Source organism: Triticum urartu, chromosome 7A (assembly GCF_056163025.1).
Source record: "Triticum urartu cultivar PI428250 chromosome 7A, HENAU_Tu73, whole genome shotgun sequence".
Taxonomy (NCBI): Eukaryota; Viridiplantae; Streptophyta; class Magnoliopsida; order Poales; family Poaceae; genus Triticum; species Triticum urartu.
In genome coordinates, this window is record NC_141879.1 from 63,088,216 (window position 1) to 63,376,573 (window position 288,358).

Sequence of the window (288,358 nt, forward strand, 5' to 3'; positions counted from 1 at the left end):
CAAATGAATGCGAAAAGCCGGGGCGTTTTTACATCCACACCCCCAGCCGTATAAACGAGCCGCCTATTTAACGGGATGGGGATTTAGGTCCAAACCACATCTTCTCCTCTCCGTGAGTTATCATCAGAGCGCTTCCAGCAAAGGTCCATTCCAACATGACCAGCCGTCGCAGCTCCTCCCCTCGCCCCTCCGGTCCCAAACCCAGGGACTGGGAGAGTTGCACCATCCCGCATAGCGAGTTAGTGTCACTTCAGGCCAAGGGATTTCTCCCTCAGGCATATATGGTCCCGGTCCGAGCCGGTCTCGCCACCTACAATGGCGGAAAACAAGCAGAGAGCACCCCCAATCCTTCTAAAGGAGAGAGGGTGTGCCTCGTCCCCTATCTAATAAGGGGACTGGGATTTCCAATTCATCCATTTCTCCGCGGGCTTCTGGAGTTCTACGGCCTCCAGCTGCACAATCTCACGCCCGCCTCCGTATTGCATATTGCGGGTTTCGTCACCCTTTGCGAGCTATTTTTAGGCGTTGAGGCTCATTTCGTGCTGTGGAAGAGGTTATTCTGCCTGGTGCCCCGTTCTCAAGAGGGGTCTATATACCAAGTGGGCGGAGCCAAAGTATGGCGCATCGCCGGGACCAGATACCTATCCGGAACCCCAAAGAAGGCGTCCGAGGACTGGCCTTCGGAATGGTTTTACATAGATGACGTCCCGCTACCGGACCCTATCCGGGTCGGTCTCCCTGAGTTCAATAGTGCTCCATTGAAGAAACGCTTGAGCTGGCGTCCGCGGAGCTCTCAGAGAGAAAGCGACAGAGACGTCCTTTACCTGATGGGCCGGATAAGACTGTTGGCTCATTCTGGACTAACCATGATTGGAGTCATGGCCGCATGCATTATGCGGGGGGTGCAGCCGCTTCAATATAGAGGCCACCCCATGTGGGATTGCAACGGGGAGGATGACGCCACACGTTACGGTCGTAAGGGGCCGGCCTCAGCCGCCGCCTTAGTAAAGATCTTATCCTCTTTGTACAAGGGAGAAAAGGAGGAATTCCTCCGAGTCAACCCGCAGGCCGGATTCAGTATGTACGATCCTCCAAGTTGGGTAAGTGAACAATTGCGCTTGCCCATTTGTTTTATACTCCCATGGTTAGATAGGTAGTCTAACGACTTGAATGCAGGAACTGTGACAGGAGGTAAAGGATATAAACAGCCGCCCTCCACAGCCCGAGGACCCAGAACGGTCCCTCAATCTGGACTCCGAAGAGGATCCGGACATATCGGTGGAGTTTATCGACGGGGTGTTCTATCAGCTAAGCAAGGACAATACCTTGGTAGCCATTACGGCGGATTACCCAGGGTTAATCCCGGCCTCCCAGGTGGCAGAAACCGGGGTCTTATTCCCTTGAAAGAGATTCCACCCTCACGTAGCCCGGTGTTTCTGACGACAGCCGTGTTTTGCAGGGGAGATTTCCAAGGCAGGAGGCCGAACCTGCGGCGGCTAGTCAACGAGGGGCCGCAGGGCCCCGTGGGGCAAAAAGGAATGTAGTCCGGACTGAGATGCCGGCGCAAAGGTATAGTGCACCCTTTGTTTCCCTGGAGTTATTCTGTCAGGGCATATTAACGTTCGTGCTATCTTCAGAACGAAGATACCTCGCCGGACTACATCCAGAGAGGTTGCCAATCGTGCCTCCACCAGCCAGGCTCCAATGTCTGGCCAGGAAGCGGAGGCGAGCACAAGGCGCGCACTGGACGCTCCTCCGACAGAGGATGCGGACAGGCCGTCTGCCACAAATTCCGAAGGGGAGAGTGCCATGAACCACAGGCGTCGCCGGACAATTCTACGTGACGCTTGTTTCTCCCAAGAGGCTTTAGATGCCTTTAATTCGGGAGATGCATACCTCCGTGCCGCTCAAAATGGTTTAGCCAGAGCCACGGAGCAGTATGTAAAAGACATACGGGTAAGAAAATTTTGGTTATATATATATATGCCAGTAGCCCCGAGACTTGAAGCAGTTAGAGCAACTGGTTTAAGGATCATGTAATATGCAGTTTCTTACAGAGAAGAATACCGTACTGTCCCAGGAGCTGGAAAAGTGCAAGGCCCAACTAGAGGCCGCACTAGCCGTAGCAGGGGAGCCCAAAGAGACCCCCTCAGGTAAGATACACTACGAAAGATTAGTATTGTGCGGTGTGTGTGCAAATCTGACAAATCATATTGCAGATGGCGCCGGATTCGATCCGGACAAGCAACAACTCTTACGCCGGCTAAAGGCCGGTGAGAGTATGTTGACAAAGGTGAGGCGAGAGAAGAATGATCTTCAGGATGCCAACACCAAGCTGGACGTCGAACTTAAAGATGTTCGTGGCCAGCTGTCGGACTCCACGAAGGAGAATCAGCGGCTTCGACGCAGCATTTTTAGTAAGTGCTTGAACGAACTTTGAAAAAAGAGTTCGGCGAGGAAGTCGACTAACAGAGTAATGTCTGTAGGTATGCTCACAGGTCGTCCTGCAGAGGAGATGCCCGGTTCTATGGGTGACCTTCTTCCCGAACTCTTGCAACTGCACGAGCGAATTCAGCAGGCGATGCGGGGTATTGCCCAAGCCTTATGGCTTGCCCACTCCGTGCCCGAAGGCCTTTGAGAGCTTGCGGAGAAGCTGAAGGGAGCCCGGCGGTGCTTCCGGTTGTGGAAGATATCGGCCTGCCGACAAGGCGCTAGGGAGGCCTGGGCCATGGTGAAGACCCGTTTTACGAAGTCTGACCCAAACCACATGGCCGAGGTCGGACCAGTGGGGCCTGACGGGAAGGAGATCCCTGTAAGCTTAGTATACGGCCAAGTAGAGTTGGCCGTGAAGTATTCCCAGCATGACTGTAAATTAGACAACCTATTAGATGGTATAGAAGAGGAATACAATCAGTCAGAATGACTGTGTAATTTTGAATTGACATGTGTAATGCCTTCTAGTCGGATTGTAGATCGTTTGTCGTTGCCGACCTTTTCGCTTCAACCTCGGGACCTGACGGTCCGGAGTGTGCCCGAATACCCTAGCGGTTATATCAGAACCGGGGTATGCGTGGAGACCAGGCGTAGGGGTCATCAGTGCTTTATCAGACAAGTGCCCAACTAGTTATGTTATATTACATGGTTAGTAAGAAACATCTTCCAGAGAGAATAGTTCCGTTAAGGGTTCCTTTCGCTGGGAGGCATGCCCTAAGGTGCATGTCCGGACTGCATGAAGAGAAGCAGAAAAAAGCATCTAGGGGCGCATAAAATGAGTAAAAATATCATCTTTTATTTCACCGACCGAATATTCCCTTAAGAACGCTAGCTTTGGGCTTCACCCAGTCTGAGGTACACATCCGGCTGACCCGGCAGTAACAATCGCAGAGGTGCTCCCTTTACTGCCTAGCCGAACAATCGGGAACGTAGGGGTAAGCACAGGAGCCAGGCAACCAAGCTTGGCCAAAACTTAAGTCATATCGATGCATATAATGGTGAAGAAAAAGGTACATGCGGAAGTTTGACGCATGTGTTGGGCGTGAAGCCCGTATAAATAAGCTTCTGTTAAAGAAGCCCCCAGGTTTAATGAGCGCGAGTGGCGCGTCACTAGATGAGCCTTTAAGGGCTATAAAAGAAAAGAGGGGAAGGAGAGAAATGTAAGACAGAAAAATGCAAAAAATGGATAGAGGAAGGAGACGAACACAGAGTCCGGCGCTAGGCATAGAATCTTCGGAGACGGGTGGCGTTCCACGGGTTCGGCTTGAGTTGGTTATCCAACACATCTCGTAGGCGGTACGCCCCACCAGTCAGGACTTGGTCGATTATGAATGGACCTTCCCACTTGGGCTTGAGTTTGTCCTTTTTCTTATCCGGCAGGCGTAGAACTAGTTCGCCAACATTGTAATTTTTGGCCCGTACTTCTCTGCTTTGATATCTTCGGGCCTGCTATTGATAAAATGCGGAACGGGCTTTTGCCACGTCACGCTCCTCCTCCAAGGCGTCCAAGTTGTCCTGCCGACCGAGCTCGGCTTCTCTTTCTTCGTACATGCGCACTCTAGGTGAGTCATGAATTATGTCGCAGGGCAGAACTGCCTCTGCACCGTACACCTAAAAATGGTGTGTATCCGGTGGTGCGATTTGGCGTGGTCCGCAGCCCCCATAGCACGGAGTCGAGCTCCTCTACCTAGTGCGTGTTAGATTCCTTGAGGCACCGCACCAGTCTGGGTTTAATGCCGCTCATGATAAGACCATTTGCACGTTCGACCTGGCCGTTGGTTTGTGGGTGATAGACGGAAGCATAATCGAGCTTGATGCCCATGTTTTCGCACCAAAGTTTTACCTCGTCGGCGGTAAAGTTTGTACCGTTATCGGTTATGATGCTGTGGGGGACGCCATAACGGTGTACAACCCCGGATATGAAGTCTATCACAGGTCCAGATTCGGCCGTTTTAACAGGCTTGGCTTCTATCCATTTGGTGAATTTATCCACCATGACCAGTAAGTATTTTTTCCTATCGGTCCCACCTTTAAGGGGTCCGACCATGTCAAGCCCCCAGACCGCAAAAGGCCAGGTGATGGGTATAGTTTGGAGTGCGGTGGGTGGCATATGGCTTTGGTTGGCAAAAAGTTGGCAACCCGCGCACCGTTGGACTAGGTCCTGAGCGTCTGCCTGGGCCGTCGGCCAATAAAAGCCTGTACGGAAAGCCTTGCTAACAAGGGACCGAGCAGCGGCGTGGTGACCACCGAGTCCGGCATGAATTTCAGCCAGAAGGTTTTGCCGTTCCTCTTCGGAGATGCACCATTGAAGGACTCCGGTAGTGCTTTTCTTATAAAGCTCTCCCTCATGGACTCTATAGGCTTTAGATCGCCGCACTATGCAGCGGGCCTCGTTTTGGTCCTCCGGGAGTTCCTGCCTAGTAAGGTAGGGTAGGAATGGTTCTGTCCACGGGGCGATAACCGCCATTATTACGTGGGCTGAAGGTGTAATGTCATTGGCAGAGCCTCCAATTGTGTCAGATTGTTCGGCGTTGAGTGGTGCGGCTGGGTCCGGGCTGTTATTTGGGGGTTCCCCCTCCCATGCTATGGATGGCTTGAACAATCTTTCCAAAAAGATGTTGGGGGGACTGCATCGCATTTTGCTCCGATGCGTGCCAGGACATCCGCTGCTTGATTGTTTTCTCGGGCTATATGGTGAAACTCCAGCCCTTCGAACCGAGCTGACATTTGTAAGACGGCGTTGCGGTAAGCTGCCATTTTGGGTCCTTGGCGTCGAAGTCTCCATTTATTTGGGATATCGCGAGGTTTGAATCCCCGCGTACCTCTAGGCGCTGGATACCCATGGATACTGCTATCCGGAGACCATGTAGGAGGGCCTCATATTCGGCTGCGTTGTTGGAATCCGTGTACATGATCTGGAGCACATATTGGACTGTGTCTTCTATGGGGGACGTCAGGACGATGCCAGCCCCCAGTCTGGCCAACATTTTGGAGCCGTCGAAATGCATAATCCAGTTTGAATATGTGCCGTACTCCTTAGGGAGCTCGACCTCCGTCCATTCTGCGATGAAGTCGGCCAAAACTTGCGATTTAATAGCTCGCCGTGGCTTATAGGTTATATCAAACGGGAGAAGCTCGATGGCCCATTTTGCAATCCGGCCCGTTGCATCGCGATTGTTGATAATATCGTTGAGTGGTACTTCCGAGGCTACTGTTAGGGAACACTCTTGAAAGTATTGTCGTAGCTTCCGGGATGCCATGAATACCGCGTATGCAATCTTTTGATAATGCGGGTACCGTGATTTGCATGGAGTGAGGACAGTGGATACGTAGTAGACCGGCCTTTGAAGGGGGAATTTGTGTCCGTCCGTTTCCCGCTGGACAACGAGCACTGCGCTGACAACTTGATGTGTTGCTGCAATGTACAATAACATTGGTTCGCCGGTGTTTGGCGCGGCCAGGACTGGGTTTGTTGCCAATATGGCTTTTATTTCATCAAGTCCGGCCATGGCGGCATCCGTCCACTCGAAGTGTTCGGTGCGCCGAAGGAGGCGATAGAGGGGTAGTGCCTTTTCTCCCAAGCGGGAGATGAAGCGGCTTAAAGCCGCCACGCATCCGGTTAGTTTTTGTATTTGTTTAAGGACCTTTGGGACATCCAATTGTGACAGAGCTCGGATCTTGGCTGGATTTGCTTCAATTCCTCTATCGGATACAATGAAGCCCAAGAGCTTTCCGGCTGGAACGCCGAAGACACATTTTTCTGGGTTGAGCTTGATGTCATATTTTCGGAGGTTATAGAATGTAAGCCTCAAGTCGTCTACTAGGGATTCGACATGTCTTGATTTGACGACCACATCATCCACATATGCCTCCACTATTTTTCCGATCTGGTTTGTCAGACATGTCTGGATCATGCGCTGATATGTTGCGCCGGCGTTTTTCAGCCCGAAGGGCATTGTGTTGAAGCAGAATGGGTCGTATGGTGTGATGAATGCTGTTGCGGCTTGGTCTGATTCTGCCATCTTGATTTGATGGTAACCAGAGTATGCGTCGAGGAAACACAACGAGTCATGTCCTACGGTGGCATCGATAATTTGATCGATACGGGGGAGGGGGAAGGGATCCTTTGGGCAAGCCTTGTTAAGGTCTTTAAAATTGACACACAGGCGCGAGGATTTGTCCTTCTTCGGTACCATCACCAGATTTGCTAGCTAGTCCAGATGTTTTATGTCTCTAATGAATCCGACCTCCAATAGCTTGGCTAGCTCCTCTCCCATAGCCTGTCTCTTGGGTTCGGAAAAATGCCGAAGGGCTTGTTTGACAGGTTTGAATCCTTTTAGGATATTTAAGCTGTGTTCGGCCAGCCTGCGTGGGATCCCTGGCATGTCTGAAGGGTGCCAGGCGAAAATGTCCTAGTTCTCTCGTAGGAACTCTCGCAGTGCGGCGTCTACATCAGGGTTCAGTCGTGCCCCGTTGGAAGCTGTTTTATTGGGGTCCGTTGGATGGACCTGGAATTTGACTATTTCGTCAGCTGGCTTGAAGGATGTGGATTTGGATCTCTTGTCGAGTATCACATCATCCCTGTTAACCGTGGAGCGCAGCGCAGTCAGTTCCTAGGCCGCTAAGGCTTCGGATAGTGCCTCATGGGCTAATGCGTCCGTCTTGTTTTCGGCGCGGAGTGCTATGTCCGGATCACTAGCTAGAGTGATAATTCCGTTCGGCCCGGGCATCTTAAGCTTCATGTACCCGTAATGGGGTATTGCTTGGAAGATTGTGAATGCTTCCCACCCTAGTAAAGCGTGATATCCGCTTTTGAACGGGGCCACCTGAAATGTGACTTCTTCGGACCTGTAATTATCCGGCGTGCCGAACACCACATCTAGTGTGATTTTTCCTGTGCAGCGCGCTTCCCGACTGGGGATTATTCCTCTAAAGGTTGTGCTGCTTCACTCGACGCGGTTCCAGTCTATTTCCATTTTTTGAAGGGTTTCCTCATAAATGAGATTCAGTCCGCTGCCTCCATCCTTGAGCACCTTGGTGAGGCGAAAGCCGTCCACTATGGGACTGAGGACCAATGCGGCTGGTGCTCGGGCTGTTCGGAATCTAGGTTCATCACTTGCGTTGAAGGTAATGGCAGTGTCGCTCCATGGATTTATTGTTGCAACGTGATAGACTTCGGCGAGGCCGCGGAGTGTTCTTTTTCGCACATTGTTTGATGCGAAAGTCTCAAAGACTGTGAGAACGGTACTGGTGTCCTTGGGCTGGCTTTCTGCGGCCTCCGGAATTAAGAGGTCCTCGCCGATTTTGGCCACCTGCCGGAGTATCCAACATGCTCTAAGGCTGTCAGTTGGTGTGGCGTCCTCTGTACTGTGAATTCTACAAGGTCCATCAAGCCATCTTTCCAGTACGGTTCCATGCCCTGTAGAGGGTTTTGGCTTTTTGGTGTTTATCTCGGGTGTCCTGTGATAATGCACCCTCTTAGTTTGGACGGGATTACTATTCAAGGCCGGATTATCCCAAAAATTTATTTCGGTTTTCCAGGCGCTTTCCATCGCACAGTATTTTTGTACTATGGACGCCAAGTCAGCGAAGCGTGTGATATCACGATGACTTACGGCGTTAAGGATTCCCTTGTCCGTGCAATTACTGCAGACTGCAGAAAGTTGAGATTGCGTCTTCCTGGCGGCAATCCTTTATCCTGTTCATAACCAGGAGGAATCTGGCCCAGTAATGATGTACCGTTTCCTCGGGCCTCTGCCTGATTTGGGAGAGATCGCTTATGATCGGGTGGGCGGGTGTCGTTGAATCTAAAACCTCACCCAATCCAAGATTCGGAGGCCGACGAGTTTCCGAACTCTGAAGTTCGGATTCTTGGCTGTTGTCCAATGAATCTGGCCCGTTGCCTGATCCTAAGCTCAGGTCTTGAGTTACATCCTCCCCTCCGCAGGTGACTCTTGGACTATGAAGATACAAGATTGAAGACTTCGTCCCGTGTCCGGATGGGACTTTCCTTGGTGAGGGAGTCCTGGATTAGGGGGTGTCCGGATAGCCGGACCATAACCTTTGGCCGGACTCCTGGACTATGAAGATACAAGATTGAAGACTTCGTCCCGTGTCCGGAAGGGACTTTCCTTGGCGTGGAAGGCAAGCTTGGCGATACGGATATGTAGATCTCCTACCATTGTAACCGACTCTGTGTAACCCTAACCCTCTCCGATGTCTATATAAACCGGAGGGTTTTAGTCCGTAGGACGAACAACAATCATACCGTAGGCTAGCTTCTAGGGTTTAGCCTCCTTGATCTCGTGGTAGATCTACTCTTGTACTACCCATATCCTCAATATTAATCAAGCAGGGGTAGGGTTTTACCTCCATCAAGAGGGCCCGAACCTGGGTAAAAACATCGTGTCCCTTGTCTCCTGTTACCATCCGCCTAGACGCACAGTTCGGCACCCCCTACCCGAGATCCACCCGTTTTGACACCGACATTGGTGCTTTCATTGAGAGTTGCTCTGTGCCGTCGCCATCAGGAAGGATGCCTCATCCCGTCTTTAAAGATGGCACCGTTGCTAAGGGAGCTTTGGCTGTCGGCCAAACTCTCCGGCTAGGTTGTTTTCTTATGACCGCCTGTTTGGCTGCTGCGCCGACGATGACCTCTCGGGTCATCAAAAGCAATCTTCATGTCAGCTCAGAACTCGCTGAGCAGTTAGATCCAATGGAGCTCTCTTCCATAAACGAGCTCTTGGATTGCATCACCGCCCTGGGAGTCGCTACGGATTACGACCAGATTGGGCCTAAACCCAATCTGAGAGAGATCAACTCTCCCCAGGTCACCCATCACGTTGCCGTGGCAGAGGGACAGTGCGGCGACCCTTCATCTATCTTAAGGACTAGCTACGTCCAGATTCCCGATCCTTCCAAGCCGGATACCCGCAGAGGGGAGGACATCACTCAAGACCTGAACTTAGAGTCGGGCGATGGGCTAGATTCATTGAACAACTTCCAAGAATCCAAACTTTCGAGTTCGGAAACTCCTTGGCCTCTGAGTCTCAGATTGGGTGAGGTTTCGGATTTAATTCCACCCACCCACCCGAACATAAGTGATCTATCCCAAATCAAGCAAAACCCCGAAGAAACTGTACATCATTACTGGGCCAGATTCCTCCTGGTTATGAACAGGATCAAGGACTGCCGCGAGGAAGACGCAATCTCATTCTTCTGCAATAATTGCACGAACAAGGGAATCCTCAATGCCATAAGTCATTGTGATATTACATGCTTCACCGACTTGGCGTCCATAGTACGAAAGTACTATGCGATGGGAAGAGCCTGGAAAACCGAAACAAAATTTTGGGACAATCCGGCCCTGAATACAAACCCTGTCCGAAATAAAAGGGTGCATCATCACCAGACACCCAGGTTAAACACCAAAAAGCAAAAACCCTCTATAGGGCATGGAACCGTACTGGAAGGATGGCTTAATGGACCCTGTAAAATTCACAGTATAGAGGGCGCCACACCAAGTCATAGCCTTAGAGCATGTTGGATACTCCGGCAGGTGGCCAAAATTGGCGAAGATCTTCTAATCCCTGAGGCCACGGAAAGCCGCCCCAGGGACACCAGTACGGTATTAACATTCTTCGAGACTTTCGCGTCAAATAATATGCGAAAAAGAACACTCCACAGCCTCGCCGAAGTCTACCAAGTAGCAACAATAAACCCATGGAGTGACACGGTTATTACTTTTAACGCCAGTGATGAACCTAAATTCCGAACAGCCCGAGCACCAGCCGCATTGGTCCTCAGTCCAATAGTGGAAGGCTTTCGCCTTACCAAGGTACTCATGGACGGAGGCAGCGGATTGAACCTCATTTATGAGGAAACCATTCAAAAAATGGAAATAGACTGGAACCGCATTCAGCGAAGCAGCACAACCTTTAGAGGAATAATCCCCAGTCGGGAAGCACGCTGTACAGGAAAAATCACACTAGATGTGGTGTTCAGCACGCTGGATAATTACAGGTCCGAAGAGGTCACGTTCCAAGTGGCCTCGTTCAGTAGTGGATACCACGCTCTAAAATCTTCCAAGCAATACCCCATTATGGGTACATGAAGCTCAAGATGCCCAGGCCAAACGGAATCATCACTCTCGCTAGTGATCCGGACATAGCACTCCGCGCCGAAAATAAGACAACCGCACTGGCCCTCGAGGCACTATTCGAAGCCCTAGCGGTTGAGGAGCGGACAAAAGATCCAAATCCACCTCCTTTAAACCATCGGACGAAATAGTCAAATTCCAGGTCCATCCAACGGACCCCAATAAAACAGCTTCCATCGGGGCACAATTAAACCCTGATGTAGACGCCGCACTGCAAGAATTCCTACGGGAGAACTAGGACATTTTCGCCTGGCACCCTTCAGACATGCCAGGAATCCCACGCAGGCTGGCCGAACACAGCTTAAATATCCTAAAATGATTCAAGCCAGTCAAACAGGCTCTTCGGCGTTTTTCCGAACCTAAGAGACAGGCCATGGGACAGGAGCTAGCCAAGCTATTGGAGGCCGGGTTCATCAGAGATATAAAACATCCAGACTGGGTAGCAAACCTGGTAATGGTACCAAAGAAGGACAAATCCTGGCGCCTGTGCGTTGATTTTAAAGACCTTAACAAGGCTTGCCCAAAGGATCCCTTCCCCCTCCCCCGCATCGATCAAATTATCGACGCTACCGCAGGACACGATTCGTTGTGTTTCCTTGACGCATATTCCGGCTGCCATCAAATCAAGATGGCCGAGTCAGACCAAGCCGCAACGTCATTCATCACACCATACGACCCATTCTGCTTCAACAAAATGCCCTTCGGGCTCAAAAACGCCGGTGCAACATATCAACGCATGATTCAGACATGTCTGGCAAACCAGATCGGCAAAACAGTGGAGGCATACGTAGATGACGTGGTCGTTAAAACAAGACATGTCGAATCTCTAGTAGATGACTTGAGGCTCACATTCGATAACCTCCAAACATACGACATCAAGCTCAATCCGGAAAAATGCGTTTTCGGTGTTCCAGTCGGAAAGCTCTTGGGCTTCATTGTATCCAGTAGAGGAATTGAAGCAAATCCAGCCAAGATCCGAGCTCTGTCACAATTGGATATCCCAAAGGACCTCAAACAAATACAAAAGTTAACCGGATGCGTGGCGGCTCTAAGCCGCTTCATCTCCCACTTGAGGGAAAAGGCACTACCCCTTTACCGCCTCCTTCGGCGCACCGAACACTTCGAGTGGACGGATGCAGCCACGGCCGGACTCGACGAAATAAAAGGCATATTGGCAACAAACCCAGTCCTAGCCGCGCCAAACATTGGCGAACCAATGCTATTATACATTGCAGCAACCCATCAGGTTTTAAGCGGAGTGCTCGTCGTCGAACGAGAAATAGACGGACACAAATTCCCCCTTCAAAAGCCGGTCTATTATGTGTCCACTGTCCTTACTCTGTGCAAATCACAGTACCCGCATTATCAAAAGATTGCGTACGCGGTATTCATGGCATCCCGGAAGCTGCGACACTACTTTCAAGAGTGTTCAATAACAGTAGCCTCGGAAGTCCCACTTAACGATATTATCAACAACCGCGACGCGATGGGACGGATTGAAAAATGGGGCATTGAGCTCCTCCCGTTCGACATAACTTACAAGCCACGGCAAGCTATTAAGTCGCAGGTTTTGGCTGACTTCGTCGCAGAATGGACGGAGGCTGAACTCCCTAAAGAGTACGACACATATTCAAACTGGATCATGCACTTCGACGGCTCAAAAATGTTGGCTGGTATAGGGGCTGGCATCGTTTTGATGTCCCCCATAGGAGACACAGTTCAGTACGTACTCCAGATAATGTACACAGACTCCAACAATGCAGCCGAATATGAGGCCCTTTTACATGGTCTCCGGATGGCAGTATCCATGGGCATTCAACGCCTAGAGGTGCGCGGGGATTCGAACCTCGCAATATCCCAAATAAATGGAGACTTCGAGGCCAAGGATCCAAAAATGGCAGCTTACCGCAACGCCGTCTTAAAAATGTCAGCTCGGTTCGAAGGGGTCGAATTTCACCATATAGCCCGGGAAAATAATCAGGCGGCAGATGTCCTAGCACGCATCAGCGCAAAACGCGATGCAGTCCCCCCAACAACTTCTTGGAAAGGTTGTTCAAGCCATCCGTAGTATGGGCAGGGGAACCCGACAATAATAGCCTGGACCCAACCGCGCTGCCCGACAACGAACAGTCTGACATAATTGCAGGCTCTGCCAACGAAATCACACCTTCAGCCCACGTAATAATGGCTGTCATCGCCCCGTGGACAGAACCATTCCTAGCCTACTTCACTAGGAAGGAACTCCCAGAGGACCAAAACGAGGCACTCTGCATAGTGCGGCAATCTAAAGCCTATAAAGTCCATGAGGGAGAGCTTTATAAGAAAAGCACTATCGGAGTCCTTCAAAGGTGCATCTCCGAAGAGGAAGGGCGGAACCTGCTGGCTGAAATTCATGCCGGACTCGGTGGTCATCACGCTGCAGCTCGGTCCCTTGAAAGCAAGGCTTTCCATGCAGGTTTTTATTGGCCAACGGCCCGGGCAGACGCCCAGGACTTAGTCCAAGGATGCGTCGGTTGCCAGCTCGTTGCAAACCAAAGCCAAAAGCCACCCACCGCCCTCCAAACTATCCCCATCACTTGGCCCTTCGCGGTCTGGGGGCTTGACATCGTTGGACCCCTTAAAGGCGGAACCCACAAAAAAAATACTTACTGGTCATGGTGGATAAGTTCACCAAATGGATAGAAGCCAAGCCTGTTAAGATGGCCGAATCCGGACCTGTGATAGACTTTATATCCGGGGTCGTACACCGTTACGGCGTCCCCCACAACATCATCACTGATAACGGCACGAACTTTACGGCCGATGAGGTAAAACTCTGGTGCAAAAACATGGGCATCAAGCTCGATTATGCTTCCGTCTATCACCCGCAAACTAACGGCCAGGTCGAACGCACAAATGGTCTTATCATGAGCGGCATCAAACCAAGATTAGTGCGGTCCCTTAAGGAATCTAATACGCACTGGGTAGAGGAGCTCGACTCCGTACTCTGGGGGCTGCGGACCACGCCGAATCGCACCACCGGATACACCCCATTCTTCATGGTGTACGGCGCAGAGGCAGTTTTGCCTTGCGACATAATTCATGACTCACCTCAAGTGCGCATGTACGAAGAAAGAGAAGCCGAGCTCGATCGGCAGGACAGTTTGGACGCCTTGGAGGAGGAGTGTGACGTGGCAAAAGCCCGTTCCGCATTCTATCAACAGCAAGCTCAAAGATATCAAAGCAGAGAAGTACGGGCCAAAAATTACAACGTTGGCGAATTAGTTCTACGCCTGCCGGACAAGAAAAAGGACAAACTCAAGCCCAAGTGGGAAGGTCCCTTCATAATTAACCAAGTCCTGACTGGTGGAGCGTACCGCCTGCGAGATGCATCGGATAACCGACTCGAGCCGAACCCATGGAACGCAGCCCGTCTCCGAAGATTCTACGCCTAGCGCCGGACTCTGTGTTTGTCTCCTTCCTTTTTCCATTTTTTATACTTTCTGTCTTACATTTCTTTCCTTCCCCCTTCCTTTCTCTTATAGCCTTTAAAGGCTCATCAAGTGACGCGCTATCTGCGCTCATTAAACCTGGGGGCTTCTTTAAACAGAAGCTTATTTATACGGGCTTCATGCCCAACCCATGTGTCACACTTCCGCATGTGCCCTTAATTCACCATTATATGCATCGATATGACTTAAGTTTTGGCCAAGCTGGGTTGCCTGGCTCCTGTGCCTACCCCTACGTTCCCAATTGTTTGGCTAGGTGGTAAAGGGAGCACCTCTGCGATTGTTACTGCCGGGTCAGCCGGATGTGTACCTCAGACTGGGTGAAGCCGAAAGCTAGCGTTCTTAAGGGAATATTCGGTCGGTGAACTAAAGATGATTTTTCACTTATTCATTTATGCGCCCCCAGATGTTTTTTTCTGCGTCTCTTTTTCGCAGAATGGACATGCACTTTAGGGCATGCCTCCCAGGGAAAGGAACCCCTAACAGAACTATTTTCCCTGGAAGATGTTTCTTACTAACCATGTAATATAACATAACTAGTTGGGCACTTGTCTGTTCAAGCACTAATGACCCCTACGGCTGGTCTCCATGCATACCCCGGTTCTTATATAACCGCAAGGGTATTCGGACACACTCCGGACCGTCAGGTCCCGAGGTCGAAGAGAAAAGGTCGGCCATGACAAACGATCTACAATCTGGCTAGAAGGCATTACACATGCCAATTAAAATTACATAGTTATTCTGACTGATTGTATTCCTCTTCAATACCATCTAACATGCTATCTAGTTTACAGTCCTGCTGGGAATACTTTGCGGCCAATTCTACTTGGCCGTATACTAAGCTTACAGGGATCTCCTTCCCATCAGGCCCCACAGGTCCGACCTCGGCCATGTAGTTTGGGTCAGCCTTCGTGTACCGCATCTTCACCATGGCCCAGGCCTCCCTAGTGCCTTGACGGCAGGCCGATATCTTCCATAATCGGAAGCGCAGCCGCGCTCCCTTCAGCTTCTCTGCAAGCTCTCCAAGGCCTTCGGGCATGGAGATGGATGGCCACAAGGCCTGGGCGACGCCTTGCATCACCTGCCGAACTCCCTCGTGCAGTTGCGAGAGCTCGGGAAGAAGGTCACGCGTAGAACCGGGCATCTCCTCTGCAGGACGACCTGTTAGCATACCTACAGACATTACTCTGTTACTCGACTTCCTCGCCGAACTGTTTTTCAAAGGTTCGTTTAACCACTTACTAAATATGCCGCGTCGAAGCCGCTGATTCTCCTTAACGGAGTCCGACAGCTGGGCACGAACATCTTTCAGTTCAACGCCCAGCTTGGTCATCATGCTCTCACCAGCCTTTAGCTGGCGTAGGATTTGTTGCTTTTCCGGATCTAATCCAGCGCCATCTGCAATTTCATTTGTCAGATCTGCACACATGTCGCACTTCATAAAATACTTATCTTTTTGAAGCATATATTACCAGAGGGGGTCTCCTTGGGCTCCCCTGTCGCGGCTAGTGCGGCCTCAAGTTGGGCTTTGCACTCTTCTAGCTCCTGGGATAGTTGGGTATTCTTTTCCATAAGAACCTGCATTATAAATGATCCTTAAATCAGTTCTTCTAACTGTTTCAAGTCTTGGGGGCTACTGATATATATAACCATTAAATTTTCTCACCCGTATGTCTTTTACATATTGCTCCGTGGCTCTGGCTAGACCATTTTGAGCGGCACGGAGGTACGCATCTCCCGAATTGAAGGCATCCAACGCTTCTTGGGAGAAACTAGCGTCGCGAAGAACTGTCCGGTGACGCCTGTGGTTCATGGCACTCTCCACCTCGGAATGGGTGGCAGACAGCCTGTCTGCATCCTCTGTCGGAGGAGCGTCCGGTGCGCGCCTCATGCTCGCCTCCGCCTTCGGACCAGGCTTTGGAGCCTGGCTGGTGGAGGCGCGATTGGCAGCCTCTCTGAATATCGTCCGGCGAGGCCTTTTTGTCCTGAACAGAGCACGAGTGTTAATATGCCTTGAAGGAACAACACCTGGGAATAAGAGGGCGCGGTATACCTTTGCGCCGGCGCCTCAGTCCGGACCGCACTTCTTTTCATCCCACGGGGCCCCGCAGCCCCTCGTTGGCTAGTCGCCGCGGGCTCGGCTTCCCGCCTCAAGAACCTCCCCTGCAGAACACGGTTGTTGTCAGGAAACTGAAAACACGCGAGGGTGGATCCCTTTTTGAGGTGCTGGGACTCCGGTCTCAGTTACCTAGAAGGCCGGGAGTAGCCCTGGGTAATCGGCCGTAATGGCCACCAAGGCATTGTCCTTGCTCAGTTGATAAAACACCCCATCAATCAGCTCCACAGATAAGTCCGGATCCTCTTCGAAGGCCGGATCGAGGGACCATTCTGGATCCTCGGACTGCGGAGGAGGGCTGTTTATTTCCTTTACTTCCTGGCGCAGTTCCTGCGTTGAAGTCATTAGACTATATAATTAATTATGGGAATATAGAACGGATGGGCAAGTAAAATTGTCCACTTACCCAACTTGGAGGGTTGTACATAGTAAATCCACCCTGTGGGTAGACGCGGAGAAATTCCTCCTTTTCTCCCTTGTACAAAGCGGACAAGATCTTTATTAGAGCGGCAGCCGAGTCCAGCCCCTTACGGCCGTGACGGGTGGCGTCATCCTCCCCATTGATGTCCCACATGGGGTGGCCTCTATACTGAAGCGGTTGCACCCCCCGCATGATGCATGCGGCCATGACTCCGATCATGGTTAGTCTGGAATGAGCTAATAATCTTATCCGGCCCATCAGGTAAAGGACGTCCTTGTCACTTTCTCTCTGAGGGCTCCGTGGATGCCAGCTTAGGCGCTTCTTCAGGGGAGCATTGTTGAACTCAGGGAGGCCGATCCGAACAGGATCCGGCAACGGGACATCCTCTATATAAAACCATTCCGAAGGCCAGTCCTTGGACGCCTTCTTTGGGGTTCCGGATAGATATCCGGTCCCGGCGATGCGCCACACTTCGGCTCCGCCCACTTGATATATTGACCCATCCTAAGAACGGGGCACGAGGCAGAATAGCCTCTTCCACAGCGCGAAATGAGCCTCAACACCCAAAAACAGTTCGCAAAGGGCTACAAAGCCCGCGATATGCAATATGGAGGCAGGTGTGAGGTTGTGCAGCTAGAGGCCATAGAACTCCAGGAGCCCCTGGAGAAATGGATGAATTGGAAATCCGAGCCCTCTTATTAAATAAGGGACAAAGCATAACCGCTCTCCTTTGGAGGGATTGGGGGCTCTCTCTGTTTGCTCTCCGCCATTATAGGTGGCAAGTCCGGCTCGAACCGGGACCATATAGGCCGGGGGGAGAAATCCCTTGGTCTGAAGCGACACTTGCTCGCTGTGCGGGATGGAGCATCTCTCCGAACCTCCAGGCCGAGGGCTGGAAGGGTGAGAGGAGGAGCTGCGACGGCTGGCCATGGTGGAATGGACCTTTGTCGGATGCGCTCTGATGAATACTCGCGGAGGGGAGAAGGTGTGGTTTGGATCTAAATCCCCGTCCCTTTAAATAGGCGGCTCATTTACGTGGCTAGGGGTGTGAATGTAAAAACACCCTGACTTTTCGTATTCATTTGACACATGGAAGACGACCATTATTGGGCGTAGAAGCCAAGGAGCGGTACATTTACAAGAAACTGGACATTATTCAACAGGTACGCGGAATTTGGAGGAGAACCCGCCTTGCAATGCCGAAGACAATCTGCGTGCCGAACTTGTCGTCATTGAAGCCTGGTTCGGGGGCTACTTAGGGAGTCCTGGATTAGGGGGTGTCTGGATAGCCGGACCATAACCTTTGGCCGGACTCCTGGACTATGAAGATACAAGATTGAAGACTTCGTCCCTTGTCCGGAAGAGACTTTCCTTGGCATGGAAGGCAAGCTTGGCGATACGGATATGTAGATCTCCTACCATTGTAACCGACTCTGTGTAACCGTAACCCTCTCTGGTGTCTATATAAACCGGAGGGTTTTAGTCCGTAGGACGAACAACAATCATACCATAGGCTAGCTTCTAGGGTTTAGCCTCCTTGATCTCGTGGTAGATCTACTCTTGTACTACCCATATCATCAATATTAATCAAGTAGGAGTAGGGTTTTACCTCCATCGAGAGGGCACGAACCTGGGTAAAAACATCGTGTCCCCTGTCTCCTGTTACCATCCGCCTAGACGCACAGTTTGGGACCCCCTACCCGAGATCCGCCGGTTTTGACACCGACACTTGGGGTGGAAGGCAAGCTTGGCAATACAGATATGTAGATCTCCCCCCATTGTAACCGACTTTGTGTAACCCTAGCCCTCTTCGGTGTCTATATAAATCAGAGGGTTTTAGTCCGTAGGACAACAACAATCATACCATAGGCTAGCTTCTAGGGTTTAGCCTCTCTGATCTCGTGGTAGATCTACTCTTGTACTACCCATATCATCAATATTAATCAAGAAGGAGTAGGGTTTTACCTCCATCGAGAGGGCCCGAACCTGGGTAAAAACATTGTGTCCCTTGTCTCCTGTATGTTACCATCCACCTAGATGCACAGTTCGGGACCCCCTACCCGAGATCCGCCGGTTTTGACACCGACATTGGTGCTTTCATTGAGAGTTCCGCTATGCCGTCTCCATCAGGAAGGATGCCTCATCCCGTCTTTAAAGACGGCACTGTTGCTAAAGGAGCTTTGGCTATTGGCCAAACTCTCCGGCTAGGTGGTTTTCTTATGACCGCCTGTTCGGCCGCTGCACTGACAATGACTTCTCGGGTCATCGAAAGCAATCTTCATGTCAACTCGGAACTCGCCGAGCAGTTAGATCCGATGGAGCTCTCTTCTCTAACCGAGCTCTTGGATCGCATCGCCGCCCTGTGAATCGCTACAGACTACGATCACATTGGGCCTAAACCCGATCTGAGAGAGATTAACTCTCCCCAGGTCACCCATCACGTCGCAGTGGTGGAGGAACAATGCGGCGACCCTTCGCCTATCTTAAGGACTAGTTATGTCCGGATTCCCGATCCCTCCAAGCCGGATACCCGCGGAGGGGAGGACGTCACTCAAGCCCTGACCCTAGAGTCAGGCAGCGGGCTAGATTCATTGGACAAACTTCCGAGTCCGGAAACTCCCTGGCCCCTGAATCTCAGATTGGGTGAGGTCTCGGATTCAATTCCACCCACCCACCCAAACATAAGCGATCTATCCCATATTAGGCAAGAGCCCGAAGAAATAGTACACCATTACTAGGCCAGATTCCTCCTGGCAATGAACAAGATCAAGGACTGTCGCGAGGAAGACGCAATCTCGTTCTTCTGCAATAATTGCACGGACAAGGGGATCCTCAACGCCATAAGTCGCCGTGAAATTACACGCTTCGCCGACTTAGCGTCCATAGTACGAAAGTACTGTGCGATGGAAAGCACCTGGAAAACCGAAATCTAATTTTGGGACAATCCGACCCTGAATACAAACCCAGTCCGAAATAAAAGGGTGCATTACCGCCAGACACCCGGGTTAAACACCAAAAAGCAAAAACCCTCTACAGGGCATGGAACCGTACTGGAGGGATGGCTCAATGGACCCTGTAAAATTCACAGTACAGAGGGCGCCACACCAACTCATAGCTTTAGAGCATGTTGGATACTCCGGCAGGTGGCCAAAAGTGGCGAAGATCTTCTAATTCCAGAAGACACAAAAAACCATCCCAGGGATACCAGTACGGTATTAACAGTCTTCGAGACTTTCGCATCAAATAATATGCGGAAACGAACACTCCGCAGCCTTGCCGAAGTCTACCACGTAGCAACAATAAACCCATGGAGTGACATGGCTATTACTTTTTGTTGGGTTTCGTAGTAATTTCAAAAAAATTCCTACGCACACGTAAGATCATGGTGATGCATAGCAAGGAGAGGGGAGAGTGTTGTCTACGTACCCACACAGACCGACTGCGGAAGCATTGACGCAACATAGAAGAAGTAGTCGTACGTCTTCCCGATCTGACCGATCCAAGCACCGTTACTCCAACACCTCCGAGTTCTTAGCACACGTACAGCTCGATGACGATCCCCGGGCTCCGATCCAGCAAAGCTTCGGGGAGGAGTTCCGTCAGCACGACGGCATGGTGACGATCTTGATGTTCTACCGACGCAGGGCTTCGCGTAAGCACTACAACGATATGATCGAGGTGGAATATGGTGGCAGGGGGCACCGCACACGGCTAAGGAACGATCTCAATGATCAACTTGTGTGTCTAGAGGTGCCCCCCTGCCCCCATATATAAAGGAGCCAAGGGGGAGGGGGCGGCCGGCCAGGAGGTGTGCGCAGGAGGAGTCCTACTCCTACCGGGAGTAGGACTCCCCCCCAGTCCTAGTTGGACTAGGATTCCCCAAGGGGGAAAGAGGGAGAGGGGGGCCAGCCACCTCTCCTAGGGGAGGGGGGAGGCGTGCGGCCACCTTGGGCTGCCCCTTTCTCCTTTCCACTAAAGCCCATTAAGGCCCTTATGGCTCCCGGGGGGTTCCGGTAACCTCCCGGTACTCCGGTAAAATCCCGATTTCACCCGGAACACTTCCGATATCCAAACATAGGCTTCCAATATATCAATCTTTATGTCTCGACCATTTCGAGACTCCTCGTCATGTCCGTGATCACATCCGGGACTCCGAACTGACTTCGGTACATCAAAATGCATAAACTCATAACAACTGTCATCGTAACGTTAAGTGTGCGGACTCTACGGTTCGAGAACAATGTAGAAATGACTGAGACAAATCTCTGGTCAATAACCAATAGCGAGATCTAGATTCCCACATTGGCTCCTACATATTCTACGAAGATCTTTATCGGTCATACCGCATAACAACATACGTTGTTCCCTTTGTCATCGGTATGTTACTTGCCCGAGATTCGATCGTCGGTATCCAATACCTAGTTCAATCTCGTTATTGGCAAGTCTCTTTACTCGTTCTGTAATACATCATCTCGCAACTAACTCATTGGTTGCAATGCTTGCAAGGCTTTATGTGATGTGCATTACCGAGAGGGCCCAGAGATACCTCTCCGACAATCGGAGTGACAAATCCTAATCTCGAAATACGCCAACCCAACATCTACCTTTGGAGACACCTGTAATGCTCCTTTATAATCACCCAGTTACGTTGTGACGTTTGGTAGCACCCAAAGTGTTCCTCCGGCAAACGGGAGTTGCATAATCTCATAGTCATAGGAACATGTATAAGTCATGAAGAAAGCAATAGCAACATACTAAACGATCGGGTGCTAAGCTAATGGAATGAGTCATGTCAATCAGATCATTCAACTAATGATGTGATCTCGTTAATCAAATAACAACTCTTTTGTTCATGGTTAGGAAACATAACCATCTTTGATTAACGAGCTAGTCAAGTAGAGGCATACTAGTGACACTAAGTTTGTCTATGTATTCACACATGTATTATGTTTCCGGTTAATACAATTCTAGCATGAATAATAAACATTTATCATGATATAAGGAAATAAGTAATAACTTTATTATTGCCTCTAGGGCATATTTCCTTCAGTCTCCCACTTGCACTAGAGTCAATAATCTAGTTCACATCGCCATGTGATTTAACAGCAATAGTTCACATTACCATGTGATTAACACCCATAGTTCACATCGATATGTGATCAACACCCAAAGGGTTTACTAGAGTCAGTAATCTAGTTCACATTGCTATGTGATTAACACCCAAAGAGTGCTAAGGTGTGACTATGTTTTGCTTGTGAGATAATTTTAGTCAAAGGCTCTGTCATATTCAGATCCGTAAGTATTTTGCAAATTTCTATGTCAACAATACTCTGCATGGAGCTACTCTAGCTAATTGCTCCCACTTTCAATATGTATCCAGATTGAGACTTAGAGTCATCTGGACCAGTGTAAAAACTTGCATCGACGTAACCCTTTACGACGATCCTTTTGTCACCTCCATAATCGAGAAACATATCCTTATTCCACTAAGGATAATTTTGACCACTGTCCAGTGATCTACTCCTAGATCACTATTGTACTCCCTTGCCAAAATTAGTGTAGGGTATACAATAGGTCTGGTACACAGCATTCCATACATGATAGAGCCTATGGCTGAAGCACAGGGAACATCTTTCATTTCCTCTCTATCTTCTGCAGTGGTCGGGCATTGAGTCTGACACAACTTCACACCTTGTAACACAGGCAAGAACCCTTTCTTTGCTTGATCCATTTTGAACTTCTTCAAAATCTTGTCAAGGTATGTGCTTTGTGAAAGTCCAATTAAGCGTCTTGATCTATCTCTATAGATCTTTATGCCTAATATGTAAGAAGCTTCACCAAGGTCTTTCATTGAAAAACTCTTATTCAAGTATCCCTTTATGCTATCCAGATTCTATGTCATTTCCAATCAGTAATATGTCATCCACATATAATATCAGAAATGCTACAGAGCTCCCACTCACTTTCTTGTAAATACAGGCTTCTCCGAAAGTCTGTATAAAACCGAATGCTTTGATCACACTATCAAAGCGTTTATTCCAACTCCGAGAGGCTTGCACCAATCCATAAATGGATTGCTGGAGCTTGCACACTTTGTTAGCTCCCTTTGGATCGACAAAACCTTCCGATTGCATCATATACAACTCTTCTTCCAGAAATCCATTCAGGAATGCAGTTTTGACATCCATCTGCCATATTTCATAATCATAAAATGCGGCAATTGCTAACATGATTCGGACAGACTTAAGCATCGATACGGGTGAGAAGGTCTCATCGTAGTCAATCCCTTGAACTTGTTGAAAACCTTTCGCGACAAGTCGAGCTTTGTAGACAGTAATATTACCGTCAGCGTCAGTGTTCTTCTTGAAGATCCATTTATTCTCAATTGCTTGCCGATCATTGGGCAAGTCAACCAAAGTCCATACTTTGTTCTCATACATGGATCCCATCTCAGATTTCATGGCTTCAAGCCACTTTGCGGAATTTGGGCTCACCATCGCTTCTTCATAGTTCGTAGGTTCATCATGATCTAGTAGCATGACTTCCAGAATTGGATTACCGCACCACTCTGGCGCGGATCTTACTCTAGTTGATCTACGAGGTTCAGTAGTATCTTGTTCTGAAGTTTCATGATCATGATCATTAACTTCCTCACTTATTGGTGTAGGTGTCGCAGAAACCGATTTCTGTGATGAACTACTTTCCAATAAGGGAGCAGGTACAGTTACCTCATCAAGTTCTACTTTCCTCCCACTCACTTCTTTCGAGAGAAACTCCTTCTCTAGAAAAACTCCGAATTTAGCAACAAAAGTCTTGCCTTTGGATTTGTGATAGAAGGTGTACCCAACAGTCTCCTTTGGGTATCCTATGAAGACATATTTCTCCGATTTGGGTTTGAGCTTATTAGGATGAAACCTTTTCATATAAGCATCACAACCCCAAACTTTAAGAAATGACAACTTTGGTTTCTTGCCAAACCATAGTTCATAAGGCGTCGTCTCAACGGATTTTGATGGTGCCCTATTTAACGTGAATGCAGCCGTCTCTAATGCATAACCCCAAAACGATAGTGGTAAATCAGTAAGAGACATCATAGATCGCACCATATCTAGTAAAGTACGATTACGACGTTCGGACACACCATTACGCTGTGGTGTTCTGGGTGGCGTGAGTTTGCGAAACTATTCCACAATTTTTCAAATGTACACAAAACTTGTAACTAAAATATTCTCCTCCACGATCAGATCGTAGAAACTTTATTTTCTTGTTACGATGATTTTCAACTTCACTTTGAAATTCTTTGAACTTTTCAAATGTTTCAGACTTGTGTTTTATTAAGTAGATATACCCATATCTGCTTAAGTCATCTGTGAAGGTGAGAAAATAACGATATCCGCCACGAGCCTCAATATTCATCGGACCACATACATCGGTTTGTATGATTTCCAACAAATCTGTTGCTCTCTCCATAGTACCGGAGAACGATGTTTTAGTCATCTTGCCCATGAGGCACGGTTCGCAAGTACCAAGTGATTCATAATCAAGTGGTTCCAAAAGTCCATCAGTATGGAGTTTCTTCATGCGCTTTACACCGATATGACCTAAACGGCAGTGCCACAAATAAGTTGCACTATCATTATCAACTTTGCATCTTTTGGTTTCAATATTATGATTATGTGAATCACTATGATCGAGATCCAATGAACTATTTTCATTGGGTGTGTAACCATATAAGGTTTTATTCATGTAAACAGAACAACAATTTATTCTTTTACTTAAATGAATAACCGCATTACAATAAACATGATCAAATCATATTCATGCTCAACGCAAACACCAAATAACACTTATTTAGGTTTCAACACTAATCCCGAAAGTATAGGGAGTGTGCGATGATGATCATATCAATCTTGGAACCACTTCCAACGCACATCGTCACTTCACCCTTAACTAGTCTCTGTTCATTCTGCAACTCCCGTTTCGAGTTACTACTCTTAGCAACTGAACTAGCATCAAATACTGAGGGGTTGCTATAAACACTAGTAAAGTACACATCAATAACATGTATATCAAATATACGTATGTTCACTTTGCCATCCTTCTTATCCGCCAATCACTTGGGGTAGTTCCGCTTCCAGTGACCAGTCCCTTTGCAGTAGAAGCACTTAGTCTCAGGCTTAGGATCAGACTTGGGCTTCTTCACTTGAGCAGCAACTTGCTTGCCGTTCTTCTTGAAGTTCCCCTTCTTCCCTTTGCCCTTTTCTTGAAACTAGTGGTCTTGTCAACCATCAACACTTGATATTTTTCTTGATTTCTACCTTTGTTGATTTCCGCATCACGAAGAGCTTGGGAGTTGTTTCCGTTATCCCTTGCATATTATAGTTCATCACGAAGTTCTACTAACTTGGTGATGGTGACTAGAGAATTCTGTCAATCACTATCTTATCTGGAAGATTAATTCCCACTTGATTCAAGCGATTGTAGTACCCAGACAATCTGAGCACATGCTCACTAGTTGAGCGATTCTCCTCCATCTTTTAGCTATAGAACTTGTTGGAGACTTCATATCTCTCAACTCGGGTATTTGCTTGAAATATTAACTTCAACTCCTGGAACATCTCATATTGTCCATGACGTTCAAAACGTCTTTGAAATCCCAATTCTAAGCCGTTAAGCATGGTGCACTAAACTATCAAGTAGTCATCATATTGAGCTAGCCAAACGTTCATAACGTCTGCATCTGCTCCTGCAATAGGTCCATCACCTAGCGGTGCATCAAGGACATAATTCTTCTGTGCAGCAATGAGGATAAACCTCAGATCACGGATCCAATCCGCATCATTGCTACTAACATCTTTCAACACAATTTTCTCTAGGAACATATCAAAAATAAACACAGGGAAGCAACAACGCGAGCTATTGATCTATAATTTGCAAAATACTACCAGGACTAAGTTCATGATAAATTTAAGTTCAATTAATCATATTACTTAAGAACTCCCACTTAGATAGACATCCCGCTAATCCTCTAAGTGATCACGTGATCCAAATCAACTAAACCATGTCCGATCATCACGTGAGATGGATTAGTTTCATTGGTGAACATCACTATGTTGATCATATCTACTATATGATTCACGCTCGACCTTCCGGTCTCCGTGTTCCGAGGCCATATCTGCATATGCTAGGCTCGTCAAGTTTAACCTGAGTATTCTGCGTGTGCAAAACTGGCTTGCTCCCGTTGTAGATGGACCTAGAGCTTATCACACCCGATCATCACGTGGTGTCTGGGCACGACAAACTTTGGCAATGGTGCATACTCAGGGAGAACACTTCTTGATAATTTAGTGAGGGATCATCTTATAATGCTACCGTCAATCAAAGCAAGATAAGATGCATAAAAGGATTAACATCACATGCAATCAATATAAGTGATATGATATGGCCATCATCATCTTGTGCCTGTGATCTCCATCTCCGAAGCACCGTCATGATTACCATCGTCACCGGCGCGACACCTTGATCTCCATCGTAGCATCGTTGTCGTCTCACCAATCTTATGCTTCCACGACTATCGCTACCGCTTAGTGATAAAGTAAAGCATTACATCGCGATTGCATTGCATACAATAAAGCGACAACCATATGGCTCCTGCCAGTTGCCGATAACTCGGTTACAAAACATGATCATCTCATACAATAAAATTCAGCATCATGCCTTGACCATATCATATCACAACATGCCTTGCAAAAACAAGTTAGACGTCCTCTACTTTGTTGTTGCAAGTTTTACGTGGCTGCTACAGGCTTAAGCAAGAACCAATCTCACCTACGCATCAAAACCTCAACGATAGTTTGTCAAATAGACTCCGTTTTAACCTTCGCAAGGACCGGGCGTAGCCATACTTGGTTCAACTAAAGTTGGAGAAACAGTGACCCGCAAGCCACCTGTGTGCAAAGAACGCCGGGAGAACCGGTCTCGCGTAAGTGTACGCGTAATGTCGGTCCGGGCCGCTTCATCCAACAATACCGCCGAACCAAAGTATGACATGCTGGTAGGCAGTATGACTTGTATCGCCCACAACTCACTTGTGTTCTACTCGTGCATATAACATCAACACATAAAACCTAGGCTCGGATGCCACTGTTGGGTTTTGTAGTAATTTCAAAAAATTTCCTACGCACACGCAAGATCATGGTGATGCATAGCAACGAGAGGGGAGAGTGTTGTCTACGTACCCACGCAGACCGACTGCGGAAGCATTGACGCAACGTAGAAGAAGTAGTTGTACGTCTTCCCGATCCGACCGATCCAAGCACCGTTACTCCGGCACCTCCGAGTTCTTAGCACACGTACAGCTCGATGACGATCGCCAGGCTCCGATCCAGCAAAGCTTCGGGGAGGAGTTCCGTCAGTACGACGGCGTGGTGACGATCTTGATGTTCTACCGACGCAGGGCTTCGCCTAAGCACTACAACGATATGATCGAGGTGGAATATGGTGGTAGGGGGCACCGCACACGGCTAAGGAACGATCTCAATGATCAACTTGTGTGTCTAGAGGTGCCCCCTGCCCCCGTATATAAAGGAGCCAAGGGGGAGGGGGTGGCCGGCCAGGAGGTGGGCGCAGGAGGAGTCCTACTCCTACCGGGAGTAGGACTCCCCCCCCCAATCCTAGTTGGACTAGGATTCCCCAAGGGGGAAAGAGGGAGAGGGGGGCCGGCCACCTCTCCTAGTCCTAATAGGACTAGGGGAGGGGGGAGGTGCGCGGCCACCTTGGGCTGCCCCTTTCTCCTTTCCACTAAAGCCCATTAAGGCCCATATGGCTCCCGGGGGGTTCCGGTAACCTCCCGGTACTCCGGTAAAATCCCGATTCACCCGGAACACTTCCGATATCCAAACATAGGCTTCCAATATATCAATCTTTATGTCTCGACCATTTAGAGACTCCTCGTCATGTCCGTGATCACATCCGGGACTCCGAACTAACTTCGGTACATCAAAATGTATAAACTCATAACAACTATCATCGTAACGTTAAGCGTGCGGACCCTACGGTTCGAGAACAATGTAGACATGACTGAGACAAATCTCCGGTCAATAACCAATAGCAGGACCTGGATGCCCATATTGGCTCCTACATATTCTACGAAGATCTTTATCGGTCAGACCGCATAACAACATACGTTGTTCCCTTTGTCATCGATATGTTACTTGCCCGAGATTCGATCGTCGGTATCCAATACCTAGTTCAATCTCGTTATTGGCAAGTCACTTTACTCGTTCTGTAATACATCATCTCGCAACTAACTCATTGGTTGCAATGCTTGCAAGGCTTTATGTGATGTGCATTACCGAGAGGTCCCAGAGATACCTCTCCGACAATCGGAGTGACAAATCCTAATCTCGAAATACGCCAACCCAACATCTACCTTTGGAGACACCTATAATGCTCCTTTATAATCACCTAGTTACGTTGTGACGTTTGGTAGCACCCAAAGTGTTCCTCCAGCAAACGGGAGTTGCATAATCTCATAGTCATAGGAACATGTATAAGTCATGAAGAAAGCAATAGCAACATACTAAACGATCGGGTGCTAAGCTAATGGAATGGGTCATGTCAATCAGATCATTCAACTAATGATGTGATCTCGTTAATCAAATAAAAACTCTTTTGTTCATGGTTAGGAAACATAACCATCTTTGATTAACGAGCTAGTCAAGTAGAGGCATACTAGTGACACTAAGTTTGTCTATGTATTCACACATGTATTATGTTTCCGGTTAATACAATTCTAGCATGAATAATAAACATTTATCATGATATAAGGAAATAAATAATAACTTTATTATTGCCTCTAGGGCATATTTCCTTCACTTTTAATGCGAGTGATGAACCTAAATTACGAACAGCCCGAGCACTAGCCGCATTGGTCCTCAGCCCAATAGTGGACGGCTTTCGACTTACCAAGGTACTCATGGACGGTGGCAGCGGATCGAACCTCATTTATGAGCAAACCCTTCAAAAAATGGAAATAGACTGGAACCGCATTGAGCGAAGCAGCACAACCTTTAGAGGAATAATCCCCAGTCGGGAAGCGCACTGTACAGGAAAAATCACACTAGATGTGGTGTTTGGCACGCCGGATGATTACAGGTCCGAAGAGGTTACATTCCAAGTGGCCCCGTTCAGTAGCGGATACCACGCTCTGCTATGGCGGGAGGCGTTTACAATCTTCCAAGCCATACCCCATTACGGGTACATGAAGCTCAAAATGCCCGGGCCCAACGGAATCATCACTCTTGCTAGTGATCCGGACATAGCACTCCGCACCGAAAATAAGACAGCCGCACTGGCCCTCGAGGCACTATCCGAAGCCCTAGCCGCTGAGGAACTGACTGCGTTGCGCTCCACGATGAACAGGGACGATGTAATACTCGACAAAAGATCCAAGTCCACCTCCTTTAAACCGGCGGACGAAATAGTCAAATTCCAAGTCCATCCAACGGACCCTACAAAAACAGCTTCCATCGGGACACAATTAAACCCTGATGTAGACACCGCATTGCGAGAGTTCCTACGCGAGAACTGGGACATTTTCGCCTGGCACCCTTCAGACATGCCAGGAATCCCACGAAGGCTGGCTGAGCACAGCCTAAATATTCTAAAAGGATTCAAGCCCATCAAGCAGGATCTTCGGCGTTTCTCCGAACCTAAGAGACAAGCCATGGGAGAGGAGCTAGCCAAGTTATTGGAGGCCGGATTCATCAGAGAAATAAAACATCCGGACTGGCTAGCAAACCTGGTGATGGTACCAAAGAAGGACAAATCCTGGCGCCCGCGCGTCGATTTTAAGGACCTCAACAAGGCTTGCCCAAAGGATCTCTTCCCCATCCCCCACATTGATCAAATTATTGACGCTACCGGAGGACACGATTCATTGTGTTTCCTCGACGCATACTCCGGCTACCATCAAATCAAGATGGCAGAGCCAGACCAAGACGCAACGGCATTCATCACACCATACAGCCCCTTCTGCTTTAACACAATGCCCTTCGGGCTTAAAAACGCCGGTGCAACATATCAGCGCATGATTCAGACATGTCTGGCAAACCAGGTCAGCAAAACAGTGGAGGCATACGTAGATGACGTGGTCGTCAAAACCAAACATGTCGAATCTCTAGTAGACGACTTGAGGCTCACATTCGATAACCTATGGACATATGACATCAAGCTCAACCCAGAAAAATGTGTTTTCGGCGTACCAGCCGGAAAGCTCTTGGACTTCATTGTATCCGATAGAGGAATTGAAGCAAATCCGGCCAAGATCCGAGCTCTGTCACAATTGGATATCCCAAAAGACCTCAAACAAATACAAAAATTGACAGGATGCATGGCGGCCCTAAGCCGCTTTATCTCCCGCCTGGGAGAAAAGGCATTACCCCTTTGTCGCCTCCTTCGGCGCGCCGAACACTTCAAGTGGACGGATGCCGCCACAGCCGGACTGGAAGAAATAAAAGCCATATTGGCAACCAACCCAGTCCTAGCCGCGCCAAACATTGGCGAACCACTGCTATTATACATTGCGGCAACTCACCAAGTTGTGAGCGCAGTGGTCGTTGTTGAACGAGAAACGGACGGACATAATTCCCCCTTCAAAAGCCGGTTTACTATGTGTCCACTGTCCTTACTCCATGCAAGTCACGGTACCCGCATTATCAAAAGATAGCATACGCGGTATTCATAGCATCCTGGAAGCTGTGACACTACTTTCAAGAGTGCTCGATAACGGTAGCCTCGGAAGTGCCACTTAATGATATCATAAACAACCGCGACGCGATGGGCCGGATTGCCAAATAGGCCATCGAGCTCCTCCCGTTCGACATAACTTACAAGCCACGGCGAGCTATTAAGTCGCAAGTATTGGCCGACTTCGTCGCCGAATGGACGGAAGCCAAACTCCCTAAAGAGTACGACACATATTCCAATTGGATCATGCACTTCGACGGCTCCAAAATTTTGGCTGGTCTGGGGGCTGGCGTCGTTTTGACATCCCCAACAGGAGATACGGTTCAATACGTACTCCAGATAATGTATACAGACTCCAACAACGCAGCCGAATATGAGGCCCTTCTACATGGTCTCCGGATGGTAGTATCCATGTGAAGGAAATATGCCCTAGAGGCAATAATAAAGTTATTATTTATTTCCTTATATCATGATAAATGTTTATTATTCATGCTAGAATTGTATTAACCGGAAACATAATACATGTGTGAATACATAGACCAACAGAGTGTCACTAGTATGCCTCTACTTGACTAGCTCGTTAATCAAAGATGGTTATGTTTCCTAACCATGAACAAAGAGTTGTTATTTGATTAACGAGGTCACATCATTAGTAGAATGATCTGATTGACATGACCCATTGCATTAGCATAGCACCCGATCGTTTAGTATGTTGCTATTGCTTTCTTCATGACTTATACATGTTCCTATAACTATGAGATTATGCAACTCCCGTTTACCGGAGGAACACTTTGGGTACTACCAAACGTCACAACGTAACTGGGTGATTATAAAGGAGTACTACAGGTGTCTCCAATGGTAGATGTTGGGTTGGCGTATTTCGAGATTAGGGTTTGTCACTCCGATTGTCGGAGAGGTATCTCTGGGCCCTCTCGGTAATGCACATCACATAAGCCTTGCAAGCACTGCAACTAATATGTTAGTTGTGAGATGATGTATTACGGAACGAGTAAAGAGACTTGCCGGTAACGAGATTGAACTAGGTATTGGATACCGACGATCGAATCTCGGGCAAGTAACATACCGATGACAAAGGGAACAACGTATGTTGTTATGTGGTCTGACCGATAAAGATCTTCGTAGAATATGTAGGAACCAATATGGGCATCCAGGTCCCGCTATTGGTTATTGACCGGAGACGTGTCTCGGTCATGTCTACATTGTTCTCGAACCGTAGGGTCCGCACGCTTAACGTTACGATGACAGTTATTATGAGTTTATGCATTTTGATGTACCGAAGGTTGTTCGGAGTCTCGGATGAGATCACGGACATGACGAGGAGTCTCGAAATGGTCGAGACGTAAAGATTGATATATTGGAAGCCTATGTTTGGACATAGGAAGTGTTCCGGGTGAAATCGGGATTTTACCGGAACACCGGGAGGGTTACCGGAACCCCCCGGGAGACTAATGGGCCTATTGGGCCTTAGTGGAAAAGAGAAAAGGGAAGCCCACAAGCTGGCCGGCGCCCCCCCCTCTCCCCAAGTCCTAGTAGGAATAGGATAGGGGGCCGGCCCCCCTTCTCTCTCTTTTTCCCCGGGAGTCCTAATTGGATTAGGATTGGGGGGAGGAGTCCTACTCCCGGTGGGAGTAGGACTCCCCTGCGCCTCCTCTCCCTGGCCGGCCGGCTCCCCCTCCTCCAACCTTTATATACGGGGGTAGGGGGCACCCCAAGACACAAGTTGATCCTTGAGATCGTTCCTTAGCCGTGTGCGGTGCCCCCTGCCACCAAATTCCACCTCGATCATACCGTTGTAGTGCTTAGGCGAAGCCCTGCGTCGGTAGTACATCAAGATCGTCATCACGCCGTCGTGCTGACGGAACTCTTCCTCGACGCTTTGCTGGATCGGAGCCCGAGGAACGTCATCGAGCTGAACGTGTGCTAAGAACTCGGAGGTGCCGGAGTAACGGTGCTTGGATCGGTCAGATCGGGAAGAAGACGTACGACTACTTCCTCTACGTTGTGTGATCGCTTCCGCAGTCGGTCTGCGTTGGTACGTAGACAACACTCTCCCCTCTCGTTGCTGTGCATCACCATGATCTTGCGTGTGCGTAGGAAAATTTTCGAAATTACTACGTTCCCCAACAGTGGTATCAGAGCCAGGTTTTATGGTTTGATGTTATATGCACGAGTAGAACACAAGTGAGTTGTGGGCGATACAAGTCATACTGCCTACCAGCATGTCATACTTTGGTTCGGCGGTATTGTTGGTTGAGACGATCCGGACCAACCTTACGCGTACTCTTACGCGAGACCGGTTCCCTCGACGTGCTTTGCACATAGATGGCTTGCGGAAGACTGTCTCTCCAACTTTAGTTGAACCAAGTGTGACTACGCCCGGTCCTTGAGAAGGTTAAAACGGAGTCTATTTGACGAACTATCGTTGTGGTTTTGATGCGTAGGTGAGATGAGTTCTTACTTAAGCCCGTAGCAGCCACGTAAAACTTGCAACAAACAAAGTAGAGGACGTCTAACTTGTTTTTGCAGGGTATGTTGTGATGTGATATGGTCAAGGCATGATGCTGATTTTATTGTATGAGATGATCATGTTTTGTAACCGAGTTATCGGCAACTGGCAGGAGCCATATGGTTGTCGCTTTATTGTATGCAATGCAATCGTGATGTAATGCTTTACTTTATTACTAAACGGTAGTGATAGTCGTGGAAGCATAAGATTGGCGAGACGACAACGATGCTACGATGGAGATCAAGGTGGCACGCCGGTGACGATGGTGATCATGACGGTGCTTCGGAGATGGAGATCACAAGCACAAGATGATGATGGCCATATCATATCACTTATATTGATTGCATGTGATGTTTATCCTTTTATGCATCTTATCTTGCTTTGATTGACGGTAGCATTATAAGATGATCTCTCACTAAATTATCAAGAAGTGTTCTCCCTGAGTATGCACCGTTGCCAAAGTTCGTCGTGCCCAGACACCACGTGATGATCGGGTGTGATAAGCTCTACGTCCATCTACAACGGGTGCAAGCTAGTTTTGCACACGCAGAATACTCAGGTTAAACTTGACGAGCCTAGCATATGCAGATATGGCCTCGGAACACAGAGACCGAAAGGTCAAGTGTGAATCATATAGTAGATATGATCAACATGACGATGTTCACCATTGAAAACTACTCCATCTCACGTGATGATCGGTTATGGTTTAGTTGATTTGGATCACGTGATCACTTAGAGGATTAGAGGGATGTCTATCTAAGTGGGAGTTCCTAAGTAATTTGATTAACTGAACTTAAACTTATCATGAACTTAGTACCTGATAGTATCTTGCTTGTTTATGTTGATTGTAGATAGATGGCTCGTGCTGTTGTTCCGTTGAATTTTAATGCGTTCCTTGAGAAAGCAAAGTTGAAAGATGATGGTAGCAATTACACGGACTGGGTCCGTAACCTGAGGATTATCCTCATTGCTGCACAGAAGAATTACGTCCTGGAAGCACCGCTAGGTGCCAGGCCTGCTGCTGGAGCAACGCCAGATGTTATGAACGTCTGGCAGAGCAAAGCTGATGACTACTCGATAGTTCAGTGTGCCATGCTTTACGGCTTAGAATCGGAACTTCAACGATGTTTTGAACGTCATGGAGCATATGAGATGTTCCAGGAGTTGAAGTTAATATTTCAAGCAAATGCCCGAATTGAGAGATATGAAGTCTCCAATAAGTTCTATAGCTGCAAGATGGAGGAGAACAGTTCTGTCAGTGAGCATATACTCAAAATGTCTGGGTATAATAATCACTTGATTCAGATGGGAGTTAATCTTCCAGATGATTGCGTCATTGACAGAATTCTCCAATCACTGCCACCAAGCTACAAGAGCTTCATGATGAACTATAATATGCAAGGGATGAACAAGACTATTCCCGAGCTCTTCGCAATGCTGAAAGCTGCGGAGGTAGAAATCAAGAAGGAGCATCAAGTGTTGATGGTTAGCAAAACCACTAGTTTCAAGAAAAAGGGCAAAGGAAAGAAGAAGGGGAACTTCAAGAAGAACAGCAAGCAAGTTGCTGCTCAGGAGAAGAAACTCAAGTCTGGACCTAAGCCTGAAACTGAGTGTTTCTACTGCAAGCAGACTGGTCACTGGAAGCGGAACTGCCCCAAGTATTTGGCGGATAAGAAGGATGGCAAAGTGAGCAAAGGTATATGTGATATACATGTTATTGATGTGTACCTTACTAGAGCTCGCAGTAGCACCTGGGTATTTGATACTGGTTCTGTTGCTAATATTTGCAACTCGAATCAGGGACTACGGAATAAGCGGACACTAGCAAAGGACGAGGTGACGATGCGCGTGGGAAACGGTTCCAAAGTCGATGTGATCGCGGTCGGCACGCTACCTCTACATCTACCTTCGGGATTAATATTAGACCTAAATAATTGTTATTTGGTGCCAGCGTTGAGCATGAACATTATATCTGGATCTTGTTTAATGCGAGACGGTTATTCATTTAAATCAGAGAATGATGGTTGTTCTATTTATATGAATAATATCTTTTATGGTCATGCACCTTTGAAGAGTGGTCTATTCTTGTTGAATCTCGAAGATAGTAATACACACATTCATAATATAGAAGCCAAAAGATGCAAAGTTAATAATGATAGTGCAACTTATTTGTGGCACTGCCGTTTAGGTCATATCGGTGTAAAGCGCATGAAGAAACTCCATACTGATGGGCTTTTGGAATCACTTGATTATGAATCACTTGGTACTTGCGAACCGTGCCTCATAGGCAAGATGACTAAAACACCGTTCTCCGGTACTATGGAGAGAGCAACAGATTTGTTGGAAATCATACATACCGATGTATGTGGTCCGATGAATATTGAGGCTCGTGGCGGATATCGTTATTTTCTCACCTTCACAGATGATTTAAGCAGATATGGGTATATCTACTTAATGAAACATAAGTCTGAAACATTTGAAAAGTTCAAGGAATTTCAGAGTGAAGTTGAAAATCATCGTAACAAGAAAATAAAATTTCTACGATCTGATCGTGGAGGAGAATATTTGAGTTACGAGTTTGGTGTACATTTGAAAAATTGTGGAATAGTTTCGCAACTCACGCCACCCGGAACACCACAGCGTAATGGTGTGTCCGAACGTCGTAATCCTACTTTACTAGATATGGTGCGATCTATGATGTCTCTTACTGATTTACCGCTATCGTTTTGGGGTTATGCTTTAGAGACGGCCGCATTCACGTTAAATAGGGCACCATCAAAATCCGTTGAGACGACGCCTTATGAACTATGGTTTGGCAAGAAGCCAAAGTTGTCGTTTCTTAAAGTTTGGGGCTGCGATGCTTATGTGAAAAAGCTTCAACCTGATAAGCTCGAACCCAAAGCGGAGAAATGTGTCTTCATAGGGTACCCAAAAGAAACTGTTGGGTATATCTTCTATCACAGATCCGAAGGCAAGACATTCGTTGCTAAGAATGGATCATTTCTAGAGAAGGAGTTTCTCTCGAAAGAAGTGAGTGGGAGGAAAGTAGAACTTGACGAGGTAACTGTACCTGCTCCCTTATTGGAAAATAGTACATCACAGAAAACTGTTTCTGCGACACCTATACCAATCAGTGAGGAAGCTAATGATGATGATCATGAAACTTCAGGGCAAGATTCTACTGAACCACGTAGATCAACCAGAGTGAGATCCGCACCAGAGTGGTACGGTAATCCAGTTATGGAAGTCATGCTACTAGATCATGATGAACCTACGAACTATGAAGAAGCGATGGTGAGCCCAGATTCCGCAAAGTGGCTTGAGGCCATGAAATCTGAGATGGGATCCATGTATGAGAACAAAGTATGGACTTTGGTTGACTTGCCCAATGATCGGCAAGCAATTGAGAATAAATGGATCTTCAAGAAAAAGACTGACGCTGACGGTAATGTTACTGTCTATAAAGCTCGACTTGTCGCAAAAGGTTTTCGACAAGTTCAAGGGGTTGACTACGATGAGACTTTCTCACCCGTAGCGATGCTTAAGTCCGTCAGAATTATGTTAGCAATTGCCGCATTTTATGATTATGAAATATGGCAGATGGATGTCAAAACTGCATTCCTGAATGGATTTCTGGAAGAAGAGTTGTATATGATACAACCAGAAGGTTTTGTCGATCCAAAAGGAGCTAACAAAGTATGCAAACTCCAGCGATCCATTTATGGACTGGTGCAAGCATCTCGGAGTTGGAATAAACGCTTTGATAGTGTGATCAAAGCATTTGGCTTTATACAGACTTTGGAGAAGCCTGTATTTACAAGAAAGTGAGTGGGAGCTCTGTAGCATTTCTGATATTATATGTGGATGACATATTGCTGATTGGAAATGATATAGAATTTCTGGATAGCATAAAGGGATACTTGAAAAAAAGTTTTTCGATGAAAGACCTCGGGGAAGCTGCTTACATATTAGGCATAACGATCTATAGAGATAGATCAAAACGCTTAATTGGACTTTCACAGAGCACATACCTTGACAAGATTTTGAAGAAGTTCAAAATGGATCAAGCAAAGAAAGGGTTCTTGCCTGTGTTACAAGGTGTGAAGTTGAGTCAGACTCAATGCCCGACCACTGCAGAAGATAGAGAGAAAATGAAAGATGTTCCCTATGCTTCAGCCATAGGCTCTATCATGTATGCAATGCTGTGTACCAGACCTGATGTGTGCCTTGCTATAAGTTTAGCAGGGAGGTACCAAAGTAATCCAGGAGTGGATCACTGGACAGCGGTCAAGAACATCCTGAAATACCTGAAAAGGACTAAGGATATGTTTCTCGTATATGGAGGTGACAAAGAGCTCACCGTAAGAGGTTACATTGATGCAAGCTTTGACACTGATCCGGACGATTCTAAATCGCAAACCGGATACGTGTTTACTTTAAACGGTGGAGCTGTCAGTTGGTGCAGTTCTAAACAAAGCGTCGTAGCGGGATCTACATGTGAAGCAGAGTACATAGCTGCTTCGGAAGCAGCAAACGAAGGAGTCTGGATGGAGGAGTTCATATCCGATCTAGGTGTCATACCTAGTGCATCGGGTCCAATGAAAATCTTCTGTGACAATACTGGTGCAATTGCCTTGGCAAAGGAATCCAGATTTCACAAGAGGACCAAACACATCAAGAGACGCTTCAACTCCATCCGGGATTTAGTCCAGGTGGGAGACATAGAGATTTGCAAGATACATACGGATCTGAATGTTGCAGACCCGTTGACTAAGCCTCTTCCACGAGCAAAACATGATCAGCACCAAGGCTCCATGGGTGTTAGAATCATTACTGTGTAATCTAGATTATTGACTCTAGTGCAAGTGGGAGACTGAAGGAAATATGCCCTAGAGGCAATAATAAAGTTATTATTTATTTCCTTATATCATGATAAATGTTTATTATTCATGCTAGAATTGTATTAACCGGAAACATAATACATGTGTGAATACATAGACCAACAGAGTGTCACTAGTATGCCTCTACTTGACTAGCTCGTTAATCAAAGATGGTTATGTTTCCTAACCATGAACAAATAGTTGTTATTTGATTAACGAGGTCACATCATTAGTAGAATGATCTGATTGACATGACCCATTGCATTAGCATAGCACCCGATCGTTTAGTATGTTGCTATTGCTTTCTTCATGACTTATACATGTTCCTATAACTATGAGATTATGCAACTCCCGTTTACCGGAGGAACACTTTGGGTACTACCAAACGTCACAATGTAACTGGGTGATTATAAAGGAGTACTACAGGTGTCTCCAATGGTAGATGTTGGGTTGGCATATTTCGAGATTAGGGTTTGTCACTCCGATTGTCGGAGAGGTATCTCTGGGCCCTCTCGGTAATGCACATCACATAAGCCTTGCAAGCACTGCAACTAATATGTTAGTTGTGAGATGATGTATTACGGAACGAGTAAAGAGACTTGCCGGTAACGAGATTGAACTAGGTATTGGATACCGACGATCAAATCTCGGGCAAGTAACATACCGATGACAAAGGGAACAACGTATGTTGTTATGCGGTCTGACCGATAAAGATCTTCGTAGAATATGTAGGAACCAATATGGGCATCCAGGTCCCGCTATTGGTTATTGACCGGAGACGTGTCTCGGTCATGTCTACATTGTTCTCGAACCGTAGGGTCCGCACGCTTAACGTTACGATGACAATTATTATGAGTTTATGCATTTTGATGTACCGAAGGTTGTTCGGAGTCCCGGATGAGATCACGGACATGACGAGGAGTCTCGAAATGGTCGAGACGTAAAGATTGATATATTGGAAGCCTATGTTTGGACATAGGAAGTGTTTCGGGTGAAATCGGGATTTTACCGGAACACCGGGAGGGTTACCGGAACCCCCCGGGAGACTAATGGGCCTATTGGGCCTTAGTGGAAAAGAGAAAAGGGAAGCCCACAAGCTGGCCGGCGCCCCCCCTCTCCCCAAGTCCTAGTAGGAATAGGATAGGGGGCCGGCCCCCCTTCTCTCTCTTTTTCCCCGGGAGTCCTAATTGGATTAGGATTGGGGGGAGGAGTCCTACTCCCGGTGGGAGTAGGACTCCCCTGCGCCTCCTCTCCCTGGCCGGCCGGCTCCCCCTCCTCCAACCTTTATATACGGGGGCAGGGGGCACCCCAAGACACAAGTTGATCCTTGAGATCGTTCCTTAGCCGTGTGCGGTGCCCCCTGCCACCAAATTCCACCTCGATCATACCGTTGTAGTGCTTAGGCGAAGCCCTGCGTCGGTAGTACATCAAGATCGTCATCACGCCGTCGTGCTGACGGAACTCTTCCTCGACGCTTTGCTGGATCGGAGCCCGAGGAACGTCATCGAGCTGAACGTGTGCTAAGAACTCGGAGGTGCCGGAGTAACGGTGCTTGGATCGGTCGGATCGGGAAGAAGACGTACGACTACTTCCTCTACGTTGTGTGATCGCTTCCGCAGTCGGTCTGCGTTGGTACGTAGACAACACTCTCCCCTCTCGTTGCTGTGCATCACCATGATCTTGCGTGTGCGTAGGAAAATTTTCGAAATTACTACGTTCCCCAACACCATGGGCATTCAACGCCTAGAGGTGCGCGGGGATTCAAACGTCGCGATATCCCAAATAAATGGAGACTTTGATGCCAAGGATCCGAAAATGGCAGCCTACCGCAACGCCATCCTAAAAATGTCAGCTCAGTTCGAGGGGCTTGAATTTCACCATATAGCCCGGGAAAACAATCAGGCGGCAGATGTCCTGGCACGCATCGGCGCAAAACGCGATGCAGTCCCCTCCAACATCTTCTTAGAGAGGTTGTTCAAGCTATCCATAGTATGGGAAGGGGAACCCGGCAATAACAGCCTGGACCCAACCGCACTGCCCGATACCGAACACTCTGATATAATTGGAGGCTCTGCCAACGAAATAACATCTTCAGCCCACGCAATAATGGCCGTCATCGCCCCGTGGACAGAACCATTCCTAGCCTACCTAACTAGGCAGGAACTCCCCGAGGACCAAAATGAGGCACGCTGCATAGTACGGCGATCTAAAGCCTATAAAGTCCATGAGGGAGAGCTTTATAAGAAAAGCACCACCGGAGTCCTTCAAAGGTGCATCTCCGAAGAGGAAGGGCGGCATCTTCTGGCATAAATTCATGCCGGACTTGGCGGCCACCACGCTGCAGCCCGGGCCCTCGTAAGGAAGGCCTCCCGTACAGGTTTTTATTGGCCGAAGGCCCGGGCAGACGCTCAGGACTTAGTCCAATGCTGCGTAGGTTGCCAGCTTTTTGCAAACCAAAGCCATATGCCACCCACCGCCCTCCAAACTATCCCCATCACCTGGCCCTTCGCGGTTTGGGGGCTTGACATGGTTGGACCCCTTAAAGGAGGAACCCACAAGAAAAAATACTTGCTGGTCATGGTAGATAAGTTCACCAAATGGATAGAAGCCAAGCCTGTTAAGACGGCCGAATCTGGACCGGTGATAGACTTCATACCCGGGGTCATACACCATTACGGCATCCCCCACAGCATCATCACTGATAATGGCACGAACTTTACGGCCGATGAGGTAAAACTCTGGTGCAAAAACATGGGCATCAAGCTCGATTATGCTTCAGTCCATCACCCACAAACTAATATTCAGGTCGAGCGAGAAAATGGTCTTATCATGAGCGGCATCAAACCCAGATTAGTGCGGTCCCTCAAGGAATCTAACACGCACTGGGTAGAGGAGGTCGACTCCATACTCTGGGGGCTGTGGACCACGCCGAATCGCACTACCGGATACACACCATTCTTCATGGTATACGGCACAGAGGCGGTTCTGCCCTGTGACATAATTCATGACTCACCTCGAGTCCGCATGTACGAAGAAAGAGAAGCCGAGCTCGATCGGCAGGACAGTCTGGACGCCTTGGAGGAGGAGCGTGACGTGGCAGAAGCCCGTTCTGTATTCTATCAACAGCAGGCTCGAAGATACCAAAGCAAAGAAGTACGAGCCAAAACTTACAATGTTGGCGAATTAGTTCTACGCCTGCCGGATAATAAAAAGGACAAACTCAAGCCCAAATGGGAAGGTCCCTTCATTATTGACCAAGTCCTGACTGGTGGAGCGTATCGTCTGTGAGATGCAACGGATAACCGACTCGAGCCGAACCCATGGAACGCAGCCCGACTCCGAAGATTCTATGCCTAGCGCCGGACTCTGTGTTCCTCTCCTTCCTCTGTCCATTTTTTATACACTATCTGTCTTATATTTCTCTCCTTCTCCCCTTCCTTTTTCTTACAACCTTTAAGGGCTCATGTGCTCCTTGCTTGCACACAACTGACGCGCTATCCGCGTTCATTATACCTGGGGGCTTCTTTAACAGAAGCTTATTCATACGGGCTTCATGCCCAACACATGTGTTATACTTCCGCATGTACCTTTTATTCACCATTATATGCATCGATATGACTTAAGTTTTGGCCAAGCTGGATTGCCTGGCTCTTGTATTTATGCCCTACGTTCCCGTTAATTCGGCTAGGGCATAACGGGAGCACCTCTGCGATTGTTACTGCCGGGTCAGCCGGATGTGTACCTCAGACTAGGTGAAGCCGAAAGCTAGCGTTCTTAAGGGAATATTCGGTCGCTGAACTAAAGATGATTTCTCACTTATTTACTTATGCGCCCCCAGATGTTTTTTCTGCGTCTCTTTTCGCAGTCCTGACATGCACTTTAGGGCATGCCTCCCAGGGAGAGGAACCCCTAACGGAACTATTCTCCCTGGAAGATGTTTCTTAATAACCATGTAATATAACATAACTAGTTGGGCACTTGTCTGTTCAAGCACTAATGACCCCTACGCCTGGTCTCCATGCATGCCCCGGTTCTTACATAACCGAGAGGGTATTCGGATACACTCCGGACCGTCGGGTCCCGAGGTTGTAGCGAAAAGGTCCGCTATGACAAACGATCTACAATCCGGCTAGACGGCATTATACATGTCACTTTAAATTACATAGTCAATTTGACTGGTTAAATTCCTCTTCAATACCGTCCAATAGGCTGTCTAGTTTACAGTCCTGTTGGGAATACTTTGCGGCCAATTCTTCTTGGCCGTATACTAAGCTAACAGGGATCTCCTTCCCATTGGGCCCCATAGGTCCGTCCTCGTCCATGTGGTTTGGGTCAGCCTTCATGTATCGCGTCTTCACCATGGCCCAGGCTTCCCTGGCACCTTGACGGCAGGCCGATATCTTCCATAATCGGAAGCGCCGCCGTGCTCCCTTCAGCTTCTCTGCAAGCTCTCCAAGGCCTTCGGGCATGGAGACGGATGGCCACAAGGCCCGGGCGACGCCTCGCATCACCTGCCGAACTCGTTCGTGTAGTTGTGAGAGCTCGGGAAGAAGGTCACCCGTAGAACCGGGCATCTCCTCTGCAGGACGACCTGTTAGCATACCTACAGACATAACTGTGTCAGTCGACTTCCTCGCCGAACTCTTTTTCACAGTTCGTTCAAGCACTTACTAAAAATGCAGCGTCGAAGCCGCCGATTCTCCTTAACGGAGTCCGACAGTTGGGCACGAACATCCTTTAGTTCCACGCCCAGCTGGGTGTTGGCATCTAGAAGATCATTCTTCTCCCGCCTCACCTTTGTAAGCACGCTCTCACCAACCTTTAACTAGCATAAGAGGTGTTGCTTATCCGGATTTACTCCGGCGACATCTACAATTTTATCGTCAGATCTGCATATACGCCGCACTTTATATGATACTTATAATTTGAAGCATATAATACCTGAGGGGGTTTCCTTGGGCTCCCCCGCTGCGGCTAGTGCGGCCTGAAGTTGGGCTTTGCACTCTTCCAGCTCCTGGGACAGTTGGGTATTCTTTTCCATAAGAACCCACATAACAAATGATCCTCAAATCAGTTATTCTAACTGTTTTAAGTCTCAGGGGCTACTGGTATATATAATTACCAAATTTTCTCACCCGTATGTCTTTTACATACTGCTCTGTGGCTCTGGCTAGACCATTTTGAGCAGCACGGAGGTACGCATCTCCTGAGTTGAAGGCATCCAATGCCTCTTGGGAGAAACAAGCGTCACGAAGAATAGTTCGGCGACGCTTGTGGTTCATGGCACTCTCCACCTCGGAATTGGTGGCGGACAGTCTGTCCACATCCTCTGTCGGAGGATCGTCCGGTGCACGCCTCGTATTCGCCTCCGCTGCCGGGTCCGGCCTTGGAGCCTGACTGGTGGAGGCGCGATTGGCAACCTCTCCGGATATAGTCCAGCGAGCGCTCTTTTTTCTAAAGAAAGCATGGGCCTTAGTATGCCTCTGAAAATAATACCTTGGAATAAGACGGCGCGCCGTACCACTGCGCCGGTGTCTCAATCCAGACTGCGTGTCTTTTCAGCCTGCCTGGCCTCGCAACCCCTTATTGGCTAGTCGCCGCAGGCTCCGTATTCCGCCTCAAGGGCCTCCCCTGCAAAACACTGTTGGTATACGGTAATCAAGAATACGCAAGGACGAATCCTTTTCAAAGTGATGGGACTTCGGTCTCAGTTACCTGTGAGGCTGGAAGTAGCCCAGGGTAATCTGCTGTAATGGACACCAAGGCATTGTCGTTGCTTAATTGGTAAAATACCCTGTCGATTAACTCCACAGATATGTCCGGTTCCTATTGGGAGGCCGGGTCGAGGGACCGTTCCGGATCCTCGGGTTGTGGAGGAGGGCTGTTTATCTCCCTTACGTCCTTACGTAGCTCCTGCGTTGAAATCGCAAGATGAAATACGTAACTATGGGAATATGGAACGGATGGGCAAGAAAAAGTATCAACTTACCCAGCTCGGAGGATTGTGCATAGAAAATCCGCCCTGTGGATTGACGCGGAGGAACTCCTCCTCTTCTCCCTTGTACAAAATGGACAAGATCTTTACTAGAACGGCAACCGATTCCGGCCCCTTACGGCCGCAGCGGGTGGCGTCATCCTCCCCGTTGAAATCCCACATGGGGTGGCCTCTATATTGAAGCGGCTGCATCCCCCGCATAATGCATATGGCCATGACCTCGATCATGGTCAATCCGGATTGAGCTTGCAAGCTTATCCGGCTCATCAGGTAAAAAACGTCCCTGTCATCTTTCTCCTGGGGGCTCCGTGGACGCCAGCTCAGGCGCTTCTTCAAAGAGGCATTGTCGAACTCAGGAAGGCCGATCCGAATAGGATCCAGGAGGGGGACGTCTTCTATATAAAACCATTCCGAAGGCCAGTCTTCGGACGTCTTCCTCGGAGTTCCGGATAGATATCCGGTCCCGGCGATGTGCCACACTTCGGCTCCGCCCACTTGATATATTGGCCCCTCCTGAGAACGGGGCACAAGGCAGAACAGCTTCTTACACAGCGCGAAATGAGCCTCGCAGCCCAAAAACAGCTCGCAAAGGGCTACGAAGCCCGCGATATGCAATATGGAGGCAGGCATGAGGTTGTACAACTGGAGGCCGTAGAACTCCAGGAGCCCTCGGAGAAATGGATGAATTGGAAATCCGAGCCCTCTTGTCAAATAAGGGACAAGGCATACCTGCTCTCCCTTGGAGGGATTGGGAAGGCTCTCCGCTTGCTCTCCGCCATTATACGTGGCAAGCCTGGCTCGAACCGGGACCATGTATGCTGGGGGAAGAAATCCCTTGGTCTGAAGCATCACTAGTTTGCTGTGAGGGACGGAACATCTCTTCCAATCTCCTGGCTTGAGGCTGGGGGAGCGAGAGGAGGAGCTGCGTCGACCGGCCATGATAGAATGGATCTCTGTCGGATGTGCTTCGATGAATGCTCGCTAAGGGAGGATGGTGTGATTTGGATCTGAGTCCTTGTCTCTTTAATAGACAGCTCATTCACGCGGCTAGGGGGGTAAATGTAAAAACGCCCTGGCTCTTCACATTCGCTTGACACGTGGAAAGTGGCCATTATTGGGCGTGGAAGCCAAGGAAGCGCAACATTCACGAGAAGCCGGACACTATTTAACAGGTATACGGAATTTGGAGGAGAACCCGCCTTGCAATGCCGAAGACAATCTGCGTGCCGGACTCATCGTCATTGAAGCTGGTTCGGGGGCTACTGAGGGAGTCTTGGATTAGGGGGTGTCCGGGTAGCCGGACTATAACCTTTGGCTGGACTCTCGGACTATGAAGATACAAGATTGAAGACTTCGTCCCATGTCCGGATGGGACTTTCCTTGGCGTGGAAGGCAAGCTTGGCAATATGGATATGTAGATCTCCCCCCATTGTAACCGACTATGTGTAACCCTAGCCCTCTTCGGTGTCTATATAAAACGGAGGGTTTTAGTCCGTAGGACAACAACAATCATACCATAGGCTAGCTTCTAGGGTTTAGCCTCTCTGATCTCATGGTAGATCTACTCTTGTACTACCCATATCATCAATATTAATCAAGCAGGAGTAGGGTTTTACCTCCATCGAGAGGGCCCGGACATGGGTAAAAACATTGTGTCCCTTGTCTCATGTTACCATCCTCCTAGATGCACAGTTCGGGACCCCCTACCCGAGATCCGCCGGTTTTGACACCGACAGCTTCTCTCAAGATAGCATAAGTAACGGTGGGTAAACAAATTACTGTTGAGCAATTGATAGAATTGAGCATAGTTATGAGAATATCTAGGCATGATCATGTATATATATAGGCATCACGTCCGTGACAAGTAGACCGAAACGATTCTGCATCTACTACTATTACTCCACACATCGACCGCTATCCAGCATGCATCTAGAGTATTAAGTTCATAAGAACAGAGTAACGCCTTAAGCAAGATGACATGATGTAGAGGGATAAACTCATGCAATATATTATAAACCCCATCTTTTGATCCTCGATGGCAACAATATAATACGTGTCGTTTCCCCTACTGTCACTGGGATCGAGCACCGCAAGATTGAACCCAAAGCTAAGCACTTCTCCCATTGCAAGAAAGATCAATCTAGTAGGCCAAACCAAACTGATAATTCGAAGAGACTTGCAAAGATAACCAATCATACATAAAAGAGTGCAGAGAAGATTCAAATATTTTTCATAGATAATCTTGATCATAAACCCACAATTCATCGGATCTCGACAAACACACCGCAAAAGAAGATTACATCGAATAGATCTCCAAGAGAATTGAGGAGAACTTTGTATTGAGATCCAAAGAGAGAGAAGAAGCCATCTAGCTAATAACTATGGACCCGAAGGTCTGAGGTAAACTACTCACACATCATCGGAGAGGCTATGGTGTTGATGTAGAAGCCCTCCGTGATCTATGCCCCCTCCGGCGGAGTGCCAGAAAAGGCCCCAAGATGGGATTTCACGGGTACAGAAGGTTGCGGCGGTGGAATTAGGTTTTCGTGGTGCTCCTGGATGTTTTCGGGGTACGTAGGTATATATAGGAGGAAGAAGTAGGTCGGTGGAGCCACGAGGGGACCACGAGGGTGGAGGGCGCGCCTAGGGGGTGGGCGCGCCCGCCTGCCTCGTAGCCGCCTCGTTGGTTGCTTGACGTCCACACCAAGTCCTCTGGATCACGTTTGTTCCAAAAATCACGCTCCCGAAGGTTTCATTCCGTTGGGACTCCATTTGATATTCTTTTTCTGCGAAGCACTGAAATAGGCAAAAAAACAGCAATTTGGGCTGGGCCTCCGTTTAATAGGTTAGTCCAAAAAATAATATTAAAGTGTATAAATAAGCCCATTAATCATCCAAAACAGAATATATGATAGCATGGAACAATCAAAAATTATAGATACGTTGGAGACGTATCAAGCAACACGTAAAATCACAAACTTCACAAAGATTCCAAGCATAACACAACAATCTGTTTATTTGATCCCATAAGAGTCTCCCTTTTTCAGACAAATGGTGACGCACAAAATGAGCATGCTCATCTAAAGATTTCCCATCAACTAGGCTAGTTGGGGTTTCAGCACGAGCACATAAGGATCAAAGATGATCCAAGTAGAACAATTTAAGTGGATCCATATCAATAGATTTTTACCAAGCAAAGATGCAAGCAAATAGAAGGCACAAGGAAACACAAACAAAGATACATACGCGAAGAAGGCGAATAAAAAGGCAAGAGTGAAGTGGGGGAGAGGAAAACGAGAGGCAAATGGCAAATAATGTAATGCGAGGGATAAGAGTTGTGATGGGTACTTGGTATGTCTTGACTTGTGCGTAGACTCCCCGGCAACAATGCCAGAAATCCTTCTTGCTACCTCTTGAGCATGCGTTGGTTTTCCCTTGAAGAGGAAAGGGTGATGCAGCAAAGCAGCGTAAGTATTTCCCTCAGTTTTTGAGAACCAAAGTATCAATCCAGTAGGAGACCATGCGCGAGTCACCTCGTACCTACACAAACAAATAAGAACCTCGCAACCAACGCGATAAAGGGGTTGTCAATCCCTTCACGGCCACTTGCAAGAGTGAGATCTGATAGAGATAATAATAATAATATAAATATTTTTGGTATTTTTATGATATAGATTGAAAGTAAAGATTGCAAAATAAAATAGATTGGAAACTTATATGATGGAAAATAAACCCAGGGGCCATAGGTTTCACTAGTGGCTTCTCCCAAGATAGCATAAGTATTACGATGGGTGTCGTGGTTTTGTCACGGCAGATGTCCTAGTGAAAGGACTTAGTCGTGAGGCCAACGCATCTATGTGGTAGCTTGAGAGGGGTTGAGCGGAATCGAGAGACGCAACACAAGACAGGGGTTTAGACAGCTTCGGGCCCAAGGAAACATCATCCGATAACAATCCTACATGCTGTTTGAGGCTAGGTCTCATTATGATCATGAGGAAGTTGCCGTAAACCGGCTCTCCTCTAGTTGTGTCTAGCCCTAGAGATTGTTTCTTCTTGCTTGTAGCTTGTCCCTCTTTGGGGAGCCCTACCCCTCCTTATACATGTTGAAGGGGCGGGTTACATGTAGAGTCCAACTCGGACTTAAGACTTAACTATTCTAACTTATCTTCATGGGCTTCTTCACATATTAGGCTTCATAACATCTCGGGCTTCATAACCCCTGGCAACCCAGTTACACTGTTTGCCGGTTTAAGATGGTCTGCCGGTTTAAGATCTGACTTAACTCCTGCCGGTTTATCACCTGCCTTAACACTTGCCGGTTTACCACCTGTCGGTTTACCGTCTGTCACAGCCATCTGTCTTAACTGTCTGCCGGTTTACCAAGTCCCAGCCTGCTTACAACTCCGGCCGGGTCATACCACGGGGTATATCCCCGACATTAGCCCCCAGTTTAATTTGGATTTATCCATGTTAAACTGATCCTGAGCATCTTTGAATCCTTGTCATTTCCTTCTAGAAAATCCAGGTCAATAAGCCAGCTTCATACTCAATTTGCCGACATTGGTTTCTCACAGAGGAACATTGTGAAGAATAACTTCTTTGACTCAGTTCCCAATTCTTAACCAAAAATATTGGTCTTTGAAATACTCATCTGATCTTCAGCCGGTTTAAGAATGTAGAACTTTGCCTGTTTAAGAATGTAGAACTTTCCCGGTTTAAGAATATTGATGGCACCAGATCATAACTGTTTGTTAACATCAGCTTTTGAAAATATACCTCTTATACGCCTATCACTTGTAGCCCTCAAATCTTAAGAATGTAATGTAGTAACAGCTTAAGATTTGCTTCAATATAAATGTCACAAGCTTGAAGAAATCCAGGTTGTTCATCTCAATGACTAGTCAGAACTGAGTATTCCACATATGTAGCCCCCAAGTGCCGGGTTGTCATGCTTGCAGCAACCTGGGACTTGTAATTTCCTGATGCTCATAAAAACTTCAACCAGTGTAGCCCCCAAGGGCCGAGTCATTATGCAAAATAACGAGCAGGGACTTTGAAAATATGATCATGTAGAATGTAATAGCAATGTGTAGCCCCCAAGGGCCGGCTCAGTAAGATAATAGTGAGCTGGGACTTTACATATACTCCATTGAGAATAACATTATATTATGTAACTCCCATCATGGGGCGTGAACCCATGTCCACAAGGTTGAGAGCTTTGTGCTTTACCAACTGAGCAGTGGATCATTCAATAATAGATGAAGATTTGTGTACCTTGAATTGTTGACAGGAGCAATTGGTAGCCCCAAGGGCCGGCTCATTATGATGTGATGAGTCGGGTCTTCAATAAGACTAATAAAAATGACTTTGCATTAGCCCCTAAGTGTCATAGTGCATGCTTGCAGCGACATGAGACTTGCATATTTGATATAATCTTAAGTTGAATAATGTAGCCCCCAAGTGCCGAGTCGTAAGCCCACAGCGACTTGGGACTATTCCTTCAATTGTAAAATAAATCATATCCATTGATAATATAATAGCCATTGCGCTAAAGCGACTTTGAAAACCTTAATCTAAATACTGGTTACTGATAACCATAATAAAATCCAGCCATGTTGGCTATTTGAAGATTTGAATAATATAATCCAATGATTTATGAGCGCATGATTCCAATGGCGCAATCCAAATATATGATGGTGACTTATAGTCGAAACCAGACCGGGCTGATAGTCTCCGGATTATGATTTAATCATGTACTGACAACTTGTAATTAACAGTCGAGCCGGGTTGTTAACGCCGGTTTAAAAAGAAACCAAAAAATATTTATCAAAAAAGGGAACAAAACTCAAACAAAGGCAAAATAAAAAACGTTGCAGGCGAGGCTTTGAGCCGATCAAGAGGTGTGACCATGGTTCGGACACGACCAAGCCCCCAAGAGGTGTAGCTATGGTTCGGATTCGACCAGGTCCCCAAATGATGTTGTGGCATTACGCCGATCAAGAGGTGTAGCTTTGGTTCGGGTTCGACCAAGCTCCCAAGTGACGCTGTGGCATTGCACCGATCAAGAGGTGTAGCTATGGTTCGGGTTCGACCAAGCCCCCAAGTGATGCTGTAGCATTGCGTCGATCAAGAGGTGTAGCTATGGTTCGGGTTCGACCAAGCCCCCAAGTGATGCTGTGGTATTGCGCCAATCAAGAGGTGTAGCTATGGTTCAGATACAACCATGCCCCCAAGTGATCAATAATATGATAAGCCCATAAGGCGGAATACCCATGTTTGAACCGCGCATCATGGCAGCAGGTCCTCTTCGGCAAACTTTAACTTTTGCAAGAGATAAATTCTTCTTGAACCGGAATTTCGAACCGGATATTGAGAGCTTCAAAGTTTTGTGGGAGACATCTTTCCCTTGAACCGGATTTTAATCCGGAATCTTCATTTTCAGCTGGAAATTTTCTGACGGCCTTTAAGCTCGAACTTGCGAGAAGTAAATTCTTTGTTGAACCGGACATTTTTAAAACGGATTTGAACCAGATACTAAGGGCTTCAGCGCTGTGTGGGAAATGAGATTTCCCTTAAACCGGACTATAAATCGGAAGCATCATTGTGAGCCGGAATATTTCTGACGGCCTTTAAATTTTCATCAATATAACAGTAGCCTCCGGGACCGTGTTTCCCTTCAACATCCTGGGGCACTTGAATTTGCTGAAACTGGCAAGACTTGCTACGTCATATCATCGTAGCCCCCGAGTTTTAGGATGACTCAAGGAGTTGTCTTGAGATTCTCCGTACTTGACCATAGCAGAAGGTATATATCATCGGTGTTAATAACGCGATGTAAATCCACAGAAGGTTGAGGTGACCGCGGCGGGTTATAAATGATCCCGTATGAGCCGTGTCAGCAACTCGGCCAATGGTTCCTTCCAACTGGCTGTTTGAAGTTGACCAAACTGTAGTGGCAGCGATTTGTGCGCATGTCCATTGATCCATCCAGTGCAAACGTCGGCTGAATGATAATTTTCCTCCAATGTATTGGAAGAAAAACCGGGCTACCCAAGCTATGACTTGCTCATACTCAATAAATAGCTCATGCAAACAGGTGCGGCCCGGTGTGTTGATGTAGACCGGGCCGCAAGGGTGGCAGCGTAAGCACTTCCATTGAGCACGGCGGCACGGATAAATATTAGTGAAAAATGATAATGCTATGCACTCCATATCCGCGATATGACTCCACTTCGGTGGTGAATAATTGTCCTGATGTATTTGGATGACAGATGATCTTTTCGTCTCTGCCATGATCATGGAACAAAAAATATTAAAAGGAGCACAATTGTTCTCGGAGGAACTTAAAGTATATTGAAAAAATAAATAAGGCGGATAGCACCTGATCTTTTCTTGGGATGTCGCGCCAGTCATGTCCGTCGTCGGTTTTCAATTGATCTGAATTATACTGTTTCCATAATTTTTTTCGTCTTGACGTAATGATAAATCAGCAGTATTATGCTTTTGGTCTTTTGAGATGTAATCCAGCAGTTGTATCTCGATAGATACGCAGCAGTGAGTACTTATACAGTAAGAACAATTCCTAACAGATTGCCAGATTTCTTCTTGCTTCAACTGACTTTTGACTTTGACCTGCTGCGAATTTAATAGTGGTACTTGCTTGCTGGGACCCCTGTTCCATTATTGTAAGCATATTGGTTTTTAAACCGTCATGCATGCATGCATTCCCCAGGATTACCCTCCGGGCCTTGCATACGTTAAAACCATCGATGCTGCAGTAATTGAAACCAAAAAACTGTCGCAACCCACATGTGTCTGGATGTCATCCTTTCAGGTGAGGTGGGTCGAGCGCGACGCAAGGGGTCAAGCCGGGTTGTCAGCAGCATCTTGGCGGTTTATGGCGTTGGGTGGTTTAGAAGTAGAAGCGGCCGGTCCAACTTGACTCAGGGTGTGTTTATTTGGGCTGCAACTTCTTCGGCTGCAGCTGCAACGACTCCGGCTGGAAGGAGCAGCTGTAGCTGCTAACTGTGGCTGGAAGGTTGGAGCTGAGATGCAGTTGTTTGTTAGTTGTGCTGTAGCTGGTGCGGCTGCCGGCTGGTGCTGAAACGTACTAAAATGACGAAACACCCACTGTTGTTCTATAGATTGGGTTTAAGTGCCAATTATACCGTTTTAACAGGAAATGACACGATTAAGAGATGTTTTTGTTACGGATGGTATGTTTTCATGGGTTTTAGCTGAAATAATTTGCAGTATTAACTCGGATGAACTATGCAATTAAAGGTTCCATACATTCAACACACGCTTCCATTCCAACAGAAATGTGCATCATCCATCCAGCACACATGTATCACACACACGGCTGTCCATCCAGCACGCAAGCACACACACATGCATCATCCATGCAGCACACATGCATCACACACGTACGCCTCGTCCATCCAGCGTCCGCGAGCACACACACCTGTCGACTCGCCTCATACCCTGGCAGCAGCCGAACGACCAGCAATGACACATACACACACGGCACGCACGCACCACACATAGCCCGCACGGAGATGGGATAGAAACGAACCGTTCAGTGGCATTTGGTGCGTATAATGAACTTTAGTGGGAGGTCAAAATGGTAAAAGTAAAGGTTGGAGGCAGCTTCGCCTGCGAGAAGCCCAATTTTGCAGCTACGGCTTCTGGCCATCTTTTTTGGAGCGCTCCGTACATGGAGCTGGGCCGGCTATTGGGTGTTTGTTTCGGCTCCGGCTTTTTTAGGCCAGAAGCCGTAGAAGCTGCTCTCAGGAGGAGAAGTGCATCTGCACGCACGGCATCTACAGTCCGTGTCCCTTCATGATTTGCATCAGCACAAGATGCTAGTTAGAGTATAGCAGGACACTGGATTTCGGTTTGCATCGTAAATGCGTATTCAAAGGACTAATTTGACACGCTCTGACAAAAAGATGGTACGCACTCCTGACAAAAGGACGAAGACTCTGAATCACGCTACATGAGTCGATAGCGCCCTGCGCGGCACCGGCGTTGAGTGGACGCCAGCCCCACCGACTGCCGGCGGCACACCATCGTCCCCAGAAATAGAAGTCGTGCAGGACGCGCCCAACAACTCCATCAGACGAGGCGCCGGACGGCTCCTGACTGCTGCTCGCCTCTCCGTCGTGTCCCCGCCTACGGTCGTATCAGGCAGGGCGGAGCCGCCGCCGACCACCGCGCAAGCAATCTCGCGCGCCATCAGAACGTCAGACCAGAGAAAGCGTGTGCTCTTGCGCTCGCGTAGGATCTCTCGCGGCAGCGCCCCCGCCAAGTAAACAAGAAGCCGCCACCGGCCTGATCTCCTAGCCCCGGCCATCCCCGCTCTCTTCGTCCCCCCTGCTGTTGGCCGCCTCGATGTGGTTTGGGGGCGGATGAAGCCCGCGCACGGCCTCCTCTGACAGCGGCCATGCACTAGTAGAAAACGGACCATTAGTACCGGTTTGTAAGGGCCTTTAGTGCCGGTTATGGAACCGGCACTAAAGTTTCGGCACTAAAGGCCCCCCCTTAGTACCGGTTCGGCACGAACCGGTGCTAAAGTGCCACCACGTGGCGTGAGCTCGCGCCCAGGTACGGCTAAAGTTTTTTTTTAAATTTTTTTTTTGAAAATTTTGGAATTTTCTTTTGATTTTTCTGAATTATTTGATGATTTAGTCTCTAATCACCTCTCTTAACTGCTCAAGTGTGGATCACTCATTCCAAATCATCTAACTTCCGGCCGGTCACCCATCCCTCTCACTACTCCAGCCCGAGCACGCTTAACTTTCAGGTTCTATTCTCCTTTGTTTCCGAGTCTGCACTTGTTGTTTTCCTGACAATAGTAAGATGTCAATCCTATTAACCCTCAGGAGTTTAGCTTGAGCATGAAGTCACACATTTCACCGTTTGAGTTTGAAACTATTATTCTAAAAAAACAGTAATTATTTAATAACGCTAATATTTCTTGAATAAGTTTGACCATAGTTTGACACAGTTTGACCATAGTTTGACCAGATTTGACCAAAATTCGAAAAATTGAAATAATTATTTAGTAACACTAATATTCTTGAATAATTATGTAGTAACACTAATATTTCTTGAATAAGTAGTTTGACCATAGTTTGACCACAGTTTGACCATAGTTTGACCAGATTTGAACAAAATTCAAAAAAACTGAGATGCTTATTTAGTAACACTAATATTATTGCGTAATTATTTAGTAACACTATATTTCTTGAATCAGTTGTTTGACCGGTTTGACAAGATTTATCCAAAATTCAAAAAAACATAAATTAGAGCATATCTTTTTTTCCTTTTACAATTTGTCATTTCAAAAATTGTCCTAAACCCTAAACCCGGGACTTAAAACGTCGGAAACTCTATACTAAACAGTAAAAACTAAGGGTTTAGACCATAAAACCTAACCCTAAACGCTGAAATCTAAACCCTAGCACTAAACGCTAAAAATGTCCAAAAAATGTCTAAAACGCCCAAAAACTCTATTTTCCCTTTGGAATTTTGTGATTTTAAAAAATTGTTGAAACGGAAAACTGCTTGTTTCAGCGGATCAATCTTTTTGTTCTGCAAATTTTGATATATTATATGTATTTTTGTGAATTAGGATGATTTAGTTATGATTTTTTCAAGTTTGAAAATTGCCCTATAGTGCCGGTTTGTGTCTCCAACCGGTACTATAGGTCAGACCCCTTTAGTACCGGTTCATGGCACGAACCGGTACTAAAGGTTAGACCTTTAGTACCGGTTCGTGCCACGAACCGGTACTAAAGGTGATCGTGGGGCCCCCGCCTGACGCCAGCCTGCCACCACCCCTTTAGTACCGGTTCATGCCACGAACCTGTACTAAAGGTTCAATATGAACCGGCATTAATGCAAATCCGTTCGAACCGGCACTAATGGTACCATTAGTACCGGCTCAAATACAAACTGACACTAATGTGCTTCACGTTTGACCCTTTTTCTACTAGTGATGCCAGCTCCGCCGCCCTTCGCTGCCATGGCTGCGCCCGAGCGGCTGCCCCGCGACCAGCTCCCTTTGGTGACAGCCACCGCTGCTCCGCCACTCGCCATGCCGCCCTCAGAAGCAACGACGTCCATGGTGCCCCTGCCTCCACCGCACATGTTGCCGTCGACTCCGTCCTTCCACTACCGCCCTGGCAGCATGCCAGTCCGAGACTCCCATGGCGCTCGCCGCCCCCACCTCCGTTCTTGGCAGTGGCCGCGCGGTCAAAAAGGACATTAATAGCGTTTCAGACAGCAGCTCCCACACGCAACCGGCGTAAAAAAGAGATAGCCATGCACGCCTGGTCCTTTGCGTCAGTTCTAACATTGTATTACTAGCTTGTATCCAGCTATGTATTCCTGTTTTACTGACTTTGACGCTTTCCTTTGCACAGATCACCTCGCGCAGCGCGGCCGTCGATGCGCTGCGTGCATCTGGCGCTGCGTGCAGGACGGCCGCACTCCTCTCAGGAGCCCAAACAAACACACCATCAATGGCTGCGGGGGTAGCTTCCAGCGGAAGTAGCAGAGGCGAGCTAAGGCACCGGCGGGTTTGTAAGTAATTATGCAGTCTGAAGCGAAGCAAAGCAGGGCGGCAAGCCAGCCCAAGGTACTCAGCAGCTGGCAAAGCGGTGATGGTCCAGAAGCAATAAAGGGTGGCGACTCAGCAAAACGGTGACGGCGACTCACGGCGCCGGCGGTTTAAAAGCAGGGGCGGCACAAGGCCATGGTGGCCTGGAAGTGGACGGCGGTTTGACGCTGCAATGTTTGAGGCAGCGGCGGCCTATAGTGGAGGCGAAGCAAACCTGCGGTAGTGCGGACAGGCGTAAAGCGGCGACTCAACCCACTGGCAACTTAAAGCGACGGGGCGCGCTTAGACGGCTCAAGGAGCGGCCGCAACCTCAACAGCAGATACGAGGCGGGCCGCATAGCTCTGGTGACTCAAGGAAGCAGCGCTTTTGAAGTGGCTTCAACCCCGGCGACCCGAAATGGCGGCTCAGCGTGGCCAACTCGAGGTAGAGTGAAGCGGGCCGGTTCATCGGGAATGCCGAGGCGAAGGAAGGCCGCTGGTACGGTAGAGGCGAGCTGCCGGCTCGACGGGCGGCCCAGATCCCGGTGACTTGAAGACCCAGGTGTGCCTCTCAGCGGCGGCGGCAGCAGGTGCTCAAGGCGAACGCACCGCGGGAACAGAGTCGAGGATGGCAGGCTTGAGGCAAGCACATCGTTGCCGCAGAGTTGAGGCAGAGGGCGGCTCGGACGACAGTTGATGCAGGTCGGTGAAGGCGCAAGGGAGCCGTCGACTTGGGCAGAAATAAGTCCGCGGCGACAGCTTGATAAGGCGCAAAGCGGCGGTTCAATGGAACCCAACAGAGGTGAGCTCAGCGGTAACCCTGGTGATGGCAACTTGGGGCCGCGACCATGGAGGCAAGCAGAGGCGTGCTTGGCAGCGACAGACGGCTCTCTGCAGAGAGACAAGGCCGCAGGCGGCTCGGTAGAGCCGGCGTTTCGGAGGCGGCCGTTTGTGATCACGCGGCAGAGTGGTGAGGCGAGCCCGCGGCAGCGGAGGTTGGTGACAGCAGAAGCGGCGGCGGTTGATGGCGACGGAGGCTGAGTCCACGTCCATGCCTGGGTCATATCCGGCTCACTTTGAACGACAACAAATCGGCGGCGAGGTGTACCCCGCCGACGTGGGTGGCTCATCAGCAGCTGAGGTGGCGACTTGTGGTTGTGGCTCGGTACGGAGGCGGATGCAGGGCGAGGCGCGGCGGCCTGAGGCAGAGGCGGATCCGGCGCGGTCGTGGCCTTATCCACGTCCGGGTCGTTGGTACCCCTTTTATTTTTTAATACGCTTGATCAATCCGGTTTAGATCCGTTTATTCTTCTATGTATAGCAACCTTTGCCAACAGTAATATGCCTCGGTGGACGCGGCATCTGATGGAAAAAACAAAGACCGGACTAATACTCTGTACTAGTGCCTCCACATGTCATAGTGGATAATGGTGCAGTAGTTGATGACTTGATTTTGGTCTTCAGGCACAAAGCGGCAGATTGATGTTTGCCTCGGGACTTGATTCCTTCGTGAGTGGTAGCCACTATGGATGATACGTACAGAACAATGGTAGTTGCAACGCGGCGGAACAGCAGGGAGGGTGATAAACCGGCTGTGGCAACTCAACGGAATTTGTAGTCGGACGGATCACTTGAACTCTAGTTGGCCTCCAAGTAGTAACGTAGCAGACAAATCACCTCGTGTAGCCGGGACTTGGCGGATTGAGATGACGTGACGGCAACGCAAACAGCCTTTCAAACCGGCTCTTTTTCATCCGGAAAATTGTGAGCTCTTCGATCCCTAGGAAATATCCCTTCAAGAACTCAACACCACCCTGCGCAGGCCCCATAGTGGCTGCCAACTGTCGTGGTTTTGTCACGGCAGATGTCCTAGTGAAAGGACTTAGTCGTGAGGCCAACGCATCTATGTGGTAGCTTGAGAGGGGCTGAGCGGAATCGAGAGATGCAACACATGGCAGGGGTTTAGACAGCTTCGGGCCCCGGGAATCATCATCCGGTAACAACCCTACATGCTGTTTGAGGCTAGGTCTCATTATGATCATGAGGAAGTCGTCGTAAACTGACTCTCCTCTAGTTGTGTCTAGCCCTAGAGATTGTTTCTTCTTGCTTGTAGCCTGTCCCTCTTTGGGGAGCCCTACCCTCCTTATATATGTTGAAGGGCGGGTTACATGTAGAGTCCAACTCGGACTTAAGACTTAACTATTCTAACTTATCTTCATGGGCTTCTTAACATCTTGGGCTTCATAACATCTCGGGCTTCATAATCCCTGGCAACCCAGTTATCACTGTTTGCCGGTTTAAGATGGTCTGCCGGTTTAAGATCTGACTTAACTCCTACCGGTTTACCACCTGCCTTAACACTTGCCGGTTTACCACCTGCCGGTTTACCGTCCGTCATAGCCATCTGTCTTAACTGTCTGCCGGTTTACCAAGTCCCAGCCGGTTTACAACTCTGGCCGGGTCATACCGTGGGGTATATCCCCGACAATGGGTGAACAAATTACTGTCGAGCAATTGATAGAATTGAGCATATTTATGAGAATATCTAGGTATGATCATGTATATAGGCATCACGTCCGTGACAAGTAGACCGACTCCTGCCTGCATCTACTACTATTACTCCACACATCGACCGCTATCCAGCATGCATCTAGAGTATTAAGTTCATAAGAACGGAATAACGCTTTAAGCAAGATGACATGATGTAGAGGGATAAACTCATGCAATATGATATAAACCCCATCTTTTTATCCTTGATGGCAACAATACAATACGTGTCGTTTCCCCTACTGTCACTGGGATCGAGCATCGCATGATTGAACCCAAAGCTAAGCACTTCTCCCATTGCAAGAAAGATCAATCTAGTAGGCCAAACCAAACTGATAATTCAAAGAGACTTGCAAAGATAACCAATCATACATAAAAGAATTTAGAGAAGATTCAAATATTGTTCATAGATAATCTTGATCATAAACCCACAATTCATCGGATCTCGACAAACACACCGCTAAAGAAGATTACATCGAATAGATCTCCAAGAGAATCAAGGAGAACTTTGTATTGAGATCCAAAGAGGGAGAAGAATCCATCTAGCTAATAACTATGGACCCGAAGGTCTGAGGTAAACTACTCACACATCATCGGAGAGGCTATGGTGTTGATGTAGAAGCCCTCCGTGATCTATGCCCCCTCCGGCGGAGCGCCGGAAAAGGCCCCAAGATGGGATCTCACGGGTATAGAAGGTTGCGGCGGTGGAATTAGGTTTTCGTGGTGCTCCTGGATGTTTTCAGGGTACATAGGTATATATAGGAGGAAGAAGTAGGTCGGTGGAGCCACGAGGGGCCCACGAGGGTGGAGGGAGCGCCCAGGGGGGCTAGGCGCCCCCTGCCTCGTGGCCGCCTCGTTGGTTGCTTGACGTCCACTCCAAGTCCCCTGGATCACATTTGTTCCAAAATCACGCTCCCGAAGGTTTCATTCCGTTTGGACCCCATTTGGTATTCAATTTGGACTGGGCCTTGGATTAATAGGTTAGTCCCAAAAATAATATAAAAGTGTATAATAAAGCCCATTAAACATCCAAAAAAGAATATATAATAGCATGGAGCAATAAAAAATTATAGATACGTTGGAGACGTATCAAGGTGTGGGCTACTCTGTTTTTGCCTGTATATGCACATGAGGTGTTTGGTGAAATGCCGGGGTCACACTTAAGCTTTCTCCTCTCCAAGCTCGACCTCCAAGCTACATTTTCCCCAATATTTGTCTAGGTTTGGCGGTGCACCAACTAGACAAGTGTTCTAAAAGGTATATATGCAGGCTTGGCAGGCAGGGCGGCACGACGCATCCATATGGTATGATCCCGGGTCGGAGTTGATCAAGGAGCTAGTGCAATTAAACCTAGTCAGTTCATCGAACTAAATGAATTACAGAAACAAGGAAACTCCGTGTCGGTGATAACCCATAAGTATAGGGGATCGCAACAGCTTTCGAGGGTAGAGTATTCAACCCAAATTTATTGATTCGACACAAGGGGAGCCAAAGAATATTCTCAAGTATTAGCAACTGAGTTGTCAATTCAACCCCACCTGGATAACTTAATATCTGCAGCAAAGTGTTTAGTAGCAAAGTAATATGATAGTGGTGGTAACAAAAGTAACAACAACAAAAGTAATATTTTTGGTGTTTTGTAGTGATTCTAACAGTAGCAACGGGAAAGTAAATAAGCGAGAAGCAGTATAGGAAAAGCTCGTAGGCTTTGGATCGGTGATGGATAATTATGCCGGATGCGGTTCATCATGTAAAAGTCATAATATAGGGTGACACAGAACTAGCTCCAATTCATCAATGTAATGTAGGCATGTATTCCGAATATAGTCATACGTGCTTATGGAAAAGAACTTGCATGCCATCTTTTGTCCTACCCTCCCGTGGCAGCGGGGTCCTAATGGAAACTAAGGGATATTAAGGCCTCCTTTTAATAGAGAACTGGAACAAATTATTAACACATAGTGAATAAATGAACGCCTCAAACTATGGTCATCACCGGGAGTGGTCCCGATTATTGTCACTTTGGGGTTGCCGGATCATAACACATAGTAGGTGACTATAGACTTGCAAGATAGGATCAAGAACACGCATATATTCATGAAAACATAATAGGTTCAGATCTGAAATCATGGCACTCGGGCCCTAGTGACAAGCATTAAACATAGCAAAGTCATAGCAACATCAATCTCAGAACATAGTGGATACTAGGGATCAAACCCTAACAAAACTAACTCGATTACATGATAGATCTCATCCAACCCATCACCGTCCAGGAAGCCTACGATGGAATTACTCACGCATGGCGGTGAACATCATGAAATTGGTGATGGAGGATGGTTGATGATGACGACGACGACGAATCCCCCTCTCCGGAGCCCCGAAAGGACTCCAGATCAGCCCTCCCGAGAGGTTTTATGGCTTGGCGGCGGCTCCGTATCGTAAAATGTGATTCTTTCTTCTCCTTGATTTTTTTTCTCCCCGAAAGCAAATATATAGAGTTGGAGTTAGCGTCGGAGGAGCTCTAGGGGGCCCACAAGGTAGGGGGCGCGCCCCTACCCTCGTGGACAGGTGGTGGCCCCCCTGGCCTTCATCTTTGGCGAGGATTTTTTATTATTTCCGAAAAGTTGTTCCGTGGAGTTTCAGGTCATTCCGCGAACTTTTGTTTCTGCACATAAATAACACTATGGCAATTCTGCTGAAAACAGCGTCAGTCCGGGTTAGTTCCATTCAAATCATGCAAGTTAGAGTCCAAAACAAGGGCAAAAGTGTTTGGAAAAGTAGATATGTCTTAGACGTATCAGTCGGCTTATGCTTCGTACGGAGCTACACGATCGATTCGCGGTCGCGGCACACGAAGCTTCATCACCATCAGTACATCTATAGGTGGACGCCTCAACCCCTCTATGTCCGTACAAACGGCTCGGTCACGGATCGGTAAAACAAAACGAACTCAAACGGGCTCTAAATTTTCAAAAAGAAAAAACTCAAACAGGCTCTAAATACTGTTCTCATAGGTCCGGGTTGATTCGTATTCCTCATATCCAGCTCGAATCTAGGGCGGATAAGGGGAGGCCTCGACTCGTCGGTCACATCAGATCCAGCCCACACTGGTCTACCCCGATCCCACATATATCCGTTCTCATATGCTCCTCGTATCAAACCTAGCCACTCCACTCCACCCCGAAGTTCCATTTCGGCGATCTTCAATAATGCGGACCATCCTAAGGGCATCACCATGTCAAGAGCCTCTCTGAGTAATATACATGTGAAACATCTATGTCACAGAATATTCGCGGCCACGTAAGGAACCAGGAGGCCCCTTGCTAGTTCAATAGGGGGACGTGGCATTGCGCAAAGAGCAGACTAGCGCACGGCAGCACGGCAGAGAGTACACAAGCAATTTACCCAGGTTCGGGCCGCCGTGAGGCATAAAACCCTACTCCTGCATTGGTGGATTGATGGTGGAATGGAGGTGGTGAAGCATAGTACACTTGCCTGGCCGGGGTTGACTTGGGGCGACAACAACTACACGCGTATGGGCGTGTGGGTTCATCAACTTTTCAACCCTTCCTATGAGTGCCATGGGCCTCCTTTTATAGATCAAGGGGTCACCACAATGGCAAAGTCGTCATTATCCACTTATATGATAGCGAACAGTGCTATAATACCTAACTCTGTGGGCTGACAGGGTGCATTAAATGCACCGCTTAGTGTCACATCAGTGGTTTCCCGGCAAGGCTTGCCGGGCAATCTTGCCAGCTCTGCGCCCGTTCTCTTGTCACGTCGCAGGATGGGTGTCATCTGTGGGTTTCTTCTGTATGAAATGGCTGCCATGTAGCGAATGGCTGCCACTTAATCACCCTGCGGCTTGACACCGCACTGATTGACGACATGGGTCGTGCTTGAGTGGTTGGTTGGGTGGTTCTACCCCCGCGAGTCCTAGCAGACTTTGCCGGGGTGCCTGGGTTGCCTGCTTCCGGTGGTGGCCTCGCCCCTTGCCGGGCTTGCCTGCCCGATAAGGGAGGCCCTTCTCTTTCCGATATATTGCTCCCCTGGCTTGATGTTGGTCCCTCTGAGCTGCAAATTGGTTCTTCAAATCTCTTGGTCCCTCAATCTCTGACGTAAGCTGGTGCCTCAATCTTGTTCTTCTGCCTATGCATAGTCTGGGCAACGGACCCAGGGTCTGTTGCACCGACAGAAGCTCCTGGGCCTACCCCAAACGTGTTGCTGAGCGTTGTCAGGGTAGGTTCTAATAAGTGCACAGGCAGGGTTGCTGAAAGGGTTGGCCCCTTGAGGTTTCCATTGCTGCTTCATTAGCCTTGATTTCAGGCCAGTTTCCGGTTTCCCCGCGCGTGGCGTAAAGCCAATAGTGGTGGGGCTGCTCCAGTGATGGCCCGTGAATGACTTTAACACACGGGGCAAAAACTGCCAATTTACTCTTCCCACAGCGCTCCCTCATCCTTGGCCATGTATGCTGCATGCATCGCGCGGGGTAGGTAACGGAGGCGTGTGGTGCGGGAGAGCATCTTGGAGAGGGTCCGCCCGCCTTGAATTGGTGGAGGAGGGCGGCGGTCACCCGTTAATGGAGCAGCTGCCCTTCCCTGCCCGGCCTATAAAAGGGAGGGGCGGAGGAGGGCGGGGTCATCCATCTTTGCATTCCCCCTCTACTTCTCTTGTTCTCTGCTTCCACCGGCGATGCCGAAGAGAAGAACCCGGGGCCAGCCCCCGGGTTCCTTCTTGGGATCTCTCTTGGATCTAAGAGGAAGGTTTGGGTGGTGCGACGCCGACGCCGGGAGTGGCAACCCCGGCGTGCTTGCCTCCGGGTCGCACATGGCCTTGACTTAAGTGGGAGGGGATGTGACCAACACCATGTCACGGCTCGAGATGGGCACGACGCGTGGTAGTCGACCGCTCCCCATTCTTCTTCCTTCTGCGGCACCGGGGAGGAGCCGTAGGAGAGATTCGCCGCTAACGGGGGCGAATCTGGCTCCTCCTGGGCGCGGTTTTCTCATCGAATAGGAAGGCTCCTTGCTTTCTCACACGTCTCCAGGACGTGTGGTGACTTCCGACGTCAGGGCCCCCGGGGACGACCATGCTCTCTGTGGAAGGATTTAGAGAGCATGGTGTCCGGCGTGGTGGTCGTGCCGAGGTCTTCGGGTGGTAGTGATGCGGACCGCAGCGGCAACCCACGATGCGTCAAGAACGGTGTCGACCGTTTCGACGAGTCGTGTTTGCCGGTGACTCCGTGCCTCCCATCAGGTCCTCCGGCAGCGTCACCATCCACGCCTGCCTTCCGGTTTCTTCCTCCTTGCTGGGGAGCAGCACTGTCCTGATCCTGGGGAGGTGCTGAATCCCGGTTGTGCCCGCCTCCGGCCCCTTCGACCTCTTCCTGTAGGAGATGGACAGGGGAAAAGGCGTAACGGGCCACTTATCTTTTTTCAATCTTAAACTTGTAGGCAATCGCCAAATTTTAATTCAAATAATGTGATCTCTCGAGTCCATCTTTGTGTTCTGTAATGCTTGTACTTGTATCATCATAGGAATGCAAGAGATGAACCTTGTCGGGAACCCGTGCATGTGTATGTCCATGCAGAGGTGGAGTGCCTCTTTAATGAAAATAAACGAGTTTTCCCCGGCAGGATATCCTGCCGGCACCCTCTTTGTCTGCCGGAGAGCTATGTCTGCCGGGGGATAGACAGAGGGGCTAGCCCCCCGCCAGCTCGTTTTTACTAAAGGCCACTGCGACCATCCTGACTGAAGCAACGTTCGAGTCATGGATGGGAGCACCTAAGTTTCAGAAGAGAGGCGAGGTTTTCTCATGCAAAGTTATAGCTTTATAAAACATTAATGGACAAGAGGTAAAACTTATCTGTTTGGCTTGCCGGGGATCGTTGTGTCGTGCAATCTTCTCGTCCCTTGTCGAAGCCAAGTTCACGGCAGCAACATGCAACTCCATGTAGATGAGAGTGAATGTAGGATGCGATCCTATCTATATGCATATGCAAATGCTCATGAAATGCTTATGCAGTGATCTTGGTGTGCTCATGCATGCATGCAATCTTAGTTGGGCCCCCCCTACAACGCTTCTTTATTTTCTCTTGCACGGGGCCATCGCCCCGGCTTTGTACAAGGGGTTACATGCAGCAGAGGCAAGGCTTGTACACAAGGGTGCCTGCCGGGCACGTGCCTTACGGGTAGTACTTGCGGAGATGCTCAATGTTCCATGAGTTTTGCAACTGAGTGCCAGCTCCGGTCTCCAGACGGACTGCGCCAGGTCTGGTGACTCGTACCACCCGGTAAGGGCCTTCCCACTTCGGTGACAACTTGTTTGTACCCTTGGCGGACTGAACACACCTAAGGACAAGGTCACCTTCCTCAAAACACCGGGCATGAACCCTGCAGCTATGATAGCGGCGTTGGGCTTGCTGGTAGCATGCAGCACGCGTAGCAGCCCGGAGACAGTTCTCCTCGAGTAGCACAGCGTCGTCACGCTGGTGCTGATCTTGCGCTACTTCATCATGGGCAAGCACTCGAGGGGACCCGTAAATGAGTTCCGCGGGGATAACTGCTTCTCCCCGTAGACTAGGGAGAAGGGAGTCTTCCCGGTAGCTCGGTTAGGTGTCGTTCTGAGGGACCAGAGAACTACCGGTAGCTCCTCGATCCACCACCTGTCGTGCTTCTGCAGCGTATCAAAAGTTCTTGTCTTGAGTCCACGTAGCACTTCAGCGTTCGCCCTCTCAGCTTGTCCATTGCTTTGGGGGTGTGCCACAGAGGCAAATGAGATATTGCATCCGAGGGTACAAACATATTGCATGAAGGCATGGCTCGTGAATTGGGTGTCGTTGTCGGTGACACTACAAAAAAAAGACACATCCGTGACATTTTGGGCCGGACGAATTTTTTTCTGTCATACATATGACACTTCTATGACGATAATTGTGGTGGGCTCCTACTTCTATGACAAAAAATCATGACAGAAAATGGGCTTTTCGTCCTGGGCGGGCCGGAGACGCAACTGCATGACATTCTTTGGGCCGTCCATGACAGAAAAAACCGTGGTAGAAGCGAGGGCGAGGAAAATTTCGGGGAGTTCCCGGTTACGGTTAGAGGTTGGGGGCCGAGCGATGCGCGTTTCTCTCGTACATGTATGCTAGTGTGTGCGAGGCGTGGGCTCTAACTGAACCCGAGCGATTGCACTGCAGGCTATGCGTTACTGAACCCAAGCGATCGATCGATGGCTGTTAACTAAACCCGATCGAGCAATTCCTTCGCTACTGCTGCTAACTGAAGCCGATCGATGCTGCCTCTGGGATGAACAGTGAGTGTTGTGGGGGGGGGGTTGGATGAACAGTGAGCGGTGGCGTTGCCTCTGGATGAACAGGTCCCCGTGGTGTGGTGGAGGGCTGGACGAACAATAGATGGTGGAGAGGTGCCCGTGGAGGGGTGGTTGAACAGGACCCCGTGGTGTGGAGGGCTGGATGAACAGTAAACGGTGGAGGGGTGCCCGTGGAGGGGTGGTTGAACAGGACCCCGTGGTGTGGAGGGCTGGATGAACAGTAGACGGTGGAGGGGTGGTTGAACAATAGCCGGTGGAGTAGCGCGCGGTGGAGGCTGGATGAATAGGAGCCTGTGGAGGCTGGAGGAGGTCGACGGTGGAGATGAACAGTATCCCGTGGAGTCCCGTTTTGTAGTACGCCACACCCCTCCCAATGAACAGGACCCCCGTTTCGACCGTAGCGCTCCAACACAAGTCCGTTTCGTCCGCTTTGCGGTACGCCACACCCCTCCCGATCAACAGGACCCCCGTTTCGACCGTAGGAGGTCCGTTTCCTCCGTTTTGCGGTACGCCACACCCCTCCCGATCAACAGGACCCCCATTTCGACCGTAGGAGGTCCGTTTCCTCCGTTGTGCGGTACGCCAGGCCTCGTTTCCATCGCCTGTTCCGTCCAAGCCCTCCCGATGAACATGACCACGCATTTCGTTCCGACCCAGCCGGTTGGCTCCCACGCGTTCCGTTGCCTCCCGATGAACACGACGCATTCCGTTGCCTCCCCATGAACACGACGCATTATGTTGCCTCCCCATGAACACGACGACGATGTTGTTTCTCCGTTCCGACCCAGCCATGTACACGAGCCCTGGCCGTACGTATGCGTGAGTAGGCGTTCGAGACCCCACCCGTATGTCCACATACGTGGCCGTATTTTATTTCTTGCACCCTGGCTGCTGTACGTACGTGTACATGCTATGTGCGCGCCTCTACTACGACACGTGCGCGCCTCTACATCGACCAGTATGTACGTACACGTTCGCGACCAGAATGACAATGCTACATATGCTTCGACCAGGTGGGTCCCGACTGTCAGGCACTTCCTTGCGTGCGAAGATGTAGCTGGTGGGTCCCAGTAGTCACGGGGGTGAATCGTTTTGTTTTTTTTGCCCGGACGCACTTCCTTGCGTGCAAAGGTGTAGCTGGTGGGTCCCAGCAGTCAGGGGAAACGTTTTTTTCGCGAAATACGGTGGCCCGTTCGGTGGGTCCCCGTTGTCAGGTGGAGGAATGATTATTTTGTGCGTAATAAGGAGGCACTTGTCGGCGTTCTGGGAACGGGGGTCCCCAGACTTGCCTGCCTGCGGCCTGCGGTGTGGCTCAGGTGGGGGCCCAGCGCGGCCCATCTTCATCAGCTCAAGCTCAAGACCCTCGCGAGGGGCCAAGCCTCGTGGGGCGGACGACAGGAAGCTCCCTCAAGAGCGGCCTCATCAGGCAGGCTCGCGAGGAGGCGGAGAGATCAATGCAAGGGTACCTCGCGAGGATCCCGTTTGACGCAAGCCATGACGATCAAGGCAGGCGGGCACCGACCTGTTTAGAGTCCTTGTTTCCCCTTTGGTGCAAAGGGGGCAAGCACAGGCCAAGGTATCAGGCTAAGGTTACCATTCCGGTGCAACGAGACCAAGACTAGCCGGACGGCCGGACGGAGGTCACCGTGGAGCCCAAGACAGCGTCATCACCAGTGCTTTTGGCAGCCGAAGACCACCTTTGGTCAGGATAACTTGTACTAGATGTTCCCCTTCAAAATGGCCAATTGTTGGCGCCCTTCCCGCTCATTATTCGGGGAGAGGCCCAGGGCCTCTATAAATAGAGTTAGCCACCACAGAGTAGAGGCATCTGATCTAGAGGCAAGGATAGAGAGAGAAAGGCGATCGAACTCACCCAGCAGTTCATCGCACCAGCTCAAGAACACCTCTCGCGAGGCTGTTCTTCCCTTGTACTATTCATCATCAGCCCCAGAGGCAATCCACTACACCACACATTGGAGTAGGGTATTACACCACAACGGTGGCCCGAACCAGTATAAGCCCCGTGTCCCTTGTGTTGTTCATCGTTTCCAGTTTAGTTCACACGAGGAGATCGGACGTAGATCGATAGGGGAGAGATCTCCGTGCGCACCCGAGTGTTTGAACCTCAAGGGTCTGCCGGAACCCGAAATCCGACATTTGGCGCGCCGGGTAGGGGTGCGCCGGAATCTTTCTTCCGCTGTTCGCGTGTGATCTTCCGACGTGTCCATGGCTGACGTTCGTCGGGCTCGCGTCGAGCGCCGGGCTGCTCGCGCCACTCGCGTCGCCCAGACAGCGCCCGTCGGCGGCGCCCCTCGTCGTTCCCCGTCGCCCGCCGCCAACGCCGCCACCGGCCCGGCGGGGAACGAGCAGCAGGCCTCGTCCCAGCATCCTTCGGTGCGGCGGGATGGCCGCACCGCCACCCCGTCGCTGTCTCCAGCTGGCTCGTCGTCCCACGCCCGTCGCGCACCCATGGATGCGCATGCCTCACTGCTCTTGGCGTGGGAGCTCCTGCAGTATCGCCCCGTCGACGACCTCTACCAGGACTGGCTCGCCCGCATCACCGAGCTCGTCAGTGCCACAGGGGGCTCCCCCTTGCGGTGCCTCTCGCTGCCTCGCCCCCCGTCCCGCGCAGGGGGCGAGGATCAGGAGGCGCCTCCGCCGCCTCCTCCCCAAGAAGGTGCCTCGGCTCCAAGGCGCGCAGTGCTAGGGAGAGACCCTCCTCGTCCGGCGCCTGCGCGGCAAGAAGGGAGCTGCCAAGAGATCCCACGTCCCCAGGAAGGTGCTGGCGCGCTCCCAGCGCCGGCGCGCCAAGATCACGCCCCAGCGCCTCCACGACAAGACCCCGCGCTGCTCCCAGCAGCGGCACATGGTGACCCGCAAGAGCAAGTCCAGCACCAGCAAAGGGCACCGGTCGCCATGGCGGGCTGCATCTCCTTCACCCCTGAGCTGTGCGTCGTCACATGGCCAGGCAAGTTCAAGCCTGACCTCCCTCCCCGCTATGATGGCACAGCGGACCCCGCGGAGTTCCTGCAGCTCTACGAGCTGGGCATCGTAGCCACCAACAGAGATGAAAAGGTCATGGCGAATTGGTTTCCCATGGCGCTCAAGGACGGCGCCCGCACCTGGCTCCTGAACCTGGCTCCCGGTACGATCTCCTCCTGGAGCGAGATGCGCACCCGCTTCATCGCCAACTTCCAGGGCACTCGCGACCGGCCCCCGGCCGTGAGCGACCTGCGCCGCATCAAGCAACAGACAGGAGAAACCCTGCAGAAGTATATCCAGCGCTTCAACTATGCTCGCCTCAAGATCTCCAAGGTGACTGAAGAAGCTATCATCTCACGGCGTGCGCGACGTCAAGTGCGCCAGGGTTGAGGAAGGGCGTCTCTCCCTCCTCGAGCTCCTGGAAGCCGACCCGGAAGAAAAGAAGCTCAAGGCCAAAGACGTGAAGCGCAAGGGGGCTGCCGTGCTACCAGCAGAACCGGGCACCAAGCGAGGCAGGGATCAGCCTGAGTCATCCAAGGGCGACGGTACTGCGTGTACCACGACGTCCACACCCACAACACCAATGAATGTCAAGAGCTCAGAGCCGTGCGAGATGGGCGAATCGGCCGACGCCCAGAACGCAACGATAGGGGCTATGGACGAGGAGGAGGAAGAGGTGGCGGACGATGGGAAGACCGTGGCCCTCGCCAAGGATGGCGTGACCGCCCTCGCGAGGACCGCTGGAGGGACCAACCTCATGAGGACCGCCCGCACGGTAATGCAGGCCTCCCTCCTCTGCCGCCTCCACTAAGGAGGAACGAAGACCAACACCAAGACGATGGGGCTAGGGGCTTCCAAGAGCCGCGTGCAATTGCTTGCATCTTGGGTGGCGCCCAGGCCCCAGCCTCACAGCGCATCTTCATGCAGTTTGCTCGCGAGGTGAATGCAGTCCTTCCCAAGCTCGAGGCGCCGTCCCTCTCAGGTGGTCTACGTGCGCAATCATGTTCAGTTCCGCAGACTGGCTCAAGTGTGCAGCAACGGCCGGAATCCTCCCGATGCTTTGCTCCCCAATCATCAGCAACGTGCAGGTCACCCGGACTTTGATCGATGGCGGGGCAGGACTCAACGTCCTGTCCGTCGAGACGTTCGACAATCTCAAAGTGCCGTACGACCAGCTTCAGCCGACCAAGCCTTTCTCGGGAATCACCGATGGTTCCACTATTCCAATTGGGCAGGTTCGCCTTCCGGTCACCTTCGAGCAGTGCAACAACTACTGCACCGAGCTCATCGACTTCGACGTCGCCCACATTCGTCTGCCGTACAACGCCATCCTCGGGTACCCAGCCCTAGCCAAGTTCATGGCAGTAACTCAACATGGTTACAATGTCCTCAAGATGCCAGGAAGCGGTGGAGTCATCACCGTACCCTATGAAGAAAGGGATGCAGTGTGCTCGCTCGAGCATATGTTCCAAGCCGCAGCAATCGAAGACCCAGATCACAGGAGCGGGAGGCTTCCCAAGGCGACACTCAAGAAGAAGAAGACTTCGCCTGGCCCAAGCCACAAGGTGGCAGGCGCCTCTGGAGGTGTTGCGTCAGGATTCGCGCCCGATCAGGGAGCGCCACCCTCTCACGCATAGGAAGGCGCGCCCGGTGCCCTCCTCAGGCAGGGCTCGGGGGCTCTTTCTTGGAGAGCCACCGACTTTGCCAAGGTCGCGAGGGAGCCGCTCGGGCACCACTTGGAGGGGTGCCTTCAGGCATGGTTCCCTCAGGAAGGCGCAAGTCAAGGAAGACCAAACCCTCAGGAGTTCATCGCAAGAAACACCCAAGAACTACAGGAGTCAAGAGTCATGCGCGACAGCCGCCGCTTGCCTGCCGTAGCCCCACATCCAGGCGAAGATGGTGGGCTGCGCGTCTGCATCGACGTACCAGGGCTCAACCGAGCCGTGTCTCGAGAGCGCCTCTGGCCTTCGCGCGTGGGACGCTGCTAGTGGCCACCTCACAGCTATGTTCGCACGCCTTTTGGCCTGCCGGGTGCGGTAGCCGCCCATTAGCGCCTACCGAGGAGCATTCTGGAAGCTCAGGAGGTCATGCATCGCGTGGTCCTGGCGGAGGAGGCGACTGTTGGGGAACGTAGTAATTTCAAACAATTTCCTATGCACACTCAAGATCATGATGATGCATAGCAACGAGAGGGGAGAGTGTGATCTACGTACCCTTGTAGATCGACAACGGAAGCGTTTGGTTGATGTAGTCGTACGTCTCCATGCCCCGACCGATCAAGCACCGAAACTACGACACCTCTGAGTTCTAGCACACGTTCAGCTCGATGACGATCCCCGGACTCCGATCCAGCAAAGTGTCGGGGAAGAGTTCCGTCAGCACGACGGCGTGGTGACGATCTTGATGTACTTCTGCCGCAGGGCTTCGCCTAAGCACCGCTACAATATTATCGAGGACTATGGTGGCAGGGGGCGCCGCACACGGCTAAGAATATGGTCACGTGAATCAACTTGTGTGTCTCTGGGGTGCCCCTGCCTCAGTATATAAAGGCTCAAGGGGGGGGGGGTGCGGCCGGCCTAGGAGAGGCGCGCCAGGAGGAGTCCTACTCCCTCCGGGAGTAGGACTTCCCCCCCCAATCCTAGTTTCCGAATTTAGCAACAAAAGTCTTGCCTTCGGATCTGTGATAGAAGGTGTATCCAATAGTTTCCTTTTGATATCCTATGAAGACACATTTCTCCGATTTGGGTTCGAGCTTATCAGGTTGAAGCTTTTTCACATAAGCATCGCAGCCCCAAACTTTCAGAAACGACAACTTTGGTTTCTTGCCAAGCCATAGTTCATAAGGCGTCCTCTCAACGGATTTCAATGGTGCCCTATTTAACGTGAATGCGGCTGTCTCTAAAGCATAACCTCAAAACGATAACGGTAAATCAGTAAGAGACATCATAGATCGCACCATATCTAGTAAAGTACGATTACGACGTTCGGACACACCATTACGCTGTGGTGTTCCGGGTGGCGTGAGTTGCGAAACTATTTCGCATTGCTTCAAATGTACACCAAACTCATAACTCAAATATTCTCCTCCACGATCAGATCGTAGAAACTTTATTTTCTTGTTACGATGATTTTCAACTTCACTCTGAAATTCTTTGAACTTTTCAAATGTTTCAGACTTATGTTTCATTAAGTAGATATACCCATATCTGCTTAAGTCATCTGTGAAGGTGAGAAAATAACGATATCCACCACGAGCCTCAATATTCATCAGACCACTTACATCTGTATGTATGATTTCCAACAAATCTGTTGCTCTCTCCATAGTACCGGAGAACGGTGTTTTAGTCATCTTGCCCACGAGGCACGGTTCGCAAGTACCAAGTGATTCATAATCAAGTGGCTCCAAAAGTCCATCACTATGGAGTTTCTTCATGCGCTTTACACCGATATGACCTAAACGACAGTGCCACAAATAAGCTGCACCATCATTATCAACTCTGCATCTTTTGGCTTCAACATTATGAATATGTGTATCACTACTATCGAGATTCAATAAGAATAGACCACTCTTCAAGGGTGCATGACCATAAAAGATATTACTCATATAAATCGAACTACCATTATTCTCTGATTTAAATGAATAACCATCTCGCATTAAACAAGATCTAGATATAATGTTCATGCTCAACGCTGGCACCAAATAACAATTATTTAGGTCTAATACTAATCCCGAAGGTAGATGTAGAGGTAGCGTGCCGACCGTGATCACATCGACTTTGGAACCGTTTCCCACGCGCATCGTCACCTCGTCCTTAGCCAATCTTTGCTTAATCCGTAGTCCCTGTTTCGAGTTGCAAATATTAGCAACAGATCCAGTATAAAATACCCAGGTGCTACTGCGAGCATTAGTAAGGTACACATCAATAACATGTATATCACATATACCTTTGTTCACCTTGCCATCCTTCTTATCCGCCAAATACTTGGGGCAGTTCCGCTTCCAGTGACCAGTCTGCTTGCAGTAGAAGCACTCAGTCTCAGGCTTAGGTCCAGACTTGGGTTTCTTCTCTTGAGCAGCAACTTGCTTGCTGTTCTTCTTGAAGTTCCCCTTCTTCTTCCCTTTGCCTTTTTTCTTGAAACTAGTGGTCTTGTTGACCATCAACACTTGATGCTCCTTTTTGATTTCTACCTCCGCAGCTTTCAGCATTGCGAAGAGCTCGGGAATAGTCTTATTCATCCCTTGCATATTATAGTTCATCATGAAGCTCTTGTAGCTTGGTGGCAGTGATTGGAGAATTCTGTCAATGACACAATCATCTGGAAGATTAACTCCCATATGAATCAAGTGATTATTATACCCAGACATTTTGTGTATATGCTCACTGACAGAACTGTTCTCCTCCATCTTGCAGCTATAGAACTTATTGGAGACTTCATATCTCTCAATCCGGGCATTTGCTTGAAATATTAGCTTCAACTCCTGGAACATCTCATATGCTCCATGACGTTCAAAATGTCGTTGAAGTCCCAATTCTAAGCCGTAAAGCATGGCACACTGAACTATCGAGTAGTCATCAGCTTTGCTCTACCAGACGTTCATAACATCTGGTGTTGCTCCAGCAGCAGGCCTGACACCCAGCGGTGCTTCCAGGATGTAATTCTTCTGTGAAGCAATGAGGATAATCCTCAAGTTACGGACCCAGTCCGTGTAATTGCTACCATCATCTTTCAACTTTGCTGTCTCAAGGAACGCATTAAAATTCAACGGAACAACAGCACGGGCCATCTATCTACAATCAAACATACATAAGCAAGATACTATCAGGTACTAAGTTCATGATAAATTTAAGTTCAATTAATCAAATTACTTAAAGAACTCCCACTTAGATAGACATCCCTCTAATCCTCTAAGTGATCACGTGATCCAAATCAACTAAACCATGTCCGATCATCACGTGAGATGGACTAGTTTCATTGGTGAACATCATTATGTTGATCATATCTACTATATGATTCACGCTCAACCTTTTGGTCTCCGTGTTCCGAGGCCATATCTGCATATGCTTGGCTCGTCAAGTATAACCTGAGTATTCTGCGTGTGCAACTGTTTTGCACCTGTTGTATTTGAACGTAGAGCCTATCACACCCGATCATCACGTGGTGTCTCAGCACGAAGAACTTTCGCAACGGTGCATACTCAGGGAGAACACTTCTTGATAATTTTAGTGAGAGATCATCTTATAATGCTACCGTCAATCAAAGCAAGATAAGATGCATAAAAGATAAACATCACATGCAATCAATATAAGTGATATGATATGGCCATCATCATCTTGTGCCTGTGATCTCCATCTCCGAAGCACCGTCATGATCACCATCGTCACCGGCGCGACACCTTGATCTCCATCGTAGCATCGTTGTCATCTCGCCAATCTTATGCTTCCACGGCTATCGCTACCGCTTAGTGATAAAGTAAAGCATTACAGCGCGATTGCATTGCATACAATAAAGCGACAACCATATGGCTCCTGCCAGTTGCCGATAACTCGGTTACAAAACATGGTCATCTCATACAATAAAATTCAGCATCATGTCTTGACCATATCACATCACAACATGCACTGCAAAAACAAGTTAGACGTCCTCTACTTTGTTGTTGCAAGTTTTACAAGGCTGCTACGGGCTTAAGCAAGAACCAATCTTACCTACGCATCAAAACCACAACGATAGTTTGTCAAGTTGGTGCTGTTTTAACCTTCGCAAGGACCGGGCGTAGACACACTTGGTTCAACTAAAGTTGGAGAAACTATCACCCGCAAGCCACCTATGTGCAAAGCACGTCGGGAGAACCGGTCTCGCGTAAGCGTACGCGTAATGTCGGTCCGGGCCGCTTCGTCCAACAATACCGCCGAACCAAAGTATGACATGCTGGTAAGCAGTATGACTTATATCGCCCACAACTCACTTGTGTTCTACTCGTGCATATAACATCAACACATAAAACCGAGGCTCAGATGCCACTGTTAGGGAACGTAGTAATTTCAAAAAATTTCCTACGCACACTCAAGATCATGGTGATGCATAGCAACGAAAGGGGAGAGTGTGATCTACGTACCCTTGTAGATCGACAATGGAAGCATTTGGTTGATGTAGTCATATGTCTCCACGGCCCGACCGATCAAGCACCGAAACTACGGCACCTCCGAGTTCTAGCACACGTTCAGCTCAATGACGATCCCTGGACTCCGATCCAGCAAAGTGTCGGGGAGGAGTTCTGTCAGCACGACGGCGTGGTGACGATCTTGATGTACTACTGTCGCAGGGCTTCGCCTAAGCACCGCTACAATATTATCGAGGACTATGGTGGCAGGGGGTGCCGCCCACAGCTAAGAATATGATCACGTGGATCAACTTGTGTGTCTCTGGGGTGCCCCTGCCTCCGTATATAAAGGCTCAAGGGGGGGGGGGGTTGCGGCCGGCCTAGGAGAGGCGCGCCAGGAGGAGTCCTACTCCCTCCGGGAGTAGGACTCCCCCCCCAATCCTAGTTGGAATAGGATTCGTGAAGTGGAAAAGAGAGAGAGAGAAGGAGGGGGGCGCCGGCCCCCTCTCTCCTTGTCCTATTTGGACTAGGGGGAGGGGCGCGCGGCGCAGCCCTAGTCGCCTCTCCTCTTCTTCCACTAAGGCCAACTAAGGCCCATATAGCTCCCGGGGGGTTCCAGTAACCTCCCGGTACTCCGGTAAAATCCCGATTTCACCCGGAACACTTCCAATATCCAAACATAGGCATCCAATATATCAATCTTTATGTCTCGACCATTTCGAGACTCCTCATCATGTCCGTGATCACATCCGGGACTCTGAACAACCTTCGGTACATCAAGACGTATAAACTCATAATATAACTGTCATCGAAACCTTATGCGTGCAGACCCTACGGGTTCGAGAACAATGTCGACATGACCGAGACACGTCTCCGGTCAATAACCAATATCGGGACCTAGATGCCCATATTGGCTCCTACATATTCTACGAAGATCTTTATCGGTCAGACCGCATAACAACATACGTTGTCCCCTTTGTCATCGGTATGTTACTTGCCCGAGATTCGGTCGTCGGTATCCAATACCTAGTTCAATCTCGTTACCGGCAAGTCTCTTTACTCGTTCGGTAATACATCATCCCGCAACTAACTCATTAGTTGCAATGCTTGCAAGGCTTAAGTGATGTGCATTACCGAGAGGGCCCAGAGATACCTCTCCGACGATCGGAGTGACAAATCCTAATCTCGAAATACGTCAACCCAATATGTACCTTTGGAGACACCTGTAGAGAACCTTTATAATCACCCAGTTACGTTGTGACGTTTGGTAGCACACAAAGTGTTCCTCCGGCACACGGGAGTTACATAATCTCATAGTCATAGGAACATGTATAAGTCATGAAGAAAGCAATAGCAACATACTAAACGATCGGGTGCTAAGCTAATGGAATGGGTCATGTCAATCAGATCATTCAACTAATGATGTGATCCCGTTAATCAAATGACAACTCTTTGTCCATGGTTAGGAAACATAACCATCTTTGATTAATGAGCTAGTCAAGTAGAGGCATACTAGTGACACTCTGTTTGTCTATGCATTCACACATGTATTATGTTTCCGGTTAATACAATTCTAGCATGAATAATAAACCTTTATCATGATATAAGGAAATAAATAATAACTTTATTATTGCCTCTAGGGCATATTTCCTTCAGCGACGACCTACCTGTGCTCCCGGAGCCTCCCGACGCTCCAGGGCCTGGGGCTCGTGAGGACGGACATCTCCACCTTGCATCGCTCGCTTCTTCAGCATCCCTTCATCGTCAACGGTATTAGGTGACATCTTTTTGAGTTTTACCTTCAGTTGGGAGCACCTACAGAGCCGCATCATTCCCAAGCCGCATGGGTCCGTCCCCGCGGCATGTATTCGTTTCGCTTATGCTCTTTACGTACCTTGTTGGGGGCGCCCCTCGGGCTACATCATCTCCACGCCGCTCGGGCCTGACCCAGCGGCGGTTGCTTTTACCTGCGTTTGCTTGAAATTGGATTTCCTCCTATGTGCTTATCTTACCCGACCTAATCACCTGCTTGATCAACGTCTATCTGAAGAGCCGCTCGCTCTGGCACGACGTGTGCGCACGGGTCCGTCCCTGCAGCATTGATAAACCTGAGTGGTTGAGCTCCGGCCGCGGCAGCCCCGCATGGCGCCACCTCACCAGGCCCTAAGTGCCCTGACCGCTCCCTCGGAGTGACCATAGGTTGGCCGGCGACCGTAACGACAGGCCTTGCTTCTCCTCATGATTGATGTGCAGGACCTACTCCAGGAGCAACGTTGGGGACGTCGTGAGCTCTCTCTCCCTCTCTCCGGCATGAATCGCTTGCATGTTAAAAGGTGGGTACCTGAGCATCGCGACTCATGGGCTCCTACTGGCTCTCCAGCCCTCACCCCCTGGCCTTGACCCACGGCATCGCGACCTGTCATACCAGCGGCGGCTGAGCTCGCTCGAGGGCCGGGACCTGAGGACGTAGAGCGCTAAGGGAAGTGCGGGGGAGTGGGAAGAAGCTCGCGAGGACCTAACCCAGCAGTACCTCGGCCATCACCTCTCGGGCCGGGCGCCTCTCCGAGGAACTACATCAGACGCACAAGATAAGTCGCGCCCTCACAGGAACTGGACCAACGCAGCGCTAACCCTCGCCCAGTGCAGCTCTGTCGCGGCAACGCTGCCTTCCTTTCTCACCCAACGAGGATTGCTTGAGCGCTAAAGGGGACCTCCCGAGCATCGCGACTCGAGGGCTCTTACCGGACCTCGGGCCGCTCACCTCCTGGCCTTGACCATGGCATCGCAACCTGGCATACCTGCGATGGCTGAAGCCTGCCTGGGGACTGGGACCTATCAGCGTAGAGCGCCAAGTCCTCGCGAGGATAGAAAGGGGGAACCTAGCCAGGACAGGACATGCACCTCACATCGATTCATACTAAGACATAATATTCACAAAAGACATGGCAGACGCCTTACATACCCCCGTGGGGTGTTACTTTGATTCCTCGCAGGGAACAAAAGGTGCTAATCCTAAGGAATGCTAGTTGCCTGCGCCTCCGCAGGTGATGCCATCATCAACAGTGGGCAGCCCAGCGCCGGCGCTAACCCCATCCAGATCAGTGGCGTTGGCGGCACGATGCGGCTGCCCTGCTCCGAGCACGACGAGAGCTGGGAGGCTCGTAGCTGTCGTCGCTCGTCTCCGGGGTCGCGAGAAGCTCGGGGGAGCCGCTGAAGTCCTCAGCCCCTCCGCTGCTGCCTGAGGAGCTGCTGGAAGACCGACGGGCGTGACTGGCCCTCGCCAGTTCGTCGCCCCTGCCGCTTCCCTTGGGGCAGCACTCCAGCCGGCGTCCTTCAGCGTCAAAGACCTTGAAGAACATCAGGGAGACGCCATCGTATTCAAAATGAATTACGAGGGCACCCACCGATCGACACACCCGGGCAATCTCACCCAAGCCCCGGGTCATGAAGACCTTGCCCAGAGCGACGATCGCGACCTCATCTCCGGTCGCAAGGGTGCTGCAGTCGGCGTGCTGCAGCCAAAGCTCCAGAGACCAGCCCCGCATCTCGAAGGCGAAGGAGGGACGAAGGAGGATCCACGAAATTGGAGGCATGGCGGCGTGGAGCACAAGCTCGCGAGAGGAGCGCTCCACGTGGACTCTAGGGGGGACGACGCGCAGCACTGTTACTCGCCGGCGTCGACGGCGACGCTGTCGGTGTTGCTCGGGACCCTCCCACCTGGGGCCAACGACGCGGGCGTACAAGGGCAGTGGAAACCCAGGCGGCGGTCGCTCGTACCAAGGCTTCGACTCTTTCTGCCAAGCGCCCTCATCGCGGCGGCAGGGGGCCGGCCGTTTCTTCAGCGGAAGAGGGTCAGGACCCTCTCGGGGGGCCTTCCCCTTCTCTTATGCATAAAACCGGCGGATTGGTGCCATTGGCGGAAGAAGGAGCAAGGATGAGGAAGAAGAAGAGGAGGAGTAGCAGAAAGGGGCGAAGAAGGCCAACCACCGAGCACCACGATCGCAGGTAATCATGACACATATCTCTGCATGCAGGGACTTGTCAATTCGTGCGGTCGCCGAGCCGTCGTGGGAAGTGCAGACGCCCACGTCCAATCAACCGCCACGCGGCGCCCAAGGCCGCAGGCTGTTAGGGCCTGCGGCGCTTCGCGCTTGCCCCTTCGCTTCTCTGCTAAGCCAAGCCCGCGCGCGCGTTGGGCCCGGGGGCTACTGTCGGCGTTCTGGGAATGGGGGTCCCCAGACTTGACTGCATGCGGCCTACGACGTGGCTCAGGTGGGGGCCCAGTATGGCCCATCTTCATCAGCTCAAGCTCAAGACCCTCACGAGGGGCCAAGCCTCGCGGGGCGGACGATAGGAAGCTTCCTCAAGAGCGGGCTCATCAGGCATGCTCGCGAGGAGGCGGAGAGTTCAATGCATGGGTACCTCGCGAGGATCCCGTGACGCAAGCCATGACGATCAAGGCAGGCGGGCGCCAGGCGGGCGCCGACCTGTTCAGAGTCCTTGTTTCCCCTTTGGTACAAAGGGGGCAAGCACAGGCCAAGGTATCAGGCAAAGGTTACCATTCCGGTGCAACGAGACCAAGACCAGCCGGACGGCCGGACGGAGGTCACCGTGGAGCCCAAGACGGCGTCATCACCAGTGCTTTTGGCAGCCGAAGACCACCTTTGGTCAGGATAACTTGTACTTGATGGTCCCCTTCAAAATGGCCAATTGTTGGCGCCCTTCCTGCTCATTATTCGGGGAGAGGCCCAGGGCCTCTATAAATAGAGTTAGCCACCACAGAGTAGAGGCATCTGACTTAAAGGCAAGGATAGAGAGAGAAAGGCGATCGAACTCACCCAGCAGTTTCAGCTCAAGAACACCTCTCGCGAGGCTGTTCTTCCCTTGTACTGTTCATCATCAGCCCCAGAGGCAATCCACCACACCACACACTTGAGGAGGGTATTACACCACAACGGTGGCCCGAACCAGTATAAGCCCCGTGTCCCTTGTGTTGTTCATCGTTTCCAGTTTAGTTCGCACGAGGAGATCGGACGTAGATCGGTAGGGGAGAGATCTCCACGCGCACCCAGTGTTCAAACCTCGAGGGTCTGCCGAAAACTGAAATCCGACATCACTTCCTTGCTGAGGCCGTGGACCCAACTGTCAGCGTCTCCATGCATAGTACTCTTCCAATGGAAGTCGGTCGTTGACCACATTGACCACGCCGCGCCGAGAGCACCACGGCGGTGGACGATGGCGAGGCCTAGGAAGGGGACGACACGGAGACAGGGAAGACTCGGCAGTTGTTTCCCACGCGGAGGGGAGTATGACTGTACGAGGGTTTACTGGTTCGTCTGCCGTCGCTGGAGAATAACAGCAGGTGTGGGTGAGTAGAGGGATGGCTAGGCCAGCGATGGGAGTACGGTGGGGTGGTGAGGCCTGCGCGGGAGCACAGCCGGCCGCTGGGAGGAGGGAATAGGCAGTCCCGCCGGCGCTTGTTTGAGCGGCTGGAGCAGGAAGAGCAGAGATTGAAGAAGCACGACGGCCGTTGGATGGACATCCAACAGTCAGTGCTTGTGAGTCAACCTTTTTTTAGGAAAGCCTCAAATCTGTGGAAAACAGCATACAACCCATCGGCCATTATTTCTAATAATTTACATCCCATTTGCTAATTCTTAAGGTTTTTTTGGAGCCCATATTCTTTTTGTTAGCATTACAGCCCATATTGTGGCCACGGTTAAAAAATTATACGAAATTTTGCATATTTCGGTGCCGTCGGAACTGTTTTTAATCCCAAAATTTTGACTCACATTCAAACTGATTTTAAAAATTAATGTATATCAATACAAAATCCAACAAATTCTCCACGCATAAAAATTAATGCAATTTAAAATCTTGAAATGAAAAAAAAGATATTTGAAACTAATTGCCGGTTTGATGTGTTTTAAAAATGTACAACCCATTGCTCATTACTGATGGGCCATTTTCTCGGCCAGCCTAATGAAAGCTCTCCTCGTCTTGAAAGATTTGTAGCCCCACAGGCCTGACAAAGCGACTTACTTGGCAAATCACAAAAAAACTGGGCTGTGGTCGTGGACCCAGCTGTCAGCCTCTCCACGTATAGTACTCTTCCGATGGAAGTCGTTCCTTGACCACGTTGACCACGCCGCGCGGAGAGCACCACGGCGGTGGATGACAGCGGAGCTGGGGAAGACGTGGCAGTGGAAGCCCGCGCGGAGAGGAGTACGCGGGTTCACTGGTTCGGCTGCGGTGTGAGTCTGCCGTCGCCGCAGGGCCTGGCCAACGGTGGGAATAGTAGGGGGCGGTGAGGCCTCCGCGGCAGCATAGCCGGCCACGGGAGGCAGGAGCATGCGGCACGACCGGCGCTGCTTTGGGCGGCTGGAGCAAGAAGACCAGAGGTTGAAGAAGCACTACGACTGTTGGATGGACATCATACGGTCACTGGAGCTAGAATCGTTCATATTGACTAAAGTTGACAAAGGCCCCCGTCCCAGTCAACTTAGTAGGCGCCCACAAGTCAGCCTCCCACCATGGTGGGTCCCATCTAGCAGGGGGAGTATTCATTTTTTTGTGCGTAATAAGGAGGCACTTCCGGTGGGTCCGAGCTGACAGCGGGGGGAATGTTTTTTTCATGAAATACGCTGGCCTTTCCGGTGGGTCCCAGTAGTCAGGGGGTGAATCATTTTTTTTCGCGAAATACGGTGGCCCGTCCGATGGGTCCCTGCTGTCAGGTGGAGGAATAATTATTTTGCGCGTAATAAGGAGGCACTTCCTTGCGGCTGCCGTGGACCCAGCTGTCAGCCTCTCCACGTATAGTCCACGTCCGATGGAAGTCGTTCCTTGACAACGTTGACCACGCCGCGCCGAGAGCACCAGGGCGGTGGACGACGGCGAGGCCTAGGAAGGGGACGACGCGGAGCCGGGGAAGACGCGACAGTGGATGCACACGTGGAGAGGAGTACGAGGGTTCACTGGTTCGGCTGCGCTGCCGTAGCCGCAGAATAACAGGGGGTGTGGGTGAGTGGAGGGATGGCCTGGCCAGCGGTGGGAGTAGTAGGGGGCGGTGAGGCCTCCGCGGCAGCACAGCCGACCACGGGAGGCAGGAGCAGGTGGCACGACCGGCGCTGCTTTGGGCGGCTGGAGCAAGAAGACCAGTGGTTGAAGAAGCACGACGGCCGTTGGATGGACATCGTATGGTCACTGCAGCTAGAATCGTTTATATTGACTAAGTTGACAAAGCCCTTGGTACGTCAACTTAGTAGGCCCACAGGTCAGCTTCCGAAACGGTGCACCCCAGATGTCAGGGGGGGGAATCATTTTTTGGGCGGGTGAAGCTAGAATATCCGAGATTGAAGAAGAAGCACGGCATCCGTTGGATGGACATCCAACGGCCACTGCTGCTAGAACCGTCTGTTGACTATAAGTTGACAAAGCCTTGCATACGCGTCAACTCTGTTTTTTTAGGGGACGCGTCAACTTAGTAAGGCCAGAGGTGTGTGGCAGAGAACTTATAGCCCATTTGAGATTTGTAAGAATGTGTAGCCCATTTTTGAATTCTAATGGAATTTACTACAGCCCATTTACAGTTTGTTAAAAGTACAGCCCATTTCAACCAACCATTCAAAACAGAATTCAATAAAATTTCGCACATTTTGATGGGATCCGAAATATTTTTATCCCGAAATTTCTAGTCAGATTAAATACAATTTCAATATAAATTTATATAACGTAAAAATCCAACAAAACATTGTGCTCGCAACAATTAATGAAATTAAAATTTTCAATATCCAAAAATAATATTTTATAAAGTAATCACGTGTTTGGTGCATTTTTTATAGTTACTGCCGAGTTTTTATAATTACATCCCATTTATTATTTCTTAAAGGCCATTTTCTTGTTAAGCCTAACGCATCCCTCCTAGGAAAGATTTGCAGCCCAACGGGGCGGAGAATAACAACTTGACCTTGCCTGGGTATTCCTGAAAAAAGTATAGCTGGGCTAGCCATTTTCAGCTTGAAAAAAATTAATATCTGGGCTGGATATCTGGCCTGGGCTAGACGGGCCACAACCCGCCCAGTTAATACCTACAGCGATGTTTTCTTTGTTGTTCAGAGGAGAAAAATTAATATCTGGGCTAAACATCGAAAAACTCTGTAGTGCTCACACCTCAAAAACACAAATACTGCTCGAGCTGCTTGGTCCCAGCTGTCGGCCGCTTCTTGTGCAATTCTCTCATTTATTGACTACAACATAGGTTGACAATGGTGTGGGACCGTGATGTCAGGAAACCAGGAGGAAGCAAAATAAGTTATATATATATATATAATAAGGAGGCACTTGTGTACGTGAGGCTATGGACCTGGTGGGTCCCCATTGTCATCCTCTCCAAGTAAAGTCATCTCCTCGCCCGCGCGCGCTTTCCGCCTGAAACAGTCAGCGCCGCCCGCCCCGCTTCCCGGTGCAGGCGATTGCTCCGCCTTCAAATGACACAAGTTCATTTCGTCTGTCCATCTGCCGCCCACATTAATGATACGCAGTTGCCGAGGCGGCTACGCTGGCGCCACACGTCTGTCCCTCCACCGGCCCACCATTGCTATACAAACTGCTGCGCCGGCCATAGCCGCAGTCATCCGCATCCTTTCCCTTTCTCCTATCCACATTAGTACTTCCCACCATGGCTTCCTCGCGCTCCAGCGCTCTTCGGGAAGGGCGGACTGAAGGAAATATGCCCTAGAGGCAATAATAAAGTTATTATTTATTTCCTTATATCATGAGAAATGTTTATTATTCATACTAGAATTGTATTAACCGGAAACATAATACATGTGTGAATACATAGACAAACTTAGTGTCACTAGTATGCCTCTACTTGACTAGCTCGTTAATCAAAGATGGTTATGTTTCCTAACCATGAACAAAAGAGCTGTTATTTGATTAACGAGATCACATCATTAGTTGAATGATCTGATTGACATGACCCATTCCATTAGCTTAGCACCCGATCGTTTAGTATGTTGCTATTGCTTTCTTCATGACTTATACATGTTCCTATGACTATGAGATTATGCAACTCCCGTTTGCCGGAGGAACACTTTGGGTGCTACCAAACGTCACAACGTAACTGGGTGATTATAAAGGAGCATTACAGGTGTCTCCAAAGGTAGATGTTGGGTTGGCGTATTTCGAGATTAGGATTTGTCACTCCGATTGTCGGAGAGGTATCTCTGGGCCCTCTCGGTAATGCACATCACATAAAGCCTTGCAGGCATTGCAACCAATGAGTTAGTTGCGAGATGATGTATTATAGAATGAGTAAAGAGACTTGCCAATAACAAGATTGAACTAGGTATTGGATACCGACGATCGAATCTCGGGCAAGTAACATACCGATGACAAAGGGAACAACGTATGTTGTTATGCGGTCTGACCGATAAAGATCTTTGTAGAATATGTAGGAGCCAATATGGGCATCCAGGTCCCGCTATTGGTTATTGACTGGAGATTTGTCTCAGTCATGTCTACATTGTTCTCGAACCGTAGGGTCCGCACGCTTAACGTTACGATGACAGTTGTTATGAGTTTATGCATTTTGATGTACCGAAGTCCGTTCGGATTCCCGGATGTGATCACGGACATGACGAGGAGTCTCTAAATGGTCGAGACATAAAGATTGATATATTGGAAGCCTATGTTTGGATATCGGAAGTGTTCCGGGTGAAATCGGGATTTTACCGGAGTACCGGGAGGTTACCGTAACCCCCCGGGAGCCATATGGGCCTTAATGGGCTATAGTGGAAAGGAGAAAGGGGCAGCCCAAGGTGGCCGCGCGCCTCCCCCCTCCCCTAGTCCTATTAGGACTAGGAGAGGTGGCCGGCCCCCCTCTCCCTCTTTCCCCCTTGGGGAATCCTAGTCCAACTAGGATTGGGGGGGGGAGTCCTACTTCCGGTAGGAGTAGGACTCCTCCTGCGCCCACCTCCTGGCCGGACGCCCCCTCCCCCTTGGCTCCTTTATATACGGGGGCAAGGGGGCACCTCTAGACACACAAGTAGATCATTGAGATCGTTCCTTAGCCGTGTGCAGTGCCCCCTGCCACCATATTCCACCTCGATCATATCATTATAGTGCTTAGGCGAAGCCCTGCGTCGATAGAACATCAAGATCGTCACCACGCCATCGTGCTGACGGAACTCCTCCCTGAAGCTTTGCTGGATCGGAGCCCGGGGATCGTCATCGAGCTGTACGTGTGCTAAGAACTCGGAGGTGCCGGAGTAACGGTGCTTGGATCGGTCAGATCGGGAAGACGTACGACTACTTCCTCTATGTTGCGTTAACGCCTCCGCAGTCGGTCTGCGTGGGTACGTAGAAAACACTCTCCCCTCTCATTGCTATGCATCACCATGATCTTGCGTGTGCGTAGGAATTTTTTTGAAATTACTACGAAACCCAACAGTGGCATTCGAGCCTAGGTTTTATGTGTTGATGTTATATGCACGAGTAGAACACAAGTGAGTTGTGGGCGATACAAGTCATACTGCCTACCAGCATGTCATACTTTGGTTCGGCGGTATTGTTGGATGAAGCTGCCCGGACCGACATTACGCGTATGCTTACGCGAGACCGGTTCTCCCGACGTGCTTTGCACACAAGTGGCTTGCGGGTGACTGTTTCTCCAACTTTAGTTGAACCAAGTATGGCTACGCCCGGTCCTTGCGAAGGTTAAAACGGAGTCTATTTGACAAACTATCATTGTGGTTTTGATGCGTAGGTGAGATTGGTTCTTGCTTAAGCCCGTAGCAGCCACGTAAAACTTGCAACAACAAAGTAGAGGACGTCTAACTTGTTTTTGCAGGGCATGTTGTGATATGATATGGTCAAGGCATGATGCTGAATTTTATTGTATGAGATGATCATGTTTTGTAACCGAGTTATCGGCAACTGGCAGGAGCCATATGGTTGTCGCTTTATTGTATGCAATGCAATCGCAATGTAATGCTTTACTTTATCACTAAGTGGTAGCGATAGTCGTGGAAGCATAAGATTGGCGAGACGACAACGATGCTACGATGGAGATCAAGGTGTCGCGCCGGTGACGATGGTGATCATGACGGTGCTTCGGAGATGGAGATCACAGGCACAAGATGATGATGGCCATATCATATCACTTATATTGATTGCATGTGATGTTAATCCTTTTATGCATCTTATCTTGCTTTGATTGACGGTAGCATTATAAGATGATCCCTCACTAAATTATCAAGAAGTGTTCTCCCTGAGTATGCACCATTGCCAAAGTTCGTCGTGCCCAGACACCACGTGATGATCGGGTGTGATAAGCTCTAGGTCCATCTACAACGGGAGCAAGCCAGTTTTGCACACGCAGAATACTCAGGTTAAACTTGACGAGCCTAGCATATGCAGATATGGCCTCGGAACACGGAGACCGAAAGGTCGAGCGTGAATCATATAGTAGATATGATCAACATAGTGATGTTCACCAATGAAACTAATCCATCTCACGTGATGATCGGACATGGTTTAGTTGATTTGGATCACGTGATCACTTAGAGGATTAGAGGGATGTCTATCTAAGTGGGAGTTCTTAAGTAATATGATTAATTGAACTTAAATTTATCATGAACTTAGTCCGGGTAGTATTTTGCAAATTATAGATCAATAGCTCGCGTTGTTGCTTCCCTGTGTTTATTTTTGATATGTTCCTAGGGAAAATTGTGTTGAAAGATGTTAGTAGCAATGATGCGGATTGGATCCGTGATCTGAGGTTTATCCTCATTGCTGCACAGAAGAATTATGTCCTTTATGCACCGCTAGGTGATGGACCTATTGCAGGAGCAGATGCAGACGTTATGAACGTTTGGCTAGCTCAATATGATGACGACTTGATAGTTTAGTGCACCATGCTTAACGGCTTAGAATCGGGACTTCAAAGACGTTTTGAACGGCATGGACCATATGAGATGTTCCAGGAGTTGAAGTTAATATTTCAAGCAAATACCCGAGTTGAGAGATATGAAGTCTCCAACAAGTTCTATAGCTAAAAGATGGAGGAGAATCGCTCAACTAGTGAGCATGTGCTCAGATTGTCTGGGTACTACAATCGCTTGAATCAAGTGGGATTTAATCTTCCAGATAAGATAGTGATTGGCAGAATTCTCTAGTCACCATCACCAAGTTAGTAGAACTTCATGATGAACTATAATATGCAAGGGATAACGGAAACAACTCCCAAGCTCTTCGTGATGTTGAAATCAACGAAGGTAGAAATCAAGAAAAACATCAAGTGTTGATGGTTGACAAGACCACTAGTTTCAAGAAAAGGGCAAAGGGAAGAAGGGGAACTTCAAGAAGAACGGCAAGCAAGTTGCTGCTCAAGTGAAGAAGCCCAAGTCTGATCCTAAGCCTGAGACTAAGTGCTTCTACTTCAAAGGAACTGGTCACTGGAAGCGGAACTACCCCAAGTGATTGGCGGATAAGAAGGATGGCAAAGTGAACATAAGTATATTTGATATACATGTTATTGATGTGTACTTTACTAGTGTTTATAGCAACCCCTCAGTATTTGATGCTAGTTCAGTTGCTAAGAGTAGTAACTCGAAACGGGAGTTGCAGAATGAACAGAGACTGGTTAAGGGTGAAGTGACGATGTGCGTTGGAAGTGGTTCCAAGATTGATATGATCATCATCGCACACTCCCTATACTTTCGGGATTAGTGTTGAAACCTAAATAAGTGTTATTTGGTGTTTGCGTTGAGCATGAATATGATTTGATCATGTTTATTGTAATACGGTTTCATTTAAGTAAAAGAATAAATTGTTGTTCTGTTTACATGAATAAAACCTTATATGGTTACACACCCAATGAAAATAGTTCGTTGGATCTCGATCATAGTGATACACATAATCATAATATTGAAACCAAAAGATGCAAAGTTGATAATGATAGTGCAACTTATTTGTGGCACTGCCGTTTAGGTCATATCGGTGTAAAGCGCATGAAGAAACTCCATACTGATGGACTTTTGGAACCACTTGATTATGAATCACTTGGTACTTGCGAACCGCGCCTCATGGGCAAGATGACTAAAACACCGTTCTTCGGTACTATGGAGAGAGCAACAGATTTGTTGGAAATCATACATACCGATGTATGTGGTCCGATGAATATTGAGGCTCGTGGCGGATATCATTATTTTCTCACCTTCACAGATGACTTAAGCAGATATGGGTATATCTACTTAATAAAACACAAGTCTGACACATTTGAAAAGTTCAAAGAATTTCAGAGTGAAGTTGAAAATCATCGTAACAAGAAAATAAAGTTTCTACAATCTGATCATGGAGGAGAATATTTGAGTTACGAGTTTGGTGTACATTTGAAAAATTGTGGAATAGTTTCGCAAACTCACTCCACCCGGAACACCTCAGCGTAATGGCGTGTCCGAACGTCGTAATCGTACTTTACTAGATATGGTGCGATCTATGATGTCTCTTACTGATTTACCGCTATCGTTTTGGGGTTATGCATTAGAGACGGCCGCATTCACGTTAAATAGGGCACCATCAAAATCCGTTGAGACGACGCCTTATGAACTATGGTTTGGCAAGAAACCAAAGTTGTCGTTTCTTAAAGTTTGGGGTTGTGATGCTTATATGAAAAGGTTTCATCCTAATAAGCTCAAACCCAAATCGGAGAAATATGTCTTCATAGGATACCCAAAGGAGACTGTTGGGTACACCTCCTATCACAAATCCGAAGGCAAGACTTTTGTTGCTAAATTCGGAGTTTTTCTAGAGAAGGAGTTTCTCTCGAAAGAAGTGAGTGGGAGGAAAGTAGAACTTGATGAGGTAACTGTACCTGCTCCCTTATTGGAAAGTAGTTCATCACAGAAATCTGTTTCTGCGACACCTACACCAATAAGTGAGGAAGTTAATGATCATGATCATGAAACTTCAGAACAAGATACTACTGAACCTCGTAGATCAGCCAGAGTAAGATCCGCGCTAGAGTGGTGCAGTAATCCAGTTCTGGAAGTCATGCTACTAGATCATGATGAACCTACGAACTATGAAGAAGCGATGGTGAGCCCAGATTCCGCAAAGTGGCTTGAAGCCATGAAATCTGAGATGGGATCCATGTATGAGAAAAAAGTATGGACTTTGGTTGACTTGCCCGATGATCGTCAAGCAATTGAGAATAAATGGATCTTCAAGAAGAAGACTGACGCTGACGGTAATATTACTGTCACAAAGCTCGACTTGTCGCAAAAGGTTTTCGACAAGTTCAAGGGGTTGACTACGATGAGACCTTCTCACCCGTAGCGATGCTTAAGTCTGTCCGAATCATGTTAGCAATTGCTACATTTTATGATTATGAAATATGGCAAATGGATGTCAAAACTGCATTCCTGAATGGATTTCTGGAAGAAGAGTTGTATATGATGCAACCGGAAGGTTTTGTCGATCCAAAGGGAGCTAACAAAGTGTGCAAGCTCCAGCAATCCATTTATGGACTGGTGCAAGCCTCTCGGAGTTGGAATAAACGCTTTGATTGTGTGATCAAAGCATTCGGTTTTATACAGACTTTCGGAGAAGCCTGTATTTACAAGAAAGTGAGTGGGAGCTCTGTAGCATTTCTGATATTATATGTGGATGACATATTACTGATTGGAAATGACATAGAATTTCTGGATAGCATAAAGGGATACTTGAATAAGAGTTTTTCAATGAAAGACCTCGGTGAAGCTGCTTACATATTAGGCATAAAGTTCTATAGAGATAGATCAAGACGCTTAATTGGACTTTCACAAAGCACATACCTTGACAAGATTTTGAAGAAGTTCAAAATGGATCAAGCAAAGAAAGGGTTCTTGCCTCTGTTACAAGGTGTGAAGTTGAGTCAGACTCAATGCCCGACCACTGCAGAAGATAGAGAGGAAATGAAAGATGTTCCCTATGCTTCAGCCATAGGCTCTATCATGTATGCAATGCTTTGTACCAGACCTATTGTATACCCTACACTAATTTTGGCAAGGGAGTACAATAGTGATCTAGGAGTAGATCACTGGACAGCGGTCAAAATTATCCTTAGTGGAATAAGGATATGTTTCTCGATTATGGAGGTGACAAAAGGATCGTCGTAAAGGGTTACGTCGATGCAAGTTTTGACACTGATCCAGATGACTCTAAGTCTCAATCTGGATACATATTGAAAGTGGGAGCAATTAGCTAGAGTAGCTCCATGCAGAGTATTGTTGACATAGAAATTTGCAAAATACTTATGGATCTGAATATGACAGACCCGTTGACTAAAATTATCTCACAAGCAAAACATAATCACACCTTAGCACTCTTTGGGTGTTAATCACATAGTGAGGTGAACTAGATTACTGACTCTAGTAAACCCTTTGGGTGTTGATCACATATCGATGTGAACTATGGGTGTTAATCACATGGTGATGTGAACTATTGCTGTTAAATCACATGGCGATGTGAAGTAGATTACTGACTCTAGTGCAAGTGGGAGACTGAAGGAAATATGCCCTAGAGGGAATAATAAAGTTATTATTTATTTCCTTATATCATGATAAATGTTTATTATTCATGCTAGAATTGTATTAACCGGAAACATAATACATGTGTGAATACATAGACAAACTTAGTGTCACTAGTATGCCTCTACTTGACTAGCTCGTTAATCAGAGATGGTTATGTTTCCTAACCATGAACAAAAGAGTTGTTATTTGATTAATGAGATCACATCATTAGTTGAATGATCTGATTGACATGACCCATTCCATTAGCTTAGCACCCGATCGTTTAGTATGTTGCTATTGCTTTCTTCATGACTTATACATGTTCCTATGACTATGAGATTATGCAACTCCCGTTTGCCGGAGGAACACTTTGGGTGCTACCAAACGTCACAACGTAACTGGGTGATTATAAAGGAGCATTACAGGTGTCTCCAAAGGTAGATGTTGGGTTGGCGTATTTTGAGATTAGGATTTGTCACTCCGATTGTCGGAGAGGTATCTCTGGGTCCTCTCGGTAATGCACATCACATAAAGCCTTGCAAGCATTGCAACCAATGAGTTAGTTGCGAGATGATGTATTACAGAACGAGTAAAGAGACTTGCCAATAACGAGATTGAACTAGGTATTGGATACCGACGATCGAATCTCGGGCAAGTAACATACCGATGACAAAGGGAACAACGTATGTTGTTATGCGGTCCGACCAATAAAGATCTTCGTAGAATATGTAGGAGCCAATATGGGCATCCAGGTCCCGCTATTGGTTATTGACCGGAGATTTGTCTCAGTCATGTCTACATTGTTCTCGAACCGTAGGGTCCGCACGCTTAACGTTACAATGACAGTTGTTATGAGTTTATGCATTTTGATGTACCGAAGTCAGTTCGGAGTCCCGGATGTGATCACGGACATGACGAGGAGTCTCGAAATGGTCGAGACATAAAGATTGATATATTGGAAGCCTATTTTTGGATATCGTAAGTGTTCCGGGTGAAATCGGGATTTTACCGGAGTACCGGGAGGTTACCGGAACCCCCCGGGAGCCATATGGGCCTTAATGGGCTTTAGTGGAAAGGAGAAAGGGGCATCCCAAGGTGGCCGCGCGCCTCCCCCCTCCCCTAGTCCTATTAGGACTAGGAGAGGTGGCCGGCCCCCCTCTCCCTCTATCCCCCTTGGGGAATCCTAGTCCAACTAGGATTGGGGGGGGGGAGTCCTACTCCTGGTAGGAGTAGGACTCCTCCTGCGCCCCCTCCCCCTTGGCTCCTTTATATACGGGGGCAAGGGGGCACCTCTAGACACACAAGTTGATCATTGAGATCGTTCCTTAGCCGTGTGCGGTGCCCCCTGCCACCATATTCCACCTCGATCATATCGTTGTAGTGCTTAGGCGAAGCCCTGCGTCGGTAGAACATGAAGATCGTCACCACGCCGTCGTGCTGAAGGAACTCCTCCCTGAAGCTTTGCTGGATTGGAGCCCGGGGATCGTCATCGAGCTGTACGTGTGCTAAGAACTCGGAGGTGCCGGAGTAACTGTGCTTGGATCGATCGGATCGGGAAGACGTACGACTACTTCCTCTATGTTGCGGCAACGCTTCCGCAGTTGGTCTGTGTGGGTACGTAGACAACACTCTCCCCTCTCGTTGCTATGCATCACCATGATCTTGCGTGTGCGTAGGAATTTTTTTTAAATTACTACGAAACCCAACACGGACGACGCACCAGAAGGAGATGGCAGCCATTGCTGCCAACGGCTAGCCGGCAGGCAGCCGGAGGACGACGACGTCCCAACGGAGAACATGGTAGTCGACAATCCGGCGCCAACCCCCTCCTCCGCGCCATCCTCGCCGGTGCATTGCACCATGACCATTGGCGAGGACTATGCCCAATATATGGACAGGGTGAGGCAGATGCGTGAGGAGCAGTTCCGGGAGGCACAGGCCGACGCTGCCTACAACCACCATCTCCTCCAGGAGGACCTGCGGGCAGAGGAGCAGATCGCCGTGGAGCGGGCGGAGCAGGAGGCGCTGCTCGACTCGTACCGCTCCACCCGCAAGGGCCGCCTCGAGTGCTGGCGGTACCGCATGCGGGTGGCGGAGGTTGCGGCCGCCTACAAAGAGGCTAGCAAAGAGGGCGATGAAGCGGGCAAGGTGCTGTTTGGCAAGGCCGAGGATGAGGCAGAGGACAATGCCGGCTCCTACGAGTCCCCGCTTTGTTGGTGTCGACCAGGCCCTGCTCCGCCGAGGCCCCGCGGTGCCAACAACGAGGCAAAGGACACTGCCGGCTCCGCCGAGCCCCCCGCCAACAACAAGGCAGAGGACATCGCCGGCTTTGCCGAGGCCCCACCCTACCGGCAACGAGACAGAGGACATCGCCGGCTCCGCCGAGGCCCCGCCCCGCTGCCAACGAGGCCGCGCCACACAGAAAGCAAGGAAGAGTAGAACGCGGTAGGTCGCCGTCGCTTGGGTCCAAGTAAGGCCATCGCTGCTACCCTCCTGTTGAAGCAAAGCTAGGCGGGTTGACCATTGATGGCCGGTTAGCTTCTTGGCGGCGACATGGAGTCGGAGAGCTGCGCTGGAGAAGAACGCTGCTTCTACTTAACTGCTGGTGCAGTTGGCTGACTGACACGTGGGCCCAACAGGCCACACGTCAGTTACGCAACTGCACCTGCAGTTAAGTCACTGAAGCTTCTGTTCGTCTCAGCAGGACACAGCTGGGTAGCTTCGGTTAATTAATTATACCTCTAGCGCACCACTTTTTAGTTGAAGAATGTATGAAATGTAATGAAATCCGGCATGTTTATATGAAATCCGACCGTGTATGAATGAATTTATTTCGATTAGTTCGAATTCCTATATCACTGGCATTGTATGAACATGCAAAACAATACGTACTAGCATTATTCCCAGGGTGATCACCTCGTTTGCAGCAGTTTCACATGTACTCCCCCCGGTCCTTTCTAGTCTGCATACAAGTTTTGTCTGCAGTCAAAGTATCTCTACTTTGACCAATCTTATACAAAAAAGTATATGCACTTTCACAATGTGCGAAGTAAAAAGGAACAGAAGGAGCACAAAGAGTTTGAACAGCTTTTTAGCGTTTCTGTACATTGCAATCAAACACACAGGCCTGGCAATTCATATAGACCATTCAAAACAATCGTTGATTATGCATCTCAGTGACTCACATGTCAGAGGCAATATTTACTTCACAACTAAAGAATAAAGAAAATATTGATCGACGCTGCTGACAGCAAAGGGCATCCCATTCGAAAATATCAAACGCATGTCTTGCTAAAATCAATGAGCAAAATTTGACAAGGTTGTCCCATTCCAAAATATCAAATGCCTACGATTGTGGAATGGGCAGGGTTTGCCATTAGTTCGGACATTGACATGGCACCTCGTGCTAAATAAACCAGATGTTCTTTTTGTGCAGTTCCACCAAAATCAACCAAATTCGCGCGTAGCTTGTATGATTTCGCCCTTATATGTTGAAATGCCTTGAACTTATCGGCACCTCCTTTCTTGTGGTGGAAATGAATGTTTCGATGTATTCATGAACATTTTGTGCAGTTCCCATTGAAATGAAGCTGAGCACCCCTGTTTGCACAAATACAAAAAAGTGATTAGTATAAAGCAAACTGCAATATGAATCGACAGTTTCAACAGGCACATACATGGTCCATGTAGAGCACACTTTTAGAAAAATGGAACTCACCAGAAAGAATCCTAGAACAACATTGTACTCGCGCATCATAGCAAGAAAATGGAGATTTGTCTGTCCTTCTGAGCTAAAGTTAGTTTGGTCTTGTGGGGAGTAATGTAACCATCCTTCAACTGCTCCTTCTGATGAGAAGATAGACAGGGCTTCTTCATCCTGGCATAATCAGAACTAGTCACTTCACGTACACCATATTCTTCTTCAGAGGAAGATGATCCTGTTGTGCAAAGATAAGAGGACTACTAAATGCTAGCGTCCCTGTTTGCTCGAAAAAAGGAAAGGAAATATTTAAAACAGCACAGATGAAGCACTTCTCAAGGACAATACCACTTTTTCATGAAAGTATCTAAACAGTAGCACAACACCAATAGAGATGACAAAGCTCAATCATATGGATGAAATCAGTGGGTGAGTACCAACCTTTGTCAGGAGGCTTATTGTGTAGAGCATATAGATGAAGCACTTCTCCAGAACCATCTGTTGCTATCTACGGTGGTGGCCATGCTTACTATATACTCCTCGGTTAGTTTAATGTTTCCAACATGTTCTTGTGCAGTTCCACTAAAATATATGGTATCTTCAAAGAAGATCCCTGTTTGCACAAGTAGAGATAATTACATATGACATTTAGAGTGGCATCAAATCAGTGGCAAAACAATTGCTCGTTCCAGCGATAGCAATAAATTAAGATGCAAAACTATATGATTACTTGTGTCATCACAGTTCCAGTGCTTCATTACAGCACCGGGAGTTGATTTTTGTTTTTCTTCCGCTTGTTCTTCCCCTTCATCACTTGGTTCAATAATAGACAAGCTTCGCCTTCAATGTAGGATTTGGCATGTCAATTAGGGAGCACAAGTATAGTACTAAACTTAATTTTCTGATGAAAGTGGCAAAATACAGGCTAGCAGTTGTGAAATATCCTTATCTTACCTCAATGGGATATTACGGTGCACATACAGATTGGAAGTCTTGTCTCCATTTGTGCAGTTCACTAAAATCAAGCAACATTATCGTACAAGTAGCACAACATATGAAAGCATACTGCAGAATCATGTGAAAGAAGGCTAGTACTGACCTCTCATGATGCGGAATTCAAACAACTCACAAGAAGAAGATCTGAACCAAATTCGCCTTAGCGGATAGGAAGTAAGATCTCCTCTTGTGCAGTTCCACTAAGATCAAGAAATCAAGCAACATTGTCGGTGTGACATTTTGGTTGAACTGCACAAAACACTCTTAAAACAAAAGTGTTTTGTGTAGTGTAACAAAAGGTCACAATGGCAACGAGGTGAAGTAGATAACCCTGTTTACACAGAGGTGCAAAGGAAACAATTAGTGGTCAATAACGGTGGATGACACAGAAGCCAACAAAAAGAAGCATCTACCTTATCTAAATGGGAAAGAAAGCAAGATAGTAGCATTTGTCAAATGGTGGCATTGATTAATATTAACATAGATATTATATTAACAATAAAATTCGTTAAACATGTAATTTGCTTTTAACTGTGGCATTGCATCAATTTTCCAGCGGCATTGTTAGAGGGTGTTTGTTTACAGGGACATTTTGGTGTAGGGACTAAAAAAACTCCATGTCAGTCCCATCTAAACCAAACAGGAGGGACTTTTAGGGACTAACAGTGGGCATTTGGGACTAAAGAAAGAAGACCCCGAGGGAGTCTTTTTGGGACTTTTTCCAACAGTTGCCCCTGCCACGCATCGCACCTTGTCTCTATTAGTTCATTACTAGGGGTAACATGGTCTTTTAGCATGTCATTTAATAACCTCTAGTCCATGTTTAGTCCCTGGAACCAAGCAGGTAGGGACTAGGGAGTTTTTAACCAAACAGGGCCTTAGATTAACAACAGCTAATGAGTTGCACGGGACACTGGACGCACCAGCACCATGTGCATCTGCCGATGTATTGTGGTCATGCACAGTCTGTTGCAACAAAGAACAAACAACCAAGGAGCATATTTGTGTTGGTCCCAGTTTTGTTATCTTTAGACACCTTTCCCTATGTGAGCGCAGCAAATCTAGTCCTTCTCAAACTCTACAGCCTTGTCCCTTCCTTTCCTTTTTGAACTAGTACTTTCGCCCCTTCCTTCCCTCTTTGAACCACGTCCTAGATTTATGCGATACAACTTTCCCCACTACTTTCCCCCATTCCTTTCCTCTTTGAACCACGTCCTAGATTCATGCTATACAACTTTCCCCCTTCATTTCCTCTTTGAACCACGTCCTAGATTCATGCTATATACAACTTTTCCCACTACTTTCCCCTACTCCTTTCCTCTTTGAACCACGTCCTAGATTCATGGTATACATGCAGCTAGAGCAATGCATGTGGAGTAAGTAAATTATACCTTAAGGTTCTTGGGGCGTGGTTCGGTGGGCGACGGGACAACGGCGAAGAAGAAGGGGTCGGAGGCCCTCCCACGCCGCCGCTGGGTGGAAAGTGAACAGCTGCGCCGGTAGTCCCTCGCCGACGGTGACAACGTTAAGCCACCTTCCCTTCCCAGCGGATGGATCCTGCCGGCCCTTTGAGCAGCAGTGAGGGGAGAGAGAGGCTAACGAAGTCTTGTTTAGATCTGGAGAGGGCGAGAGAGTGTGAAGAGAGCAACTACAAGCGCTGAGGCTCCAGCGGGAGAGGGCGAGAGAGTGTGAAGAGAGCAACTACAAGCGCTGAGGCTCCAGCGGGAGATGGCGAGAGAGTATGAAGAGAGCAACTACAAGCGCTGAGGCTCCAGCGGGAGAGGGCGAGAGAGTGTGAAGAGAGCAACTACAAGCGCTGAGGCTCCAACATGTATATATATACTGGAGAGAGAGTGTGAAGCGTGCAAACCCTAGAAAACATTTTGACCAGTCAAAGAATCCTCCTGGTACAAATTATGCTCAAGTGTAGTTATCAAACCCGAGACCTCAAGTTTGATGAGCGAATAGGCTAACCAGCTACACAACCCTCCCGTTATGTTCAACGAGAGGGAAATAACCTTTTATACATTCCTGCATTCGTGTGACAAGCATGTTGTGTTTTTTGTGTGTGTGTGGGAGTCATTGGGATTTCAATCATAATCGTGTCATGTGGCTTTGGTGGTAAGACTATCCATAGTGGTGCAGAAATAATGCAGCCTTAGTCACCTTACCTCCCTCCACGTAGTACGTTGGGTCCCACCAGTCAGAGGGTGAAACAAACAAATTAATAAGAAAAATTAAAAGCGCCAGTGGTGTATCTTACCTCACACATCTCGCTACTGCTCGGGAACACTGTCCAATTGATCCCTCTGTTCGCTCACGTACTATTTTATGTGAATCCTTATTATAACATGCCCACAAATTTTGGGCACCTGTATTCGACTTAAGTTAGTGTGCCACCGTATCTCGTATACTTACTACTCCCTCCATCTAGGTGTAATAAGTCACGTTAGAAGGTGCAACGGGACCAAGGTGCGTGTGTGTGTGTGTGTGTGTGTGTTTAACAGCATCTGTGTGTGTGTTAGAGAGAGCGACAGATCGAGCTACGCCTACAAAGAGATGTTGTGTAGTGTACGATTTTAGCCGCGAGAGTCAGTGCATCCTCTCGTTTCTGGGCATGTCCGGTAGGGACATGCGGTCAGCTACCACGCCCGCTCCTGACCAGCCTAGCCCACCCAAAGCCCATCCATCGCCCGCGCGCGCTTCCGCCTGAAACGGTCAGCACCGCTCCAAAGAATCGGTGCCGCATTCATGCCCGGGCAGAGCGAGCGTGACCTCTCACTAGCGCAAGAGTGATGGTTGCTTTGTCCGTCCAACTTACTGCTGGGTCTATGTGATTTGACGGCTCATTGGTCTTTATTACTGAGGTGGTAGGACTGTTGGATATCCCACGCTTTCGGCGAAAGGAGGTACTACTACTAGATTACAATTTTCTCCATTCTTACAGCGGAGGCGTGCAAGAGCAGTGAAAACATGCAGGCTCAATGATTACATGGCCCAGCTCACACTATCACCGTGCGACACCTAACTCTTTACATAGTAGTACTCCATCCATTCCTAAATATTACTAGATGAGTCCCCGCGCGTTGCCACAGAACATCGGTATATATCTCTGTGCAAAATTATCGATTTCATAGAACTAAAAAAACTATATAACCGCATGACAAATGTGGTAGCCAAACTAAATAAACTCCCGTCATCATTTAGATCATCCCATGTAAGGAAAAAAGATCAGCCAACTCCTACTGCATAATGGGAATATATTTTTCTTTTTGACATGTTAATGGGACTTAAAAGCTCACTTACATGCATGCTACCAGTGCATGCTTGCATGCATACATGTTGACGTGATTTAAAACCCACTCACATGCATGTGCCACGGTATTTCTGCATGCTTGCATGTGGCTTAGTGCGGAGCCTCTCAACGTCTAGATCAGACGGCTATTATGGACTGATTTACATCATCTAACGGCTACATCAATTTTGATGATGTGGCTCAAGGAGAGGATAGAGAATTCCTAGTAGTGGGGGCTAGCTATTACTAGTAGATAAGTCTTTGTAGAGATTCCACTACATACGGAACAAAATGAATGAATCTACACTTAAAATGCATCTATATACATTCGCATGTGGTTCATGGTGAAATCTCTACAAAGACTTATATTTAGGAACGGAGGAAGTACTAGTATAGTACGTACTGTAATTTATCAGCGAGATAAATTTGTACAATGCTATGAAGCTTCCAGCTTCTGTTACATGTATCTTGCGTCCAAGGTTGCCCGTTGCAACATTTCATCAAATACAAAGGAGACTAACATGCATGCTATTGCATCTCAATGGTTGACAGATCATAGCAAATATGTACTCCCTCCGTTCCAAAATAAATGTCTCAACTTTGTGCAAACTTTAGTACAAAGTTGTACTACTACTAAAGTTGACACTTATTTTGGAACAGAGGCAGCTAAAGAAAAAAATGATCCATGCAGTCCCTAGCCCTTGAACCGTAAACCCTAACCAGCCTTTAATTTGCTGGCGACGTGGCGCTTCCTAAGAAATGAAGTTTGCAACCTTTTAACCATCAGATCATTTTGTGCAGTTTCACCAAAATCGAGATGAGCATCCCTGTGGCAAAGAAATTGAAGATGTCTGATTAGAATAAGATTACTGGGACTAGTTGATGAGACATAAACTCATCACAAATACAGTACGTAGAAGACAGTAGAGGTATGTGCAGGGCAAAGAAGTACTAGAGAAATATCCACTAGGAGTGATGTGGGCAGCTGGAGCAGTGGTGCAAGCCGGCTGTAACTTCCCACGTCGCGGCAGTGAGCAAGGGACGAAGGCAACCTCACCGTCTTTGTGAGAGAGAACGGCGGGGACCCCTGATCGGGACGTGCCGACAGTGGGTTTTCGCCATCGGCGACGGCCACCGCATCTACACTAAGCATCCACCCCTTCCCCAAGCGGACGTGATCCACCGGGATGTTAGAGATGTGGCCACAGTCGTTTTGTGCGAGAGAGTGTGAAGAGAGCATCCCTAGCAAGCAACCGTGTAGGCTGGCCCGTCCTGACTATGTATATAGTGGAGCGGTTTCCTTTTCTCTCCATATGAACCTATCATATTACGTACGTGCCACTGAAGAAAAAAACTTTATTTATAAATGACGCGGTACCTACTACTCGTTCTCCTATAACCTTGCGCTTGGCATCTCCAAAATATTAACCTTGCGATTGGCTCTTCGCCTCTTCGGGAAGTCGAGCAATAATGGTAGTGCAGTATATATCGTTCTGGCTATATGAGATCGAATGAATTGCTGCATGTCCACCACGTGGGCGAGGGTCGAGGGGCGAGGGAGAGTGATACATACGGAGAAAAATGAGTGAATCTACACTCTAAAATACGTCTATATACATCAGTGTTTGGAGTATGTACTAGTAGTTCATATTGAAATCTACTAAAGGACATATATATTCCAAACAATACTCCTATGATATAATCTCTATAACCAAGGTAGTAGGGACGAGGAGTAAACGGAGGGAGTAGTAAATTTTTCTCCTCATCCTGCTAGCCACCGCGCGCATGGGCGAGGGAGCGGGCGTAAGGCGGAGCAAGCTTCAGCTCATCCTGCGAGCCACCGCGCCCATGGGCGGGGGAGACAACGTACTAAGCAAGCTTCTCCTCGTTCTGCGAGTTGATGGGACACATCAATAGTACTCCAGTGTATAGAGCCTTGCCTCTAAGGTAGGCCCCACATGGTTTTCCTCTTTTTTTAACATCACACGTCAAGTCGCAATTTGTTTGTTCACCCATGGTAGACGATCCTCCCTCCACCAAGTGGACAACCAGTACACGTGCCAAATTACCACGTGGGCTGCCTTTTTCGTACAGAAATGAGCTCCACCGTGTACCCGCGCGGGTGTGGTTGGGAAAGAGGCGGGAGTACGTGCGCCGTGCATGCACCTCTTCTCTTCATGTCCCCCACCTACGTGGGTGTGTGTGAGAGATACAAACCGCATTCATGAGTGTTTTTTGTTTTGGGGTGGGCGTGGGGTGGGGGGTTAATTTCGTGAATTATTTGTGGGAATATGTGCCGATGACATCTCAAACAAAATTTTTCATGCAATGTGTGTGAAATGGAGGCCTATCCATATCATACATAGAGGGTCGAGCAATCCACGAGAAGAGAGGGAGGGGTCATAGCTATTGATATAGTCGAAGAGAGGATCAAGTGGGTGGGTGCAAGATCGATGAAGAGAGCCATCGAAATTGTGTGTGCACTACAAAAAAATACACTTCCGTGATGATACGTGTTTGTCATAGTAGGTCGCGTTTTTTGTCATGCATGTACATCCATGACAAATTTATGACATAATCATGATAGTCATACCTGTGCTGTCGTAGAAGTGTTCCATGACATTACCAAAATTATCATCACGGAAGTGTCCACTTCCATGACGATAAATCGTGCGTCATAGAAGTGCTTTCGTCAAGGGTGACCGACAAGTGGCAGCCACCGTAACGGAACACCATTAAGCTATCGGGTCGGGTTTTGGATCCGTTAACCCGTTAACAGCCCCGACCAATGGGAAATTTCCATGTGTAAAATTCTTATTGGCCGGACGAAACACGTGTCAGCTCGTCAGTGGGTCAGATAGGCGCCTATGACATGTCGGCACATGGCACGGCCCATCAGTGGCCCATTTAGCTTACAAAGCCGGCCCGTTTGACTTGGTTAAAAGTTAACGGGCTGGCCCATGAAAAGCCTGTTAACGGTCTCTTCGCAAATAGCCCATTTTACGGCCCGTTAACTCATGGCCCGTTAGGCCCTAAAGGAAATCGGCCCAACAAAGTCATGTGGGTCGTCGAATATAATACCAGCCCATTTCACTTTCGGCCCATGTATGGCCCACGACGTCTTTCGGCCCATTACAGGCCCACGGTGAGTCTAGCCCATAATGAACAGTAATTTTCTTTATACCCGTTAACGGCCCGTGATTTACATAGGCCGTTTCCAGCCCGTGTTAGCTTTCGGCCTATTGACCGCCCATACGTTCTTGGGCTCCTTTTCGGCCCTCGATTACTTCCGGCCCGTTACTGGCCTGTTCCCCTAATGGGCCAAATTCGGCCCATGGCAAGAGTCGGCCCGTTACTTGTTGGGGAACGTTGCAGAAAACAAAAAAATTTCCTACGTTTCACCAAGATCAATCTATGGAGTCAACTAGCAACGAGAGGAGAGTGCATCTACATAGCCTTGTAGACCGCGAGCGGAAGCGTTCAAGAGAACGGGGATGATGGAGTCATACTCGTCGTGATCCAAATCACCGATGACCAAGTGCCGAACGGACGGCACCTCCGCGTTCAACACACGTACGGAGCGGATGATGTCTCCTCCTTCTTGATCCAGCAAGGGGGAAGGAGAGGTTGATGAAGATCCAACAGCACAACGGCGTGGTGGTGGATGCAGCAATGATCGCAGCTGGGCTTCGCCGAGCTTCTGCGAGAGGGAGAGGTGTAGCAGGGGAGAGGGAGGTGCCAAGACTTGAGTTGCAGCTCCTCCAAAGTCCTTCATTGAAAAACTCTTATTCAAGTAGGCCTTAATGTTGTCCAAAAGTTCTATATCATTTCCCATCAAAAGTATGTCATCTACATATAATATGAGAAATGCTACAGAGCTCCCACTCACTTTCATGTAAACGCAGGCTTCTCCATAAGCCTGCATAAACCAAAACGCTTTTATCATCTCATCAAAGCGAATGTTCCAACTCCGAGATGCTTGCACCAGCCCATAAATGGATCGCTGGAGCTTGCATACCTTGTTAGCATTCTTAGGGTCGACAAAACCTTCCGGCTGCATCATATACAGTTCTTCCTTAAGGAAACCATTAAGGAATGCCGTTTTGACGTCCATTTGCCATATCTCATAATCATAGAATGCAGCAATTGCTAACATGATTCGGACGGACTTCAGCTTCGCTACGGGTGAGAAAGTCTCATCATAGTCAACCCCTTGAACTTTTCGATAACCCTTAGCGACAAGTCGAGCTTTATAGATGGTCACATTACCATCCGCGTCTGTCTTCTTCTTAAAGATACATTTATTTTCTATGGCTCGCCGATCAACGGGCAAGTCAGTCAAAGTCCATACTTCGTTTTCATACATGGATCCTATCTCGGATTTCATGGCTTCCAGCCATTTGTCGGAATCTGGGCCCGCCATCGCTTCTTCATAGTTCGAAGGTTCACCGTTGTCTAACAACATGATTTCCAAGAGAGGGTTACCGTACCACTCTAGTGCGGAACGTGTCCTTGTGGACCTACGAAGTTCAGTAGCAACTTGATCTGAAGTTTCATGATCATCATCAACTTCCTCTCTAGTAGGTGCAGGCACCTCAGGAACATTTTCTTGAGCTGCGCCACTTACCGGTTCAAGAGGTAATACTTCATCAAGTTCTACCTTCCTCCCACTTATTTCTTTCGAGAGAAACTCTTTCTCTAGAAAGGACCCATTCTTGGCAACAAAGATCTTGCCTTCAGATCTGAGGTAGAAGGTATACCCAACAGTTTCTTTAGGGTATCCTATGAAGACCCATTTTTCCGACTTGGGTTCGAGCTTTTCAGGTTGAAGTTTCTTGACATAAGCATCGCATCCCCAAACTTTTAGAAACAATAGCTTAGGTTTCTTCCCAAACCATAATTCATACGGTGTCGTCTCAACGGATTTCGACGGAGCCCTATTTAAAGTGAATGCGGCGGTCTCTAAAGCATAGCCCCAAAATGATAGCGGTAAATCGGTAAGAGACATCATAGATCGCACCATATCTAATAGACTGCGATTACGACGTTCGGACACAGCATTACGCTGAGGTGTTCTAGGCGGCGCGAGTTGTGAAACTATTCCACATTTACTTAAGTGTGTGCCAAATTCGTGACTCAAGTATTCTCCCCCACGATCTGATCACAAGAACTTGATTTTCTTGTCACGTTGATTCTCAACCTCACTCTGAAATTCCTTGAACTTTTCAAAGGTCTCAGACTTCTGTTTCATTAAATAGACATACCCATATCTACTCAAGTCATCAGTGAGGGTGAGAACATAACGATAGCCACCGCGAGCCTCAACACTCATTGGACCGCACACATCAGTATGTATGATTTCCAATAAGTTGGTTGCTCACTCCATTGTTCCTAAGAACGGAGTCTTGGTCATTTTACCCATGAGGCATGGTTCGCACGTGTCAAATGATTCGTAATCAAGAGACTCTGAAAGTCCATCTACATGGAGCTTCTTCATGCGTTTGACACCTATGTGACCAAGGCAGCAGTGCCACAAGTATGTGGGACTATCATTATCAATCTTACATCTTTTATTCACACTATGAATATGTGTAGCATTACGCTCGATATTCATTAAGAATAAACCATTCACCATCGGAGCATGACCATAAAACATATCTCTCATGTAAATAGAGCAACCATTATTCTCGGATTTAAATGAGTAGCCATCTCGAATTAAACGAGATCCTGATACAATGTTCATGCTCAAAGCTGGCACTAAATAACAATTATTGAGGTTTAAAACTAATCCCGTAGGTAAATGTAGAGGTAGCGTGCCGATGTCGATCACATCGACCTTGGAACCATTCCCGACGCGCATCGTCACCTCGTCCTTCGCCAGTCTCCGCTTATTCCGTAGCTCCTGCTTTGAGTTACAAATGTGAGCAACCGCACCGGTATCAAATACCTAGGAGCTACTACGAGTACTGGTAAGGTACACATCAATTACATGTATATCACATATACCTTTTGTGATGCCGGCCTTCTTGTCCGCTAAGTATTTGGGGCAGTTCCGCTTCCAATGACCACTTCCCTTGCAATAAAAGCACTCAGTCTCGGGCTTGAGTCCATTCCTTGGCTTCTTCCCGGCAGCTTGCTTACCGGGTGCGGCAACTCCCTTGCCGTCCTTCTTGAAGTTCTTCTTACCCTTGCCTTTCTTGAACTTAGTGGTTTTATTCACCATCAACACTTGATGTTCCTTTTTGACTTCCACCTCTGCTGATTTCAGCATTGAATATACCTCAGGAATGGTCTTTTCCATCCCCTGCATATTGAAGTTCATCACAAAGCTCTTGTAGCTTGGTGGAAGTGACTAAAGGATTCTGTCAATGACCGCGTCATCCGGGAGATTAACTCCCAGCTGAGTCAAGCGGTTATGCAACCCAGACATTGTGAGTATGTGCTCACTGACAGAACTATTTTCCTCCATCTTACAGCTAAAGAACTTGTCGGAGACTTCATATCTCTCGACCCGGGCATGAGCTTGGAAAACCATTTTCAGCTCTTCGAACATCTCATATGCCCCGTGTCGCTCAAAACGCTTTTGGAGCCCCGGTTCTAAGCTGTAAAGCATGCCGCACTGAACGAGGGAGTAATCATCAGCACGTGTCTGCCAAGCGTTCATAACGTCTTGGTTCTGTGGGACGGGTGCGTCACCTAGCGGTGCTTCTAGGACATAATCTTTCTTGGCAGCTATGAGGATGATCCTCAGGTTCCGGACCCAGTCCGTATAGTTGCTGCCATCGTCTTTCCGGTTGGTTTTCTCTAGGAACGCGTTGAAGTTGAGGACAACGTTGGCCATTTGATCTACAAGACATATTGTAAAGATTTTAGACTAAGTTCATGATACTTAAGTTCATCTAATCAAATTATTCAATGAACTCCCACTCAGATAGACATCCCTCCAGTCATCTAAGTATAACATGATCCGAGTTAACTAGGCCGTGTCCGATCATCACGTGAGACGGACTAGTCAACATCGGTGAACATCTTCATGTTGATCGTATCTTCTATACGACTCATGTTCGACCTTTCGGTCTTCTGTGTTCTGAGGCCATGTCTGTACATGCTAGGCTCGTCAAGTCAACCTAAGTGTTTGCATGTGTAAATCTGTCTTACACCCGTTGTATGTGAACGTTGGAATCTATCACACCCGATCATCACGTGGTGCTTCGAAACAACGAACTGCCGCAATGGCGCACAGTTAGGAGGAACACTTTCTTGAAATTATTATGAGGGATCATCTTATTTACTACCGTCGTTCTAAGTAAACAAGATGCAAAAACATGATAAACATCACATGCAATCAAATAATAGTGACATGATATGGCCAATATCATATAGCTCCTTTGATCTCCATCTTGGGGCTCCATCATCATCTTGTCACCGGCATGACACCATGATCTCCATCATCATGATCTCCATCATCGTGTCTCCATGAAGTTGCTCACCAACTATTACTTCTACTACTATGGCTAACACATTTAGCAATAAAGTAAAGTAATTTACATGGCGTTTCTCAATGACACGCAGGTCATACAAAAATAAAGACAACTCCTATGGCTCCTGCCGGTTGTCATACTCATCGACATGCAAGTCGTGATTCCTATTACAAGAACATGATCTCATACATCACATATATATCATTCATCATTCATCACAACTTTGGCCATATCAGATCACATGACACTTGCTGCAAAAACAAGTTAGACGTCCTGTAATTGTTGTTGCAAGTTTTACGTGGCTGCAATAGGGTTCTAGCAAGAACGTTTTCTTACTTACGTAAAAGCCACAACATGATTTGTCAACTTCTATTTACCCTTCATAAGGACCCTTTTCATCGAATCCGCTCCAACTAAAGTGGGAGAGAAAGACACCCGCTAGCCACCTTATGCAACTAGTGCATGTCAGTCGGTGGAACCTGTCTCACGTAAGCGTACGTGTAAGGTCGGTCCGGGCCGCTTCATCCCACAATACCGCTGAAGCAAAATAAGACTAGTAGCGGCAAGAAAGTTGACAACATCTACGCCCACAACAAATTGTGTTCTACTCATGCAAAGAGAACTACGCATAAACCTGGCTCTGATACCATTGTTGGGGAACGTTGCAGAAAACAAAAAAATTTCCTACGTTTCACCAAGATCAATATATGGAGTCAACTAGCAACGAGAGGAGAGTGCATCTACATACTCTTGTAGATCGCGAGCGGAAGCGTTCAAGAGAACGGGGATGATGGACTCGTACTCGCCGTGATCCAAATCACCGATGACCAAGTGCCGAATGGACGGCACCTCCACGTTCAACACACGTACGGAGCAGATGACATCTCCTCCTTCTTGATCCAGCAAGGGGGAAGGAGAGGTTGATGAAGATCCAGCAGCACGATGGCGTGGTGCTGGATGCAGCAATGATCGCAGCAGGGCTTCGCCGAGCTTCTGCGAGAGGGAGAGGTGTAGCAGGGGAGAGGGAGGCGCCAAGACTTGAGTTGCGGCTGCCTTCCCTCCCCCCCTTTATATAGGCCCCTTGGGGGGGGCGCCGGCCCTAGAGATGGGATCTCCCAATGGGGGGCGGCGGCCAAGGGGGGTGGAGTGCCCCCCAAGGCAAGTGGAGGCGCCCCCACCCTAGGGTTTCCAACCCTAGGCGGCGGGGGGCCCAAGGGGGGGCGCACCAGCCCACTATGGGCTGGTTCCCGTCCCCACTTCAGCCCATGGGGCTTTCCGGGATGGGTGGCCCCACCCGGTGGACCCCCGGGACCCATCCGGTGGTCCCGGTACAATATCGGTGACCCGAATCTTTCCCGATGGCCGAAACTACACTTCCTATATATAATTCTTCACCTCCGGACCATTCCGGAACTCCTCGTGACGTCCAGGATCTCATCCGGGACTCCGAACAACTTTCGGATTACTGCATACTCATATCTCTACAACCCTAGCGTCATCGAACCTTAAGTGTGTAGACCCTACGGGTTCGGGAGACACGTAGACATGACCGAGACGGCTCTGCGGCCAATAACCAACAGCGGGATCTGGATACCCATGTTGGCTCCCACATGCTCCTCGATGATCTCAACGGATGAACCACGATGTCGAGGATTCAAGCAACCCCGTATACAATTCCCTTTGTCAATCGGTACCTTACTTGCCCGAGACTCGATCGTCGGTATCCCAATACCTTGTTCAGTCTCGTTACCGGCAAGTCACTTTACTCGTACTATAATGCATGATACCGTGATCAACCACTTGATCACTTGGAGCTCATTATGATGATGCATTACCGAGTGGGCCAAGAGATACCTCTCCATCATACGGAGTGACAAATCCCAGTCTCGATTCGTGCCAACCCAACAGACACTTTTGGAGACACATGTAATGTACCTTTATAGTCACCCAGTTACGTTGTGACATTTGGCACACCCAAAGCACTCCTACGGTATCCGGGAGTTGCACAATCTCATGATCTAAGGAAATGATACTTGACATTCAGAAAAGCTACAGCAAACAAACTACACGATCTTTGAGCTAAGCTTAGGATTGGGTCTTGTCCATCACACCATTCTCCTAATGATGTGATCCCGTTATCAATGACATCCCCATGTCTATAGCCAGGAAACCATGACTATCTGTTGATCAACGAGCTAGTCAACTAGAGGCTCACTAGGGACACATTGTGGTCTATGTATTCACACATGTATTACGATTTCCGGATAATACAATTATAGCATGAATAATAGACAATTATCATGAACAAGGAAATATAATAATCATTTTATTATTGCCTCTAGGGCATATTTCCAACATTACTGGCCTGTTACCCTAATGGGCCAAATTCGGCCCATGTCAAGAGTCGGCCCATTTCTAGCCTGTTAACCCGTTGCGCCGTTTCCAGCCCGTCCTATATTCTGGCCCATTAACGACCCCTTATGCCTGTGACAGAATTAAGCCTTTGTTGTCCTACGGCCTGTTAACGTCCTGTTACCGTGCTGGGCCGATACCAATTACGCCCGATTATGGCCCATGTAGACACATTTATCCGACGGCCCGAGGCCCACCGATTACATGCCCATTTATCGACAGCCCGTAGGAGACCTATGGATCCTGCGGCCCGTATATGGCCCATGGTAGTTGCGGCCACTAGCAAACCAGGGAAAAAGAAGACTAGGAAATAAATAAGGCCGAAACTAACGCTAGGCTATTAAGGCGATTGCATAGATTACATCCACTTGGCATCAAAGATCGCCACTAGTGCAAATATAGGGAACACCCTACACTATACAAAAATGGCTTGCTGTTTTCTTCAGGCGGTGGCTACACGTTAAGAATAAATTTTGTATCGCACCAAAACAAATTACAACTATATAACAAAAGGTTGGCATAAAACTTAACAGTCTAGCAGATAAATGCACCACCAGAAGTTCAGAAGCTCAGTTCATTTGACCTGACTGTTATGTTTTCATGCTGTATTGTCTGATGGAGCACCATAACCCTCGCCTTCATTTCCCCTAGGCTCCTGAACAACATAGCAAATGTCTGATTGTCTGGTTTCAAAACCATGCATATCTTGACGACATTGAGCAATGTTTCTCCTTGTTTCACAAAGGGTCTTTGTTAGGGAATGGACTTTTCTCTGGGGCGCAGATACAACATTGCTTTGAGCTTGCATATTTTGATCATGAGGCAGTTTGGACGATACTGCCTTAACAACCAACCCAGTATTACGCAGGAACATGCTTTTGGCACTGTTAGTGGACAGGTACTGACCCACTACAGCAATAGCTGACATTGCGGTTATAGTTGCCTCGCCACCTTCAGAAGGTGGCGGTTCCACCATTTTTGCCATAGCTCACTGAAAAGTTGAGGTTTTACATTAGTAGTACCAGAATAGAAGATATTAAGGAGGCAGCAAAACCAAACAAAATAGCTTTGGTCTATATACAAAACTTATTCTGGTGAATCCATGTAAAATATTAGTTGTATTTTATTGCAAAGTACATAATAAAACCAGGTTCCAAACATATGACCATGTACCATCGCTAATGTATTGTCTATTTCTTCACATTGTATTGAGGGCTAAGGATGAAGAGACAAAGTTTATAATACGATAAGCATAGTATGACGTCATTCCTATCACAAAACAACTGAGAACAGACAAACATGCAATTGTAACGTTGTGTGGGCAAGTCCTGCACGGAACTAGATTACGGGTCAAGATAAAAGGAACATCACTCCTCTCTTTTAAACCTTGTAAGGTGCAATGATACGCTAAGACAATTGTGTATAAAATTGAAAAGAGTAATAGACATTGGCTGCAAACCATGCAGTTCAAGGCACAAGTCAGAGTAAGTAGTAGTTAAAAGGCATGAGGATTAAGGACTTACAATAGCGGCTTTGACTGGTGTAGTCATGCCCTTCTTCTTGCTGGTGTGACAGTCCTTGAAGATTTCCACAGAATTTGGTTCAGGTACTTTTTGGTCCTTGCGGGCTTTCCTCTGCATTTGGAACAAGTCAATATAGATCTGATATAATATGGTACAGCGAAAAGAGTGAAACAACAGCTAATTACAAGAGCCTCGCATTGTGCAATATAGCTACGAGATCCCGTCGTCTGTTGGAATTTCACTGTATGGTTGTCCTTGTTCTTTGAACAGTTCACCTACAAGAAGATAGATTTGTGAGACACATGCGTAAATAGGACTTCAACATGTGATCTGATGACATCTATCTATCTATATCTATCTATACCATTTCTATACTAATTACAGACTCCCAAAAAAATTCCACGTTAATCAGTAATTATGAACCATTAATCTGGTGGGCCCTGTGAGTTATTACGGTGCAGATTAGATTAACCATATAATTCTCGCCAGCAAAAAAAATGCACCGAAGGCATGACACGCACGGTTGTAGGAAAACAGAGGCCAGCTGAGTTCGGCCCAAGATATTTTGATTACAAAGCCCAGCCGATTGAACATGTCTACAATGCTTTTACGGTTGTACACAGGCCCCTTCTATCTGCTCCATGTAGCTATTCTAAGAACAAAACAACTCTACGTAGCCCTAAAAAACTCTACGTAGCCCTCAAAACAGATATATCGACTCCACATCGTCGCTGCCGCCGCCTCGCTTCCTTCTCCCCATATTGCCGCCGGCTGCTCCAAGTTAGATATGAGATTATTGAAATTCCACTCAAACTCCGACTGATCCAACATAGATATCTGTGAATACTGCGATTCCTCGAAGGCTTGGGCTCCACAACCTTCCATGACATCAATCTGGCAACGGTGAGTATATTTCTCTCCTGTTTATATCATTGAAGCACAATTGAGAATCAGGTTGAAAAATAGTCCTCCATGGTCACGCACTGTTGCCAGAAAACTCAAATTTGAAACAGATGACCAATAGACCAAAGTGGCTATGGCGGCGTGATTACCAATCGGCTTTCAGCTGAGCAAGGAGACAACGTGGTTCTACTCCAACAAATCGTGTTTCCTACACATCAAAGCACGTGAGATGAAAATTGCAAGTTGATTTGAAAGCCAGGAGGTACGATTCTCGATAGTACTATCATCACTTGGCAGTTCTTGAGTTTTCAATATAGGTGGACTCTGTTGGTAAAACAGTTTACATGCACGCTACCAACAGTTTACATGCACGCGCAGGTGTGTCCGACATCCACTTCTAGCTGTGTGATGGACGAGGTGAAGGGCAACTAAAATTAATCCATGCTTCTTTCATGTGTTATTCTGAAATTTATTGAAACCTATTAGATTTGGTTTTATTCTAGGTATCAAAAGAAGTAAGATATGGCAAGCATTTTTTACTTTATTTGGAACATAGCATTCTCGATACATTAAAAAAGTACAAAAAAGAATAGCATGCAAAATTTAAGTGTTTTACACATCTCGATGCAGATGGTCGTTCCTAGCTTACTCTCCACCTGAGAAATATTACAAATTATCACTCCATAGGGTCGTTCTATACCAATGTCTGATCATTCACCAGATGCCCTAAATACACAGGATGTCACCTAGAGTATTCCTGCCCTCTCTAATAGTTGATTTTATTATACTGACTCAATACCAAAATTTAGGGCATATTATTCTTCCACCGCTAATTAAACAAAGATTCATGTCTAAAAAAACATATCTCCCTTTACGTTCCAGCCAATTTGTGCAACCGATGCAATTGTACGGAGCCATCTCTCTGATCCCACCCTACGTGACCTTGCAATGATCCCTCTGCACGTACATCTTCCTCCAATCTTCCTTTTGTGCTTTCCGCCGTCGCAACAGCTGTAAATAAGCGGGGAAACAATCTTCCATCTTCCACTGCCTTGGCCTGTGGTTGCCTCCCCGCTCTTCTTTTGCCACTACTGTTGGTACAGATCGACCAGCACCATCTCTATCATGATCCTGCCTCCGTTGCCTATATTCTTGGATCCTTCGGGCTGTTACATATGTCCACTATCATGCAAAGCGGACTGTACATGATCTTCTTTGAAACCACATTGTACATCATCTTCTTCCACCCAACTTATGGAGATTAGGTGTAAACTGCAACAAGATATTGTAAAATCCACTCTTCTTTCTCTTAGCTAAATAATTTTTTTCTGCAGTTTGTAAGTGCTAATTGATGCACGTGATGGTTTTAGGAGAGAAAACCAGCAACAATTAGGTTTTCTTGAATCTCCCGATTGAATTTTCTGTTGTTATGCATCCTTCATCACGTACACGTGATAATTAGTTCTCTCACAGGCAAGCAGAAAGGAGCATACGAGTTGTGTGCCCATACTTGCAGGTAATGTTCTGATTTTTCGTTCAATGGGTTTATTTCAAATGTGTGTGCAGCAGTATCATTTGATTTTTATTGTAGATTTACAGTTTGCGTTTTTCTCAGGAGCGGAGTTGTTCAGGTAATTTTTGAGGCGTCAATCCACTACTGGCAGGTACCATTTGAGCTTTGATTGGGTTGCCGTTTAATAGTAACTTCAACTTTTTGACTTTGTTGATTATGTATAAACCTAATGATATTAAATGGAGATTCATTAGTCCTTTCGATATATCTCACGGGATCTTCCCTACTTTCTTTCAATTCATTGATTATCTTATATTCTAAGACAAACCAATCAAAAGCCAGCAGGTCAAGATCAAAGGAAAATAGACATTTTTAGATTAATTAACCTAAAAAATCACGAAACATGGAGGTATGTCTGTTCGACCGGGCCTTCACCTCGGCGCCATCAATTGAGACTTGGACTGCTTGACTAATTCATGTTATTCGATGTCGACGGGTTGCTCTTTGCTTGAGCATGAACTCCAATCAACAAGTTATTGTGCCAGTGTCGTGCTTATATTTGTAGATTTATAGTTTGATGCGTTTCTCAAGAACACAGTTGTTCAGATAGGTTTTGAGGCTTCAAGCAGCCCCTGGCAGGTACCATTTGATCTTTGCCTGGGTTCCCCTTTAATAGTAACTCAACTTTGTGATTCTGTTGACTATGTAATAGACCTAATAAATATCAGATAGAGATTAATTAGTGCTTTGTATATATTTCAAATTTCCTCACTCTATTTCTCTCTATTTTTTACCAGCAAAAACTATGGTTTTGTTTACTTTAATATGTTCTTTCGATTTTATGCTCACCCAATGATCAATTTTTATAGTGTTCTGATCCAAGCCAAAATGATGCTATGTTCTGGATGTAATTATTTTCGATAGTGTTGTTTGCAGATATGAAGTCTCTGTGCATTTGAAGAGCCAGGAAGGTGGCACCTTGGGCAGTATTTATCCGAAGCAACAAGGGGGGTCAAGAAAATATGCTCAAGTTAAAACCTCATATGCGAGTTGATTTTTGTATGGGTTATTTATTCTGTTGTATAGACCTTGGACGACCTTAGAGTAGGAGCTGCTATGTAATTGAAATCTGATCCAGTAACAGAATGTAACTTCCAAGAAAATTTATCTGTACAGATTAATCCCATGATATTAAATTGTATGTTGTTGTAGTTTTTTACTTATGTTATACATACATGTGCGAGTTCACTAGACATGAATTGTGAGCAGATAAAGTAAGTACGGTATGCTCTAATTAATTATGACATCATATTCAAGAACCAGTGTATTTCTCTACATGGATGCGATGATTATGAAACATTATGAATTTTGTCAAGATTATTTATATCATATTTATCTCATATGTTCCTTCTACTTGACACACTCAATGCTTACACGGGGACACATCTATAGTTTCGACTATCTTTTAAGGAGACGCATGCTTGCCTGCATTTGATGCAAAAATTCATTCATGGTAGCTCTTATTTCTTTTCTGTTTCAGGTTTGGTAAATTAAATTAGTAGACAAAAACATAAGATATTTGTCCATATAGATGGTGATATGTGAAATTAATATTTTTCAGTGTATGATGTTTCTTTGCAATTATTTTTTATGACAATCGAAATTTTTGGACTATCTATATATCATATAATGGATCATGAAGTATATTTTCATAATTAGCACCATGATCTATTTGCTGAATACTTTATAACCTACTATTACTAGACTTCTGAAATCCGAGGTACAAAGAAATCATTGAGTGGAATCCCAAATAAGGGGTTTCAACTGGAAATAACTAGCCCATGCGGATGCACGGGTTCACGACTAGTCTATCTATCTATCTATCTATCTATCTATCTATCTATATCTATCTATATCTATCTATCTATCTATCTATATCTATCTATACCTCTATACCTATACCTATACCTATACCTATACATATACCTATACCTATACCTACCTACCTATACTAATTACAGACTCCCAAGAAATTACCACGTTAATTAGAAATTACCGGCCGTTCATCTAATGGGACCGAGTTATAACGGTGTAGATCCATCCACATAATCCTTGCAATCTAAGAAAAACCCAATCTAGGCTCACGTAAAAAATACCAATCTAGGCTCATGTAAAAAAACAATTGAGGCTAGCCATAACAAGGGAAATTACCACGTTAATTAGAAATTACCGGCCGTTCATCTAATGGGACCGAGTTATAACGGTGTAGATCCATCCACATAATCCTTGCAATCTAAGAAAAAACCAATCTAGGCTCACGTAAAAAAAAAACCAATCTACGCTCACGTAAAAAAAACAATTGAGGCTAGCCATAACAAAAACCAATCTATCGTACTACTACTATAAAATTTCAGGATCGATCTATCCATAGGGAATCCTCACGCAATATTTTTCTTCCTATATGCCTTCTCCCTCCCTTCTATCCTCCAATGTATTCTTCTTCTTATCCAAGAAGTCTGTCTCCGATCGATCCTGTCATTTAATAGGTATAGAAGCCAGCCCTTCTTCACCCCTCTCGATGCAGTTATCCATTACGACCTATTGTGCTGGAACTACCAGGGCCGCAGCGGCGAACAAGAGATTATCCCCAAGCTGTCTGAGCAATTGTACTATTATTAATGGTATTGATGAAAGAGAAACGTGTTGAACAGGAAACATTGATGCGGATGAATACAAAACTCGATTGAACATCTAGAGGAGGTTGAGGAGGACAGCGACATGACAAGGGCCATGGCTTTGTGGAGGGAAGAGGCGGCCGCTGGCTGGCTGCTCCTCGCGTGGCTGGACCCAATGAAAGATCAGCGAACATTGCGTGAGTTCGTGCTTCTCCCCGCTTGAGGAGGGTCAACAGATGAAATCTGGGGCAGAGGGTGCGGGACGATATTGCACAGAGGATTGGGTACAAGATGTTGTTGCTCCTTGCCGCAGGAGGGTAGGAGGATCGACGAAGGAGGTCGAGGCGGATGGGATGGGGGAGGAAGAACTGGCGTTGGGCATATTCTGCTGCAGGTCACTGCGGTAAGGGAAATCGATTTTGATGGGCCTCAGAATCAACTGTGAATAGCGAAACACATGTATCAGTTTGCCACATGGTTGTAATCAGACCACGAGCCAAAATCTGCGAAACAAACACAACCTTCATGGCCATAGTCAATCGAACATAAGTACGTAATTGTCACTGTTTCGTCTATCTAGATATCTCAACATCATCTTGCGACGCTGCGAGGTGAATATTACTTATGGTTTAGCCGTTTAGGCCATTTTCTGGCCATGTACACTGGCCAGCAGCGAAGGACAGTGATTAGATTCCCAACTGATTGTGGTCATCTTCCAACCCAGATGCATAAAGCCATGAACTCGCATTATACAACTTATATAGGGATGGCATTACCGTGGCTTCCATGTTCTTGATTACATCGATGGTGATTATCCTCTCGGCGCTCTTCATACCCCTTGGAGTCTGGGCAATTTCCTATGCCTACTGGAGTCCAAGATCAACAAAGATGTCAGCAAGTCTGATTCAACAAAACCAGAAGCCGCGACTTCACAGAGAGCAGCGTATGTAATGAGGTCAGGCATGCCGTGTCAGGGGGGAAATTCTATTTGGTTTAGAACTTTCTTAGTGTTATTCTTGGTAGACTAACTAAGATTGAGGATAACATAGTAAGATACACACTTGCCTCCATTATCCCAGTATGTTGATTTCATGTCAACCGAGAAGGAGGCACTAGGAATTACATGGCAGATACCATATCTATTGAAAACATGAGCCATGGAAACAAGGCAAGAAAAATTATTTTTCCCGTAATCTAATAAAGGATGAGCAGGCCTTTCATTGAAGAGCTTTTATATGGTTCATGTATGAAGAAGGAGCAAATGAGAATGAACATTATAGTCACACGATTAATCGGTGGATCATGGTGTTCGGCAATATACCAGGCTAATTGATGTTCGAGAGTGAGTACGGAAAATGACTTGATGGAAGTAAACAACATGGCAGCAAGGTGACTGGATTTTCCCTTTTTTTGGCAACTCATTTACATTTATTTCAAATAAGTTACCAATGACATGCGAAAAAGAAGGACAAATCTTATGTTCTCTAGGTATGCACATTTTTCATGCTTTCGTGTTTCTTTTTCTTGTGCTTCAATCGGTGGTAGCAATGTCCATCGAGACCAGATTTATTTTAATCTATGGGGCAACATGTTCCAGAGTATATCATTTTTTTGCGGGATGTATCGTTATTAATTGTGCGCTAACACAAACAATTGCCCAGTTACATATTAAGTGGTGTCACTAGCTTAGTGTCCATGGGGAGCCTAAGTTGCCGCCTGTTAGCAGACCGAAGCCCTTCGGTAACCACCTGAACTTTGCCATGCGCCTGAGGTATGGCGTACACTGCTGCATGTTTCCTGTATGGTATAATCTTCACTTTTTTCTACGAAGTTTTCTATATTCTAAATATCTTATTTTCTATTGAAGTGACAGAGGATGAGAGGATGATGAACCAACGGCCAAGCCTATAGGATTTGGCAAGCATAATAGTATCAAATTTTAGTCACGCATGATGATTCATGAATTTATAACATGATCATAGTTATGTGAATTTTGTATTAGCTACCACATATATTGATATAATTAATTTTTTAGTAATATCTGTTTTTCAAAATATATTTGTACATGTACTTCGAATGTACAAAATAAAGGCCATACCATAGTTAAATTGAAATAGTTAAAAAAAGTTCAAAACATATTAAATAATATATTATAAGGATTGAAATGGAAATCCTATGCGCTACACCATGACATGTCTGCATCAATTATACAATTAATTCTTCTATGTATATTAAATTATTAATAAAAAAGGATCACCATGTTTCAACTGACTAACCAAAAAAAATATGCATTTAATGTTATATGCACCTCACTCCATTTCTCACTAGCCCGTGCGAATGCACGGGTGGACGACTAGTACCTATACTAATTTTAGACTCCCTAGAAATTCCTACGTTAATCAATAATTAGGAGCCGTTAATCTGGTGAGGCCGAGTTATTACGGTGTAGATCAACCTTTATAGTCATGTCATGTCTTAGTTGCGAAAAAAAAAATTTAACGAGTTATTACGGTGTAGATCAACCTTTATAGTCATGTCATGTCTTAGTTGCGAAAAAATTTAAAAAAAAACTTGCTGCCATCTCTAGATCCATCTAGAACGGTTGGACGAAGCATGAGATCACCTTACATAATCCTAACGTCATCTCCTTCTCTCCTTCCTCCTCCCGATGTCATGACTCATGAATCACGATTGGATCCAGAGCAGATGCGACGCCCACCCTGCCACCTCCTCTCCAGTCCTGATAGGCGATGAGTTTCAATCCCAGGCCATGAGTTCCAATCCTGCTGCCATCTCCCGTTTCCAAAGACTCCAATTCATCTCCCGCTGCCATCCTGTTCGCATCCATCCCGTTTCCAAGGACTCCAATTGATCATTGTGTTGCTTCTGCTCCAGGAGGATGTAGGTTTTGTGCGCCTCCAATTCCGACGTATCGACGACACGGATCAATCCAAGACACAGACGCATGAATCGGTCAATTATCAATCCATATGGTAGTGACCTAGCGGCAGGCCGTCGTTGTGACATGGACGAAGGATTAGGTAAGGGCTGGCATGATGATAGTATACCCTGTATGTCGCTGAATTGCAGGATGTCACGACGGGAGGATCTCTCTCCTGGTTAGAGAGCACGTCTTGGCATCCAACTACCAGGTCAGCAGACCAACGTCCATGCTTTGGTTTTGCGTTGTGGACATCTGTGATGGACAGGAGTAGGCTATGATGAAGTCTGAAGAAACATCCCAGAAATAACTACACGCGCAGCCCATGCTATTCTCTAATTGGAGCAAAAAACAGCTTCGAAAGCTGACAGCGTTCAAGATGGTCTAAGATGTTATGCTTCTCATGTTATTATTCTCTTTATTTTGGAGTTTCCTTAAAACAAATCTGTGCACTATTTTGTTCCTTTCTTATTTTTGCAGAATAGTATATACACTATATGAAACAATTTCCACCCTGAGAAAGAAATATCATCGGAGGCCTAGCGCTCTGGATGCCATAGGGCATGGAGATGTCGGACAACCTGAGATTGTTCAAGGAAGCGCTGCCGGCCGCATTGTTCCGCAACCCAAGCTTGCTTCTGTGCACGTAAATAGACCAGGAAAATCAAGATCTTCATACAGACATGTTGAGGTATGCAATCATCTGTTCGACACAAATAGGATTCATAATTTATATAGCAGTTTTTACCTGCAATACCAGCATAGCTGCAGGCGTCTATATATATAAGCATGACCAAATAATATATGTGTCGGTTGCTCTATTGGGGATACAGTATGTTGTATGTACAGCAGGTGCATTTGAAAACATATAATGCAATTTATAGGTTATATCACAGTCTTTCCTTTAAATTAAAAAAATACTTTGTTCTCTACCACGGTAGTTGTAACTAATCTCCCATCTATTGCCTCATCTCAGTTTTTAATGCCTACAAGCTTTATTGTGTGAGTTACCAGATCAGTGTTTTCTGCGCATTCAAGCAGGAGTAGCTCCATCATCTGCAACATGGGATGTGTGGTGGCATATAAGCAGCTTCAACTGCAAACAATGGGCTCACCACTCACATCCATGTCCATAGCATAACCATCATGCACGTCACTGATGCATGCATATATGTGTACACCCGCGAAATGTGATAAGCAGGCTAGGACGTCTGTCGCCAATATGTTATTATTGATTGTTGTAATAATATGTTTCTACTCATCAATATATGTTTCATCATGACATCTATCTTCCACCACAGGTAAGTGGAATCCATGTAAAATCTGTGTGGTGAAGATGATACTGAATTGAGACGTGTAGGATATGGATTTGTGGCAGTGTATATGCATGATATAAAATATAACATATAAGAAAAAACTGAATATGAAAAGTAGTATACGCAGACCATATGTTCTCCTTCAAAACTTCGCCTTATTATCGGGTATTTGATCAGCCACACATTATTTCTTCATCCCAGATTCATTCTTCTCATGTCGTAGTATTGAACCTGCTAGAATTCCTATGAAGTTTCTTCTACGGTTACTAGCATATACAATAAATTTTCCACTATGATCATGACCTGAGTTTGACCTTGATGTACATGGGGACAAATTTATGCGAAATGAAGTAAAAACAGTTGTTTCAAGTGTCATATTCTGCGCCTTTGTCATTGTAGTCATGGTGCATCGAGTCATGCCTCAGAATCCAGAAGGAGGGTCCAATTGGCTACAACAGGTTTGATCTGAGGATCGTTCCATTTTGACATTTTTTGTCCAGGTGTTTTCAAAACCGGATGGATACAAGATAGCAATGAAATAGAAGGACGCATTTGATTTGTGTATTCGTTTGTTTCTTTTTTACTGAAGCGCCTAATGTTGTTTTTCAACGATACAAACAAATGTTTTCATCATAGGTAACTGCTAGAAGTATTAATTGTAGAGAAATATATATTCTTACCATGGTACATGATTTTGAAAAAAAAACATGGGAGAAATATGTACAAGGTAACTTGGCCACGATTTACCAACAACATCCCAAATAGGTAATTTAAGGCTTAATATTTAAAATATACTATAGTTTGAAATATATATTCTCATATGGTTGTCGCAAGAGTGCAAGACATAATGATATTTGATGTTGCAAAGGCATCAAGTATATTTTCGCCACAGATCCAAGAATGATATTAAAATGATTGCAAATATTTTGATTTTTGTTGGATACTACTGCAATTCTGGGCAAAAGTGAAAGCATACTAAATCTTCTGCTCGGAACCAAAGTTCGAGATAAGCATCATGGATCTTCGAAATGTCAAAAGTCTGTACATGGTAATTCTGAATATGATTTGCTACTTTTGAAATATAGTAATGAAGCTTCAATTATAAGAACACATCATTGTATTAGGTACTTATGTAGGACAGATAAACAAACACATACAAGTGATGGTATTTACAATATTTGAAACATTCGGTTGTGAATCGGGTGTCCAGAACCACAACTGGTGGATATAACTAATAGTTTGTGACAACTTCCTTTTACTGTTGCCATATGCAGTCAAGATATATGGCATAGATTACAATCAACAAATTGGTGAAGATTTGATCACATAGTTTGCTACATGTACACTAATTATTAAAGGCAGGAAAATCTACTCCGTAATTTTATCTATTAGTATTTTATTTCAAGTCTGGTGGTAATGATGGATTTGAGTATCCATCGAAGAGTGGAAATCCAAAAAGTATTAGGACTTCCTAACAATTACAATCACCTATCTTATTTGATCGCATATATAAATACTTTTTTATGTACCAACCAGAGATATTTGATGTGCACCAATAACTTGCAATTGTTGGCGAAACGAAAATGATTTGGCAGTTGAAAATATATTCTAGAAAGGCATATTGCATAGATGAAGAACGAAGACACATAGATAAGAAAAATCACCAACAATGTGATGGAATATTTAAGAAATACTGCATTTAAGTTAAATTCTTGAATGCTAATTTGTTTGTACAACTTACAATATTACCAGAAAATTATATTTTGGTACCATTCTTAGCATACTTTATGAAAGAAAGCATAAAATAATGAAGAAGCATTGTCTAAGAATGCTACCTGATGAATTTAAATTAGTTAGGACAATATATTATAATTAGAACTCACTTTTGTAGGCTAGACCGTGCGAATGCACGGGTTCACAACTAGTATATATAATGTACCTGATACTTTGGATCGGACCAGTGTTTAACGAGGCCTCTCGAGTCTTTATCAGATATATTTTCCACTAGAGATGTTTGGGCAAGTTCACTGTTAGCCTTGCCTTCAAATTGAGTTTTCCTCAAGTTATACCGATACTGTCGCAGAGCAGACTTGAAAACATGGGTGCAAGCTTGTCTGGTTGCATCATCTTGGCTATCCAACTTGAACCTCATCTGTTGAAAATTATGGGAGTCTCATTATCAGCAACCTAGAAAGTATTGGACAGAGCAAGACGATATTACTAGTTTTCATACATAACCATACTTACAGATAAATGGTCGAGGAAGATGTTGAACTGGGTTTCATCTTTGTCATTCCTGTACTGAATCCATGTTGGGAGGATACGTACATGACACCTAACAGCAACCGCTGCCTTTGATACTAACTTGGCTGACTCTGTAGCATCACGTGGCGTTTTTAAACCTGCCTCAAAACGGATCTCCATTCTTCCTCCTCTAGATTTAGTTAACCTATCGAGCATTATCCCTGATGTTTGTTTCCTCTTGCGCCTAGGTGCTAGTCCAACAACAAACATAGGAAGTGTTAGTGTACATCAAACTGTGAGACTACATATAAAGAAGCATGCAACTGTAACTTGACTCCAGCAACTACCTTCTTGCTGTTGAAGCTCACAAGGTTCATCTGATATTGCCAACTCTTCTTGTGTGAAGAGTGCTTGGGAAGTAGTGTCAGGTGGCAAGGGAGCTTGGGAACGTGCTGCTAGCTCAGTTGACGCACGAGTACGTCGTGCAGCTGGTAGTACTGTGGTAGGTGTTGCAAGAACTAGGGCTATCTCTGCTTGTTTGGTGGCAGCTATTTGTTTCTGTTTGTCTTTTTTTGCAACTCGTGTAGCATGGGATGTTGTGTTTGTAGAATTTTCTGCTGGACTTTGACCTTCTATTGCACCATCAGTACCAGCAGAATCTGCAGGATTCATCCGCTTCTCATTCCCTGCCATTCTGTGTTTCTTCCTCTTTCTCTGTGCCATGTTAAGTCAAGCCGACAAGAAAAACGAATAACAATTTAGTTCTTCAGAACAAATTGATGTGTGATGCAGACGAACTGGACTTTGATGTTAGACAACCACATGATAGGAGGATGTAATATGTATGAAAAACAGGACGGAAGAGATAACCAGAACTATGATGTGTAAACTAAGAAGAAGACATTTCACCAAATTAGAAGCAATGCAATGGAAGGTAGACACCATATGAAAGATGCTACAAATATCGCTCTGCCAAGTTAACAGTGTCTCATCATAAATGGCGTTTAAACAAATGTGAAGAAGTACAAGAAATAAATCATATGCAAGATGCAAACAACATCACACTACCATATTAGAGGTCTCTCGTCATTAGTGCCATTGCATATTCATAGCATTGCATATTCATAGCTTATGATGTGTAAACTAAGGAGAAGGCATTTCAACAAATTAGAAGCAATGAAAGCTAGACACCATATGAAAGATGCAACGAATATCACTCTACCAAGTTAAAACTGTCTCGTCATAAGTGCCATTTCAACAAATTAGTAGTACAAGCTAGAAAAGAATGTGAGATGTAACCTATATCACACTCCGAAGTCAAACGTGTCTTATGATAAGTGATTGTTGCAGGTTACACAACAGTAGTAATTTGATGTAAGAACATGGTGTGATAGACAGATATTGTTTGTTCTAGAAACAGGAACACGTGTCTTATTCAAGTATAGTCTGTAAAGTAAGCAGATGGAATTCAAAAAAATTAGAAGCAATACAAGCTAGACATCACACATAACATGCAACCACATATAACAGTGCCAAGTTAGAGGGAGCACCGGTGATGCTGCACTAGGGGAGACATGCTCATCATAAACACAACTTTGTTGAGTGTCTATGCATGTGTTGTCTTGGAAATCATCTTGGGGGTGTGGAGGAGTAGAAACTGTAGAGGCCCTCCGGTCGGAAGGAGCACCTTTATCCGCTGCTTTGCTAACTTCCTTCCGCTTTATTGATTTTGAATTGTCAAGTAAAACCGACAAGAAAAAGCAATAAAATTCTCTCTTCAGAACTCATTCATGCATGATACTGACAATCACTACTTTGATGTAAGGCAAACACATGATACCGGGATGGAATATCTATGAAAAAACAGGACGGCATGGCATGTTCACAACTGTTTGTGTAAACTAAGCAGAAACCATTCCAGCAAATAAGAAGCAATGCAAGCTAGACACCACATGAAAGATGCAACCAATATGACTCTGCCAAGTTAAAAGCGTCCCATCATAAATGGAATTTCAACAAATTAGAAGCAGCGCATGCTATAAATCATATGAAAGATGCAACTAATATCGCACTGCATATATACTAAAGGTGTCTCGTCATGTTGATTGATGCGGGATACAAAAAAACAATAGTTTTATGTAAGGACATGCTTAATAGACAGATGTAGTATGTACTAAATACATGAAGGCATGTCACATTAACAGGTATAATGTATAAGCTAAGCAGACTAGCACATGCAGTTTAACCAGATTGGAAGAATTACAATCTAGACACCATATGCAACATGCAACCACATATCATGCTACCAAGTTAGAGCAAGCACCTGCGATGCTAGTGTAGGGGAAATGTTGTAATCAACTACAGAGCTACATTCACTATCTTCATGTAGCATTTCTGTTTCTTGAGAATCATGTCGGGAGGCTGATGCTGCATTCTTTAAATGAGGAGTAGTCCCCTTGCCTGCCTGCCTCGTCATAAGTGATTGATGAGGGATACACAAGAACATTAGTTTGATGTAAGAACATGGTTAATACACAGACGTACTAGTATGTACCAAAAACAGAAAGGCATGTCATATTCAAAGGTATAATGTGTAAGCTAAGCAGATGCAATTTAACCAAATTTGAAGCAATACAAGCTAGACATCCGGCTGGAGTGGTGAGCATGATCATCTAGGACCTGAGAGCCTGGTGGGAGGCGGGCTGCTTCGCCACCATCGCAGCTTTTTAGTTGGCTTCCAGGTGATGCCTATCTTTGCTGGGCTTGTCGCTGGCTCGGCCAGTGCCCTGACTAGCTATTTGTCTTCTGGTGCTCACGGGATGGTGGTTCATGTAAAAAAATCTTTCATTATCTTATCGACTTCGGCCTTTCGAATACAAGCTAGACACCATATGGAACATGCAACCACATACGACACCGCGAAGTTAAAGCAAGCACCTAGGATGGTGGTTCATTGCGAGCGAGGTCATCAACTCCGGAGCTACGTTCCCCGTCTCCATCTGCTGACACTGCACCCTTTAAAGCGTTGAAACGTGTCTTGCCTAGCCGCACACCAAGCTGGAGCGACTTATCTCTTTTCTTTTTGGCTTCTCTCATGGCAGCAGAGTCTGAAATACCCTTGCATAAAAACACAATAGTGAGAGTAAGGGTGAAGTGTGTGCAGAACTAGTGCATTGTAAAAGTAGCAGATAGCAGGTGGCTGAAAAATAAATGACAGGAGACATATGATAGCTCTACAACATTGCATGGCAAACAAAATTAGATTCTACTCCGTATGATTTTGTAATATATGAGCACAGGAAATGCAGGTACTCCTCCAGCACACCACCACATGTGGTCATATCTAAGATAACAGTCGACTGAAAATAAATTGGTCAGTCAATTTTTTAATGAACCATCTGATCTATAAGGAACGGGCAGATGTCCTTCATCTACCTCCTGCCAGTCACCGTTGACGATCTTTCTCGAACCGCCAGCGACCACCGACCCAGACCCCTGCCTCCGCCGCCCCGCCCTCCCATCGACCTCACACCACCGCCGTGCTTGGCAGCGCCCCCAGGCCATCCCTTTAATCCCGGTTGACCTCCAGATCGGGCGCCAGTAGCTCTAGGCCGCACACGCCCCTAAGATAAACACCAAGGCGCTGCCTCCCCGGCGTAATAGGCGTACTAGCGCCTGTTACGCTGGGGAATGCTTCCGTTAATTGGGAATCAACTGGCCAGAAATTGAAATTCAGGGGGGCGATGGACCTCTAGCTAAGGTGAAATAGTATATGAGGAGAAACCTTGTGCATCGCTAGTTACTAGGAACATCTAGTATCAAGAAGAAGCGGTCAACTAGTGTCTTCTATGGGATGAATACCATGCAAGCAGAGACGTAAGATTTGCACGAATAAGGGAAGAGGAGTACCTTTTTCCGTTGCCGGTGTGGTCACCTCCACAAGTTGCGCCGATTTTCTTCTTTTTACCGGGGAAACCGATGTTCTGGAGGGTGCAGGCTTGGACGAACCCATGGCCAAATTGTTGACTATGTTGTCGTGGCCGTATGTCGGCGGAGGGGAAGCAGATCCGAGGCGGCGAAGGACGGCGTAGCAGGAACAACTCCGGTACGGTGGAGGGTGGCGAAGTTGGAGCGGCAGTGGTGAGGCGCAGGACGGCGTGGTTGAACTGGCTCGGGTATGGATGGCTCGGCCTCGGCTTCAACTACTAGCCGTGGAGGGAGTTGCGGTTGAGGTTGCAGTGGACGACGACGTCGGGGTATCGGCTCCGGCGTGACGGAGGAGGGCGGCGGTAGATGGGTGGGATGGGATGGCGGACGGAGGACGTCGGGGTTTCACGGCTGGTGGAGAGGTAGTTTTGGCGCCCACGGAGTACGAATGGGGAATCGGACGGGTGGGGGGGAACCATGTTTCGGTCTGGGACGCGCCTGTTTTTGGCTTTTTTGAACAGAAGATGGGACGCGCTTGTTTGAAATTTGGGGAAAGTACAAACTTTGCCCCCCTCTTAAATTTCGGACCTACTGCGGGTCAGGGGTAGGATGGTAATCCCAGGTTTCCCAAATAGTGGGCGGGAGCGATTTCGGCCGCGCGCATGTGTGCTTAGGTGGCCATTGTGTAAGAATGGTTTTCGGATGCGGTTGCGTGGCGTCTAGATGAAGCTACAAACCTACCCCGGTTTAGACCTTTGGACGTCGGGCCAGTAGGTTTCACGGGTCGGAGTTATTAGAAAAGTAATTTTCTTGTACTACCAAACATTGGTCTCATGCGGTTTCGGGCGAGTAGAGGCTCTTTTGGCGCTTCATTCAAAATTTTGAAACACAAGCATTCACGTTTAGAGTACTCTTGAACTATGAGGATTGACCTAAATATACAACGTTACATTTGACCTTGTATGTTTGAAAACCTCATTAAATTATCCGCTTCTTTTTGAAATTTTGACACTTGAAAATCCTATAACTACAATTATTTTGGAATGGAGGAGCTAAATTTGAATCTATTTTGTACACGACTACATATGCTATTATGTACAAAATCGGAGCAAAGATTGGTGCCCCCATAATTTAGGTATGGTTTACAAATGCCATGATATCAAATTCAAATAATTGAATGGACTTCATGTTGAATTCGATTTTTTAAACCACCTTAAGTTGAATTCAAATGTATGCTAGTTCATAGGCAGTAGCTATTTATAATGTCCATTGTGTAACTTTCGTATGTATAATGTGCTTTACACACACAACATGAACTATACTCACGTTTATATTCGATTGCTAAAGCGATGCATTGTCTGGAGTTCAAAATACTAACTATGTGGATCATTTGTGTGGAATAATAACATAGACATGCTCAAATTCGATAGAATCTAGATGTCTGATGGATCAATGACCGCTCCTTACGCGAATTGCAAATATCATGATCCCATCCTAATATTTGGATACAATTTATATCTTTAATCAATGTCTAGAGCAGTCTTTTACGTGTAGTTTCACTCTCCATCGGTGGTCTCTCACACATGCTCACACACTCTCTCCCGAGGTGTCTTTCTCGCACACATGCTCTAGATATAACCCTCCCTCCCTCTCGTAACCATTTACAACTGTTTTCACTAACCTTTATCACAAGCACTCTTCCTCTCGCAAACATACACACGCACAATCCTCATCGACCCTTTCTATATACATGGACCTGCCTACGTGTCTCATGTATGCACATTATCTTTACGCCTCTCTCTCACGCATTGTCTCACACCTCTCTTCCTAATCGACGAGTATGATTCTAGCAGAGCATTCTGTAGGATGCCCCTTAAAGTTAGGTTGGATGAATAGTAATATTAGAGATAAATGGGTTACCTTAGTCTGAGAACCTAGGGTTACAAATCCTAGCCGGCTTTGTCAGTGGACACAGAGTCCTTCACAATTCTGCTATCTTTGTCTTGTACGACTAGTCATCCATGGGTCTTCCTAAATGGGTCACGGGCCGACCAATGTGGCGCAGGACGGAACAGAACGAAGGGCCTCACCTCGACCCACCGTACCTCACGCGGTGACACACCCTCTGCCCCCACGTCTCATTATCTTCTCACACCCACACATACCAACAACAACACCACACGCACAGAAAATTTCTCCTGGTGCCTCTATTCCCTCCCACCTTGCATATACACACTCAAGGGAATGGAATCTCTTGTTGTGACGTCATATTCGTCTCTCTCTCCCTCTAGACCACTCTAATTTCTCATGCTATCTGTCCCACGCCCCCCCGTCGGCCCCTCTATCCATGCCTCTCTCGAATACGTAATACACACACATACCTCTCTAGGCCCCGCCAAATGCATCAACTACACATTCACACATGTTACATCACTTACCCCATTGATCTAAAAAGCCCTCTCTTCACGTTTATTTCGCATACAACATGCCTTTTGAATAAAGTGTGGCCAAAAAATATTTTACAGTTTCTACATATATACAACATTATAAAGTTATATGGAGGAGTACAAACGCTAATTTGCATTACATGGTGCCCACAATGATATTTATTCCGCACTGTGAATTTGTATATTTTTATACTATATACAAAGTCATAATAAAGAGAAACGAAGAGCATCTCTCTCTCCAGGTCCTCTAAAAGTAAGCCCCTAGAAAATTCACGCATGTTTCATCTTTCTGTCGCAATATGTGCAATGACGATCATTGTATTTGAAGCGAAAGCACGATACGTACATTGGACTTCAGAATCCACTCATTACGGTCACCATTTATGTTTAGTGGTTATTATGCAGTCACGGGCTCACCGTACAACTCTGTATTTGCTCATGAGATGACTAGTTGACCAGTTAAACGCTCCACGTGGCACCTCTAGTGTTGCATCACATTATGTCACTACCATCGTGCCCACCTATCGACTTGTATCTACTCTACATCTACACTCTTATAAAATACATAAAATACACTCTTATAAAAAACAGAGTTGGTGATGATGGTGTGCCTGCCATCCTGCAATATAGGCCGTCCGATTTATATCTGATGGATAGGAAAGATACTATGGCAATTTTGCAAAAAGGTACTCACACACCTCTCCACATTTGCAAATAAGGCCTTCTCTCGTTCATCCTTTTCTCTCACAAGATAAACAAGTCATACAAATGCATCTTGATGTTACGTGCAACGCACGGGCATCTTGCTAGTAAGAATGAAAACAAACGACAAAAAAAATATTTGGACGGTGGCTCGAAGTCATGACCACGGGCACAGCAGACAAGGTGGCCTTGTATTGGTATGCTGAGCCATCTGTTTTAACACACAGGAGCTGGTGTGGTGATTATACACACACGCACGCATGCACACGAACTGCATCCACGCAACATTCACACAAACACATGCACCCACACATGCACGCAACACTCACACGTACACACGCAGCCACGCACTCACGCAACACTCACACGCACGCACGCAACACTCACACGCACACACACATGCATGCATGCAAACACCAGTACACCACACGACCAACACACACTCTCACGCTCAAGTGCTCAACCTACACGTGCATGCGCACACATAAGGCCCTGACAGACACATACACAACCAGGTGATTCCCGCGCATGGGTTGGAGCCTTGTCGTGCCTGCGTAAATTTGTGTTTATCTAACCTTTTGCCTATGTGAACTGACAGGTGGGACCCACAACGAACGTGGTCAATTTAACTAGTCAACATGGCGCCACGCAGACTATTTGGCCGGTCAACAGAGTGCAATCCGATGCTGAGCTGTGAGCAAGTGACCATATAATCACCGCAAAACGTATATAGTGACCGTAATCAGCTTATTCTGAAGTTCGGTGAGCGTATTACGCTTTTCTCTCTGTAGGCCCTCGAAAACTACATCTCTACACATTCTCGCATGTTACATCTAACAACTACGCAATACAGCACTACTACTACACTCTAACACAATAAATCATATGTGTTTTTAGTTTTACTAGATATCATATTGTTACTTATAATTATTCAGTTTGCATACATTAAAATTGCCTTTGAAATGTATGGCCAGTATCATCTACCGCGCGGGAAAAATCCCGCCCTTTCCTGTTTAATCGGGTTTGTATCGATGGATCGTGCGAAACAGCAAAACTATACTAGTACTATACAGTACAAGTGACAGTTCACTGGGCCGTCGTGTCGTCTACTCCTCCCTCGTAAGAGTGGAGTGCTCTCTTTCATAAATCTTCTAGTCCCTTTCGTCGACATGTGGGACATCAAGCTACCGGGTCCACGTGCCATACCGGAATACAGTGCAGAGCAGCCGGGGTGAAGCACCCCAGTCATGGCGACGGCGTAGTAATGAGCAATGAGGCGTCAAATCACAAAGCTGCACCTTTCCTGCAGTTAAGTTGGAGGGAAGAAGCAACCATCATTTCACTCGTTGCTGAATCCGCTTCTCCCTCATCTTCTTCAACTTAACCACATGTTGCTTCTGTCGTTGTTCTGCCTCATGTGGGACACGGATCGGCTTGGTAAAGCACTGACACATGGAACCGCATGTTAGCAAACCGCCAGGACAACGTCCTCCGAAAAGAAGAAGCCTAATCCTAGACTTACAAAGGGCTACGTAGCTGCTACATATACTTTCCATCTAATCTATATATGCGCCCCTGATTTTCAGGTGGGGTGGGCCTAATCCTCTCTTTAATCCAATCAAATAGTTCCACATCACATCAGTTTGTAACTTTACGTAAACCATTATGTGGATGTAGCATTGCTCAAATAAGAAACCTCTCCCGCCATCCGCACGGCAAAATCACCTCCTTTTTACTAATCTTGATTCTATAATTTTTTAGATCAATATAATTGAGATTTGTATAGATAGCACACAGGAGCAAAACCAAGTGGTACGGTTAAGGGCATCCACAATGTGTAGCCAAATGTGAAAATAGCTTTTGGCATCGTGGGAACCATTGTGGACGGTGTTGCCAAAGCCAAAAAGATGGAACCGAAGCTCCCTGATTGATTGATTGAAGGAATAGAAAAATGCAACTCTCTCCTCTTTCTCCCATGCTTGTATGCATGTAGTACAGTATAGAGCATAGAGTCTACTCCCCTGCCCCTTCTATCACAAATCACAAAGCAGTGAGGCGTCAAATCACAAAAGCACGGACGAAGCAACCATCATTTCACTCTTCGCTGACTCCGCTTCTCCATTGTCTTCTTCGAGAAGCCATCTCACCGCATTAGTTACTCCTAGTAGTACTAGTAAAGGACTTCCTGGATGCAAATAACGCAGTTGTCTCGGCTTGTAGGCGGCAGTTGTGAACGACTTACCATGGTCTCCCTCAATGGTGTTCTCCGTCAAACGCACTTTGCCAAACCACCCAAAAAAATATCGTCGACGTCACCGCCATGGGGAAGGAAGTCAAATATAGTTACTACCTCCATTTTTTTGACACAAGGCCAGTATATCAAAATTACAATTTGGAAAGGGACACTAACACTAATCGAGGCAAAATTGATGGGGTTAGCAACCAAGGACATTAATATCCCCTACATGCATGCTGAAGTGAGAAGGTTGGTTTGCATGGTGCTGCATTAATCAAGCGATGAGGAGTGAGATGGTTAGCTCTTTGGTCTTTGGAGAAGAAAATACGCATTAATTGACATGTGAAACGAGGATTTGTATCGACTAAATCCCGCGAAGGAAAACCCAACCTTTCTTTTTTAAAACTAGTACTCCTAGTACGTACGTACTTATCCTGTTTGGGTCTAGGCCTTGCATTGCCAAACTTCGCCACACATTTTTGCCAAGATTTCCTAAATTTTTCAAAATGAGAAGGAGGTACACTTGCGCACGACTATCGCGGTCGCACTGCACCCTCACACGGTCGCTCCTGCACGCCGCGGTCGCACCGCACCCTCACACAGTCGCTCCTGCACGCCGCAAACCCAACCAAGGGAATGTACCCTCACTGACACATGCTGTCGCATGTGAACACACCAAACTTAGCCATCGTATCATTCACACATAATTTTCGTTCATAGAGTATGTTTATCCAACCGCATGTTGGGGAGTATCCGTACGGCCCGTGCGGTGGTCTGTTGGGGAAGAAGGAGAGGTGAGGAAGAAGGAAAGAAGGGTTAGGAGACGTAGGATATTCATCCAACCGCCTGAAATGGTAGACTGACCCAAGTCAGGCGACTTGCATAAAAAATATATGTTTTTACACAGAAAAAGATCCATGAAAACAACAACATAAACAAAAACTATCAGTGCTCGCAGAAATAGACAGCCTCGTCGTCTTTGGCTGCCGGCGCGAACCAGCCGTCGCTGCCGATGTGTGTCTCCGCACCGTGGTTGTCCTCGGCCTCCAGCTACTCGTTCAAGCGGAGTGTGCGGGTGCTCTGCACGGATGAGAGCACAGCCCGGTTCAAGTCGAGGACGTCCGGTTCCGCCTGCAGGAGGGCCTCGATGGCAGCGGCATCCGCGCGCTCCGCGTCGAGTCGAGCCTCCGCCGCCTGGTTCAAGTCCAAGACGTCCGGTTCCGCCTGCAGGAGGGCGTCGATGAGAGCGGCATCCGCGCACTCTGCGTCGAGTCGAGCCTCTACCGCCCGGTTCAAGTCGAGGACGTCCGGTTCCGCCTGCAGGAGGGCCTTGATGGCAGCGGCATCCGCGCGCTGCGCCTCAAGTTGAGCCTCCGCCGCCCGGTCCACATCCACAACATCCGGTTCCGCCTGCAGGAGAGCCTCGATGGCAGCGGCATGTGCGCGCTCCGCATCGAGTTGAGCCTCTGCCTCCCGGTCCTCCTTTAGTATCGTCATGTTGAACCGCTGGTCCGCCTGCACCATGCGGGACTCGGACGTCGGCACGAAGTCGACGTCCATCGTCTCATACCCATCGGGGGCCTTCTGCGCCGCAACCTCCGCCATGAACATTGGATCAGCTTCCTCCTCCTTGTAGCTTGGCTCCAAAGAACTCGGGGATTGGCCCGCCGCAAAGCGAGCTTGGGAACGAAGGTCTGTGGCGCCGACCACCGCCGCGATTTCTGCGCGGCGCTCCGGCGTCAGCATCTTGTAGTAAGTGATCTTGCGGCGCACCATGGCTTTCCGGCGAACTAGGGGATGCTTGATGTGGGCTAGGGGATTGAAAGGTGGGGGAGTGGGCTGGAGATTTGGTGTGGTTTTAGGGCAGTGGCTGGCGTAGGCCGAGCAGTGAAGGTTCTGGTGTGAATAGTGGTTCCGGTGACGACCGGTCAATCAGTTTTGACTGTACAACGCTCTTGTCGCGTTCGCGTTGCAGCCCGACACGCTGGACCCTCCACGTCGCTTACCGAATGGAACGCGCTTCGTCTTGCGTTTTCGCTCGCTTGTGGGACCGCAGTTGAGAGAAAACTGACGTCCCTCCCCTCCCCCGCCCGCGTCATTTATTATACCACCACTCCCTCCTTTTTATGCGGAGTAAATAAAAATAGAGGGATTATACTACGGATGAGGATCCCCTGACGTGGCCGAACCCATTGAGTAACTGACATGCGGGGCCTAGCAAGCATGGGGTCCGCCAGTAAATGACCGAAAGGGAGGGTAAGGTAGGGATACCTACGTCAGAGGATCCACTCCCACTATACTACTTTGACAAAATGTTAGAGTAATAATATATGACATGCAACTTACACAAATGTTAGAGTAATAATATATGACATGCAACTTACACAAAGCATACAGGGTCTAATGCGTTTTTCGAGGCTAACTTTGACCAAATGTTAGAGTAATAATATATGACATGCAACTTACACAAAGCATACGGTCAATTTCGTATGTGAAAGGAGTTTCCAATGATATAATTTTCACATTATACATCTCATGTACTATTAATATTGTCAATAGTCAAATTGGAAACCATCTCGAGTACAAATCTAGGAGTACGTACGAATCTAACAATATTGATTGGGCGTTGTTGAATGTTGACACCTTTTTTATCAATGTAGATATATTTTGACTACACATAAAACTTATATGTAAACTACTCCCTCCTTCCGTCTGTATAGGGCCTAATGCGTTTTCGAGGCTAACTTTGACCGAAAGGTAGAGCAATAATATATGACATGTAACTTAAACAAAGCATAGCATCAAATTCGTATGTGAAAGGAGCTTCCAATGATATAATTTTCGCATTATACATGTCATGTACTATTAATCTTGTCAATTGTCAAAGGCGGTATTGAAAAATGCATTAGGCCCAATATAGATGGAAGGAGGGAGTAGAAAGGATAGGAGGGAGTATATTGTACATTCAAAAACGAAACTAACATTGAATACCCTTTATATATGATTTGCGGATGCTATGATCACCGGTTCAAAATTTTGAATCCGCCTTAGGTATCACGTGCCCCCACTCGTTCCCTCTCGATTTCATCTCGGGGTCCGAAGATCTATTGAAAGAGGACTAGGGTGGGTACATGCGAATGATACTCGGCGGAATGTTCAAATGAGGCATGCAGGAGGATGGACTCGACTGGAGGGCGACATGATCGATGGAGAAGAGGGTTGGAGAGGAATGAGAAATAAGCAAATGCCACATGATTATACTTGAACGGCTCAAATAAACAATAAGTTGTCTCGCTTGGCCTACATAGTGAAAGGCCTAATGCGCAACGCGGAGCACTGACGCTCGAATATGGCCGGGAAAACAGGGAAACAGACATGTGGGGCACACCCATCGGGACGACGTAGCACAGACTAGACCAATGGAGGAGCTAGCCCATGACCTCCTCGCCACCGACAACTGTTCATGTGGGTCGTTGGCGCCAACAAGGGGGTGCAGCTCCAACACCGCCTCTGGACACGGCGACCGCGGTGAGCGACACGCTCATATCGTCGCTAGACACGGTCGGTTTCAGTTTGCCGAGGGTGGCGTTAGTGCTGTGGCACGACCAACGGTATGTTTGGTTTGTGCCCAAGGTTGCCCCAACAAAGCATTGGGTAGCCAAAATTTTGGTTGAGGTATTGGTTGCCCATGATTGGCCGACATTGGCAAGAAAAATGAACTTGAGTTTGCTAGAGTTCATTGGCATGCCAAAGAAATGGCAACCATCGAAAGAAACACCAATCTTTGGGTCATGACCAAAATTTTGGTTGAGGTATTGGTTGCCCATGATTTGGCTGACATTGGCAAGAAAAATGAACTAGAGTTGGCTAGATTTCATTGGCATGCCACAAAAATGGCAACCATCCAAACAAAGATCAATCTTTTGGTCATGACCGAAATTTTGGCAAGGTGCACTTTGGCCACAATCCAAACACACCCCAACACCCGGCTCGTCGAGGATGCACGGGGCGCCGTGACACGTCCGCGGAGTGGTGTAGCGCGGCCAACTGCATCCTCTGGACCTGAGACCATGCTGGGCCGTCTTGCTTTTTCAATGACATGCGGGGATCGCATGTGAGCAAAGGGCATCTCCAACGTTGCCATGACCGCAGCTGACTACCCTGGCACACCAAAACCCTCGTCCCTCGCGCCGTCGCGTGGCGCGTTCCCAGCCGGCGCCAGCTGCCCGCATTCATGCCGTCCGTTCGTATGTCGTCACTAAGAGGATCGGTGCCCGAGGAACAACTCCGGCGTCTTAATGACGCACCCAGACGCTTGGCCTCACTGGAATGCGCTACTTAAAGCGGCAACGCCCAGCTAACCTCCACACCATAGCGCATCGTCCTCCTACCTGGAACCACATCCGCCATGACCGCAAGCATGAACGTTCTGTGGGAGAGCTTGTCTTCGGGGATGGAGCTCAAGGTCGTCGCCCTCGCTGAAGTCGCCGCACAAGCGGTGGCCACGCTGGCGGCCGACGATGGGAGCACCGTCAGCCACGTGTCCTACTTGCCGCCGTCCAACGTCCGGCACCGCCGAGGTCGGGGACTCCTCCGAGGATGAGTATGGCATGGGAGGCGGCAGGGCATGGTGTGCCAACAGGTCGGTCCGTCTCCCGTGTTCTACTTTTCCTCGCCGGAGACCGCACCTTCACTTCACGGGTCTTGAACCCCGCCCCCGTACATGGAGATCACAGATGGAGGACGTCGGTCGCCGCTGTAGAATAGGTTTAGGGTCGGGTTTCTTTTATTTTTTTGTCCTATAAAAGTTTGAAATGTAATGAAAATCTGCCGTGTTTGCATTAATCTCGGCCGGTGTATATGAACTTTCACAATAATATATATATTGTAGGAGTACTAGCAAGATGCCCATGCGTTGCACGGAAGATCAAGATCTTGTGGGAGAAAAGGATGAACGAGGGAAAGCCTTATCTGCAAATGTGGAGAGGAGTGCGGGTAAATTGTCATAGTTTTCTTCCTATCCGTTAGATATAGATCGGACTGTCACAACCCTAGAATTTGATTGCAATTAGTTTCATAAGCATCCTGCATCATGTCTAAATTTCTAAAACTTGAATTGAGGAAAGTGGAAGCCTCAAAAACTTAAATAAAAAAGGGGGTAAGAACCCTTAAGCTTGCATTCAGTGAAACCAAAATGGCCTTCATTAATGTTTGATAATTCTGGCAAGGGTTTGTATCCAAACCAAAAATATTGAACATTTTTAAGGAATTATTTTGGCACTGAATTTAAATCATTATTGTATTTGAATTTGGAATTATATTCATAATATATGGGATATATTTTCAATTAACTTTGAAATGTTTTATGTGCTGTTGGAAAAGTCCATCTAGCAACATAAAATTACTCAAAGGGTTTTGTCACTGTTTTGAAATTCTTTTGAATTTGAATCAGTGGCAAAATGATTAAATAAAAAGAAAACAAAATAGAATTATAAACAGAGTAGAAACTCACCTGGCTCACCTGCAGCCCACCTGGCCAGCCCAGCCCACTGGCCCCTCCCCCCTGTCGTCTTCCTCGCGACAGAAGGACGATGGGCGTGTGGCCACCGTGCACGCACACGCGCCCCGGCCACCTCCTGCTTGCCGCTTCCCCTCGTCGCCCTGGACCTCCCTCACGACGCCACGCAGCCCCGACCGCTCCCTCACTCTCTCTCTCGTGCTTCTCCCCTCTTCTGTTTCTCTCACGCACAGCCACCCGAACGCGCCGTCGCCGCCGCTTGCTGTTGCCACGGCCACCGGCCCTCCCTCGCCCATCCAACGTTCTCGAGAGCTCCGCCTCGACCCCCTCCTTCTTCCACCACAAGCCACACCACCGTGGGAGCCCCACATCGCCGCCACGAGTCGTCTTCCCCGAGCACGGCCACCGGACTCCATCGACGGATTCGTCACCTTCCGGCCGTCCCCGAGCCAGCTGAGCTCCGCTTCGACCTCGCCATGAGCTCCCCTACCAAACCCCTCTCTCCCCGCCGTCTATTTCCTCCTCTAGCCTCACTAACCACCGCGGCCGAAGCTCGCCGCCGCCGTGCCTCATCGCCGCCACGGCCACAGCTGCCGCCACCCACGCCCGAGCTTTGCCCCGTGCTCAGCACTCTCCCAGGAGCCGGGCGCGCCCACCCGTTCGACCTGCTGTGCCCCCTAGCGCCAACCCCGACCTCGCCCGAACTCCGGCTACCGCCGCGAGCCTCGCCCCGGCGAGCTTGGGCCGTCTCAACCCGTCCCAACCGCACAGAAGGACGCGGGGCACTCCCAGCTTCACGCTGATGCCTCCGCTGTCCCTTTTGGTCATCAGAATAGGAAACCCGAGGCTCGCCGCCACGACCGGCCTCGCCGGCGTCAAGTCGCCGGCAGGTTTGACCCTGCTGTCCAGGGGTTTGACCCCCCGCTGACCGAGTTGACCTGGGTGGGCCCTGTTTGACCCACTGGTCTATGACATACGGGCCCCGCCCGGCTAATTAATCTAGTTTAGGTTTAAATTTAATTAGTTTAACCTAGGTTAGTGCTAATTAAACTAGGTTAGTTTAGTTAGACACTGACCAGTGGACCCCACTGGTCAGGTTTGACCTGGATCGCGCCCTGTTGACTTGCTGACGTCACACCGATGTCATGCTAACGTAGTAAATGCTTTTCTGGCTTTTCTTATTCAGAAATGATTTAGAAATTCCAGAAAATAGTTAAAACTTCTAAAAATCATAGAAATTCAACCGTAACTCCAAATGAAATAAATTATATATGAAAAATTATCTGAAAAATCCAATCTATCCATTTATGCTACTTTCATGCATGATCAACCGACTTATACCCACTGTATAAGTGAAAAAATGATAATGGCATTTTAAATGCTAAATATGGAGTTTGCATATGAACCCTTGGTCCATATGGACTTCATTTAAATTGTTGCTAGATGCATTAGTGCAAATCATAACATTATTGCCATGTCACATTCATGCATCATATTGTTGCATTGCATTGATTGTGTTTCCTCTCTGTTGCCGGTGTTTGTCCCCTCTCAGTAGATGACGTTCCGATAAATTGATCGATGACACCAATGAAGAACTATACTATCTTCAGAAGTGCCAGGCAAGCAAAACCCCCTTGTTCATTCCGATACAATCCCACTCTCTCGCTCCTGCTCTCTTTTACTGCATTAAGGACAATAGCGATTCAACTGTTACATGCTGCGGTAGTTGAACCCCTTTCCTCTGCATGACCTGTAATTGCCACAGTACATAGATGAAACCCACTAGCATGAGTAGGAACCTGATGTGCCTACTCATTCATGCTTGTTGTCATGCCTGCTACTGCTTAGAGTTGAGTCCAGTCTGATTCATCGGGAATGAATTGGTACGTGGTGAACATGTCCTACCATTGAGATCTAAGTGTGTGAACACGATTTGGTAAAGGTAGTGGTGAGAGGCCATGTAGGAGTACATGGTGGGTTGTCTCATTGCAGTCGTTCTCAGGAACTGAGTTTTGTGTTTGTGATCCATGAACAGTTACTACCACACATTGGGTTCCGGTAACTCGGCCCCTCTCGGCTTATTAATCAACTCGATCTCTGTCCAGGAGTTGCAACTAGTTTCTGGTGCTTGTAGGTAGTGTTAGTAGTCTACCAAGTGGCACCCGGTACAGGTGGGCTTGGGACAGACTAGGCACAGTGGCACGGTGTAGCAAGTGGCACCCGGATGGTGGGCTTGGGAACCCTGCACACATCGTTTGGGGCCGTGAGCGACACCCCGGCCGGATCTCCTTGCGGATGGAACCCGAATAGGCGATAAACCTGGACTAGAGACTTGTTGGTTAGTCAGGTCGTGGCCGACTCCCTCGCCCGGCTTCCGCTTGAAGGTTGCCGAGGTACATGACGTGTACAGGGCTATAAGTGGCGAGAGCGTGTGTGAAGAAGTACACCCCTGTTGGGTTTTCATTATCTATTCGAATAGCCGGATTCCTCAGATATGGGAATTTGGACCCCTCGCATAGTTCATAGACAAGTGAAAGTGGAGACTCTAAAATGCGCAAGATAAGCATGAGTGGTATGGATGGTGTTCTTGTAGGGAGACGGGAACGGATCCATAGTGGAGTATTGATTTGGTGAATATGTGGACTCGTGTGCGCCACCTCAAAGAGTTACTTGCAGTCGTAGTTCAGGATAGCCACCGAGTCAAAGCTGGCTTGCTGCAGTCAAACTCCACCACCTCTTTGTTGATACCGATGCATATGTAGTTAATTCTGATGTAAGTCTTGCTGGTTACATTTGTACTCACGTTTGCCTATTTTATATTTTTGCAGAGAGACGTCAGTCTCGCTAGTAGTTCCGCGTGGACTTCGACGTTTAGCTTGTTACCTCAGCTACGATCTTGTGCCTCGGCAGGATCTGGTAGATAGTCAGGCTTCTCAGCCTTTTTCATTTGTAAATGTCTGTACTCAGACATGTTAAGCTTCCGCATGTGCTTTGACTTGTATGCTCTGAATGTTGGGTCATGAGACCCATGTTTGTAATATCTCGCTCCTCGGAGCCTAATGAATAAATACATGAGTCGTAGGGTCTTGTTGTGATGCCATGTTGTATTTACACATGTCGAGCATATTGTGTGTATGATTGAATTGCTTGGTATGTGTGGGATCTGACAATCTAGTTGTTTATCCTTAGCAGCCTCTCTTATGGGGAAATGTAGTCTAGTCCTTCCTTGAGCCATAGTAGTCCGCTACAGCCCGGTTCACCGGAGTCCTGCTAGCCCAGCACTACTGCTCAGGACACTTGACTGGTCGGCATGTGTTTCACTTCGTTCCTGCGTCTGTCCCTTCGGGGAAATGTCACGCGATGACATCCGGAGTCCTGCCTAGCCTGCTACAGCCTGGTTCCTGGAGTCCTGTTAGCCAGTGCTACATCCCGGATTCACACGCTGTTGACCGACATGCTCGATGTGATTCATGTATGCCTGTTCCCATGGGTTAGTGCCGCTTTGGGTTCACGACTATCCATGTCGGCCCGGGTTCTCTGTCATATGGATGCTAGCGACACTATCATATACGTGAGCCAAAAGGCGCAAATGGTCCCGGGCCAGGTAAGGTGGCACCCGTGGGAATACCGTGCGTGAGGCCGCAAAGTGATATGTTGTGTTACATGCTAGATCGATGTGGCTTAGGATCGGGGTCCTGACACGGACAGCCTATATTGCAGGATCGAACACATCTTTCTACATCTACGGGAACCTACGAAAGGATTAACGTAAATTGCCTCTCTCTCTCCTCCCCTGATTTTCATGGTGGTGGGCCCCTCCCTCCCCCCAATCTACAATCAATAGCTCACATGTTTCACATTACGTTAATTACGTAACTAGGATTACGTATGTGTAGCATTACTCGTCCTACAAAACCCAACCAAGCCAACCTCCCAGCATATCGCACGGGAATAGACCCGGCCGCGCCGTTTTAGTCGGGATTACCTAATTACTAGTAGTAGTATCGATGGATCACGCGAAGCAACATATTTTTTTTAGGGGGCGAAGCACCTAGTTTAAAAGGAAAAAATGCGGTTCACTCACAACACTCCTGTAGTGGTCGCATTGCACCCCACACACGTTCGGTCCTGGACATGGCTCACGCAAACGGAACGCGCTTCGGCTTGCCTCTTCACTGACACATGGGACTGCACTTGGACAAACCGACCATGTGCCAAACTCCCCTCGCCCACCGCGCGAAAATCCCCCCCCCCCACACCCAAAAATTCCCCCCAAATCCGATTCAACCGCCCTTCGGCCAACTAGCCAATAATATTCCCCAAACCCCCCTCTCCCCTATCCCCCTCCACTCCATTCGCTCCGCCAAAGCCGCCCTCCCTGCCGCACCGATACGTCGGCGCTGCGGTTCGGCGATCCTCTCGCTCCCACAGTACGCTGTCATAGACTGTCGTCCTCTAGCCGCGCCGCCACCTCTGGCTACGTTCTTGTGGAGGCGCACGGCGGTCAGCGCCACACCGTTGGCGACGTTCGTGTGGAGACGCACGGCGGTCAGCTTCTCCCACGGTACGCGCATTCTAGACTGAGGCCCCATTCATGTCGGTGTAATGCTGAATGTTAGCTGATAGACGCTGTTAATCTCACTGTTTGCCGAAGTAGTTTATTGTTAATATGCTCTGCTTAAGAAGCTTCCTTGCCCTATTCTGCACTCAATCTGCTTAGCTGAGATGGCATGCCAAGGCCGATTAGTTGCTAAAATATCCTGCCATATATTTATTGTGACATAGATTGCCATGGTCTAGTAGCCAATCTGTTAGGTGAAATAGGTCTACACCATTTTATACTCGATCTTTGTTTCTGCGATGGCCTTCGATAGTTCGATGGCTGTGTGCTCGGCCTCATTGACTGCTGAAACAGCCTGCCATAATTTGGCACTCAAATCTGTTTGCTGAATTAGCTTTACATATATTTCGTTACTTAGATCTGCTCGTCCAAATATCTTGCCATAGCTTTAGACATCGACCTAGGTATTTTTTTTCTGGACTTCATAAAAAAGCATAGATGTTTTTCCTGTAATATCTAGTAGAAGAACTAATTTGTATGTCTAACAGATCGACAGGACTTGGATAACTTCTGCTCGAATATTCTCTGCTGCATATGTCGAGGGGGTTGAAAACTTCATGAACTTTATTAGAGCTGAGTACGATCGTCCGAAATCAGATGTGCTCTACCCGTGTAGCAGTTGTATGAATTCAGTTACAAGACCCCAGTCAACTGTGCAAAATCATCTACACTTGTATGGGATGTCGGTCACATATACTAGGTGGGTTCATCATGGTGAAGCTGTGAACGTCAATGTTATTGACTACATGGAAGCAGCAGATCACCATCTTGATCTACCTGATTCTCAGGTGGAAGAGGAGGAGGAGGTGGTGGTGGCGGAGCCAGTGAGTTTGACCAACATTGAAACAATGCTACGAAATACTCGTGCATTTCGTGAACTTTCACCTGCAAAAGAAAAACAGTGGGCCCACATGTTGGAACAATGCACCGTTGCTGTCACCCCAGGAAATAAGCTGTCAGTATTCTCAGCTATGGTCACCTTTCTTCAGGTGAAGACATCTGAGCGGATGACCAACAAATCATTCGATGCGATGTTGGTTGCTTTCCGCGAATCTTTCCCAGATGCGTCTGAGCTGTCACACACCTATAGTAAAATGAAGAATTTCCTTCGTGCAGTTGGAATTGGATATGATATGATCCATGTTTGTAAGAGTAATTGTGTTCTGTTCCAGAAGGATTATGCCAACTTAAGTGAATGCCCGAAATGCAAATCATCCAGATGGAAAGATGGCGATGATGTGAAGAGGATTCCTCATAATGTTCTCAGACATTTTCCAATTACACCAAGATTGCAGAGGTTGTTTCATGATGCTGAAACAAGAGAGGATGTACCGTGCCATTCTAGGAACTAGGAGTACAGATATCAGAATGTAATGAGCCATCCATCTCATGGTAGTGAGTGGAAAAGCTTCAATGATAAACACAAAGAGTTTGCTGCTGACCCGAGAAACATTAGACTTGGCTTAACTTCAGATGGATTTAACCCATTTGGCCACCAGAGCGCCACATATAGTATGAGGCCAGTGCTTGCTATCCCTTACAACATGCCTCCAAATGTCTGCACCAAAGAATCGAACTACATGCCTTGCTCATCCCAGGTCCAAAAAGTCCTGGAAGGGATTTTGATTTGTTCATGGAGCCTCTTGTGGAGGAACTTCAACAGCTATGGAAGGGTGTTCTCACTCGAGACCTATATAGAAGCCCACCAGTTGATTTCTTTCTGCGTGTTGTTATAATTTGGTGCATCCATGATTATATAGCTTTGCGCACTATGTCAGGGCGAATGACACATGGTTACAATGCATGTGTTCGCTGTGACAGGAATCCGCTATCATATGCAATACTTAGCAAGATCTGTTACATTGGACACCGCCGTTTCCTTGCCAAGGACAAGCCGCTTCCTAGAAAGTACCGAAGACATGTGTTCAATGCAAAGCATGAAAACCGTGATGCGCCAAAGAGGCTCACCGCCGATGAGTTGCAAGTGGAATTAGAGAAGGTCAGGCATATTACACCAGGAAACCATCCTGATAATGGTAGCGGGAAAAGGAAGCGTGGAAGGGAAGAAGAGAGATTATTGTTTACCCGCAGGTCCACTTTTTGGGACTTGGAGTATTGGAAAGATTTGGATCTGCGGCATAATCTTGATGTGATGCATATCGAGAAAAATATATGTGACAGCATTATCGGCACACTTCTTAATATTGAAGGCAAGACGCAAGATACCTTAAAATCTAGGATTAATTTGACACACCTGGGTATGAGACAGGATTTGCAGGTGCAAGATGAAGGTAAACCACGGGATATGGCACCGGCTGTGTACGTCTTGGATAAGGTAAAAAGAAAAGAATTCTGCGAGGTCCTGTCACGTGTGAGATTCCCACATGGATTTGCTTCCAACCCTGAAAGGAGAGTCAGTGCAGATGGAAACAAGGTACAAGGGTTGAAAACTCATGACTGGCACGTCCTACTTCAAAGGGTTTTACCTTTTATCCTTAGAGGATTGGGCCGACCTGACTTATACAGAGCAGTTGCAGAGTTGGGACAATTCTTCAGGGAACTCTGCAGTAGGAATATCAGGATAGATGCTTTGGAGCGTCTTAGAGACAAGATACCAACTATCCTATGCGACCTTGAGAAGATATATCCTCCAGCCTTCTTTGATGTGATGGTGCATTTGGCTGTTCATCTACCTGATGAGGCACTACTTAGAGGTCCAGTACAGTATGACTGGATGTACCCTATTGAAAGGCGGCTAGGCACTTTCAAGGCCTATGTTAGGAACAGAGCTAGACCCGAGGGTTCCATTGCAGAGGCCTACATTGCTACAGAAGCGTTGTCATTCTGCTCAAAATACATTGAAACAGCTGATCAGCTTAGCAAAGAGGTGGGTGAAGACAATCCCGGGCTCAATGTTTTCGATTATTCTGTTCGAGTTACAGGGAAGAGTCGACAAGAGGACAAACCTAAAGATTTGGAGAAATTGGTTTGGTATGTGTTGAATAACTGTCCTGAGATACTACCTTATATCAAGTAAGTGCAGTACTGCAGCTTATACGTCATAATCTACTAAACTTGTAGCACATTCTTATATATTTAGATGCTTGACACGATCGCTATGTTGTGCAGCATCTACAAAGAGGAGTTACTGCCGCAAAATCCAAGAAACTTTGACAAACTGGTTATGGCAGGATTTGCGAAATGGTTCAAGAACCATGTAAGCTTTTGAAGTGCACTGTCAGCTTTTTTAATATATTGAGTACATAAGATGATCAGCTTGTCTATTTTCTAACCATAGGCTAAGAAGATGCGGGAGGATGGGCAAGCAGTTGATGATGCCCTTTACTCACTAGCAATGGGTCCTGATACTCGGGTAAGACATTATGAATCTTGCATTGTTGGAGATGTGTGCTACAACACCCTTGCACGAGACGAAGGCAGGAAGACACAAAATAGTGCCATCATGAGCACAGATACGTATGACAAAGAGACAATTGAAATGTATGCTAACATAACAGACATTGTTCAGTTGCACTATATCTCCAGTTTCGAGGATCATCGGTGTGTGGTTCTTTGTGCTGCCGTTGGTATAACCTGTTTTCCAGGATCGCAAAACCCAGAGCTGATGATTATTTCAAATCCATCAATGTCAAGGCGGCGTACCAGAACAACGAGCCTTTTATTTTGGCAAATCAAGCAACACAGATATTTTTCTTGGAAGACACATTTGCACGTAGCGATGATTGGAGAGTATTGCAAAGGTTTGAGTAGAGGAATTCATTTAATGAAGTTGCACAACAAGATGATGCTTACACTACTCCTGATGTACAAGATAACACAGATGTTCCTAATATCTTTGAGAACCATCAGGTCAATGACGCCGGCGAGAAGATTGCTTGTCTTGTTGTGGACATACAAGAGTTGATCAAGAAGAAGTCAACGGTCGAGGACGTTGAGGACGAAGAAGAAGATGACACCATGGGGAATTACAATTCAGACGGATACACATGGAGAAGATGTTTGATGCTGCTGCTATGGATGATGATTACATTGCTTTTGTCGTATTTGCCTGTCAGAAGACGTTTTTTATCTACTATGTGAAATTGTGTTTGCTATGACAACTGAAACCTGATGAACATGTTGTTTAGTATTTTGTTGTGAGAACATCACTTGTTATGTATGCTGATTTGTGTTTGGTGATTGTATGACAACTAAAACATGATGACATTGTTGTTTAGTTGTACTCATATTTGGCTGTGAAACTTGAATTTGATGACATAGTTTGCTGTTGGACTATAATTTGCTTGACGTCTTCGAATGAGAACAAAGCTGACCCGACAGGGCCTCTGCTATTTATTTATTTATATGAGCAAAAGGGGATACCCCCTGATTTCCGTTAATAGAAACCATTAGATGTTCAAAACACTACGCCCAGCCTCCTACACAGGTTTCATTAATTACTAGTTTCAGCAAAGTGCTCATGTCGTAGCCACTGAATACATCACGAGTGCTACATACACTGCAAATAAAGAGACAATCATCCTACGGAGCACATCGATTTTGCCCATTATCTTCACAAGCTCTTTCATCTCCTCATTGTTGTCAAGGCCGTTCAGCAGCTGTTGCTTGGCCATGATGAGAGGAACTGCATCTTTAACCTTCTGCTCTGCATCTTCCTCTTCTGTCGTTCCTTCAGTTACTTGTCCAACACCCCAACCTGCTGGTATTGGGGTTCCTCGGCTAACCAAATAATCAGCATAGTTGCATTCCCCCACATCAGCAACTTCCCAGAAATACAAATCACACGAATCTTCCCTTTTCTGCACGAATCAAATTGGTAGATCATCAACCAAACTATTAAAAAAATCAGCAACTGAAAGCAGCAGAACAACACTTAAACATATTATTACCCCATGATTCGGGCATTTGTAGAAGACTCGGCCAGGGTTGCGGATTGTGGTTGAGATGCGACGGATGACTCTGCATGATTTGCAGCAGTGGCATCACACCAACGGCAGCGGGCGGCGATGAGCAATCAGCTGCGGTGCGCGTGCCGGCGAGGGTGTGATGATACCCACAGGCAATGGTACGGGTTGCGACTTGGCGCATATCTGGTTGTTGCCTGCTGAAGAGCAGGTGGACGAGCAGCCAGCGGACATGGTTGCTGCGGCCAGAGCTTCTGATGCTAGGCAGAGTAAGTAGAGAAGAGGAGAAGCGAACGTTGGATATGTCAGTTTCATTACTTGCAGAGTAGCATAGCACCATATATAGTCATAGTCTAGGTTTGGATTCGAACCAGCTACAGGAGCACGTCTTTCTTTTTTCTAAAACTCGGGAACGTCTCTTTACTGGTACACTAGCTTGTTCTATACGCCTTCCCAAGTCTTTGATTTTCTTTCCCTTTTTGCGAGGAAGGAAGGAGGGCAAAATTGAGAGTTCCTGGGACTCGAACCCAAGACCTCTCGGTTGAAAACCAAGGGTGCTAGTCACTTATGTGGCGAAAGTTCCGTGTGAGGAGGATGGCAAACGAACGCATTTTCCTCGCAGTTTTCTTCCTATATATACACTACAGGAATAAGCTAGTTTGCCGTCAGTGACGTTCTTTGCCGTCAGCATATCATCGGGGCAGACAGCAAAGAGCTATTTTGCCATCAGTGGATAACGGCAAAGAATAACTGACGGTAAAACAGACGAATAACAGACGACAAAGAATTACAGACGGTGAACGTACGCAAAAGGTGACGGCAAAATAAGACTGACGGCAAAGACGTGTTCTTTGCCGTCATCTCTGACCCTACTGACGGCAAAGACGGCACCCAGACGGAAGTCCGTGACAGTGTACTTTGTCGTCAATGTTGGGGAACGCAATAATTTCAAAAAATTTCCTACGCACACGCAAGATCATGGTGATGCATAGCAACAAGAGGGGAGAGTGTTATCTACGTACCCTCGTAGATCGCAACGGAAGTGTTGACGCAACGTAGAGGAAGTAGTCGTACGTCTTCCCGATCCGACCGATCCAAGCACCGTTACTCCGGCACCTCCGAGTTCTTAGCACACGTACAGCTCGATGACGCACCCCGGGCTCCTATCAAGCAAAGCTTCGGGGATGAGTTTCGTCAGCACAACGGCATGGTGATGATGATGATGTTCTATCGACGCAGGGCTTCGCCTAAGCACTACAACGATATGATCGAGGTGGAATATGGTGGCAGGGGGCACCGCACACGGCTAAGGAACGATCACGTGGATCAACTTGTGTGTCTAGAGGTGCCCCCCTGCCCCCGTATATAAAGGAGCAAGGGGGAGGCCGGCCAACCCTTGTTTGGCGCGCCAGGAGGAGTCCTCCTCCTAGTAGGAGTAGGACTCCTACTAGGAGGGGGAAAGAGGTGGAGAGGGAGAAGGAAAGGGGGGGCGCCGCCCCCCTCCCCTAGTCCAATTCGGACCAGGGAGGAGGTGGCGTGCGGCCCACCTTTGGCAGCCCCTCTCTCTCTCCACTAAGGCCCATATGGCCCATTACTTCTCCCGATAGGGTTCCGGTAACCCTCCGGCTCTCCGGTTTTCTCCGAAATCACCCGGAACACTTCCGGTGTCCGAATATAGCCGTCCAATATATCAATCTTTATGTCTCAACCATTTCGAGACTCCTCGTCATGTCCGTGATCACATCCGGGACTCCGAACTAACTTTGTTACATCAAAATGCATAAACTCATAATAACTGTCATCGTAACGTTAAGCGTGCGGACCCTACGGTTCGAGAACAATGCAGACATGACTGAGACACATCTCCGGTCAATAACCAATAGCGGGACCTTGATGCCCATATTGGCTCCTACATATTCTACGAAGATATTTATCGGTCAGACCGCATAACAACATACGTTGTTCCCTTTGTCATCGGTATGTTACTTGCCCGAGATTCGATCGTCAGTATCCAATACCTAGTTCAATCTCGTTACCGGCAAGTCTCTTTACTCGTTCCGTAATACATCATCTCGCAACTAACTCATTAGTTGTAATGCTTGCAAGGCTTATGTGATGTGCATTACCGAGAGGGCCCAGAGATACCTCTCCGACAATCGGAGTGACAAATCCTATTCTCGAAATACGCCAACCCAACATCTACCATTGGAGACACATGTAGAGCTCCTTTATAATAACCCAGTTACGTTGTGACGTTTGGTAGCACACAAAGTGTTCCTATGGCAAACGGGAGTTGCATAATCTCATAGTCATAGGAACATGTATAAGTCATGAAGAAAGCAATAGCAACATACTAAACGATCGGGTGCTAAGCTAATGGAATGGGTCATGTCAATCAGATCATTCAACTAATGATGTGACCTCGTTAGTCAAATAACAACACTTTGTTCATGGTTAGGAAACGTAACCATCTTTGATTAACGAGCTAGTCAAGTAGAGGCATACTAGTGACACTAAGTTTGTCTATGTATTCACACATGTATTATGTTTCCGGTTAATACAATTCTAGCATGAATAATAAACATTTATCATGATATAAGGAAATAAATAATAACTTTATTATTGCCTCTAGGGCATGTTTCCTTCAGTCTCCCACTTGCACTAGAGTCAATAATCTAGTTAACATCGCTACATGATTAACGCCAATAGTTCACATCTTTATGTGATTGGTTCACATCTCCATGTGACTAACACCCAAAGGGTTTACTAGATTCAATAATCTAGTTCACATCGCTATGTGATTAACACGCAAAGAGTGATCATGCTTTGCTTGTGAGAGAAATTTAGTCAACGGGTGTCAGGACCCCGATTCCAAGCCACATAGATCTAGCCGGTAACACCTCATATCACTTTGCGGCCTCACGCACGGTATCCCACGGGTGTCGCCTTACCATGGACCGGGACCGTTTGTGCCTTTTGGCTCACGTATATGATAGTGTCGCTAGCATCCATATGACAGAGAACCCGGGCCGACATGGCTAGTAGTGAACCCAAAGCGGCACAGACCTATGGAGACAGGCATACATGAATCACATCGAGCATGACGGTCAGCAGCGTGTGAATCCGGGCTGTAGCACTGGGCTAACAGGACTCCAGGAACCCGGGCTGTAGCAAGCTAGGCAGGACTCCGGATGTCACCGCGTGACATTTCCCCGAAGGGACAGACACAGAAACGAAGTGAAACACATGCCGGCCAGTCAAGTGATCTGAGTAGTAGTGCTGGGCTAGCAGGACTCCGGTGAACCGGGCTATAGCGGACTACTATGGCTCAAGGAAGCACTGGACCACATTTCCCCATAAGAGAGGCTGCCAAGGATAAACAACTAGATTGTCGGATCCCACACATACCAAGCATTTCAATCATACACACAATATGCTCAATATGTGTAAATACAACATGGCATCACAACTTAACTCTACGACTCAAAGTATTTATTCATTAGGCTCCGAGGAGCGAGATATTACAAACATGGGTCTCATGACCGAACAATCATAGCATACAAGTCAAAGAACATGCGGAAGCTTAACATGTCTGAGAACAGACATCTACAAATGAAAAAGGCTAAGAAGCCTGACTATCTACCAGATCCTGCCGAGGGCACAAGATCATAGCTGAGGTATCAAGCTAAACGTCGAAGTCCACACGGAACTACTAGCGAGACTGAAGTCTCTCTGCAAAACATAAATTAAGCAAACATGAGTACAAAGGTACTCAGCAAGACTTACATCAGAACTAGCTACATATGCATTGGTATCAACAAGGGGGGTGGTGGAGTTTAACTGTAGCAAGCCAGCTTTGACTCAGTGGCTAACCTGAACTACGATTGCAAGCAACTCTTTTGAGGTGGCGCACACGAGTCCACAAATTCACCATTCAATACACCACTATGGATCCGCTCCCGTCTCCCTACGAGAAGGCCATCCATAGCACTCACACTTATCTTGCGAGTTTTAGAGTATCCACTTTCACTTGTCCATTACCGCGGACACATCTATTCGAATAGATGATGTTAACCCTGCAGGGGTATACTTCTTCACACACGCTCTCACCACTTACCGTCGTTTACACGACATGTACTCGGCAACCTTCAAGCGGAAGCCCAACGAGGGTGTCGGCCACGGCCTACCTAAACACTGAAGTCTCTAGTCCAGGTTTATCGCCTATCTAGGTTCCATCCGCAGGGAGTCCGGCCGAGGTTTCCACATACGGCGCCGAACGATGTGAACAGGGTTCCCGAGACACCAAACGGGCGCCCGGTACACCGTGCCATGGTGTATCTACCGCAACATAGCCCACCCCTAGGGTCAGCGCTACGCACGGCCGCCAACACATATCCTATAAACACCAGAAACTAGTTGCAACTCCTGTACAGAGGACAAGGGTGATCAAGAAGCCGAGAGGGTCCATTGGTTTCGGGCCCAATGCGTGGTATTAACTGTTTCATGGATCACAAACACAGAACTCAGTTCCTAAGAACGGTTTCAATGAGACAACACACCATGTACTCCTACATGGCCTCTCACCGCTACCTTTACCAAATCGTGTTCACACACTTAGCTCACACACAGCAGGACATGTTTACACACCTCCGATTCATCCCCGATGAACCAGACCTGACTCAACTCTAAGCAGTAGCAGGCATGACAAACAAGCATGAATGAGTAGGCACATCAGGGCTCAAACAACTCCTACTCATGCTAGTGGGTTTCATCTATTTACTGTGGCAATGACAGGTCATGCAGAGGAAAGGGGTTCAACTACCGCAGCATGTAACAGTTGAATCGATGTTGTCCTAATGAAGTAAAAGAGAGCAGGAGCGAGAGAGTGGGATTGTATCGGAATGAACAAGGGGGTTTTGCTTGCCTGTCACTTCTGAAGATATCATTGGGTCTTCATTAGTGTCAACGATCACAGCATCGGTACAACGTCTATCGAGAGGGGACAAATACCGGCAACAGGAGAAAGAAACACAATCAATGCAATGCACAATATGATGCATGATCATGACATGTCAACATGCTATGGTTTGAGCTAATGCAACTAGCAACATGTTAAATGGAGTTGGTTTGAACACTAGGTTCAAATTCAAATTCAAACAATGAATTCAAATAGTGCATTATCATGTTTTGGACTAAACAGTGAAGTTAACTTGCTCAAACATGCATGAAAATGGTGCAGATGGATTCCTTGAATTTTTCTGATAATTGTTCATATATAATTTATTTATTTGGAGTTACGGTTGAATTTCTATGATTTTTAGAAGTTATGCAATTTTCTGGAATTTTCTAAATAAACTTAAATCCAGAAAAAGAGTTATTGCGTCAACATGACGTCACCCTGATGTCAGCAGGTCAACTGGGCGCCTCCAGGTCAAACCTGACCAGTGGGGTCCACTGGTTAGTGACACAATGCTGGCATGAGTCACTGACGTGTGGGGCCGGTCAAAGGCCATGTCAGCAAGGTCAAAGCTGACGCGTGGCTCCCGCGGGGTTATGACTAATCTAAGCAGAAATAAAGCTAGGGTTAATTAGGGCGTGGGGCCCATTTGTCAGTGAGCAAGGGGGGTTAATTAGGGCGTGATTAGCCCCTAATGACGGCGCCACATCGGCCACCGGCGTTTAACCGCCAGCGACGACAGGCCGCGGCGGTGCCCGCTTCGGGTTTGCTCTACGGGCCACCGTTCGACGCGCAGAAGGGCGCGTTTGAAAGAGGGGAGAGAGACGCATCCGTGGGTGGCCGTGGTTCGAGCGGGGATGGACGGAGTCAACGACGGCGACCAAAACGGCGGCGGCCGGAGCACGTGCTCGACGGATTCGTCGCTACGATGCATCAGGGAGCAAATGGAGAGGCTTGGCAGCACCGGCTCGACATGGGGAGCACTAAGAGCAGCACGGTGAGGCCAAGGGACCACGGAGGCTATGCGTGCAGCAGCAATGGTGGACGGCGGCTCCGGTGCTCGTGGGGAATGGCGCTACGGCATGGGGGTGAGCTTTCTGAATTTGGGGAGAAGGTCAGTGGCTCACAACGATGACGAGGGGACGCTCGGCGAGGTCAGGGACGGTCCGGAGCCGACAAATTTGACGGAGATGGCCGGCGGTCCCGAGGTTGAAGAAGGCATCGATGGCGGCAGTTCGAGGCGTCCGGCGTCGAGTGAGTCGACGGAGAGGACGAGGTAGACGAGGCAGAGCTTCTGGACTCGGGTGGAGGGCGAGGAGGTGGCTCTAGGCATGGTGGCAGCGAACGGCGGCAGTGGTTGCTCTCGAGTGAGCTCGGGGAAGGGCTAGAGGCGAGGGGGAGAGCAGAGAGTGAGGGGAGAGGCAGAGGAGATCGAGGTGGGGGGGTCGCGTGGCAGCGTCCAGGGCGAGGGGAAGCAGCTGCATGGCTAGCAGGAGGTGGCCGCGGCACGACTGTGTGTGCGCCACGCACAACGCCGGTAGGCGCGAGGAAGACGACGCGCGAGGGGCTGGGCTGGGCCTAGCAGGCCGGCTGTCTACTGGGCCGCTAGTGGGCTGCTAGGTAAGTTGCACAGGTAACCTCTCTCTATCTCCTTTGTTAATGTTTTTCTCTTTCTCTGTAACTTCTGGGTTTTATTAAAAATACCAGAACGTTTCCAAAAATCCTGAAAATAATTGTGGCATCTGGTTGGAATATTCCCAACAACCCTCACTTAAGTTCAGAATTAATTGAGCATTTAAAATATTATATAGCATTTAAATGCCCAATTGCAAATAACATATGATTTAATTCAAAAATCCAGGATGGCCTAAAAATATGTGCATCATTTTTGGCATAGGTTTTCACCTTTATCAAAAATAATGAACTTTTCTAAAGGGCATTCTGGGTTCATTGAAAATATTTTTATTTTGATCCTAATTGCATTTCATTTGGTGTTAGGGCTTGTCATCCCCATTTCAAAATTAATAGGATTTAGACATGATGCATGGAGGCTAATGCAAAGGCAGGCAAGGCCTGAACTGGGGCTGTGACAGCTCACCCCCACTAAACAAGAATCTCGCCCCGAGATTCAGGTGTAGGGTAAGATGAAAGGGGAACACAAACTAACATAATCTTGACGATCCAGGTTGCATCTCATAAGGTGGTTGATTCGATTACCATCATTGTCTCGATGTCTTGCTCTGAGAACTCCAACCAACATGACAATGAGAGGGAAGGGAAAACTCTAGAAGGATCGATCTTCTCGAAGATCGAACAACTCAGGATCAACTCATGGAGTGAGACATAGGAACATCTCTGGAGCTGAGAGGCAAAACTTGCATCAAGAGCGATAGAAGAAACAATTTGACGAGGGTTTCAAAGTAGCGAGGGAAATTGCCATGATACCAAAATGGGGCACCTCGGGGAAGGTGACTCGCAGAAATATTCCCTTACGTGGCAAAAAGAATTACTTTTGATTCAGAGATCATTGAAACTCTTCATACCAGCTTAATGCAATTTACAATTGATCGTTTGAGGTAGCCTGAAGAGATGGCATACTCGGACTAGAATTGATGATGTGGACTACCTTGTTGAAGACAACGCAATGGATGATTTTTGCTTATCACCAGAAATGGATGGAACCCGTGGTAAGTCCACTTTTGAAGATGATCCTGAACAACAGCTACTGAGGTGTAAGCTGGGAACAAAATGCAAATGTTGGGAATGATTCTAGTAATTGGGGTGAAGGTTCACCGGCAAAGGTGATTCCACCAATTGGATGGCTATCGAACAACTGAGAGGACGGAGGCACATTCCAGTTAACGACAACATCAGAACCTAGTGCCTGAGCGTGCTCTCAAGAACTTGAGCATTTCCGTATTCATCAAGGTTCTGCCAATATTCGTGTCAAGGATCCTGGCAACACAACATGCTACCGTGATTAATAATGGTGGAAGATGCAGATGCAAAGAAAGATAACACTTTCTCAGATTTCACCTTAGCGAGGCCAAGGAAACAAAATCTGGATAATCGACCGAGAGACATTTAGCACTCCGCTTATAATGTTCTCCTTGATGTGCTAGGATAACTCATTTATTGATATGGTTTGGTAACTAGGACATCAAGTAATAGGTCGGACTTCAGGAGCACAAGAATCCGTAAGGATTAACTGCGGAGGTAAATCCTACGAAATCCTCATGGGAAGGTGGCCAACTTTCTTCAATCGAGATACTACAATAATAGGCCTTCTGGCTGGATGTGTTGGCCACGACATCCACTTTACCGGTTATCGAGAGACCAATATTATAGTTCTTGGAAAATGCTCCAACCATCATATCTACCTAAGATTCAGATCTGGTTGGTGTCAGGATATTCCAGACTCATCGAGTCTAGAAAGGAAAATGAAGGTTTGCAACACAAATCGACGAGACGATGTTGCGAGATTCTCGGGGAAATGAACTACGGTAGTAAGCTCCAAAACATGAGCTGGTTCTGCTAAACACATGTAAACATGTTGTCCCAGACAAGAATGATCACATGGTAGTCTTACAATGAAACACTACCGAGTCCTGGTTGGGAACCATCATCAAGGATATCGAAGTCCTTGCATAAGTCATATGATTAGCTCTTATGGAGAACTTCTTCTCCCTGAACAAGTCAATCAGTGGCTTGGTGTGCTAGGGATACGTATAGAATGTAGATGATCAGTCTATCAGACCATAGAATACTTCGCACATGCATGACTGACTTGGGGTGATTCCAAAGAAAGCAAAAACAAACTTTCTCGAATTCACGGCGGCAACTTACATCAGATGCACATGAATTAGAGGAAGTCACATCTTTCAACCGGACATATGCTTCATGATCGGGACATGAGGGAAATGCTTATAAAGTTTCCAACACTAGCTGGATGTTCAACACGAATCATGGAGGAGAGAAAATGTTGCTGATGGGCTCAATAACAACTCATCAGAATTTCCATATCACTGGACTTCCACCATCATGTGAACACGGTGATAGCATTGGTCAAACCAAAAGATGTAATGGTGTATGCTCGAGGGATCAACCACGAGTAGGACAACATTACGAACATCGTGGGTTCTGATTTGACTTGAGGATAACCCATACTCAAGTCAAAGTTTTGACAGGGCAATAGATCCAACAACTGATCACGAGGACCAATCGATGAAGATATCATCTTTCTTCAACACACACACACAAGGACATCCCTTAACCATCTGGATCAGTGTCAAAAAACTTGCATCGACGTAACCCTTTACGACGAACCTTTTTGTTACGTCCATAATCGAGAAACATATCCTTTATTTCACTAAGGATAATTCTGACCGCTGTCCAGTGATCTACTCCTAGATCACTATTGTACTCCCTTGCCAAATCAGTGCAGGGCATACAATAGATCTGGTACACAGCATGACATACCTATGGCCAAGGCATAGGGAATGACTTTCATTCTCTTTCTATCTTGTGCCGTGGTCGGGCTTTGAGTCTTACTCAACTTCACACCTTGTAATACAGGCAAGAAATCTTTCTTTGACTGCTCCATTTTGAACTACTTCAAAATCTTGTCAAGGTATGTACTCATTGAAAAAACTTATCAAGCGTCTTGATCTATCTCTATAGATCTTGAAGCTCAATATGTAAGTAGCTTCACCGAAGTCTTTCTTTGAAAAACTCCTTTCAAACACTCCTTTATGCTTTACAGAATAATTCTACATTATTTCCGATCAACAATATGTCATGCACATATACTTATCAGAAATGTTGTAGTGCTCCCACTCACTTTCTTGTAAATACAGGCTTCACCGCAAGTCTGTAAAAAACTATATGCTTTGATCAACTTATCAAAGCGTATATTCCAACTCCGAGATGCTTACACCAGTCCATAGATGGATCGCTGGAGTTTGCACATTTCCTTAACACCTTTAGGATTGACAAAAACTTCTGGTTGCATCATATACAACTCTTCTTTAAGAAATCCATTAAGGATTGCAGTTTTGTTATCCATTTGCCAGATTTCATAAAATGCGGCAATTCCTAACATGATTCAGACAAATTTAAGCATAGATACGAGTGAGAAACTCTCATCGTAGTCAACACCTTGAACTTGTCGAAAACCTTTTGCGACAATTCCAGCTTTGTAGATAGTAACACTACTATCTGTGTCTGTCTTCCTCTTGAAGATCCATTTATTATCAATGGCTTGCTGATCCTCGGGCAAGTCCACCAAAGTCCACACTTTGTTCTCATACATGGATCCTATCTCAGATTTCATGGCCTCAAGCCATTTATTGGAATCTGGGCTCATCATCGCTTCCTCATAGTTCGTAGGTTCGTCATGGTCAAGTAACATGACCTCCAGAATAGGATTACCGTACCACTCTGATACGGATCTCACTCTGGTTTACCTACGAGATTCGGTAGTAACTTGATCTGAAGTTTCATCATCAATATCATTAGCTTCCTCACTAATTGGTGTAGGTGTCACAGACACAGATTTCTGTGATGAACTACTTTACAATAAGGGAGAATGTACAATCAAGTTTTCTACTTTCCTCCCACTCACTTCTTTTGAGAGAAACTCCTTCTCTAGAAAGGATCCATTCTTAGCAATGAATGTCTTGCCTTCGGATCTGTGATAGAAGGTGTACCCAACAGTTTCCTTTGGGTATCCTATGAAGACATATTTCTCCGATTTGGTTTTGAGCTTATCAGGATGAAACCTTTTCATATAAGCATCACAATCCCAAACTTTAAGAAACGACAACTTTGGTTTCTTGCCAAACCACAGTTCAGATTGTGTCCTCTCAACGGACTTAGATGGTGCCCTTTTAAACGTGAATGCAGCTGTCTTTAATGCATAACCCCAAAACGATAGTGGTAAATCGGTAAGAAACATCATAGGTCGCACCATATCTAATAAAGTATGGTTATGACGTTCGGACACACCATTACATTGTGGTGTTCCAGGTGGCGTGAATAGTGAAACTATTTCACATTGTTTTTAACTGAAAGCCAAACTCGTAACTCAAATACTCTTCTCTACGATCAGATCCTAGAAACTTTATTTTCTTGTTACGATGATTTTTCACTTCACTCTGAAATTCTTTGAACTTTTCAAATGTTTCAGACTTATGTTTCATCAAGTAGATATACTCATATCTGCTCAAATCATCTATGAAGATCAGAAAATAATGATACCTGTCGCGAGCCTCAATATTCATCGGACCACATACATCAGTATGTATGATTTCCAACAAATCTGTTGCTCGCTCCATTGTTCCGAAGAACAGAGTCTTAGTCATCTTGCCCATGAGGCATGGTTCGCAAGCATCAACTAATTCATAATCAAGTGATTCCAAAGGCCCATCAGCATGGAGTTTCTTCATGCGCTTTACACCAATATGATCTAAACGGCAGTGCCACAAATAAGTTGCACTATCATTATTAACTTTGCATCTTTTGGTTTCAATATTATGATTATGTGTATCACTATGATCGAGATCCAACGAACTATTTTCATTGGGTGTGTAACCATATAAGGTTTTATTCATGTAAATAGAACAACAATTTATTCTCTTACTTAAATGAATAACCGAATTACAATAAACATGATCAAATCATATTCATGCTCAACGCAAACACCAAATAACACTTATTTAGGTTCAACACTAATCCCGAAATTATAGGGAGTGTGCGATGATGATCATATCAATCTTGGAACCACTTCCAACACACATCGTCACTTCACTCTTAACTAGTCTCTGTTTATTCTGCAACTCCCGTTTCGAGTCACTAATCTTAGCAAGTGAACTAGTATCAAATACTGAGGGGTTGCTATAAACACTTGTAAAGTACACATCAATAACATGTATATCAAATATACTTATGTTCACTTTGCCATCCTTCTTATCCGCCAATCACTTGGGGTATTTCTGTTTCCAGTGACCAGTCCCTTTGCAGTAGAAGCACTTAGTCTCAGGCTTAGGATCAGACTTGGGCTTCTTCACTTGAGCAGCAACTTGCTTGACGTTCTTCTTGAAGTTCCCCTTCTTCCCTTTGCCCTTTTCTTGAAACTAGTGGTCTTGTTAACCATCAACACTTGATGTTTTTCTTGATTTCTACCTTCGTTGATTTCAGCATCACGAAGAGCTTGGGAGTTGTTTCCGTTATCCCTTGCATATCATAGTTCATCACGAAGTTCTACTAACTTGGTGATGGTGACTAGAGAATTCTGTCAATCACTATCTTATCTGGAAGATTAACTCCCACTTGATTCAAGCGATTGTAGTACCCAGACAATCTGAGCACATGCTCACTAGTTGAGCGATTCTCCTCCATATTTTAGCTATAGAACTTGTTGGAGACTTCATATCTCTCAACTCGGGTATTTTGCTTGAAATATTAACTTGAACTCCTGGAACATCTCATATGGTCCATGATGTTGAAAACGTTTTTGAAGTCCCGATTCTAAGCCATTAAGCATGGTGCACTTAAACTATCAAGTAGTCATCATATTGAGCCTGCCAAACGTTCATAACGTCTGCATCTGCTCCTGCAATAGGTCTGTCACCTAGTGGTGCATCAAGGACATAATTCTTCTGTGCAGCAATAAGGATAAACCTCAGATCACGAATCCAATCCGCATCATTGCTACTAACATCTTTCAACACAATTTTCTCTAGGAACATATCAAAATAAACACAGGGAAGCAACAATGTGAGCTATTGATCTACAACATAATTTGCAAAATACTACCAGGACTAAGTTCATGATAAATTTAAGTTCAATTTAATCATATTACTTAAGAACTCCCACTTAGATAGACATCTCTCTAATCCTCTAAGTGATCACGTGATCCAAATCAACTAAACCATGTCCGATCATCACGTGAGATGGAGTAGTTTCATTGGTGAACATCGCTATGTTGATCATATCTACTATATGATTCATGCTCGATGTTTCGGTCTCCGTGTTCCGAGGCCATATCTGTATATGCTTGGCTCGTCAAGTATAACCTGAGTATTCCGCGTGTGCAACTGTTTTGCACCCGTTGTATTTGAACGTAGAGCCTATCACACCCGATCATCACGTGGTGTCTCAGCACGAAGAACTTTCGCAACGGTGCATACTCAGGGAGAACACTTCTTGATAATTTAGTGAGAGATCATCTTATAATGCTACTGACAATCAAAGCAAGATAAGATGCATAAAAGATAAACATCACATGCAATCAATATAAGTGATATGATATGGCCATCATCATATTGTGCCTGTGATCTCCATCTCCGAAGCACCGTCATGATCACCATTGTCACCGGCGCGACACCTTGATCTCCATCGTAGCATCGTTGTCGTCTCGCCAATATTATGCTTCCACGACTATCGCTACTGCTTAGTGATAAAGTAAAGCATTATAGCACGATTGCATTGCATACAATAAAGCGACAACCATATGGCTCTTGCCAATTGCCGATAACCCGGTTACAAAACATGATCATCTCATACAATAAAATCACCATCATGTCTTGACCATATCACATCACAACATGCCCTGCAAAAACAAGTTAGACGTCCTCTACTTTGTTGTTGCAAGTTTTACGTGGCTGCTACGGGCTTAAGCAAGAACCAATCTCACCTACGCATCAAAACCACAACGATAGTTTGTCAATTTGACTCCGTTTTAACCTTCGCAAGGACCGGGCGTAGCCACACTTGGTTCAACTAAAGTTGGAGAAACAGTCACCCACAAGCCACCTTTGTGCAAAGCACGTCGGGAGAACCGGTCTCGCGTAAGCGTACGCATAATGTCGGTCCGGGCCGCTTCATCCAACAATACCGCCGAACCAAAGTATGACATGCTGGTAGGCAGTATGACTTATATCGCCCACAACTCACTTGTGTTCTACTCGTGCATATAACATCAAACCATAAAACCTAGGCTCGGATGCCACTGTTGGGGAACGCAGTAATTTCAAAAAATTTCCTCCGCACACGCAAGATCATGGTGATGCATAGCAACGAGAGGGGTGAGTGTTATCTACGTACCGTCGTAGATCGCAACGGAAGTGTTGACGCAACGTAGAGGAAGTAGTCGTACGTCTTCCCGATCCGACCGATCCAAGCACCGTTACTCCGGCACCTCCGAGTTCTTAGCACACGTACAGCTCGATGACGCACCCCGGGCTCCGATCCAGCAAAGCTTCGGGGATGAGTTTCGTCAGCACAACGGCATGGTGATGATGATGATGTTCTATCGACGCAGGGCTTCGCCTAAGCACTACAACGATATGATCGAGGTGGAATATGGTGGCAGGGGGCACCGCACACGGCTAAGGAACGATCACGTGGATCAACTTGTGTGTCTAGAGGTGCCCCCCTGCCCCCGTATATAAAGGAGCAAGGGGGAGGCCGGCCGACCCTTGTTTGGCGCGCCAGGAGGAGTCCTCCTCCTAGTAGGAGTAGGACTCCTACTAGGAGGGGGAAAGAGGTGGAGAGGGAGAAGTTAATAGAAACCATTAGATGTTCAAAACACTACGCCCAGCCTCCTACACAGGTTTCATTAATTACTAGTTTCAGCAAAGTGCTCATGTCGTAGCCACTGAATACATCACGAGTGCTACATACACTGCAAATAAAGAGACAATCATCCTACGGAGCACATCGATTTTGCCCATTATCTTCACAAGCTCTTTCATCTCCTCATTGTTGTCAAGGCCGTTCAGCAGCTGTTGCTTGGCCATGATGAGAGGAACTGCATCTTTAACCTTCTGCTCTGCATCTTCCTCTTCTGTCGTTCCTTCAGTTACTTGTCCAACACCCCAACCTGCTGGTATTGGGGTTCCTCGGCTAACCAAATAATCAGCATAGTTGCATTCCCCCACATCAGCAACTTCCCAGAAATACAAATCACACGAATCTTCCCTTTTCTGCACGAATCAAATTGGTAGATCATCAACCAAACTATTAAAAAAATCAGCAACTGAAAGCAGCAGAACAACACTTAAACATATTATTACCCCATGATTCGGGCATTTGTAGAAGACTCGGCCAGGGTTGCGGATTGTGGTTGAGATGCGACGGATGACTCTGCATGATTTGCAGCAGTGGCATCACACCAATGGCAGCGGGCGGCGATGAGCAATCAGCTGCGGTGCGCGTGCCGGCGAGGGTGTGATGATACCCACAGGCAATGGTACGGGTTGCGACTTGGCGCATATCTGGTTGTTGCCTGCTGAAGAGCAGGTGGACGAGCAGCCAGCGGACATGGTTGCTGCGGCCAGAGCTTCTGATGCTAGGCAGAGTAAGTAGAGAAGAGGAGAAGCGAACGTTGGATATGTCAGTTTCATTACTTGCAGAGTAGCATAGCACCATATATAGTCATAGTCTAGGTTTGGATTCGAACCAGCTACAGGAGCACGTCTTTCTTTTTTCTAAAACTCGGGAACGTCTCTTTACTGGTACACTAGCTTGTTCTATACGCCTTCCCAAGTCTTTGCTTTTCTTTCCCTTTTTGCGAGGAAGGAAGGAGGGCAAAATTGAGAGTTCCTGGGACTCGAACCCAAGACCTCTCGGTTGAAAACCAAGGGTGCTAGTCACTTATGTGGCGAAAGTTCCGTGTGAGGAGGATGGCAAACGAACGCATTTTCCTCGCAGTTTTCTTCCTATATATACACTACAGGAATAAGCTAGTTTGCCGTCAGTGACGTTCTTTGCCGTCAGCATATCATCGGGGCAGACAGCAAAGAGCTATTTTGCCATCAGTGGATAACGGCAAAGAATAACTGACGGTAAAACAGACGAATAACAGACGACAAAGAATTACAGACGGTGAACGTACGCAAAAGGTGACGGCAAAATAAGACTGACGGCAAAGACGTGTTCTTTGCCGTCATCTCTGACCCTACTGACGGCAAAGACGGCACCCAGACGGAAGTCCGTGACAGTGTACTTTGTCGTCAATGTTGGGGAACGCAATAATTTCAAAAAATTTCCTACGCACACGCAAGATCATGGTGATGCATAGCAACAAGAGGGGAGAGTGTTATCTACGTACCCTCGTAGATCGCAACGGAAGTGTTGACGCAACGTAGAGGAAGTAGTCGTACGTCTTCCCGATCCGACCGATCCAAGCACCGTTACTCCGGCACCTCCGAGTTCTTAGCACACGTACAGCTCGATGACGCACCCCGGGCTCCGATCCAGCAAAGCTTCGGGGATGAGTTTCGTCAGCACAACGGCATGGTGATGATGATGATGTTCTATCGACGCAGGGCTTCGCCTAAGCACTACAACGATATGATCGAGGTGGAATATGGTGGCAGGGGGCACCGCACACGGCTAAGGAACGATCACGTGGATCAACTTGTGTGTCTAGAGGTGCCCCCCTGCCCCCGTATATAAAGGAGCAAGGGGGAGGCCGGCCGACCCTTGTTTGGCGCGCCAGGAGGAGTCCTCCTCCTAGTAGGAGTAGGACTCCTACTAGGAGGGGGAAAGAGGTGGAGAGGGAGAAGGAAAGGGGGGGGCGCCGCCCCCCTCCCCTAGTCCAATTCGGACCAGGGAGGAGGTGGCGCGCGGCCCACCTCTGGCAGCCCCTCTCTCTCTCCACTAAGGCCCATATGGCCCATTACTTCTCCCGGTAGCGTTCCGGTAACCCTCCGGCTCTCCGGTTTTCTCCGAAATCACCCGGAACACTTCCGGTGTCCGAATATAGCCGTCCAATATATCAATCTTTATCTCTCGACCATTTCGAGACTCCTCGTCATGTCCGTGATCACATCCGGGACTCCGAACTAACTTCGGTACATCAAAATGCATAAACTCATAATAACTGTCATCGTAACATTAAGCGTGCGGACCCTACGGTTCGAGAACAATGCAGACATGACTAAGACACATCTCTGGTCAATAACCAATAGCGGGACCTGGATGCCCATATTGGCTCCTACATATTCTACGAAGATCTTTATCGGTCAGACCGCATAACAACATACGTTGTTCCCTTTGTCATCGGTATGTTACTTGCCCGAGATTCGATCGTCAGTATCCAATACCTAGTTCAATCTCGTTACCGGCAAGTCTCTTTACTCGTTCCGTAATACATCATCTCGCAACTAACTCATTAGTTGTAATGCTTGCAAGGCTTATGTGATGTGCATTACCGAGAGGGCCCAGAGATACCTCTCCGACAATCGGAGTGACAAATCCTATTCTCGAAATACGCCAACCCAACATCTACCATTGGAGACACCTGTAGAGCTCCTTTATAATAACCCAGTTACGTTGTGACGTTTGGTAGCACACAAAGTGTTCCTATGGCAAACGGGAGTTGCATAATCTCATAGTCATAGGAACATGTATAAGTCATGAAGAAAGCAATAGCAACATACTAAACGATCGGGTGCTAAGCTAATGGAATGGGTCATGTCAATCAGATCATTCAACTAATGATGTGACCTCGTTAGTCAAATAACAACACTTTGTTCATGGTTAGGAAACATAACCATCTTTGATTAACGAGCTAGTCAAGTAGAGGCATACTAGTGACACTAAGTTTGTCTATGTATTCACACATGTATTATGTTTCTGGTTAATACAATTCTAGCGTGAATAATAAACATTTATCATGATATAAGGAAATAAATAATAACTTTATTATTGCCTCTAGGGCATATTTCCTTCAGTCAACTCATCCGTTAACTGACGGCTAATGTTGTGAGTTCGCCGTCAGCTACGCTAACTTGCAGACGGCAAAAAACCAAGGCCACGGAGCACATGCCCCGAAAAAAAAGAAATTTCCCGTCAGCAAGACCAGTGCAGACGGAAAACAGCCCACACGGCCACGCGGCACATGCCCCCAAAAAAAGGGATTCGCCGTCAGCGAGACCAGTGGCAGAAAGCAAACAGCCCAGTCCACTGATAGTATAGCCCCTCCCCTCGACCCGCACCACCAGAACAGAGAGCGCCGCTAGGGTTCCAGCGCCGCCGCCGTTCTCCAGCGCCGCCGCCCCCCCCCTCCTACACCGCGGCCCCAACCCCTCCTCCAATGGCCGCACCGTCGCCGGAATCTCCTCCCGTGCCCTAGTGCCGCCACGCCGGCACCACCGCTGCCGGGCACCACCTCTGCCGCCGCCGCCGCCGCAGGGCACCACCGCTGCAGGGCACCACCTCCGCCACTACTGGACTGGAAAGGAGAGGCAGCTACACGGCCGCCAGATACCATCTCCCCCTCTGCCCTATCTGCCCCCACGGTGAGCATTCCTTCTCCTACCTAACCCTCTCTGCCCCAAATGGATGGATGCATGGCTGCATGGATGTGTGTATTGATCGATGGATGGATGAATGGATGTTGTAATTGGAGAAAATAGTATGTGCTCATTTTTGCTACACGCATTTGTTAGAAATTCTGTTCTGTTGATGATTTGCACTCCTTAGCATGATGAGATGGCGAAAAAGAATCTGTAATCTAGTTCTGTTGATGATTGTTAGCATGGAAATAGTATTGTTGTTATAACTAAAGGGAATCTTGTTTGAGCAATTAGAGTATGTCAAAAGTTCAACTGAAAATTGTATCTGTAACATTGTTGCCTACCATATAAAATAATTAATGGCCACAAGGATTTCATGCTTACTGCCGTAGTACATTTATAATAATGATGTGGATTAAATATAGGCAAATCTGATCCATATTGTAACTAAAATGTAGATATTGTATATCTTTGTTTTTACGAGTGTTCCCTTTGTTCAAATGCTTGTCCATAAGATTTGTAGGTAAACCAATTATATGAAGAAGATTGATGCATCCTTTCTTTATACTTGTTCATCTTTGTTTCTGTTCAAATTTTCTGTGAGTGCTTATGTTGGTTGTGCTGGTGCTTTGATGTGCAGGGATCAATCTTTTCACCTCCAGGAGCATTGTTGGTCCTGTTGCCATCGCCATCGCCATCCACTACCTCCTCTATGGATCATCTAGGGGTGAGCTCGACTGTTATCCCACTCCCCTTATTAACTCTGTTCCGGTCACCGTGCCAATGCCACTAGATTTTATTTTCATGTTAAGTCACGTAACCTAGGCATCTCCCGTTCGAAAGGGTGGAATTTATAAATATGCATGTATTTGCATATTTATAACAGTCGTCCTTTCGAATTGTCCATGTTATCCATGGACAGCCCGAGTACGTGTAGATTGGGTTTGTTTCCCGTGCTCTACTTCGGTCTGAGGCAAAATTTCTTCGGGTACACATTCACTAGGCTTGTTGCCGAGACATGTATCTAGAGAACAGCGGGGAGGTGCTGCCGAAGTTTTGCCTCAGACCGGAGTAGAGCACGGGAAACGAACCCAATCTACACGTACTCGGGTGGGATTAGGACCCATCTTTACCTATTAGAGATAGGATTCAACCCATGAATGCCTGTTTCTCTTTTATATGGTAAAAAATAAAACTAAGGCGTAAATAATATGACAAAAGTAATTACTTGTGTATCTAGTCGCAATTACATTTTACATAACTTGATGAATATAAATTTGGTGTACCTACTGTTAGTGCAAGTATGGGTGATCGTGCGTGGATGTACACTGGCCACCCTAGTCAGGCAGACATGACCATTGAATGGGTGATGAACACCAATGAATTTGTGGAGGCAGCATTTGCTAGTGGCAAGAGAAAAAGTTGGTGCCCCTGCTTGAAGTGCAAGAACGATATAGAACAGTCAAAGAAGACGATGGGTAAACACCTTCAGAAGCATGGGTTTAAGACTGGGTATACCCGGTGGACCTTTCATGGCGAGCCTGAACGTAGCAGAGAGGAGGTGGTTCATCGGCGCACCGATGACAATGTTACCGGGGTCGCTGACATGGTAGCTGACTTCAATGATGCACGTGAAGAGGGATCAGAGGAAGAACCGGAGGAGTCCGCGAGGGCTTACCTAGAAATGCTGAATTCGTCACAACAACGTCTTCATGAGTACACGACACAGTGTTAGCTGGATACCATCGCACGAGCAATGTCCTTGAAGTCCTAGTTCAACATGAGCAGAGATTGCTTTAATTCGATGATGACCGCTTGGGGTAGCTCTCTCCCTGAAGGTCACAAAATGGCCAAAAGTTGGTACGAAGCAAAGAAAATCCTCTGTGCACTTAAGATGCCCTATGAGCAGATACATGCTTGTCCAAACGGATGTGTCTTATTTACAAAAGAGTATGCCGACGACAAGTACTGTGCCAAGTGCAAAGGCTCTAGGTATGTTGAGAGAGACCTCGGTGATGGTGTGAAGAAGCAGAGCAAAGTCCCTGCAAATGTTCTTCGGTATCTTCCAATCTTGCCAAGAGTTGGATGGCTTTTCTTGAACGAAGATACGGCCAAAATGATGACATGGCACAAATATGGGAAAAGACCTGACAAGGATGATCATGGGAGGCCGATGATGGTACATGCGTCTTGTGGCCAAGCATGGAAGAGTTTTGATCGAATACATCATCAGAAAGCAGAAGAGGCAATGCATGTACGAATCACCATCGGACTTGACGGGTTCAATCCGTTTGGTATGGTGTCAAAGACATATAGTTGTTGGCCCATGTTTGTTGTTCCACTCAACCTCCCCCCAGGCGTCCTGATGCAACACAAGCACATATTCCTATCGTTGATAGTTCCAGGGGCCAAGTATCTGGGGAAGAATATAAATGTGTACATGCAGCCACTAATAGATGACTTGAAAGAAGCTTGGGTGAATGGGATACGGACATACGATGCTGCTAGCAAAAAAAACTTCACAATGCATGTTTGGTACCAGTACTCATTGCATGACCTACTGGCCTATTCACTTTTCATGGGGTGGTCTGTGCATGGGAGGTTCCCATGCCCAAGATGCAAGGCGAGCCTTAAGTGCCGTTGGCTACAGCATGGTCGCAAGTATTCTTGCTTCCATTTCCATAGACAACATTTGCGCCCTGACCATCCATTCAGACTAGACAAGATGAACTTCATGAAAGGTGAAGTTGTCGAACACTCGGCACCACCTGAGATGACGGGTGAACAGATTCGTGCTGAATTAAATGCTCTCCAGCCCGATCCCAACCGTCTAGGGTATTTCCTGGGATATAATGAACTACACGCCTGGAATCACAAGCCATGCTTCTGGGATCTCCCCTACTTCCACCAGCTCGAGCTTCCCCATAACATTGATGTAATGCACACTGAAAAGAATATCGCCGAGGCCATTTTTGGCACATTGTTCAACATTCCCAAGATGACGAAGGATAATACTAAGGCCAGACTTGATCTGATGAAGCTATGTGATAGACCCAAACAAAACTTGCGACAACCCGTGGGCCGGAAAAATTGGACAATGCCACGGGCTAGGTTTGTTCTTACAAGGGAACAAAAGAAGGAGATACTCATGTGGTTCAAAACTTTGTTGTTCCCCGATGGGTATGCAGCGAATCTAATGAGGGCAGTGAATCTTGATAAATTGAAGCTTTGTGGGTTGAAGAGTCATGATTGGCACATATGGCTTGAGCGGTTAATGCCCGTGATGATTCGAGGCTATATCCCTGAGGATGATTGGGAAGTATTGGCAGAGCTTAGCTATTTCTTCCGTGTTCTTTGTGCTAAAGAAGTATCTCCTACCGTGATAGATGACATGGAAAAACGGGCCCCCGAGTTGCTCTGCAAGCTAGAGAAGATCTTTCCACCAGGCTTCTTTAATCCGATGGAACATATGATTTTACACCTCCCTTCCGAGGTAAGAATGGGTGGCCCTGTGCAGAACTGTTGGTGCTATGGACTTGAGCGAATGCAAAAGACTCTTCGAGCTAAATGTAGAAATAAACGTAGAATTGAAGCATCCATTGCCAAGGCATTCTTGGCGGAGGAGATGTCAAGCTTCAGCACATCACGCTATGCGGCCAATATTCCAAGCTTGCATAATGCAAAGTCTCGTTACAATAATGGCGACCCCAGGCATGAATCCAAGCTCAGCCTTTTCAAAGGCCAACTCAGACCTGTGGGTGCTTCTGGTTCAAAGATATTGGATCCAAAAGAGTGGAGATCGCTTACATTGTATATCCTCACCAACCTAAAAGAAGTGTGGCCGTACATTGAGTAAGTGATTGGTACATTATGTAACATCTACTCATATGTTTGTATCTAACTCCGCTCATTTCTCATTGCAAAGTGAATTCGTTGCCCAATTCTCTGATGGAGGGGTCGAACCTGATTCACTTGAAGAGTATGAGCTTCTTGTTGGCGAAGGAGACGGCAATTACGGTTTCATTTCTTGGTTCAGAGCAAAGGTATACTTCTTATTATCTAGACTTGAAGTTGGTATTACGTGCGACTAATACAATAATCTTTTCCGCTTAAACTTGTAGGGTGCGTCAATATTGGACAAAGAATTGAAACAAGTTGCTAATGGGTTTGACTATAAGGTCAGTACGTTCGATAATTACGACATCAATGGGTATCGCTTCCGCACACATGGGAACGAGGAACGTCGGGCCGTTCTAAAAACAAGAAACACCGGAGTGTTGGCTATTTGCAATGGAGTTGAGTATTATGGAAGAGTTGATGAAATATATGAACTGCATTACTATGGGGCAAATCCTCCAAAAGTCGTCGTCTTCAAATGCCATTGGTTCGATCTAGAGAAGGTTAGCGAAGAGATGATATTGGGCAAGTCGAAATTCGACAAGACAGCAAATTAGAATGCGAAGATGTCTATATTGTGGCTCAACAGGAGACACAAGTTTTTATCTCAAGTATTCATGCCAAAAGAAGTACCTTAAGGGTTGGGATGTCGTGTACGATGTGCCGCCACATCATAAACATCCTCCCCCCAATGAAGAGGATTATGAACCTCACATCAACCCCGACACATATGATGGAGAATTATTCCAAGAAGAACATGGGCCTAGATGCTGTCCCAACATCCATCCACGCATGGAAGTACACATTGACAATTAATGATGCAGAAGAAGCGGAAGAGGAAGAAGAGGTTACGAACATGGAAGACCTATCAATGCTTGAACGGTTACGTCTAGGCATTGCCGATGATAGTGACGATGACGGTGAACACGAGGATGACATCCTTGAAGACACGCGTGATACCGATGATGAGGCCCGAACTGACCCCGAAGAAGATACGGATTGTGATCCGGATGATCCCGACTATTTTTAGTTGTAGTGTTGAACTGTAATGTTGATTTTGTACTGGTTGTTTACCATGACCCAAATGATCATGAACATGCTGTAACGTTGAATTTGTATTATTTTTGAACGTATGCTTATTTATGAGAACTATAATGTACTATTTGTACTATAATTGCCTTAGTAATTCTCATTGCGCCAATTGTTTGGACTTATGCTTCTTTATTTCAACTATAATGTTACATTTGTACTAACTACTTACTTTTTGTCATGGCGGGTGAGTGAAGCATGGTGGGCTTGCATCGAAAAAGGGGTAACCCGGCAAATAAGGCCCCACTTCCCCTAGCGAGAAATTTGATTGGCAGTTTTCTCGCCGATCCTCCTCAGGCTTCCTCTCAGGCTCATCGAGTAAAATGAAGAGGCCGGGGAAGAGGTGGAGGAAAGGCTAGGAGAAACCCGGTTCGGCCTCCCTCGCCACCACCTGTCGTGACACCACCTGAGGATGAGGGGGTGGAGGACGAGCCGGTGTCTCACTCCCCCATGTCTGAGGAGATGGTGGATGAGCGGTTGTCGCCGGAGGAGGATGAGGATCGGTCGGGGGCCCTGACCGCCGAGGAGGAGAATGATGGTTTTATCCAAGTTGAGGAGGGTCGAACCATGTTCTTGCGTGGTTCGTCAAGGCTCCCAGAACGAGGGCTTCCTGTCGAGCAGAGGCCATGTATTGCTCCATATGAAGAAAGGTAAACTAACTTCGGCTTCCCATTTTCTACCTTCAATGTTTGCGACAATTGCTAATAGCTTTGGCTTCTCATTATATAGCGGTTGGACGACAGTTGGAGATTCCCAGGGTAAGAAGCACCGGCTCGTGAATGGCTTCCTTGGGATCCTCTTGAGGGAGCATTACCCTGGCATGGTTACTTTGCCTGGGGAGGGCAATGTTCCGGAGCCAGCACGGACTTGGTACCACTACATAGCCTATGAGGATCTTGGTTTAGCCAACAACATCGAGTTTCACAACAAAGCGGAGCGGCTCTTTCCTGAACTTTGGGTAATCATTAAGTTTCCTTCACACACTACATATCTATAATTCATAGTTAGTCAATTGCCTAATCTCGATTGGTCTCACGTGTATTTGCAGGATTTCTATAGATGCGAGGAAGGGAACTTGGAGGAGGCACGAGCAGTCGTCAAGCACCACTGCAAGAAGCTTGTGCGCAATCTGATGCATGAGGCGCGCCCTTTAGCCGTCCGCAGGTATAAGGCAACTCAAAGCTATAGGAGTGTTGATAAGAAACCATGTAGGAACCTCCATCTTAAGAAGGATGAGTACATGCAGGTAAAGCATGTTCATGCTTGTTATTTCCTCAACAGACTGGCACTCAATTTCTTTTTGACGTATATGAGATGCAATTGATCAATTAGGTTACTCCAAGATGGTGTGTCGACAAGGGGGAGTGCTGGGAGAGGATCGTGGACTACTGTTGTTCTGAAGAGTATAGGGAGAAAAACCTAGATTATAAAAATCGGCGAGCCGCAATGGAGGATCCACCACACCATCAAGGCAACTTGAACCTTAAGGGGTTCGGCGAGCGTTGGGTATGTCTTTCTTCCCATCGATTTGTTCTTCATAAGCTTTTTCTTGTCATACATGTTGCCAATCCTTGTGATGAAGTCTTAATCATGTTGCTTTGGTTGCAGGCGTCTCACAATAAGGCTCCGGAGCCCAACCTTTTTGTGGCGTACGCTTTGGCCCATAAGGGACCGTTTCGATCTGCACGCCTTACGATGAGAATGACACATTGCCTGCCTACACCAGCAAGACCGCCTACGATCGAATGGACAAATTTAAAAGGAAGGCAAAAGAGATGAGAGGGCCTGAGTATGATGTGACATCGGAGCCCCTTGACCATGAGGTGGTTATGATCTCTGGAGGTGGTAGGAAACATGGCAAGGAAGCGATTGGAGGTGGCATTTTTCCTAGGTCCTCTCGTCGCACTCTCCCTGAGTACAAAACTCGGCCAGGTATCTCAACATCTTCTATATGTCAACGCTCGACTCCAGCAATGGTTGCGATGGAGGTATTCTAACCAAGTCCTTCTATGTATGCTTATTCTAATTCTTAGTGTTGGATTTGAAGATGTGATTGCAATGCCATATTCTGTAGTCTCGACTGGAGGAGCAGAGGCGACTGCTAGATGAGAAGTTGGAGGAGAGGTTGCGGAGGAGAGGCGACTGGCGGATGAGAAGAGGGCCGAGGAGAGGCGACTAGCAGATGAGAGGATGCAACAGTACTTTGCAATGTTTGCGGTTAGTTCCTTAATAGCCTTGCATGTACATCTAGTCTTTTACTACCAGTACTTAACTTTCACTCCTCAAACATAATTTGCAGGCTTATTGTACCCAGAATGGTATGCCCGCTATGCAGATGCCTGACATTGCTTCGCCCTCTATGGTTAGTTATCTGAAATACTTGTATGCACCATTATTGCATTTCTTAGTATGAGTTTTGTGCTAACCATGTAATGCTTTGCAGCATCAATCAGGCCATGGGTCAAATAATGATGGATCTTCACATGCAGCAGGCCCAAACGCCAATGACCATGGTGGTTCTCCGAACCTTTGAGATCGAGTATGGTTAGTGCCTACAAATCTCCATGATTTTCATGATTTAGTGACCACTTGAAGATATTCATGATTTAGAGACAAGTAGCTATTTATTTTCATGATCTATACACCATTTGAAGATCTCCATGATTTAGAATCTTGCAAGTAGAGACCATTCGATTTGAAGATCAAATTTTTAAGTAGAAACAAGTACAGACCATTTATTCTCATGATTTAGAGACCACTTGAAGCTATTTTTATTCATGATTTAGAGTGTTAAGTTGAATCAGTCTTATAATTAGAGACACATAGCTATTTATTTTTACGATTTAGAGACCATTTGATGATCTCCATGATTTAGAAACTTGTAAGTAGAGACCGTTTGAACCATTTGAAGATCAAACTTATAATAGAGACAAGTAGAGACCATCTGAAACCATGATAGATTTGAACCATTTCAACCATGATCTTAATTAGCTATATGCATTATAGAAGCTGTTTATTTTCATGATTTAGAGACCAGCTGAAGCTATTTTTTTCTTGATTTAGAGGAGCACTCGAAGATATTCATGATTTACATTGTTAAAATGAATCAATCTTATAAGTAGAAACAAGTAGCTATTTGTTTTCATGATTTAGAGACCATTCTTGAAGATCTTCATGATCTAGAATGTTACAATGACATGTTCAAAATTGGACAAGGTCTGCAAGTACTTTATTTTGTCTATTCGGCATCTTGATGATTTAAAGCCCTTTTTTATTGTGCCAAAATTTGACATGTTGATGATTTCATCTTGTAGGTTGCCACACAGATGCTCTTTGGACTATGATATGGACATGAAGACATTTGTTGTAGTGCCAAATATTACGTACTGATGCCTGCCTTGTTCATTTGCCATGGAACACATTGTACTCTTGCTATGGAAAACTTCATACTCTTATATTTGCTATGGACTTAGCTCGCTATGGGCATTTGGTATACTCTATGTGGTATTTGATATGAATGTGTTATGGAACAATGCTATGAACTGTGTCATATTTGCTATGGAACAGTGCTATGAATTATGTGTCATCTGTGCCAAATTATGATATATATTGTGTATACAAACTGTGCCAATTTATATCTGTGCCAAATTATGATATATATCGTGTGCCAAATTAATGTATCTATAATGCCAAAAAAAGTGCACAGCTTTTGTTGTCATTCAAATGGGATTCTAGACGACAAAAGTACCCGCGTGGCAGAAGCCTGTGCAATTGGACTGCAGCCTGCCCAAGGGTTTGCCGTCTGCCTTTTGCCGCTAGACGGCAAACCTGGACACTTTGTTGTCTGTCTCTTGGGCCGCCTGACGGCAAACCTGGCGACTTTGCCGTCTGCCTCTTGGGCCGCCTGACGGCAAACCTGGAGACTTTGCCGTCTGCCTCTTGGCCCGCCTGATGGCAAACCTGGCGACTTTGCCGTCTGCCTCCTGGTCCGCCTGACGGCAAACGTTAGACTTTGCCGTCTGCGTGGATGGAAACCTGACGGCAAACATTCCGACTTTGCCGTCGGCCGAGCTTAAGGCCTGACGGCAAACCTGTAACGGCGTCCATCTCTGTTAGGCCACTTTTTTTGCCGTCTACATTGTATGGCTGACGGCAAACTGCTTTCACTGACGGCAAAGTCTTTGCCGTCTGCCCGACAAAAAGCTAGCGGCAAAGTCTTGCTTTGCCGATTTATGCTTCACCGTATAACTTTGCCGTCAGCCAGCTAACGGCAAAGTCTTTGCCGTCTGTAATCGCCAGACGGCAAAACTGCTGATTCCTGTAGTGATAAAAAGGTATGCTACTTGGTGTCCGCTTAGTCAACAAACGATTGTGCCAACCTTGACCGTTGGATTGACATTCAACGTCTGTCGCGTTTCTTCAGTCTCTTCTTCCTCGAGCCGCCAAAGCCAAACCAGCACCGGCGGGACTGCCTGCTCCCACCTCCCATGGCTGGCTGTGATCTGCCCCGGCTCCTGTTCGTTCCCGTCTGAGGCCTCACCATCGTCCTCCGCCTTGGTTCGCTCGCCGCGGCGCCGCCCTCCGATGTTGTCAACATGGTCAACAACCAAGAGGAATAAGGAGATGACTATACATGGTGAGGATGACAGTAGGGACCCAGCAGCGCGCAGTAATTTTGTTTTTCGGGATGGAGAAGGGTATCAACTGGGTTGTGCGGGACCCGTGGCCCGTCTAGCCTAGGCTTTTATTTCATATGTTTAGCACATGACCAGCCCAGTTTGTTTTTTTCCTTTCTGAAAATTGCTAGCCAGCTATTTTGTTTGATGTAGAATAACCAACGTAGGCCTACTTGCTTTTCTACGGCCTGATGGGCCGGAAATCTTTCAAGACGAGGAGGGGGATGCATTTTGCCCAGAAAATGGGCTATAAGTAATAAGAAATGGGCTATAGGTAATAAGAAATGGGCTGTAAAATGAAAAAATACAGCAAACAGACAATTAGTTCCAAAATACTGTTTTCTTTTGGATTTTGATATTTTAAATTTCATTGTTTTTGTGTGGGTAAAATTTCATTGAATTTAAATTAAGGTATATTTAGATTTAAAATTAATTTGAATCTAGCTAGAAATTTCGGGTTGTATGTTGTTTGGGACAGATTTGGAGGCTGACTTGTGGGTCTACTAGGTTGACATGTACTTTGGCTTTGTCAACTTAGTCCACAAACAATTCTAGTAGCAGTGACCGTTGGATGTTAATCCAACGGCCGTGCTGCTTCTTCAATATCTGATCTTCTTGCTCCAGCCGCCCAAACCAGCTCCGGTGGGACTGCCTGCTCCCGCCTCCCGTGGCCGGCTGTGCTGCCGCACAGGCCGCACCGCCCCACCCTACTTCATTGCTGGCCAGGCCATTCCTCTACTCACCCACACCTCCTATTATTTTCCGATGACGGCAGCCGGACCAGTAAACCCTCGTACTCCCCATCGCGTGGGAAACCCTTGTCAAGTCTTCCCCGGCTCCGTGTCATTCCCTTCCTAGGCCTCGCCGTCGTCCACTAACATGGTGCTCTCGGCGCGGCCTGGTCAACTTGGTCAGCGAACGACATCCATCGGCCGTGGACTGTACGCACAAAATAATGATTCTTCCACCTGATAGCTAGGACCCACCGGAAGCACTACTAGGAAAAGGCCTACTAATGACGCATCAGTTTTGCCTACTAATGGCGCGCTACTGGTGCGCCATTAGTACCACGCCACTAGTATTTTTTACTAATGGCGCACCACATCCTTTTACGCCATTAGTACCATGCCACCTATAGTGCGCCATTAGTATGCCTAGAGGTGCGCCATTAGTATCTGACTTAGTAATGGCGCACCACATAGAAGTGCGCCATTAGTAATAATTTTATTACCAATTTTTTTCAATTTTTTATTTAAAAAAATCAAATTTCTTTAATCTTTTTCTTAATCTCGGGTCACTATGGCTTAATCTCGGGTCAATATGCTTAATCTCAGGTCAAATCGCACTTCATGGTCAAACTTCCCGAAAGGTCACCCATCCTCACACTACTCCAGCCCAAGCACGCTTAACTTCAGAGTTCAATCCAACCCCAATAAGTTTGGAAAAAAATTTCTGTTACTAGTGGCGCACCTAGCAAACGGTGCGCCACTAGTAAGTTTGAAATTTTTTGAATTTTTTTGCCTCAGAATCTTAAAAGCCCCGTAATTTTTTTTTCCGTTAGGTTTTTGAGGATTTTGAGAATGTTCAACTGGGTTCCCTCAGTTAAATTCGGATGTAACTTTTCGAGTAGATGATTTTTCATATAGAAAACTTTTTAATCCGAGGTCGTATGCAAAAGTTATGCCCATTTTACAAATTCCAGAGAGATTCTGCAAATAAAGTCGAAATTCATATTTGTAAATTTTCCCGACAACTAGACCACATATCACATGGAAACGTATTTTCTTTTATCTTTTTCTTAATCTCGGGTCACTATGGCTTAATCTCGGGTCAATGTGCTTAATCTCAGGTCAAATCGCACTCCGTGGTCAAACTTCCCGAAAGATTACCCATCCTCACACTACTCCAGCCCAAGCACGCTTAACTTTAGAGTTCTATCCAACCCCAGCACCAGCTCACTTCACAGGCACTTGTTGATATATCTAGCATATCAATCCTATTAAACCTTGTTGATGTTCAGGACTTTGTTCATGTTCATGAGTGTGGCGAAATTTTGAAAAAAAAAATTCAAACTTCCGTTCATATTGCGTATCATATTTTGAAAAAAAATCCCAAAAAAAATCGAAACTAATTTTTTTTCTGTTACTAGTGGCACACCTAACATACGGTGCGCCACTAGTAAGTTTGAAATTTCTTGAATTTTGTTGCCTCCAGATCTTAAAAGCCCCGTAACTTTTTTCTGTTAGGTTTTTGAGGATTTTGAAAATGTTTAACAGTGTTCCCCCGATTAAATTCAGATGTAACTTTTCGAGTAGATGATTTTTCATATAGAAAACTTTTTAATCCGAGTTCGTATGCAAAAGTTATGCCCATTTTAGAAATTCCAGAGAGATTCTGCAAATAAAGTTGAAATTCATATTTGTAAATTTTCCCGATAAATAGACCACATATCACATGGGACACGTATTTTCTTTTATCTTTTTCTTAATCTCGGGTCACTATGGCTTAATCTCGGGTCAAATCGCATTCCGTTGTCAAACTTCCCGAAAGATCACCCATCCTCACACTACTCCAACCCAAGCATGCTTAACTTTAGAGTTCTATCCAACCCCAGCACCAGCTCACTTCGCAGGCACTTGTTGATATATCTAGCATATCAATCCTATTAAACCTTGTTGATGTTTAGGACTTTGTTCATGTTCATGAGGGTGATGAAATTTTGAAAAAAAAAGTTCAAACTTCCGTTCATATTACGTATCATATTTTGAAAAAAAATTCTCGAAAAAAATTGAAACTAATTTTTTTTCTGTTACTAGTGGCGCACCTAGCATATGGTGCGCCACTAGTAAGTTTGAATTTTTTTGAATTTTTTTGCCTCCATATCTTAAAAGCCCCGAAACTTTTTTCTGCTAGCTTTTTGAGGATTTTGAAAATTTTTAATGGGGTTCCCCCAGTTAAATTCGGATGTAACTTTTTGAGTAGATGATTTTACATATAGAAAACTTTTTAATCCGAGTTCGTATGCAAAAGTTATGCCCATTTTACAAATTCCAGAGAGATTCTGCAAATAAAGTCGAAATTCATATTTGTAAATTTTCCCGACAACTAGACCACATATCACATGGAAACGTATTTTCTTTTATCTTTTTCTTAATCTCGGGTCACCATGGCTTAATCTCGGGTCAATATGCTTAATCTCAGGTCAAATCGCACTCCGTGGTCAAACTTCCCGAAAGGTCACCCATCCTCACACTACTCCAGCCCAAGCATGCTTAACTTTAGAGTTCTATCCAAGCCCAGCACCAGCTCACTTCACACGCACTTGTTGATATATCTAGCATATCAATCCTATTAAACCTTGTTGATGTTTAGGACTTTGTTCATGTTCATGAGTGTGACGAAATTTAAAAAAAAAATTCAAACTTCCGTTCGTATTACGTATCATATTTTGAAAAAAAATCCCGAAAAAAATCGAAACTAATTTTTTTTCTGTTACTAGTGGCGCACCTAGCATACGGTGCGCCACTAGTTATTTTGAAATTTTTTGAATTTTTTTGCCTCCAGATCTTAAAAGCCCCGAAACTTTTTTTCTGTTAGCTTTTTGAGGATTTTGAAAATGTTTAACTGGGTTCCCCCAGTTAAATTCGGATATAACTTTTCGAGTAGATGATTTTTCATATAGAAAACTTTTTAATCTCTGTTCATATGCAAAATTTATGCCCATTTTACAAATTCCAGAGAGATTCTGCAAATAAAGTCGAAATTCGTTTTTGTAAATTTTCCCAACAACTAGACCACATATCACATGGGAAACGTATTTTCTTTTATCTTTTTCTTAATCTCGGGTCACTATGGCTTAATCTCGGATCAATATGCTTAATCTCAGGTCAAATCACACTCAGTGGTCAAACATCCCGACAGATCACCCATCCTCACACTACTCCAGCCCAAGCATGCTTAACTTTAGATTTCTATCCAACCCCAGAACCAGCTCACTTCACAGGCACTTGTTGGTATGTCTAGCATATCAATCCTATTAAACCTTGTTGATGTTTAGGACTTTGTTCACGTTCATGAGTGTGAGAAAATTTTGAAAAAAAAAATTTCAAACTTCCGTTCATATTACGTATCATATTTTGAAAAAAAATCCCCAAAAAAAAATCGAAACTATTACTAGTGGCACACCTAGCATACGGTGCGCCACTAGTAAGTTCGAAATTTTTTGAATTTTGTTGCCTCCAGATCTTAAAAGCCCCGCAACTTTTTTCTGTTAGGATTTTGAGGATTTTGAAAATGTTTAACAGGGTTCCCCCTCTTAAATTCGGAGGTAACTTCTCGAGTAGATAATTTTTCATATAGAAAACTTTTTAATCCGAGTTCGTATGCCCATTTTAGAAATTCCAGAGAGATTCTGCAAATAAAGTCGAAATTCATATTTGTAAATTTTCCCGATAACTGGACCACATATCACATGGGAAACGTATTTTCTTTTATCTTTTTCTAAATCTCGGGTCACTATGGCTTAATCTCGGGTCAATATGCTTAATCTCAGGTCAAATCGCACTCCGTTGTCAAACTTCCCGAAAGATCACCCATCCTCACACTACTCCAACCCAAGCACGCTTAACTTTAGAGTTCTATCCAACCCCAGCACCAGCTCACTTCGTAGGCACTTGTTCATATATCTAGCATATCAATCCTATTAAACCTTGTTGATGTTTAGGACTTTGTTCATGTTCATGAGTGTGATGAAATTTTGAAAAAAAATCAAACTTCTGTTCATATTACGTATCATATTTTGAAAAAAAATCTAGAAAAAAAATCAAAACTAATTTTTTTTCTGTTACTAGTGGCACACCTAGCATACGGTGCGCCACTAGTAAGTTTGAAATTTTTTGAATTTTTTTGCCTCCGGATCTTAAAAGCCCAGTAACTTTTTTTCTGTTAGGTTTTTGAGGATTTTGAAAATGTTTAAAGGGGTTCCCCCGATTATATTCGGATGTCACTTTTCGAGTAGATGATTTTTCATATAGAAAACTTTTTAATCCGACTTCGTATGCAAAAGTTATGCCCATTTTACAAATTCCAAAGAGATTCTGCAAATAAAGTCGAAATTCATATTTGTAAATTTTCCCGACAACTAGACCACATATCACATGGGAAACGTATTTTCTTTTATCTTTTTCTTAATCTCGGGTCACTATGGCTTAATCTCGGGTCAATATGCTTAATCTCAGGTCAAATCGCACTCCGTGGTCAAACTTCCCAAAAGGTCACCCATCCTCACACTACTCCAGCCCAAGCACGCTTAACTTTAGAGTTCTATCCAACCCCAGGACCAGCTCACTTCACAGGCACTTGTTGATATATCTAGCATATCAATCCTATTAAACCTTGTTGATGTTTAGGACTTTGTTCATGTTCATGAGGGTGATGAAATATTGAAAAAAAATTCAAACTTCCATTCATATTACGTATCATATTTTGAAAAAAAATTCTTGAAAAAAATTGAAACTAATTTTTTTCTGTTACTAGTGGCGCACCTAGCATACGGTGCGCCACTAGTAAGTTCGAATTTTTTTGAATTTTGTTGCCTCCAGATCTTAAAAGCCCCGCAACTTTTTTTCTGTTAGGTTTTTGAGGATTTTGAAAATGTTTAAAGGGGCTCCCCCGATTATATTCGGATGTCACTTTTCGAGTAGATGATTTTTCATATAGAAAACTTTTTAATCCGAGTTCGTATGCAAAACTTATGCCCATTTTACAAATTCCAGAGAGATTCTGCAAATAAAGTCGAAATTCATATCTGTAAATTTTCCCGACAACTAGACCACATATCACATGGGAAACGTATTTTCTTTTATCTTCTTCTTAATCTCGGGTCAGTATGGCTTAATCTCGGGTCAATATGCTTAATCTCAGGTCAAATCGCACTCCGTGGTCAAACATCCCAAAAGATCACCCATCCTCACACTACTCCAGCCCAAGCATGCTTAACTTTAGATTTCTATCCAACCCCAGCACCAGCTCACTTCACAGGCACTTGTTGATATGTCTAGCATATCAATCCTATTAAACCTTGTTGATGTTTAGGACTTTATTCATGTTCATGAGTGTGACAAAATTTTGAAAAAAAAAATTTCAAACTTCCGTTCATATTACGTATCATATTTTGAAAAAAAATCCCAAAAAAAATCGAAACTAATTTTTTTTCTGTTACTAGTGGCACACCTAGCATACGGTGCGCCACTAGTAAGTTCGAAATTTTTTGAATTTTGTTGCCTCCAGATCTTAAAAGCCCCGCAACTTTTTTTCTGTTAGGTTTTTGAGGATTTTGAAAATGTTTAACAGGGTTCCCCCTCTTAAATTCGGATGTAACTTTTCGAGTAGATAATTTTTCATATAGAAAACATTTTAATCCGAGTTCGTATGCAAAAGTTATGCCCATTTTAGAAATTCCACAGGCACTTGTTGATATGTCTAGCATATCAATCCTATTAAACCTTGTTGATGTTTAGGACTTTGTTCATGTTCATGAGTGTGACAAAATTTTGAAAAAAAAATTCAAACTTCCGTTCATATTACGTATCATATTTTGAAAAAAATCCCAAAAAAAATCGAAACTAATTTTTTTTCTGTTACTAGTAGCACACCTAGCATACGGTGCGCCACTAGTAAGTTTGAAGTTTTTTGAAGTTTTTTGCCTCCGGATCTTAAAAGCCCAGTAACTTTTTTTCTTTTAGGTTTTTGAGGATTTTGAAAATGTTTAAAGGGGTTCCCCCGATCAGTAACTTTTTTTCTGTTAGGTTTTTGAGGATTTTGAAAATGTTTAAAGGGGTTCCCCCGATTAAATTCGGATATAACTTTTCGAGTAGATGATTTTTCATATACAAAACTTTTTAATCTGACTTCGTATGCAAAATTTGTGCCCATTTTACAAATTCCAGAGAGATTCTGCAAATAAAGTCGAAATTCATATTTGTAAATTTTCCCGACAACTAGACCACATATCACATGGGAAACGTATTTTCTTTTATCTTTTTCTTAATCTCGGGTCGCAATGGCTTAATCTCGGGTCAATATGCTTATTCTCAGGTCAAATCGCACTCCGTGGTCAAACTTCCCGAAAGGTCACCCATCCTCACACTACTCCAGCCCAAGCACGCTTAACTTTAGAGTTCTATCCAAGCCTAGCACCAGTTCACTTCACAGGCACTTGTTGATATATCTAGCATATCAATAATATTAAACCTTGTTGATGTTTAGGACTTTGTTCATGTTCATGAGTGTGATGAAATTTGAAAAAAATTCAAACTTCCATTCGTATTACGTGTCATATTTTGAAAAAAAAATCCCAAAAAAAATCGAATCTAATTTTTTTTTTCTGTTACTAGTGGCGCACCTAGCATACGGTGCGCCACTAGTTATTTCGAATTTTTTTGAATTTTGTTGCCTCCAGATCTTAAAAGCCCCGCAACTTTTTTTCTGTTAGGTTTTTGAGGATTTTGAAAATGTTTAACAGGGTTCCCCCAGTTAAATTCGGATGTAACTTTTCGAGTAGATAATTTTTCATATAGAAAACTTTTTAATCCGAGTTCGTATGCAAAAGTTATGCCCATTTTAGAAATTCCAGAGAGATTCTGCAAATAAAGTCGAAATTCATATTTGTAAATTTTCCCGATAACTAGACCACATATCACATGGGAAACGTATTTTCTTTTATCTTTTTCAAAATCTCGGGTCACTATGGCTTAATCTCGGGTCAATATGCTTAATCTCAGGTCAAATCACACTCCGTTGTCAAACTTCCCGAAAGATCACCCATCCTCACACTACTCCAACCCAAGCACGCTTAACATTAGAGTTCTATCCAACACCAGCACCAGCTCACTTCGTAGGCACTTGTTCATATATCTAGCATATCAATCCTATTAAACCTTATTGATGTTTAGGACTTTGTTCAGGTTCATGAGTGTGATGAAATTATGAAAAAAAAATCAAACTTCCGTTCATATTACGTATCATATTTTGAAACAAAAATCTAGAAAAAAAATCAAAACTAATTTTTTTTCTGTTACTAGTGGCACACCTAGCATACGGTGCGCCACTAGTAAGTTTGAAATTTTTTGAAATTTTTTGCCTCCGGATCTTAAAAGCCCAGTAACTTTTTTTTCTGTAAGGTTTTTGAGGATTTTGAAAATGTTTAAAGGGGTTCCCCCGATTATATTCGGATGTCACTTTCCGAGTAGATGATTTTTCATATAGAAAACTTTTTAATCCGACTTCGTATGCAAAAGTTATGCCCATTTTACAAATTCCAAAGAGATTCTTTAAATAAAGTCAAAATTCATATTTGTAAATTTTCCCGACAACTAGACCACATATCACATGGAAACGTATTTTATTTTATCTTTTTCTTAATCTCGGGTCACTATGGCTTAATCTCGGGTCAATATGCTTAATCTCAGGTCAAATCGCACTCCATGGTCAAACTTCCCGAAAGGTCACCCATCCTCACACTACTCCAGCCCAAGCACGCTTAACTTTAGAGTTCTATCCAAGCCCAGCACCAGCTCACTTCACAGGCACTTGTTGATATATCTAGCATATCAATCCTATTAAACATTGTTGATGTTTAGGACTTTGTTCATGTTCATGAGTGTGATGAAATTTAAAAAAAATCAAACTTCCGTTCGTATTATGTATCATATTTTGAAAAAAAAATCCCGAAAAAAATCGAAACTAATTTTTTTTCTGTTACTAGTGGCGCACCTAGCATACGGTGCGCCACTAGTTATTTTGAATTTTTTCTCTATTAGCTTTTTGAGGATTTTGAAAATGTTTAACGGGGTTCCCCTAGTTAAATTCGGATGTAACTTTTCGAGTAGATGATTTTTCATATAGAAAACTTTTTAATCCGAGTTCGGATGCAAAATTTATGCCCATTTTACAAATTCCAGAGAGATTCTGCAAATAAAGTCGAAATTCGTATTTGTAAATTTTCCCAACAACTAGACCACATATCACAAGGGAAACGTATTTTCCTTTATCTTTTTTTAATCTCGGGTCACTATGGCTTAATCTCGGGTCAATATGCTTAATCTCAGGTCAAATCGCACTCCGTGGTCAAACTTCCCGAAAGGTCACCCATCCTCACACTACTCCAGCCCAAGCACGCTTAACTTTAGAGTTCTATCCAACCCCAGCACCAGCTCACTTCGCAGGCACTTGTTGATATATCTAGCATATCAATCCTATTAAACCTTGTTCATGTTTAGGACTTTGTTCATGTTCATGAGGGTGATGAAATGTTGAAAAAAAATTCAAACTTCCGTTCATATTACGTATCATATTTTGAAAAAAAATTCTCGAAAAAAATTGAAACTAATTTTTTTCTGTTACTAGTGGCGCACCTAGCATACGGTGCGCCACTAGTAAGTTTGAATTTTTTTGAATTTTTTTGCCTCCATATCTTAAAAGCCCCGAAACTTTTTCTCTATTACCTTTTTCAGGATTTTGAAAATGTTTAACGTGGTTCCCCCAGTTAAATTCGGATGTTACTTTTCGAGTAGATGATTTTTCATATAGAAAACTTTTTAATCCGAGTTCGTATGCAAAAGTTATGCCCATTTTATAAATTCCAGAGAGATTCTGCAAATAAAGTCAAAATTCATATTTGTAAATTTTCCCGATAACTAGACCACATATCACATGGGAAACATATTTTCCTTTATCTTTTTCTTAATCTCGGGTCACTATGGCTTAATCTCGGGTCAATATCTTAATCTCAGGTCAAATCGCACTCCGTTGTCAAACTTCCCGAAAGATCAGCCATCCTCACAATACTCCAACCCAAGCACGCTTAACTTTAGAGTTCTATCCAACCCCAGCACCAGCTCACTTCGCAGGCACTTGTTGATATATCTAGCATATCAATCCTATTAAACCTTGTTGATGTTTAGGACTTTGTTCAAGTTCATGAGTGTGACGAAATTTTGAAAAAAAAATTCAAACTTCCGTTCATATTACGTATCATATTTTGAAAAAAATCCTGAAAAGAAAATCGAAACTAATTTTTTTTCTGTTACTAGTAGCACACCTAGCATACGGTGTGCCACTAGTAAGTTTGAAATTTTTTGAATTTTGTTGCCTCCAAATCTTAAAAGCCCCATAACTTTTTTCTGTTAGGTTTCTGAGGATTTTGAAAATGGTTAACAAGGTTCCCCCGATTAAATTCGGATGTAACTTTTCGAGTAGATGATTTTTCATATAGAAAACTTTTTAATCCGAGTTCGTATGCAAAAGTTATGCCCATTTTACAAATTCCAGAGAGATTCTGCAAATAAAGTCGAAATTCATATCTGTAAATTCTCCCGACAACTAGTCCACATATCACATGGGAAACGTATTTTCTTTTATCTTTTTCTTAATCTCGGGTCAGTATGGCTTAATCTCGGGTCAATATGCTTAATCTCAGGTCAAATCACACTCTGTGGTCAAACTTCGCGAAAGCTCACCCATCCTCACACTACTCCAACCCAAGCATGCTTAACTTTAGAGTTCTATCCAAGCCCAGCACCAGCTCACTTCGCAGGCACTTGTTGATATATCTAGCATATCAATCCTATTAAACCTTGTTGATGTTTAGGACTTTGTTCATGTTCATGAGTGTGATGAAATTTTGAAGAAAAAAATCAAACTTCCGTTCATATTACGTATCATATTTTGAAAAAAAAATCCCGAAAAAAATCAAAACTAATTTTTTTTCTGTTACTAGTGGCACACCTACCATACGGTGCGCCACTAGTTATTTTGAATTTTTTTGCATTTTTTTGCCTCCTTATCTTAGAAGCCCCAAAACTTTTTCTCTATTAGCTTTTTGAGGATTTTGAAAATGTTTAACGGGGTTCCCCCAGTTAAATTCGGATGTAACTTTTCGAGTAGATGATTTTTCATATAGAAAACTTTTTAATCCAAGTTCGTATGCAAAATTTATGCCCATTTTACAAATTCCAGAGAGATTCTACAAATAAAGTCGAAATTCCTATTTGTAATTTTTCTCGATAACTAGACCACGAATCACATGGGAAACGTATTTTCTTTTATCTTTTTCTAAATCTCGGGTCACTATGGCTTAATCTCGGTTCAATATGCCTAATCTCAGGTCAAATCGCACTCCGTTGTCAAACTTCCCGAAAGATCACCCATCCTCACACTACTCCAACCCAAGCACGCTTAACTTTAGAGTTCTATCCAACCCCAGCACCAGCTCACTTCGTAGGCACTTGTTGATATATCTAGCATATCAATCCTATTAAACCTTGTTGATGTTTAGGACTTTGTTCATGTTCATGAGTGTGATGAAATTTTGAAAAAAAAAATCAAACTTCCGTTCATATTACGTATCATATTTTGAAAATAAAATCCTGAAAAAAATCAAAACTAATTTTTTTTCTGTTACTAGTGGCACACCTAGCATACGGTGCGCCACTAGTAAGTTTGAAATTTTTTGCCTCCGTATCTTAAAAGCCCAGTAACTTTTTTTCTGTTAGGTTTTTGAGGATTTTGAAAATGTTTAAAGGGTTTCCCCCGATTATATTCGGATGTCACTTTTCGAGTACATGATTTTTCATATAGAAAACTTTTTAATCCGACTTCGTATGCAAAAGTTATGCCCATTTTACAAATTCGAAAGAGATTCTGCAAATAAAGTCGAAATTCATATTTGTAAATTTTCCCGACAACTAGAGCACATATCACATGGGAAATGTATTTTCTTTTATCTTTTTCTTAATCTCGGGTCACTATGGCTTAATCTCGGGTCAATGTGCTTATTCTCAGGTCAAATCGCACTCCGTGCTCAAACTTCCCGAAAGGTCACCCATCCTCACACTACTCCAGCCCAAGCACGCTTAACTTTAGAGTTCTATCCAACCCCAGCACCAGCTCGCTTCACAGGCACTTGTTGATATATCTAGCATATCAATCCTATTAAACCATGTTGATGTTTAGGACTTTGTTCATGTTCATGAGGGTGATGAAATTTTGAAAAAAAAATTCAAACTGCCGTTCATATTATGTATCATATTTTGAAAAAAAATTCCCGAAAAAAATTGAAACTAATTTTTTTTCTGTTACTAGTGGCGCACCTAGCATACGGTGCGCCACTAGTAAGTTTGAATTTTTTTGAATATTTTTGCCTCCATATCTTAAAAGCCCCGAAACTTTTTCTCTATTAGCTTTTTGAGGATTTTGAAAATGTTTAACGGGGTTCCCCCAGTTAAATTCGGATGTTACTTTTCGAGTAGATGATTTTTCATATAGAAAACTTTTTAATCCGAGTTCGTATGCAAAAGTTATGCCCATTTTACAAATTCCAGAGAGATTATGCAAATAAAGTCGAAATTCATAATTGTAAATTTTCCCGATAACTAGACCACATATCACATGGGAAATATATTTTCTTTTATCTTTTTCTTAATCTCGGGTCACTATGGCTTAATCTCGGGTCAATATGCTTAATCTCAGGTCAAATCGCACTCCGTTGTCAAACTTCCCAAAAGATCACCCATCCTCACACTACTCCAACCCAAGCACGCTTAACTTTAGAGTTCTATCCAACCCCAGCACCAGCTCACTTCGCAGGCACTTATTGATATATCTAGCATATCAATCCTATTAAACCTTGTTGATGTTTAGGACTTTGTTCATGTTCATGAGGGTGATGAAATTTTGAAAAAAAAATTCAAACTTCCGTTCATATTACGTATCATATTTTGAAAAAAATTCCCGAAAAAAATTGAAACTAATTTTTTTCTGTTACTAGTGGTGCACCTAGCATACGGTGCGCCACTAGTAAGTTTGAATTTTTTTGCCTCCATATCTTAAAAGCCCCGAAACTTTTTCTCTATTAGCTTTTTGAGGATTTTGAAAATGTTTAACAGGGTTCCCCCAGTTAAATTCGGATGTTACTTTTCGAGTAGATGATTTTTCATATAGAAAACTTTTTAATCCGAGTTCGTATGCAAAAGTTATGCCCATTTTACAAATTCCAGAGAGATTCTGCAAATAAAGTCGAAATTCATATTTGTAAATTTTCCCGATAACTAGACCACATATCACATGGGAAACATATTTTCTTTTATCTTTTTCTTAATCTCGGGTCACTATGGCTTAATCTCGGGTCGATATGCTTAATCTCAGGTCAAATCGAACTCCGTTGTCAAACTTCCTGAAAGATCACCCATCCTCACACTACTCCAACCCAAGCACACTTAACTTTAGAGTTCTATCCAACCCCAGCACCAGCTCACTTCGCAGGCACTTGTTGATATATCTAGCATAGCAATCCTATTAAACCTTGTTGATCTTTAGGACTTTGTTCATGTTCATGAGTGTGACGAAATTTTGTAAAAAAAATTCAAACTTCCGTTCATATTATGTATCATATTTTGAAAAAAAATCCAGAAAAAAAATCGAAACTAATTTTTTTCTGTTACTAGTGGCACACCTAGCATACGGTGCGCCACTAGTAAGTTTGAAATTTTTTGAATTTTGTTGGCTCCAGATCTTAAAAGCCCCCTAACTTTTTTCTGTTAGGTTTTTGAGGATTTTGAAAATGGTTAACAAGGTTCCCCCGATTAAATTCGGATGTAACTTTTCGAGTAGATGATTTTTCATATAGAAAACTTTTTAATCCGAGTTCGTATGCAAAATTTATGCCCATTTTACAAATTCCAGAGAGATTCTGCAAATAAAGTTGAAATTCGTATTTGTAAATTTTCACAACAACTAGACCACATATCACATGGGAAACGTATTTTCTTTTATCTTTTTCTTAATCTCGGGTCACTATGGCTTAATCTTGGGTCAATATGCTTAATCTCAGGTCAAATCGCACTCCGTTGTCAAACTTCCCGAAAGATCAGCCATCCTCACACTACTCCAACCCAAGCACGCTTCACTTTAGAGTTCTATCCAACCCCAGCACCAGCTCACTTCGCAGGCACTTGTTGATATATCTAGCATATCAATCCTATTAAACCTTGTTGATGTTTAGGACTTTGTTCAAGTTCATGAGTGTGACGAAATTTTGAAAAAAAAATTCAAACTTCCGTTCATATTACGTATCATATTTTGAAAAAAAAATCCCGAAAAAAATCGAAACTAATTTTTTTTCTGTTACTAGTGGCACACCTACCATACGGTGCGCCACTAGTTATTTTGAAATTTTTTGCATTTTTTTGCCTCCATATCTTAAAAGCCCCAAAACTTTTTCTCTATTAGCTTTTTGAGGATTTTGAAAATGTTTAACGTGGTTCCCCCAGTTAAATTCGGATGTAACTTTTCGAGTAGATGATTTTTCATATAGAAAACTTTTTAATCCGAGTTCGTATGCAAAATTTATGCCCATTTTACAAATTCCAGAGAGATTCTACAAATAAAGTCGAAATTCCTATTTGTAAATTTTCCCGATAACTAGACCACGAATCACATGGGAAACGTATTTTCTTTTATCTTTTTCTAAATCTCGGGTCACTATGGCTTAATCTCGGTTCAATATGCCTAATCTCAGGTCAAATTGCACTCCGTTGTCAAACTTCCCGAAAGATCACCCATCCTGACACTACTCCAACCCAAGCACGCTTAACTTTAGAGTTCTATCCAACCCCAGCACCAGCTCACTTCGTAGGCACTTGTTGATATATCTAGCATATCAATCCTATTAAACCTTGTTGATGTTTAGGACTTTGTTCATGTTCATGAGTGTGATGAAATTTTGAAAAAAAAAATCAAACTTCCGTTCATATTACGTATCATATTTTGAAAATAAAATCCCAAAAAAAAAATCAAAACTAATTTTTTTTCTGTTACTAGTGGCACACCTAGCATACGGTGCGCCACTAGTAAGTTTGAAATTTTTTGCCTCCGGATCTTAAAAGCCCAGTAACTTTTTTTCTGTTAGGTTTTTGAGGATTTTGAAAATGTTTAAAGGGTTTCCCCCGATTATATTCGGATGCCACTTTTCGAGTAGATGATTTTTCATATAGAAAACTTTTTAATCCGACTTCGTATGCAAAAGTTATGCCCATTTTACAAATTCGAAAGAGATTCTGCAAATAAAGTGGAAATTCATATTTATAAATTTTCCCGACAACTAGACCGCATATCACATGGGAAACGTATTTTCTTTTATCTTTTTCTTAATCTCGGGTCACTATGGCTTAATCTCGGGTCAATGTGCTTATTCTCAGGTAAAATCGCACTCCGTGGTCAAACTTCCCAAAAGGTCACCCATCCTCACACTACTCCAGCCCAAGCACGCTTAACTTTAGGGTTCTATCCAAGCCCAGCACCAGCTCACTTCACATGGACTTGTTGATATATCTAGCATATCAATCCTATTAAACCTTGTTGATGTTTAGGACTTTGTTCATGTTCATGAGTGTGATGAAATTTAAAAAAAAATTCAAACTTCCGTTCGTATCACGTATCATATTTAAAAAAAATCCTGAAAAAAATCGAAACTAATTTTTTTTCTTTTACTAGTGGCGCACCTAGCATATGGTGCGCCACTAGTTATTTTGAATTTCTTTGCCTCCAGATCTTAAAAGCCCCGAAACTTTTTGTCTATTAGCTTTTTGAGGATTTTGAAAATGTTTAATGGGGTTCCCCCGGTTAAATTCGGATGTAACATTTCGAGTAGATGATTTTTCAGATAGAAAACTTTTTAATCCGAGTTCGGATGCAAAATTTATGCCCATTTTACAAATTCCAGAGAGATTCTGCAAATAAAGTCGAAATTCGTATTTGTAAATTTTCCCAACAACTAGACCACATATCACATGGGAAACGTATTTTCTTTTACTAGTGGCGCACCTAGCATTTGGTGCGCCACTCGTTATTTTGAATTTTTTTGCCTCCAGATCTTAAAAGCCCCGAAACTTTTTCTCTATTAGATTTTTGAGGATTTTGAAAATGTTTAACGGGGTTCCCCCGGTTAAATTCGGATGTAACTTTTCGAGTAGATGATTTTTCATATAGAAAACTTTTTAATCCGAGTTCGGATGCAAAATTTATGCCCATTTTACAAATTCCAGAGAGATTCTGCAAATAAAGTCGAAATTCGTATTTGTAAATTTTCCCAACAAGTAGACCACATATCACATGGGAAACGTATTTTCTTTTATATTTTTCTTAATCTCGGGTCACTATGGCTTAATCTCGGGTCAATATGCTTAATCTCAGGTCAAATCGCACTGCGTGGTCAAACTTCCCGAAAGGTCACCCATCCTCACACTACTCCAGCCCAAGCACGCTTAACTTTAGAGTTCTATCCAACCCCAGCACCAGCTCGCTTCACAGGCACTTGTTGATATATCTAGCATATCAATCCTATTAAACCATGTTGATGTTTAGGACTTTGTTCATGTTCATGAGGGTGATGAAATTTTGAAAAAAAAAATTCAAACTGCCGTTCATATTACGTATCATATTTTGAAAAAAATTCCCGAAAAAAATTGAAACTAATTTTTTTCTGTTACTAGTGGCGCACCTAGCATACGGTGCGCCACTAGTAAGTTTGAATTTTTTTGAATTTTTTTGCCTCCATATCTTAAAAGCCCCGAAACTTTTTCTCTATTAGCTTTTTGAGGATTTTGAAAATGTTTAACAGGGTTCCCCCAGTTAAATTCGGATGTTACTTTTCGAGTAGATGATTTTTCATATAGAAAACTTTTTAATCCCAGTTCGTATGCAAAAGTTATGCCCATTTTACAAATTCCAGAGAGATACTGCAAATAAAGTCGAAATTCATATTTGTAAATTTTCCCGATAACTAGACCACATATCACATGGGAAACATATTTTCTTTTATCTTTTTCTTAATCTCGGGTCACTATGGCTTAATCTCGGGTCAATATGCTTAATCTCAGGTCAAATCGCTCTCCTTTGTCAAACTTCCCGAAAGATCACCCATCCTCACACTACTCCAACCCAAGCACACTTAACTTTAGAGTTCTATCCAACCCCAGCACCAGCTCACTTCGCAGGCACTTGTTGATATATCTAGCATATCAATCCTATTAAACCTTGTTGATCTTTAGGACTTTGTTCATGTTCATGAGTGTGACGAAATTTTGAAAAAAAAATTCAAACTTCCGTTCATATTACGTATCATATTTTGAAAAAAAATCCCGAAAAAAAATCGAAACTAATTTTTTTCTGTTACTAGTGGCACACCTAGCATACGGTGCGCCACTAGTAAGTTTGAAATTTTTTGAATTTTGTTGGCTCCAGATCTTAAAAGCCCCCTAACTTTTTTCTGTTAGGTTTTTGAGGATTTTGAAAATGGTTAATAAGGTTCCCCCGATTAAATTCGGATGTAAGTTTTCAAGTAGATGATTTTTCATATAGAAAACTTTTTAATCCGAGTTCGTATGCAAAATTTATGCCCATTTTACAAATTCCAGAGAGATTCTGCAAATAAAGTCGAAATTCGTATTTGTAAATTTTCACAACAACTAGACCACATATCACATGGGAAACGTATTTTCTTTTATCTTTTTCTTAATCTCGGGTCACTATGGCTTAATCTTGGGTCAATATGCTTAATCTCAGGTCAAATCGCACTCCGTGGTCAAACTTCCCGAAAGGTCACCCATCCTCACAGTACTCCAGCCCAAGAACGTTTAACTTTAGAGTTCTATCCAACCCCAGCACCAGCTCACTTCACAGGCACTTGTTGATATATCTAGCATATCAATCCTATTAAACCTTGTTCATGTTTAGGACTTTGTTCATGTTCATGAGGGTGATGAAATTTTGAAAAAAAATTCAAACTTCTGTTCATATTACGTATCATATTTTGAAAAAAAATTCCCGAAAAAATTGAAACTAATTTTTTTTCTGTTACTAGTGGCGCACCTAGCATACGGTGCGCCACTAGTAAGTTTGAATTTTTTTGAATTTTTTTGCCTCCATATCTTAAAAGCCCCGAAACTTTTTCTCTATTAGCTTTTTGAGGATTTTGAAAATGTTTAACGGGGTTCCCCCGGTTAAATTCGGATGAAACTTTTCGAGTAGATGATTTTTCATAGAGAAAACTTTTTAATCCGAGTTCGTATGCAAAATATATGCCCATTTTACAAATTCCAGAGAGATTCTGCAAATAAAGTCGAAATTCGTATTTATAAATTTTCCCAACAACTAGACCGCATATCACATGGGAAACGTATTTTCTTTTATCTTTTTCTTAATCTCGGGTCACTATGGCTTAATCTCGGGTCAATATGCTTAATCTCAGGTCAAATCGGACTCCGTGGTCAAACTTCCCGAAAGGTCACCCATCATCACACTACTCCAGCCCAAGCACGCTTAACTTTAGAGTTCTATCCAACCCCAGCACCAGCTCACTTCACGGGCACTTGTTGATATATCTAGCATATCAATCCTATTAAACCTTGTTGATGTTTAGGACTTTGTTCATGTTCATGAGGTTGATGAAATTTTGAAAAAAAAAATTCAAACTTCCGTTCATACTACGTAACATATTTTGAAAAAAAATTCCCAAAAAAATTGAAACTAATTTTTTTCTGTTACTAGTGGCGCACCTAGCATACGGTGCGCCACTAGTAAGTTTGAATTTTTTTGAATTTTTTTGCCTCCATATCTTAAAAGCCCCGAAACTTTTTCTCTATTAGCTTTTTGAGGATTTTGAAATTGTTTAACGGGGTTCCCCCAGTTAAATTCGGATGTTACTTTTCGAGTAGATGATTTTTCATATAGAAAACTTTTTAATCCGAGTTCGTATGCAAAAGTTATGCCCATTTTACAAATTCCAGAGAGATTCTGCAAATAAAGTCGAAATTCATATTTCTAAATTTTCCCGATAATTAGACCACATATCACATGGGAAACATATTTTCTTTTATCTTTTTCTTAATCTCGGGTCACTATGGCTTATTATTAATCTCGGGTCACTATGGCTTAATCTCGGGTCAATATGCTTAATCTCAGGTCAAATCGCACTCCGTTGTCAAACTTCCCGAAAGATCACCCATCCTCACACTACTCCAACCCAAGCACGCTTAACTTTAGAGTTCTATCCAACCCCAGCACCAGCTCACTTCGCAGGCACTTGTTGATATATCTACCATATCAATCCTATTAAACCTTGTTGATGTTTAGGACTTTGTTCATGTTCATGAGGGTGATGAAATTAAAAAAAAAAACTTCAAACTTCCGTTCATATTACGTATCATATTTTGAAAAAAAATTCCCGAAAAAAATTGAAACTAATTTTTTTTCTGTTACTAGTGGCGCACCTAGCATACGGTGCGCCACTAGTAAGTTTGAATTTTTTTGAATTTTTTTGCCTCCATATCTTAAAAGCCCCGAAACTTTTTCTCTATTAGCTTTTTGAGGATTTTGAAAATGTTTAACGGGGTTCCCCTAGTTAAATTCGGATGTTACTTTTCGAGTAGATGATTTTTCATATAGAAAACTTTTTAATCCGAGTTCGTATGCAAAAGTTATGCCCATCTACAAATTCCAGAGAGATTCTGCAAATAAAGTCGAAATTCCTATTTGTATATTTTCCTGATAACTAGACCATATATCAAATGGGAAACGTATTTTCTTTTATCTTTTTCTTAATCTCGGGTCACTATGGCTTAATCTCGGGTCAATATGCTTAATGTCAGGTCAAATCGCACTCTGTGGTCAAACTTCCCGAAAGATCACCCATCCTCGCACTACTCCAGCCCAAGCACGCTTAACTTTAGATTTCTATCCAACCCCAGCACCAGCTCACTTCACAGGCACTTGTTGATATATCTAGCAGATCAATCCTATTAAACCTTGTTGATGATTAGGACTTTGTTCATGTTCATGAGTGTCACGAAATTTTGAAAAAAAATTTCAAACTTCCGTTCATATTACGTATCATATTTTGAAAAAAAAATCCTGAAAAAAAATCAAAACTAATTTTTTTTCTGTTACTAGTGGCACACCTAGCATACGGTGCGCCACTAGTAAGTTTGAATTTTTTTTGAATTTTGTTGCCTCCGGATCTTAAAAGCCCTGTAACTTTTTTTCTGTTAGGTTTTTGAGGATTTTGAAAATGGTTAACAAGGTTCCCCCGATTAAATTCGGATGTAACTTTTCGAGTAGATGATTTTTCATATAGAAAACTTTTAATTCCGAGTTCGTATGCAAAAGTTATGCCCATTTAACAAATTCCAAAGAGATTCTGCAAATAAAGTTGAAATTCATATCTGTAAATTTTCCCGACAACTAGACCACATATCACATGGGAAACGTATTTTCTTTTATCTTTTTCTTAATCTCGGGTAAGTATGGCTTAATCTCGGGTCAATATGCTTAATCTCAGGTCAAATCACACTCCGTGGTCAAACTTCCCGAAAGCTCACCCATCCTCAGACTACTCCAGCCCAAGCACGCTTAACTTTAGAGTTCTATCCAAGCCCAGCACCAGCTCACTTCGCAGGCACTTGTTGATATATCTAGCATATCAATCCTATTAAACCTTGTTGATGTTTAGGACTTTGTTCATGTTCATGAGTGTGATGAAATTTTGAAGAAAAAAAATCAAACTTCCGTCCATATTACGTATCATATTTTGAAAAAAAAATCCCGAAAAAAATCGAAACTAATTTTTTTTCTGTTACTAATGGCACACCTAGCATACGGTGCGCCACTAGTTAGTTTGAAATTTTTTGAATTTTTTTGCCTCCATATCTAAAAAGCCCCGAAACTTTTTCTCTATTAGCTTTTTGAGGATTTTGAAAATGTTTAACGGGGTTCCCCCAGTTAAATTCGGATGTAACTTTTCGAGTAGATGATTTTTCATATAGAAACCTTTTTAATCCGAGTTCGTATGCAAAATTTATGCCCATTTTACAAATTCCATAGAGATTCTGCAAATAAAGTCGAAATTCCTATTTGTAAATTTTCCCGATAACTACACCGCATATCACATGGGAAACGTATTTTCTTTTATCTTTTTCTTAATCTCGGGTCACTATGGCTTAATCTCGGGTCAATATGCTTAATCTCAGGTCAAATCGCACTCTGTGGTCAAACTTCCCGAAAGATCACCCATCCTCACACTACTCCAGCCCAAGCACGCTTAACTTTAGATTTCTATCCAACCCCAGCACCAGCTCACTTCACAGGCACTTTTTGATATGTCTAGCATATCAATCCTATTAAACCTTGTTGATGTTTAGGACATTGTTCATGTTCATGAGTGTGATGAAATTTTGAAAAAAAAAATTTCAAACTTCCGTTCATATTACGTATCATATTTTGAAAAAAAATCCCGAAAAAAAAATTGAAACTAATTTTTTTTTCTGTTACTAGTGGCACACCTAGCATACGGTGCGCCACTAGTAAGTTCGAAATTTTTTGAATTTTGTTGCCTCCAGATCTTAAAAGCCCCGTAACTTTTTTTCTATTAGGTTTTTGAGAATTTTGAAAATGTTTAACATGGTTCCCCCTCTTAAACTCGGATGTAACTTTTCGAGTAGATAATTTTTCATATAGAAAACTTTTTAATCCGAGTTCGTATGCAAAAGTTATGCCCATTTTAGAAATTCCAGAGAGATTCTGCAAATAAAGTCGAAATTCATATTTGTAAATTTTCCCGATAACTAGACCACATATCACATGGGAAACATATTTTCTTTTATCTTATTCTAAATCTCAGGTCACTATGGCTTAATCTCGGGTCAATATGCTTAATCTCAGGTCAAATCGCACTCCGTTGTCAAACTTTCCGAAAGATCACCCATCCTCACACTACTCCAACCCAAGCACGCTTAACTTTAGAGTTCTATCCAACCCCAGCACCAGCTCACTTCGCAGGCACTTGTTGATATATCTACCATATCAATCCTATTAAACCTTGTTGATGTTTAGGACTTTGTTCATGTTCATGAGTGTGATGAAATTTTGAAGAAAAAAATCAAACTTCCGTCCATATTACGTATCATATTTTGAAAAAAAAATCCCGAAAAAAATCGAAACTAATTTTTTTTCCGTTACTAGTGGCACACCTAGCATACGGTGCGCCACTAGTTATTTTGAATTTTTTTGAATTTTTTTGCCTCCATATCTAAAAAGCCCCGAAACTTTTTCCCTATTAGCTTTTTGAGGATTTTGAAAATGTTTAACGGGGTTCCCCCAGTTAAATTCGGATGTAACTTTTCGAGTAGATGATTTTTCATATAGAAAACTTTTTAATCCGAGTTCGTATGCAAAATTTATACCCATTTTACAAATTCCAAAGAGATTCTGCAAATAAAGTCGAAATTCCTATTTGTAAATTTTCCCGATAACTACACCACATATCACATGGGAAACGTATTTTCTTTTATCTTTTTCTTAATCTCGGGTCACTATGGCTTAATCTCGGGTCAATATGCTTAATCTCAGGTCAAATCGCACTCCGTCGTCAAACTTCCCGAAAGCTCACCCATCCTCACACTACTCCAGCCCAAGCACGCTTAACTTTAGAGTTCTATCCAAGCCCAGCACCAGCTCACTTCGCAGGCACTTGTTGATATATCTAGCAGATCAATCCTATTAAACCTTGTTGATGTTTAGGACTTTGTTCATGTTCATGAGTGTGATGAAATTTTGAAGAAAAAAAATCAAACTTCCGTCCATATTACGTATCATATTTTGAAGAAAAAAAATCCCGAAAAAAATCGAAACTAATTTTTTTTCTGTTACTAATGGCACACCTAGCATACAGTGCGCCACTAGTTATTTTGAAGTTTTTTGAATTTTTTTGCCTCCATATCTAAAAAGCCCCGAAACTTTTTCTCTATTAGCTTTTTGAGGATTTTGAAAATGTTTAACGGGGTTCCCCCAGTTAAATTCGGATGTAACTTTTCGAGTAGATGATTTCTCATATAGAAAACTTTTTAATCCGAGTTCGTATGCAAAATTTATGCCCATTTTACAAATTCCAGAGAGATTCTGCAAATAAAGTCGAAATTCCTATTTGTAAATTTTCCCGATAACTACACCACATATCACATGGGAAACGTATTTTCTTTTATCTTTTTCTTAATCTCGGGTCACTATGGCTTAATCTCGTGTCAATATGCTTAATCTCAGGTCAAATCGCACTCTGTGGTCAAACTTCCCGAAAGATCACCCATCCTCACACTACTCCAGCCCAAGCACGCTTAACTTTAGATTTCTATCCAACCCCAGCACCAGCTCACTTCACAGGCACTTGTTGATATGTCTAGCATATCAATCCTATTAAACCTTATTGATGTTTAGGACTTTGTTCATGTTCATGAGTGTGATGAAATTTTGAAAAAGAAAATTCAAACTTCCGTTCATATTACGTATCATATTTTGAAAAAAAATCCCGAAAAAAAATCGAAACTAAATTTTTTTTTCTGTTACTAGTTGCACACGTAGCATACGGTGCGCCACTAGTAAGTTCGAAATTTTTTGAATTTTGTTGCCTCCAGATCTTAAAAGCCCCGTAACTTTTTTTCTGTTAGGTTTTTGAGGATTTTGAAAATGTTTAACAGGGTTCCCCCTCTTAAAGTAGGATGTAACTTTTCGAGTAGATAATTTTTCATATAGAAAACTTTTTAATCCGAGTTCGTATGCAAAAGTTATGCCCATTTTAGAAATTCCAGAGAGATTCTCCAAATAAAGTCGAAATTCATATTTGTGAATTTTCCCGATAACTAGACCACATATCACATGGGAAACGTATTTTCTTTTATCTTTTTCTAAATCTCAGGTCACTATGGCTTAATCTCGGGTCAATATGCTTAATCTCAGGTCAAATCGCACTCCGTTGTCAAACTTCCCAAAAGATCACCCATCCTCACACTACTCCAACCCAAGCACGCTTAACTTTAGAGTTCTATCCAACCCAAGCACCAGCTCACTTCGCAGGCACTTGTTGATATATCTAGCAGATCAATCCTATTAAACCTTGTTGATGTTTAGGACTTTGTTCATGTTCATGAGTGTGGTGAAATTTTGAAGAAAAAAAATCAAACTTCCGTCCATATTACGTATCATATTTTGAAGAAAAAAAATCCCGAAAAAAATCGAAACTAATTTTTTTTCTGTTACTAATGGCACACCTAGCATACGGTGCGCCACTAGTTATTTTGAAGTATTTTGAATTTTTTTGCCTCCATATCTAAAAAGCCCCGAAACTTTTTCTCTATTAGCTTTTTGAGGATTTTGAAAATGTTTAACGGGGTTCCCCCAGTTAAATTCGGATGTAACTTTTCGAGTAGATGATTTCTCATATAGAAAACTTTTTAATCCGAGTTCGTATGCAAAATTTATGCCCATTTTACAAATTCCAGAGAGATTCTGCAAATAAAGTCGAAATTCCTATTTGTAAATTTTCCCGATAACTACACCACATATCACATGGGAAACGTATTTTCTTTTATCTTTTTCTTAATCTCGGGTCACTATGGCTTAATCTCGTGTCAATATGCTTAATCTCAGGTCAAATCGCACTCTGTGGTCAAACTTCCCGAAAGATCACCCATCCTCACACTACTCCAGCCCAAGCACGCTTAACTTTAGATTTCTATCCAACCCCAGCACCAGCTCACTTCACAGGCACTTGTTGATATGTCTAGCATATCAATCCTATTAAACCTTATTGATGTTTTGGACTTTGTTCATGTTCATGAGTGTGATGAAATTTTGAAAAAAAAAATTTCAAACTTCCGTTCATATTACGTATCATATTTTGAAAAAAAATCCCGAAAAAAAATCGAAACTAAATTTTTTTTTCTGTTACTAGTTGCACACGTAGCATACGGTGCGCCACTAGTAAGTTCGAAATTTTTTGAATTTTGTTGCCTCCAGATCTTAAAAGCCCCGTAACTTTTTTTCTGTTAGGTTTTTGAGGATTTTGAAAATGTTTAACAGGGTTCCCCCTCTTAAAGTAGGATGTAACTTTTCGAGTAGATAATTTTTCATATAGAAAACTTTTTAATCCGAGTTCGTATGCAAAAGTTATGCCCATTTTAGAAATTCCAGAGAGATTCTCCAAATAAAGTCGAAATTCATATTTGTGAATTTTCCCGATAACTAGACCACATATCACATGGGAAACGTATTTTCTTTTATCTTTTTCTAAATCTCAGGTCACTATGGCTTAATCTCGGGTCAATATGCTTAATCTCAGGTCAAATCGCACTCCGTTGTCAAACTTCCCAAAAGATCACCCATCCTCACACTACTCCAACCCAAGCACGCTTAACTTTAGAGTTCTATCCAACCCAAGCACCAGCTCACTTCGCAGGCACTTGTTGATATATCTAGCAGATCAATCCTATTAAACCTTGTTGATGTTTAGGACTTTGTTCATGTTCATGAGTGTGGTGAAATTTTGAAGAAAAAAAATCAAACTTCCGTCCATATTACGTATCATATTTTGAAGAAAAAAAATCCCGAAAAAAATCGAAACTAATTTTTTTTCTGTTACTAATGGCACACCTAGCATACGGTGCGCCACTAGTTATTTTGAAGTATTTTGAATTTTTTTGCCTCCATATCTAAAAAGCCCCGAAACTTTTTCTCTATTAGCTTTTTGAGGATTTTGAAAATGTTTAACGGGGTTCCCCCAGTTAAATTCGGATGTAACTTTTCGAGTAGATGATTTCTCATATAGAAAACTTCTTAATCCGAGTTCGTATGCAAAATTTATGCCCATTTTACAAATTCCAGAGAGATTCTGCAAATAAAGTCGAAATTCCTATTTGTAAATTTTCCCGATAACTACACCACATATCACATGGGAAACGTATTTTCTTTTATCTTTTTCTTAATCTCGGGTCACTATGGCTTAATCTCGTGTCAATATGCTTAATCTCAGGTCAAATCGCACTCTGTGGTCAAACTTCCCGAAAGATCACCCATCCTCACACTACTCCAGCCCAAGCACGCTTAACTTTAGATTTCTATCCAACCCCAGCACCAGCTCACTTCACAGGCACTTGTTGATATGTCTAGCATATCAATCCTATTAAACCTTATTGATGTTTAGGACTTTGTTCATGTTCATGAGTGTGATGAAATTTTGAAAAAAAAAATTTCAAACTTCCGTTCATATTACGTATCATATTTTGAAAAAAAATCCCGAAAAAAAATCGAAACTAAATTTTTTTTTCTGTTACTAGTTGCACACGTAGCATACGGTGCGCCACTAGTAAGTTCGAAATTTTTTGAATTTTGTTGCCTCCAGATCTTAAAAGCCCCGTAACTTTTTTTCTGTTAGGTTTTTGAGGATTTTGAAAATGTTTAACAGGGTTCCCCCTCTTAAAGTAGGATGTAACTTTTCGAGTAGATAATTTTTCATATAGAAAACTTTTTAATCTGAGTTCGTATGCAAAAGTTATGCCCATTTTAGAAATTCCAGAGAGATTCTACAAATAAAGTCGAAATTCATATTTGTGAATTTTCCCGATAACTAGACCACATATCACATGGGAAACGTATTTTCTTTTATCTTTTTCTAAATCTCAGGTCACTATGGCTTAATCTCGGGTCAATATGCTTAATCTCAGGTCAAATCGCACTCCGTTGTCAAACTTCCCAAAAGATCACCCATCCTCACACTACTCCAACCCAAGCACGCTTAACTTTAGAGTTCTATCCAACCCAAGCACCAGCTCACTTCGCAGGCACTTGTTGATATATCTAGCAGATCAATCCTATTAAACCTTGTTGATGTTTAGGACTTTGTTCATGTTCACGAGTGTGGTGAAATTTTGAAGAAAAAAAATCAAACTTCCGTCCATATTACGTATCATATTTTGAAGAAAAAAAATCCCGAAAAAAATCGAAACTAATTTTTTTTCTGTTACTAATGGCACACCTAGCATACGGTGCGCCACTAGTTATTTTGAAGTATTTTGAATTTTTTTGCCTCCATATCTAAAAAGCCCCGAAACTTTTTCTCTATTAGCTTTTTGAGGATTTTGAAAATGTTTAACGGGGTTCCCCCAGTTAAATTCGGATGTAACTTGTCGAGTAGATGATTTCTCATATAGAAAACTTTTTAATCCGAGTTCGTATGCAAAATTTATGCCCATTTTACAAATTCCAGAGAGATTCTGCAAATAAAGTCGAAATTCCTATTTGTAAATTTTCCCGATAACTACACCACATATCACATGGGAAACGTATTTTCTTTTATCTTTTTCTTAATCTCGGGTCACTATGGCTTAATCTCGTGTCAATATGCTTAATCTCAGGTCAAATCGCACTCTGTGGTCAAACTTCCCGAAAGATCACCCATCCTCACACTACTCCAGCCCAAGCACGCTTAACTTTAGATTTCTATCCAACCCCAGCACCAGCTCACTTCACAGGCACTTGTTGATATGTCTAGCATATCAATCCTATTAAACCTTATTGATGTTTTGGACTTTGTTCATGTTCATGAGTGTGATGAAATTTTGAAAAAAAAAATTTCAAACTTCCGTTCATATTACGTATCATATTTTGAAAAAAAATCCCGAAAAAAAATCGAAACTAAATTTTTTTTTTCTGTTACTAGTTGCACACCTAGCATACGGTGCGCCACTACTAAGTTCGAAATTTTTTGAATTTTGTTGCCTCCAGATCTTAAAAGCCCCGTAACTTTTTATCTGTTAGGTTTTTGAGGATTTTGAAAATGTTTAACAGGGTTCCCCCTCTTAAAGTAGGATGTAACTTTTCGAGTAGATAATTTTTCATATAGAAAACTTTTTAATCCGAGTTCGTATGCAAAAGTTATGCCCATTTTAGAAATTCCAGAGAGATTCTCCAAATAAAGTCGAAATTCATATTTGTGAATTTTCCCGATAACTAGACCACATATCACATGGGAAAACGTATTTTCTTTTATCTTTTTCTAAATCTCAGGTCACTATGGCTTAATCTCGGGTCAATATGCTTAATCTCAGGTCAAATCGCACTCCGTTGTCAAACTTCCCAAAAGATCACCCATCCTCACACTACTCCAACCCAAGCACGCTTAACTTTAGAGTTCTATCCAACCCCAGCACCAGCTCACTTCGCAGGCACTCGTTGATATATCTAGCATATCAATCCAATTAAACCTTGTTGATGTCTAGGACTTTGTTCATGTTCATGGGTGTGAAGAAATTTTGAAGAAAAAAAATCAAACTTCCGTTCATATTACGTATCATATTTTGAAAAAAATCCTGAAAAAAAATCAAAACTAATTTTTTTTATTACTAGTGGCACACCTAACATACGGTGCGCCACTAGTAAGTTTGAAATTTTTTGAATTTTTTTGCCTCCAGATCTTAAAAGCCCAGTAACTTTTTTTCTGTTAGGTTTTTGAGGATTTTGAAAATGTTTAAAAGGGTTCCCCCGATTGAATTCGGATGTCACTTTTCGAGTAGATGATTTTTCATATAGAAAACTTTTTAATCCGAGTTCGTATGCAAAAGTTATGCCCATTTTACAAATTCCAAAGAGATTCTGCAAATAAATTCGAAATACATATTTGTAAATTTTCCCGACAACTAGACCACATATCACATGGGAAACATATTTACTTTTATCTTTTTCTTGATCTCGGGTCACTATGGCTTAATCTCGTGTGGATATGCTTAATCTCAGGTCAAATCGCACTCCGTGGTCAAACTTACCGAAAGGTCACCCATCCTCACACTACTCCAGCCCAAGCACGCTTGACTTTAGAGTTCTATCCAAGCCCAGCACTAGCTCACTTCACAGGCACTTGTTGATATATCTAGCATATCAAGCCTATTAAACCTTGTTGATGTTTAGGACTTTGTTCATGTTCATGAGTGTGATGAAACTTTGAAAAAAAAAATTCAAACTTCCGTTCATATTACGTATCATATTTTGAAAAAAAATCCAGAAAAAAATCGAAACTAATTTTTTTTTCTGTTACTAGTGGCGCACCTAGCATACGGTGCGCCACTAGTTATTTTGAAATTTTTTGCCTCTAGATCTTAAAAGCCCAGAAACTTTTTTTCTGTTAGCTTTTTCAGGATTTTGAAAATGTTTAACGGTGTTCCCCCAGTTAAATTCGGATGTAACTTTTCGAGTAGATGATTTTTCATATAGAAAACTTTTTAATCCGAGTTCGTATGCAAAATTTATGCCCATTTTACAAATTCCAGAGAGATTCTGCAAATAAAGTCGAAATTCGTATTTGTAAATTTTCCCAACAACTAGACCACATATCACATGGGAAACGTATTTTCTTTTATCTTTTTCTTAATCTCGGGTCACTATGGCTTAATCTCGGCTCAATATGCTTAATCTCAGGTCAAATCGCACTCCGTGGTCAAACTTCCCGAAAGATCACCCATCCTCACACTACTCCAGCCCAAGCACGCTTAACTTTAGATTTCTATCCAACCCCAGCACCAGCTTACTTCACAGGCACTTGTTGATATGTCTAGCATATCAATCCTATTAAACCTTGTTGGTGTTTAGGACTTTGTTCATGTTCATGAGTGTGACGAAATTTTGAAAAAAAAAATTCAAACTTCCGTTCATATTACGTATCATATTTTGAAAAAAAATCCTGAAAAAATCGAAACTAATTTTTTTCTGTTACTAGTGGCACACCTAGTATACGGTGCGCCACTAGTAAGTTCAAATTTTTTTGTATTTTGTTGCCTCCAGATCTTAAAAGCCCCGTAACTTTTTTCTGTTAGGTTTTTGAGGATTTTGAAAATGTTTAACAGAGTTCCCCCTATTAAATTCGGATGTAACTTTTCGAGTAGATAATTTTTCATATAGAAAACTTTTTAATCCGAGTTCATATGCAAAAGTTATGCCCATTTTAGAAATTCCACAGAGATTCTGCAAATAAAGTCGAAATTCATATTTGTAAATTTTCCCGATAACTAGACCACATATCACATGGGAAACGTATTTTCTGTTATCTTTTTCTAAATCTCAGGTCACTGTGGCTTAATCTCGGGTCAAATCGCACTCCGTTGTCAAACTTCCCGAAAGATCACCCATCCTCACACTACTCCAACCCAAGCACGCTTAACTTTAGAGTTCTATCCAACCCCAGCACCAGCTCACTTCGCAGGCACTTGTTGATATATCTAGCATATCAATCCTATTAAACCTTGTTGATGTTTAGGACTTTGTTCATGTTCATGAGTGTGATGAAATTTTGAAAAAAAAAATCAAACTTCCGTTCATATTACGTATCATATTTTGAAAAAAAAATCCAGAAAAAAAAAATCAAAACTAATTTTTTTTTCTGTTACTAGTGGCACACCTAGCATACGGTGCGCCACTAGTAAGTTTGATATTTTTTGAATTTTTTTGCCTCTAGATCTTAAAATCCCAGTAACTTTTTGTATGTTAGGTTTTTGAGGATTTTGAAAATGTTTAAAGGGGTTCCCCCGATTAAATTCGGATGTCACTTTTCGAGTAGATGATTTTTCATATAGAAAACTTTTTAATCCGAGTTCGTATGCAAAAGTTATGCCCATTTTACAAATTCCAAAGAGATTCTGCAAATAAATTCGAAATTCATATTTGTAAATTTTCCCGACAACTAGACCACATATCACATGGGAAACATATTTACTTTTATCTTTTTCTTAATCTCGGGTCACTATAGCTTAATCTCGGGTCGATATGCTTAATCTCAGGTCAAATCGGACTCCGTGGTCAAACTTACCGAAAGGTCACCCATCCTCACACTACTCCAGCCCAAGCACGCTTAACTTTAGAGTTCTATCCAAGCCCAGCACCAGCTCACTTCACAGGCACTTGTTGATATATCTAGCATATCAATCCTATTAAACCTTGTTGATGTTTAGGACTTTGTTCATGTTCATGAGTGTGATGAAATTTTGAATAAAAAAATCAAACTTCCGTTCATATTACGTATCATATTTTGAAAAAAAAATCCCGAAAAAAAATCGAAACTAATTTTTTTTCTGTTACTAGTGGCACACCTAGCATACGGTGCGCCACTAGTTATTTTTGAAATTTTTTGAATTTTTTTGCCTCCATATCTTAAAAGCCCCGAAACTTTTTCTCTATTAGCTTTTTGAGGATTTTGAAAATGTTTAACGGGGTTCCACCAGTTAAATTCGGATGTAACTTTTCGAGTAGATGATTTTTCATATTGAAATTTTTTTAATCCGAGTTCGTATGCAAAATTTATGCCCATTTTACAAATTCCAGAGAGATTCTGCAAATAAAGTCGAAATTCCTATTTGTAAATTTTCCTGATAACTAGACCACATATCACATGGGAAACGTATTTTCTTTTATCTTTTTCTTAATCTCGGGTCACTATGGCTTAATCTCGGGTCAATATGCTTAATCTCAGGTCAAATCGCACTCTTTGGTCAAACTTCCCGAAAGATCACCTATCCTCACACTACTCCAGCCCAAGCACACTTAACTTTAGATTTCTATCCAACCCCAGCACCAGCTCACTTCACAGGCACTTGTTTATATATCTAGCAGATCAATCCTATTAAACCTTGTTGATGATTAGGACTTTGTTCATTTTCATGAGTGTCACGAAATTTTGAAAAAAAAATTCAAACTTCCGTTTATATTACGTATCATATTTTGAAAAAAATCCCAAAAAAAATCGAAACTAATTTTTTTTCTGCTACTAGTGGCACACCTAGCATACGGTGTGCCACTAGTAAGTTTGATTTTTTTTGAATTTTGTTACCTCCAGATCTTAAAAGCCCCGTAACTTTTTTTCTATTAGGGTTTTGAGGATTTTGAAAATGGTTAACATGGTTCCCCCGATTAAATTCGGATGTAACTTTTCGAGTAGATGATTTTTCATATAGAAAACTTTTTAATCCGAGTTCGTATGGAAAAGTTATGCCCATTTTACAAATTCCAAAGAGATTCTGCAAATAAAGTCGAAATTCATATCTGTAAATTTTCCCGACAACTAGACCACATATCACATGGGAAACGTATTTTCTTTTATCTTTTTCTTAATCTCGGGTCAGCATGGCTTAATCTCGGGTCAATATGCTTAATCTCAAGTCAAATCACACTCCGTGGTCAAACTTCCCGAAAGATCACCCATCCTCACACAACTCCAGCCCAAGCACGCTTAACTTCAGAGTTCTATCCAACCCCAGCACCAGCTCACTTCGCAGGCACTTGTTGATATATCTAGCATATCAATCCTATTAAACCTTGTTGATGTTTAGGACTTTGTTCATGTTCATGAGTGTGATGAAATTTTGAAAAAAAAAGTTCAAACTTCCGTTCATATTACGTATCATATTTTGAAAAAAATATCCCGAAAAAAAATCAAAACTAATTTTTTTCTGTTACTAGTGGCGCACCTAGCATAGGGTGCGCCACTAGTAAGTTTGAAAATTTTTGAATTATTTTGCCTCCGGGTCTTAAAAGCCCCGTAACTTTTTTTCTGTTAGATTTTTTAGGATTTTTAAAATATTTAACGGGGTTCCCCCAGTTAAATTCAGATGTAACTTTTCGAGTAGATGATTTTCCATATAGAAAACTTTTTAATCTGAGTTCGTATGCAAAAGTTATGCCCATTTTACATATTCCAGAGAGATTCTGCAAATAAAGTCGAAATTCATATTTGTAAATTTTCCCAACAACTAGACCACATATCACATGGGAAATGTATTTTCTTTTATCTTTTTCTTAATCTCGGGTCACTATGGTTTAATCTCCGGTCAATATGCTTAACCTCAGGTCAAATCGCACTCCGTGATCAAACTTCCCGAAAGGACACCCGTCCTCACACAACTCCAGCCCAAGCACGCTTAACTTCAGAGTTCTATCCAACACCAGCACCAGCTCACTTCACAGGCACATGTTGATATATCTAGCATATCAATCCTATTAAACCTTGTTGATGTTTAGGACTTTGTTCATGTTCATGAGTGTGATGAAATTTTGAAGAAAAAGTTCAAACTTCCGTTTATATTACGTATCATATTTTGAAAAAAAAATCTTGAAAAAAATCAAAACTAATATTTTTTTCTGTTACTAGTGGCGCACCTAGCATACGGTGCGCCACTACTAAGTTTGAAATTTTTTGAATTATTTTGCCTCCAGATCTTAAACCCCCGTAACTTTTTTTCTGTTAGATTTTTGAGGATTTTGAAAATGTTTAACGGGGCTCCCCCGGTTAAATTCGGATGTAACTTTTTGAGTAGATGATTTTTCATATAGAAAACTTTTTAATCCGAGTTCGTATGCAAAAGTTATGCCCATTTTACATATTCCAGAGAGATTCTGCAAATAAAGTCGAAATTCATATTTGTAAATTTTCCCAACAACTAGACCACATATCACATGGGAAATGTATTTTGTTTTATCTTTTTCTTAATCTCGGGTCACTATGGTATAATCTCCGGTCAATATGCTTAACCTCAGGTCAAATCGCACTCCGTGATCAAACTTCCCGAAAGGTCACCCGTCCTCACACAACTCCAGCCCAAGCACGCTTAATTTCAGAGTTCTATCCAACCCCAGCACCAGCTCACTTCACAGGCACTTGTTGATATATCTAGCATATCAATCCTATTAAACCTTGTTGATGTTTAGGACTTTGTTCATGTTCATGAGTGTGATGAAATTTTGAAAAAAAAATCAAAATTCCGTTTATATTACGTATCATATTTTGAAAAAAAATCTTGAAAAAAAATCAAAACTAATAATTTTTTCTGTTACTAGTGGCGCACCTAGCATACGGTGCGCCACGACTAAGTTTGAAATTTTTTGAATTATTTTGCCTCCGGATCTTAAACCCCCGTAACCTTTTTTCTGTTAGATTTTTGAGGATTTTGAAAATGTTTAACGGGGTTCCCCCGGTTAAATTCAGATGTAACTTTTCGAGTAGATGATTTTCCATATAGAAAACTTTTTTAATCCGAGTTCGTATGCAAAAGTTATGCCCATTTTACATATTCCAGAGAGATTCTGCAAATAAAGTCGAAATTCATATTTGTAAATTTTCCCAACAACTAGACCACATATCACATGGGAAATGTATTTTATTTTATCTTTTTCTTAATCTCGGGTCACTATGGTTTAATCTCCGGTCAATATGCTTAACCTCAGGTCAAATCACACTCCGTGATCAAACTTCCCGAAAGGTCACCCGTCCTCACACAACTCCAGCCCAAGCACGCTTAACTTCAGAGTTCTATCCAACCCCAGCACCAGCTCACTTCACAGGCACTTGTTGATATATCTAGCATATCAATCCTATTAAACCTTGTTGATGTTTAGGACTTTGTTCATGTTCATGAGTGTGATGAAATTTTGGAAAAAAAAGTTCAAACTTCCGTTCATATTACGTATCATATTTTGAAAAAAATATCCCGAAACAAAATCAAAACTAATTTTTTTTCTGTTACTAGTGGCGCACCTAGCATACGGTGCGCCACTAGTAAGTTTGAAATTTTTTGAATTATTTTGCCTCCGGATCTTAAAAGCCCCGTAACTTTTTTCTGTTAGATTTTTGAGGATTTTTAAAATATTTAACGGGGTTCCCCCAGTTAAATTCAGATGTAACTTTTCGAGTAGATGATTTTCCATATAGAAAACTTTTTAATCTGAGTTCGTATGCAAAAGTTATGCCCATTTTACATATTCCAGAGAGATTCTGCAAATAAAGTCGAAATTCATATTTGTAAATTTTCCCAACAACTAGACCACATATCACATGGGAAATGTATTTTGTTTTATCTTTTTCTTAATCTCGGGTCACTATGGTTTAATCTCCGGTCAATATGCTTAACCTCAGGTCAAATCACACTCCGTGATCAAACTTCCCGAAAGGACACCCGTCCTCACACAACTCCAGCCCAAGCACGCTTAACTTCAGAGTTCTATCCAACACCAGCACCAGCTCACTTCACAGGCACATGTTGATATATCTAGCATATCAATCCTATTAAACCTTGTTGATGTTTAGGACTTTGTTCATGTTCATGAGTGTGATGAAATTTTGAAGAAAAAGTTCAAACTTCCGTTTATATTACGTATCATATTTTGAAAAAAAAATCTTGAAAAAAATCAAAACTAATATTTTTTTCTGTTACTAGTGGCGCACCTAGCATACGGTGCGCCACTACTAAGTTTGAAATTTTTTGAATTATTTTGCCTCCGGATCTTAAACCCCCGTAACTTTTTTCTGTTAGATTTTTGAGGATTTTGAAAATGTTTAACGGGGCTCCCCCGGTTAAATTCGGATGTAACTTTTTGAGTAGATGATTTTTCATATAGAAAACTTTTTAATCCGAGTTCGTATGCAAAAGTTATGCCCATTTTACATATTCCAGAGAGATTCTGCAAATAAAGTCGAAATTCATATTTGTAAATTTTCCCAACAACTAGACCACATATCACATGGGAAATGTATTTTGTTTTATCTTTTTCTTAATCTCGGGTCACTATGGTATAATCTCCGGTCAATATGCTTAACCTCAGGTCAAATCGCACTCCGTGATCAAACTTCCCGAAAGGTCACCCGTCCTCACACAACTCCAGCCCAAGCACGCTTAATTTCAGAGTTCTATCCAACCCCAGCACCAGCTCACTTCACAGGCACTTGTTGATATATCTAGCATATCAATCCTATTAAACCTTGTTGATGTTTAGGACTTTGTTCATGTTCATGAGTGTGATGAAATTTTGAAAAAAAATCAAAATTCCGTTTATATTACGTATCATATTTTGAAAAAAAATCTTGAAAAAAAATCAAAACTAATATTTTTTTCTGTTACTAGTGGCGCACCTAGCATACGGTGCGCCACTACTAAGTTTGAAATTTTTTGAATTATTTTGCCTCCGGATCTTAAACCCCCGTAACCTTTTTTCTGTTAGATTTTTGAGGATTTTGAAAATGTTTAACGGGGTTCCCCCGGTTAAATTCAGATGTAACTTTTCGAGTAGATGATTTTCCATATAGAAAACTTTTTTAATCCGAGTTCGTATGCAAAAGTTATGCCCATTTTACATATTCCAGAGAGATTCTGCAAATAAAGTCGAAATTCATATTTGTAAATTTTCCCAACAACTAGACCACATATCACATGGGAAATGTATTTTATTTTATCTTTTTCTTAATCTCGGGTCACTATGGTTTAATCTCCGGTCAATATGCTTAACCTCAGGTCAAATCACACTCCGTGATCAAACTTCCCGAAAGGTCACCCGTCCTCACACAACTCCAGCCCAAGCACGCTTAACTTCAGAGTTCTATCCAACCCCAGCACCAGCTCACTTCACAGGCACTTGTTGATATATCTAGCATATCAATCCTATTAAACCTTGTTGATGTTTAGGACTTTGTTCATGTTCATGAGTGTGATGAAATTTTGGAAAAAAAAGTTCAAACTTCCGTTCATATTACGTATCATATTTTGAAAAAAATATCCCGAAACAAAATCAAAACTAATTTTTTTTCTGTTACTAGTGGCGCACCTAGCATACGGTGCGCCACTAGTAAGTTTGAAATTTTTTGAATTATTTTGCCTCCGGATCTTAAAAGCCCCGTAACTTTTTTCTGTTAGATTTTTGAGGATTTTTAAAATATTTAACGGGGTTCCCCCAGTTAAATTCAGATGTAACTTTTCGAGTAGATGATTTTCCATATAGAAAACTTTTTAATCTGAGTTCGTATGCAAAAGTTATGCCCATTTTACATATTCCAGAGAGATTCTGCAAATAAAGTCGAAATTCATATTTGTAAATTTTCCCAACAACTAGACCACATATCACATGGGAAATGTATTTTGTTTTATCTTTTTCTTAATCTCGGGTCACTATGGTTTAATCTCCGGTCAATATGCTTAACCTCAGGTCAAATCACACTCCGTGATCAAACTTCCCGAAAGGACACCCGTCCTCACACAACTCCAGCCCAAGCACGCTTAACTTCAGAGTTCTATCCAACACCAGCACCAGCTCACTTCACAGGCACATGTTGATATATCTAGCATATCAATCCTATTAAACCTTGTTGATGTTTAGGACTTTGTTCATGTTCATGAGTGTGATGAAATTTTGAAGAAAAAGTTCAAACTTCCGTTTATATTACGTATCATATTTTGAAAAAAAAATCTTGAAAAAAATCAAAACTAATATTTTTTTCTGTTACTAGTGGCGCACCTAGCATACGGTGCGCCACTACTAAGTTTGAAATTTTTTGAATTATTTTGCCTCCGGATCTTAAACCCCCGTAACTTTTTTCTGTTAGATTTTTGAGGATTTTGAAAATGTTTAACGGGGCTCCCCCGGTTAAATTCGGATGTAACTTTTTGAGTAGATGATTTTTCATATAGAAAACTTTTTAATCCGAGTTCGTATGCAAAAGTTATGCCCATTTTACATATTCCAGAGAGATTCTGCAAATAAAGTCGAAATTCATATTTGTAAATTTTCCCAACAACTAGACCACATATCACATGGGAAATGTATTTTGTTTTATCTTTTTCTTAATCTCGGGTCACTATGGTATAATCTCCGGTCAATATGCTTAACCTCAGGTCAAATCGCACTCCGTGATCAAACTTCCCGAAAGGTCACCCGTCCTCACACAACTCCAGCCCAAGCACGCTTAATTTCAGAGTTCTATCCAACCCCAGCACCAGCTCACTTCACAGGCACTTGTTGATATATCTAGCATATCAATCCTATTAAACCTTGTTGATGTTTAGGACTTTGTTCATGTTCATGAGTGTGATGAAATTTTGAAAAAAAATCAAAATTCCGTTTATATTACGTATCATATTTTGAAAAAAAATCTTGAAAAAAAATCAAAACTAATATTTTTTTCTGTTACTAGTGGCGCACCTAGCATACGGTGCGCCACTACTAAGTTTGAAATTTTTTGAATTATTTTGCCTCCGGATCTTAAACCCCCGTAACCTTTTTTCTGTTAGATTTTTGAGGATTTTGAAAATGTTTAACGGGGTTCCCCCGGTTAAATTCAGATGTAACTTTTCGAGTAGATGATTTTCCATATAGAAAACATTTTTAATCCGAGTTCGTATGCAAAAGTTATGCCCATTTTACATATTCCAGAGAGATTCTGCAAATAAAGTCGAAATTCATATTTGTAAATTTTCCCAACAACTAGACCACATATCACATGGGAAATGTATTTTATTTTATCTTTTTCTTAATCTCGGGTCACTATGGTTTAATCTCCGGTCAATATGCTTAACCTCAGGTCAAATCACACTCCGTGATCAAACTTCCCGAAAGGTCACCCGTCCTCACACAACTCCAGCCCAAGCACGCTTAACTTCAGAGTTCTATCCAACCCCAGCACCAGCTCACTTCACAGGCACTTGTTGATATATCTAGCATATCAATCCTATTAAACCTTGTTGATGTTTAGGACTTTGTTCATGTTCATGAGTGTGATGAAATTTTGGAAAAAAAAGTTCAAACTTCCGTTCATATTACGTATCATATTTTGAAAAAAATATCCCGAAACAAAATCAAAACTAATTTTTTTTCTGTTACTAGTGGCGCACCTAGCATACGGTGCGCCACTAGTAAGTTTGAAATTTTTTGAATTATTTTGCCTCCGGATCTTAAAAGCCCCGTAACTTTTTTCTGTTAGATTTTTGAGGATTTTTAAAATATTTAACGGGGTTCCCCCAGTTAAATTCAGATGTAACTTTTCGAGTAGATGATTTTCCATATAGAAAACTTTTTAATCTGAGTTCGTATGCAAAAGTTATGCCCATTTTACATATTCCAGAGAGATTCTGCAAATAAAGTCGAAATTCATATTTGTAAATTTTCCCAACAACTAGACCACATATCACATGGGAAATGTATTTTGTTTTATCTTTTTCTTAATCTCGGGTCACTATGGTTTAATCTCCGGTCAATATGCTTAACCTCAGGTCAAATCACACTCCGTGATCAAACTTCCCGAAAGGTCACCCGTCCTCACACAACTCCAGCCCAAGCACGCTTAACTTCAGAGTTCTATCCAACCCCAGCACCAGCTCACTTCACAGGCACTTGTTGATATATCTAGCATATCAATCCTATTAAACCTTGTTGATGTTTAGGACTTTGTTCATGTTCATGAGTGTGATGAAATTTTGGAAAAAAAAGTTCAAACTTCCGTTCATATTACGTATCATATTTTGAAAAAAAATATCCCGAAACAAAATCAAAACTAATTTTTTTTCTGTTACTAGTGGCGCACCTAGCATAGGGTGCGCCACTAGTAAGTTTGAAATTTTTTGAATTATTTTGCCTCCGGATCTTAAAAGCCCCGTAACTTTTTTCTGTTAGATTTTTGAGGATTTTTAAAATATTTAACGGGGTTCCCCCAGTTAAATTCAGATGTAACTTTTCGAGTAGATGATTTTCCATATAGAAAACTTTTTAATCTGAGTTCGTATGCAAAAGTTATGCCCATTTTACATATTCCAGAGAGATTCTGCAAATAAAGTCGAAATTCATATTTGTAAATTTTCCCAACAACTAGACCACATATCACATGGGAAATGTATTTTGTTTTATCTTTTTCTTAATCTCGGGTCACTATGGTTTAATCTCCGGTCAATATGCTTAACCTCAGGTCAAATCGCACTCCGTGATCAAACTTCCCGAAAGGTCACCCGTCCTCACACAACTCCAGCCCAAGCACGCTTAACTTCAGAGTTCTATCCAACCCCAGCACCAGCTCACTTCACAGGCACTTGTTGATATATCTAGCATATCAATCCTATTAAACCTTGTTGATGTTTAGGACTTTGTTCATGTTCATGAGTGTGATGAAATTTTGAAAAAAAAATCAAAATTCCGTTTATATTACGTATCATATTTTGAAAAAAAAATCTTGAAAAAAATCAAAACTAATATTTTTTTCTGTTACTAGTGGCGCACCTAGCATATGGTGCGCCACTAGTAAGTTTGAATTTTTTTGAATTTTGTTGCCTCCGGATCTTAAAAGCCCCATAACTTTTTTCTGTTAGGTTTTTGAGGATTTTGAAAAAGTTTAACAGGTTTCCCCTGATTAAATTCGGATGTAACTTTTCGAGTAGATGATTTTTCATATAGAAAACTTTTTAATCCGAGTTCGTATGCAAAAGTTATGCCCATCTACAAATTCCAGAGAGATTCTGCAAATAAAGTCGAAATTCATATTTGTAAATTTTCCCGACAACTAGACCACATATCACATGGGAAACGTATTTTCCTTTATCTTTTTCTTAATCTCGTGTCACTATTGCTTAATCTCGGATCAATATGCTTAATCTCAGGTCAAATCGCACTCCGTGGTCCAACTTCCCGAAAGATCAGCCATCCTCACACTACTCCAACCCAATCATGCTTGACTTCAGAGTTCTATCCAACTCCAGCATCATTTCACTTCGCAGGCACTTGTTGATATATCTAGCATATCAATCCTATTAAACCTTGTTGATGTTTAGGACTTTGTTCATGTTCATGAGTGTGATGAAATTTTGAAAAAAAAATCAAACTTCTGTTCATATTACGTATAATATTTTGATACAAAATTCCCGAAAAAAATCGAAACTAATTATTTTCTGGTACTAGTGGCACACCTAGCATACGGTGCACCACTATTAAGTTTGAAATTTTTTGAATTTTTTTGCCTCCAGATCTTAAAAGCCCAGTAACTTTTTTTCTGTTAGGTTTTTGAGGATTTTTAAAATGTTTAACGGGGTTCCCCCGATTAAATTCGGATGTAACTTTTAGAGTAGATGATTTTTCATATAGAAAACTTTTTAATCTGAGTTCGTATGCAAAAGTTATGCCCATTTTACAAACTCCAGAGAGATTCTACAAATAAAGTCGAAATTCATATCTGTAAATTTTCCCGACAACTAGACCACATATCACATGGGAAACATATTTTATTTTATCCTTTTCTTAATCTCGGGTCACTATGGCTTAATCTCCGGTCAATATGCTTAATCTCATGTCAAATCGCACAACATGGTCAAACTTCCCGAAAGGTCACCCATCCTCACACTACTCCAGCCCAAGCACGCTTAACTTTAGATTTCTATCCAACCCCAGCACCAGCTCACTTCACAGGCACTTGTTGATATATCTAGCATATCAATCCTATTAAACCTTGTTGATGTTTAGGACTTTGTTCATGTTCATGGGTGTGATGAAATTTTGAAAAAAAATTCAAACTTCCGTTCATATTACGTATCATATTTTGAAAAAAAATTCCCGAAAAAAATCGAAACTAATTTTTTTCTGTTACTAGTGGCGCACCTAGCGTACGGTGCGCCACTAGTAAGTTTGAATTTTTTTTAATTTATTTGCCTCTGGATCTTAAAAGCCCCGAAACTTTTTTTCTCTTAGCTTTTTGAGGATTTTGAAAATGTTTAAGGGGGTTCCCCCAGTTAAATTCGGATGTAACTTTTCGAGTAGATGATTTTTCATATAGAAAATTTTTTAATCCGAGTTCGTATGCAAAAGTTATGCCCATTTTACAAATTCCAGAGAGATTCTGCAAACAAAGTCGAAATTCATATTTGTAACTTTTTCCAACAACTAGACCACATATCACATGGGAAACGTATTTTCTTTTATCTTTTTCTTAATCTCGGGTCACTATGGCTTAATCTCGGGTCAATATGCTTAATCTTAGGTCAAATCGCACTCCGTGGTCAAACTTACCGAAAGGTCACCCATCCTCACACTATTCCAGGACAAGCACGCTTAACTTTAGAGTTCTATCCAACCCCAGCACCAGCTCACTTCACATGCACTTGTTGATATATCTAGCGTATCAATCCTGTTAAACCTTGTTGATGTTTAGGACTTTGCTCATGTTCATGAGTGTGACGAAATTTTGAAAAAAAAAATTTCAAACTTCCGTTCATATTACGTATCATATTTCAAAAAAAAAAATCCCGAAAAAATTCCAAACTAATTATTTTTCTGTTACTAGTGGCACACCTAGCATACGGTGCGCCAGTAGTAAGTTTGAAATTTTTTGAATTTGTTGCCTCCAAATCTTAAAAGCCCCGTAACTATTTTTCTGTTAGGTTTTTGAGGATTTTGAAAATGTTTAACAGGGTTCCCCCGATTAAATTCCGATGTATCTTTTTGAGTAGATGATTTTTCATATAGAAAACTTTTTAATCCGAGTTCGTATGCAAAAGTTATGCCCATTTTAGAAATTCCAGAGAGATTCTGCAAATAAAGTCGAAATGCATATTTGTAAATTTTCCCAACAACTAGACCACGTATCACATGGGAAACGTAATTTCTATTATCTTTTTCTTAATTTTGGTTCACTTCACAGGCACTTGTTGATATATATCTAGCATATCAATCCTATTAAACCTTGTGGATGTTTAGGACTTTGTTCATGTTCATGAGTGTGATGAAATTTTGAAAAAAAAAGTTCAAACTTCCGTTCATATTACGTATCATATTTTGAAAAAAATATCCCGAAAAAAAATCGAAACTAATTTTTTTCTGTTACTAGTGGCGCACCTAGCATACGGTGCGCCACTAGTAAGTTTGAAATTTTTTGAATTATTTTGCCTCCGGATCTTAAAAGCCCCGTAACTTTTTTCTGTTAGATTTTTGAGGATTTTTAAAATATTTAACAGGGTTCCCCTAGTTAAATTCAGATGTAACTTTTCGAGTAGATGATTTTCCATATAGAAAACTTTTTAATCTGAGTTCGTATGCAAAAGTTATGCCCATTTTACATATTCCAGAGAGATTCTGCAAATAAAGTCGAAATTCATATTTTTAAATTTTCCCAACAACTAGACCACATATCACATGGGAAATGTATTTTGTTTTATCTTTTTCTTAATCTCGGGTCACTATGGTTTAATCTCCGGTCAATATGCTTAACCTCAGGTCAAACCGCACTCCGTGATCAAACTTCCCGAAAGGTCACCCGGCCTCACACAACTCCAGCCCAAGCACGCTTAACTTCAGAGTTCTATCCAACCCCAGCACCAGCTCACTTCACAGGCACTTGTTGATATATCTAGCATATCAATCCTATTAAACCTTGTGGATGTTTAGGACTTTGTTCATGTTCATGAGTGTGATGAAATTTTGAAAAAAAAATCAAAATTCCATTTATATTATGTATCATATTTTGAAAAAAAAATCTTGAAAAAAAATCAAAACTAATATTTTTTTCTGTTACTAGTGGCGCACCTAGCATACGGTGCGCCACTAGTAAGTTTGAAATTTTTTGAATTATTTTGCCTCCGGATCTTAAACCCCCGAAACTTTTTTTCTGTTAGATTTTTGAGGATTTTGAAAATGTTTAACGGGGCTCCCCCGGTTAAATTCGGATGTAACTTTTTGAGTAGATGATTTTCCATATAGAAAACTTTTTAATCTAAGTTCGTATGCAAAAGTTATGCCCATTTTACATATTCCAGAGAGATTCTGCAAATAAAGTCGAAATTCATATTTGTAAATTTTCCCAACAACTAGACCACATATCACATGGGAAATGTATTTTACTTTATCTTTTTCTTAATCTCGGGTCACAATGGCTTAATCTCGGGTTAATATGCTTAATCTCAGGTCAAATCGCACTCCATGATCAAACTTTTCGAAAGGTCACCCATCCTCACACAACTCCAGCCCAAGCACGCTTAACTTCAGTGTTCTATCCAACCCCAGCACCAGCTCACTTCACAGGCACTTGTTGATATATCTAGCATATCAATCCTATTAAACCTTGTTGATGTTTAGGACTTTGATCATGTTCATGAGTGTGATGAAACTTTGAAAAAAAAATCAAAATTCCCCATATCATATTTTGAAAAAAATATCCTGAAAAAAAATCAAAACTAATTTTTTTTCTGTTACTAGTGGCGCACCTAGCATACGGTGCGCCACTAGTAATTTTGAAATTTTTTGAATTTTGTTACCTCCAGATCGTAAAAGCCCCATAACTTTTTTTCTGTTAGGTTTTTGAGGATTTTGAAAATGTTTAACAGGGTTCCCCCGATTAAATTCGGATGTAACTTTTCAAGTAGATGATTTTTCATATAGAAAACTTTTTAATCCGAGTTCGTATGCAAAAGTTATGCCCATTTTACATATTCCAGAGAGATTCTGCAAATAAAGTCGAAATTCATATTTGTAAATTTTCCCAACAACTAGACCACATATCACATGGGAAATGTATTTTCTTTTATCTTTTTCTTAATCTCGGGTCACTATGGCTTAATCTCGGGTCAATATGCTTAACCTCAGGTCAAATCGCACTCCGTGATCAAACTTCCCGAAAGGTCACCCATCCTCACACGACTCCAGCCCAAGCACGCTTAACTTCAGAGTTCTATCCAACCCCAGCACCAGCTCACTTCACAGGCACTTGTTGATATATCTAGCATATCAATCCTATTAAACCTTGTTGATGTTTAGGACTTTGTTCATGTTCATGAGTGTGATGAAATTTTGAAAAAAAAAATCAAAATTCCGTTTATATTACGTATCATATTTTGAAAAAAAAATCTTGAAAAAAAATCAAAACTAATTTTTTTTCTGTTACTCGTGGCGCTCCTAGCATACGGTGCGCCACTAGTAAGTTTGAAATGTTTTGAATTATTTTGCCTCCGGATCATAAAAGCCCGGTAACTTTTTTTTCTGTTAGATTTTTGAGGATTTTGAAAATGTTTAACGGGGTTCCCCCAGTTAAATTCAGATGTAACTTTTCGAGTACATGATTTTTCATATAGAAAACTTTTTAATCTGAGTTTGTATGCAAAAGTTATGCCCATTTTACATATTCCAGAGAGATTCTGCAAATAAAGTCAAAATTCATATTTGTAAATTTTCTCAACAACTAGACCACATATCACTTGTGAACCTATTTTCTTTTATCTTTTTCTTAATGTCGGGTCACTCTGGCTTAATCTCGGGTCAATATGCTTAATCTCAGGTCAAATCGCACTCCGTGGTCAAACTTCCCGAAAGGTCACCCATCCTCACACAACTCCAGCCCAAGCACGCTTAACTTCAGAGTTCTATCCAACCCCAGCACCAGCTCACTTCACAGGCACTTGTTGATATATCTCGCATATCAATCCTATTAAACCTGACTTTGTTCATGTTCATGAGTGTGATGAAATTTTGAAAAAAAAACTTCAAACTTCCGTTCATATTACGTATCATATTTTGAAAAAAAAAATCCAGAAAAAAAATCAAAACTAATTTTCTTCTGTTACTAGTGGCGCACCTAGCATACGGTGCGCCACTAGTAAGTTTGAAATGTTTTGAATTATTTTGCCTCCGGATCTTAAAAGCCCCGTAACTTTTTTTCTGTTAGATTTTTGAGGATTTTGAAAATGTTTAACGGGGTTCCCCCGGTTAAATTCGGATGTAACTTTTCGAGTAGATGATTTTTCATATAGAAAACTTTTTAATCCGAGTTCGTATGCAAAAGTTATGCCCATTTTACATATTCCAGAGAGATTCTGCAAATAAAGTCAAAATTCATATTTCTAAATTTTCTCAACAACTAGACCACATATCACATGTGAAACGTATTTTCTTTTATCTTTTTCTTAATGTCGGGTCACTCTGGATTAATCTCGGGTCAATATGCTTAATCTCAGGTCAAATCGCACTCCATGGTCAAACTTCCCGAAAGGTCACCCATCCTCACACAACTCCAGCCCAAGCACGCTTAACTTCAGAGTTCTATCCAACCCCAGCACCAGCTCACTTCACAGGCACTTGTTGATATATCTAGCATATCAATCCTATTAAACCTGACTTTGTTCATGTTCATGAGTGTGATGAAATTTTGAAAAAAAAATTCAAACTTCCGTTCATATTACGTATCATATTTTGAAAAACAAATCCAGAAAAAAAATCAAAACTAATTTTTTTTCTGTTACTCGTGGCGCTCCTAGCATACGGTGCGCCACTAGTAAGTTTGAAATGTTTTGAATTATTTTGCCTCCGGATCATAAAAGCCCGGTAACTTTTTTTTCTGTTAGATTTTTGAGGATTTTGAAAATGTTTAACGGGGTTCCCCCAGTTAAATTCGGATGTAACTTTTCGAGTAGATGATTTTTCATATAGAAAACTTTTTAATCCGAGTTTGTATGCAAAAGTTATGCCCATTTTACATATTCCAGACAGATTCTGCAAATAAAGTCAAAATTCATATTTGTAAATTTTCTCAACAACTAGACCACATATCACATGTGAACGTATTTGCTTTTATCTTTTTCTTAATGTCAGGTCACTCTGGCTTAATCTCGGGTCAATATGCTTAATCTCAGGTCAAATCGCACTCCGTGGTCAAACTTCCCGAAAGGTCACCCATCCTCACACAACTCCAGCCCAAGCACGCTTAACTTCAGAGTTCTATCCAACCCCAGCACCAGCTCACTTCACAGGCAATTGTTGATATATCTCGCATATCAATCCTATTAAACCTGACTTTGTTCATGTTCATGAGTGTGATGAAATTTTGAAAAAAAAAATTCAAACTTCCGTTCATATTACGTATCATATTTTGAAAAAAAAAATCCAGAAAAAAAAATCAAAACTAATTTTCTTCTGTTACTAGTGGCGCACCTAGCATACGGTGCGCCACTAGTAAGTTTGAAATGTTTTGAATTATTTTGCCTCCGGATCTTAAAAGCCCCGTAACTTTTTTTCTGTTAGATTTTTGAGGATTTTGAAAATGTTTAACGGGGTTCCCCCGGTTAAATTCGGATGTAACTTTTCGAGTAGATGATTTTTCATATAGAAAACTTTTTAATCCGAGTTCGTATGCAAAAGTTATGCCCATTTTACATATTCCAGAGAGATTCTGCAAATAAAGTCGAAATTCATATTTGTAAATTTTCCCAACAACTAGACCACATATCACATGGGAAATGTATTTTCTTTTATCTTTTTCTTAATCTCGGGTCACTATGGCTTAATCTCGGGTCAATATGCTTAATCTCAGGTCAAATCGCACTCCATGATCAAACTTTCCGAAAGGTCACCCATCCTCACACAACTCCAGCCCAAGCACGCTTAACTTTAGAGTTCTATCCAACCCCAGCACCAGCTCACTTCACAGGCACTTGTTGATATATCTAGCATATCAATCCTATTAAACCTGACTTTGTTCATGTTCATGAGTGTGATGAAATTTTGAAAAAAAAAATTCAAACTTCCGTTCATATTACGTATCATATTTTGAAAAACAAATCCAGAAAAAAAATCAAAACTAATTTTTTTCTGTTACTCGTGGCGCACCTAGCATACGGTGCGCCACTAGTAAGTTTGAAATGTTTTGAATTATTTTGCCTCCGGATCATAAAAGCCCGGTAACTTTTTTTCTGTTAGATTTTTGAGGATTTTGAAAATGTTTAACGGGGTTCCCCCAGTTAAATTCGGATGTAACTTTTCGAGTAGATGATTTTTCATATAGAAAACTTTTTAATCCGAGTTCGTATGCAAAAGTTATGCCCATTTTACATATTCCAGAGAGATTCTGCAAATAAAGTCAAAATTCATATTTGTAAATTTTCTCAACAACTAGACCACATATCACATGTGAACGTATTTTCTTTTATCTTTTTCTTAATGTCGGGTCACTCTGGCTTAATCTCGGGTCAATATGCTTAATCTCAGGTCAAATCGCACTCCGTGGTCAAACTTCCCGAAAGGTCACCCATCCTCACACAACTCCAGCCCAAGCACGCTTAACTTCAGAGTTCTATCCAACCCCAGCACCAGCTCACTTCACAGGCACTTGTTGATATATCTAGCATATCAATCCTATTAAACCTTGTTGATGTTTAGGACTTTGTTCATGTTCATGAGTGTGATGAAATTTTGAAAAAAAAAATTCAAACTTCCGTTCATATTACGTATCATATTTTGAAAAAAAATCCAGAAAAAAAAATCAAAACTAGTTTTTTTTCTGTTACTAGTGGCGCACCTAGCATACGGTGCGCCACTAGCAAGTTTGAAATTTTTTGAATTATTTTGCCTCCGGATCTTAAAACCCCGTAACTTTTTTCTGTTAGATTTTTGAGGATTGTGAAAATGTTTAACGGGGTTCCCCAGGTTAAATTCGGATGTAACTTTTCGAGTAGATGATTTTTCATATAGAAAACTTTTTAATCCGAGTTCGTATGCAAAAGTTATGCCCATTTTACATATTCCAGAGAGATTCTGCAAATAAAGTTGAAATTCATATTTGTAAATTTTCCCAAGAACTAGACCACATATCACATGGGAAATGTATTTTCTTTTATCTTTTTCTTAATCTCGGGTCACTATGGCTTAATCTCGGGTCAATATGCTTAACCTCAGGTCAAATCGCACTCCATGATCAAACTTCCCGAAAGGTCACCCATCCTCACACAACTCCAGCCCAAGCACGCTTAACTTCAGAGTTCTATCCAACCCCAGCACCAGCTCACTTCACAGGCACTTGTTGATATATCTAGCATATCAATCCTATTAAACCTTGTTGATGTTTAGGACTTTGTTCATGTTCATGAGTGTGATGAAATTTTGAAAAAAAAAGTTCAAACTTCCGTTCATATTACGTATCATATTTTGAAAAAAATATCCCGAAAAAAAATCAAAAGTAATTTTTTTTCTGTTACTAGTGGCACACCTAGCATACGGTGCGCCACTAGTAAGTTTGAAATTTTTTAAATTATTTTGCCTCCGGATCATAAAAGCCCCGTAACTTTTTTTCTGTTAGATTTTTGAGGATTTTGAAAATGTTTAACGGGGTTACCCCGTTAAATTCGGATGTAACTTTTCGAGTAGATGATTTTTCATATAGAAAACGTTTTAATCCAACTTCGTATGCAAAAGTTATGCCCATTTTACATATTCCAGACAGATTCTGCAAATAAAGTCGAAATTCATATTTGTAAATTTTCCCAACAACTAGACCACATATCACATGGGAAACGTATTTTCTTTTATCTTTTTCTTAATCTCGGGTCACTATGGCTTAATCTTGGGTCAATATGGTTAATCTCAGGTCAAATCGCACTCCGTGGTCAAACTTCCCGAAAGGTCACCCATCCTCACACAACTCCAGCCCAAGCACGCTTAACTTCAGAATTCTATCCAACCCCAGCAACAGCTCACTTCACAGGCACTTGTTGATATATCTAGCATATCAATCCTATTAAACCTTGTTGATGTTTAGGACTTTGTTCATGTTCATGAGTGTGATGAAATTTTGAAAAAAAAATTCAAACTTCCGTTCATATTACTTATCATATTTTGAAAAAAAAATCCAGAAAAAAAAATCAAAACTAATTTTTTTTCTGTTACTAGTGGCGCACATAGCATACGGTGCGCCACTAGTAAGTTTGAAATGTTTTGAATTATTTTGCCTCCGGATCTTAAAAGCCCCGTAACTTTTTTTCTGTTAGATTTTTGAGGATTTTGAAAATGTTTAAAGTGGTTCCCCCAGTTAAATTCGGATGTAACTTTTCGAGTAGATGATTTTTCATATAGAAAACTTTTTAATCCGAGTTCGTATGCAAAAGTTATGCCCATTTTACAAATTCCAGAGAGATTCTGCAAATCAAGTCGAAATTCATATTTGTAAATTTTCCCAACAACTACACCACATATCACATGGGAAATGTATTTTCTTTTATCTTTTTCTTAATCTCGGGTCACTATGGCTTTATCTCGGGTCACTATGCTTAATCTCAGGTCAAATCGCACTCCATGATCAAACTTTTCGAAAGGTCACCCATCCTCACACAACTCCAGCCCAAGCACGCTTAACTTCAGAGTTCTATCCAACCCCAGCACCAGCTCACTTCACAGGCACTTGTTGATATATCTAGCATATCAATCCTATTAAACCTTGTTGATGTTTAGGACTTTGTTCATGTTCATGAGTGTGATGAAATTTTGAAAAAAAAAGTTCAAACTTCCGTTCATATTACGTATCATATTTTGAAAAAAATATCCCGAAAAAAAATCAAAACTAATTTTTTTCTGTTACTAGTGGCACACCTAGCATAGGGTGCGCCACTAGTAAGTTTGAAATTTTTTGAATTATTTAGCCTCCGGATCACAAAAGCCCCGTAACTTTTTTTCTGTTAGATTTTTGAGGATTTTGAAAATGTTTAACGAGGTTCCCCGTTAAATTTGGATGTAACTTTTCGAGTAGATGATTTTTCATATAGAAAACTTTTTAATCCGGCTTCGTATGCAAAAGTTATGCCCATTTTACATATTCCAGAGAGATTCTGCAAATAAAGTCAAAATTCATATTTGTAAATTTTCTCAACAACTAGACCAAATATCACATGTGAAACGTATTTTCTTTTATCTTTTTCTTAATGTCGGGTCACTCTGGCTTAATCTCGGGTCAATATGCTTAATCTCAGGTCAAATCGCACTCCATGATCAAACTTTCCGAAAGGTCACCAATCCTCACACAACTCCAGCCCAAGCACGCTTAATTTCAGAGTTCTATCCAACCCCAGCACCAGCTCACTTCACAGGCACTTGTTGATATATCTAGCATATCAATCCTATTAAACCTTGTTGATGTTTAGGAGTTTGTTCATGTTCATGAGTGTGATGAAATTTTGAAAAAAAAATTCAAACTTCCGTTCATATTACGTATCATATTTTGAAAAAAATATCCCGAAAAAAAATGAAAATTAATTTTTTTCTGTTACTAGTGGCACACCTAGCATACGGTGCGCCACTAGTAAGTTTGAAATTTTTTGAATTATTTTGCCTCCGGATCATAAAAGCCCCGTAACTTTTTTTCTGTTAGATTTTTGAGGATTTTGAAAATGTTTAACGGGGTTCCCCAGTTAAATTCGGATGTAACTTTTCGAGTAGATGATTTTTCATATAGAAAACTTTTTAATCCGAGTTCGTATGCAAAAGTTATGCCCATTTTACATATTCCAGAGAGATTCTGCAAATAAAGTCGAAATTCATATTTGTAAATTTTCCCAACAACTAGACCACATATCACATGGGAAATGTATTTTCTTTTATCTTTTTCTTAATCTCGGGTCACTATGGCTTAATCTCGGGTCAATATGCTTAATCTCAGGTCAAATCGCATTCCATGATCAAACTTTCCGAAAGGTCACCCATCCTCACACAACTCCAGCACAAGCACGCTTAACTTCAGAGTTCTATCCAACCCCAGCACCAGCTCACTTCACAGGCACTTGTTGATATATCTAGCATGTCAATCCTATTAAACCTTGTTGATGTTTAGGACTTTGTTCATGTTCATGAGTGTGATGAAATTTTGAAAAAAAAGTTCAAACTTCCGTTCATATTACGTATCATATTTTGAAAAAAATATCCCGAAAAAAAACTAAAACTATTTTTTTTCTATTACTAGTGGCGCACCTAGCATACGGTGCGCCACTAGTAAGTTTGAAATTGTTTGAATTATTTTGCCTCCGGATCATAAAAGCCCCGTAACTTTTCTTCTGTTAGATTTTTGAGGATTTTGAAAATGTTTAACGAGGTTCCCCAGTTGAATTCGGATGTAACTTTTCGAGTATATGATTTTTCATATAGAAAACTTTTTAATCCGAGTTCGTATGCAAAAGTTATGCCCATTTTACATATTCCAGACAGATTCTGCAAATAAAGTCGAAATTCATATTTGTAAATTTTCCCAACAACTAGACCACATATCACATGGGAAACATATTTTCTTTTTTCTTTTTCTTAATCTCGGGTCACTATGGCTTAATCTCGGGTCAATATGCTTAATCTCAGGTCAAATCGCACTCCATGGTCAAACTTTCCGAAAGGTCACCCATCCTCACACAACTCCAGCCCAAGCACGCTTAACTTCAGAGTTCTATCCAACCCCAGCACCATCTCACTTCACAGGCACTTGTTGATATATCTAGCATATCAATCCTATTAAACCTTGTTGATGTTTAGGACTTTGTTCATGTTCATGAGTGTGATGAAATTTTGAAAAAAAAAGTTCAAACATCCGTTCATATTACGTATCATATTTTGAAAAAAATATCCCGAAAAAAAAATCAAAACTAATTTTTTTTCTGTTACTAGTGGCGCACCTAGCATACGGTGCGCCACTAGTAAGTTTGAAATTTTTTGAATTATTTTGCCTCCAGATCATAAAAGCCCCATAACTTTTTTTCTGTTTGATTCTTGAGGATTTTGAAAATGTTTAACTGGGTTCCGCCGGTTGAATTCGGATGTAACTTTTCGAGTAGATGATTTTTCATATAGAAAACTTTTTAATCCGAGTTCGTATGCCAAAGTTATGCCCATTTTACATATTCCAGACAGATTCTGCAAATAAAGTCGAAATTCATATTTGTAAATTTTCCCAACAACTAGACCACATATCACATGGGAAATGTATTTTCTTTTATCTTTTTCTTAATCTCGGGTCACTATGGCTTAATCTCGGGTCAATATGCTTAATCTCAGGTCAAATCGCACTCCGTGGTCAAACTTTCCGAAAGGTCACCCATCCTCACACAACTCCAGCCCATGCACGCTTAACTTCAGAATTCTATCCAACCCCAGCACCAGCTCACTTCACAGGCACTTGTTGATATATCTAGCATATCAATCCTATTAAACCTTGTTGATGTTTAGGACTTTGTTCATGTTCATGAGTGTGATGAAATTTTGAAAAAAAAAATTCAACCTTCCGTTCATATTATGTATCATATTTTGAAAAAAAATCCTGAAAAAAAATTCAAAACTAATTTTTTTCTGTTACTAGTGGCGCACCTAGCAAACGGCGCGCCACTAGTAAGTTTGAAATGTTTTGAATTATTTTGCCTCCGGATCTTAAAAGCCCCGTAACTTTTTTTCTGTTATATTTTTGAGGATTTTGAAAATGTTTAACGTGGTTCCCCCAGTTAAATTCGGATGTAACTTTTCGAGTAGATGATTTTTCATATAGAAAACTTTTTAATCCGAGTTCGTATGCAAAAGTTATGCCCATTTTACAAATTCCAGAGAGATTCTGCAAATAAAGTCAAAATTCATATTTGTAAATTTTCTCAACAACTAGACCAAATATCACATGTGAAACGTATTTTCTTTTATCTTTTTCTTAATGTCGGGTCACTCTGGCTTAATCTCGGGTCAATATGCTTAATCTCAGGTCAAATCACACTCCATGATCAAACTTTCCGAAAGGTCACCCATCCTCACACAACTCCAGCCCAAGCACGCTTAATTTCAGAGTTCTATCCAACCCCAGCACCAGCTCACTTCACAGGCACTTGTTGATATATCTAGCATATCAATCCTATTAAACCTTGTTGATGTTTAGGAGTTTGTTCATGTTCATGAGTGTGATGAAATTTTGAAAAAAAAATTCAAACTTCCGTTCATATTACGTATCATATTTTGAAAAACAAAACCCGAAAAAAAAATCAAAACTAATTTTTTTCTGTTACTAGTGGCGCACCTAGCATACGGTGCGCCACTAGTAAGTTTGAAAAGTTTTGAATTATTTTGCCTCCGGATCTTAAAAGCCCCGTAACTTTTTTTCTATTAGATTTTTGAGGATTTTGAAAATGTTTAACGTGCTTCCTCCAGTTAAATTCGGATGTAACTTTTCGAGTAGATGATTTTTCATATAGAAAACTTTTTAATCCGAGTTCGTATGCAAAAGTTATGCCCATTTTACATATTCCAGAGAGATTCTGCAAATAAAGTCGAAATTCATATTTGTAAATTTTCCCAACAACTAGACCACATATCACATGGGAAAGGTATTTTCTTCTATCTTTTTCTTAATCTCGGGTCACTATGGCTTAATCTCGGGTCAATATGCTTAATCTCAGGTCAAATCGCACTCCATGATCAAACTTTCCGAAAGGTCACCCATCCTCACACAACTCCAGCCCAAGCACGCTTAACTTCAGAGATCTATCCAACCCCAGCATCAGCTCACTTCACAGGCACTTGTTGATATATCTAGCATATCAATCCTATTAAACCTTGTTGATGTTTAGGACTTTGTTCATGTTGATGAGTGTGATGAAATTTTGAAAAAAAAAGTTCAAACTTCTGGTCGGCTCATAAACACTGTCCGGCTCGGTGGCTAGTTACTTCTACCTTACAATACAAGTCACGCCCTCATGGCAGTTTATCACCATGGGCTATAAATCGCCCGTGGGCCTTTAGACCCTTTACTGAACCGCCATCTTCACGTCTTGGTCTTGGGCTTCAGATGGGCTTCTCTCTGTACAACCCGGCCCCTCCTGGGCGGCTTACGTAAATAGTTATATCCCCAACACATACCAAGCATTTCAAACATACACACAAAATGCTCGATATGTGTAAATACAACATGGCATCACAACGTAACTCTACAACTCAAGTATTTATTCATTAGGCTCCGAGGAGCGAGATATTACAAACATGGGTCTCATGACCCAACAATCATAGCATACATTGCAAAGCACATGCGGAAGCTTACCATGTCTGAGTACAGACATCTACAAATGGAAAAGGCTAAGAAGCATGACTATCTACCAGATCCTGCCGAGGGCACAAGATCGTAGCTGAGGTATCAAGCTAAACGTCGAAGTCCAAGCGGAACTACTAGTGATACTGACGTCTCTCTACAAAACATAAATTAGGCAAACGTGAGTACAAATGTACCCAACAAGACTCACATCAGATCTAACTACATATGCATCATTATCAATGAAGGTATGGTGGAGTTTAACTGCAGCAAGCCAGCTTTGACTCGGTGGCTATCCTGAACAACGACTACAAGCAACTCTTTTGAGGTGGCGCACACGAGTCCACATCACTACTAGGGAAAAGCCTAGCAGCAGCACGGGTTTTGGGCCTATTAGCACCGCGGGGGCCGGCGCTACTAATAAGGCGCTATAGCTAACGTATAGCAGCAGCGCGGGTGCCACCCGCGCTACTACTACGTCCGTTAGTAGTAGTGTGGGTAAAAACCCGCGCTACTACTAACCCGCGAAATTTTTTTTCGAATTTTTTGCGCGAAATTTCAAATTTCTGAATTATTTTAACCTGTAATCTCTAATCACCCCTCATCATTCCAAATCATCTAACTTTCCGGACGGTCACCCATCCTCTCACTACTCCAGCCTGAGCACGCTTAACTTCCGGGTTCTATTCTCCCTCGATTCCAAGTCTGCATTTGTTGTTTTCCTGACAATAGTAAGATGTCAATCCTATTAACCCTTGGGAGTTTAGCTTGAGCATGAAGTCACACATTTCGCTGTTTGAGTTTAAAACTATTGTTCTAAAAAACAATAATTATTTAGTAACACTAATATTTCTTGAATAAGGAGTTTGGCCAAATTTTGACCAAAGTTTGACCACAGTTTGACCAGATTTGACCAAAATTCCAAAAAACTGAAATAACTATTTAGTACCACTAATATTCTTGAATAATTATTTAGAACACTAATACTTCTTGAATAAGTAGTTTGACCACAGTTTGACCAGATTTGACCAAAATTAAAAAAAACTGAAATTTGAGCATATCTTTTTTTCCTTTTAGAATTTGAGGATTCTAAAAATTTGCAAACATGACGTAGATGTAGTAACATAACTACATCTTGAAGGATTTTAATTTTTGAAGTTTTTAACATTTTCTTTTGCTTTTTACAAAACCGAAAAGGCGATCCACGGGGGGGGGGGGGGGGTAGAGTTTCAAAATGGGACCTTTAGTAGTAGCGAGGGGTAAAATCTTAGTAGTAGCGCGGGTTTATAAACCTCGCTACTACTATGGCATGGCCCAGGGGCACGGTAGAGACCGCTTAGTAGTAGCGAGGGGTAAAAACCAGCGCTACTCCTATCAACATAGTAGTAGCGAGGGTTAAAAACCCGCGCTACTACTACGGCATGTCCCGGGGGGCATGGTAGAGACCGCTTAGTAATAGTGAGGGTAAAAAACGAGCGCTACTGCTATCAACTTAGTAGTAGCGAGGGTTAAAAACCCGCGCTACTGCTACTTAGCAGCAGCGCCTGATTTTAAAGCGCGCTGCTGGTAAGATTCTGTGTATAGGCTTTTCCCTAGTAGTGCATATTCACCATCCAATACACCACTATGGATCCGCTCCCATCTGCCTACGAGAAGGCTATCCATAGCACTCACACTTATCTTGCGAGTTTTAGAGTATCCACTTTCAATTGTCTATGAACTATGCAAGGGGTCCAAGTTTCCATATCCGAGGAATCCGGCTATTCGAATAGATAATGATAACCCTGCAGGGGTGTACTTCTTCACACACGCTCCCACCACTTACCGTCGTTTACACGACATGTACTTGGCAACCTTCAAGCGGAAGCCCAACGAGGGTGTCGGCCACGGCCTACCTAAACACTTAAGTCTCTAGTCCAGGTTTATCGCCTATCCAGGTTCCATCCGCAGGGAGTCCGACCGAGGTTTCCACATACGGCCCCGAACGATGTGAACAGGGTTCCCGAGACACCAAACGGGCACCCGGTACACCGTGCCATGGTGTATCTACCGCAACATAGCCCACCCCTGGGGTCAGCGCTACGCACGGCCGCCAACACATAACCTACAAACACCAGAAACTAGTTGCAACTCCTAGACAGAGTACTAGGGTGATTAAGAAGCCGAGAGGGTCAATTAAGGATCCCAATGAGTGGTAGTAGTTGTTCATGGATCACAGACACAGAACTCAGTTCCTGAGGGCGGTTTCAATGAGACAACCCACCATGTACTCCTACATGGCCTCTCACCACTACCTTTACCAAAACATGTTCACACACTTAGCTCACACACAGTAGGACATGTTCACACACCTCCGATTCATTCCCGATGAATCAGACCTGACACAACTCTATGCAATAGCAGGCATGACAAACAAGCATGAATGAGTAGGCACATCAGGGCTCAAACAACTCCTACTCATGCTAGTGGGTTTCATCTATTTACTGTGGCAATGACAGGTCATGCAGAGGAAAGGGGTTCAACTACCGCAACAAGTAACAGAGGAATCGTGTTGTCCTAATGCAGTAAAAGAGAGCAGGAGCGAGAGAGTGGGATTGTATCAGAATGAACAAGGGGGTTTTGCTTGCCTGGCACTTCTGAAGATAGTATAGTTCTTCATCGGTGTCATCGAACTCGTCGTCGAAACCACGTCTATCGAGAGCGGACAAATACCGGCAACAGAGAAGGAAAACACAATCAATGCAATGCACAATATGGTGCATGATCATGCCATGTCAATATGATGTGGTTTGAGCTAATGCAACTAGCAACATGTTAAATGGAGTTGGTTTGAACCTTAGGTTCAAATTCAAATTCCATATGTGAGGGTTTAAATGCCATTTATATGATTTGGCGTAAACAGCAGCCATAAGTTGTTCCAACATGCATGAAACTAGTACAGATGGATAGATTGGATTTTTCTGATCATTTTTCATATATAATTTATTTGATTTGGAGCTACGGTTGATTTACTATGAATTTTAGAAGTTTATACTAATTTCTGGAACTTTCTGAATTATTTTTAATCCAGAAAACGATTAACTGCGTCAGCAAAGCGTAAGCATGATGCAGCGGGTCAACAGGGTCGCCCAGAGTCAAACCTGATGGCTGGGACCCACTAGTCAGTCTCTTAGGGCTGGTTAGGGTCACAGACATGTGGGCCTGGTCAACGGCCACGTCAGCCGGGTCAAAGATGACGCGTGGGGCCACTGGATTAATCTAAAATAAACAGGGAATAAACCCAGGGTTAACTTGGGCGCGGGGCCCATATGTCAGTGAGAGGAGGGGGTTAATTAGTGGGGTAATTAGTTGTCAGGACCCCGATTCCAAGTCACATCGATCAAGCCGGTAACACCTCATATCACTTTACGGCGTCACGCACAGTATCCCACGGGTGTCGCCTTACCATGGCCCGGGACCGTTTGCGCCTTTTGGCTCACGTATATGATAGTGTCGCTAGCATCCATATGACAGAGAACCCGGGCCGACATGGCTAGTCGTGAACCCAAAGCGGCACAAACCTATGGAGACAGGCATACATGAATCACAACGGGCATGTCGGTCATCAGCGAGTGATTCCGGGCTGTAGCACTGGGCTAACAGGACTCCAAGGAACCCGGGCTGTAGCAGGCTAGGCAGGACTCCAGATGTCACCGCGTGACATTTCCCCGAAGGGACAAACATAGGAACGACATGAAACACATGCCGGCCGGTCAAGTGTCCTGAGCAGTAGTGCTGGGCTAGCAGGACTCCGGTGAACCGGGCTGTAGCGGACTACTATGGCTCGAGGAACACTAGACTACATTTCCCCATAAGACAGGCTGCCAAGGATAAACAACTAGATTGTCGGATCCCACTCATACCAAGCATTTCAAACATACATACAATATGCCCGATATGACTACATACAACATGGCATCACAACAAAAATCTACAACTCAAGTACTTTATTTAAAGGCTCCAGAGAGCCATACATAACATGTTCATACAGATAGGGGTCACAAGACCCAACACTCAAGTCATACAATCATACAAGCACATGCGGAAGCAACTAGTCTGAGTACAGACACTACAAAGAAAGAAGGCTTCTCGAAGCCAGTCTATCTACATAGGGCCCTCCTTGGACAGGATCACCACCTGGGTGGCTAGTCACTCGTCAACGTCAAGGTCTACGTAGAACCCATCGGAGGGGCGGTGTTGTCGTCTGAAAACAGTAATTAAGTAAACATGAGTACAAAGGTACTCAGCCAGTCTTACAACAGAACCTACTATACATGCTCATTCTCAAGAAGGTGGTGGGGTTATTGCAGCAAGCCAGCTTTGACTCTTGGCTAAGCTATCCTACGGAACTCCACTAGTAATATAGTTTTCGCACACGAGTCCACTACTCACCAACACAATACTCCACCGGGGATCCTCTCTCGTCATCCTACGAGAGGGCCATCCTTGGTACTCACAGTTATCTTGAGTCTTTTAGTAGTATCCATTAACTTGTCTATGAACTTTATAGGCAACCAAGTAGTCCTTTACCGCGGACACGGCTATTCGAATAGTTTTATACCCTGCAGGGGTGTACTTCGTCACACATGTTTCCACCACTTAGCATCTGCACACAACATGTGCTCGGCAGACTTCAAGCGAAAACCGACGTGGGTGTAGACCATGACCTGACTAACCTCACAAGTCTCTAGTCCAGGTTTATCGCCTATTCAGGTTCCATCCGCAAGAAAATCCGGCCGGGGTGTCCTCAACGGCCCCAAACGATGTGTACAGAGTCCTGAGACGCCAAACGGGCGCCCGGCATACCCGGCCATAGTGTATCTACCGCATCATAGCCCACCCCTAGGGTCAGCGCTATGCACGGCCGCCAACACATAACCTACAAACACCAGAAACTAGTTGCAACTCCTGGACAGAGGACGAGAGGGGTCAGTAAGTCGAGCGGGGTCATATTTTAGGGCCCAGTGTGTGGTAGTAGCTGAATCTTAAATCACGCATACAGATCTCAGTTCTTGTGGACGGTCTCAATGAAACAACCCACCATGTACTCCTACATGGCCTCTCATCGATACCTTTACCAAAACATGTTCAACACATCCCTCACATTACCGACATAATCATATCACTCTAGCCCATCACCCAGATGAACCAGACCTGACACAACTCTAAGCATAGCAGGCATAGCAAGGTAGGAATCACATACATGGCTCAATCAACTCCTACACATCCTAGTGGGTTTCATCTAGTTACTGTGGCAATGACAGGTCATGTAGAGGATCAGGGTTCTACTACCGTAGCACACAACAGTTTGAATCGCATTGTCTTAATGCAGTAAACAAGAGCAGAAGCGAGAACATGGTTTTGTATTAGAATGATCAATGGGTTGCTTGCCTGTTGTAGTGGTAGTAGGGTACTGCCCTTCAAACGGATACTCGGGATTATCCTCGGAGGCAGAACCTACCACGGAAAATCACATCGAACATAATCAACACATGGCAGGATGCAACAATATGATGCATGCTATGACATGACAAGATGAAAGTGTCTTGGCCTAATGCAAGCTAAAACAGAAGGGGATGAACTCATTTGAATCAAAGATTCAAATGTTAGCTCATTAAACATGGCCTTATTAGTGCATTACCTTATTCTGCTTAAACAGCAAGGTTAACTTGTTTTTTCATGCATGAAACCATTACAGATGGATAGATTGAATTTTTGTGATCATTTTTCATATATAAATCTTTGCATTTGGAGCTATGGTTGATTTTCTATGATTTTTAGAAGTTTTGGAAATTTTCTGGAATTTCCTATATAAGAATAATTCCAGTAACTGAATTAATGCGTCAGCATGACATAGGTGTGACGTCAGCGGTCAACTGGGTCGGCCAGGTCAAACCTGACTGGTGGGCCCTCTTTGTCAGTGTCACAACCAGTTAACAGAATTAGATTAACACTAATTAGCTGTCAGTGGGGCCTGGGCCCACATGTCAGTGTCTAAACTAATTAGAATTAGTTAAAACTAATCTTAAACTGATGAGCAGACCGGCCCCACCTGTCATAGACTCAGGGGGGTCTACCCGGGCCCACACAGGGGTCAAACTGAGTCAAACTCACCAGCGTTTAGCCGCCGGCGAGGCCAGACGCGGCGGAGGGCTGCGGGTTTCGTGCTCCGGCAACTAAAACGACAACGGAGAGCATCTATGCATAGCTGGGAGCAAGACGCATCGAGTGGTGGCAGTGGCTGGAGCTAGGGTGGCTACAAACATCGCCGGCGACGACCTTGGCGGCCGCCGGAGTTCGGGCGAGACCGAAACCGAGGCTGCGGGGCACGGCGAGGCGCGTGGAATGGTGCTACGGGCACCTGCGGGTGCGGTGAGTGCGTTGGTCGCAATGGTGTGGCCGGTGGGTGGCCGGAGACACGTCGGCGACGAGCTCGGCGGCGGCGGGTGCTCGGGTGAGCGTGGTACGGTGCACACGGTGCAGGAGGGGGTTAATGGAGAGGGGGAGGACGGAGCTGGGCTCACGGCGGTCACGTAGAGATGGACGGCGCCGTCGGGGATGAGCTGATGCGGTGGCGACGACGAAGAGGATCTCCGGTGATGGCGGAGTCGGGCGAGGTTGTTGCAGAGGCTGCGGGGCAAGCGAGCGCTCAGGGCTCGGCTTGCTCGAAGGAGTGGAGGGCGGCAGAGCTTCTGGACAGGGTGGCTCGGCAGGGGGACGACAGAGGGCGCGACTACGGCGGTGAGACGGCGGCAGGTGCGTCGGCCATGGTGCGGGAGAGCGAGGGAGAGAGGCAGGGGGCGAGTGAGGTGTCCGCGGGGTCGGGGCGGCGACGTGGAGCCTATCCAGCGTCCAGGCGCGTGACGCGGCAAGCTGCTGGCGCCGTGGGGAGCTCGCGCCCGCTGGCGTCAGCTCTCTGCCTGCCTGGCAGAGACGAAGCAGCTGGCTGGCATGGGCCAGCACAGCGCTGGGCCGCCAGGTGGGCCGGCTCATGGGCTGCGGCCAGGTAAGTTCTCTCCCTCTCTTTTAATTTCTGTTTTTCTATTTTTATTTATTCTGTAACTTCAGGGCTTTATTAGAAATACTAAAACATTTCCAAAAATCCTGAAAATAATAGTGGGCTCTGTTTAGAATATTTCCAACAGGCCACACTTATTTCCAGAATTATTTGAGCATTTAAATAATTTATAGCATTTAAATGCCCAAAATCAAATACTTATGATTTAATTCAATGACCTTCTGTTAACCTAGAAAATTATGCACCAATTTTGCCAGAGGTTCTAACCCAAGACAAAGAGAGTGAACTTTTTAGAAGGGCATTTCAGGTTCATTGAAAATAATTTTAGTAAACCCTAGTTGTTTCCAGGGGGGTGCTGGGGGTTTCTGTCTTCCCCATATCAAATTTAAGAGGAATTTATAGATGATGCACACTCTAATGCTTGAACTAGCTAGGGTGTGACAACTCACCCCCACTCAAAAGAATCTCGCCCCGAGATTTAGGATCCTCCGGAAAGACGGTGGGGTACTCGAGTCGAAGACGATCCTCTCTTTCCCAAGTGGCTTCTTTCTCGGAATGGTGTGACCATTGAACCTTGAGAAACTTGATATTATGACGTCGAGTGGTACGCTCAGCTTGCTCAAGGATACGAACGGGATATTCCTGATATGAGAGGTTATCTTGTAGATCAAGCGTTTCGTGGTCCACTCCACGGATAGGATCCGCGAAGCAACACCTGAGTTGAGAAACGTGGAAGACATCGTGAACCCTGGAAAGATGCGAAGGTAGTTCCAATTGGTAGGAAACATCTCCTCGTTTGGCAAGAATGCGAAAGGGTCCGATGTAACAAGGAGCCAATTTGCCTTTAATACCGAAATGATGGGTTCCCTTTAACGGAGTAACCCGAAGGTAAGCCTTCTCGCCGACTTCATAAGTCATAGGCTTATGTTTACGATCATATTGACTCTTTTAACGACATTGGGTTGTTTTCAATTTCTCACGAATAACGCGAAACTGTTCTTCTTCTTCCTGAATCATATCCGGGCCAAAGAGTTGTCTTTCCCCGGTTTCTAACCATTTAAGAGGCGTTCGACATTTTTGTCTATAGAGAACTTCGAAAGGAGCCTTGCCCAAGCTAGCTTGATAACTATTGTTGTAAGCAAACTCCGCGAATGGAAGGCATTTCTCCCAACCCATTCCGAACGAGATGACAGAGGCTCGGAGCATATCTTCCAGAATTTGATTGACTCGTTCTACTTGACCACTTGATTGAGGATGGAAGGCGGTGCTAAAGGAGAGATGAGTTCCCATAGCATTTTGGAAACTTTCCCAAAATCGAGAGGTGAAAAGACTCCCACATCTGAGTTAATTTCCAATGGAACACCATGAAGAGACACTATTCGGGAGATGTATAAATCGGCTAGCTGGCTAGCGGTGATACTCTCACGAACAGGTAGAAAGTGGGCTACTTTGGAAAGACGGTCGATCACGACGAAGATGGCATTATTCCCTCTTTTGGTCCTGGGAAACCCAGTGATGAAATCCATACCGATCTTATCCCATTTCCACTCGAGAATAGCCAAAGGTTGAAGGGTGCCAGCAGGCCGTTGATGCTCTGCTTTAACACGACGACAAACGTCGCAATTAGCAATGTATTGAGCGAATTCTCTTTTCATCCTAGTCCACCAAAACCTCTGGTGTAGGTCTTGATACATTTTAGTACTACCAGGATGAATAGTGAGAGGGGATTCATGAGCTCCCTTAAGGATCAACTGGCGTAGATGTTGTTTCTTGGGAACCACCAAACGGTTCTCGAAGAATAAAACACCTCGCTCATCCATGGAAAAACATTTAGCAACTCCGCTAGCAATGTTTTCCTTAATTTGGAAAATGCCCTTATCACGCTTCTGGGCAGCTACGATTTGATCCGTAAGGTTAGGCTTCGCCACCAGGGTGGATAGAAATCCACGAGGAACAATGTGAAGATTAAGCTTACGAAATTCCTCATGGAGAAGTGGTTGACTTTGTTGTAACATCAGGTTGTTACAATAGGACTTACGACTTAGTGCATCAGCCATGACATTGGCTTTGCCCGGGGTGTAAGTTATTCCTAAGTCGTAATCCGAGATCAACTCGACCCAATGTCTTTGCCTGAGATTCAAATCTGGTTGGGTGAAGATATATTTCAAACTTTGGTGATCGGTGAAGATCTCGCAACGATTACCGAGGAGGTAATGTCGCCAGGTTTTAAGTGCATGGACTACAGCTGCAAGCTCTAGATCATGTGTGGGATAATTTTCCTCATGTGGGTGTAATTGCCATGAAGCATAGGCAATTACCTGCCAATCTTGCATGAGTATGCAACCTAGTCCTTGTCGCGAGGCATCGCAATAGATAATAAAGTCCTTGGAGAAATCTGGTGGTACCAGTACGGGAGCAGATGTCAGGCGTCTTTTCAGTTCCTGAAAGCTGAACTCGCACTGTGGAGTCGACTCGAACCTTTTATCTTTCTTGAGGAGTTCACTTAGAGGTTTAGCAACCTTGGAGAAATTCTCGATGAAGCGGCGGCAATAGCTCGCTAAGCCAAGGAAGCTCCAAACTTGCTTGACCGTCTCAGGTGGAGTCCAATCAAGGATGGCTTGAACTCGCTCGGGATTGACAACAATACCCTTACCAGAGATTACATGGCCTAGATAGGTCACTTCTGGCAACCAAAATTCACGCTTGGAGAATTTGGCATAAAGGCGATGCTCTCGAAGTTTCATCAATACCAGCCTTAGATGTTCGGCATGTTCCTCTGCATTCTTGGAGTAGATGAGTATGTCATCGAGGTAAACTACGATGAATTTATCCAAATACTCCATGAAGACCGAGTTCATTAACCGGGAGAAGGTGGCTGGGGCATTGGTTAAACCGAAGGACATAACGGTGTACTCGTATTGGCCATAACGAGTAACAAAGGCCGTTTCGGGAATGTCCCCATTTCTGATTTTGATTTGATGGTAGCCCAACCTCAAATCCATCTTGGAAAAGACTGAGGATCCAGCGAGCTGATCATACAGATCGTTGATCCTGGGAAGCGGATATTTGTTCTTGATGGTGACCAAGTTGACAGGTCGGTAATCTACAACCATTCGATCCGTTCCATCCTTCTTCTTGACGAAGAGGACGGGGCAAGCCCAAGGAGAGCAACTAGGACGGATGAAACCCTTTTTCAAGGACTCATCGAGTTGGTTCTTAAGCTCGGCTAGTTCTAAGGGTGCCATCTTGTAGGGTCTTCTAGAAATTGGAACGGTTCCTGGAACAAGGTCTATCACAAACTCGACATCCCTGTCAGGTGGAACACCTGGCAGTTCTTCTGGAAAGACATCTGGAAATATCGGACTACCGGAACATCTTCAAGGTCTGGAAGGGGGTTGGCATTTAGGGTATAAAGTTGGCGCTTGGCCACTCGAGTTAAGACATTGACTGTCTTGCCCGATGGGTGAGTAAGTTGAACGATTCTAGTGGCACAATCAATCTTAGCATAATGAGCTGACATCCAGTCCATACCCAAGATGATGTTTATGTCCGAGGACTTGAGAGCTATTAAGGATGCGAGGAAGACAAGTCTACCGACAAGAATTTCGTTCCCATGGCTTACTCTAGAAGTTTGCCATCTAGAGCCAGGGGTTTGAATTTCCATGGTAGAGGGCATGTCACAGAATGTCGTGTTATGCAATCGAGCATAGTTCTCGGATATGAATGAATGAGATGCTCCAGTATCGAAAAGAACAGATGCCGAATGGCAATTAACAAGGAGCATACAAAGGATGACGTTAGGATCCTCATGAGCCTCCTCGGCTGAAACATAGTTGACATGGCCACGGGCAGTGGCGACCGGCTTGGCGTAGAATGTCTTTCCCGCGGGCTTACCATGGGTAACGGACTTTCCAGTTTGATTGGGGTTGTTGTTCTGGGGACACTCTCGACTATAGTGACCAGGCTCTCCACACTTGAAACAAGTCACAACATTGGGGTGTGGAGCAGCATTAGCAGCGGGGCCACCATAGGGCTTGGGCGGTGCAAACTGCTGGTTGGGACGAGGCGCCTCAAAGGATGGCCTCGGGATGAACCTAGGTGGCAGTGCCGTGCTTGGGATCCACACCCGGCGCTTCTGAGCTCCAGAGCCAGATGAAGAGCCAAAATCATGTGAGTGCTTGCGTGAAGCGTCATAATTAGTCTGGCCTGGCTCAGCACTGATGGCTTTATTGACCAACTTCTGAAAGGAGGTGCACTCGTGCAGACGAAGTTCGCGGCGAAGCTCAGGGATGAGTCCCTTGCGGAACCTTGCCTGCTTCTTAGCGTCAGTAGATACCTCTTCAGGGGCATAGCGTGCCAGATTCCCAAATTCACGACTATATGCATCCACAGTCAGTCTTCCTTGGGTGAAATTGCAGAACTCCTCCCTCTTGCGATCCAAGAGACCTTCCGGAATGTGATGCTCACGGAAAGCCTCACTGAATTCAGCCCAATCAGTAATTTGGCCGACCGGGCGCATAGCTTCGAAGATTTCCCACCAAAGGCTAGCAGGGCCTTCGAGGTGATAGGCATCATAAGTAACCTTGTCGGCTTCGGCTACGTTGGCAAAACGTAGCTTGTGGGTGATGCTGTAAAGCCAGTCATCCGCGTCGAGGGGCTCGACGGAATGGTTAAACTTTGGTGGGTACAGCTTGATAAAGTCATTGATTGACACCAAGTCATTTCGCGGGTGGCGTGCAGTGTTCTGCTCAATCCGCTCTAGCAGGCGGTTAGTCTCACGCTTGTTTCTTTCCGCCTCCAGCATCACTTCGGCCAGAGAGGGCGGGTGAGGCAGATTTTCACCCCTAGCTGCACTGGCTTCCCCCTGCTCCGGGGCAGCAGGGTTGCTGCAGGTGTTGACCGTATGGTTTAGATAAGGATGGCTCAAACTTATCAAGGAAGTGCAGAATGTAATGGATAACACGGAATGCAGAGATGTTCATCTGTATGTCATGGTAATATAAAACTGCCATATATATACCAACGGTCATACACATCATACATAGTTTAGTACAAGCCCAGGCTACAGTACAACTATGATGAAAGACGTTACATCTCATCGGAGGCATTCCAAGCTCCTGTACATTATTTGTCTACACCTCCGGAATTGATTACACACAAAGTCATATTCCACAAGTCACGCAGGACAGTGGAGATATAACTATTACAATACTAGTGATACTACTACTAGCTCAGATAGCTCCGTAGTAGTCCTCATAGAAGTCACCTCCATAGCCTGGAAGTTCAACGTGATCATCCGGGAACAGACGGTCCTAAGGAGCTTGTGGACCAAAGGGGCTAGGATGAGGTCTTCGACCAACAAACGGTGGCCTGCGAGGACCACGGGGTGGGGTGATGCCTCCCACATCACGCCAATCCACCATGTCTGGCAGAGCAGATCTCACAGGATACATATCCCTTCTATCCATACATCCAGCTTGCACCGCAGGTGCAAACCGAGTCAATGTGGCCCAATGATCAGCACGGGTATTGAAAAGCTCCAACCGCAAGGCCCAATTCTCTCGGTCCTTATCTTCGAGCATCTCGGCAGTGGTACGAGTTAATGAGTCCTCCTGAATGGAGTCAACATAGATAGCCTGAAGATACCCTTGTGCTCCTCGAAGTGAAGCTGGCATGTAACGGAAGTCGGTGTTCCAAAGCAGGCCAGTCCGGACTCGCATGATGGTCATCATGGAATAGGCAGCATCCTACACAGCCATCTCAACAGTAACCCCGAGTCCATAGGAACAGTGAAGGGGCTCGGTAGATCCAGGATAAGAAGGAAATATCCTGACGGTGCAGAAATATTGGCTTTGATTAAAGTCTCGAAATTGCTCTTCGACGGTGTATTCAGGATACCAACGGTAACCCGTCTCGATCATTACCCGGACTAACATAGCAGTATGACCGGGCACGTCGAGGCACCGGGTCAGGCGAGCCACTTGGTTTTGAGCACGGTTGGCCATTTGAAAGCACAACCACAATGGAAAGACATTAGAATTTCTAGGGAAAATTGGACAGCATAACAGCTGTAAATTCTCAGAAAAAGATTTGAGACATCCACAACAGTTTGCAATACCACTCAACAACATCATATCAAGGTTCTGATTCAATTAGCAACATACTAAAAATAGTAGAAACTGAACTGGGCTTGTAACAACAATCCTATAAGCTACTAGGGATTAGTAACACATTAACCTGATAGAAGAAGAAAGCCTAGTCCTTAACCCACGTTGAATGAGAAGAGAATGACTCAGATCAGAGGGCATAAGGTAAAGGAGTAAAAGAGTCTTACGTTCCCTCCCACAATCAATTCCCCTACATATAACTAAAGCATTTCTAGACTCGACATCGACCAGTTTGGCTCAATGAACCTATAGGCAATCCGGCTCTGATGCCAACGCTGTCAGGACCCCGATTCCAAGTCACATCGATCTAACCGGTAACACCTCATATCACTTTGCGGCCTCATGCACGGTATTCCACGGGTGTAGCCTTACCATGGCCCGGGACCGTTTGCACCTTTTGGCTCACGTATATGATAGTGTCGCTAGCATCCATACGACAGAGAACCCGGGCCGACATGGCTAGTCGTGAACCCAAAGCGGCACAGACCTATGGAGACAGGCATCCATGAATCACATCGAGCAGGTCGGTCATCAGCGAGTGATTTCGGGCTGTAGCACTGGGCTAACAGGACTCCGGGGAACCCGAGCTGTAGCAGGCTAGGCAGGACTCCGGATGTCACCGCGTGACATTTCCCCGAAGGGACAGACATAGGAACGACGTGAAACACATGCCGGCCAGTCAAGTGTCCTAAGCAGTAGTGCTGGGCTAGCAGGACTCCAGTGAACCGGGATGTAGCGGACTACTATGGCTCGAGGAACACTAGACTACATTTCCCCATAAGACAGGCTGCCAAGGATAAACAACTAGATTGTCGGATCGCACTCATACCAAGCATTTCAAACATGCATACAATATGCCCGATATGAGTACATAAAACATGGCATCACAACAAAACTCTACAACTCAAGTACTTTATTTAAAGGCTCCAGAGAGCCATACATAACATGTTCATACAGATAGGGGTCACAAGATCCGACACTCAAGTCATACAATCATACAAGCACATGCGGAAGCAACTAGTCTGAGTACAGACACTAGAAAGAAAGAAGGCTTCTTGAAGCCTGTCTATCTACATAGGGCCCTCCTTGGCCAGGATCACCACCTGGGTGGCTAGTCACTCGTCGACGTCAAGGTCTACGTAGAACCCGTCGGAGGGGGCGGTGTTGTCGTCTGAAAACAGTACTTAAGTAAACATGAGTACAAAGGTACTCAGCAAGTCTTACAACAGAACCTACTATAAATAGTCAAAAAAAACAAAAGCTACTATACATGCTCATTCTCAAGAAGGTGGTGGGGTTATTGCAGCAAGCCAGCTTTGACTCTTGGCTAAGCTATCCTACGGAACTCCACTAGTAAAATAGTTTTCGCACACGAGTCCACTACTCACCAACACAATACTCCACCGGGGATCCTCTCTCGTCATCCTACGAGAGGGCCATCCTCGGTACTCACACTTATCTTGAGTCTTTTAGTAGTATCCATTAACTTGTCTATGAACTGTATAGGCAACCAAGTAGTCCTTTACCGCGGACGCGGCTATTCGAATAGTTTTATACCCTGCAGGGGTGTACTTCGTCACACATGTTTCCACCACTTAGCATCTGCACACGACATGTGCTCAGCAGACTTCAAGCGAAAACCGACGTGGGTGTAGACCACGACCTGACTAACCTCACAAGTCTCTAGTCCAAGTTTATTGCCTATTCAGGTTCCATCCACAAGGAAGTCCGGCCGGGGTGTATTCAACGGCCCCAAACGATGTGTACAGAGTCCCGAGACGCTAAACGAGCGCCCGGCATACCCGGCCATAGTGTATCTACCGCATCATAGCCCACCCCTAGGGTCAGCGCTACGGACGGCCGGCAATACATAACCTACAAACAGCAGAAACTAGTTGCAACTCCAGGACAGAGGACGAGAGGGGTCAGTAAGTCGAGCGGGGTCATATTTTAGGGCCCAATGTGTGGTAGTAGCTGAATCTTAAGTCACGCATACAGATCTCAGTTCTTATGGACGGTCTCAATGAAACAACCTACCATTTACTCCTACATGGCCTCTAATCGATACCTTTACCAAAACATGTTCAACACATCCCTCACATTACCGACATAATCATATCACTCTAGCCCATCACCCAGATGAACCAGACCTGACACAACTCTAAGCATAGCAGGCATAGCAAGGTAGGAATCACATACATGGCTCAATCAACTCCTACACATGCTAGTGGGTTTCATCTAGTTACTGTGGCAATGACATGTCATGTAGAGGATAAGGGTTCAACTACCGTAGCACACAGCAGTTTGAATCTCGTTGTCTTAATGTAGTAAACAAGAGCAGAAGCGAGAACATGGTTTTGTATCGGAATGATCAATGGGTTGCTTGCCTGTTGTAGTGGTAGTAGGGTACTGCCCTTCAGACGGATACTCAGGATTATCCTCGGAGGCAGAACCTACCACGGAAAATCACACCGGACATAATCAACACATGGCAATATGCAACAATATGATGCATGCTATGACATGGCAAGATGAAAGTGTCTTGGCCTAATGCAAGCTAAATCAGAAGGGGATGAACTCATTTGAATCAAAGATTCAAATGTTAGCTCATTCAACATGGCCTTATTAGTGAATTACCTTATTCTGCTTAAACAGCAAGGTTAACTTGTTTTCTCATGCATGAAACCATTACAGATGGATAGATTGAATTTTTCTAATCATTTTTCATATATAAATCTATGCATTTGGAGCTATGGTTGATTTTCTATGAGTTTTAGAAGTTTTGGATATTTTCTGGAATTTCGTATATAAGAATAATTCTAGTAATTGAATTAATGCATCAGCATGACATAGGTGTGACGTCAGCGGTCAACTGGGTCGGCCAGGTCAAACCTGACTGGTGGGCCCTCTTTGTCAGTGTCACAACCAGTTAACAGAATTAGATTAACACTAATTAGCTGTCAGTCGGGCCTGGGCCCACATGTCAGTGTCTAAACTAATTAGAATTAGTTAAAACTAATCTTAAACTGATTAGCAGACCGGCCTCACCTATCATAGACTCAGGGGGGGTCTACCCGGGCCCACACAGGGGTCAAACTGAGTCAAACTCGCCAGCGTTTAGCCGCCGGCGAGGCCAGACGCGGCGGAGGGCTGCGGGTTTCGTGCTCCGGCAACCAAAACGACGACGGAGAGCATCTACGCATAGCTGGGAGCAAGCCGCATCGAGTGGTGGTAGTGGGTGGAGCTAGGGTGTCCGGAAACATCGCCGGCGACGACCTTGGCGGCCGCCGGAGTTCGGGCAAGACCGAAACTGAGGCTGCGGGGCATGGCGAGGTGCGTGGAATGGTGCTACGGGCTCCTGCGGGTGCGGTGAGTGCGTTGGTCGCAATGGTGTGGCCGGTGGGTGGCCGGAGACACGTCAGTGACGAGCTCGGCGGTGGCGGGTGCTCGGGTGAGCGTGGTACGGTGCACACGGTGCAGGAGGGGGTTAATGGAGAGGGGGAGGACGGAGCTGGGCTCACGGCGGTCACGTAGAGATGGACGGCGCCGTCGGGGACGAGCTGATGCGGTGGCGACGACGAAGAGGATCTCCGGTGATGGCGGAGTCGGGCGAGGTTGTTGCAGAGGCTGCGGGGCAAGCGAGCGCTCAGGGCTCGGCTTGCTCGAAGGAGTGGAGGACGGCGGATCTTCTGGACAGGGTGGCTCGGCGTGGGGACGACGGAGGGCGCGACTACGGCGGTGAGACGGCGGCAGGTGCGTCGGCCATGGTGCGGGAGAGCGACGGAGAGAGGCAGGGGGCTGAGTGAGGTGTCCGCGGGGTCGGGGCGGCGACGTGGAGCTTATCCAGCATCCAGGCGCGTGACGCGGCAAGCTGCTGGCGCCGTGGCAAGCTCGCGCCCGCCGGCGTCAGCTCTCTGCCTGCCTGGCGGAGACGAAGCAGCTGGCTGGCATGGGCCAGCACAGCGCTGGGCTGCCAGGTGGGCCGGCTGATGGGCTGCGGCCAGGTAAGTTCTCTCCCTCTCTTTTAATTTCTGATTTTCTATTTTTATTTATTCTGTAACTTTAGGGCTTTATTAGAAATACTAAAAAGTTACCAAAAATCCTGAAAATAATTGTGGGCTCTGTTTAGAATATTTCCAATAGGCCACACTTATTTCCAGAATTATTTGAGCATTTGAATTGTTTTATAGCATTTAAATGCCCAAAATCAAATACTTTTGATTTAATTCAATGACCTTCTGTTGACCTAGAAAATTGTGCACCAATTTTGCCAGAGGTTCTAACCCAAGACAATGAGAGTGAACTTTTTAGAAGGGCATTTCAGGTTCATTGAAAATAATTTTAGTAAACCCTAGTTGTTTCCAGGGGGGTGCTGGGGGTTTTTGTCTTCCCCATTTCAAATTTAAGAGGAATTTAAACATGATGTACACTCTAATGCTTGAACTAGCTAGGGTGTGACATTAGTCCCTAAGGACGGTGCCACGTCAGCATGCCGGAGTTGAACGTCCGCGAGCATGCGAACGCGTCGGCGATGCTCGAGAACGCGCTACGGGCGGCGGTTGGACGTGCTGCGGGCACCACGAGGAAGCCCTCGCTCGCCCGCATCCAAGGGTGCTCGCAGCTGGGCGCAGGGAGGCCGGGGTCGACGGCGGCGACCACTTGGGCGGTGGCCGGAGTTCGGGTGGTGGCGGGTTTGGCGCTACGGCTTGCGTTCGAGAAAAGTAGCAGATGAGAGAGGCACTAGGCGTTGCTACGAGCGCAATGGCACACGCACAGGACCAATTGGTCACCGGAGCCACGTCCGCAACGAGGCCAGGCGGCAGCGTGATTCGGTCGGCAAGGGGGCGACGGTTACGGGGCATAATCGAGCTCGGGAAGAGGGGGGTTAGACGCAGGAGCTCACAGCGCTTCGGACGGAAGGCTCGAGGGGCTCGGGGAAGGCCTGCAGACTGCGGAGCGGTGATGGCATTCATCGTAGCCCGAGGAAGAAGATGAAGCCGATGCCGATGATGCAGCGCCTACGGGCTCGAGCGCGTCAGCTTGGAGACGCCGGGCGTTGCAGTGAAGCTTCTGGATGCGTCGAGGGGGCGAGGGGATGGCAGTGGGCGCAACGGCGAGCTGCGGCGGCGGCTGCTTTCGGTGCGTGCGAGCGAGAGAGCCAGGGGAGGGGATGGGGATGAGAGAGAGTGAGAGAGAGTCGGGGGGCAGCGTGGCGTCTCTAGGCAAGCAGCTGGACTCGCAGGGACGCTGCCAGCGCGAAGCAGGAGGTGGAGGCCTCCCGGCGCGCGCGTGCGTCTTCACCTCTGCCTACTGGCTGAGGAAGACGACGAGCGACGAGGTAGGTGGGCTGGGCTGGTCAAGTTGGGCCGGCTACAGGTAAGTGGGCCAGGTAGATTCCTTTCTCCTCTCTCTGTTTCTGTTTTTTTTGTTATGTTTGTTTTTATTTTATCTTTGTCACTGCTTTTAAAATTCAAAACAGTTTCAAAAACAGTGTCAATTATCCCCTAATAATTTCATGTTGCAAAATGGACTTTTCCAAATGCATATAAAATATATCAGAGGTATTTGAAGATATATCCTATATATATTTGGGTATATTTCCAAATTCAAATAGGATAGTGATTTAAATTCAGTGCCCAAAATATTCCACAAAAATGTTCCCTATTTTTGGTTTGGTCTCAAAGCCTTGCCAAAATTAACAAACATTTATGAAGGCATTTTGGAAACAATGAATGCAATTTAAAGGGTTCTTGCCCTTCTTTAAAATTGATTTCTGAGGCTTTCAATTTCCTCATTTCAAGTATCTTTAAATTAAAAGGATGCATGATGCTCACTGATGCAACTATCTCCAAACAACTCTAGGGCTGTGACAACTCACCCCCACTAAACAAGAATCTCATCCCGAGATTCAAGACGTGAGGTAAGAAGACAGAGGGGCACAAGACCAACACAATCTTCATGATCCAAGTTGCACCTCATAAGGTTGTTGACTCGTAGCATACTTTGATCTTGACATCCTCGCTTTTGAGATCCTCGCCACTAGTAAGTTTGAATTATTTTGAATTTTTTTGCCTCCAGATCTTAAAAGCCCCGTAACTTTTTTTCTGTTAGGTTTTTTAAGATTTTGAAAATGTTTAACGGGGTTCCCCCGGTTAAATTCGGATGTAACTTTTCGAGTAGATGACTTTTCATATAGAAAACTTTTTAATCCGTGTTCGTATGCAAAAGTTTTGCCCATTTTACAAATTCCAGAGAGATTCTGCAAATAAAGTCGAAATTCATATTCGTAAATTTTCCAAACAACTAGACCACATATCACATGGGAAACGTATTTTCTTTTATCTTTTTCTTAATCTCAGGTCACTATGGCTTAATCTCGGGTCAAATCGCACTCCGTGGTCAAACTTCCCGAAAGGTCACCCATCCTCACACTACTCCAGCCCAAGCACGCTTAACTTCAGAGTTCTATCCAACCCCAGCAACAGCTCACTTCACACGCACTTGTTGATATATCTAGCATATCAATCCTATTAAACCTTGTTGATGTTTAGGACTTTGTTCATGTTCATGAGTGTCATGAAATTTTGAAAAAAAATCAAACTTCTGTTCATATTACGTATCATATTTTGAAAAAAAAGAATCCTGAAAAAAATCGGAACTAATTTTTTTTCTGTTACTAGTGGTGCACCTAGCATATGGTGCGCCACTAGTAAGTTTGATTTTTTTTTGAATTTTCTTGCCTCCAGATCTTAAAAGCCCCGTAACTTTTCTGTTAGGTTTCTAAGGATTTTGAAAATGTTTAACGGGGTTCCACCGGTTAAATTCGGATGTAACTTTTTGAGTAGATGACTTTTCATATAGAAAACTTTTTAATCAGAGTTCGTATGCAAAAGTTATGCCCATTTTATAAATTCCAGAGAGATTCTGCAAATAAAGTTGAAATTCATATTTGTAAATTTTCCAAACAACTAGACCACATATTGCATGGGAAACGTATTTTCTTTTATCTTTTTCTTAATCTCGGGTCATTATGGCTTAATCTCGGGTCAATATGCTTAATCTCAGGTCAAATCGCACTCCGTGGTCAAACTTCCCAAAAGGTCACCCATCCTCACACTACTCCAGCCCAAGCATGCTTAACTTCAGAGGTCTATCCAACCCCAGCACCAGCTCACTTCACATGCACTTGTTGATATATCTAGCATATCAATCCTATTAAACCTTGTTGATGTTTAGGACTTTGTTCATGTTCATGAGTGTGATGAAATTTTGAAAAAAAAATTCAAACTTCCATTCATATTATGTATCATATTTTGAAAAAAATTCCTGAAAAAAAATCAAAACTAATTTTTTTTCTATTACTAGTGGCGCACCTAGCATACGGTGCGCCAGTAGTAAGTTTGAATTTTTTTGAATTTTTTGCGTCCAGATCTGAAAAGCCCCGTAACTTTTTTCTGTTAGGTTTTTGAGGATTTTGAAAATGTTTACCGGGTTCCCCTGGTTAAATTCGGATGTAACTTTTCGAGTAGTTGATTTTTCATATAGAAAACTTTTTAATCCGAGTTCGTATGCAAAAGTTATGCCCATTTTACATATTCCAGAGAGATTCTGCAAATAAAGTCAAAATCCATATTTGTAAATTTTCCCAACAACTAGACCACATATCACATGGGAAACGTATTTTCTTTAATCTTTTTCTTAATCTCGGTTCACTATGGCTTAATATCGGGTCTATATGCTTAATCTCAGGTCAAATTGCACTCCGTGGTCAAACTTCCCGAAAGGTCACCCATCCTCACACTACTCCATCCCAAACATGCTTAACTTCAGAGTTCTATCCAACCCCAGCACCAGCTCACTTCATAAGCACTTGTTGATATATCTAGCATATCAATCCTATTAAACCTTGTTGATGTTTAGGACTTTGTTCATGTTCATGAGTGTGATGAAATTTTGAAAAAAAAATTCAAACTTCCATTCATATTACGTATCATATTTTGTAAAAAAATTCCCGAAAAAAATCAAAACTAATTTTTTTTTTCTGTTACTAGTGGCGCACCTAGCATACGGTGCGCCACTAGTAAGTTTGAAGTTTTTTGAATTTTTTTGCCTCCAGACCTTAAAAGCCCCGTAACTTTTTTCTGTTAGGTTTTTGAGGATTTTGAAAATTCTTAACAAGGTTCCCCCGATTAAATTTGGATGTAACTTTTCGAGTAGATGATTTTCCATATAGAAAACTTTTTAATCCGAGTTCGTATGCAAAAGTTATGTCCATTTTACAAATTCCAGAGAGATTCTGCAAATGAAGTCGAAATCCATATTTGTAAATTTTCCCAACAACTAGACCACATATCACATGGGAAACGTGTTTCTTTTATCTTTTTCTTAATCTCGGGTCACTATGGCTTAATCTCGGGTCAATATGCTTAATCTCAGGTCAAATCGCACTCCATGGTCAAACTTTCCGAAAGGTCACCCATCCTCACACTTCTCCAGCCCAAGGACGCTAAACTTCAGATTTCCGTCCAACCCCACTTCTCCAGCCCAAGCACGCTTAACTTCAGTGTTCTATCCAACCCCAGCACCAGCTCACTTCACAGGCACTTGTTGATATATCTAGCATATCAATCCTATTAAACCTTGTTCATGTTTAGGACTTTGTTCATGTTCATGAGTGTGATGAAATATGAAAAACAAAATTCAAACTTCCGTTCATTTTACGTATCATATTTTGAAAAAAAAATCCCGAAAAAAAATCAGAGCTAATTTTGTTTCTGTTACTAGTGGCGCACCTAGCATACGGTGCGCCACTAGTAAGTTTGAATTTTTTTGCCTCCAGATCTTAAAATCCCCGTAACTTTTTCTGTTAGGTTTTTGAGGATTTTGAAAATGCTTAACGGGGTTCCCCCGGTTAAATTCGGATGTAACTTTTCGAGTAGATGATTTTTCATATAGAAAACTTTTTAATCCAAGTTCATATGCAAAAGTTATGCCCATTTTACAAATTCCAGAGAGATTCTGCAAATAAAGTCGAAATTCATATTTGTAAATTTTCCAAACAACTAGACCACATATCACATGGGAAACATATTTTCTTTTATCTTTTTCTTAATCTCGGGTCACTATGGCTTAATCTCGGGTCAATATGCGTAATCTCGGGTCCAATCGCACTCCGTGGTCAAACTTCCCGAAAGGTCACCCACCCTCACCCTTCTCCATCCCAAGCACGCTTAACTTCAGAGTTCTATCCAACCCCAGCACCAGCTCACTTCACAGGCACTTGTTGATATATCTAGCATATCAATCATATTAAATCTTGTCAATGTTTAGGACTTTATTCATGTTCATGAGTGTGATGAAATTTTGAAAAAAAATTCAAACTTCCGTTCATATTACGTATCATATTTTGAAGAAAAAATTCCCAAAAAAAATTGAAACTAATTTTTTTCTGTTACTAGTGGCGCACCTAGCATACGGTGCGCCACTAGTAAGTTTGAATTTTTTTGAATTTTTTTGCCTCTAGATATTAAAAGCCCTGTAACTTTTTTCTGTTAGGTTTTTGAGGATTTTTGAAAATGTTTAACGGGGTTCCCCCGGTTAAATTCGGATGTAACTTTACGAGTAGATGATTTTTCATATAGAAAACTTTTTAATCCGAGTTCGTATGCAAAAGTTATGCCCATTTTACAAATTCCAAAGAGATTCTGCAAATAAAGTCGAAATTCATATTTGTAAATTTTCCAAACAACTAGACCACATATCACATGGGAAACGTATTTTCTTTTATCTTTTTCTTAATCTCGGGTCACTATGGCTTAATCTCGGGTCAAATCACACTCCATGATCAAACATCCCAAAAGGTCACCCATCGTCACACTACTCCAGCCCAAGCACGCTTAACTTCAGAGTTCTATCCAACCCCAGCACCAGCTCACTTCACAAGCACTTGTTGATATATCTAGCATATCAATCCTGTTAAACCTTGTTGATGTTTAGGACTTTGTTCATGTTCATGAGTGTCATGAAATTTTGAAAAAAAATCAAACTTCTGTTCATATTACGTATCATATTTTGAAAAAAAAAGAATCCCGAAAAAAATCGAAACTAATTTTTTTTTCTGTTACTAGTGGCGCACCTAGCATATGGTGCGCCACTAGCAAGTTTTATTTTTTTTTTGAATTTTCTTGCCTCCAGATCTTAAAAGCGCCGTAACTTTTTTTCTGTTAGGTTTTTGAGGATTTTGAAAATGTTTAACGGGGTTCCCCCGGTTAAATTCAGATGTAACTTTTTGAGTAGATGACTTTTCATATAGAAAACTTTTTAATCAGAGTTCGTATACAAAAGTTATGCCCATTTTACAAATTCTAGAGAGATTCTGCAAATAAAGTCGAAATTCATATTTGTAAATTTTCCAATCAACTAGACCACATATCACATGGGAAACGTATTTTCTTTTATCTTTTTCTTAATCTCGGGTCTATGCTTAATCTCAGGTCAAATCGCACTCCGTGGTCAAACTTCCCAAAAGGTCACCCATCATCACACTACTCCAACCCAAGCATGCTTAACTTCAGAGTTCTATCCAACCCCAGCACCAGCTCACTTCACATGCACTTGTTGATATATCTAGCATATCAATCCTATTAAACCTTGTTGATGTTTAGGACTTTGTTCATGTTCATGAGTGTGATGAAATTTTGAAAAAAAATCAAACTTCCGTTCATATTATGTATCATATTTTGAAAAAAATTCACGAAAAAAAATCGAAACTAATTTTTTTCTATTACTAGTGGCGCACCTAGCATACGGTGCTCCACTGGTAAGTTTGAATTTTTTTGCGTCCAGATCTGAAAAGCCCCATAACTTTTTCTGTTAGGTTTTTGAGGATTTTGAAAATGTTTAACGGGGTTCCCCCGGTTAAATTCGGATATAACTTTTCGAGTAGATGATTTTTCATATAGAAAACTTTTTAATCCGAGTTCGTATGCAAAAGTTATGCCCATTTTACATATTCCAGAGAGATTCTGCAAATAAAGTCAAAATACATATTTGTAAATTTTCCCAACAACTAGACCACATATCACATGGGAAACGTATTTTCCTTTATCTTTTTCTTAATCTCGGGTCACTATGGCTTAATATCGGGTCTATATGCTTAATCTCAGGTCAAATCGCACTCCATGGTCAAACTTCCCGAAAGGTCACCCATCCTCACACTACTCCAGCCCAAACATGCTTAACATCAGAGTTCTATCCAACCCCAGCACCAGCTCACTTCATAAGCACTTGTTGATATATCTAGCATATCAATCCTATTAAACCTTGTTGATGTTTAGGACTTTATTCATGTTCATGAGTGTGATGAAATTTTGAAAAAAAAATTCAAACTTCCATTCATATTATGTATCATATTTTGTAAAAAAAATCCCGAAAAAAATCAAAACTAATTTTTTTTCTGTTACTAGTGGCGCACCTAGCATACGGTGCGCCACTAGTAAGTTTGAAGTTTTTTTCATTTTTTTGCCTCCAGACCTTAAAAGCCCTGTAACTTTTTTGCTGCTAGGTTTTTGAGGATTTTGAAAATTCTTAACAAGGTTCCCCCGATTAAATTCGGATGTAACTTTTCGAGTAGATGATTTTCCATATAGAAAACTTTTTAATCCGAGTTCGTATGCAAAAGTTATGCCCATTTTACATATTCCAGAGAGATTCTGCAAATAAAGTCAAAATACGTATTTGTAAATTTTCCCAACAACTAGACCACATATCACATGGGAAACGTATTTTCCTTTATCTTTTTCTTAATCTCGGGTCACTATGGCTTAATATCAGGTCTATATGCTTAATCTCAGGTCAAATCGCACTCCATGGTCAAACTTCCCGAAAGGTCACCCATCCTCACACTACTCCAGCCCAAACATGCTTAACATCAGAGTTCTATCCAACCCCAGCACCAGCTCACTTCATAAGCACTTGTTGATATATCTAGCATATCAATCCTATTAAACCTTGTTGATGTTTAGGACTTTATTCATGTTCATGAGTGTGATGAAATTTTGAAAAAAAAATTCAAACTTCCATTCATATTATGTATCATATTTTGTAAAAAAATTCCCGAAAAAAATCAAAACTAATTTTTTTTCTGTTACTAGTGGCGCACCTAGCATACGGTGCGCCACTAGTAAGTTTGAAGTTTTTTTCATTTTTTTGCCTCCAGACCTTAAAAGCCCTGTAACTTTTTTGCTGCTAGGTTTTTGAGGATTTTGAAAATTCTTAACAAGGTTCCCCCGATTAAATTCGGATGTAACTTTTCGAGTAGATGATTTTCCATATAGAAAACTTTTTAATCCGAGTTCGTATGCAAAAGTTATGTCCATTTTACAAATTCCAGAGAGATTCTGCAAATGAAGTCGAAATTCATATTTGTAAATTTTCCCAACAACTAGACCACATATCACATGGGAAACGTGTTTTCTTTTATCTTTTTCTTAATCTCGGGTCACTATGGCTTAATCTCGGGTCAATATTCTTAATCTCACGTCAAATCGCACTCCATGGTCAAACTTTCCGAAAGGTCACCCATCCTCACACTTCTCCAGCCCAAGGACGCTAAACTTCAGAGTTCTATCCAACCCCACTTCTCCAGCCCAAGCACGCTTAACTTCAGTGTTCTATCCAACCCCAGCACCAGCTCACTTCACAGGCACTTGTTGATATATCTAGCATATCAATCCTATTAAACCTTGTTGATGTTTAGGACTTTGTTCATGTTCATGAGTGTGATGAAATATGAAAAACAAAATTCAAACTTCCATTCATATTACGTATCATATTTTGAAAAAAAATCCCGAAAAAAAATCAGAACTAATTTTGTTTCTGTTACTAGTGGCGCACCTAGCATACGGTGCGCCACTAGTAAGTTTGAATTTTTTTGCCTCCAGATCTTAAAACCCCGTAACTTTTTTCTGTTAGGTTTTTGAGGATTTTGAAAATGCTAACGGGGTTCCCCCGGTTAAATTCGGATGTAACTTTTCGAGTAGATGATTTTTCATATAGAAAACTTTTTAATCCAAGTTCATATGCAAAAGTTATGCCCATTTTACAAATTCCAGAGAGATTCTGCAAATAAAGTCGAAATTCATATTTGTAAATTTTCCAAACAACTAGACCACATATCACATGGGAAACATATTTTCTTTTATCTTTTTCTTAATCTCGGGTCACTATGGCTTAATCTCGGGTCAATATGCGTAATCTCAGGTCAAATCGCACTCCGTGGTCAAACTTCCCGAAAGGTCACCCGCCCTCACACTTCTCCATCCCAAGCACGCTTAACTTCAGAGTTCTATTCAACCACAGCACCAGCTCACTTCACAGGCACTTGTTGATATATCTAGCATATCAATCATATTAAACCTTGTCAATGTTTAGGACTTTGTTCATGTTCATGAGTGTGATGAAATTTTGAAAAAAAATTCAAACTTCCGTTCATATTACGTATCATATTTTTAAGAAAAAATTCCCGAAAAAAATCGAAACTAATTTTTTTCTGTTACTAGTGGCGCACCTAGCATACGGTGCGCCACTAGTAAGTTTGAAATGTTTTGAATTTTTTTGCCTCCAGATCTTAATAGCCCTGTAACTTTTTTCTGTTAGGTTTTTGAGTATTTTGAAAATGCTTAACGGGGTTCCCTGGTTAAATTCGGATGTAACTTTTCGAGTAGATGATTTTTCATATAGAAAACTTTTTAATCCGAGTTCGTATGCAAAAGTTATGCCCATTTTACAAATTCCAGAGAGATTCTGCAAATAAAGTCGAAATTCATATTTGTAAATTTTCCAAACAACTAGACCACATATCACGTGGGAAACGTATTTTCTTTTATCTTTTTCCTAATCTCGGGTCACTATGGCTTAATCTCGGGTCAAATCGCACTCCGTGATCAAACTTCCCAAAAGGTCACCCATCGTCACACTACTCCAGCCCAAGCACGCTTAACTTCAGAGTTCTATCCAACCCCAGCACCAGCTCACTTCACAAGCACTTGTTGATATATCTAGCATATCAATCCTATTAAACCTTGTTGATGTTTAGGACTTTGTTCATGTTCATGAGTGTCATGAAATTTTGAAAAAAAATCAAACTTCTGTTCATATTACGTATCATCTTTTGAAAAAAAAAGAATCCCGAAAAAAATCGAAACTAATTTTTTTTCTGTTACTAGTGGCGCACCTAGCATATGGTGCGCCACTAGCAAGTTTTATTTTTTTTTTGAATTTTCTTGCCTCCAGATCTTAAAAGCCCCGTAACTTTTTCTGTTAGGTTTTTGAGGATTTTGAAAATGTTGAACGGGGTTCCCCCAGTTAAATTCGGATATAACTTTTCGAGTAGATGATTTTTCATATAGAAAACTTTTTAATCCGAGTTCGTATGCAAAAGTTATGCCCATTTTACATATTCCAGAGAGATTCTGCAAATAAAGTCAAAATTCATATTTGTAAATTTTCCAAACAACTAGACCACATATCACATGGGAAACGTATTTTCTTTTATCTTTTTCTTAATCTCGGGTCACTATGGCTTAATATCGGGTCTATATGCTTAATCTCAGGTCAAATCGCACTCCGTGGTCAAACTTCCCGAAAGGTCACCCATCCTCACACTACTCCAGTCCAAACATGCTTAACTTCAAAGTTCTATCCAACCCCAGCACCAGCTCACTTGATAAGCACTTGTTGATATATCTAGCATATCAATCCTATTAAACCTTGTTGATGTTTAGGACTTTGTTCATGTTCATGAGTGTGATGATATTTTGAAAAAAAAATTCAAACTTCCGTTCATATTACGTATCATATTTTGTAAAAAAATTCCCGAAAAAAATCAAACCTAATTTTTTTTCTGTTACTAGTGGCGCACCTAGCATATGGTGCGCCACTAGTAAGTTTGAAATTTTTTGAATTTTTCTACCTACAGACCTTAAAAGCCCCGTAACTTTTTTTCTGTTAGGTTTTTGAGGATTTTGAAAATGCTTAACATTGTTCCCCTGATTAAATTCGGATGTAACTTTTCGAGTAGATGATTTTCCATATAGAAAACTTTTTAATCCGAGTTTGTATGCAAAAGTTATGCCCATTTTACAAATTCCGGAGAGATTCTGCAAATGAAGTCGAAATTCATATTTGTAAATTTTCCCAGCAACTAGACCACATATCACATGGGAAACGTGTTTTCTTTTATCTTTTTCTTAATCTCGGGTCACTATGGCTTAATCTCGGGTCAATATGCTTAATCTCAGGTCAAATCGCACTCCATGGTCAAACTTCCCGAAAGGTCACCCATCCTCACACTTCTCCAGCCCAAGCACGCTTAACTTTAGAGTTCTATCCAACCCCACTTCTCCAGCCCAAGCACGCTTAACTTCAGAGTTCTATCCAACCCCAGCACCAGCTCACTTCACAGGCACTTGTTGGTATATCTAGCATATCAATCCTATTAAACCTTGTTGATGTTTAGGACTTTGTTCATGTTCATGAGTGTGATGAAATACGAAAAACAAAATTCAAACTTCCGTTCATATTACGTATCATATTTTGAAAAAAAAATCCCGAAAAAAAAATCAGAACTAATTTTTTTCTGTTACTAGTGGCGCACCTAGCATACGGTGCGCCACTAGTAAGTTTGAAGTTTTTTGCCTCCAAATCTTAAAAGCCCCGTAACTTTTTTTCTGCTAGGTTTTTGAGGATTTTGAAAATGCTTAACGGGGTTCCCCTGGTTAAATTTTGATGTAACTTTTCGAGTAGATGATTTTTCATATAGAAAACTTTTTAATCCAAGTTCGTATGCAAAAGTTATGCCCATTTTACAAATTCCAGAGAGATTCTGCAAATAAAGTCGAAATTGATATTTGTAAATTTTCCAAACAACTAGACCACATATCACACGGGAAACATATTTTCTTTTATCTTTTTCTTAATCTCGGGTCACTATGGCTTAATCTCGGGTCAATATGCGTAATCTCAGGTCAAATCGCACTCCATGGTCAAACTTCCCGAAAGGTCACCCGCCCTCACACTTCTCCATCCCAAGCACGCTTAACTTCAGAGTTCTATCCAACCCCAGCACCAGCTCACTTCACAGGCACTTGTTGATATATCTAGCATATCAATCATATTAAACCTTGTCAATGTTTAGGACATTGTTCCTGTTCATGAGTGTGATGAAATTTTGAAAAAAAATTCAAACTTCCGTTCATATTACGTATCATATTTTGAAGAAAAAATTCCCGATAAAAAAATCAGAACTAATTTTTTTCTGTTACTAGTGGCGCACCTAGCATACGGTGCGCCACTAGTAAGTTTGAAGTTTTTTGCCTCCAAATCTTAAAAGACCCGTAACTTTTTTTCTGCTAGGTTTTTGAGGATTTTGAAAATGCTTAACGGGGTTCCCCTGGTTAAATTTTGATGTAACTTTTCGAGTAGATGATTTTTCATATAGAAAACTTTTTAATCCAAGTTCGTATGCAAAAGTTATGCCCATTTTACAAATTCCAGAGAGATTCTGCAAATAAAGTCGAAATTGATATTTGTAAATTTTCCAAACAACTAGACCACATATCACACGGGAAACATATTTTCTTTTATCTTTTTCTTAATCTCGGGTCACTATGGCTTAATCTCGGGTCAATATGCGTAATCTCAGGTCAAATCGCACTCCATGGTCAAACTTCCCGAAAGGTCACCCGCCCTCACACTTCTCCATCCCAAGCACGCTTAACTTCAGAGTTCTATCCAACCCCAGCACCAGCTCACTTCACAGGCACTTGTTGATATATCTAGCATATCAATCATATTAAACCTTGTCAATGTTTAGGACATTGTTCCTGTTCATGAGTGTGATGAAATTTTGAAAAAAAATTCAAACTTCCGTTCATATAACGTATCATATTTTGAAGAAAAAATTCCCGATAAAAAAATCAGAACTAATTTTTTTCTGTTACTAGTGGCGCACCTAGCATACGGTGCGCCACTAGTAAGTTTGAAGTTTTTTGCCTCCAAATCTTAAAAGCCCCGTAACTTTTTTTCTGTTAGGTTTTTGAGGATTTTGAAAATGCTTAACGGGGTTCCCCTGGTTAAATTCGGATGTAACTTTTCGAGTAGATGATTTTTCATATAGAAAACTTTTTAATCCAAGTTCGTATGCAAAAGTTATGCCCATTTTACAAATTCCAGAGAGATTCTGCAAATAAAGTCGAAATTGATATTTGTAAATTTTCCAAACAACTAGACCACATATCACATCGGAAACATATTTTCTTTTATCTTTTTCTTAATCTCGGGTCACTATGGCTTAATCTCGGGTCAATATGCGTAATCTCAGGTCAAATCGCACTCCATGGTCAAACTTCCCGAAAGGTCACCCGCCCTCACACTTCTCCATCCCAAGCACGCTTAACTTCAGAGTTCTATCCAACCCCAGCACCAGCTCACTTCACAGGCACTTGTTGATATATCTAGCATATCAATCATATTAAACCTTGTCAATGTTTAGGACATTGTTCCTGTTCATGAGTGTGATGAAATTTTGAAAAAAAATTCAAACTTCCGTTCATATAACGTATCATATTTTGAAGAAAAAATTCCCGATAAAAAAATCAGAACTAATTTTTTTCTGTTACTAGTGGCGCACCTAGCATACGGTGCGCCACTAGTAAGTTTGAAGTTTTTTGCCTCCAAATCTTAAAAGCCCCGTAACTTTTTTTCTGTTAGGTTTTTGAGGATTTTGAAAATGCTTAACGGGGTTCCCCTGGTTAAATTCGGATGTAACTTTTCGAGTAGATGAGTTTTCATATAGAAAACTTTTTAATCCAAGTTCGTATGCAAAAGTTATGCCCATTTTACAAATTCCAGAGAGATTCTGCAAATAAAGTCGAAATTGATATTTGTAAATTTTCCAAACAACTAGACCACATATCACATCGGAAACATATTTTCTTTTATCTTTTTCTTAATCTCGGGTCACTATGGCTTAATCTCGGGTCAATATGCGTAATCTCAGGTCAAATCGCACTCCATGGTCAAACTTCCCGAAAGGTCACCCGCCCTCACACTTCTCCATCCCAAGCACGCTTAACTTCAGAGTTCTATCCAACCCCAGCACCAGCTCACTTCACAGGCACTTGTTGATATATCTAGCATATCAATCATATTAAACCTTGTCAATGTTTAGGACATTGTTCCTGTTCATGAGTGTGATGAAATTTTGAAAAAAAATTCAAACTTCCGTTCATATAACGTATCATATTTTGAAGAAAAAATTCCCGATAAAAAAATCAGAACTAATTTTTTTCTGTTACTAGTGGCGCACCTAGCATACGGTGCGCCACTAGTAAGTTTGAAGTTTTTTGCCTCCAAATCTTAAAAGCCCCGTAACTTTTTTTCTGTTAGGTTTTTGAGGATTTTGAAAATGCTTAACGGGGTTCCCCTGGTTAAATTCGGATGTAACTTTTCGAGTAGATGAGTTTTCATATAGAAAACTTTTTAATCCAAGTTCGTATGCAAAAGTTATGCCCATTTTACAAATTCCAGAGAGATTCTGCAAATAAAGTCGAAATTGATATTTGTAAATTTTCCAAACAACTAGACCACATATCACATCGGAAACATATTTTCTTTTATCTTTTTCTTAATCTCGGGTCACTATGGCTTAATCTCGGGTCAATATGCGTAATCTCAGGTCAAATCGCACTCCATGGTCAAACTTCCCGAAAGGTCACCCGCCCTCACACTTCTCCATCCCAAGCACGCTTAACTTCAGAGTTCTATCCAACCCCAGCACCAGCTCACTTCACAGGCACTTGTTGATATATCTAGCATATCAATCATATTAAACCTTGTCAATGTTTAGGACATTGTTCCTGTTCATGAGTGTGATGAAATTTTGAAAAAAAATTCAAACTTCCGTTCATATTACGTATCATATTTTGAAGAAAAAATTCCCGATAAAAAAATCAGAACTAATTTTTTTCTGTTACTAGTGGCGCACCTAGCATACGGTGCGCCACTAGTAAGTTTGAACTTTTTTGCCTCCAAATCTTAAAAGCCCCGTAACTTTTTTTCTGTTAGGTTTTTGAGGATTTTGAAAATGCTTAACGGGGTTCCCCTGGTTAAATTTTGATGTAACTTTTCGAGTAGATGATTTTTCATATAGAAAACTTTTTAATCCAAGTTCGTATGCAAAAGTTATGCCCATTTTACAAATTCCAGAGAGATTCTGCAAATAAAGTCGAAATTGATATTTGTAAATTTTCCAAACAACTAGACCACATATCACACGGGAAACATATTTTCTTTTATCTTTTTCTTAATCTCGGGTCACTATGGCTTAATCTCGGGTCAATATGCGTAATCTCAGGTCAAATCGCACTCCATGGTCAAACTTCCCGAAAGGTCACCCGCCCTCACACTTCTCCATCCCAAGCACGCTTAACTTCAGAGTTCTATCCAACCCCAGCACCAGCTCACTTCACAGGCACTTGTTGATATATCTAGCATATCAATCATATTAAACCTTGTCAATGTTTAGGACATTGTTCCTGTTCATGAGTGTGATGAAATTTTGAAAAAAAATTCAAACTTCCGTTCATATTACGTATCATATTTTGAAGAAAAAATTCCCGATAAAAAAATCAGAACTAATTTTTTTCTGTTACTAGTGGCGCACCTAGCATACGGTGCGCCACTAGTAAGTTTGAAGTTTTTTGCCTCCAAATCTTAAAAGCCCCGTAACTTTTTTTCTGTTAGGTTTTTGAGGATTTTGAAAATGCTTAACGGGGTTCCCCTGGTTAAATTCGGATGTAACTTTTCGAGTAGATGAGTTTTCATATAGAAAACTTTTTAATCCAAGTTCGTATGCAAAAGTTATGCCCATTTTACAAATTCCAGAGAGATTCTGCAAATAAAGTCGAAATTGATATTTGTAAATTTTCCAAACAACTAGACCACATATCACATCGGAAACATATTTTCTTTTATCTTTTTCTTAATCTCGGGTCATTATGGCTTAATCTCGGGTCAATATGCGTAATCTCAGGTCAAATCGCACTCCATGGTCAAACTTCCCGAAAGGTCACCCGCCCTCACACTTCTCCATCCCAAGCACGCTTAACTTCAGAGTTCTATCCAACCCCAGCACCAGCTCACTTCACAGGCACTTGTTGATATATCTAGCATATCAATCATATTAAACCTTGTCAATGTTTAGGACATTGTTCCTGTTCATGAGTGTGATGAAATTTTGAAAAAAAATTCAAACTTCCGTTCATATAACGTATCATATTTTGAAGAAAAAATTCCCGATAAAAAAATCAGAACTAATTTTTTTCTGTTACTAGTGGCGCACCTAGCATACGGTGCGCCACTAGTAAGTTTGAAGTTTTTTGCCTCCAAATCTTAAAAGCCCCGTAACTTTTTTTCTGTTAGGTTTTTGAGGATTTTGAAAATGCTTAACGGGGTTCCCCTGGTTAAATTCGGATGTAACTTTTCGAGTAGATGAGTTTTCATATAGAAAACTTTTTAATCCAAGTTCGTATGCAAAAGTTATGCCCATTTTACAAATTCCAGAGAGATTCTGCAAATAAAGTCGAAATTGATATTTGTAAATTTTCCAAACAACTAGACCACATATCACATCGGAAACATATTTTCTTTTATCTTTTTCTTAATCTCGGGTCACTATGGCTTAATCTCGGGTCAATATGCGTAATCTCAGGTCAAATCGCACTCCATGGTCAAACTTCCCGAAAGGTCACCCGCCCTCACACTTCTCCATCCCAAGCACGCTTAACTTCAGAGTTCTATCCAACCCCAGCACCAGCTCACTTCACAGGCACTTGTTGATATATCTAGCATATCAATCATATTAAACCTTGTCAATGTTTAGGACATTGTTCCTGTTCATGAGTGTGATGAAATTTTGAAAAAAAATTCAAACTTCCGTTCATATTACGTATCATATTTTGAAGAAAAAATTCCCGATAAAAAAATCAGAACTAATTTTTTTCTGTTACTAGTGGCGCACCTAGCATACGGTGCGCCACTAGTAAGTTTGAACTTTTTTGCCTCCAAATCTTAAAAGCCCCGTAACTTTTTTTCTGTTAGGTTTTTGAGGATTTTGAAAATGCTTAACGAGGTTCCCCTGGTTAAATTTTGATGTAACTTTTCGAGTAGATGATTTTTCATATAGAAAACTTTTTAATCCAAGTTCGTATGCAAAAGTTATGCCCATTTTACAAATTCCAGAGAGATTCTGCAAATAAAGTCGAAATTGATATTTGTAAATTTTCCAAACAACTAGACCACATATCACACGGGAAACATATTTTCTTTTATCTTTTTCTTAATCTCGGGTCACTATGGCTTAATCTCGGGTCAATATGCGTAATCTCAGGTCAAATCGCACTCCATGGTCAAACTTCCCGAAAGGTCACCCGCCCTCACACTTCTCCATCCCAAGCACGCTTAACTTCAGAGTTCTATCCAACCCCAGCACCAGCTCACTTCACAGGCACTTGTTGATATATCTAGCATATCAATCATATTAAACCTTGTCAATGTTTAGGACATTGTTCCTGTTCATGAGTGTGATGAAATTTTGAAAAAAAATTCAAACTTCCGTTCATATTACGTATCATATTTTGAAGAAAAAATTCCCGATAAAAAAATCAGAACTAATTTTTTTCTGTTACTAGTGGCGCACCTAGCATACGGTGCGCCACTAGTAAGTTTGAAGTTTTTTGCCTCCAAATCTTAAAAGCCCCGTAACTTTTTTTCTGTTAGGTTTTTGAGGATTTTGAAAATGCTTAACGGGGTTCCCCTGGTTAAATTCGGATGTAACTTTTCGAGTAGATGAGTTTTCATATAGAAAACTTTTTAATCCAAGTTCGTATGCAAAAGTTATGCCCATTTTACAAATTCCAGAGAGATTCTGCAAATAAAGTCGAAATTGATATTTGTAAATTTTCCAAACAACTAGACCACATATCACATCGGAAACATATTTTCTTTTATCTTTTTCTTAATCTCGGGTCACTATGGCTTAATCTCGGGTCAATATGCGTAATCTCAGGTCAAATCGCACTCCATGGTCAAACTTCCCGAGTTCTATCCAACCCCAGCACCAGCTCACTTCACAGGCACTTGTTGATATATCTAGCATATCAATCATATTAAACCTTGTCAATGTTTAGGACATTGTTCCTGTTCATGAGTGTGATGAAATTTTGAAAAAAAATTCAAACTTCCGTTCATATTACGTATCATATTTTGAAGAAAAAATTCCCGATAAAAAAATCAGAACTAATTTTTTTCTGTTACTAGTGGCGCACCTAGCATACGGTGCGCCACTAGTAAGTTTGAAGTTTTTTGCCTCCAAATCTTAAAAGCCCCGTAACTTTTTTTCTGTTAGGTTTTTGAGGATTTTGAAAATGCTTAACGGGGTTCCCCTGGTTAAGTTTTGATGTAACTTTTCGAGTAGATGATTTTTCATATAGAAAACTTTTTAATCCAAGTTCGTATGCAAAAGTTATGCCCATTTTACAAATTCCAGAGAGATTCTGCAAATAAAGTCGAAATTGATATTTGTAAATTTTCCAAACAACTAGACCACATATCACACGGGAAACATATTTTCTTTTATCTTTTTCTTAATCTCGGGTCACTATGGCTTAATCTCGGGTCAATATGCGTAATCTCAGGTCAAATCGCACTCCATGGTCAAACTTCCCGAAAGGTCACCCGCCCTCACACTTCTCCATCCCAAGCACGCTTAACTTCAGAGTTCTATCCAACCCCAGCACCAGCTCACTTCACAGGCACTTGTTGATATATCTAGCATATCAATCATATTAAACCTTGTCAATGTTTAGGACATTGTTCCTGTTCATGAGTGTGATGAAATTTTGAAAAAAAATTCAAACTTCCGTTCATATTACGTATCATATTTTGAAGAAAAAATTCCCGATAAAAAAATCAGAACTAATTTTTTTCTGTTACTAGTGGCGCACCTAGCATACGGTGCGCCACTAGTAAGTTTGAAGTTTTTTGCCTCCAAATCTTAAAAGCCCCGTAACTTTTTTTCTGTTAGGTTTTTGAGGATTTTGAAAATGCTTAACGGGGTTCCCTTGGTTAAATTTTGATGTAACTTTTCGAGTAGATGATTTTTCATATAGAAAACTTTTTAATCCAAGTTCGTATGCAAAAGTTATGCCCATTTTACAAATTCCAGAGAGATTCTGCAAATAAAGTCGAAATTGATATTTGTAAATTTTCCAAACAACTAGACCACATATCACACGGGAAACATATTTTCTTTTATCTTTTTCTTAATCTCGGGTCACTATGGCTTAATCTCGGGTCAATATGCGTAATCTCAGGTCAAATCGCACTCCATGGTCAAACTTCCCGAAAGTTCACCCGCCCTCACACTTCTCCATCCCAAGCACGCTTAACTTCAGAGTTCTATCCAACCCCAGCACCAGCTCACTTCACAGGCACTTGTTGATATATCTAGCATATCAATCATATTAAACCTTGTCAATGTTTAGGACATTGTTCCTGTTCATGAGTGTGATGAAATTTTGAAAAAAATTTCAAACTTCCGTTCATATTACGTATCATATTTTGAAGAAAAAATTCCCGATAAAAAAATCAGAACTAATTTTTTTCTGTTACTAGTGGCGCACCTAGCATACGGTGCGCCACTAGTAAGTTTGAACTTTTTTGCCTCCAAATCTTAAAAGCCCCGTAACTTTTTTTCTGTTAGGTTTTTGAGGATTTTGAAAATGCTTAACGGGGTTCCCCTGGTTAAATTCGGATGTAACTTTTCGAGTAGATGAGTTTTCATATAGAAAACTTTTTAATCCAAGTTCGTATGCAAAAGTTATGCCCATTTTACAAATTCCAGAGAGATTCTGCAAATAAAGTCGAAATTGATATTTGTAAATTTTCCAAACAACTAGACCACATATCACATCGGAAACATATTTTCTTTTATCTTTTTCTTAATCTCGGGTCACTATGGCTTAATCTCGGGTCAATATGCGTAATCTCAGGTCAAATCGCACTCCATGGTCAAACTTCCCGAAAGGTCACCCGCCCTCACACTTCTCCAGCCCAAGCACGCTTAACTTCAGAGTTCTATCCAACCCCAGCACCAGCTCACTTCACAGGCACTTGTTGATATATCTAGCATATCAATCATATTAAACCTTGTCAATGTTTAGGACATTGTTCCTGTTCATGAGTGTGATGAAATTTTGAAAAAAAATTCAAACTTCCGTTCATATTACGTATCATATTTTGAAGAAAAAATTCCCGATAAAAAAATCAGAACTAATTTTTTTCTGTTACTAGTGGCGCACCTAGCATACGGTGCGCCACTAGTAAGTTTGAAGTTTTTTGCCTCCAAATCTTAAAAGCCCCGTAACTTTTTTTCTGTTAGGTTTTTGAGGATTTTGAAAATGCTTAACGGGGTTCCCCTGGTTAAATTTTGATGTAACTTTTCGAGTAGATGATTTTTCATATAGAAAACTTTTTAATCCAAGTTCGTATGCAAAAGTTATGCCCATTTTACAAATTCCAGAGAGATTCTGCAAATAAAGTCGAAATTGATATTTGTAAATTTTCCAAACAACTAGACCACATATCACACGGGAAACATATTTTCTTTTATCTTTTTCTTAATCTCGGGTCACTATGGCTTAATCTCGGGTCAATATGCGTAATCTCAGGTCAAATCGCACTCCATGGTCAAACTTCCCGAAAGGTCACCCGCCCTCACACTTCTCCATCCCAAGCACGCTTAACTTCAGAGTTCTATCCAACCCCAGCACCAGCTCACTTCACAGGCACTTGTTGATATATCTAGCATATCAATCATATTAAACCTTGTCAATGTTTAGGACATTGTTCCTGTTCATGAGTGTGATGAAATTTTGAAAAAAAATTCAAACTTCCGTTCATATTACGTATCATATTTTGAAGAAAAAATTCCCGATAAAAAAATCAGAACTAATTTTTTTCTGTTACTAGTGGCGCACCTAGCATACGGTGCGCCACTAGTAAGTTTGAACTTTTTTGCCTCCAAATCTTAAAAGCCCCGTAACTTTTTTTCTGTTAGGTTTTTGAGGATTTTGAAAATGCTTAACGGGGTTCCCCTGGTTAAATTCGGATGTAACTTTTCGACTAGATGAGTTTTCATATAGAAAACTTTTTAATCCAAGTTCGTATGCAAAAGTTATGCCCATTTTACAAATTCCAGAGAGATTCTGCAAATAAAGTCGAAATTGATATTTGTAAATTTTCCAAACAACTAGACCACATATCACATCGGAAACATATTTTCTTTTATCTTTTTCTTAATCTCGGGTCACTATGGCTTAATCTCGGGTCAATATGCGTAATCTCAGGTCAAATCGCACTCCGTGGTCAAACTTCCCGAAAGGTCACCCGCCCTCACACTTCTCCATCCCAAGCACGCTTAACTTCAGAGTTCTATCCAACCCCAGCACCAGCTCACTTCACAGGCACTTGTTGATATATCTAGCATATCAATCATATTAAACCTTGTCAATGTTTAGGACTTTGTTCATGTTCATGAGTGTGATGAAATTTTGAAAAAAATTCAAACTTCCGTTCATATTACGTATCATATTTTTAAGAAAAAATTCCCAAAAAAAATCAGAACTAATTTTCTTCTGTTACTAGTGGCGCACCTAGCATAGGGTGCGCCACTAGTAAGTTTGACATTTTTTGAATTTTTTTGCCTCCAGATCTTAAAAGCCCTGTAACTTTTTTCTGTTAGGTTTTTGAGGATTTTGAAAATGTTTAACGGGGTTCCCCCTTTTATATTTGGATGTAACTTTTCGAGTAGATGATTTTTCATATAGAAAACTTTTTAATCCGAGTTCGTATGCAAAAGTTATGCCCATTTTACAAATTCCAGAGAGATTCTGCAAATAAAGTCGAAATTCATATTTGTAAATTTTCCCAACAACTATACCACATATCACATGGGAAACGTATTTTCTTTTATCTTTTTCTTAATCTCGGGTCAAATCGCACTCCGTGGTCAAACTTCCCAAAAGGTCACCCATCCTCACACTACTCCAGCCCAAGCAAGCTTAACTTCAGAGTTCTATCCAACCCCAGCACCAGCTCACTTCACAGGCACTTGTTGATATATCTAGCATATCAATCCTATTAAACCTTGTTGATGTTTAGGACTTTGTTCATGTTCATGAGTGTCATGAAATTTTGAAAAAAAATTCAAACTTCCATTCATATTACGTATCATATTTTGAAAAATAAATCCTGAAAAAAATTGAAACTAATTTTTTTTCTGTTACTAGTGGCGCACCTAGCATACGGTGCGCCACTAGTAAGTTTGAAGTTTTTTGAATTTTTTTGCCTCCAGATCTTAAAAGCCCCGTAACTTTTTTCTGTTAGGTTTTTGAGGATTTTGAAAATGTTTTACGGGGTTTCCCCGGTTAAATTCGGATGTAACTTTTCGAGTAGATGACTATTCATATAGAAAACTTTTTAATCCGAGTTCATATCCAAACGTTATGCCCATTTTACAAATTCCAGAGAGATTCTGCAAATAAAGTCGAAATTCATATTTGTAAATTTTCCAAACAACTAGACCACATATCACATGAGAAACGTATTTTCTTTTATCTTTTTCTTAATCTCGGGTCACTATGGCTTAATCTCGTGTCTATGCTTAATCTCAGGTCAAATCGCACTCCGTGGTCAAACTTCCCAAAAGGTCACCCATCATCACACTACTCCAGCCCAAGCATGCTTAACTTCAGAGTTCTATCCAACCCCAGCACCAGCTCACTTCACATGCACTTGTTGATATATCTAGCATATCAATCCTATTAAACCTTGTTGATGTTTAGGACTTTGTTCATGTTCATGAGTGTGATGAAATTTTGAAAAAAAAAATTCAAACTTCCGTTCATATTATGTATCATATTTTGAAAAAATTTCCTGAAAAAAATTCAACACTAATTTTTTCTATTACGAGTGGCGCACCTAGCATACGGTGCGCCACTAGTAAGTTTGACATTTTTTGAATTTTTTTGCCTCCAGATCTTAAAAGCCCTGTAACTTTTTTCTGTTAGGTTTTTGAGGATTTTGAAAATGTTTAACGGGGTTCCCCCAGTTAGATTTGGATGTAAATTTTCGAGTAGATGATTTTTCATATAGAAAACTTTTTAATCCGAGTTCGTATGCAAAAGTTATGCCCATTTTACAAATTCCAGAGAGATTCTGCAAATAAAGTCGAAATTCATATTTGTAAATTTTCCCAACAACTATACCACATATCACATGGGAAACGTATTTTCTTTTATCTTTTTCTTAATCTCGGGTCAAATCGCACTCCGTGGTCAAACTTCCCAAAAGGTCACCCATCCTCACACTACTCCAGCCCAAGCAAGCTTAACTTCAGAGTTCTATCCAACCCCAGCACCAGCTCACTTCACAGGCACTTGTTGATATATCTAGCATATCAATCCTATTAAACCTTGTTGATGTTTAGGACTTTGTTCATGTTCATGAGTGTGATGAAATTTTGAAAAAAAAATTCAAACTTCCATTCATATTACGTATCATATTTTGAAAAATAAATCCAGAAAAAAATTGAAACTAATTTTTTTTCTGTTACTAGTGGTGCACCTAGCATACGGTGCGCCACTAGTAAGTTTGAAATTTTTTGAATTTTTTTGCCTCCAGATCTTAAAAGCCCCGTAACTTTTTCTGTTAGGTTTTTGAGGATTTTGAAAATGTTTAACGGGGTTTCCCCGGTTAAATTCGGATGTAACTTTTCGAGTAGATGACTATTCATATAGAAAACTTTTTAATCCGAGTTCATATCCAAACGTTATGCCCATTTTACAAATTCCAGAGAGATTCTGCAAATAAAGTTGAAATTCATATTTGTAAATTTTCCCAACAACTATACCACATATCACATGGGAAACGTATTTTCTTTTATCTTTTTCTTAATCTCGGGTCAAATCGCACTCCGTGGTCAAACTTCCCAAAAGGTCACCCATCCTCACACTACTCCAGCCCAAGCAAGCTTAACTTCAGAGTTCTATCCAACCCCAGCACCAGCTCACTTCACAGGCACTTGTTGATATATCTAGCATATCAATCCTATTAAACCTTGTTGATGTTTAGGACTTTGTTCATGTTCATGAGTGTGATGAAATTTTGAAAAAAAAAATCAAACTTCCATTCATATTACGTATCATATTTTGAAAAATAAATCCAGAAAAAAATTGAAACTAATTTTTTTTCTGTTACTAGTGGTGCACCTAGCATACGGTGCGCCACTAGTAAGTTTGAAATTTTTTGAATTTTTTTGCCTCCAGATCTTAAAAGCCCCGTAACTTTTTCTGTTAGGTTTTTGAGGATTTTGAAAATGTTTAACGGGGTTTCCCCGGTTAAATTCGGATGTAACTTTTCGAGTAGATGACTATTCATATAGAAAACTTTTTAATCCGAGTTCATATCCAAACGTTATGCCCATTTTACAAATTCCAGAGAGATTCTGCAAATAAAGTCGAAATTCTAATTTGTAAATTTTCCAAACAACTAGACCACATATCACATAAGAAACGTATTTTCTTTTATCTTTTTCTTAATCTCGGGTCACTATGGCTTAATCTCGTGTCTATGCTTAATCTCAGGTCAAATCGCACTCCGTGGTCAAACTTCCCAAAAGGTCACCCATCATCACACTACTCCAGCCCAAGCATGCTTAACTTCAGAGTTCTATCCAACCCCAGCACCAGCTCACTTCACATGCACTTGTTGATATATCTAGCATATCAATCCTATTAAACCTTGTTGATGTTTAGTACTTTGTTCATGTTCATGAGTGTGATGAAATTTAAAAAAAAAAATTCAAACTTCCGTTCATATTATGTATCATATTTTGAAAAAAATTCCTGAAAAAAAATCAAAACTAATTTTTTTCTATTACGAGTGGCGCACCTAGCATACGGTGCGCCACTAGTAAGTTTGACATTTTTTGAATTTTTTTGCCTCCAGATCTTAAAAGCCCTGTAACTTTTTTCTGTTAGGTTTTTGAGAATTTTGAAAATGTTTAACGGGGTTCCCCCGGTTAGATTTGGATGTACCTTTTCGAGTAGATGATTTTTCATATAGAAAACTTTTTAATCCGAGTTCGTATGCAAAAGTTATGCCCATTTTACAAATTCCAGAGAGATTCTGCAAATAAAGTCGAAATACATATTTGTAAATTTTCCCAACAACTATACCACATATCATATGGGAAACGTATTTTCTTTTATCTTTTTCTTAATCTCGGGTCAAATCGCACTCCGTGGTCAAACTTCCCAAAAGGTCACCCATCCTCACACTACTCCAGCCCAAGCAAGCTTAACTTTAGAGTTCTATCCAACCCCAGCACCAGCTCACTTCATAGGCACTTGTTGATATATCTAGCATATCAATCCTATTAAACCTTGTTGATGTTTAGGACTTTGTTCATGTTCATGAGTGTGATGAAATTTTGAAAAAAAATTCAAACTTCCATTCATATTACGTATCATATTTTGAAAAATAAATCCCGAAAAAAAATTGAAACTAATTTTTTTTCTGTTACTAGTGGCGCACCTAGCATACGGTGCGCCACTAGTAAATTTGAAATTTTTTGAAATTTTTTGCCTCCAGATCTTAAAAGCCCCGTAACTTTTTTCTGTTAGGTTTTTGAGGATTTTGAAAATGTTTAACGGGGTTTCCTCGGTTAAATACGGATGTAACTTTGCGAGTAGATGACTATTCATATAGAAAACTTTTTAATCCGAGTTCATATCCAAACGTTATGCCCATTTTACAAATTCCAGAGAGATTCTTCAAATAAAGTCGAAATTCATATTTGTAAATTTTCCAAACAACTAGACCACATATCACATGAGAAACGTATTTTCTTTTATCTTTTTCTTAATCTCGGGTCACTATGGCTTAATCTCGGGTCAATATGCTTAATCTCGGGTCAAATCGCACTCCATGGTCAAACTTCCCAAAAGGTCACCCATCCTCACACTACTCCAGCCCAAGCACGCTTAACTTCAGAGTTCTATCCAACCCCAGCACCAGCTCACTTCGCTGGCACTTGTTGATATATCTAGCATATCAATCCTATTAAACCTTGTTGATGTTTAGGACTTTGTTCATGTTCATGAGTATGATGAAATTAAAAAAAAAATCAAACTTCCGTTCATATTACGTATCATATTTTGAAAAAAAAATCCGGAAAAAAAATCGAAACTAGTTTCTTTTTCTGTTACTAGTGGTGCACCTAGCATACGGTGCGCCAATAGTAAGTTTGAATTTTTTTTGAATTTTCTTGCCTCCAGATCTTAAAAACCCCGTAACTTTTTTTCTGTTAGGTTTTTGAGGATTTTGAAAATGTTTAACTGTGTTCCCCCGATTAAATTTGGATGTAACTTTTTGAGTAGATGACTTTTCATATAAAAAACTTTTTATTCAGAGTTCGTATGCAAAAGTTATGCCCATTTTACAAATTCCAGAGAGATTCTGCAAATAAATTTGAAATTCATATTGGTAAATTTTCCAAACAACTAGACCACATATTACATGGGAAAGGTATTTTCTTTTATCCTTTTCTTCATCTCGGGTCACTATGGCTTAATCTCGGGTCAATATGCTTAATCTCAGGTCAAATCGCACTCCGTGGTCAAACTTCCCAAAAGGTCACCCATCCACACACTACTCCAGCCCAAGCATGCTTAACTTCAGAGTTCTATCCAACCCCAGCACCAGCTCACTTCACATGCACTTGTTGATATATCTAGCATATCAATCCTATTAAACCTTGTTGATGTTTAGGACTTTGTTCATGTTCATGAGTGTCATGAAATTTTGAAAAAAAATTCAAACTTCCATTCATATTACGTATCATATTTTGAAAAATAAATCCCGAAAAAAAATTGAAACTAATTTTTTTTCTGTTACTAGTGGCGCACCTAGCATACGGTGCGCCACTAGTAAGTTTGAAATTTTTTGAAATTTTTTGCCTCCAGATCTTAAAAGCCCCGTAACTTTTTTCTGTTAGGTTTTTGAGGATTTTGAAAATGTTTAACGGGGTTTCCTCGGTTAAATACGGATGTAACATTGCGAGTAGATGACTATTCATATAGAAAACTTTTTAATCCGAGTTCATATCCAAACGTTATGCCCATTTTACAAATTCCAGAGAGATTCTGCAAATAAAGTCGAAATTCATATTTGTAAATTTTCCAAACAACTAGACCACATATCACATGAGAAACGTATTTTCTTTTATCTTTTTCTTAATCTCGGGTCACTATGGCTTAATCTCGGGTCAATATGCTTAATCTCGGGTCAAATCGCACTCCATGGTCAAACTTCCCAAAAGGTCACCCATCCTCACACTACTCCAGCCCAAGCACGCTTAACTTCAGAGTTCTATCCAACCCCAGCACCAGCTCACTTCGCTGGCACTTGTTGATATATCTAGCATATCAATCCTATTAAACCTTGTTGATGTTTAGGACTTTGTTCATGTTCATGAGTGTGATGAAATTAAAAAAAAAAATCAAACTTCCGTTCATATTACGTATCATATTTTGAAAAAAAATCCGGAAAAAAATCGAAACTAGTTTTTTTTTCTGTTACTAGTGGTGCACCTAGCATACGGTGCGCCAATAGTAAGTTTGATTTTTTTTTGAATTTTCTTGCCTCCAGATCTTAAAAACCCCGTAACTTTTTTTCTGTTAGGTTTTTGAGGATTTTGAAAATGTTTAACGGTGTTCCCCCGATTAAATTTGGATGTAACTTTTTGAGTACATGACTTTTCATATAAAAAACTTTTTAATCAGAGTTCGTATGCAAAAGTTATGCCCATTTTACAAATTCCAGAGAGATTCTGCAAATAAATTTGAAATTCATATTGGTAAATTTTCCAAACAACTAGACCACATATTACATGGGAAAGGTATTTTCTTTTATCCTTTTCTTCATCTCGGGTCACTATGGCTTAATCTCGGGTCAATATGCTTAATCTCAGGTCAAATCGCACTCCGTGGTCAAACTTCCCAAAAGGTCACCCATCCACAAACTACTCCAGCCCAAGCATGCTTAACTTCAGAGTTCTATCCAACCCCAGCACCAGCTCACTTCACATGCACTTGTTGATATATCTACCATATCAATCCTATTAAACCTTGTTGATGTTTAGGACTTTGTTCATGTTCATGAGTGTGATGAAATTTTGAAAAAAAATTCAAACTTCCATTGATATTATGTATCATATTTTGAAAAAAAATCCGGAAAAAAATCGAAACTAGTTTTTTTTCTGTTACTAGTGGCGCACCTAGCATACGGTGCGCCAATAGTAAGTTTGAATTTTTTTTGAATTTTCTTGCCTCCAGATCTTAAAAGCCCCATAACTTTTTTTCTGTTAGGTTTTTGAGGATTTTGAAAATGTTTAACGGGGTTCGCCCGATTAAATTTGGATGTAACTTTTTGAGTAGATGGCTTTTCATATAAAAAACTTTTTAATCAGAGTTCGTATGCAAAAGTTATGCCCATTTTACAAATTCCAGAGAGATTCTGCAAATAAATTCGAAATTCATATTGGTAAATTTTCCAAACAACTAGACCACATATTACATGGGAAACGTATTTTCTTTTATCTTTTTCTTAATCTCGGGTCACTATGGCTTAATCTCGGGTCAATATGCTTAATCTCAGGTCAAATCGCACTCCGTGGTCAAACTTCCCAAAAGGTCACCCATCCACACACTACTCCAGCCCAAGCATGCTTAACTTCAGAGTTCTATCCAACCCCAGCACCAGCTCACTTCACATGCACTTGTTGGTATATCTACCATATCAATCCTATTAAACCTTGTTGATGTTTAGGACTTTGTTCATGTTCATGAGTGTGATGAAATTTTGAAAAAAAATTCAAACTTCCATTCATATTACGTATCATATTTTGAAAAAAAATCCGGAAAAAAATTGAAACTAGTTTTTTTTCTGTTACTAGTGGCGCACCTAGCATACGGTGCGCCAATAGTAAGTTTGAATTTTTTTTGAATTTTCTTGCCTCCAGATCTTAAAAGCCCCATAACTTTTTTTCTGTTAGGTTTTTGAGGATTTTGAAAATGTTTAACGGGGTTCCCCCGATTAAATTTGGATGTAACTTTTTGAGTAGATGGCTTTTCATATAAAACACTTTTTAATCAGAGTTCGTATGCAAAAGTTATGCCCATTTTACAAATTCGAGAGAGATTCTGCAAATAAATTCGAAATTCATATTGGTAAATTTTCCAAACAACTAGACCACATGTTACATGGGAAACGTATTTTCTTTTATCTTTTTCTTAATCTCGGGTCACTATGGCTTAATCTCGGGTCAATATGCTTAATCTCAGGTCAAATCGCACTCCGTGGTCAAACTTCCCAAAAGGTCACCCATCCACACACTACTCCAGCCCAAGCATGCTTAACTTCAGAGTTCTATCCAACCCCAGCACCAGCTCACTTCACATGCACTTGTTGATATATCTACCATATCAATCCTATTAAACCTTGTTGATGTTTAGGACTTTGTTCATGTTCATGAGTGTGATGAAATTTTGAAAAAAAATCAAACTTCCGTTCATATTATGTATCATATTTTTAAAAAAAATCCCGAAAAAAAAATCAAAACTAATTTTTTTTCTATTACTAGTGGCGCACCTAGCATACGGTGCGCCACTAGTAAGTTTGAATTTTTTTGCGTCCAGATCTGAAAAGCCCCATAACTTTTTTCCATTAGGTTTTTGAGGATTTTGAAAATGTTTAACGGGGTTCCCCCGGTTAAATTCGGATGTAACTTTTCGAGTAAATGATTTTTCATATAGAAAACTTTTTAATCCAAGTTCGTATGCAAAAGTTATGCCCATTTTACAAATTCCAGAGAGATTCTGCAAATAAAGTCGAAATTCATATTTGTAAATTTTCCAAACAACTAAACCACATATCACATGGGAAACATATTTTCTTTTATCTTTTTCTTAATCTCGGGTCAGTATGGCTTAATCTCGGGTCAATATGCGTAATCTCTGGTCAAATCGCACTCCGTGGTCAAACTTCCCGAAAGGTCACCCGCCCTCACACTTCCCCATCCCAAGCACGCTTAACTTCAGAGTTCTATCCAACCCCAGCACCAGCTCACTTCCCAGGCACTTGTTGATATATCTAGCATATCAATCATATTAAACCTTGTCAATGTTTAGGACTTTGTTCATGTTCATGAGTGTGATGAAATTTTGAAAAAAAATTCAAACTTCCGTTCATATTACGTATCATATTTTGAAAAATAAATCCCGAAAAAAATCGAAACTAATTTTTTTTCTGTTACTAGTGGCGCACCTAGCATACGGTGCGCCACTAGTAAGTTTGAAATTTTTTGAATTTTTTTGCCTCCAGATCTTAAAAGCCCCGTAACTTTTTTCTGCTAGGTTTTTGAGGATTTTGAAAATGTTTAACGAGGTTTCCCCGGTTAAATTCGGATGTAACTTTTCGAGTAGATGACTATTCATATAGAAAACTTTTTAATCCGAGTTCATATGCAAAAGTTATGCCCATTTTACAAATTCCAGAGAGATTCTGCAAATAAAGTCGAAATTCATATTTGTAAATTTTCCAAACAACTAGACCACATATCACATGAGAAACGTATTTTCTTTTATCTTTTTCTTAATCTCGGGTCACTATGGCTTAATCTCGGGTCAAATCGCACTCCATGGTCAAACTTCCCGAAAGGTCACCCATCCTCACACAACTCCAGCCCAAGCACGCTTAACTTTAGAGTTCTATCCAACCCCAGCACCAGCTCACTTCGCAGGCACATGTTGATATATCTAGCATATCAATCCTATTAAACCTTGTTGATGTTTAGGAATTTGTTCATGTTCATGAGTGTGATGAAATTTTGAAAAAAAATATCAAACTTCCGTTCATATTACGTATCATATTTTGAAAAAAAATCCGGAAAAAAATCGAAACTAGTTTTTTTTCTGTTACTAGTGGCGCACCTAGCATACGGTGCGACAATTGTAAGTTTGAATTTTTTTTTGAATTTTCTTGCCTCCACATCTTAAAAGTCCCGTAACATTTTTTCTGTTAGGTTTTTGAGGATTTTGAAAATGTTTAACGGGGTTCCCCCGATTAAATCTGGATGTAACTTTTTGAGTAGATGACTTTTCATATAAAAAACTTTTTAATCAGAGTTCGTATGCAAAAGTTATGCCCATTTTCCAAATTCCAGAGAGATTCTGCAAATAAAGTCGAAATTCATATTGGTAAATTTTCCAAACAACTAGACCACATATTACATGGGAAACGTATTTTCTTTTATCTTTTTCTTAATCTCGGGTCACTGTGGCTTAATCTCGGGTCAATATGCTTAATGTGAGGTCAAATCGCACTCCGTGATCAAACTTCCGAAAAGGTCACCCATCCTCACACTACTCCAGCCGAAGCACGCTTAACTTCAGAGTTCTATCCAACCCCAGCACCAGCTCACTTCACATGCACTGGTTGATATATCTAACATATCAATCCTATTAAACCTTGTTGATGTTTAGGACTTTGTTCATGTTCATGATTGTGATGATATTTTGAAAAAAACTCAAACTTCTGTTCATATTACGTATCATATTTTGTAAAAAAATTCCCGAAAAAAATCAAAACTAATTTTTTTTCTGGTACTAGTGGCGCACCTAGCATACGGTGCGCCACTAGTAAGTTTGAAATTTTTTGAATTTTTCTGCCTCCAGACCTTAAAAGCCCCGTAACTTTTTTTCTGTTAGGTTTTTGAGGATTTTGAAAATGCTTAACAACGTTCCCCCGATTAAATTCGGATGTAACTTTTCGAGTAGATGATTTTCCTTATAGAAAACTTTTTAATCCGAGTTTGTATGCAAAAGTTATGCCCATTTTACAAATTCCGGAGAGATTCTGCAAATGAAGTCGAAATTCATATTTGTAAATTTTCCCAACAACTAGACCACATATCACATGGGAAAAGTGTTTTGTTTTATCTTTTTCTTAATCTCGGGTCACTATGGCTTAATCTCGGGTCAATATGCTTAATCTCAGGTCAAATCGCACTCCATGGTCAAACTTCCCGAAAGGTCACCCATCCTCACACTTCTCCAGCCCAAGCACGCTTAACTTCAGAGTTCTATCCAACCCCACTTCTCCAGCCCAAGCACGCTTAACTTCAGAGTTCTATCCAACCCCAGCACCAGCTCACTTCACAGGCACTTGTTGATATATCTAGCATATCAATCCTATTAAACCTTGTTGATGTTTAGGACTTTGTTCATGTTCATGAGTGTGATGAAATATGAAAAACAAAATTCAAACTTCCGTTCATATTACGTATCATATTTTGAAAAAAAAATCCTGAAAAAAAATCAGAACTAATTTTTTTTCTGTTACTAGTGGCGCACCTAGCATACGATGCGCCACTAGTAAGTTTGAATTTTTTTGCCTCCAGATCTTAAAAGCACCGTAACTTTTTTTCTGTTAGGTTTTTGAGGATTTTGAAAATGCTTAACGGGGTTCCCCCGGTTAAATTCGGATGTAACTTTTCGAGTAGATGATTTTTCATATAGAAAACTTTTTAATCCAAGTTCGTATGCAAAAGTTATGCCCATTTTACAAATTCCACAGAGATTCTGCAAATAAAGTCGAAATTCATATTTGTAAATTTTCCAAACAACTAGACCACATATCACATGGGAAACATATTTTCTTTTATCTTTTTCTTAATCTCGGGTCACTATGGCTTAATCTCGGGTCAATATGCGTAATCTCAGGTCAAATCGCACTCCGTGGTCAAACTTCCCGAAAGGTCACCCGCCCTCACACTTGTCCATCCCAAGCACGCTTAACTTCAGAGTTCTATCCAACCCCAGCACCAGCTCACTTCACAGGCACTTGTTGATATATCTAGCATATCAATCATATTAAACCTTGTCAATGTTTAGGACATTGTTCCTGTTCATGAGTGTGATGAAATTTTGAAAAAAAATTCAAACTTCCGTTCATATTACGTATCATATTTTGAAGAAAAAATTCCCGAAAAAAAATCGAAACTAATTTTTTTCTGTTACTGGTGACGCACCTAGCATACAGTGCGCCACTAGTAAGTTTGAAATTAAAAGACCCGTAACTTTTTTTCTGTTTGGTTTTTGAGGATTTTCAAAATGTTTAACGGGGTTCCCCCGGTTAAATTCGGATGTAACTTTTCGAGTAGATGATTTTTCATATAGAAAACTTTTTAATCCGAGTTCGTATGCAAAAGTTATGCCCATTTTACAAATTCCAGAGAGATTCTGCAACTAAAGTCGAAATTCATATTTGTAAATTTTCCCAACAACTAGACCACATATCACATGGGAAACGTATTTTCTTTTATCTTTTTCTTAATCTCGGGTCACTATGGCTTAATCTCGGTTCAATATGCTTAATCTCAGGTCAAATCGCATTCCGTGGTCAAACTTCCCGAAAGGTCACCCATCCTCACACTTCTCCAACCCAAGCATGCTAGTCACATGGAGATGTGAACCAATCACATAAAGATGTGAACTATTGATGTTAAATCACATGGCGACGTGATCTAGATTATTGACTCTAGTGCAAGTAGGAGACTGAAGGAAATATGCCCTAGAGGCAATAATAAAGTTATTATTTATTTCCTTATATCATGATAAATGTTTATTATTCATGCTAGAATTGTATTAACCGGAAACATAATACATGTGTGAATACATAGACAAACAGAATGTCACTAGTATGCCTCTACTTGACTAGCTCGTTAATCAAAGATGGTTATGTTTCCTAACCATGGACAAAGAGTTGTTATTTGATTAACGGGATCACATCATTAGTTGAATGATCTGATTGACATGACCCATTCCATTAGCTTAGCACCCGATCGTTTAGTATGTTGCTATTGCTTTCTTCGTGACTTATACATGTTCCTATGACTATGAGATTATGCAACTCCCGTTTGCCGGAGGAACACTTTGTGTGCTACATAACGTCACAACGTAACTGGGTGATTATAAAGGAGCTCTACATGTGTCTCCAAAGGTACATGTTGGGTTGGCGTATTTCGAGATTAGGATTTGTCACTCCGAATGTCGGAGAGGTATCTCTGGGCCCTCTCGGTAATGCACATCACTTAAGCCTTGCAAGCATTGCAACTAATGAGTTACTTGCGGGATGATGTATTACGGAACGAGTAAAGAGACATGCCGGTAACGAGATTGAACTAGGTATTGGATACCGACGATCGAATCTCAGGCAAGTAACATACCGATGACAAAGGGAACAATGTATGTTGTTATGCGGTCTGACCGATAAAGATCTTCGTAGAATATGTAGGAGCCAATATGGGCATCGAGGTCCCGCTATTGGTTATTGACCGGAGACGTGTCTCGGTCATGTCTACATTGTTCTCGAACCGTAGGGTCCGCACGCTTAAGGTTTCAATGACAGTTATATTATGAGTTTTGATGTACCGAAGGAGTTCGGAGTCCCGGATGAGATCGGGGACATGAAGAGGAGTCTCGAAATGGTTGAGACGTAAAGATCGATATATTGGACGACTATATTCGGACTTCGGAAAGGTTCCGAGTGATTCGGGTATTTTTCGGAGTACCGGAGAGTTACGGGAATTCGCGGGGAGAAGTATTGGGCCTTGATGGGCTTTAGTGGGAAGAGGAGAAAGGGCCTGCTGTGCCCCCCCCTCACCTCTAGTCCGAATTGGACTAGGGAAAAGGGGGTCGGCCACCTTTCCTTCTCCTCCACTTCCTCCTCCCTTCCTCCCCTCTTGGTGGACTCCTACTAGGACTTGGAGTCCTAGTAGGACTCCACATCCTGGCCGCACCTAGCCTTGGCCGGCCTCCTCCTCCTCCATCCTTTATATACGGGGGCAGGGGGGCACCTCTAGACACACAAGTTGATCCACGTGATCGTTCGTTGTAGTGCTTAGGCGAAGCCCTGCGTCGGTAGAACATCATCATCGTCACCACGCCGTTGTGCTGACGAAACTCATCCCCGAAGCTTTGCTGGATCGGAGCCTGGGGAGCGTCATCGAGCTGTACGTGTGCTAAGAACTCGGAGGTGCCGGAGTAACGGTGCATGGATCGGTCGGATCGGGAAGACGTACGACTACTTCCTCTACGTTGCGTCAACGCTTCCGTAGCGGTCTGCGTGGGTACGTAGACAACACTCTCCCCTCTCGTTGCTATGCATCACCATGATCTTGCGTGTGCGTAGGAAATTTTTTGAAATTACTGCGTTCCCCAACAGTGGCATCCGAGCCTAGGTTTTATGGTTTGATGTTATATGCACGAGTAGAACACAAGTGAGTTGTGGGCGATATAAGTCATACTGCCTACCAGCATGTCATACTTTGGTTCGGCGATATTGTTGGATGAAGCGGCCTGGACCGACATTACGCGTACGCTTACGCGAGACCGGTTTCCCCGACGTGCACATAGGTGACTTGCGGGTGACTGTTTCTCCAACTTTAGTTGAACCGAGTGTGGCTACGCCCGGTCCTTGCGAAGGTTAAAACGGAGTCAAATTGACAAACTATCGTTGTGGTTTTGATGCGTAGGTGAGATTGGTTCTTGCTTAAGCCCGTAGCAGCCACGTAAAACTTGCAACAACAAAGTAGAGGACGTCTAACTTGTTTTTGCAGGGCATGTTGTGATGTGATATGGTCAAAACGTGATGAGATATAAGTTGTTGTATGAGATGATCATGTTTTGTTGAAGTTATCGGCAACTGGCAAAAGCCTTATGGTTGTCTCTTTATTGCATAAGATGCAAGCGCCAAATAATTGCTTTACTTTATCGCTATGCGATGGCAATAGTTGGCAAGACGACCATGTGACGACATATTGATATAGATCAAGATGATGGAGATCATGGTGTCATGCCGGTGACGATGGAAATCATGATGATGCTTTGGAGATGGAGATCAAAGGCACAAGATGATGATGGCCATATCATGTCACATATTTTGATTGCATGTGATGTTTATCTTTTATGCATCTTATCTTGCTTTGATTGACGGTAGCATTATAAGATGATTCCTCACTAAATTTCAAGATAAAAGTGTTCTCCCTGAGTATGCACCGTTGCCAAAGTTCGTCGTGCCCAGACACCACGTGATGATCGGGTGTGATAAGCTCTACGTCCATCTACAACGGGTGCAAGCCAGTTTTGCACACGCAGAATACTCAAGTTAAACTTGACGAGCCTAGCATATGCAGATATGGCCTCGGAACACTGAGACCGAAAGGTCGAGCGTGAATCATATAGTAGATATGATCAACATAGTGATGTTCACCATTGAAAGCTACTCCATTTCACGTGATGATCGGTTATGGTTTAGTTGATTTGGATCACGTGATCACTTAGAGGATTAGAGGGATGTCTATCTAAGTGGGAGTTCTTAAGTAATATGATTAATTGAACTTTAATTTATCATGAACTTAGTCATGGTAGTATTAGCATATCTATGTTGTAGATCAATAGCTCGCGTTGTTGCTTTCATATGTTTATTTTGATATGTTCCTAGAGAAAAATTGTGTTGAAAGATGTTAGTAGCAATGATGCGGATTGGATCCGTGATCTGAGGTTTATCCTCATTGCTGCACAGAAGAATTATGTCCTTGATGCACCGCTAGGTGACAGACCTATTGCAGGAGCAGATGCAGATGTTATGAACGTTTGGCTAGCTCAATATGATGACTACTTGATAGTTTAGTGCACCATGCTTAACGGCTTAGAATTGGGACTTCAAAGATGTTTTGAATGTCATGGACGATATGAGATGTTCCAGGAGTTGAAGTTAATATTTCAAGCAAATACCCGAGTTGAGAAATATGAAGTCTCCAACAAGTTCTATAGCTAAAAGATGGAGGAGAATCGCTCAACTAGTGAGCATGTGCTCAGATTGTCTGGGTACTACAATCGCTTGAATCAAGTGGGAGTTAATCTTCCAGATAAGATAGTGATTGACAGAATTCTCTAGTCACCATCACCAAGTTAGTAGAACTTTGTGATGAACTATAGTATGCAAGGGATGACGAAAACGAATCCCGAGCTTTTCATGATGATGAAATCGATGAAGGTAGAAATCAAGAAAGAGCATCAAGTGTTGATGGTTGACAAGATCACTAGTTTCAAGAAAAGGGCAAAGGGAAAAAGGGGAACTTCAAGAAAAACAGCAAGCAAGTTGCTGCTTATGTGAAGAAGCCCAAGTCTGGTCCTAAGCCTGAGACTAAAGTGATTCTACTGCAAAGGGACTGGTCACTTGAAGCGGAACTACCCCAAGTGATTGGCGGATAAGAAGGATGGCAAAGTGAACAAAAGTATATTTGATATACATGTTATTGATGTGTACTTTACTAGTGTTTATAGCAACCCCTCAATATTTTGATACTGGATCAGTTGCTAAGAGTAGTAACTCGAAACAGGAGTTGTAGAATAAACAGAGACTAGTTAAGGGTGAAGTGATGATGTGTGTTGGAAGTAGTTCCAAGATTGATATGATCATCATCGCACACTCCCCTATACTTTCGGGATTAGTGTTGAACCTAAATAAGTGTTATTTGGTTTTTGCGTTGAGCATGAATATGATTTGATCATGTTTATTGCAATATGGTTATTCATTAAAGTCAGAGAATAATTGTTGTTCTGTTTACATGAATAAAACATTCGATGGTCATACACCCAATGAAACAAGTTCATTGGATCTCGATCATAGTGATACACATATTCATAATATTGAAACCAAAAGATGCAAAGTTAATAATGATAGTGCAACTTATTTGTGGCACTGCCGTTTAAGTCATATTGGTGTAAAGCGCATGAAGAAACTCCATGCTGATGGGCTTTTGGAATCACTTGATTATGAATCACTTGATGCTTGCGAACCATGCCTTATGGGCAAGATGACTAAAACGCCGTTCTCCGGAACAATGAAGCAAGCAACAGATTTGTTGGAAATCATACATACTGATGTATGTGGTCCGATGAATATTAAGGCTTGCAGCAGGTATCATTATTTTCTGACCTTCACAGATGATTTGAGCAGATATGGGGATATCTACTTGATGAAACATAAGTCTGAAACATTTGAACAGTTCAAAGAATTTCAGAGTGAAGTGGAAAATCATCGTGACAAGAAAATAAAAGTTTCTACGATATGATCGCAGAGGTAAAATATTTGATTTACGAGTTTGGCCTTCAATTAAAACTACTCACGCCACCTGGAACACCATAGTGTAATGGTGTGTCCGAACATCATAACCGTACTTTATTAGATATAGTGCGATCTATGATGTATCTTACCGATCTACCACTATCGTTTTGGGGTTATGCATTAGAGACAGCTGCATTCACGTTAAATAGGGAACCATCTAAATCCGTTGAGACGACACCGTGTGAACTATGGTTTGGCAAGAAACCTAAGCTGTCGTTTCTTAAAAGTTTGAGGTTGCAATTCTTATGTGAAAAAGTTTCAACCTGATAAGCTCAAACCCAAATCGGAGAAGTGCGGCTTCATAGGATACCCAAAGGAAACTGTTGGGTACACCTTCTATCACAGATCCGAAGGCAAGACATTCGTTGCTAAGAATGGATCCTTTCCAGAGAAGGAGTTTCTCTCGAAAGAAGTGAGTGGGAGGAAAGTAGAAAACTTGATAAGGTAATTGTACCTTCTCCCTTATTGGAAAGTAGTTCATCACAAAAACCTGTTCTTGTGACTACTACACCAATTAGTGAGGAAGCTAATGATGATGATCATGTAACTTCAGATCAAGTTACTACCGAATCTCGTAGGTAAACCAGAGTGAGATCCGCACCAGAGTGGTATGGTAATCCTGTTCTGGAAGTCATGTTACTAGACCATGACGAACTTGCGAACTATGAGGAAGCGATGATGAGGCCAGATTCCGCGAAATGGTTTGAGGCCATGAAATCTAAGATATGATCCATGTATGAGAAAAAAGTTTGGACTTTGGTTGACTTGCCCGATGATCAGCAAGCAATTGAGAATAAATGGATCTTCAAGAGGAAGACGGACGCTGATAGTAGTGTTACTATCTACAAAGCTAGAATTGTCACAAAAGGTTTTCGACAAGTTCAAGGTGTTGACTACGATGAGAGTTTCTCACTCGTATCTATGCTAGAGTCTGTCCGAATCATGTTAGTAATTGCCGCATTTTATGAAATCTGGCAAATGGATAAACAAAACTGCATTCCTTAATGGATTTATTAAAGAAGAGTTGTATATGATGCAACCAGAAGGTTTTGTCAATCCGAAAGGTGCTAACAAAATGTGCAAGCTCCAGCGATCCATCTGTGGACTGGTGCAAGCATCTCGGAGTTGGAATATACGCTTTGATGAGTTGATCAAAGCATATAGTTTTATACAGACTTGCGGTGAAGCCTGTATTTACAAGAAAGTGAGTGGGAGCACTACAGCATTTCTGATAAGTATATGTGAATGACATATTGTTGATCGGAAATAATGTAGAATTATTTTGTAAAGCATAAAGGAGTGTTTGAAAGGAGTTTTTCAAAGAAAGACTTCGGTGAAGCTGCTTACATATTGAGCTTCAAGATCTGTAGAGATAGATCAAGACGCTTGATAAGTTTTTTCAATGAGTACATACCTTGACAAGATTTTGAAGTAGTTCAAAATGGAGCAGTCAAAGAAAGAGTTCTTGCCTGTATTATAAGGTGTGAAGTTGAGTAAGACTCAAAGCCCGACCACGGCAGAAGATAGAAAGAGAATGAAAGTCATTCCCTATGCCTCAGTCATAGGTTCTATAAAGTATGCCATGTTGTGTACCAGATCTATTGTATACCATACACTGTGTTAAGAGAGGGAGTACAATAGTGATCTAGGAGTAGATCAATGGACATCGGACAAAATTATCCTTACTGGAATAAGGATATGTTTCTCGATTACGGAGGTGACAAAAGGTTCGTCGTAAAGGGTTACGTCGATGCAAGTTTTGACACTGATCCAGATGACTCTAAGTCTCAATCTGGATACATATTGAAAATGGGAGCAATTAGCTAGAGTAGCTCCATGCAGAGCATTGTTGACATAGAAATTTGCAAAATACATGCGGATCTGAATGTGGCAGACCCGTTGACTAAACTTCTCTCACAAGCAAAACATGATCACTTTTTGGGTCTTAATCACATAGCGATGTGAACTAGATTATTGAATCTAGTAAACCCTTTTGGTGCTAGTCACATGGAGATGTGAACCAATCACATAAAGATGTGAACTATTGATGTTAAATCACATGGCGATGTGATCTAGATTATGGACTCTAGTGTAAGTGGGAGACTGAAGAAAATATGCCCTAGAGGCAATAATAAAGTTATTATTTATTTCCTTATATCATGATAAATGTTTATTATTCATGCTAGAATTGTATTAACCGGAAACATAATACATGTGTGAATACATAGACAAACAGAATGTCACTAGTATGCCTCTACTTGACTAGCTCGTTAATCAAAGATGGTTATGTTTCCTAACTATGGACAAAGAGTTGTTATTTGATTAACGGGATCACATCATTAGTTGAATGATCTGATTGACATGACCCATTCCATTAGCTTAGCACCCGATCGTTTAGTATGTTGCTATTGCTTTCTTCATGACTTATACATGTTCCTATGACTATGAGATTATGCAACTCCCGTTTACCGGAGGAACACTTTGTGTGCTACCAAACGTCACAACGTAACTGAGTGATTATAAAGGAGCTCTAAAGGTGTCTCCAAAGCTACATGTTGGGTTGGCGTATTTCGAGATTAGGATTTGTCACTCCGAATGTCGGAGAGGTAATGCACATCACTTAAGCCTTGTAAGCATTGCAACTAATGAGTTAGTTGCGGGATGATGTATTACGGAACAAGAGACTTGCCGGTAACGAGATTGAACTAGGTATTGGATACCGACGATCGAATCTCAGGCAAGTAACATACCGATGACAAAGGGAACAACGTATGTTGTTATGTGGTCTGACCGATAAAGATCTTTGTAGAATATCTAGGAGCCAATATGGGCATCCAGGTCCCGCTATTGGTTATTGACCGGAGACGTGTCTCGGTCATGTCTACATTGTTCTCGAACCATAGGGTCCGCACGCTTAAGGTTTCAATGACAGTTATATTATGAGTTTTGATGTACCGAAGGAGTTCGGAGTCCCGGATGAGATCGTGGACATGACGAGGAGTCTCGAAATGGTCGAGACGTACAGATCGATATATTGGACGACTATATTCGGACTTTGGAAAGGTTCCGAGTGATTCGGGTATTTTTCGGAGTACCGGAGAGTTACGGGAATTCGCGGGGAGAAGTATTGGGCCTTGATGGGCTTTAGTGGGAAGAGGAGAAAGGGCCTGCTGCTCCCCCCTCACCTCTAGTCCAAATTGGACTAGGGAAAAGGGGGCCGGCCACCTTTCCTTCTCCTCCACTTCCTTCTCCCTTCCTCCCCTCTTGGTGGACTCCTACTAGGACTTGGAGTCCTAGTAGGACTCCACATCCTGGCCGCACCTAGCCTTGGCCGGCCTCCTCCTCCTCCATCCTTTATATACGGGGGCAGGGGGGCACCTCTAGACACACAAGTTGATCCACGTGATTGTTCCTTAGCCGTGTGTGGTGCCCCCTGCCACCATATTCCACCTCGATCATATCGTTGTAGTGCTTAGGCGAAGCCCTGCGTCGCTAGAACATCATCATCGTCACCACGCCGTTGTGCTGACGAAACTCATCCCCGAAGTTTTGCTGGATCGGAGCCCGGGGAGCGTCATCGAGCTGTACGTGTGCTAAGAACTCGGAGGTGCCGGAGTAACGGTGCTTGGATCGGTCGGATCAGGAAGACGTACGACTACTTCCTCTACGTTGCGTCAACGCTTCCGCAGCGGTCTGCGTGGGTACGTAGACAACACTCTCCCCTCTCGTTGCTATGCATCACCATGATCTTGCGTGTGCGTAGGAAATTTTTTGAAATTACTGCATTCCCCAACATCCAGCCCAAGCACGCTTTACTTCGGAGTTCTATCCAACCCCAGCACCAGCTCACTTCACAGGCACTTGTTGATATATCAAGCATGTCAATCCTATTAAACCTTGTTGATGTTTAGGACTATGTTCATGTTCGTGAGTGTGATGAAATTTTGAAAAAAAAATTCAAATTCTGTTCATATTACATATCATATTTTGAAAAATAAATCCCGAAAAAAAATCGAAACTAATTTTTTTTCTATTACTAGTGGCACACCTAGCATACGGTGCGCCACTAGTAAGTTTGAAATTTTTTGAATTTTTTTGTCTCCAGATCTTAAAAGCCCCGTAACTTTTTTCTGTTCGGTTTTTGAGGATTTTGGAAATGTTTAACGGGGTTCCCCCGGTTAAATTCGGATGTAACTTTTCGAGTAGATGATTTTTCATATAGAGAACTTTTTAATCCGAGTTCGTATGCAAAAGTTCTGCCCATTTTACAAATTCCAGAGAGATTCTGCAAATAAAGTCGAAATTCATATTTGTAAATTTCCCAACAACTAGATCACATATCACATGGGAAACGTATTTTCTTTTATCTTTTTCTTAATCTCGGGTCACTATGGCTTAATCTCGGGTCAATATGCTTAATCACAGGTCAAATCGCATTCCGTGGTCAAACATCCCGAAAGGTCACCCATCCTCACACTTCTCCAGCCCAAGCACACTAACTTCAGAGTTCTATCCAACCCCAGCACCAGCTCACTTCACAGGCACTTGTTGATATATCTAGCATATCAATCCTATTAAACCTTGTTGATGTTTAGGACTATGTTCATGTTCATGAGTGTGATGAAATTTTGAAAAAAAATTCAAACTTCCGTTCATATTACGTATCATATTTTGAAAAATAAATCCCGAAAAAAATCAAAACTAATTTTTTTTCTGTTACTAGTGGCGCACCTAGCATACGGTGCACCACTAGTAAGTTTGAAATTTTTTGAATTTTTTTGTCTCCAGATCTTAAAAGCCCCGTAACTTTTTTCTGTTCGGTTTTTGAGGATTTTGAAAATGTTTAACGGGGTTCCCCCAGTTAAATTCGGATGTAACTTTTCGAGTAGATGATTTTTCATATAGAAAACTTTTTAATCCGAGTTCGTATGCAAAAGTTCTGCCCATTTTACAAATCCAGAGA

At 43.6% G+C, this 288,358-nt stretch overlaps 1 pseudogene; it reads left to right on the forward strand.

Annotated features, from left to right (window-relative positions):
- Nucleotides 1-164,890: 164,890 nt before the first annotated feature.
- LOC147957811 (uncharacterized) lies at nt 164,891-168,041 on the forward strand (annotated as a pseudogene).
- The last annotated feature ends 120,317 nt before the right edge of the window (nt 168,042-288,358 follow it).